Here is a 288,358-nt window from a genome sequence, read left to right as displayed (position 1 = left end):
ATTTACTTTAGAGTATTCTTTTATTACCATGTTACTTTTAATAATATTTAGTTCTTGATATCTGCCAAAAAAAAAGTATTCAAACACATTTAAGACACAGAGTTAGGTGAGGGACACACGGGACCTTTTTGTTAGGATACAGTGCTAAGAACAGCAACACTGTACCACCAAAAGTGGTTATACAGATGACCCCCTCCCCCCAAAATATACATTAAAATGTCAAAAAGCAAAACTGTCATCCTGAATTCCACCAGGAATATCATCAGTTGAAGTTTACTGATGATACTGTCACGATCTGAGGAGGCAGACCGTGCGGTGGTGTGTGTGGTGGACCCAGGTGCGAACACACGAGAGTAGACTGGAGTAAACTTAACTGAAAGCGAGCCTTTATTGTGGCTGGTGACAAGGAGTGCAGACAAGGCAGAAACGCAGTGACAAACTAAACTATGACTAAACTGGGAAAGTATAACTAGGAAAAACTATGAAGACACAGAAAACCGTAACTATGAATACTAAGACTGGCTGTGACAACATGGAGGGTGGGAACACAGACGACGCGACACAGACTACATGAAACACAGAGACTAAATACACATGAGGGATGATCAGGGGAAGTGGCCACACATGGCAGCACAGCTGACACACATGAACCTAACGACAGGAGAGGTGAAACTAAATACACTGACATTGAATACAGACTTTCAGAGTAAAACAGGAAACATGGATATTAGACATGACATGAACTAAACATAACCACGCAGACATGACGCATGAACCAGGGAGATTTAGTACAGGGGGAGACAACAAGACTAAACAGCAACCTAGAAATTAACTAGGTGAACTAAGCTAAGGCACAAATAAATACAAAAGATACATAAAACTCAAACCCTGGGTCACTCGACCCAGGACCATGACAGAGCCCCCCCCTCAAGGGCGGATTCCAGACGCCCAAAACCTCGAAAAAAGAAAACAAACACAAAACAACCCACCCAGGGCGGGCGGCGGGGGCCCAGGACGGAGGGCCCGAAACCAACCAAGAAAACAAGAGGCACAACAAACCTGAAGCTCAAACAGTCTGAAACAAAAGGCCCAAGAACAGTTCATAAAACATTTCAGGAGTCGTCCCCAAGCCCAGGTGAGCAAAAGTCCAAAAGCACCCCTCAGGAGGTCGACCCGGAGGGTGACGGCACAAAAGCCCACAATTCATTAGTTCAGGGGGTCGACCTGGGGGGTGATGGCACCAAAGCACATAACAGAGCAGGTCTGGTGGCCGACCGTGCGGACGGCAACGGCGGCGATGCGAAGGCAGCTCAGGCGGCCGACCGTGCGGACGGCAAAGAAGTCCAGCTAATGGCCCAGAAAACGGCCAGTGACTGTACAGTCGTGGACGCGGCTTGGCAGGACCAGGCGAAGGCGAAGCTGAAGCTGGACCAGGCGAAGGTGAAGCTGGACCAGGCGAAGGCGAAGCTGACGCTGAAGCTGGACCAGGCGAAGGCGAAGCTGACGCTGAAGCTGGACCAGGCGAAGGCGAAGCTGACGCTGAAGCTGAAGCTGGACCAGGTGACGGCGAGGCAGCCGCAGGGGATGACACAGCAGGTGACGGCTGAACAGACTTCCCCGGACTGTCAGCAGACATGAGGATGTGCTGGCTGGGTTCTTCCGAACCCCCAGCCGGCGTGACTTGAGGCTGGACGGGCTCCTCGGGCCCTCCAGCTGACGAGACTTGAGGCTGGACGGGCTCCTCGGGCCCTCCAGCTAACATGATGTGAAGTGGTGTGGATGCTGCAGGGTGCTGGGTAGGCACACCCAGGCATCCAGCAGCAGACACAGGATGAACAGTTATGGAGGCTCCTGACTGGACAGGGAGCTGAGCTGCTAACTGGACAGGGAGCTGAGCTGCTAACTGGACAGGGAGCTGAGGAAACACAGGCTGTTGAAGCATAATCCCACACAGAGAGAGAGCAGGTGAAAAACAGTCTATAGGGCTTACTATCTTAGCACAGGAGTCCATGAAGTGAGCAGTGTTAATGACCACCAGTTCTGAGCCAGCAATCTTTAGGTTCTCAGAGTCTGCATCAGTTTTAAGTGGCTTAAAGGCTAATGGCCCAGTCTCTGTAGTCACAGGAGGAGTCAACATAAGCTGGTTGGACTTAATCAATGGTAGTGTAAGGCCCAGAGGGGCTGGTTTAACCATATGAAAAACAAGAATTGCCACTCGACCCACAAAAACAAGGCTTAGACCATCAGGGTGTGGCTCCTGGACAAACATTAAATACTCAGGTATGGACCTAACTAATGGCACAGTAGTAGCATGACTATGATATGTTGGACAGATGCGTTTGCTGGAACCCGCACCCGTAGTGATCTGTGGCTTCGGAGTGATAGCTATATTGAGTTGAGAGACAGACACAGGTAAAATGGCACTTGAACCACTAACCGCAGCAGGTGACTCCTTAGGCTGTGAGTGAGTGGTAACACCATTGTTCAAGAGCAAAATCTTATCTAGTGATGAGTTCAAGGAAACAGGAGAAAACGGTGTCACATTAACCCTGATGTCAGCCTCCATCTCCTGATTGAGGTAATCGTGCTGGAGCAAAACAGTTCAAAACCGCCCTCTGTGTTACCGTCAGGGAGACAAAATTCATGTTGTGGTATTACACAGTCCAGGTCACCGTGATCTGCAGTTATGTTTGCATCTTGACGACTTAACATGGGTTCATGATCAGCATTCACAGTTTTCAGTTCATTTAACGCAAGTGTAGCCGGGCAAACAGGAGCACTCGTTATGTCACACTTTAATTCATGGTCCGCCACCTCTGCATTATCCTTGCTTACTGTGGCTGCAGAGGGCCCCAGAGGTGGGAAAACACATTTCTTGAGATCCGGCTCTGACACAGGCAGACTTGTTGGCCCATTGGAGAAGGGTGTGGCTTGGGAGCCAGTCAGTTCAGGTACAGCTGAACCTTTATTTAGAACATGGAGTCCAGACATGACCTTCACCAGTGACTGAGTGATGCTTTCATTACCTTCATTAAGTGACTGGTGGAGGAGCAGGGCCGACTCAGGAGGGAAGACATTTGCCATAGGCAGCTCAGACTTGGTCGGAACTGCAGACACGGAAGGAGACACAAAAGGAAACACCTCCCTCCCACTATTAACACAAAAAGCAGTGGAAGTCTTTTTCAGTCTATGTGTAGATTCTGTGGTCCCTGCAGGATTGAGTGAATCAGTCGTGATTGACTGAGAAGAACTGTCTCTAGACTGTGGCTTGGTTAATAGTGCATTACTAGCCATATCTCCGGCTAAGTCTGTATTCACTTCACACGCCTTCCACTCAGAGGTAACTTGGGGTGACAGAACAGTTTCACTCACCTCTGAGTGTTGGGCGGTGTGACGGCGACGCGAACGCCGCTTTTTCTTGGCTGTGGACCCCGTTGAAGTGGACGGTGGGGCCTCCTGCAGCGTCGCAGAGGCTGAGGAGGCGAGTGTTGGCGGGGCGGTAGGCGGGAGCTCCTGGCAACTCCGGGGGCCCCCAAGGGCCAGGCGTGTACCGCGGAAAATCTCTTCGTAGTTAGGAGCGAGCCACGGCTCCCACCGGAGCTCTTCCTCTAGTTGCGCGCATGCGGCGCGCTGCCGCTCCTCGAAGTCGAAATCAATGCCCCCCACAGCATCCTCGTGTTGCTCAGTGGAGGGCAAGACAGGCCGTAGCGATGCGCGACGGCGGCGTGAACGACGCTTCCTCTTTGGAGCGGCCGTGGACAAAACTTGATTCTCCATGGCGACTGGTTCCTCGTCCTCCGACCACATCCGTGCCAGATAGGAAGCAGGAGACGAGTAGTCCGATCGAGGCGGCGAGGGTGGACGGCCGGTCCGAGGCGGGACGGCAGGCAAGAGCTCCTCCTCGGAGATGAGCCAGGGCTTCCAACGGAGCTCCTCCTCGCGATACGCCCGTAACACCTGCTGCCGCTCTTCCTCACCAAAGTCAATAGCCTCTGGCATCTCCGTGCGCCGCGTAGTGCAGTCAGGCGGTGGCGAAGATGCGGAAGCCGACAAAGCGTGAACCGACGGTGTGTCGGCGGTGAGCCTCACTGTTCCGACTCTGACTGCTTCTGGCTCGCGAGGCAGCGGGGTAACAATGCAACAGCATGGCTCTGGCGACGATTCACGCACACCGGGCAGCTGCTGCTGCGGGCGGAGTCGGAGAGTGGAGACGAGAAAGTCACTGATGAGGGGGTGCAGCGTCTCCCATAACCAGGGGAACACGGACATGCACACCCCTACTTGGCGGGCTATCTCCTCCCTTTCCTCCTCTCTGGAACAGTGCAGCCATTTGTTGCATAGTGACTCCACTGTCCGGACGATCTCCGTCTTTTGTGTCGCTGGGTCCGGCATGGTCGCGTCGTACTGTCACGATCTGAGGAGGCAGACCGTGCGGTGGTGTGTGTGGTGGACCCAGGTGCGAACACACGAGAGTAGACTGGAGTAAACTTAACTGAAAGCGAGCCTTTATTGTGGCTGGTGACAAGGAGTGCAGACAAGGCAGAAACGCAGTGACAAACTAAACTATGACTAAACTGGGAAAGTATAACTAGGAAAAACTATGAAGACACAGGAAACCGTAACTATGAATACTAAGACTGGCTGTGACAACATGGAGGGTGGGAACACAGACGACGCGACACAGACTACATGAAACACAGAGACTAAATACACATGAGGGATTGTGATGGCCAAACCCGTGGCCACACTCTAAAGTCGGTAACTTTTGTATTTTCATTCTTCATTTGAACATAGTAATACATTTTAGTTGCCAATAACTTTATTGATTGGTTTGGATACATTTGTTCTATTTGTAAGCGCGCACATTTAGTTTACTTATGTATTCATACTACTTCATTTCTTTGATTTTTGACTAACCTTTGTCTTTTATTTCTTACCTGCTATCATCCCTGGGAGTTGCTGGACAAAAGATGGTAGCCAGGGTTTGAAACCATTAAATGCAAAGGAAGATAATTGGACCACACCACCACTTCCTGCTGAAGGGGGAATGTGTGTTTTCTTTACTTTAAAAACAAAGTATTTGTATTTAATTAAATATTTGAGTTTAGGGTTTAATGGGGTTTTGATTTTCTTCTTTGGTGTTTAGTTTATTAACAAACTAGATTGTACTGCATCGTTGTGATTTATGATTGTGTTTGTTTGTTACCCCTCATGTGTCACAATGGTCTGATCAGCCATTATATATACCCTTGTATGTCATTTCATGTTTAGGTCAGTTATGTTTGTGTGTAGCAGTCATTTGGGTTGTTAAGGTTGCAGTCTTTGACTGAGTTCAGTTTTGTTTCTTTGACCTCTTTTATGAGCTCAACATTCATTACTCTTGTAAATATAATTTTGGGGGTTAAATAAATGGAAACTATATTTTTCTAATAATTCCTGGGACTCCTCCTGTTTTTCAACTCGGTCCATCACATGTGGTGTCAGAAGTGGGATCCTTCAGTTGAGGAGACAGGATTTTTTTTTTTGCATTTTTCTGCCCTTTTTTCTTCCCTGACAAACTTTTTGAGCCATGCAGAATGCTGTGCGCCCAAAGAGAGGAAATAAAATGGAGGCCAAAGAGGCCTTGCAGCAGCCAGAGAGGGAGATGGAAGAAGGAATTTCAGTTGTGGCTGGAGACACTAAAGGAGAGGATACCAGGGAGCCAACTCTGCTTGATATTGCTGGGATTCTTCAGGCTTTCATGCGACAGCAGGAAGTTCGAGATAAAAAGCAGAGAGAGGATGCTATACTGCAAGAACAGCGTTTTAAAAGTTTGCAACACCAGTTTCGGCTTTTGCAAATGGAAGTGCAGGCCAGAACCACCCCACTTCCAGAGCCTGTTGAAACTCCAGCTGATTATCAGACACAAGCAACATCTCAGCATGAGGATTCTGGCTCAGCCTCCATATTAACAGGTCAGTCTGTGCATATTCATCATCCTAAACTGGAGAAACTAGCTGTTGAAGATGATGTTGAACATTTTCTGACCACTTTTGAGAGAATTGCAGCTGCTTGTCGCTGGCCAGAGTCAGACTGGATTTTTCACCTCATTCCTCTTCTTACTGGTAAGGCTCGAAGTGCCTATGTTAATATGGATGTGGACGATTCACTGCAATATGATAAGGTAAAAGCTGCCATTTTGCAAAAATATGATATAAACCCAGAAACATACAGGCAAAGATTTCGCTGTCTTGAAGTTTTTGAGGGTCCCAAGGAACTGTATGCAAGACTGAAAGAACTTTATGAAAAATGGATTCAGCCGAAAAACAGAACTATAAAAGAAGTTGGTGAAATTATTATCTTGGAGCAGTTTTTAAGAATGCTGTGTCCTGAGCTTCAGGTCTGGATTAAGGAGCATAATCCAAAGTCTGCTGCAGAGGCTGCCACCCTGGCTGATGTGTTTGTAGCTGCCCGAAGTAAGAGTCAGCCATGGAGCAACAGTGCATGGAAGGCTGCCAGAGATTCACGTCGGTCGCAACCCCCTCAGCATCCTCAGAGGTCAGCGACGGGTGTGGGTAAGCCCTTTACAAGGGAAAAGCAGCCTGTGAATACCTCGAAGCCAGGTAAAAGGCCACCAGTGTGCTACCTTTGTGGACAGGAAGGTCACACTAAGCCCATGTGTCCTAATAATCAAAGCAAATTATCTCAGATGTGTTTCGTGCCTCATCAGAATGTGGATATTAAATCTGAGAGAAAGCAGTCAAATAAAATCACCACAGTTAAGATTAATGGACAAGAAATTAATGCTTTAATAGATACTGGCAGCACACAGACTCTGGTACACAGGAAATATGTGTCAAACGATTACACATGCCCCTCTGAAACCATATCAGTTTGCTGTATACATGGTGATGAAAGACCATACCCTACACAGTCAGAAATAGGGGTACGGAAGGGGTACATTACTGTGCCCCAAGGTACAAAAATGACATTAATACAGTCTAAGGACAAATATTGGACCTCGGGGTAACTATCTGTACCTTTTTTAGCGTCTGAAAGGTACATACATGTTCCTTAATTGTGAAAAGTACTTATTTGTACCCATTCTTTCAAAAGATAAAGTACAGGTTGATTAAGCTCTTTTTGATTAGAGTTTTTTTTTTAATTCTTTTTGACAGTAATTTATTTGCAACTATATTGATTTAAGCATATATTTTAGTGTTTTTATTTTATTTTTTATTATTTTCATTGCTGTTGTTGTTTTTGTATTCCCTGAACCCCCCTTATTTTTAAGCTGCTTTAAGAACAATGAATTTATTTGAAAGAAAAAAAAGTAAAAATGCATTTAAACATTTTTTTAAGAGTGTTTTTTTTTTTTTTTTTTTTTTTTAAGTATAACTATTTGGATGAATTGCAAAAAAGCACCCTTATTGAACTCGGAGTGCGAGTTGAGCCCATCCTCACAACATCAAACAAAAAGTAGAAGAAGAAACTCAACGAATAGCTGGTGGATTCTAGAGCTTTCTGTAAATGCAGCAGGTGCCATTTTGTTTTATCAACGGACGGAGATGGATTATGAACTTGTAAGTCCTGGTGTGCTCTGTTCACTTTCAACCGAGGAGCTCTTAACAAAAATACAAGAGTGGGGCTTAGATGTCACCGAAGCTGAAGCTCAGCGTTTCAGAGGTAAGTTTTATTTAAAGAAAAATGTAGCGTAATTACTAATTATTGGTTTAGCCTAGCTTAACGTATATTAGCAATTTAGCTAGTTTCGGCACTCTCTTAGCTCAAATTATGTCTTTTTACAAACGTTTTTACAAACGTTTCATGTGTAACGTTGAGGTCACAGTTCTGAAAAATGAAAAATGTGTACACATAGTATTTGTATAAGTTTGAACTTATATATGTGGTTCGGCCACAGTCTATGGGTTCAGTTACCCCCTGCGCAGCGGAACGGCGCGAAATTTGATTCCCTGGTAGCTGAATGCAGTTTACCGTTAGTGTATTAATGGTTTAATAAAATCACGTTTTTACATCCATTCCAAGGCCATCAACACACATGGGCGGCTGAATATAACGTTTAAAGGAAATATCTTGACGCCGCACTTGTTTAAAATATAACAAGGGTGTCGCAGCTGGGGTTTGATAGTCGCGTTTTAAGCAATGTGGGAACTTTTTCAGCATGTAATCTGAGCTTGTAATACGGTCCTGCGGGTGTTATCGCTATAAGTAATCGGTCTGAAAGAACAGACGGCAGAAACTGTCGGAAATCTGGAGAAAGGAGTCACCTTAGTAGTGAATATTAACAAATTACAGCATTCTAGTCTTTTTTTTTCTTCCAAACTTGAAAGGGCACAAAAGCATGCTCAGACTCTGCTCTCTTGTGTCCAGTAGTCCCAAACAAACATCTAAATTTAAAAATGAAAACTTTGCATATCGAGAGGATTCACTCTAAAAATTTGGTTTATTTTATTTAATTTACTGATTTTTTTTAATGAATATTTCTTTGAACTGAAAGAAGTTGTACAAAAGGTTTTAATGTGTGTGATATACGGTTTTTACCCATGTAAAAATGTGGTGATAAATATCCTTACATGGAATTTAGAGTTTGTACTACCATTTATCTTGCAGACAATGAGGTTGATGGTGACACAGTTGACTGCGGTCTTACTGAGACTATGGTTGCATACCTTTTCCAAGGATCCTTCAAAAAGCAGGTTAAATTCAACCAATTTGTGTCAAGGATGAAGGAATCTTCAGTGACTCTACACTGACTGACTCTACAGACTGTCTCTCCAGAAGACTGGCAACCATCTACTTCGTCAACTTCAATAAGGTATTTTCTTATTTATAATGAAGTTAGTATGTCTGAAGCATACATGTTGGCCGTTATGCACTTTTAGGATTTAGTTATTATGATCATTGTTTCTACCATATGTATTGTTACTGTAGTGTTTTATACTTCATGCAATAAAAACAAACACTTAACTGTTTTCACAGCAATGAAAATACTTTGAGACTGCCAGCCTCTTTTGAAATTCCAAGATTTCCCAAAAATCTGCAACTAAAACTGGACAACAAAGAACCGTGCCATAAAAATCCAAGGGACAGACACACAATAATCAGAGTTCTATATGAAGCTGTGGCACAGTATACTATGTAAGTTAATCAGGGTAATGTTAGCTTGTTGCTTTAGAAAAAGCTGAATCTGTCATATTGAAAATAAACGCTACATTACTAAGAAACAATAACTGACACTTGATAAAGTTTGTTTGTCAGCATTTGCTCTAACACTTATGTTTCTTCTGATATTACAGGTATCCCACAAATTCTGAATATGTGCAAGCTGTGAAGACGCTGGTAATGAAGTATCCTTTCCTCAAGGATCGTGAGGGAAATGGTTATGTAAGTTAAATTTAAAATTTGCATAAGGTTCCTTCAAGATTACAAAGTAAAAGTGAAGCTTTTTTCGATCTTGTTTTGTTAGTAAGACAATCTGTAGCCTCTCAGTAGGTTTGTATGAAGTATGTTTACTGATTCTTTGTTGGGTGTATTTTGTGTAGATTGTTTTTACAGTAACTTATGTTTCTGTTCAACAAGCACACATGGCATATGTCTTTGAGACGTAAATTCAAATCAGAGCGGGCATCACTAGTCGACAGTGAGGCAGTGAGGTGTTGTAAGGAGAAGTTTGGTTCTACAAGGAGAGGGCAGCCTAATAAATGTCAACAAACAAGTCAGAGAAATGTTTGTCAGGTTGGTGTGAGGGACATCTTGAGCTATAAAATGTTCTTGCCTCTGTTATTACATCTAAAACTAAGGATTAGGGATGCAACTGTACCCCTTTTTTCAAACCGAAACAATACCAATACTTGGATTAGAGCACTTGCTAATACAAAGTACCAGTGCTAATACTTCTACCTCACAAAAAATTATTAATTGGAAGGCGCTAAAAGAGGGTGAACTACATTTTAAAAAAACCCAAAAAAAACATTTTAAATATGACTCCAAAACTAAAATTTCAAGTTAACAATTAAGATTTTATGTGAAATTATTTCAGAGTTTCCATATTTTAAATATTGGTTCATGGTATCGGTTAACTTTAACCGATACGAGTTCTTTGTGATGCACAGATCGTGTCAGCTCTAATTGTATATTTAGTCTTATGTTGGGTTTCTAATCTATTTTGACTTTCTCTTCTCACTCTTGCTTTCTTTCAAGGGACCATGCGTCCAAGGAGAGGATTTATTATCCATAGACGCCCACTTAAAGGTCTTACAGTGCCAATATCAGAAGATGCAACCAGATACCATGGTGGTTCATAACCGTATGCAGCAAACGTTTGCTTGGCGGCAAAAAGAAATTGCAGATGGTATGCCTGTGGAGGATGTGTTGAAGAAGTACCCCTTCTTAGGGATGCCTACTGGTGTAAGTCAGAAAGCTGAATTGAACTTGGAAATAGCTGTCACATTTAACATGTTTATAGTAGTAAATTTTATTTGCCCTTGACCTTGCTTTCTTCATCTGTCCCTCTTTCCTTTTTTTTTTTTTGTATGTTCATGTAACTTCTTACAGTATTGTTGTTAAATTCTATAAAAAATGATTATGCAGCACCATACATAATTAATATCAACTTTAGATTATTTCATTTTCATACACTGTTATTTTGTACTGAAAATGAATTTTTTACTTGTAGCTGTGCAACGAACTCGGGTGGATCCAACCAACAACGGGTAATGTAAGCCAGCGATTTCGTGAAGGGCTCTCATGTGTTGCAGCAAAGGTGATTGACCTTACACGAGGGAAAACCCCACTCTACCACCTCTACCTTGATGCAAGAGAGGAGGCTCTCACTGATGACCTACCAGGTATTTGCTTTTGTTTTTAACTTCAAGGCTTCCATTTTATATAATTTTTATAGGTAACTGGAAATGCCAGATAAAATGCATGGGTGATCTTGTGTGGTGTTTTTTTTTTTTTTTTTTTTTTTTTTTTGGCAGATCTTGACACAAGGGCTGCACTTTTATTCCTGCCATACGTCTTCAAGGAGAAACTGGATCTCTTTGTCATACTTGGAGAGGTGTGTGTGTGTGTGTGTGTGTGTGTGTGTGTGTATTAAAATATTTAGTCTATATAAAAGGAAAACAAATGTATCTTTTGTTAAGAAACTAAGATATTGCTTTCCTCTACCTTCTCTTTTGACTTCAAAGGTTCATCCTAAAACCCCCTATCCAACTGTTCAGCTACTTCATGAAGACTGGAAACCAGTGTTCTCCAGAAGTGCTCCAAACATTGTGAAGTTGGATGGCAGTGAAGTGTGCAGAAGCTCGTGTATTTTTGAAGGAATCATCTCTTCTTTCTGCTTGTATTTTGTCTTCAACCTTGCTTATCCAAAACATCTGAAGAACACCCTGATTTTTCTCCAAAAGTACATTGTGAAAATAGATGAGGGTGAGGACCGGCCTCTGCCAATCACAGTCACCAGACAAATAAATCTTCTGTATTGACCACCATGCCTCAGCCATATCAGTGCTCCAAATGTGGCAGAAGAACCTTTAGTTTGACAAAGCTTATTCAGCACATAGGACTTATTCATTCCCATGATGCCAATTTTGATATAACCTGTGGACTCAGTGACTGCTGTTCTTCCTTCAAAAAATATGAATCTTTCAGACAACATGTGTATAGGAAACACAGAGAACAGGTGTTGTGTCCCCATAAAGACTTAGATGAAAATGAGCAGGAGGTAGTCAGTCCACACCCAAATGAATTTGCAAATGACATAACTGAAAATATTGAAACCCCTCCATCCTGGGATGAATTTTTGATAGATTTCAGAGACAATCTTTTCAAGTTCATTCTTAAGTGCAGAGAGAAAAATTCTTTACCAGTCTCTGTTCAGGAAGAAATTGTGGAAGACGTAAATTTTCTGATGTGTTTTTTCAAGGAGAACTACGATGCTTTTATAGCATATCATTTAGAGAAAATGGGTCTTGACGTGTCTTTGTGTCCAGAGCTTAAAAATGTCCTGCATTCAAATGACTTTTTTGAGAAGGCTTCAACAGCTATTCGATCTCCTTATTTGGTCAAAGAACATTGCAAATCAAAGGTCAACATGATAGAGCCTGTTCATTGCAAATTAAGAGACTCTGTGGGTCATACAGTTGGCTCGTATTCATATGTGCCTGTTGATAAGGTGCTAAAAAATTATCTTTCTCATGAAGACATACAAGATCACATTTTTTCAAGTGGCAATTTGGAAACTGATGAATTTCTAACAGATTACTCTGATGGAGAAATCTTCAGACATCAATTCTTCAAGGATAACCCAAATGCACTGCGACTCCATTTTTATGAGGATGAATTTGAAGTACTTAATCCCCTAGGATCTAAACGATCCAAACACAAACTTAGTGCATTTTATTACACTGTAGGCAATTTGGACAAAAGGTACACTTCTCAGCAGAGACACATTCATCTAGCGTTATTGGTACGCTATTCTTTCGTTAAGCGGTGTGGTTGGCATGTTATCCTTAAACCTTTGCTTGATGATTTGGAAAAACTTTCCACTGATGGCTTTACTTTTACCATTGATAAAACTGAACACACTATTCATGCTGCTCTTGCAACTTTATCTTGTGATAATTTATCAGCTCACATGATTGGTGGTTTTTCTATGTCATTTAACACTGGTAGAATTTGTCGGTATTGCATGGCTTCTTATGAAGATATGAAACAATCCTTTGAGGAAGAAAGCTTTGTTTTAAGAACATCAGAGGTTCACCACTATCATCTTGCACGAATCCAAGAATTTCCAGATGATAAAACAATATATGGTGTAAATAGTTCATGTCCTTTTGACAGACTGAGTTATTTCAGTGTTACGCAAGCTTTACCACCTGATGTAATGCATGATCTGTTGGAAGGTGTAGTTCCTCTAGTTATGAAACTAGTGATTTGTAAAGCCCACACTGAGAAGCATATTACAATTAGAGAGATCAATGAAGAATTGCAAAAAATGCCCATTGGTCAGAATGACAAAACAAACAAACCAGTACAGTTATCAGAGAGACTTCAGAGTGTTGGTATTGTTGGATCAGCATCTCAAAAGTGGTGCCTGTTCAGATTGCTGCCATTTCTGATGGCAGACCGTGTGCCACCTAATTGTAAATATTGGCATGTTTTTCTTCTATGTCGTGAAATAACAGAGATTGTAATGGCTAAAAAAGTGCGAAAAGAGAATATTTTATTGTTGAAGTTGCTTGTCCATGAGTTTCTCACAAAACTGAAAAGTGTATTTGGGGATGTAATTACACCAAAGTGTCATTATTTAATCCACTATGCAAGACTGATTGAAATGTTCGGCGCTCTACGTTTGTTATGGTGTATGAGATTTGAAAGTAAGCACCAGTATTTCAAAACGTTGTCCCGCAATTGTAGAAATTTTATGAACATTGCTACAACTTTGAGCAACAGACATCAGTTCAGACAGTGCTGGGAGTTTTCTAACAAAAGTTTACTTGGTGAATTTGAAAATGTTTTTGGAAAAAGTGTGACTACACCATTTTTGTCATTACCACTGGAACTGCAACAAGCACTGACAGTCTATTGTGGCTTTTCTGAAGTTGATAGTGCTAAGAAAGCTTTCCAGCGTGTGTCAGAAGTAATTGTGAACAGTGTCAAATACTGTGTAAGAGATGTGTTTGTCATTGATGTACTGCATTCAGAGAAGATTCCTCTGTTCTGGCAAATTAAGTACATATTTAATATTGACACAATGTGGGTCTTTTGTGGAAAAATTCTCATTCCTCTGTTATATGACAACCATTTTCATTCATACAGTGTTAGAGTTGATAGTGAATGGACGTTGCTAAAACCTGGACAGGAAATTGATGTTGCAGCTTATGACACATACTCTGTTGATAACAGTTTGTATGTAACAGTTAAGCAATGTATTTAAGAAGGTAATAAATGTGACAAGTATTTTTGACTTTGTATCTTCAATTTTTCAAATCTTGAGAGGAAAAATATAGGAAATCTGTGTGTAGATACTGAACCTTTAGAAAGACATTTTTGTACTCCTTTTAAGGGTTCTTTTTTGTACTTTATACTAAGGGTACAACTTTGCCCTTTAAAGTACAGGTTTGACGTGTAAAAGGTACAAATTACAAGGGTACAAATCAGTACCCACAGTTTAGGGTACAGAACGGTACCTTAGAGGGTACCACCCCAGTGACAAGCCATTGTACCCCTATAGGTACATTTCTGTACTTTCATTTCTGAGTGTGTACTGCTGATCTGTTTATTGAAGTGCAGGGGACACCCTATCTGTTAAAGGTTGGTGTAGCTGATAATCTGCCCTATCCTGTAGTTCTTGGGGAGGATCTGCCAGTCATCTATGATCTGTTGAGGGAAGTACATGAGTGTAATGTTGTTATAACAAGGGCTCAAACTAAAAATCAGGATGAGCATTATGCAACCCTCAGTGCTTTACCCTTTTTTGAGGCTGAACTAGAGACAGATCCCGGGAAGTCTCGGAAGCCACGCAGTCAAAGAAGACGTGAGAAATTTCAACACTGTTGGAAAGACATCAGTTCAGGCTCCTCCAGATATGCCTTTAGGTTTTTCAGTACCTACAAACATCAGACAAATGCAGCAGGCTGATCCAACTTTGTCTGCCATGTTGCTGAGGGCTAAGGAAAAGGACTCTGTTGAATCTGACACAAATAAAGAGCTGTACATTCTGCAAGATGGCATCTTATACCACCAGCACGGCCAGGTTAAACAGTTAGTGGTCCCCAAAGTAGCCCGTGAAACAGTGCTTACTTTGGGGCACTCCATTCCCTGGGCTGGCCACCTGGGGAAGCATAAGACCACCGCTCGCATCAAGCGATACTTTTTCTGGCCTGGTTTGCGCTCAGATGTTGCTATGTTTTGCAGGAGTTGTCCTCAATGTCAGAAGACTTCAATTAGGGTCCCCACCAAAGCACCACTCCAACCTCTCCCAATCATTGGTATACCATTTCAGCGTCTTGGCATGGACGTAGTTGGTCCTGTAGAAAAAAGTACATCTGGAAATCGCTTTATGCTAGTCATTACAGACTATGCTACGAGGTATCCTGAAGTCTTTCCATTAAAAACTGTTAAAGCAAAAACTGTAGCTTCCTCATTGATTCAACTGTTCTCAAGGGTTGGATTCCCACAGGAGATTTTAACTGACCAGGGCACTAATTTTATGTCCACACTGTTGAAAGAGGTCTATAAGCTGTTAGGCATCAGGAGTGTGCGGACAACCCCTTATCACCCACAGACAGATGGACTGACGGAGCGCTTCAACCAAACTCTCAAACAAATGCTCCGAAAGTTTGTCAATGATACAGGGTCTGATTGGGACCAGTGGCTGCCATACCTCCTTTTTGCCTACAGGGAAGTTCCTCAAGCCTCCACTGGCTTCTCCCCGTTTGAGCTTCTTTATGGCCATGAGGTGAGAGGCCCATTGACCCTGCTAAAGGACTCATGGGAGGGAGAGCAAGGTAAAGAGAAATCGGTCAATGTTATTTCCTATGTCATTCATATGAGAGAAAAGCTTCAGCAGATGAGTGAACTGGCTCAGAGCCATATGGCAGCTGCTCAGAGGCAACAAAAGACTTTGTTTGATAAAAAAGCTCGCCACAGGAGTTTTGTCCCTGGCCAGAAGGTTTTGGTAATGTTGCCAACTTCTGACAGCAAGTTGCTGGCAAAGTGGCAGGGACCCTTTGAAGTACAGAAGAAACTTGGACCTACTACCTATAAAGTTTCCACACCAGGTCTCCAGCGAGGGAGTAGGGTGCTCCATGTTAACCTTCTTAAGGAATGGATTCCACGCACTGAGAATAAAATAGAGGGTTTGCTTATTCACAGCGTGGATGAGGAGGAAGAAGTTAATGACTACTTGCCTTCAGTAACAGTCTCTGTCCTGGACCTGAGCCATCTCACCAGTGAGCAACAGTCTCAGGTAATGCCTCTGATTAATTCAGACATATTTCAAAAGTACCCAGGTCGCACGAGTCTGGTGGAGCATGACATTGTTTTAAAACCTGATGCAGCTGTGAAGCGTATGAGTTACAGGATACCGGAATGCTTCCTGGTGGAGTTAAAGGAGGAGGTGGACCTCATGCTGTCTCTTGGAATCATCCAACCTTCAACAAGTGAGTGGTGTAACCCTGTTGTGTTGGCTCCGAAAAAGGATAGCATGATACGTTTCTGCATCGACTTCAGGTACCTTAATTCCATATCGAAATTTGACTCTTACCCGATGCCACGCATTGACGATCTCATTGAGCGTTTGGGGAAGGCAAAATATCTAACGACCATTGATCTCTCCAAGGGATACTGGCAAGTACCTCTCACTAAACAGTCTCAAGAGTTGACAGCATTCCGTACTCCGTGGGGATTGTTCGAGTTCACAGTCTTGCCATTTGGTCTGCATGGGGCCCCAGCAACATTTCAAAGACTAATGGATAAGGTACTCTGTGGGCTCTCAGCATTCACCTGTGCGTACCTTGATGATGTTGTTGTTTTCAGTGGAACTTGGGAAGAGCATGTGGATCACCTAAGAATCGTGCTGGATCGGCTGTGTTCCGCAGGGCTTACCATCAATCCAGCAAAGTGTGCTCTTGCTAGGACTGAAGTCCAGTACCTCGGGTTTACTGTTGGAGGTGGGACAATTAAACCACAGGTTGACAAAATTAATGCAATTGCATCATGTCCTCTTCCACAAACCAGGAAACAGCTGCGATCCTTCCTCGGCATGGCTGCGTTCTACAACAGATTCATTCCCAACTTCTCAGCTAGAGCAGCCCCACTGACGGACAGGATTGGCTCAAGATGTCCCAATAAGATTCGGTGGACAGCTGAAGCCGTTGCAGCTTTCAAAGACCTTCGCCAGTCCCTGAGTAAGGACCCCGTTCTGCACTCACCAGATTTCACAAAAGACTTTACATTGCAGACTGATGCTTCTGAAAGGGGTTTGGGAGCAGTGCTTCTGCAGGGACCACCAGAGGATCGACATCCTGTCGCTTACATCAGCCGTAAGCTGCTACCAAGGGAGAGCCGCTACGCAACGGTTGAGAAGGAAGCCTTGGCCATTAAATGGGCACTTGACTCTTTCAAATATTATTTGCTGGGAAGAGAATTCATCCTTCAAACTGACCACAAGGCCCTGCAGTGGCTGGAAAGAATGAAAGACACTAATGGAAGAATCACCAGGTGGTATCTATGCAGCCATACCGGTTTAAGGTTCACTATATCCCTGGTAAAGACAACACCACTGCTGATTATGTATTAATAGACCTCTCTGCATTGAATCATATCTGTTATTAACCTCTGTCTCTCTTCCACAGCATGTCTTTTATCCTGTCTTCCTTCTCTCACCCCAACCGGTCGCAGCAGATGGCCACCCCTCCCTGAGTTAAAAGGGAGTTTTTCCTTCCCACTGTCGCCAAAGTGCTTGCTCATAGGGGGTCATATGATTGTTGGGTTTTTCTCTGTATCTATGAAGCGCCTTGAGGCGACTTTTGTTGTGATTTGGCGCTATATAAATAAAATTGAATTGAATTGAATTGATTACCTCTCTCGCTGCCTGATGGAAGATCCAGAAGTGGGGGGGGGGGGGGGGTGTGTGATGGCCAAACCCGTGGCCACACTCTAAAGTCAGTAACTTTTGTATTTTCATTCTTCATTTGAACATAGTAATACATTTTAGTTGCCAATAACTTTATTGATTGGTTTGGATACATTTGTTCTATTTGTAAGCGCGCACATTTAGTTTACTTATGTATTCATACTACTTCATTTCTTTGATTTTTGACTAACCTTTGTCTTTTATTTCTTACCTGCTATCATCCCTGGGAGTTGCTGGACAAAAGATGGTAGCCAGGGTTTGAAACCATTAAATGCAAAGGAAGATAATTGGACCACACCACCACTTCCTGCTGAAGGGGGAATGTGTGTTTTCTTTACTTTAAAAACAAAGTATTTGTATTTAATTAAATATTTGAGTTTAGGGTTTAATGGGGTTTTGATTTTCTTCTTTGGTGTTTAGTTTATTAACAAACTAGATTGTACTGCATCGTTGTGATTTATGATTGTGTTTGTTTGTTACCCCTCATGTGTCACAATGGTCTGATCAGCCATTATATATACCCTTGTATGTCATTTCATGTTTAGGTCAGTTATGTTTGTTTGTAGCAGTCATTTGGGTTGTTAAGTTTGCAGTCTTTGACTGAGTTCAGTTTTGTTTCTTTGACCTCTTTTATGAGCTCAACATTCATTACTCTTGTAAATATAATTTTGGGGGTTAAATAAATGGAAACTATATTTTTCTAATAATTCCTGGGACTCCTCCTGTTTTTCAACTCGGTCCATCACAGGGATGATCAGGGGAAGTGGCCACACATGGCAGCACAGCTGACACACATGAACCTAACGACAGGAGAGGTGAAACTAAATACACTGACATTGAATACAGACTTTCAGAGCAAAACAGGAAACATGGATATTAGACATGACATGAACTAAACATAACCACGCAGACATGACGCATGAACCAGGGAGACTTAGTACAGGGGGAGACAACAAGACTAAACAGCAACCTAGAAATTAACTAGGTGAACTAAGCTAAGGCACAAATAAATACAAAAGATACATAAAACTCAAACCCTGGGTCACTCGACCCAGGACCATGACAGATACCTTGCAGACTAGCTGAAGTGTTGCAGGCCCAGTGTAATGCGAGTGTGTGTTGAATATAAAATTTTATGGCAAGATACGGGCAAACACAGCCAAACTGCAACCAATTTTACATTCAGGATCAAATATTTGATTTTGAGAAGCCAGATAACAAAAAGAAAACACCTAAGCTCAAGTATCTTTAAATGGAGAAAATGCTCATGCCCAGACAGAGCTTCCCGTTATATGTCAGTTTCCTTCCTATATAGTAGTATACAGTTGCTGATATCGTCCTCTGAATGGCATCTCTCACTTCACTTCATCTACACATACTGAAGGGTGTCAGCTGGCTCTCATTTAAAATCATCTGGCAATTCTCCTGAAGCATGGGAGATGAGGATGTCAAGGAGTAGAGATCAGCGACTTTGCTTGATGAAAGGAGCACTTCCTATCAAACACGCTGTAAGATTATTGCTGATGACACATCAGCAGGGTCAATAGGAGAAAAGTGTCCTCCCTGGGCCAATTGACTCACTTAATCAAGAGCTGTGTCGGATCCCCACACTGCACATTGCAGACTATGATGATGTGAGGAGGGTTCACCTTGTATTTTGCCTTTTGAGAGGTGAAAATACTCTTGATGTGAACTAATTTGAAGATCTCAAACGGACAGTTATTGACAGATTACTTTAGATGCATGTAGTCAAATCATTGTATATAATCATCTCTATATAATATCGCATTTTCTTCTTATTCTTATTATTCTTCTTAGTTTTTCCATTTTTTGTAGTTTTTCTGTCTAAAACAAGACAAAAGAACATTAAATCCATGTGGCTCATAGAGTGATAAATAAACAGGTTTGAGTCTTAATGCAGCCAAAACCAGGACATGACTAAGAGCTTGGAAAGGTTTTGTGGGTGATGGCTAGTGTGTAGCAGGAATGAGTCAGCTAAAGGTCATGCAGTTCAAAGATGTTGACACCGGTGCTCACTTTAAAAACATAAAGCTGTATAAAGTTTCAATGGGTTGCAATGAACAAACTCTGTTTCCATTATCACAGCCTACAACATATTTTTATTTACACACTAATTCAGTGTAGGGATCCTACACTTCAGCAGTGCCGAGTAAGGCTTACTTCCCAATGCTGCTGATATATTTTGTTTCCAAAATATATATATTTTCACCCTTTTTAGAGTCTTAGTCACTTCTTCCACACCCTTGGGCTGGGACTCCCAAGGGGTCACAAGATAAATTTGGGTTATAACATGATGAATAACAAGGCAGGGAAAGAGAAACAACATTTTTTTGGCTACAAGAATGTTGTTGTTTTTCTCTCCTGCGTTTTCTCAAATAGACCATTTTTCTCTTCTTTTACAGGTCTCTTAAACCTGACAGTGAGTGAAGGAAATATCACTCTTTAGTTGAACTGCTGACAGCTCATAAACAATCCAATGCAACTGTTCTGCCATGTCAACATCTATCTGAACAAAGTTTATAACAACCTGATCATTGCCAGAAGTTGTGTTTACTCTGACGTACACTAGTGATGCAGAATATTAGAAAATCTGATATAGTTCAACATTGTGCTACCTGCAACTTCAATGATGAGAAATAACTGACTTAACTCTTATTAGAACTCTTATTCCAGAGGAGCACTATAAAACTAAGCTGTATATCAAATAATATAGGTTTTATGTTACTTGATACTCAAGGCTATTTCAGGATTTTCATCTTTTGGTTAGCTCATAACCACTCACCTTGCACACCAGTGACCCAACCTCTCCTTAGGGTTCCATAGCTGACTGATAAGATCTTACTGTATATGACTGGTTAACTATAAGTTTTCAAACAGATACGTTTTAAAAATATATCTCAAAGGTATCTTGGGTATGTGTTTAAAGCAAAGATGATGAGTGAAGGAGGAAATTAACGAACTTTAGAAATTAGAGCTTTTCGAGACAAAGACTCAGATGGGCAGATACAGATGAGAAGCACGATGGCCTGTCATTGGTTGCAAGACTAATTATTTTTGTGGTGATGTTTTCTACCCTACCTGCTTCAGGCACAACAATGGAATTCCAATGATGTGAAATGCCTGGCACGGCAAATTGCTTGGCTGTTCTGGTCTCCCCACATACTAATGCCTGCCAGGTCTCTTCACAGTAGTGATAGGCCCTCTCCAATGAAAGCCTATCCCTCAATTACACTGGCAATAAAAACAGGGCAAGTCCAAGCATATAAATATCCACTCCTCACACCGAGAAAGGACAGAATTACTTACCCAAGAAATATGTGTGGCTGTTCAGATTAACTTTATGTGTGGCAAGTATTTGTTTTTGAGCTTTAATGGGTCCTTGTGAATTTGGTTATATTGGCATCAATGTAATAAAGGATATAATGGAACTGACCAATTGGAAACTCAGTAGTAGCAGTTATCCCTAGACCCATAAATAGAAGGTGAATGATGGAGACTGCGATCCCAAATGCGATATATGGTTGCATGCTCAGAAAATGAACTTTAAACTTAACAAATAGTTTGATGCTTTTTCTTAAAGAACCACAAGTTGAAAAAACTAAATATTTTTAAAAAATGCATTGGTATGCCTTCCCAAAGACATCTCTCTATCAGAAAGGACACTGGAGCTGCAGCAATTTAAACATATGGTGTCTGGAAGGAGTAATTCACTAACATTGATCCCTGAGCCAAAGGAAAACCACTTGGACATTGACCAAATATTCTGGAGTGTTTCCTTTGGGCAACACTATTTATTTCAGAGGAGAGTTGGGCAGCAGTTGTCCTGACCTTCAGTCTCAAAGTGATACTATCACAAGACATGCCTTTCCTTTTACACTTAGCCTCAGCTGTGCTCTCATTTAACTGCCTTAATTCAAGACCTGAAAGATGCTCATCACAGCAGTGTCGATTTTAGAAAACACGTCTTAAAGTTGCTTTTGAAACACATCTTTGATTTTATTTTCCTTTCCATAACCCTGAAATCTAACTACTGTACATAAACATTTTATGTTGAAAGGCAATATTCAGTGCCACTCAAACTAATGCGGTGCTATGTTAAAGTATATAGCAGCTTGAGGGTTATGAATACATTAAGCATCTGCAGCACATATGCAGACAAGAATAACCAATCGGAAAAAAAAACTAAAAATTGATGGACTAAATTTGTATAGTGATGCTCATATGGTGAGACTTGTTTAGAGCTGACACTGTTAAACAATTTCCTTACCTTACTTAATTGCTTAAATCTTCATATTTGAACTACGGCAATTTGCGACATTTCATTTTACACAATTATGACACATCACCCCTCTGTGTTCCTCTCATCTTATACAATGCAATTCAAACTGTGCCAAGTGTTTGTGTATTAACCTTCGATAGCATGACTAAATGGTACAGTAAATGAAATGTATTTAAAGCAGGACTTTCTTCAGAGGATGTCAATATAGTGCAAGAGTATGAAGATGAAATAAACTTTTACTGTGTAAACTCAAGCACTTGAAATTATATTTTTAAAATAATTTTTTCTAAATGTCAAGATGATTTTATGTGTATCAAGTGCACTTACTGATGGTTGACACTGATTTAATCAGCAGAATTTTTCACAAAGGTTGAATAAGTGGATGTGGCAAAATGTTCACACTCAAAACACAACCTGGCTGTCGTTTCTGTTGATCAAATCAATCCAGTTTTTCTTTTTAAAATATGATACTGTTCTCTGCGTTTGAAGAAACACTCCATTACACGATTTTTCATCAAATAAAACATCAAAAACTTTTTTATCAAGTTATTTCAGAATCATAGAAAAGTCTTTTAGTGTAAGACAGCTACTAAAAGGTCTCGTAGCACAATTAGTTAAGATGTCTGGAAAGCATCTACCATTATGGGAAAACGTACACACCATCAGTTCTAAGATTTTACATATCAGGACATTAAATATTTTTCTAGTTCTTACCATGTCTTAAAATTAAGTAAATGTAATCTGAAATATAAATTTCACAGTATTATTGTGTATTTAATGAAAACTAAGTTAAACTGTAGAAGAAAGTACATCCCAAGAATCAACAGCTTTTAGCATCAATAAATTAAATAAATTAAAGCAATCTCTCTCTCTCTCTGTCTTTTTCTTTGCAGACCTAAAGTAATTTGACCCAATTTCTTTTAAAAACATTACCTGGGGTTTGGAGACATTTATGTGCAGCTAGTTTTGACTGATCCATTGAAACACCTTGGAGTCTTTTTTCAGTCATTCTGTCTCAGCACCTGGCTGCTACTTTCCCCTTGAATTCCTATGGAAGCTCTATGGCTGCACGTTTTTGCACATCTCCTCGTCAGTTTAGTTTTTGTCTTATGTTATGTGTTTTAAGACCTGCTAAGGACCAGATTACTTTTATCATGTCCTGATATGTGAGGCCTTACAATTAATTAAGTGTTCTCTCTTTTTACCACGAACATATGCCCATCATATTCATTTTTTAAACTTTATAAATGCTTTTGGCTCAGTTGTCAGTCTAAATGTGTGTGCGTTATGTCACCCGGACGTTGTTGTGGTTAACCTATAACATTATAACTAAAATGTATGCTCTGTAACCAGTCTTCATAAATATGCTAGATCAGTTGATTTGCTCTATAGAGAAATAAATCCATTTACATGATCCATCCCTCACATTACATTCTTTGTCTAGTTTCAGTTTCCATTGTGTGTGTTGTTTTTGCAGTTAAAACACAGCTACTTAATCACAGTTTGGTGATGAGTATTTGAGCTTGTGATTGGGAGGATACCAGAGTGGAGACAGTTAATGGGGCAGAAAGCAGCCCTATCACGACTCAGAAACAGACAAGGATTGGCACTTGCCATTGATTTCTTTTCCAATTTACTTTCAGGTTTTCTCAATGGTCTGTAGTGAAGTGTAAGGCTAACCAGATTTGTTATTGTCCCTGAGCATAAGTATGGAAAAGCACCCACTATTAATTTAACAAAAAACAAACAAAAAAACCCATCCCAGAACAACCGAGACCATTTAGATTTTTTTTGTTCATTTGCATTTTTTCACTGTTGATTTACATCCATTTATAAATTTGAGTTTCTTTGTTGTCTCTTTGGGGTTTCTTGTGTGTTATTCTAGTCATTTGGTGTCACTTCAAAGACACCCTGGACCTTTGGTCCCTTTGGCCTTTAACCTGTAGCCAGTCATTAGTTCATCTTTGAAGTGAAATGTTCTACCACCTATAAATTTTCTCAGAGATATGTGTCTTAGTTGGTAAATTCAGGTATCTTACTGTACTTCTGTACTGCACTGCTTTCAATACTAACACCTTTTGCAAGTAAATACAGCATGCTATTCCTACAGATACTTCATGGCATACCAAAGAAATCATTATAAGTGATGCTAAGGAGTTGGAAGACCTTTCTCTTGGCAGACTGTTAGACTCCATCTCTGCCACATGCTGGGTGTCTTTTTGAGATCTTAATAGCCCAATTATCACAGCTCTGGAACAGATCAATGGAGACCTGCCAGCCAGGGCTCCCTTCACAATGGGGGATGGGAAAGGTGTGACAAGACTTACGAAGACCCTTTGAAGAAGGTGACAGGTGCAGTCACTTCGCCAGAAGTCCCTCTTTCTCCAAAAAGCAAAGCTGTGACAGCAAGCCATTTATACATGAGACACAATGGATGTATAACATGCAGTAAATTTACTATGCTACTGTTATATGGCAGTATGCAGCTGTGTTTCTTGCTGTCAGTGGGGAAGTCTTGAGTAGGGTTTACAGTATAAAAACCCAATGGCAAGTTGTGTGGCATTGTGCATTTTCCTAATTTACATAGGCTACACATTTAGATTCTTATATGTGTATCAACAGAGAGGCCCCTGGTCAGTTCTAAATACATCCTTCAACCAGAGTCATGAGGAACAACAAATTCAACAACAAGTGGAAGAAACCCTGAAACATATGGTATGAGCCCCAGAAAGCTCTAAGCTCAGCATAATGGAGTCAGTCTGGGGTTACATGAAGACAGAAGCAGGAAAGGGAGCCTAGGTTGTCAGAATTAATTTTATTTTGATAGATAGATAGACAGACACATATATTTATATATTAGGGGTGCAACGATACTCGTATCGATATTGAACCGTTCGATACAGTGCTTTCGGTTCGGTACGCATATGTATCGAACAATACAAAATTTTTAATTTATTTTATCAACTTTCCTTCTGACGATGCTGTCTGTGTTGAGCGCTCAGTGGATCTGCGCTCGACAGTGCAGCCTAGGCGGAGTAGTCGAACGCAGATTCACTGAGCGCAGGGCAAGCTAGCGAGACAGAAGTTAAGCTCTCCTTGCAACATGGCAAATTGAACCTCCCCCACCCTCATTCAGATCTGGCGTTTGGAACTATTTTGGATTCTCATGTGACGTATGACCCTGAAGGTAAGCGCGTCATGGACTAAAGTAAAACAGTATGTTGGATGTGCCACGCAATGCTCAATTACATGGGTGGGAGCTAGTGTGTTAGCGCAGTTAGCTCGTTAACGTGTTGGCCGTCCAGCCCCATGCACGGGGCGATCCCGGTAGCTCGTTAACGGAGATTTGCCGTGTTGTGGCGTTAACATCATTTCAACGAGATTTACGCTGACAGCACTAGTGGGAACACAACGAATATGACTGCACATTTACGCCGACATCATCCTAGTGCAAAGACAAGTGGAAGCAGACAAAAACAACAAGCACGCATGCTACAAACTTTACCCGAGTCATTTAGACAGCCGTTAGCACATGATTCTCCTTATGGGGACCTGATATGTTTAATATGCTGCTGAGAATATAGCCCAGAAGAAGCTTATAGTATAGCTTTTATTTTGGAAAGAGCCATTTCTCTGTAATAAACTCTCTTTTCCAAAGATGAGTGATTCCTCAATCAGATACAGGGCTCGCAAAATCGCTAGCCCGACGTCCCGGGGCTAGCGATTTTTCCAGTTGGGCTACCAAAATCTATCTCTGCCCTGCCCGTCGGCCTATCGTAGGAAGGAAAAATATATGTCAATGCTTTTGCATTCTTTCGGAAATTTAGCTGGGTAATTATGTCATTGGCATCGGTGAGCCACTGTCAATATGTGACATATTGAAATCGCGTTTGAATTTGCGCTTGTTTTTTGCTTTCACTTTGCAATCGCGCGAACTGTGTAGAGAGCGACAGCACTGATTGGTGAGTGATGATAATTTGCACACCAATTCCTCTGACATCGTCTTATCAATCGTTAGCTTACTATGCAAACATGACAAGTGAAATCTCCCGCAGCAAGCTTAAACATGTGAGAGGTTGATTGCACAGAGAATCGCTGAGCGTTATGTGAGTGCGTGTGTAAAAGCAGCAGGATATATATTTTAGTTCTGCTGAGCCAAATAAGACAGGTCAGGGTGAAGAAGTGACAGCCAAAGAAAAGCTTACCACAAAACGGAAAAGTTATGACAAATCAGACTATAAGGCAAAAAGAAAGTGCAGCTTTATGGTTTCATGGACAAAAGAATTTCAAAAGAATTTCTGACATTTGTTTAGAACTCTTAAAGATGTCGAAGAAGCAAGCTCCTTTAAGCAATTACTGTGATGTTCCTCTACCTCCAAAGAAATGTCAGAAGGAGTCCGAACCACAAAAGAAGCACGTATTCTCGGGAAAGTAGTTGCAGGAGGTGAGCTGGCTTCAAACAAATGATGAACGCACAGAGATGTGGTGCGGAATGTGCCGTGAAAATTTAATAAATGACAAATTAAAAAGGCATGAACATTTTTTTTTGTATCGAAAAAATATCGAACCGTGACACCAAAGTATCGAACCGAACCGTGAATTTTGTGTATCGTTGCACCCCTAATATATATATATATATATATATATATATATATATATATATATGAGATAGAACAACCTACCTACCATGAGCCTTTCTAAACTGCAGTATATGGAAGTGTATATATCAATGTGTGGCTGCACACAAAATTGGATTTTCCTTCTTGGTTTACTGCATTTTGTATCAATTACTCCTTGTAATATGTATACAGAGAGTAATTGGTTAGTGTGTGAGAACATGCTTCATTCATTCACAATACCAGGAATGGACCATTAAGCCTAATATGATGTTTGGCTGTTTTAAGTCCATATAAAACCACTCAGGTCCCAATCAGCCCAAATATCAAAGAGAAATTAAAAATGCATCCCATGAAAGAGTTCGGGTCTTAGGAGGTTAAAGAAGTTCAGTTGCTTTCTTGCCAAGCTTCTTAGATTTTACATTTATGGGTTTGTCTCAAAAACTGTTAGATAAAATTACAACATGTGTTCAGTCTTTGCAGTCCCACATCCTTCTGGTCAAATGCTTACATTTTGTCAGTGGCATAATTTCCGGGGGGGGGGGTTAGGATCCCCCCCAATAATCAGACCCAACCAATATAACCCCCACAATAAAATTATGAATTACCTTGCATGTTTAATCAACAACCTATTTATGCAACTATTTTGCTGGTAATACCTGAAATGAGTAAAGAAAATCATCTGGAAATTTACCCAAATGTATTTATTTATTTATTTAGACAGAGATCTAGACCCCCCCAATGTTCAGCACAAAGTTACGCCGATGCATTTTGTGAAAGAGACTTACATGTCCTTCGAATTACATGTTGTGTAAGATAATGCCAATATGTCCTGTGCCCCATTCCATTATCTAAGATCAGACAAGTCTCTATTGTATAGAGTGTACATCTAATCTAATGATGCAGTTAGTCATATCAGATGGGACTGCAAAGCTGGTCTTTGATATATCCATCTAGTATAAAAAACAAAGCAAGCTGTGGAAGTTATGAAAGATGTACTAGTCTGTAGTCTGCCATAACCCTAACTAATAATTGGATAGCATTAGGACTGCTCAAATCTAATACTGTGGTTTTATTAAGACAAAAATGTGGTGAAATCGAATCCCAGCATTATCAGACCACAAATGTTGTCTATATGCTCGCATCTTCTTCACTTTTATTTTTTGTGACTGAAGTTCTTTTATAAGCTTGTTGAAATTCACATTAGATATGTGCTAAAGAGACAGATCATAGATATTTTTTAGATCAGATTCACTAACGTCAGCCTTTACACAATTATTTATTTATTTTTTTTGTTTGGCCTATTTTTTGTTAAAGAAAACGATGAAAAAGAAGAGACCTGTTTAATGTCTGGTATTGCATTTTTGATAAATGCAAAAGCTAAAAGTGAGCAGCAATAACTGTTCACTCAAGCAGCCTAATCTATCTTATCCCACTTTGTTTCAATCTGATTAGAGGTTGTTTAGCTCATAATGCACACATGCAAATTACCCAAGTGTATCTTTGTTCTTTGCTCATACACTGTACAAATGGTGCACTGCTTCACAGTCACGCAGTTAGTACTAGCCCAAGGCTCTAGATGTGCTCTGCACTTAGCATTGGGAAATCAATGCTCATTGTGCATCTTATACCTGAGTACAGGGGAGCCACTCAGAGCTGTAAATTGCTGCTTTACTGGAGCTGTGATCTCACACAGTGAGGACCTCTACCACCATTTTCTCTCACATTTGGCTTCAGTTCATTAGCAGCAGAGGGAGGTCATCATAACCTAGGACTCTCATGAGTGGCATTAGCTAGTATTCATATGGTTAAGAATCTGCTCTGGCTGATAGTATTATTGGACGGGCAGAAAAAAGTTATCCAGCTGTAATTATAATCTACCAGCTTTGCTTTTGTTTTATGCGAGTGCAGTTCAATGAGAAAAAGAAAAAAAAAAAAAAAAAAAAAGAAATTCTGTCCCTACTCCCACTCTTTGTCCCGAGTAGGGTTGCCAACCCTCCCTTAAAATACGGAATCGTCCCGTATTTAGAAACAAAAGTACACGTCCCGTATTGAGCTAATAAGGGACGCACTTTGTCCCGTAATACAGGGAGAATCACAAAAAGTCTATAAATGTTAATGGATTTAACGCTTTGTTTGAAAACATAATTCCCAGCCCCTCTCCTGCTCTGTGACCAATGAGCTGACAGCACACTTAGCACGAGTATAACAGATTACCGCTTATCTAATTGGTCGAGGAAAGGTCGCGTGCGGAGAAGATACCGGAAGACAACAGATGACCAGCATGGCCAACAAAGAGACAAACACCGACACTGCGGCGCGAGTCAGTGCTTGTTCCCCTCCTAGAAAGAAAAAAAAAAAAGGTTGCAAAAATACAGGGAGGAATGGGAAAATGAAAACAACTGGCTGGGAAAAGTGCGCGATAACACGTATAAAGCGCACTGCACTGTGTGCCGGCGCACTTTTTCCATTTGCCATGGTGGACTGACTGACGTTAAGCAGCATGCTTCTACTGGTGGGCACATGATGAATATGAGGGGCGTGAAAGAAAGAGGAACCCTTGACCAATTTGTTGTCCACCAGGCCACAGCAGAAGCAGATATGGTATGTAAACATTGTTGTTGTTTTTTTTAAACCCTCTGGTTAAGGTTAATATGTGCATGTGCAATGAATATCAGCGCTGTGTGGCCAGAAGTTTGATAATATAATTTGTTTTGTGTAATAAACAACTGCAAGGATAGATGATTACAACGAATAGATGACTAATACATAAAAGTAATACATAGATGAATAATGATGATGAGTTATGATGCGTAATCATGGGAACAAGCGGGTTTACAAACGGGAGCAGCTGATTAGCATTAGAAAAGCTGAAATAATACCTCAACTGAAGCCACAAAGCCCGAATAAGTTGACACAGAAGAGACTTCAGTTTCAAGGCAAGGCAGAGATCCTTCCTTCCCACAGTGATTGTGGTCTTCAACAACTCTTTGGAGACTTGATTAGTCTGAGCTGCAACAACACCTAATTTCCCTCTGGGATTAATAAAGTATTACTGAATTGAATATATATATAAAGGATACACATTATATTGAAAACATACATATATATGACCATACCCATTTCTTACAAGTTGCATGCGTAATTTATACTTTAAAGTTAGTTGATAAACTACACAAACTATACAGATATACTGTAATATATATATATATTTCTATTTTACAGGTGACTGCTGCAGAGGTGACCCATGTCTACCACACTGTAAAGCACGGTTTAAGTTATAACTCGGGTGACTGTGCACTCAAACTGACTGTACGAATGCTGAATGACTCCAGTATTGCCAAAAAGATGTCCTGTGGGAGGACGAAAGCTGAAGCAGTTGTCACAGATGTCCTGTCTCCAAAGGCAATAGAAGAGGTGATCAAAAAATTGAAAAGTGGTGCAACTCCACTCCCATTCTCTCTTCACACTGATGCTTCAAACAAGGGAAATCGGAAGATGTTTCCCTTGGCCTTTCAGTTTTTTTACACCAGAGGCTGGAGTTGTCAACAAGATGTTGGATTTTGTTGAAAATCCAGATGAGTCTGCAGAGGGAATAGTAAAAATAATACAAAGCTCTCTTGAAAACGTGGGGCTATCCTTAGATCAGGTTTCTGCATTCAGTGCTGACAATGCAAATGTAAGTTATGGCATCCACAACTCAGTCTTCACAAAATTGAAAGAGACCAACAGTGAGATCCTTCGTGGCAACTGCCATGCACATATTGTTCATAACACTGTGAAAAAAGCCCTGGACAAGCTCTCAGTTGATGTGGAAAATATTGTCCTGAAGATATACAGCTTCTTTTCCACCTCTGCCAAAAGGAGAGAGTCCCTGAAAGAGTTCTGTGAATTTTGTGACGTTGAATTCCATGATATCCTGCGCCATGTTGTGACGAGATGGCTGTCACTCAACCCTGCAATCACCCGCCTGCTGCAGAACTGGGACCCGCTGAAGTCATATCTCATCAGCATTGGTGAGGAATGTCCAAGGCGCCTGAAGGAATTGCTGAAGTTGACAGAAGGTGCTGCTGGAGTTGAGGGAGAGGCAGACATTGTGGAAGTCTACCTCCTCTTCTGTAACAATGTTATGTGTCTGTTTGAAGAAGTGGTGAAAAAACTGGAGAAGAATGTAACCACGTCTGTTGACCTCTATTCCATCATGGAGTGTTTCCTGAAAAGACTTATTCAGAGAAGAGATGATGGGTTCTACGGGTACCTAACAAGACAAAAGCTCCAGCGTCTCTCGCCATCTGATGCTGATGGTGCCAGGCAGGAGTTTACAGCCTTCCTAGACACTGCCATCAGTTATGTCCGGAAGTGGTTTGACTTTTCAGAAGAAAACTGGCTTTTCCACCTGCAGCCCCTCTCTCTAGCATCTGGGAAGATTTCCTTTGATGACATGGAGAAGATCATTGAACGGCTTCACCTGGCTGGCAGGTAAGAAGAAAACATTTGCCAGTGAAATGATAAACCATGTTTTAATAGTATTGATGGTTAAAAATAAACAAATACAATTCATAGATAACATATATAAATAAAACCATAATCATTAACTTTGTTTGGAGTGTATATACACACGCATGCAATCTTTTATACACTATTTTACAAATTCAAGGAGTTCATATACTTAATATAAGGATGGATAAATACATAATAAATAAACTATACTTATTGTATTGTTTAAATGCTATACAACGTTATAAACATATACATTTTTTCCATTTATTTACCACTTTAAATGTTCTATGTACCACTTAGGATTTAGGTCAACTTCTCATCTCTATTGGCAGGTTAAACATCTCTATGGATGAGCTTTATGAAGAGTGTGTCACTGCAACCAGCCTTCTGAAGCACCTCACCAAAGAACATCAGGAGAAGGAAAAGTGGCAGTCCAAGGGAACAGCAGAGAAGTGGATGGAAATTCTTCAGGCAGCTGACCTCCCCAATATGCAGGCTGTTGTATCCTTTGTACTCAGCATCCCATCTTCCACTGGGTTTGAGGAGAGGATCTTCTCTCTTATGAAGAATAAGTGGACTGATGTGCGGAACAAATGTTCTACTGAATTAATTAGAAGTGAGCTCATTGTCAGTCTAAATTATGATATGTCTTGCTCAGAGTTTTACTCTGCAGTACTGAAAGACAAACAACTCCTAACTGCAGCAAGAGCTCAAAAAAAATACAAATGGAAAAAGTAGTCTGTTTCCACATAATGTAGCATTGAGCTTTTGAGTTCATGAGTTTGTTGGGTTTTTTTACTTCAACTTTCAGCTACAGTCAAGGCCTTTGAGGCACAAATGTTGTGTTTACAGGTGTTCCACAGACTTTTTTTGCACTTTTCTAATTGCACTAAATGTGCACTGTTACAAGAATGTTTTTCTTTCTGTTGTTTTCTATTAATTTATATAATTTTAGGTTAAGCAGGACAGAGTTCTTTGTGTTAATTTTGTCATTTTGCACAAAAAGTGAAGCGTACCAGTCTTTCGTTTAGGAAAGAGACCTATTTTATTGTGTTAATGTTGTCATTTTGCGTTAAAAATAAATGGATAAATGATCATTTGTTTCCCATGTGTTCATATCACAAAGAATATGCATCTACTTAAATCAACTTCAAGTCAAATGGTTAAAAAAAAAAATTTCACACAAAAAAAAAAAAGAGCTAAAAAAAATTCACCACACAGGGAAGGGTGAAGACAATTGGGTCGCCCGGCCCTGGCCACGAGGTGTCCCTTATTTATTTTTCAGGGAGTTGGCAACCCTAGTCCCGAGGGATTATTCATCACCATTAAAACTGAGCTCTTCAGCACTTTATTTGTTTCTTCTAACTGAAAGACCTGCTGACTAATGAAAGCTGTCATCGCTGCTTTTCACCCATCGTGATTCCAAACCACTTGAGACCAAGTTTTTAGTGATGGGATTTCCGGCTCTTTTTAGAGATCCGGCTCTTTCGGCTCGGCTCACTAAAAAGAGCCGGCTCTTTCGGCTCCGAAACGGCTCTTCAGGTTGTTTTGCTGCTTTAATTAATTTATCATTAACAATAATATAAAATTATGCAGAAAAGGAATTACTAATGTAAAAAAAGTGGTTTTATTTATATATGTTTATATATGGCCCCTAGAGACAAAGCACGTACAAACTCTAAAGCATATACAAACTCCAAAAAGCACGTACGAACTCCAAAACACATTTCTAGCGTTAACTGAACTTCCAAAACAGAGCTACCCAGATCACTTAAATTACACAATTGAAAGCATGTGTGTATTGTTTGTGTATTTATAGACAAGCACTCATTTTTATTCAAATAATTAAAAAAAAAAAAAAAGTTCATTTACCTGTTACTACCACGCACCAAATCCGGTCGTTGGTACTTGCTGGCTTGTGTAGCCACTAGGTAACAAAAGCTCAACACTGCGCCCTAACATCCTGGAGCACTTCTGTTGTCTTTTGTACGTGATTCTGAGTTTGTACGTGCTTCTGAGTTTTTACGTGTTTTGGAATTTGTACGTGCTTTGTCTCTAAGGGCCACCATAAGTATACTTTATTTATTCACTCCACATAAAATATATAAATAAATCATATAATACAAAAAACAACTATTTACATTTTAAACTTTTAACTATTTAAATTTTCAGCTTTTTCCTTTTAAACAAATTTAACGTGAAACAACACAAAACACTGCAAACCACAACACGATTAAATATAAATTAAAATATTAAAACAAAAAGAAGATGCACATTCTCTGTCATATGGGCCTGCATGATTTCTGAATCTACTATACCTTTCTAATGTGACGTTGTTGTCCCTCGCTCTTTTTCTCTCTGGGAGTGTAACTAATGCCCCTCCCCCCTCTGCCCAGCGCAAAGTACAGGCCGCGCATGCGGAGTTTAGCGGAAAAAAGGGCGAGAGAGAGGGTGAGAGAAAGAAAAAGAAAAAAAAAAAACCTCACGGCTCGCGTCGTTCACTTCAAAGAGTCGGCTCTAAGAGCCATTTCGTTCGCGAACGACCCATCACTACAAGTTTTACCCATTTTTCTTTAGTTGTGCATATTGTAAGTTGAAACAGCCACAGAGGCAGCCTGGCACATGGTTTAACAGCAACACTTTGAAAAATAAAGACTAAATGTATATAGGATGTGTGATTTTTCAAGCTGCACCAGTAACCTCCAGTAGACGTAAACACGTCCAAAAGAAAATTCCACCAATTTCACATTTAGTAGAGTAACAATGTCAGACTTGATCTTGGACAGCTAACAAAAAAAGGGAAAGAGGATCAAACTTAAAGCAGCAGAACTAGAAAGAGCCTACTAGCAGTTTTTTGTGTCAAAACCTGACACATAGCACAACATGTCTAGATCACTGACGGTTTGATTGGAGACTACAGTGTTTTATGCTAGGAGAGAGGTAGCTTTTTGAATGTCAAAAGAAGAGATGGTGAGCAGGCTACAGAGGTTCTGTAACTTTCCCCCCTCGTTATTTTTATCTAGCTCTACATTCAGATTATTTTTTTTTTCCCAAGGAGACTTCAGTCCCAATTATGACTCATATGACAGGGCAAAAATCTGACTTTGAACAGCTCCTTCTTTAGCCACAAATTGCTTTATACACTGTATTTCACATGTTCTCCTTTAAGATCTGCAATTAGACTTGATGTGTGAAATCTGTCATTCTCTAAGGCTTAATGATCATAATTCTGCCTGATGTTGGTTTTGTAGAATTTGAAGTGGTAATTAAAGCCGCAGTATTTCTTCATACTTCTCTAGGAGTAATGCTCCATGTACACTAAGAAGCTTTGCAGCCATTTCATTAGCTGAACATCTTTAGGTGCCATCATAGCTACAATGAACGCATTGTGCAGCAAACAAGTTTTGCCCTCGGGCTTGTCAGAGAGAGAAGGATGTAACTGAGTCAAAACTCTGTAAAATCTTACCATTCTCAGCAAATGCAGAACATTGCAGCTCTCTGGAGGATCAGACATCACCCGTACAAATGCTGATTATAACAACTGGAATTGGATTCTGAGCAAAGCATCAATCTGACTTAGCTTTATGTAGCGCTCATTCTCCCCAAACCTCCACCGGAGACCCAACAGGGTTATAACTTGAATCTCCAGATTACTACCTACAGTTTCCCGATTCTCCCTAAATGGAAGGATGCTGAAAATTAAAACATAATAAAAAATATTATTCATGATTATGTTCAGAAGTTACAGCATCTACTAACACCCACAGTGACAGTTTGCAATGCCTTGTGGGCCCTAAATGGGTCAAGAGTGAGGAAAGGAGGGCTAAAAAGGAATAAAAGGCATTTCTAAATGTTGCCTGTCCTCAATGCTAATTTGGCCTTTGTGGCACAAGAAAACAATGGGGTGAAAATAATTTAACTGGCTGTCTTCAGCCAGAGGAGATGAGAAATAATGAGCAAATAGCAACAATAAAAGTAGAATAATACCAGGATTAGCAGTGGCCTCACAGGCTTCTGTCCAGCTTGGTTTATTATTTACAAGTTGTGTGCTCTGAGGCCTGCAGCTGCAGATAATAATATTGTCTTCGGTAGCAAAAGCAATAAGGGTAAACAAAAAACGTCAGGCACACCCCACATCACTCTCCCACTCCCTAGTGAAATATGTGAAGGAAGGAGGAGAGGATCATGGGTAGTCATTAGTGAGCTGGAGGTGATGCTTTTTATTGTTTATTGCTAATTCATCTAGTTTGAGAAAAAGATGCATCCTGGTGTGATGCTTGGTTGCAGAAATTTAAGTGTGACTTCCTTGAATAATTTGGAGGAAGCAGAAATTTGTCTTTGCATAAATGACTTGAGAATGAAGCTCTTTCTGTTACAACTTGCATTTAAGCTTTTTCAGAAATCTTATGCAGTCGGGGAAGATTGAAAGTACTTGGAAATATCTGAACAATAGATGTTTCATAGCTATTAAAACAAAAAAGCCTTTGCATTCGCTTCAAAATGTTGGATACATGGAATGGCTTGTGAAACTGAAGGTTTGATAGTGTACATATTGTTCATCAGTGCTTTGGACCCATCAATCAGATGTCTGCTTTGTTCTTTGGACTAATGTACTAACACATATTCCCAAGACAATGGTCTGAAAGTAAAAAAAAAAAAAAGACCCAGAAGGGTGGGAAATAAGCTCTTTCAGTATTTTAGAACACAACAGTGCTTCAAAAGCAGGTCATACATAGATCTTTGGCTCAGTGTGTTGCATTGATTTCTGTTCCCTCAAGATTGTTTTCAGCTCCATGGTGAAGTCTGGTACCTTCGGTCTCGAGAAGAACTCGAGAGTGTGGTGATTAGTTACTCGCAGCGCATGCAGCTGCTCCTCTTCTTTGACTGAACCCACTTTAAAATCCCTTTGTGTTAGAATCTTTCTCTTCACGAGAAGTTCATTTGCTGGCCAGTACTCAGGGGTCACATAGGCCCTGCTGGCTGCTGAGGGGATTGCTGCAGGGCTGGGGGAATGGGGAAAGAGCACACACAAAGCGGGGTAGCTCGTGGGCTTTCACACCTCTGCAGCAAGTAAAATTAGATACACAATGACCCCTTTCTTTCTGATTCTGTTGACTGTTAGAGGCTTCTTTCAAAACAACAGCAATATGTACTAGTAGCATTTTACTTGCTAGTATATCTTACGTTACAATTCTCCATATTTTTCTAGAAATGTATAGTAAACATGCATTCATTAAACTGCATGAAGTCTGTAACAAAGTAGAACTTGGCTAATGTTTTTAAGAACTGTAATGAGACTTGTGTTGGTTTTCCCTACAGGATAGCAGGTTAATAAATGCATCAGGTAATCACGGTTCTAATAAATACACATCTTTTGTTTCCAAGCAGAGATTCATTTGTAATTTCACAGCATGAACCCAAACAAAACAACCCACCAAAAATGCAATGAAGAAAGCATATATTCAGAAAAATTAAATAACTAGTTTTAAACATGCTTTTAGTTTTGCCTCCGACTGTGTAATTTAAGGTTAAAATGCGCATGCTGATATTGTAATTTTGCTTGCTCCCAGGAAGCTGTACAAGTCAAGACTTGCTTTTATTTACTAATTGAAAGGTAAGTACATTTAAAAAGAAGTGAGGACTGGAAAAGAAACTTCTGTGAACTTAACATGTTTTCCACATATATACATACAACTCATAACTGTTTTACCCTTAAGGTTTGTGCTTGATACAAAAGTGTCTAAAACCAACTGAACAAATAACTGAGAGGAAATAAAGGACACAATTGACACTTAGTTAATTATAAAAATCTGTACTGTGAAAATAACATGAAATGCTATTTTTCCTCAAATACTGAAGAGGTAGCTCAAACTGTAATTGTGACAGGCAACTTAAAATCTAAACTAGGGAATGTGCAGAGCACTACCTATGCCAGAAGAAGGCAAACACAGAACTTGTGGATTGGACAGAAGCCAAAATAAATTCTCTTCTGGGATTTGGAAGAAGGCTCGAGCAAAAAGGAGAAACCTAGCAGAACCAGGGAATTTATCAGAACATGTGTTGCAGCATGTAAGAAACTAGTATTGTTTTAGAACAGCCTATGCAGAGAGGTTGTTCGTGTCTGTGCACACCAATTTCATGTTATTTGCAATTAACTGTGGTTTTGTCTATCTTAAAGATGTTATTCGAGAAACAAATCTGATTCATGTGCTGTCTAAACAATGCCTTATATATGTGAATTTGAAAGTTGTTAAGGACAGTTGGGCACTTAAATATCTAAAATCAGGGAGGGGAGTTTTATACAGCCCTGCTTTTCTAGACATCACAAGGTATGCATTTATGTGGGATCTCTGGAAAAGTTTTTTTAAAGATCCCTTCTTATTTCTTGCTGCTGGTTTGACAACACACTTAAAAACACCACTTTGAGTTTTACTAAATTACACTCGGTTAACTAGAAAACAAATTCTCCAATCAAACCACTCCCTTCATTGTCTGGTGTAAGATGTAAACATCGGGAATCTTTCCTATTCCGCCATCTAGTCCAAAAACTTAAAATAATATGTTCAGTGCATTGTATGGCTTAGAGAACGTTAACATCAAGACCAGAAGCAGATTGCTGTTTTCTGACAAAGCTGATTAAATAATAGTGATTTTTCTTTTTGACACTGTTGCTGAGATGCAGTAACAAAGAGCGTAGCAAAGACCATTACACATGTTACAGGGCCAGCAATATTTCACATTTAGTGTACAGTGACTTTGATAAAGCACGTTGTACATAGATTCCTCAGATATACATTAAGCATGGTCTTACATCATCTTGGGACTTTATATAATCCTATCTTCTCACAGCTCTTCCCTGAACAACTGTATGAAAATATTTTTTGGTGTGTGCGTTTTATTTTAATCAGGCATTTCACAATTCCCATATTTGATTCAGGAAGTCTCAAATGAAAGGAGTGTTTCTTATCCCTCATCACAACTGACAGACAAAGTAAAAATGCATCTCACTGAGGCAATCCACTCTTGACTGGCTATGGCTCCCATGAGAGAGCATTCTCCCCACAACAATGAGCTACTTAGACTGCCAGAGGACACAATGCTTGTGCAAAGAATAGAGATAAAAAGACAAGTTAGATGTGGGGAGAATAGATGAGGAAAGGGAGGAGGAAAAGGAGGTTATGAATTTAACATAGAACAGCTGTGAGACATATTGCACTGGCTTCAATGAGATTTACAGCATTCAAATGTTGAATGAAAATGTACATGATATTACGTCATGAAATTAAGCTACAGTTAAACTGATAATTAATGGTATGTCAGCATAAAGTCCAACAAACTCATACAGTCACGTGCACAAGAACGTTTTCACAAGCCTGTGCAGGCCTGTGCAAAACTATGATTCAATAATTTGTAGAATCACCTTTAGCAATGACAAAGTAATCATTTTCTGTACAACCATAACTCCACATCACTGTGGAAGACTTTTGGTTTTCTCTTTTTTTCCTAGGCATACTTTTTTTTCTTCTCTCTTTTTGTTTTAGTTAATTGATATTTGCGAGCATTTGTTTATCCACAGCTCTTTTAAGGTCCCACCTCAGATCACAGTTGGGTTTAGATCTGGACTTTGCAACACCACAAGTCTTTTCTTTTGGCCCAGAAAAACTTTCTGTTGTAGTTTAACTGATGTCCTTAGAACAGGGGTGTCCAACTCCATGCCTCAAGGGCCAATGTCCTGCAGGTTTTAGATGTCACCCTGGGTCACCACACGTGAATCTAATGATTAGTTCATTACCAGCCTCTGGAGAACTTCAAGACATGTTGAGAAGGTAATTTAGTCATTTAAATCAGCTGTGTTGGATCAAGGACACATTTAAAAACTGTAGGACAACATCCCTTGATGCCTGGAGTTGGTCAACCCCGGCTTAGGATCATTGTCGTGTTGCATGACCCACATTCTGCTACAGTTAAAATTTTTATACAGATGGATTCACATTTGACTCTGGAATGTTTTGGCATAAAGAAGAGTTCAAGTAGAGTCAGTGACTGCAACTGTAGGTCACGCTTATGCAAAAATCACCCCTCCACCACAGTTCTTGATAGCTGGTATTTGTGCTGGTGTAATGTGTTTGGCTATAATGCATATTGCTTCACTTCGCTAAAATCAAACTCCACCTACTTCATTGAGGTCACCTCAGTCCGGTGTTTACTGTTCCAGAAATCTAGTATTTTTTTTCTAAACCATGTTGCCATGGTCTTTCTACAGAGAGGAGGTTTTGTCCTCACAATCCTTTCTTACTTGTTTAATCTTTTTCAAATTCTACTGCCATCCTCTAACATTTAACATGCTAACTGAGATGCAGCTCTTAGGATTGTGGCAGTTTCTCTGAATATTGCATGGTCTGACCTTAGGTTGAATTTGCTGTGACGTCCACCTCCGGAAAGATTGTAACATTGTGTTAACATGCATCTGAATGCTCCAGACCATCAAGCTGTCAAAACTTCTGCTTCAAAGGTGATCACACTTTCTGATGATCTCTTGATCAAGAACATTTGATTAGCAGCACCTGGTTGCTGCTTACTTTCTTAATTCTTACTGAAAAAGAATGAGTGAGTAAAGGTGTGCTTACTTCATGGGGCTGCAAAGAGTCCTGTGAAAACTCTTTTTTAAGACTGCACAGCTTTAAAAGTTTGAAAACAAGAAGTTTAATGGGGTGTTATTGTCTAATTTTGTCAATCAAAAAGCAGTTGAGACCAATTATCATAACCTTTTACAACATGGACTCCAAACACATTTAACAATATGTTTTAAAAGGAAGTATACAATGGTTTAAACTGACTACATCCATTTTTTCTAGAAGGACTCCGTATATTTAAATGATGAACTAAATAAAATTGATCCTAATGAAATGTTCATACAGGCAAAAGAAAACCAACAGTCTGCTTTTGTGAGAACTCAGTACGATCTGAAAAAATATGAATCATGATTTTTTAAAACTTATACAAAACAATGGAAAAAATTTTACATGCCAAGTAATTTTATTATTTGGTTTTAATTTTCATTTTATTATTTCATCAGCTAAGATCTGTTTTTGGAAATAGAGTGTTCACAAATAATTTTAAATTACAGATGGTCATGTTTGTAGTATTTTGGGTTTCTGTCACATTTACTGTTAGGTTTGAGTTAAAACAAATAAAAAAAACAAAAAACAAACAAAAAAAACCCCCATATATATATATATATATATATATATATATATATATATAAGGTTAATTGTAAAAATGGTTGCGTTAATACTGTCTGAGAAGTGATTACTGAGCTAGGCAGAGTGTACAGCCAAACAAGTGTAAATGCCATAGCAAGATGCTGAACTAGAGATAATCAGAAGGTGTTGAAACACAAAGAAAATCAGAGGTGCAGAGAGAAGTAGGTTAACACTTGTAAAAACAAAACACCAGAGGAACTCAGTGGAGAGCTGGCCCAACGTGACCACGGTGCTAATGATAGGATGATCTGGTATAGACAGGGTTCCATATCTGGGATAGATATACTCTTTATGATTAGATGTTGCAGAACAGGTTTGCCAACAGAGAAATGTAGACATGATATATACAGGTTGGCTCACACACACACACACACACACACACACACACACACACACAGTGGAGTAACAGTGGAGGTGTGGGCAGTCAACAGTATGGTGTCTGTCTATACTGAAACCAACCACAATGCTAAACATGGTCGACGCTTCATGTAAAGATCAATTTATCAAAATACTCAAGAGGGTGACAGTTGAAGCATTTCCTAAACTTTGACGGTGCTTCATTTCTTCTAAATCCATTAAAATTATGACCAACTTTAGTAATTTCAAGCTTACTGTGATGACATCAGTCATATGGATGTGTGTGAATGAATCAATAAATTAGATGTAACAGCAAGATGCTAAACCTTATTATTAAATGTGCTTCTCCACTGAGCAGCACAAGTGAATTCTTTTTGCTTGTCTGAACTGAAGATCTATAGTGACCTTGTGAAGGACTATGGAAGCACAGAAAATTAATGAATTCATTCATTTCTTGTGCGGTAGGTTGAATCAGCATTTTTTTTTTCTCCACATAATATGAACGTATTTAAATGTTTAATCTCTGTACATATAACATTTTATTGCCTACTCCTTGGACAATACATCAATGGCCAGCAGTGGGGGTTATCTCCTCAGGCTGGTCTCTGGACCCTCTCATCTACCCCACACTATTTTAGTGGGTCCATTAAAGAACTTCAATTACAGAGTCATTTCAATGACCTTGACATAGTGAGGTAAAAATCAATAGATGCCCCCCATTTTTTCCAACCTATGCAGGTCACTCTTGGAGTAAACCCAGCTCCAAGTCTTTGTTATACAAAGGATTGCTGAGCTTTATCTTCTCTCTGACAAAAATACATGCCCGTAAAAGTTGAACAGATTTATTTAATCTCCTTCTTGATAATTTGATCCATACATCAACCCTTCTGGGCCCCAGTGCACTGTGTAACACAGACATATTGACAAATAAAAGGGTATTGTCACCTGCACATTGAGGAGTTGCTTTGATATTGCCTTGCTCAAAGCAATGGCTTAGTGTTGTTGCAATATAGCCACTTTTCTGTAATTTTGAGGGAGAATCACTCATTGATCATAAATAGGGTTATTGGATTTTTACTGAATTCAAAACATTTCTCACTGTGTGGGCACAGTTCTCAACACTTGTGTAAATTGGCCCATCTGAGTTTAAGTTACAACAGAATACAACACCATGGAAACAAGCACCATACAGAGCAGCCACTCATCATCACAACAGTAACAATCCAAAAACATCTGTGTGCCAAACTAAACCGCCTTCATTAAAAAATAAATACACTTAAAAAAGAAACTTGGCTTTATTTAACGGAACCAGTTTCTTCTCACAGGCTAATGTCTGCCAATTTTAGGAGACTGGCATTTTCAGACTTATTATTACAGTCATTACAGACTCCCTGGACAAACTAACAATGTGAAAAAACTGCCAGAATGCTGTCCAATGTTCCTGGTGAATTAACCCCCAAGGACTCATTACAGCTTTGTGGATTTGTTCCTATTTTTCATTTTGAGACGGTCCTCATTTAAAAAACACCCCCCCCCCCACCCCACCCCCCACCCCCCAAAAAAGCAGCTTGCTTAACATGAACTTTGTGACCCATGTTTCCCCATACTGTATGTCACTTTTCGTCACCTCTTGTAATTGTGCAAATAACGACTATCCTACTTGATGAGGGAAAAGGACAGTGGGAGGATATCACTAAAAGATTAGGGACGGATGGCAGGATATATGCACAAATGGATCACTTCAGCAATAGGAGATTAGTTTGCACCCATTGTTAAAACCTTGGCCGCTGATCTTAACCACACTGTTACTGTGATTTTGAAACCAATTTATCCACAATTTTGACACCTAAGTACAAAAGTTACTAACTTTATGGAGCGTTTTAGTCTCAGTAAGGCAGCTGTTTTGCATCAAAACCTCCTGCAGACTGCCTCCGCAGACCAAAACTAAAAGCAGACATATTTAACAGCTTGATGGTGGAAAAAAGAAAGCAAAACAAAACAAAAAAAGTTTAGTCAAACAGGTTGAATATAATTTTCCTACCTGTTGGTGTAGACCACGGAGAAGACTAAAAATTAAAGGATTATGGAAATTGGACCTTTTTCTCTTTTAAACAAACACAATTAAAAATGAATGATTTATTTAAACTGATGTCAACTATAAGTAAAGCCAAATCTGGGCAGAATCTTAAGCTATGGTATAACATCTGAGCAGTTGATTTGCGCAGAATGTTTTCTGCCCCCTTGTGGCCAAAGGTCAAAGCGTTTGTTTAAATAACAGCGTTTTGACTTTAGAACTCTGAAAACATGAATATATGCTTTTCCTGCCATCTTGAAACAGTTTTCAAGTATGTTTGATGCTTTTATGTGCATCATGTTGGTAATCTTCATGTCATTTTACCAACATGAATGATCACACATATATACATGATTGTTGATCTTGTTTTGTTGTTTCTGTGTTGAAGTCAAGACACACACACACACACACACACACACACAGAGGTTATTATAGAGCACTTTATGTTCAACTTTTGCATTTTTATTCAAATTCGCTGTCTACTCATAATAACGAGCCATATACATATTAATATGTTTCCATTTATTTCGAGATCTGATAGTAACATGCAAAGAATAATTTTAATCTGAGTGGCTTCATTTATGTAATCTCACTTAAGTATCACAAACCCAACATATTGCCCTGTTTTGATATGCATTTCTTTTTCTGTTTGTAGATGGGGTTATTTATTTATTTATTTATGTATCTATGTTTTACTCGTGCTGAATCCAAGTCCTCATTTGACCATGGAGTTACATGGGGACATAAGCTGTACTTTGCCCAATTTATGTTCAGCTCTGAGGCAAATGAGATATGTTTTTTTTAAAAAGAAGAGAAGTTTTTAAATGATGCTTATTTGTTTAGTCAAGAAACACCATAATTTTCTAAAATACTGCAGATGGTAAAAATGTGAGAGTGTTCATCAATTATACTGTGGGATATGCCCACAGTAAAAGAAGATACAAAATTATCAAAACGATATGTTGTCATTTTGGTTTCTTCTGCATGGAGGAAAAAGTAGTCTGATCTGCAAGATAATTAGCATTAGACAATTTTGCATTTCAGATACCAACTCTCAATTAGTTTTATTGCCTACAGTGTTTACCTGTGGACTTTTCTGACTTTGTTCTCTAACTGCAGTAATTTAACAAAGATGTAAAACATTTTGGGGATTTTTGTTTTCTTGTTATTAATGTTTGTTTATATATTTGTAAATCATTCCAGTAGTTCACATCCAACAGCTTCTGCAAAGAGTCTAAATTTCTTGGGACACTACTGTTTACTTCCCCATTTAGTATTCATCTATGTGATGCTCCTTTCATTTGAATACTAGGTGCCAAGTGCAGTTCCTCTGTTCATGAATAACTCATGTGGTACCCAGGGGTTTTTGTCTAATCTTAGACATTTAAGGGAAACACAGTGAAACAAATGGAATGTGTGGATTTAGTCTAATTTAAATGAGCAACCTCGTTCCTCCTTCAGAACAGCTTCAAAGATAAATTATATTTACAGTTTTTTAAGCACAGCTACCTTACGTTAGCACAGAGTTGAAATATTACGGGGCACCAAGCAGTCATTATTTGTATACCCAACGTATAATTTTTGATAGATATAGCTCTTTGACTGCAGTAGATTGTAATGAGGGGTGGACTTTACTATGAGGCAAGGCAACAGTCTGCAGCCCTTAATAAAAAGATTTTTTTTTAAAGAGTGATAGACATAACCCAGCTTCCTGGAGAGTTTATATACTACTGATTTTTAGCAGTAAAATGGTGAATTAGAAAGCTGCACAGATTTAGTTTTTATCAACATGACACAGTGATGAGAAGAGTGAATATTTCACATTTAAGGAATATGTGCATTCACATGAAAGTAAAAATGGTAGGGGGAAAATCCACTGTGATGTGAAGACTATCACAACATGCTTATTTAAGAAGAACACAGAACACGTAGCTGACTGTATGAAAAAAATACTACAGTTAGTTCCTTTTTCAGCTTAAGTCAATAGAAATATTACTGACCTCTTTCTGAAAAATGAGAATATGACATCACATTTTATAATACTGTTGAGTAGAATATTACACTTCCACACCGCTAATTTAATATTGCTGTCACACAATTTCTGTTCCCACTGCTCACAGTTTACATATTTGTGGTAGATGTAGGTAGGGCGATTGTGGCTCAAAGAGTTGGCAGTTTGTCTTGGAACCGGCAGGTTGCCGGTTCGAGCCCCGGCTCGGACAGTCTCGGTTGTTGTGTCCTTGGGCAAGACACTTCACCTACCACCTCCTGGTGATGGCCAGAAGGGCCGATGGCGCGATATGGCAGCCTCGCTTCTGTCAGTCTGCCCCAGGGCAGCTGTGGCTACAACTGTAGCTGCCTCCACCAGTGAGTGAATGAATAGTGGAATTGTAAAGCGCTTTGAGGGCCCCGAAAAGCGCTATATAAATGCAATCCATCATCATTATTATTATTAGATGTTATAGCTTTGTTGGATGAAAATATAATGTATGAAAGATCAACTTAAGAAACGGCTAATTTCTTGGGTTTCTTGTGAAAGTCAAAGCAAATGCACACCACACAGACATGTATTTCAAGCACTGAGTTTGAAACATTCTGGATACAGGACATATAAAGCACAGTAAAAATAGCCTTTTGGAAATGATTGTGTCATTTATGGGGTTCTTTTTTCAATTAATTAAATTAATTTAACATTTTTTTTGTGGCATTTAACAACCTGACTGTATTCATGATTTAAGTGGTAACCAGTGAAAAGCAATCAAAAGATATCAGAGTATTTATTTTCACAAGGTCAAGCAGGAATCACATCTGCTGAATTTGAAAATTCAAACATTTATCTCCTCAAAGTAGTAAAATATATGGCTGTTAAAATAATTGTTTTCAGGTATGTAAAAAGAACTGAAACCAGTAACTGCCCAGAAATAATATGGTCAGCAATAGGGTGGATTTCTTTTAACATATAAGAAGTGCTATCATAGTATGATCCTTTGTAAGTTGCTTTACAACACTGACCAGCTACTGAACCTGAACTAGAAAAAGGTTGTCTTCTGCTCTGGTTGACCATGATGCCTGGTGTTCCCATCTCTAGCTGTGGGCAGCAGCCTCCTTGCTCTGCACCAGTCTAGGCAGCAATATTCATGAATCAAACGCCTCTCTAAAGGTACCTCATGGCAATGACTGCGAGTCTTCCAAACGGGTGCAGCTGTCCTGGCAGGGTGCCTGATAGTTAAGCTCTGATCTGGCTGCACAAGAGGCCTTTCTCTCTGTGGTTGGTTCCTTAGATTTCTGCTCACGACATGACACAGTGCTGGTTTTTGTCTGAAAGGAAATTTAGCCTGGAAGGGTTCAGAAGGTCCTTGGAATAGAAATAGCATAGTGTGTGCTGTATACAGCTATACTTCCCTTTATATCTTGTGGCCAAGATATAAAGGGAAGCAGTGGTGTAAAGATGTGTGCACGTATATTAGAACTATCTCACTGGGTATTAGCACCGTATGGAATTTATAGGTTAACTACCTGTAAATTGTGATCATATGTTTGTTTATGTAACAAGAGCAGACAAGCATAATGCACTTGAAAGCCAAATGCAATGTAATATTTAAAAATGTAACTGCACCTTGTTTGTTTTGATTACTACTCAAACCTCCTTTGAGAGAAATACCCTCAAGAAAAAGTGTTTCTGGTTGCTACACAAAGTTCAGGAATCACTTTGGAATATTCTTCCTTACAGAACTGCTTCAATTCACTTTTATTTTTAGGGTGTCTGCTGTGAACGACCCTTGAGGGAATTCCACAGAATCTTTATGGTCTGGACTCTGATTGGACCTTTCCAAAGGCATATTATCTTTTAAGTCAGATTTACCTTGATACCTTGGGGTCATTCACCTGCCTCAGCAATAGAAGTATACCCAACTTACTGAACTTCACCTGATGCAGTGGCCAAGCTGAAGTTGACCAACACCTACTTTGAAAACAGCTGAACATTAATTTTTCTCTCGATGTCAAGGTTGTCAGGTTGCTTTATTAAGCAGGTTTAAAGGTACTTTTTGACAAGTTTAAGAGTAATGGCTGTAAGCCATGGATTAATAAAGTATTCTGATTCTGATTCTGATTCTGATGCCTGTCTGGCAGGGTTTTTTTATGCATTGCTGGATTATAAAGAGATGAAGGTTCCACATATTAAAGCTTTAGGCTGGTACCCTGTGCCCTTTTTATTAAACCTGGGTGTCCACTTAGAGAAGTCGTGCTATTAAATCATTATATTATTTCATTATCAACTATATTATGTCCAAATACAGGGCATCTCAAAAAAAAAAACCAAAACACCCCACAGTGGCCTAATAAAATGGTGGCATAGTGTTGCAGCTATTGGCACTGTTGCCTTACGGCAAGAAGGTCCTGTACCCATCTGAATTTGCACACTTCCCTGTGCCTGTGTGGGTTCTCTCTGGGAACTCTGGCTTCATCCCACTGCTCAAAGACATGCTTGTTAAATTTATAAGTGATTCTAAATTGGTTGCAGGTGTGAATGTGACCATGAATGGTTGTTTATCTTTGCGTCAGCCCTGCAACAGACTGGCTGACACAGAATTGTCCAGAGTGTATCCAGCCCCACTGTGACTCTGAACTGCATATGTGGAAAAAAAGTGGATAACAACTAATAACAACTAGATTAGGGTGTTTTAAGACATGAAAATTTTGTGCATGTTCCCTAAAGACTATTAATAAATTTACAGAAAACACAAAATCTTAAATGAAACTGTTGCCAGATATATTTTGAGATTTCACAGCTCTTAGTTTGAAACTTAACGTGAGGAGTTATAAAATATTGTTTTCCTTTTTAAAAAACAGTGCAGTGGAATAAATAATTTTTTTACCCAGTTATACAAAAACTAACATTATGTTAGATATCTCAGACATCAGAGTCTTAAAATTTGTTCACAGTTTCATCAAAATGAGAAGAACAAAGTGCATTTGAACCTTTTTATTAAAATTTGTGTAGGTGAATGGGAGGAAAAAATATAACCCATACGTAGATATGTGGTTCACTATGTGAACAGATAAGTTTTAATAGTCATAAAAATAAGTGCATTACTAATCCTTACAAAAGCACAAGAAAGGAAATTATTAAAACATTTTCTAAGGCTCTCAGACTTCTGAGGAATGTGTCAGGAGTTCAGCTAATTTGTGCTGTGTTCACTCACTTATTAATAATCAAAGAGCTTTCTTTAAATGGATAATATAGCTACAGTTTTTAAACTAAGAGATACTTCTGCTACTTCTTTTTCTTGTATCATTATCACCAAAAGACTCTATACCACTGGAGAACTCTGAATATTACATTATAATAAAAAATCAAGCAAACAGTAAAACAGTTGTCTGACAATAGCATGTACACGAGTTTGATAGTAATAGTGAAGTTACAGTTAAGTCAAAAAAGCAATTCACAGTACAGCTGTGATGTCTTCTGCCACATTAGATGATTCACTGAAAAGTGGAAAAGCGTCCGAGGTGTCATTAAAAACCCATAATGCACAACACCAAAGTGGGAATAAAAACATGAGAATGACTATCACACTGAATTTTGTGCAGTCACAATAAACCATATTTGTCTTCAGTATATAGGGAAATACATGCAAGTCTGGGACTTCTTTCATCCATTCAAATTTGATGTTACCTAAAACATAATATCTGGATTTGCTCCATTCTCACCCATGGAAATGGTTATTGAAAGAATCCACATGCCACTAAAGAGTTGTCTTCTACCACTATAGGCGGTAGAAGACAATTTTATCTGCATGTTACAAGTTCTTTCATAATTAATCACAGCCATTCAGCTGTAGAGGTGGACATTTGATACCAAAATGTGAATTATATTACCAAATGAATAAGAAACAGATTAAATGTGAGGCGGTGATCTGCCTAGAAATCATACCATCCCTTGTCTGTGAGCTACTTTGCCAAATTTAGAATTAATGTGATGCTAGCTTTAAACCACTGAGGGCAAATACAGAGCTGCTCCCCATATCTTGTTCAAGTAACACAAGAGGACAACCCAAGGTTATGCCCATTGCCCACTTTGTTGGATACACCTGATCAGCTGCATCTTAACCTAAATATCTAATCAGCCAGTCACAGGGAGGCAACTCAATGCATGAGGCATAGTCAAGACAACATGCTGAAGTGCAAACTGACTACCAGAATAAGGTGATTAACATGACTTGAGGAGTTTTTGGAGTATTTTAGAAAGTGCTGATCTACTGGGATTTTCCTGCACAGTCATCTCTAAGGTTTATAGAGATGATCTGAAAAGAGAAAATATCCAGTGAGTTGCAGTTCTGGTCAGACTGCTTAAAAAATCTCTGCATGTACAACACAAAGCTTGAAGCAGATAGGGTACAGCAGCAGAGACCACATTGGGTGCCACAACTGTCAGAACATCTGGCATAAACAGCATCGAAGTATGGCTCTATTTTGCCCATCAGTGGTTCAGGCTGGTGGTGTAATAGTGTAGGGGATATTTTCTTGGCATACTTTAGGTCTTTTAGAAGTCAAGCATAGTTTGTCCATCTGTCCAGTGTAATAAATTTCTAATGGCTGCCTCCAACAGGATAATGCATGATATCACAGTGCTCAGATCATCTCAAACTACTTTCTTGAACATGATAATCAGTTAACTGTGCTCAAATGTCTTCCACAGTCTTGTAGTTCTTGTAGAGAACCAGTTCACAGTAGTTCATTTCCTTGGAATTGTTAGTCTACTTGCACTTATTGGTTCCACTTGCATTAGAATCAGCCAATTTCAATTCATGTGCTGGAGAAGGGGAATAGAACAACCTACTTTGTGGATATGTACATTACTTTATTTACTTTTATTTATTTACATTATTGCACAAAAGGATGACAGCGTGATGGCAAGGTTCAAACTGCATCCAGGACAGAAATAACTGCATTATGTTGCTAACACAACTTCAGCTCTTTGCAAACACCTGCAGAGCCAGCATGCTAATGCTAAGCTAGTCAAGAAACCGAAAGAAAGAAAGCTAGTCAAGCTAGTCAAGAGATATAACAGCTGAGCGATTACCGACATCTCTTTGTGCTGGTTTTCATCTTTGCTTTGTGTTGTTGGCTTTGTGTTCATACCTAAATACTAAGAGAAATATCATAAGTGTCTTTATTAGGATAGGGAGTTGTGTGGTGTGTGGGACTGTGGCCTATAGGTTTATATTGTTAAATGGAATTATGAGATAATGTGAAGGTAATGTAATGAGTTGAATTACAAAAAAAAAAAACCTTTCTTCTGAGAGTAATTAAGGATGTGCTGTATTACTTTTAAGAAAATAAATGGGTAATCTATAACAGCGGTCCCCAACCCCCGGGCCTCGGACCAGTACCGGTCCGTGAATCGTTTGGTACCGGGCCGCGAGAGTTGAGGCTCAGGTGTGAAATGTATAGCGTTATTTTGTTAGCGTTTTTATCGTTAACTCTGTTTTCCTGGGTCTTTTCACGTGTGTTATGAATAAATCTTCTGTTTTTCGGTACCGGTACTAGTTTTATTTTGTTGTATTTATCCGCGACACCTTAAAGGCCGGTCCGTGAAAATAATGTTGGGCATAAACCGGTCCGTGGCGCAAAAAAGGTTGGGGACCGCTGATCTATAATGCATTACTTCTTTTTAAGTAATAACCAACAATGATCACAAAAAAGAGCGGAAATACCTCCAACATGCAGAAACATTTCACTACACAGCATGTACTTAATTTTTTACAAATGTAATGTCTTAGATATGCCGTTTAGAGGTGACAACTCTCAAAACGGAGTCATTGAGAACCCAAAGAGAACTGATGAGTGATTTTGATAATGGAACTGGAATAGCTAAATTCTTATCAATTACCATCCTCAGCAGCAAGGTTGGTCAAGAATAAAACACTAGCTGTACTTATTTTGTACATTTACATAAGAGGATCGATGTTGTTAATCTCTTGTGGAGCTTTATTACACTGTGGTAGAAAAAAGATAATTGTGAGTTTCCAGAACAAAAGATAAACATGTCTTTACTACCAAAGCCAGGGCAACTGCCAAAGGTCAATATTTATGAAGTAAATACATACCTATTACCACCATTACCTATGCCTCTGCAAAGTCACTGTCAAACAATAAATAGAGAAAACAAATTCAAAATGATGATTCTATAATATATGGGGAAAACTCATTTGAAAAGGAATATGATGTCATCATACGCCCCATTAAATTAACAAACTGCTTTCTTCTGAGAGGGAAAAACAAACAAACAAACAAACAAACAAACAAACGGATGGTATCACTTACTGTAGTTCACTGCTACACATGTAAATCGACATGAATCTAACTGCTCCACATGAATCACTTCACCACACACTGTCTTGCTGAACATTATAATAGAGAGCTCTGCTTGAATAGGCATTGGAAAAAACACACAACTGTGCTGTTAAACAACAGCACAGTTGTGTGTAGTTATGTTAGCCAGTCACTGGTATTTAATGGAATGCATGACCAAGGCAAAAAAACAAAACAAACAAAACTAGTAATGATCTTGGTATAGTTGTCAGTGGACATAAACAAGCATTAAAGGGGTCTGCTCTTGATTTGTTAAACTGATCCTCCTGTCCATACTGACTGCCAAAATATCCTTTCTTAAATGTATTCCAGTATAAAAACAGAGAACAAACCCATTCAAAGCTGTGTCACCTCAAAAACAATTATTTTCCAACAGTGATCAGTAGCGGTTTTGGAAGGTTGAGACAAATAATGCCTCCTGCTGATATTGTTGTTAGAGCAGGTAAAAGCTGCATGTACTATTCTGCAGAGCAATTAGAAATTCTATTTCATGTTTAAATGGATGGACTTGTGGAAGTATGCTGGGAATGGCTTTATGGTAAGAATAGGTTATAGTGTTTGAGGCTGGCCAAATGACGCACTAAAAGACAGACACTGCAATCAGCAAGTAGCCTAAAATGCGTGTCTGAAATGTGGAAGAAAGCAAATAGAGGAAACATGGAAAAAAGGTGTGGAGAAGAAAAAAAAAGACATCATGTATAATCTAAAAAGAAAAGGCACCGGCAGGCTCAGACCCAGAACCTTGATGACGGAGTTCCCTAGTTATTAATGTGCACTTTTGAACTGCCTGACTTGGCCTTTGAATGTGATTAAAGAGCTGTTGCTGTAGTTTATTAAACTGAAATCATGTCAAGTAAATATGGAAGAAAAATTGCACTCAGGAGCTCCAACATAATAGTGTTAAAAATATTAAAAGGGTGTACCCTAGTGTGTATCTAGGTGTAGTAACTCTGATAGTTCAGACTACAAGAAGGAAGGGCTCATGCTGGGGGGCTGAATTGTTTGGCTGAGTGGAAGTGAACAAAGAAAAGACACTGTATGTAGGCAAGCCTTTAAAAGCTACAAGGCATCAAGCACAGGTGACCCTCATTTGACTAATGAACAGTCGCACTACCAGATCACTGCAAGAAGGAAAAAGAACCACACATTATAGTGATTTTCCTGCCACAATCAACAATAGTGCAAGGTTACAAAAATGTATGCAGTCAGAGGCTGGGAAACATTCTTTTGTAAAAAATAGATTTTTTAAAACCAACCAGTATCTTACTTTAATTGGTGTAAAGGTTTCAAAATTCAAGTGAAAATGTGAAATAAAGTGAAAATGAATCCAAATTGAAGTGCGGGGGGTCATTTTACAAACCACTTCCCCCAGGGGAACTAATTATTTTGTGGCACAGTTTGTTTTTCAAGTGAACACATAAATTGTTCACCCTTTTTCCATGTGACATTAAATCCAAGAAATCAAATACAAGGCAGACACGGAATGAACTAGCCTGGCCTTTTCACACATACACATCTTTATAATCAAAGTCATTTTTCTTCTATTTTTATGTGTAAGCCACATACGTACAGTGTGTTTCACCATGCCCTTATAATACTGTGTATACAAATCATTCTGAGGGGAAAAAAGCTATTTTTCTTGTTTGTGATTATAATTGCACTTTTCACAAACAACTTTCTGTGCCCTAAAATCACCTGTATGTCTCACAAAAATTATTATTTATAAAAATTATATTTATTTATCTTCTATAGATTTCCTATATTTCCATTCAGGCATCTACTCAGAACAGCTTTCCAGCACAAAGTTGGACCCCTTATTACCTAAAATTCTTCATGGCATCGCTTTATCGGGTGCTGGAAAGAGTCTTTAGAGATTTTGTTCCATATTGACATGATACCATTACACAGTTGCAGCAGAACATCCATGATGTGATCTCCCACTCCACAACGTCCCAAAGGTGCTCTCAGTGAAATGCACTGCCATGTTCAAGGACGCAGTTTGAGATAATTTGAGCTTTGTGACATGGCGTGTTATCCTGCTGGAAGCAGCCAGTGGAAAATGGGTACACCGAAGTCATAAAGGGATGCACATGGTCAGCAACAATTCTAATAGGCAGCGGTGTTTAAATTATACTCAGCTGGTACTAAGGGGCCCAAAGTGTGACAATAAATTATTATTATCCACACTATTAAACCACCACCAGCAGCCTTAATCACTGATACAAGGCAGGGTGAATCCATGATTTTATGTTGTTTACATCAAATTCTGACCCTAATGTCCCAAGTTGCAGCAGAAATCGAGATATATCAGACCAGACGATGTTTTTCCAACCTTCTATTGTCCAAATTTGTGTGTCTGTGCAAATCTTAGCTGTCCTGTCAGTCAAGAACAGGTTTCTATTCTTGGCTGAGCAGAGTGGCACCCAGTGTACCCTCATGTAATTTACATCATGGTTTGATGTGTTGCACATTCAGAGGTGCTCTTCTGCATACCTTTGCTGCAAGACTAATTTCTTCAGTTACTGTTGCCTTTCTTTCAGCATCAAGCAGTCTCACCATTCTCCTCTGACCTCTTCCATAAATAAGGCATTCTTGCTCACTGGATATTTTCTTTTTAAGACCATTCTCTATAAAACTTAGAGATTGTTTAACCAGCCAGAGGCAAAAAGAAGTGCTATATTTCTTACACAAGAACATAGCCAGGTGTTGACCGCATTGTAGTACATTCTAGTTAGTTCAACAACATGAACAAAAAAGTGTTAACTTCTTTTCTTTTCTTTTAAAAACACTGTTCTTTAACATGAACAGGAGTTCACAACATGTGGGATGTCATCTCAGCCAGACATCAACTGCTGTCAAAAATCTCTATTGATAACGTGTCTACAGGAAATTCAGTTTTGGTTCAGCTATTGTGTTGAGTGACAAGCTTGAATGTGAAATAAAACACTTCACTCTCGATGTATTACGTTTATTTCAATAAAACAAAAGATAAAGATTATTTGAAAATGCCAAGAATCTTTCTTGTAATGAAAACGAGACAACAAAGAGAGCAACAGCTTGTTTCACCGCTAAAAGCACTACGTGGTGGAGAGGAAAATGGATTGGATGACTCTTTTACTCTGTTCAGTGGAAAGTAGGAAAGTGGAGGTACAAGGAGCAGCAGGAGAGATACATTTACTTTTAATCATCTCGGGTTAAATGTCACCATGGTGTGGTTGCTCAGTGGTTAGCTTTGTCACCTTACAGCCAGCATATTTCATGTTCTCCCTGTGTCCATCTGGGTATCCCCCCACAGTCTAAAGACACGGAGGATAAGCAGACACACAAATTGCCTGTAGGTGTGAATGCTTGTCTCTGCTTCTTTGTGAGGAACCAAAACCGAACCTATACTTAACTGTAGAAGAATTCTGAAAGAAGCACCGTTTTAAAATCCAGTACAGAACACAGTACTGCTGATTATTGTGTTGTCTAAGCTGAAATGTATCAAAGCATACAACAGAAAAACTTCAAGCTTCCCACCTCTCAGCATGTTACTGCCACACAACAGTTTCAGATTATGATAATTTTCCATTAAAGGGATTTTATTAGGGCAGAAGCCAAGGATTAGAACAACTTGAATGAGCACTTATCCACATGTTGTACTTCTTTGGCAAAAATCCTGTGCTGTAACTCTGATCAAGCAAAGACAGTTTAAGGAGGTTGACACTATGAAGACACTATGAGGTCGAGAATGGAAGTTTTCATTCATTCAGATGACAAAACATTTTGTTTTTGTAATGGTTGTTGTTTTCACCAAAAGCATTTAATTTTTTTTGCTCACAACTCATTGTGTTTTGTACTGCATCACAGTAGCACATGCAAACTCTACACAGAAAGACCACAGTCAGCTGGTGGATTTGAACACAGGACCTCATTGCTTCAAGACAGCAGTGCTCCCAAGTGCTGTTTTTTCTGACTCCGTTAGGAATTCTAACTCATTAGACATTCCTGTGGATTTTGTCGGAGGGTCCGGACAAACACTGCAACAGCAGCATCACATTCAGGTTCACATAATTTAGGCAACTGTCTTTCTTGTAGCAATTGTGTAAATTTTAACTTATCTTCTGACTGAAACTGTGCGAGAGATTTTACAGTTTAACCAGATTCCCATTTTGTATGTGTGTATTCAATACTATACAGAAATGATGTTTGTTTACTAGGTAATTATCGGTTAATGTATTGTTCACAACTGTTCACTCATTTGGCCTGGAAATCAGAAACGTCACTCTAATGTCACTCTCTAAGAGACCATACCAATATTTGTGACACTGACATTAAAATTTATAAAGCAGTTTAACAGCAGGTGCAGATGGATTCATGTGTTTGAAAGTCAAAGTACACACACAGAGGCTAAATAACTGACAGCTTTCTGAATTTTGGGTGGATTATCACTCCTTTTCTTTTTGTGTGATCTTTGTCATTGCCAGGATGATTCAGTTTCCTCTGTGTTCGACAGGCTGAATTAAGAATGCTTGTAATAAAAAGGGTTGTAACGGTCTAATTTATATGGAATAATCTGACCTTCCAGTCATGATAAAAAAGCTCGACGCACATCATGAACTGACAACTTTGCTTTCTCCTCCTCTCTCAGCGTGACAAATGCATTGCTGAAAAGATGTGGTATTGTAAGAGACCTTGAAGTCTAAGCAACAACCCTGATGGTATGAACGAGCCGTGGCAAACTCTGTTGCTTGGTTTCAGCTCACACTACAGTAACAACTGCCTCTGACGCATTTACAAATGAAGACAGATTGCGTATGATGACACAAGTCGAGTTTAATTCACTCTTTTGCTAAAAGGGGACAGCACTGAGGGACAGAGATGTATCACATGGGTTGCAAGTTAATGCAATAAACAACAAAGGCCAGAGATGTGGCTTTGATCTTCTTTGATGAAGAGTTGTGACATGGTCTGGTCCTAAATTTAGGTGGCCCTTCACAAAATACACAGGAAAAAACTGAATCTCAAAGACTAAATAAGTGATTCCTGAAGTCTTTCTTTTTACAAAAGAAAGGCGATGCGACAACAGGGTAAAACTGTATTGTTCTACCCAGATATTGTATTCAATTTACATGGGACAAAAGCTGCTGACTGAGACCAGCGTGCATTGTAAATCTCTTATCTCTCCACAGCACAGGTGGGGTCAGCTCATTTTCAGTGCAATCAATTCAAAATGTCAGCAGAAATTCAGTTTTATTTTCCACATTTGGAACATTCAGTTTCATTTATTTGTCAGCAGCTTGGATATATGTCGAACAGGCTGCAAACTGCTCAACTACTCCATTGCGCAGTGTACTCTTTTGTCAACAATTCTTATTCCTGATCTATACTGACCTCCCTGCATTTTTAGAAGATATAGTGTTCTTATGAACACCAAAATCACAATATATGTTTATGGTACTGCAACCACTGTAATTCAGCTGTCACAGATATTTGTACTGAAATATTTTATACACTATTCAAAGGAATTACAGGAGCACAGGAAAACACATCAAATCTCAATAGGAAAAAAACTCATGCTGTTTATCTATACTGTATGGACTGGGTAATGTGTTCGGAACAAAAGGATGCCACACATCATTTGATGGAAATGAAAATGATCAATCTACGCAGGGCTGAATTCAAAGACACCCGGAAATCAAAGTGAAACAATGATACCGCAGGCTGGTCCATTTTTCCAGCAACTCAGAACGGTGCTCTGTAGTTTGTATGGTCCCCATGTGCTTACATGCATGCCTGATGTGGGGTTATGCTTAGATGATGGACAGCGTCCTGGGGGATCTCGTGCCAGAACTGGACCAGGGATGGCGGAGCTCTTAGATGTTGTGAGGTGCAACAGCATCGGATGGACCAAAGCAAAATATCCCAAAGGTATTGTATTGGATTTAGCTCAGACAAGCATGGGGACCAGTCTCTTTCTGATTGTTTGGTCAGAGACATTAATACCAGTGGCCTGCTGGAGGTAATTTGGTGGGCTCTGGCAGTTCTCATCCATTTCTTCCTTGCACAAAAGAGCAGATACTGGCCCTGCTGATTGATTAGGGAGCTTCTCTGGACCAATCAAACTTTTTTAGAGTAACTGCCTGCCTCCTGGAATCTCTTCTATGCCCTGAGACTGAGACCTTCTGGTAATGAGATGTACTGATATGTCATCCTGTGAGTGAGTTGAACTACCTGCGCAACCACCATAGGATAGGAGTACGATCCAAGTACCACCTTATGCTACCACTATCTATATATCTATATCTATATCTATCTATGTGTATATCTATATCTATATCTATATCTATATATATATACATATATATATGTATATAACTATCTATATAGATATCTATATATCTATATAGATATATATATATATTGCAAACATGAGAAGACGGCCGTAGTGATCGATGTAGCGGTTCCAAATGACAGCAACATCAGGAAGATGGAACACGAGAAGCTCGAGAAGTACCAAGGGCTCAGAGAAGAGCTCGAGAAGATGTGGAGGGTGAAGGTGACGGTGAATGAATGCCTAAACCTAACCCGTAGCCTAAACCTAACTACAACCTAGATGTAACTCTGACACTAAAACCACATTTTGAGGCCCAAAAATGCTCTTGGTCCCCACAAGTATAATGGCATGCAGATTTTCTGTCCTCATAAAGATGTCTAAACATGTACACACACACACACACGCACACACACACACACACACACACACACACACACACACACACACACACACACACACACACACACACACACACAAAGGCACTTGTACCCAGTCATCTTACTTGTTGCTAATTAATTTAATAAGCTGCAACATTTTCTTCCAGCTATTTCTTACCATCACACTTTGTACTTTTCCAGCCTGTTGTTGTCCAATCCCAACTTTTTTGAGATGTGTTGTTTTTTTCATTTAATAAATAAATAAATAAATGAAATGTCTCACAATTCTTTTGTTTTCTATGTCTTATATAATTCAAATATGGGGTTATGAGATCTGAAAATCATTGAATTCTGTATTTATCTTCAGTTGATACAATGTCCCAATTTTTTTCAGAAGTGGGTTTAGAAACATTTCTGAATGAAAAATGATAATGCAAGTGATACAATAGAGACATGAATTAGGTGCTAATAGTACACATATATGGCAGGAGTAAGTTGAGCCACAAAAGAAAAACAGATCGATTGGTGAATTAGGATGGTGACCAAGGCTGCCAGATACAAGCTGGGATCAACAACATAAAATATTAATTTCTTTCTTTCTCTTTCTGATTTTGAGACACAATCATATTTGCAGAAACAATCATATTTCCAGCCCTTTCAAGTAACCTTCTAAGCAATATTTGCACCTCATGAATGACAATGTTTTGTGAATATTTGAATCTGGAGCTTACGCAGTGCTTACAGATTTGCTTGCTATGACAAATGTCTGTGCTTCTTTGATTTAGACATTAAAGAACCTGGATGTGAGCCTACAATCTTTTCACCCTATATTCATGGAATTCACCTCTTCCACTTTAATGAAGTAGCTTCGTTGCTAATCTAGCTGTCATCCATACATGTTTGTTTCTGACATGTTTGTCTCTTCTAGTCAAGAATGCTGGGGTTTTCAACCTTAACATTCTCCATTAATTTCTACAAGTTTTCACTCCACTAGCTTTCTGCTGCATTTTGCATCTGGTTCAAAACTTCAGATCTCCAAGCTATGGTCATACCCTATAAACCAATGTACTGTCACTCAGAAGACCTTTTGGTTGCTCATCTCAGTCAAGGTTATTCTCTGCTCTATGGGTGATGGGTGAATGAACTAAAAACAATCCACAGAACACACAGTCCCTGCCAATCTTTTACTGTGGGCTAGAAATCCTCCCACACATCATGCCAACAGTTACTAACATCTTATTTTCTTTCAAAAACTGACAAAAAAATCCATCTTTTGTTCCCATCACTGCAAAATGCATTAAACAAAAGTGTCTGTTAGAATGTAATTTAGTTTTAATCATTGTATCAACAGTTAAAATGTAAATTCTCTTCACATTCCTAGATTCAAAAATGTTTTATATGTGAAAAAGTGACTAATAGGACAAAAATAGAGAAAGGAGAGGTTATTGTAAGTAGGTTTCCTGACACAATACATTGCAATGGGTTCCACTACGAATGATACTCAGGGAGGCGCAATGGTTTACTAATAATACTACAATACCAGAATCCACTTTTGTAGCCAAGTTACAAAGCGGTAAGTAGGGATGTAAAACATCCCAAGGCATCTATTGAAAGTAAGGGATAAGTGAAGTGGGAAGGGTAAGCAGATTCCACTGGATCACTGAGACCATGTAGTGTGTGGGAAGGGAACAGACTGCTAAGAGGGGCTATTGATGATTTATGTATAGAATAGGCAGAACAGAATTTCTTTTAAAGAAACCAAACTGATGTTGTGATGTCTTAGAGATCAGTTTAACTTTGAGCTTTGTCGTAAATTGCTGGTAAATTCTGCAAGGGTGGCCAACATGAGTGTGACAAACCCAATTAGGCAAAACTTGCAGAACTTGAATGGACAGTCTCCAGTATATGACAGAGAACAGAAGAGTTTCACTGTATCTTTGAATGTATTTTTTATGCACAAAAAAACTGAGCCAAAAATGGAAGGACTTCTTTTTCTGATTATATTTGACATATACGTTCAGCCAATATGTTCTCAGGAAAACTGAAAAGTGCTGCATTTTATACCATTTAGGTTTCTCTTTACTCAGAATACTGCCTTAATACAGAATACAGTCTTGTTGGCTGCAAAAGATGCTGGGCACATTCTCCGCACGGGGAGACGGAGGTCGCCGTCTCAGGGGGACCTGCGCCACCTGGGGCCGAAAGCGAGACGCGCGCTGTCCCGGAACAACGGACGCCGGTCCAGCCGGCAGTGAGCGGGTGCTCACAGAGACTTGGGTGGCCTCCGCAAGAGACACTGCCCTGTTGTTGGGTTGTAGCCTGGTGGGGGGGGGAGTAGGTAGGTTCGGCCGGATGGCTCCCCGGCCTCAGTCGAGCGAAGGGGATGTGTGGTGCCATGCGGACGCACCTGCACAACATCTGTAGATCACGCCCGCGGTGTTAAAGAGCGTTGTTGTGGTGTGATGCATGTACAGGGTGGGCCATTTATATGGATACACCGTAATAACATGGGAATGGTTGGTGATATTAAAGTCCTGTTTGTGGCACATTAGTATATGTGAGGGGGCAAACTCCTCAAGATGGGTGGTGGCCATTTAGAAGTCGGCCATCTTGGATACAACTTTTGTTTTTTCAATAGGAAGAGGGTCATGTGACACATCAAACTTATTGGTAATGTCGCAAGAAAAACAATGGTGTGCTTGGTTTCAACGTAACTTTATTCTTTCATGAGTTATTTACAAGTTTCTCTTTGTTCACAGCCATTGACATGTCGAAGAGGTTAACACGTGAGGAGCGGATCGAAATTGTGTTGATATCTGGTGAACGCAGTAACCGGGTCATTGCAGAAGATTTCAATGCAAGACACCCTACGAGACCACCCATCTCCCATGCTACAGTTAGCAAACTGCTTGCTAAGTTTCGTGAAACTGGTTCAGTGTTGGATTTGCCAAAATGTGGATGCAAGAAAACTGTCACTAATGAAGAAACATCAGTGGCTGTCCTAGCTTCATTCAGCAAGAGCCCACAGCGTAGCACTCACCGCATGTCACTGGAGAGTGGCATTAGTCGAACATCCCTTCGGCGGATATTAGCTACTCACAAATGGCACCCTTACAAACTCCAGCTACTGCAGCATCTCAATGAGGATGACCCAGATCGGCGCACAGAATTTGCAGAATGGGCAAAACAAAAACTGGAGCAGGACCCTCAGTTCACGCAGAAGATTTTGTTCAGTGATGAGGCAAACTTTTATGTGAATGGTGAAGTTAACAAACAAAACCACCGCTATTGGTCTGACACTAACCCACATTGGATGGATCCCTCCAAGACTGTTGGAACAACAAAAGTGATGGTTTGGTGTGGTATATGGGGTACAACGATAGTGGGTCCATTCTTCATCAATGGAAACCTCAAGGCCACTGGATATTTGAAATTGCTACATGATGATGTGTTTCCCTCTTTATGCACTGAAGCTGGCACGTTCCCTGAGTTTTTCCAGCAAGATGGTGCACCACCACATTATGGGTGCCAGGTCCGAGCATTCCTAGATGAACAGTTTGCTGGAAAGTGGATTGGTCGTCATGGGCCAGTTGAATGGCCCCCAAGGTCTCCCGATCTGACCCCCTTAGACTTTTATCTTTGGGGTCATCTGAAGGCAATTGTCTATGGTGTGAAGATACGAGATGTGCAGCACCTGAAACTACGGATACTGGATGCCTGTGCTGGCATTTCTCCTGCGGTGTTGCTATCAGTGTGTGAAGAGGGTTGCATTGACAATCCAACACAATGGGCAGCACATTGAACACATTTTATAAGTGGTCAGAAATTTGTAAATAACTCATGAAAGAATGAAGTTACGTTGAAACCAAGCACAGCATTGTTTTTCTTGTGACATTACCAATAAGTTTGATGTGTCACATGGCCCTCTTCCTATTGAAAAAACAAAAGTTGTATCCAAGATGGCCGACTTCTAAATGGCCACCATGGTCACCACCCATCTAGAGGAGTTTGCCCCCTCACACATACTAATGTGCCACAAACAGGACTTTAATGTCACCAACCATTCCCATGTTATTATGGTGTATCCATATAAATGGCCCACCCTGTAGAATGAATAAAGATGGCTCAAAACACAGATCTGTGGTCCTGCTGTGCCTTATTCACACCACACCTGGATTTGTCAGTTTTACACTCACAACCCAAATTTCCCACTCAAATACATACCAAAGTTGGTGTTTTGGGTTCAGGTCTGGAGCCTTTTGGCTCAGTGATATCAGTGTTTATGAAAAGAGACTGAGACATTTTTAGTTCTTTTAGTTCCTTTCAATGTTACAACGGCACCACCAAAAATCAAGTCTGCCACTGCACTGAACAAAGCAAAGTGCAGTACAAGTTTGCCATCTGGAGAACACTAGCCGATACTGTTAGACTGAACTTTGGTGGTCTTTATGTGTACCATGTGCATCTGCTCCCTCTCAGTCTCAATTTCTATTGGTCATGCGAAAAGTTGCCAATGTTTGCATATAATGATGGTACAGCTAGAGTGCAGCAGCCAGTGCAACTACAATTTTGGGCCACCCTGTGAACCTAGCAGCTTAGGTTAGCACAGAGCATACCATTTTCTACATGAAGGGCCAATAAGAAGATAAGTTAACTAGACAATGAAGTAGTGTAGCAACAACAATCAGCAGCTAGTTGAGAATATTTTGGTCTTGAATCACCACATTCTCCAACATTTATTTCTGTTCACTCTCTGTTGTTTAGACAGATAGGATGTTGAACTAAAGAACTAAAATGTCAGCCATGCAAAAAAAGAAAATCTTCTGGGAGCTACAAGTTGAAAGAATAGTTATCCAATTATCCGAGCTAACTTCTTGGTACTTTGAACAAAGTCTGGCCATTCATCTTTTATTTCTGTATTTAATAAGGAATGTGTCATGGAAACTGTTGCTTATTAATGTCTTTTTTCTGTTTTTTGTTTGCACCAAATTAGGTATCATTAACAGTTCCAAGAGATTGGACAATTAAATAGTAAATACGTAAAGTCCAACCAAAATAATATATTAACTCAAATCGCTCAGATCTTAACTCAATCAATCTTCTGCTGAATGTGCCAGAACAAGCCCAACAGCACAAGGTCCCCACCAGAAGTTTCATTTCTGTGTGCCAAAGGTTCAGATCTGCGAAATTAAACAATTACTTGTGGTCAATTGGTGTATATACTGTAGCAGTGATAACTCACCTGATCTATTACTAATGTGCTAACAGTAATATATTAGTTAGTTACTTAGTTGTTTAATTAATTAAATCAATTAATATGCCACCTTTGCTAATCCTGGTTAAACTTTGTATTTTATGTTTTTCATTTATGATATCATGAAAGATGAAAAAAGACTGTTAAAAGCCTTTTGTTAATTGCCTTGTTTCCACAGAGAGTATCTGTCTGAATCCATGTTCTAATTAAATCATTTTGGAGGTATTTAAAAAATGATATGCCTCTCATCTGGAGAAGCTGCACCACAAGAAGAAAAACTGTAATATATACAAGTAGTGCACTTTAAAAAGTAGATTTAAAAACTTACCATGACATTTAGTCATGAGTGCAAATTATAAACTTATCTTAAAGGCTGAACCATGATTGAGTTTAAATCACACTTGGATTCACAATGAGATAAAGATGCCTGCCCACAGCTCTAAACGTGATCTCATCTCTTCTACTCTATAATTTAGCCATGACTTTTAGATATTTATGTTGTTTAATAAATCATCAAAATCTACTTCAAATAATAAAATGCTTCATATAAAATTCCTACTTGTGGACAATGGTGCTATTTCAACTGTATAAACAATTATTCTGTTCCACCAGAGGAAATATTGCTGTTACTTCTGGTGGGGAGCAGTGTAAAACTTTGTCTCTTTGCCTCAATTTATGAGTCCATTCATCATTAAACAATTACATAGGCAAAGAATTCAATTTTCCTCCTCTCATTTCTTTTTTCATGACTGTGTTTCCCAGAAAGGGCAAAAACATAATTACAGAATGCAGCAACACGCTAACAAAGAAATATCGACTGCTGGCTTACAGGCAAACATTGGGTGTAAATTGTGAAGGGTTTTTTTTGCTAATAATGTTTTGGTTTTTTTTGGTCCTTTATCCCGGAGACGTTTTTCACTGCTGTCTTGCAATGTGACAAAGGTTTGTTTAAAAAGAAGGGAATAACTCTTCCACATTTTCAGTCCCTTGAATTTACCTTTGTCTTGAGAGAAAAGACTAAAAAAGCTGTTTCTCTAGCAGATCGACAATGGCATAATGAAGAGGAGGCACTGTGTGTGCATGCTTTTATTCCACGTGCCAAAGAATTTAAGCACCGAGTGCTGTCTTTCATTAGGAACGCACATTTATTTCATATTAGTGAATGCTTGAATGTTTGTAGAAGATGCATAGCAGCAAACGCATGCATTCCTATTCTGCAGCCAGCCACAATTCTTGGACGTCAGGTTGGAACTGGAGTCGGCTCACATGGGAGCTCATTTGGCAGACCAGCCTGCCACCGGGGAACCTAATGAAAGCACACACAGCCAAGGCTCCAGCTACAACCAGCTCCACTCTCTTGTGAAACCAAAACCACACAGCTTTCGCTTTCTACGCTGTCTTTTTCTTACTTCAGTTGTTTGCATTGCATTCTGTGGGCTGTGGAGTCTGGTAACGTATCAAAAATGTGGTATGTAATTTAAAAACCACAGAGATTTCTGCAAGCATATGATGATTCCCCCCCATTTTTTTCTATTCCTGGGACTGTTTGTTTTGCAGATATGTGTATTTATAGAGACTAGAAAGATAAGCTTTCCTCATCCATCAATACAACTGTTTCATGAAAAAAACAACATATTGATTAATTCCTTCTTAGCTGGTGTTTCAGATTCATGAGATTAAGGCTACGTTCACACTGCAGGTCTAAATGCTCAATTCTGATTTTTTGATCAAATCCGATTTTGTTGTCTGCTCGTTCACACTACAAATAAAATGTGACAGCAAACGCGTTCTAGTGTGAACCCTCAAAGCGGCCAAAAGAAGACGTCACACACAGCGTGCTCTGTTTAGACACAGACCAAACAGTATTGTTTGACTGATGGCCGTTAATATAAACACTTGTTTTGGACTTCACGTTTCCCAATTTTGCTTTAAGTTATTTTGTTATTTACATGTGGCCTAATAATTATCCTTATTGCTGTTTTAGAGAGGAGTGGTGCTTCAAAGGATAGTTGCAGATTATACAGTACAGATAAAATGTTCACGTTTCTCCATCGTTGTCTTCCCAACAGTTTCACTGGATGGCCAGGAAGCGTTCACGATGTCTTCTCCGGCGCTGATAATTGGCGTCTGTCTTGTGTCAGTGACGTTAAAGACGGATTTAATGCGACTTGACCGTTCAAACAGCAGTCGCTTTATAAAACATCAGATATGTATCGGATTCAGTACCACATACGAAAGTGACCCAGATCGGATTTGAAAATATCGGATTTGTGCTGTTCACACTGTCATACCATGATCGGATATGGGTCGCACAGGGTCAAAAAAGTCGGATTTGATGCGCTTTCGCCTGCAGTGTGAACGTAGCCTTAGACACTGAGAAATGTGTGTGTGTATGTGCAGGCCTTAATTTACATGTATAGTTGTTTAGAAGTACCATATGATGATTCATGATTCATTTGTAGCATAGCTTCAGGGCTTGTTCCTACAGTTGCAGAATATACATTCTTATATTAAAAAAACAAAACAAATGTCTCTAGTTTCCAGACCTGCTTTTGGATACAGCATTATCAACAGGAGCCCTGTAATGGACTGATGACCTGTACAGGGTGCACCCCACCTCTTTCCCTTTATAGTTTTCTTTTTTACAGTACTTGTCGTTCGACTAAGTACCTACAGCACTAATAGAGTTTTCTTCTGTTGCACATTGGATGTAATAAAACCAGGGCAGAGCATTTCATGCAAACTATGGGGATGAAAGAGTGTTTCTGGTCTTATTATACAAGATATAATAATAATGATAACTTGCTAATGTTCAGTATCATTGTAATCTTGGAAGAAAGTCAGTGGGGGGGTGGGGGTGGGGGGTTGTTCTGACTTAATGCCTTTGTTGGGTAAATTACATCAAACATGTATTTTGATCTTCTTTGATGTGACATTAGAAACAATGTTTTTTTCTTTATAAAAAAACCCAAAAAGAGCTGTAAAGAAAGAAATACGAGATATCTACATATTTTAGTGATACTTGATAAAATTAAAACTTTTGAAGTGTCTCCGAGCTTTTGGAACCTGTATGTCATCACAGTTTTAATGGCCAAGGTAAGTAATGTATTTGATTGATTTAGAATTATGGTACTATGTCAGTCTTTCATTTTCTGAGCCAAGAACTGCATTAGTCAAATTAGGCTGAGACTCTCATCTGTTCTGAAAAAATTATCCTCAGTAATTAGTCTGAAAATAAGAGTGGTCAGATCAGTCAATAACTGATAAGAGGGGTACAAACAGAAAGTGCTAATAGCTTTTCATATGCAATTCAAATGCTTTAATCCAGTCTAAATGCATTCAATTAATATAAATTGATCACCAAAACACCAAATTATTGTGGACATATCCACAGAAATGTATTTTAAACATTTGGCAATTGTTATATTTTTTTACATGGCTTATAATTGTGTATTTAGAAATCTTTGGTTTGAATCATATCTGAGTTGCTATAGTGACACACTGCCCATTAATTAAGACCGGTACCTATTTTTAAAAAATAAGGATGAAACCCCAGTGGCACCGTTTCATGCTGCCTCATAGCACAAAGATCCTGGGTGGAATTTTCTGTCATTTAACCAGAATCCAGGCATGCACACTAAGCTAATTGCTGATCATGATCTGAGGATTGTGTGGACCGTCTGTATTCTTTAGACATTTCATTAAATGTATAAAAAAAAGATATCAAATAAAAGGTGTAAAAGGTATTTGACCTACAAAACAAAGTTAACCTTGTTTCTTTTGTATTTTTGGTCAAGTTGTAGCATTTGGTGCTCTCATTTCGTAAGCAGCCCAGAGGACTACAGGCTTAGAAACTTAGTCTAAAGACTCTATCTTTAGACAAGTGTGGAAGAAGAAATTAGTCACCCTTGATGTCTCATACAAATATACTTTAGACAAAAACATGTTAAGCAGGGTGAAGTAAAGTAACTGAATTAATTTTTTAAGTTTGGTTGCTCTGCAGTTGATGGAGGAGGAACCAATTTGGAAGTCGCTATTTCTTTTACTCTTCATCACAAGACACAAATGCACCATAAATGTGAGGTTCAGTATATTAAGTATAACTGCTAAAGCTATATAATATAAATGCCAGTTTTGGGGGTACTTCCTATTTTAATTTTCTTATTTGGCACATACATAATGGCACCTGTGAATTTCTCTTTAAATGCTGATGCTCTCTAAACTTTGCCTTTCTTATTGTCACTTTGGATTAAGACATGTAATACAATTCAGTGCCCTAAAGCTTGTTCCACAATCCAACTTACAATTGTACTTAGTTTGCTATGATTTTATATAGCCCTGACTACATTAACACATTAATAAATTATTTATAGACCATTTCAATCTGTTTTACTCTGATACTAAATTACTCAAATGTTTGAAATAATAAACTTTTTCTATGACTGAAGTTTCACTCAACCCCAAGGAGTTGATTGGCTGGCCTGGAATCACTATTATCTAACATGATGCCAACGGGCATCATGCATATGTAAAAAGACAATGGTTCTTACATTTTTAATAACATACACAGTTATTACTTATACATACCAGTATTATAACCCTCATATCCCTGTAACAGTCACACCCAGAGGCTGTGCAAAAGCAACAGCAATATATATATGGTGTTCCACATTTAGGTAATTTGTTTATTTTTTTCAGCTCATCTTAAATTTTCCTGCTGCAGCCAAGACATTTTTTTAAAAAAAGGGGCATGTTTACTTTGCAGGCAAACTGCTTCTGTTTTCATCTTCAATTTACATTGTGTAAGTTGGATAATGGAACAACCCGAGTTGTATTACATATTTTCATCTAAAGTGACAATAACAAAGGCATAGTTTACATGTTTAGACATCATCACCATCTGAAGAATGAATTCACAGTATACATTTGTATTTGCACAAATAGGGCAATAAAAACACAAAAAATTTCCAGAACTGACATTTCTCATAATACATTATTTGATAAGCTTACACTACAACCAGCCAGTCAAAATAAAACAACTGAAAATGTGGATCTGATAATGTGACAACACAGTTAAATGTATGAATTCTTACAAAATCAATTACAAAATTATATATAAATAAGAAATTTATTTGTTGTAAGAAACGGGAGTTAAAGATGTTATAAGCTAGTAACTCCATGATAGTTAAAGTGAAACTAAATACAAACTATAGCTTCATTGAGTTGGCCTGTACAGACATAATTTAATTATTATTGTGAACATTTAGAGTGGATCACTGCAGTTCTGGATCACTGTACCATATTATCAAATATTTCTAGTATTGCATTTTGGCATTTGCAAGTAAATATTGTTCATATAAGTATTTATCTCTTAATCATGGTTGGCTACATCACTTTCAGTGTTAATGTTTTGAATGTTTCTGTGAGGTTTTAGAGACTGCAACAATAAAAAAGGAATTAGCAATGATACACTTATTATTACACCATTGATGTGAAGTCTATCAGTGAGGCTGCGTAGAAGATGATTATATTTTATGCATTTAGTCAGACACTTTGGTACAAATACATTTTTTTTATTTCACATACATAGTTTTTTACTTTTACTTTTGTTTTCACAATCTAAATGATTCAACAACAAAATGAAGAACTACCACAACAAAGTCCAAAATTCCTACTGGGGAAAATGATGCAAATGTCACTGTAGTAAAACTGACACATGTAGTTTGCCAACTAGCAAAGGTACAGTTAAAGGAATAAAAATAGACAAAATAAGACAGAAAAGTGGTTCATGTAGGTTGCTTGACCAATACTCAATGTTATGACAATCCAGCTGTTATCCTGAAAAGTTTTTGAAGACTGAATTTTGCAAAATTCTTAATACTTTCATAAATAAAATCATTTTCTTGTACTTCTATTGATAAATGATATATATATTTATTAATATTTATTCAATTGGGGAGCAGAGGACAAATACTTAGCCATAGAAGCCCTTCTGGAATCAATGGAAACTTCAAAAGCCTGAAGAATGTACTTGTGGAACAGGGTTATAGCAATTTTAGCAAGTGCATCCCATGAATATTGCTATAAACTATTCTTTTGAATGATTATGTACATACATGTACATAATGAAGCATTACGTACACATATGAAAAATATAGAACATAGGAAATGATGTTTCATTGATTGGTGAATAAGCATGGCGCAAGACTAAACAAAGTAGGTTATAGCTTAGATACAAATTTGTAATGTACATTGTTCAACTGAGTCTGTAGATCCATCCCAAAACTGAATGATTCTGGGACATATAAATTTCAAAAAGTTGATAACTGACACTTATTTCATCCAGGTCTTCATGAGAGCAACTCATCTGAGAAGTTTTTCCAGCAGTGATAGTCATTCTAAAATCTTTTTCATTTGAGACACAGTATTCAAGAACTATATCAAGATCCACAGATTTAAGGTGATGCCCCAAGGTTTTCTTTTCACTACCACTCTTCCTGTAGCAGTGAGAAGATTCAGTCATTCTGTTTTCAAAAAAATACACTGTACTTTGGGCTTTTCCACAATCCAGACTCTTAGTTCTATAAAAGAAGTCACATCATTTTCATGTTAAAACGACGAGGACCGGCTTGTCCCTCTGCTGAGTCAACATTAGTGCCGTTAGACTTTGATCGTGGCACATGTTCAACATCTATATTGTTTTTGTGTTTTCCTTTTCCCCTGCTCCAAACAAAAAGAAGCAGGAAACAAAACAAGACCACTCCCAGGAATGTGAAACAACCCATAGCTGTTGACACTAAAATAGTCTTAAGGTCAAAACCGAGGGTCACACCAGTCGTTCCATTGGCAGTGGCATTGCTGGGATCTGTGTAGTACTGGGTCCTGTTGGCATACAGTGATCCTAAACTTTTCACCGCCAATGATGTCTTCAAGGTGTCATTTCCAGCAGTGTTGGAGGCAAGGCAAAGGTACTCTCCACTGTCTTGGACTTCTGCTGCCTTGATTTCTAGTGTACCATTTTTATGGATGGTTACTCTACTATGGCTGTTTGTTAGCACTCGGCGATGTGGGGACAACCAAGACACAATTGGTCTTGGTGTCCCATCAGCACTGCAACGCAACATAGCCTGCTGACCCTCATCTACAGTAACTGTTTGTGTTTTATTTTCACGAATTTTCGGTTTGGTACATGTAACATAATAAGACAGGAGAGTCTCCTTAAACTCCTTAAAAGGGCGTCCACGAATGCCCTCAGGTGTGCTGCATTCTGGCTGTGAATCCCCAAAGAAGATGGAATGCCTCTTCTGCAGGATCCACATGAGGCGGCAATCACACACTAAGGGGTTGTTGTCAATGAGAAGAACCGCCAGAGCCTCAGGAGACTGAAAAACGCCCTTTTCCAATGTATCCAGTCGATTGTGTGAGATATTGAGAACTCTGAGACCCCGCAGACCTTGGAATGCATACTGTTCAATGGTGGTCAGCTGAGCTCCAACAATATGCAGCTCTCGCAGCCGAACCAGTTCCATCAGCATGCCCGCTTCAATGTGCCTGATGCGGTTGTAGGACAGATTGAGATGTGTCACATAGGGAAGATGCTTCAGGGCTAGGTAAGGGAAGGTGGACAAGTTGGTGTTGGTTATAAACAGTGTTGTCAAGTTGAGGCCATGCAGGGTATTAGCTGGCACATGGTCTAGTGAAGGCCAGTTATCAATTTCTAAGTGCCGCAATCGGAATAGCTTTTTGAATGAGTATGGATGTAAAGTGCTAATGCTGAGGTATCGTAGATGCAGGCTGACCAGGTTGTGCAGATGAGAAAGAGCCTCAGTGGGTACAACTGTTAGGTTGCACCTTTCTAAGGTTAGTGTCTCCAGGCTTAAAAGTCCACTGAATGCACGGTGAGAGATGTAAACCAGGTCATTGTCACCCACTTCCAAAAACCTAAGATTGTGCAAGTCCTGGAACATATAATCCAGGAGAATGACAATCTTGTTGTCACTTATATCCAGTCGGGTAAGATTGGCTAAGCCTGTGAAGACACCCAGAGGAATGAGCTTGATTCGATTGCTTTTGAGGCTGAGCGAGTGCATGTTAAACAACCCATTGAATGCTCCAGGCTCAACATAGCTGATAATATTTCCACTGAGGTCAAGTTCCTCAAGCCCAGGGAAGGCAAAAAAGTCATCGGGGTTGATCATTGTCAGCTTGTTCTTACTTAAGTCCAGGATTCTTGTTTCAGTTGGGATGCCATCTGGGATGGTGGGCATGCGCTTACGGTGACAGACAACTGCCTTGCTTTGTGCTGAACACTCGCATCGCGAGGGACATCCCAGGGTAGAACCCACAAAAACAGCCACGAGGGCCAATCCCAGGAAAGCCTGCCAGCATGAGATGACCGTGTGCGGCATGACTTTGCTCATAAACTCGACCATTCTGTCACGGTTCTGCAAGACAAGAAAGAACAAAGGGAGAGAAAGCGATATATTAGCTGATTCCTCATGATAGACTTCATTGTGTGCCTGAAGAATAAATAATGAATATTCACAAATAACATAGGAGAATTAACTATGGAGAAAACCACACAAGGTGAACATAAAAGTATTTGATAAATGTAGCTCACCACATCGAAATATCTATCTCTTGCCTTCCTTGGCATTCTTGTGGATGTGTACAGGGTGAACAATTGGGTGCTAGGCTTTGTTTTGACATCACCCACTGTTTCAATAGAAACAAAGAACTTCTGAAAAAGTTTCTTAAAAAGCTTAATGTTTTTATTGTAAATGATTTATCTATTTTTGACATGTGTATATATATATATATATATATATTTTTTTAAGCACATTGTTATTCGGAAATAGTAGCATTCAGAAAAAGTATCCACCCTATCTCTAAAAGGACAGAAAGAAGAAAAAGAAAGAATAAAGAATAAAAGAAACCACTCGAAAATCATGAAGTTCATGGAGGTGTAACATGGAAAAATTGAGAAACTTACAAAACTGAAACACATGTAACATTCAAAGAACATTATGAATATCATTACAAGCATTTCCACCAAAAGAGCAGATTTTACTAAATTGTCATGTTGAATATTTTTATATTTTTTGATTTAGAAATAAAACATGTTTAAAACATGGATACTCGAGAAAAAATAATACAAAACACAACTTGCACTATATCACTGGGTGGCTTTACATATTTCGGTTATTCATACATACAGCTGTACTCATCTATATCATAAAGCACATACAGTAGATACATGAACTAATTCTGTGTTTGCAACAAACAGACTGGGTGACAGGTTGCAAGGATTGCAAACCATTCCTGCCTCATTTGGTGTGTCATGGGCTGTGCTAAATTTAAACAATGACAGGAATAATCTGAATTTCTCCTCAGGCTTATTCTAACAGATTATGGAGCAAAGATAATATGATGACATACTTATCTAAAGAGAAGCATTATATAAACCTAAGAAATCAGCTAAGATAGCTGAAATATTTCTGCTGCTGTAATATAATATTTATATGATAGGACATATTTCTATATGGAGGGGGCATATATGAAAAGTAAACTTTCATATTGATATTTTAATGTTCAGTTACTATTCAAACAGTATAAAGATTTATTTTCAAGTCTAGTTTAATACAAACAGCCACAACACAGATAACTGCAGCCTTGAGAGGACTGTTGAGAAAAGTTGATTTAAGAACTTGGTGAAACAGTTCTACTCCGAGTCAGTCCCAAATGACCAAGATACTTTCCATTTTGCTAAGGGAGAGACACTCCAGAAACGTTAAAAACAATACGCTAGTTTCTGCTTTTATCTACAATCTAATTTGTTCAGTCACTACCCAGAGTTCATGACAATCGGCCAGCGTCAGAACCTGGATCGACAGCTTCAGGATTGGCTCATTTCACCACAGCAGACCGGCACAGTTCCCACATTACTGTAAGTGCTGCACCTATCCATCCGCCAATCTCCTGCTCCACTCTTCCCCTCACTCATAAACAAAACCGTTAAAGTCCTCCACTTAGACCAGCAACTCACCCCTGGTCTGGAACGGACATGCCCCCCTTTCATAACTGAGAACCATGGCCTTATACTTACAACAGTTTATTCTCATGCAGCCACTTTTAACCATTTTTAATAATGGTTGTATGACTGGGGTATGACAAAAAATATACCCCGGTAAGTAGGATGAGTTTTAACCCTTTAAGACCTACCATAGAACCAAGTCCACCAGAGCTTATCTTTATATTGTTACATGCTGTAGTGCCATTTTTAGGAGCATTTCAAGTTGCTATACATCAATACAGCCATTATAGCCCAAATTTTAATAATATATATGCATTAAGTGTATAGTAATTACATAAATTGCAAAAAAGTGCAATAAACTACAAAAAAATTGAAAATCGTTTTTGTTTTTTTAACATATATTTCTAGTAGAAATTTAAGAGGCTTATCCCTCAAAACTGTAAACACAAAAAAGTTGCACAAAATAGTTTCCCACCACAGAAAATTTTGAGTATCTTCATAGTTTTATTTTTCAAATACACCAATTTTTATATACTGCAGGAAAAACGAAAATAAATATTATAATGCAAATTTGCAAAAAAGCAGCATATGCATCAAAATAAACTATTTCCAGCAGTGCAATATGAGTTCTAAGCATCCCAGAAACGATACAGAAAGTCATAAAGTCAAAGATAACTTTTAAAAACACCAGTATAGGCTCATGAGGCCCTGATGGTAAAAAACTACATTTCCGCGAAAATGACGTCACTTCCGGTTTCGGGCAGGTAATGGCGGACATGCGAAAGTTCGCGCTGACGTCTATTCCAACGTAGGAAGTGTTATGAACAGCTGATCGGATCGGCAAGGCATGTTTCTGGAATATTATGTTTTTGTTGCTGGAAGCGCTTTTTATGCAGTTTTTGCAAAGCTATACGTGGAAGGAAACTGTGACCTAGGACAAGCTGATGGCATAACATGTAAATACAACTCCTCCGGTTTCATATGCAAAAAAAATTATTGCGCTAGCTGGTTGCAGTGCTACCGGGACTTAAAAATAGTTACGCAAAACAGAGTGTGCCCGCTCGACCAGCTTTAAAGGGTTAATATCAAATATATCTTTTTGAATTAAATTAGAAAAAATGGAAGATGTAAATTAAAAAAATTAAATAAATAATGTAACTCATTTACATATGTCTTTCCTATATTTTTGCAATAAAACACTCATTATTTCAAGATGATTTTTGGAAAAATACAACACTACAAAATGGTATATATAAACAGTATATTTAATCAAGATTATTCTTTCAATCTAAATACTAACATAGGTATATTTTTTCTCAATCTGAAAGCCCAATCAGTGTTTTAGAAGTAACTAGTAAGATTAGTAAGATTTTGAAAGTGGCTTCAGTGGCTCCATATTGTGGAGATTAATATATTTGCTTAACACATGAAAGAGCCCCAGGTTGAGACAGGGAGGGGACACAAACCCCCGAAAGGGTTGCAGGTAAAGAAGCAGATGAAATAAACTGTCTTAATCATCACAAATAAAATTCAAGGATGCTCACAACTGGCTCTCCACATTAACTGAACACACAGGGCTTCTCCTAATACACACACCTGTAACTTCTATGTTTTGTAGTTTTTTAAATTTACGCAGGATTGTCCTTTAATCCTAACTCTTAAAACCACTTAAAAATATAGCACAATCAAAAGTAAATGAAGCCGATAATGATTTTAACATAGTAGTCAATCAATCACTTCTAGCTACAGTGGACAAAAATGACTCTCTGTACAGAAGACTCTTGTTGTGCACAAATCTTTCCACATAATAGCTGGCTTATGTACTCTGGCTGTCCACATGAATTGCAGCACAATATGATTTGATGGTTTACTAAGAGGGTGTCTAATCAGGATAATGATTGGAATTCTTTGTAACAGTTCATAATCAGGATTTGAGTGAGCCTGTTATGTGACCTAGTCACCTGCACACTTCTGAATGAGAGTACCCTAGTGCATCAAGTGCATCATCAGTGGCACCCACTCAAGTGTGTCCTGCATCGGAGCAAATGCCGCATAGAATTAGGCGTCCACAAATAACATTCCAGCTATCTGTTCATTCACAGTTATTTTTTGTGTGGAATTCACTTCTGAGTGCACTGTTTATTTTTCTTTTCCTTACAATTTCCTTTATAATTTAACTGCAAACAACATATATTTAGTGTGCTGTGTGTTCTGAGCTATGTTAGAGTGATTGTGTGTTTAACAAGATACAAGATACAAAATTTTCACTCTCTCACATGACAAATTTGTTCAAAAATGGTCTTTCAATAAAATCAGATTTAAAAAAAAACCCAACCCAACCTTGGATTTTCAAGCATTTTCATTTTATCTCAATATTCTGGGAGCTTCCTATGACATTCACCGACAGTCCAATGGCAGAAATCCTGCAATGCACTGTGAGATAAGTCTGTACAGGGAAGGCTTTTCTATAATGTGGCCCTTGACCCACATTAGTGCAGGGTGGGATCCTGAGAGGGGGATGATAACAGCTAATGGTGTCTGACTCAGCATAAATCCATGAACAGACATTTCGCAGGGGTGCTGAGGTCACATGAGCAATGCCATCAACCCAAGCATACATACACAAATGGCCCAATGTGCAGAGCAAACTTATAATACTTTTCTTGGCTATTAAATCGTCATTTGCTCTTCCAGTATAACAAATACATGAGAAAACCTTTTCTTAGCCTATTTCTGGTAAGCTCACATCACTGAATAATTTCCATATGAATCGCTAAAAACATATGGGGCACTTCCATCCCATGTTCCCTCTTTAATTTTCAACACAGCCTCAGGCAAACTTGTGAGGGGATGAGTAGAAATGATGCCCGACTTTATCAGAGTGGCAAACCACACAGTTACACTTTCTGGTCAAAAGAAATCCGTTATATTTCCTCATCATCAGCTGCACTTGTGCACGATATATAAGCTATTAGTCTTGTCAGAATAATAGTGCAACTCAGAAGTCTTGACATGATGTCCAGGTAAGTGAATCCTACAAGAGGTTTTATCAGAACGAGATTTGAAGGTGAGAGTGTTGCAATTGCTCCCTGGGCAGCTGACTGATGGGTAATTGCAGAATTTCTGTTTATTTTTCTTTGGTATGGTCTCACTATAACTATTTTATTTTGCTTACCCTTTTTTTTAAGCATTGTCTTGTAGCATATCCATACAGACAACATGTGCAAAGTGAGTTTTAAAGTCCATTAAGTGATAGTGATAACCAACAAATCTAAACCTTAAAAAGTAACATTTAGGTTCAGAGATGGTACTATGCTGCGATCTATATCGCACATATAGTGCATATACAAAGTGCATGCAGGTGAATTTGTGTAGGTCCATCACTGAAAACAGTCACTTGTTAGAGCACATCTCATGAAAATGGCGATCAGATACGCTGTCCATGGTCCTGAAATCATAACAGTTTAATTTATTTAATACTTCACTGTTTGAGTGTAATAAATCTATTTAATGCTTTGAAAACAACAATAAACAGCACCTTAAAACTAACAAACAATTTCCAAACTCTAAGTGAAAAACGGGATGCTATTCAGAACTCCCATCCAGAATTCAGATTATTTTTAGGACAAGTATCAAAGTCGGTGTTTTCTTCCCTCAATTCTTCTTCCTATTGAGAAGATTGTAAAATTCCTGCCACAGACGGTAAACCAAAACCTAAAAATGAAGAATTGCAAGAAGTTTTGTTGTCACTGGTATTGCATGGGTCCTTTAGGCTGGAGGTTCCAGATCATCTCTGAGTTCACTAAGCAAATTTTCAATTATCTCTACATCTTTATCACATCTTTGTTTGGCTCTTTAGCACATGCTCTCAAATCTCAAATTGCCTCCTCTACACAGCAATAACTGCCACATTATCAAAGCCAAAAAATAAGGCAAAATAATAAGACAAAAAAAAAAAAAAAGACTGCTTTGACATTAGACATCAGTAAAATTAGTAATAAATTACATGTGGCAAACATTAGTAAATCAGTTTGCGCTTTGTACATACTGGCAATGCATTTTTTATGCCAAAACTAAGTTTGTTCTGGTGCAATGTGTTAGTGAATATGGCCATAGTGAAAAATTAGGTTTTACTGGGTACAGTGAATTAGATGATAAAACTGTTCATTTACATGCAATTAAAGTCATTAAAGTCATATGATAGCAAATGCAACAAATCTATTTACCTTGAATCTGAGCTTGTTTATTTAGAACAAGCTGAAATTTGAGGAGGCAAAGTCTGTATTTATTCCTTTCTAAAGAAAAAAACCAAAAAATAAATTCACTTTAGTTGTTTTGTTTTCAGTGTTCTATGTATTAACTTACAAAAAGAAAAGACAATACTAATTGTTGTAGGCACGGTCGTTTAAGACGTAGTATCTCCGAACTATAGCCGAGTGTAGCAGACATAAACCTCAGATGGTCGATATGACATATGTCTGTCCTTCTGCATATTCATCTGTCTTTTATTCCACAGAAACATGGTAGAAAGCAAACTAAGTCTAGGAATCATGGGTCAGTTTACACATAATTATCTCTCTCCCTGCTGAGAAGAGTGGACACTCACCATCTATCTTTGATTTCAAATTATTTACCAACTAATTATTCACAGAGCGCCAATAAGAAGCTGATATTATCATGGATAATTCACTCAACAGTAGACCTAATTGTACAGGACGCTGACTTATTAGAATATATGTGATCTTAGCAAAGGAAGAGAAAAGAATTTGCATGCTGTGATGTAAGAGAGTTTTAAGAAAGCATAGTTAAGCCTAATAATACTTCACTATTAAAATCATATGTTTCTGAAGTTATTTGAATGCGGGGTGCTGGGGCATAAAACTTGTCCAGGATTATATTAAGCTGTCTTTTCAAGTAAAACCATGCAAATCAATGTTGGTATAATGTATTTTTGTAGACTGTATGTCACTGGTTGACTTTGTAACCACTTGGTTTCCTAAGCCATAATCCAGCACAGTATTGGTTGTAAACATTTTGCTTTGGTATTTATTTGAGGGGTAAGTTTGCACACCCTGAATGGTCACAAGGCACTTCTTATTTTGCCTGAGAATTTTGAGGATTTAAATAACAACTTGGCCTCTGTGCAATCAACCAATGAAAAGCCACTTGTGAAATGTTCCTGCCTCTATCTCCTCAGGAAAGGTTTTCAGACTGTGTTTGATGTGGCCCCCAGGCACTGATCATTGCACATAATGTGACTCCTCTTCACACAAAAAACCTCTCTGCATTAATGGTGGATGGTTGGAGAAAGTTGCTTTCTTTACCCAGCAATTATTAACACTCCTTAAAAAGCATAATCAAAGTGTTAGATTTCAATTTTTTGAGTTGGAAGATGGCTCCAAAGAAAGAGCTACTCTGGAAGGCAGGAAATGGATGAAAAGTAACTCTGGGAGCTTGGGTGAAGCTGCAGAGGAATGGGACTGTGTGCAGAGTAAAGCTGTAATAAAAGCAACATTATGTGTAATCATGCAGGGACAGTATATGCTACATACTGGGTGCAGCGTGCAAGAAGCAAGCCTCAGATTAGCATCTGATATGGCTGCCGTCATGCCAAAGGGTCCAGTTCATTGCAATGTAGTTGGTTATCATGTGAAAAGAATATGAACCAAGACTCTTTCAGAAAGTGACAAAAACATACTGTAGTATGTAGAGTTAAAAAAACAAACCTACATACAAACACAATATTACAGCACTGGGCATATCTTAATTTAAGTATAAGATAGAAACCACGCCAGCACTTATCCTTCTGCATATATTTATTTATTTTTTTGCATTTACACTGATCAGAGTTCCTGCAGCCCTGAAATGGTTAATTCTTGCTTTCTGAAAACAGAGGAATACAAAAGCAAAGTCTTTGATAGCCCAATTTCCCAGATAACTACAAAATAACAGCACAACCTCATAAGGGTCATTGTAAGGGAAAGTTATTAAATCATCATTTTATTTTAATGAGGCTTATATCTTATAATGATGCTACCCTGAAGGAAAGATGTTATTAACTTGCAGGTTAGTTCACAGTCAGAGTATGCAATTAACCCACCTTTTCAAAAGAGCATCGGCAAGCAATCAAATGGGATCATAATGAGAGGAAAGAGATTGCAATGCTCTTTGGCTTATTCATTATTGAGAGGGTCTTTGCAAAGGGCAGTGAGGCTTTAAGGTGAGCCTGCCAACATGCAAAATAACACTGTACTCCTTTAATAAACCAGTGTGTATCTGACTTCTGATGCTACAGAATGGCTCCACAGGATGTGACCTGGATACGATTAAACAAGTCTGCCTCCTTCAGTTTTGCCAAACACAAATAATTAAGGAAGGAAGGCAGCAATATTTCAAATAAAAGTAGGAGTAGGAAAAACAAGAATAATGTGAGCAGCGGCAGTCTTGTTGACTCCTAATGCATGCAGATGGCAGTGAAACAATCTAAAGACGTTGCTGGTAATTGTTCTACTTTCACAACAATTTTCATAAATTGTTTTCAGCATAGCTAACTGTACAATTCATTAACATATACACTGCCAGAGCATCATAATTATAGTCACATGACAGAGGGCTTTGGGACCTAGAACCCTTAACAGTGAGGATCAACAGCCTTGGGGCAATAACAGGCTTCCATGCACAAATTACCCTTCTGCTTGGCTTGCAGAGCGAAGTCAAAGCTCAATTAATCCATGTTAATTAGAGATAAACTTGGTAGATTGAGCCAGTTGCTTTTTTTGGTGTCTGATAACCCTTAACTAGGGATAGAGTCAAAAAACACTGCATCAAACATTCAGATCTTGGTTCATCCCACAGGAAAAGCCTCTCAGACATGAGCCTTAATCCCATGTATAATAACTATTAAAATGCTAAACTTTGAAGACAAGCAGGAGCTTGTAAAAAAAAAAAAAAAAAAAGGGGGGGGGGGGGATAGACAAAAATTTCGTAATTAAATGGGAGGATAAAAATAAAACAGCCACAATATGAGAGGACTTAATAAGGTCTGGGGAATAGTACACTGTCATTTCATTACATTTGTGACAAGTGGGAAAAAAATCAACCAATTTCTCAGTTCATTAGAGAGACATGTGCTACGTATTAAGAGCTTTATTGCAGTATATTTTTCTCAGTAAAACTGATTCTCTTATCCAACATAAACATTACTGCACCGTTATATTGATGCTGAAGTGCCTTATATTTCCACTTTAGCAGGTCAGAATACTTCATCTCACATTACTAGGGGAAATGGCCTAAAGTAGCCTATATGTTCCAGAAATGCTGAAAACAAAGACACTTATTTTCTTATCTAATGCAAATAATCAGAGTCATATATGAAGAGCTCAACAGCAGATCTTTTACCATCTACAACTTAGCAACCACTTACACAGATACACTACTGTGCACACATTTCCTACGCCCTATGCATATCCTTTTTCACAAACTCTTTATTTAATGTGTATTGTAGCTTACTAAGCTACATTAGCTAGACAGAGTGAAAAATCAATAAATGCATTAGACAACACATGTCCTGCAATATGAGCATTAGACGGGTTTTTACATGGATGCATGAAAGTATATTAATTACTCATTGTAATTAGAATCCAATAATAATCAAGACTCAAATAAAACACAGATGTGTAGCGTTACAATGTACAACTATCAAAAACCATGTTTTAGATTTGCCATTTTTCACTTCACATTTCAAGCAGTGTTACTACCAGAAATCAGTGAAGCCTGGGGGGATTTTCTTTTTTCCACCTGCTACTCCCCCTTGAGAGATTAGCCCACAACAGTACCTCAGAAGCTGTGCGCTATGCCGGTTCTTGCTCAAAGGTGCAACCAGCAGAGTGTGCACTGCTTGCCAACAATAAGACTTGAACCTGCTGCAGGTGTTTACAACCTGCTCCCTAAATCATGTCACAGTATTTCTAGGAATAGGTAAAAAACAAAAAATGGATAGGCGTAGGAGGGAAATAAAAAAGAGGCAACTTTAAACACTTTTTCTTAATCCTCTCTCCTTTAATAATTTCATCATAAACTTGCATAACCAGCAAAGACTGTCTCAAATTTTCATCATTCATCTCTTAAATTTTCACTGACCTGGACTCTTTTCTTGTGCAGCCTCAAGTCTAAAGAGCATTTTTAAAATGATAAGCAGAACCTTGAGTGAATTTCTACCTTCTCCGGCTTTGAACTAAAAAACCTTGTGAGATAATTTGTGTGAACTGATTAAAATGCATTTGCAGCCGCTGATAACACATTGTGTGGGCTCCTGAGAGCCCTTGTGCATTCTCTTCTTGGACCCCCACCCCTCTGTTCCTAGGCAGCCTACATCAGGTCTGAGTCAACAACAGAGGCAGTTAAAGATGGTACGCACACACCTCATCCTAGCCTATATTTAAATCAGTCTTCCCATAAATATACCATAAAGCTCATAAATACACAGTGTAGCAACAACATGCAACATGAACAATTAGCTATGATAAAGGAAGACATGCACTGCTTCCATAAATACTTAAAAATAATTTAGAAAACAACAAACAGGATGACTGCACCTGCCATAATGGAAACGCGATGTTTCCTATTGCCAAAAGTGCATCATTTTAGACCGCATACTCTGCTGAGAGGATGCTTTTCAGTATTAAAATGAGACACTGTACACATCTCATAGTCATACTGATAAAATGACAGTAATATTAATTAACAGCTTGATATTATTACATGTGGCCCAAGCTTTGTAAATTTATCACAAGCAGCTACTGTTGTCATTTGTGCATAATGTACCATTCAGCACATCCACAAGAGGCCATTGAACATGCTTTTTGTCACCAAAAACAGACAAAGAAATGCAGATATATATATATATATATATTTTGTAAAAGAGAGAAATTATTCATGATGTTAGCTAAAAGGAACACATGCAGCTCCAGCATACACATGCATCTCTGTGATGTCCCAACAGTCTTTCAGTATACTTAGCAGGAAATCTTATCTAAATAGCTGCAAGACATCTTTCCATCCCCCCTTTAAAAAATCAAATTCAATATACAGCTTGATTGTTTTAAACCGTATTCTCTTATGCCACTGTTTTCTCTTCTCATTTCTTACTGTGTTTTCTTTTGTCTCCCAACCTCTCCATCCTTCCTCTTTGTTTTTTTGTCTCCTTGTCCAATCAAGAGATCTGGCCTCTGACCTTGCTGCTCAATGCCATTAAAATCCTTTCAGTAGTGCTGCTTGTAACACCTTGAGAAAGACTAGAACGCCTTCTTCTGTCCTTGATATTTTCTTGCAGCCTTTTCTCTTTATAGTCTTTACAGTCTAGTTTTATGCTGGTGTGAGGTATACAGTGGGAGGGGAAATACAGATGCATTTAACTGTTTAGCTTTACACCAGTGTTTTAAACAGGGCTGTAAAGGCATATTGATTGACTTGAAAGGGCCTTTTGTGTTTTACCACTAAACCCAAGAAGGTTCTGAAATAAACAGCACACTAACAAAGAAACAAAACAAGAAATGTGTGGATAACTTCAATAACATTTCATGGATGTTTATTTTTATTCACTACATCATTTTTTGTGTACTTTCTATAAACATCTTGTATATTTCCTCTCCAGTTCTCCCAAATGTAAATTTCATTATTGTTGTGGCTTGGAAATTAGTCCTGAGAGAAGTTTTAGTTCCTCCAGGATATTCTTTTTTTCCTTCATCTAAACTGAGGATCTCATAGTAAATACTTTTTATTTACTACAACATGTAGGCTATTGAGGCAAAAATCACACATTCCAACACACTAAAGGAACAATATTATATTCCAACACAATAAAGGTGTTGGAATATAATATTGTTCAGGTGGGATTGAAGAGATAGAAGGTAAGTGCAGATATGAGTAATATATATAAGATGAAGTATCACATTGTCATTGTCACTGCATGTAGAAGAGTGTGCAACACTGTCACTAATACAAGTAAAAACTGAAGAATAACCAACATAAAGACACAAAGCTTTGCCTCAATACCTCACTGCATGATTACTACCCAGGGGAATCCAGACAACAGTGCTAATCTGACTGAACAGCTGAACCCTGAGCAGGGGTTTTTACAAAGAAGTAATGGACCCCTTGGAGGACAAATCAAAGCCACAATTTAAGTGATTTGGTTGTTTCTATAGCTTGCTTGTTATCACTCATCCAATATGGTTTTCTGTTGTCCATGCAGGGAGCACAAAACTTTACTAGTTATTGATCAGTCCATTGGATTCAGCTGATGAAAAAGCTGTAAAAGAGAATAAAAGGAATGGCAGGCAAAGAAGTCCAAAATTACACTCCAGTTGATTCTTGTCCAAAATATCTTCATCAATATTGCATTTATGGCCCGTGATGCTTTTTACCTTCTAATTCAGGGTATGTTAAATGATGATGCACACACGCTGTATAATGTTACTCATTTGCTCACACTCATTAGAATTAATAATTACACTATCCATCAGTTTGTTCCTATCCATTTTCAGGATCCTTTCAGGGCTGGAGCCTATCCCTGCTGTCAGAGAGTTAAAGGTGGGATATGCCCAGGACATGTTTGTCACAGAGCTAACAGAAAAACAGAAAACTATCGACTCTAACATTCACACCTATAGGTTATAAGTACCAATCGGGAAAAGGAAAAACATGTAAGTATTGGATACATTTCTTTCTATTGATGTAACAGATACGTCAATATTGCCAAACATATCAGTACTGTACCAACCTCAAAAATCCAGTTAGGAGGCAGTTGCAACATTGCCAAAGATGTACATAATTATCAAATTTTAAGATGTTCTACCGAGTAAAGCGTTTTTCTTTGCAGTAATCCTTACAGGAATGTCAGAAGAAAGAAAATAATACAAATATGACAACCAACTAAATGAGAATAAAATAGTTTTAAATCATTAAATTGTTTAGAGGGCTTATTGGTCTGCTGGATCCCATGTGTTCTATACAACTGAGGTCTGGAAACAAACATTTCATAGGAGGCATCTGAAACAATATCTCTCCTTATGTAATCAGGAAAAAAACTATAATTAGAGTAGAATATATATGTGTGGAGGTGGGGGCTCTGTATCCGTCTCTGAGCTTGCTGGAAACATGGTCTGCCCTCTGGTGGTACAGAAATTAGGAACGACCATTTTCAGATTGGCTTTATTAAAGTCTCTTGCTATAATAAAGATCCTATCAGGATGAAGAGATTGTAGGTTGCTGATAAAAAAACTAGCTGGCTGCTTTATTCAGTCTTGGTATTGGTGCTTGGTAAAATGTACACAGCCAGAACAATGACTCCTGCGGCAGATAAAACCTCTGTGTTTTGCTGTGATGTACTCTTTGTTACAGAGCGATCTGGCACTGGTGATGCAGATACTGGGCAGTGGTGGTTTATGGGGAGCCATCTTTAGCCTGGTTTGTATTCAAGCTCTTCACACCTGCTTCTGCTTTTTTTCTCTCCACTGCCTTTAAGGTCTGTAGCCTGCTATACTGATCCTTGGAGCACCTGTCCTGTGCAGGATCTTCTTTAGGACATCCCCTTGTTGATAGTTTACAGCGAGATCTATCGCACAGCCAGAAGTGGCAGTCTTTATTAGTTCCTCTCCACTGTAGGGTGGAGGGCTTGTGACAGAAAAGTAAGCTAAGAAAAGGAAAAAAAATAAATCATGCTCTATACAATGATGACTGACACAGCTGTGATGTTGCCATGAGTATATGTTTTGCTCTCACCAACTTCAACAAGAAAATGTGTCCCCTGTCAGTGCTTAGTTCTATGAATAATTATCCTACCATGATACTTTTCAAACTCTGTGCCTTTAAATAATTCATAAGGAAAATCCCGGGTTCTCTCGCTGATGCTTTCACCAAACTCTCATTTGGAACAATTCGAGAAAGCAAGTGGTGGGAATAAAACGAAAAGAAAACACGCAAAAAATGGAGATCATTGAATTTCAGCATGAATCTGTCAGAACGTCTTGTCAAAGGCAATAGCCACAGGCTTCATTCAGTCAAACATGCAAAAGTAGGATTGTGTAGGCAGACACTGTCTGTCTACACGTTGGGTGAGTGCCGAGTATTTGGTTGTGCATATGGGGTGGGAATGCACGTTTGTGTCCACGTGCGCCTGTTCGTCTGTGTCTATATGTCAGGTTGGGTCTTAGACTCAACCTCTCTGGGTACATCTCAGACCCTCCAAAGTACGGAGGCCTATCTCCCCTCACCACACTCCCTGCCAGTGGCTGATGCCCTCAGACGTTGGTGTGTTGGTGGTCCTTGTCGTCTGGGGCTGGGCGCTCATGTATGTACCCGCTCACTCCTGGTGGCCGATTGGCGGGGCCTGGCGCCTGTGGCCCGGCTGGGCCCCTTCCGGGGGGTGGGATGCCCAGCCTGGCGCCTGTGGCCCGGCTGGGCCCCTTCCGGGGGGTGGGATGCCCTCAGGCCTCTGGCCTCTGGGCCTGAAGCTCGGTCCTCTCTGGCACAGCTGGCTGCCGGCAGAGCCCGCGGGCACGCCACTGCAACCCCCTCTGGCCTCTGCTCCGTAGCTGCTGGGTGACCTCTCGTTTGGGGCTCTACTCAGCTCTTCCCAGGAGGGTGGCACGGTTCCCCCCCTTTTGGTGGTCCTCCTCGGGTCCTTGTACTCTGGGGCCTCTGGATATCTGGGGCCTGGATCTCCTCCATACCTGCTTCATACCCTGGTGGACGGGGCTATGGCTCCCCACACTCCCTAGCAGATCGTTACATGGAGAAACCTTTGGAATACAAGCATGCTGATCCACACAGGTGTGCACACAGGTGTACACACGGGTGTTCACAGACGCGGACTACACCTTTCTTGGCTGCTGCCTCAAAGCACATTGTGCGCTGTCTATCTTGCGTGCTGCACAATATCGTTTAATGTTTAGTATCTACTGTTATCTACTGCTAGCTAGTTTATTGTGATGGTGCTGTATTTTATTATGTTGCTCTTTGTTGTTTGCTTTCTCTTCTCTTTTTTTCTCCATACAGGTGATCCAGGTGTTTTGTTTGTTTTTCTTTCTTTCTTCCCCCCTTTATCACCGTCTCTTCTCCCCTCTGGTTTTCTTTCTCTCCCTCTCTTTCTTTCATTCTTTCTCCCTGTCCTATCCCCCAGTCATGTCTGTCCCGTTTGTAGCAACCGAAAATAAAATAAATTCATAATTATAATAAAGGTCAATCAAATGGACCAATATGGCAAGGCCATGATGATCCACTTGGTAAAATAAATCCGCTTGGCATCTTTCTTGGCCTTAAGACAACAATTCTGATGGCTAAAGATCAAAACGCGACAAAAAAAAAAAAAAAAAAAAAAAAGTAGGATTGTGTTTGCATTGCCGGCGGGTGTTCAGGTAATGTCACTTAAACAATGTTGACTTGTGAAAACAGTACAAAAGAATGTAGCCAGAATTTAATCGAAATAAACATGTTCAAGTTTAATTAAATTGCTTTCTCAGTTGCACATTGCCTCCAGTGCAAACAATGGAATATCATTACTGGAAAAAGTATAAAAAAATGAAATAAAAAAACTTTGAAAAATTCAAATTAGGGAACTTCACTACAGTCTAGTAGTGTAAAACAAGGCATAAACAAATAAAAATAATACTAAGCTGTAATAAATTAATTTTGTTTCTCACGTTTATCTATCCTTTTATTGGTGTTGGGTCTGCACTTCACAGGCCCCGCTGGTTTAGAGACTTATTCCTGTTAACGAAGCAAGACGAACAGCTCAACCAGTTTTTCACATGCTAGCGTGGGAAGGATCTCAGAGCAGCCCTTCTGCCCTCGGTCTCAGACCACTTCGAAGAACCACCTTCCCCTGCAGCCTTTTATTCTGTGACACACAGTTTACACAAACACCCATTGTAAAACCCCCCTATGGTCACAAAAGGTTAAAACACTCTGTGTGTGTGTGTGTGTGTGTGTGTGTGTGTGTGTGTGTGTGTGTGTGTGTTTGTGTTTAGGGGTGTGTTTGTGTGACTCTCCTGCTCACCGAAAGGGTCATAAAGGCAGGAAGCTTACTAAACAAGAAAACAGAACCTTCACATAGGATGTGCCTATAATAAAACACTACAGCCTCCCCCACCATTCAACAGGCTGGGGAGGGAGTCAGAAACAAAGGAATGTCTTTGATCATACAGTTTAAACTAAGACTTACAAATTTAAGTAACACAGTCACAACATTTAACAATTTGACTCCAACAATTGGTTTTAAACAAATGGCCTTCTTCAGCTGATTGTCATTGCAATGGACAAGACAAATACATTTCCTTCTCTAGTGGGGTCCTTGACTGTTTGGTAAATATTGGAGGGAAACACCCTCAGTGCTAATCACTAAATTACACCCAGTCCCTCAAGGGATCTCATGTCAAAGAAGACAACTTTTTCTTACTATTATTGTTTAATAATAGATTTTTCTGAATGAAAAGAAAACATTTAATCTGTAACATGAGCATTAAAAGGGTTAGAGTTGGCTGCACTAAGATATTATATCCAACCATTTTTGGAAAACTAGTAAGTGAAATTTTTAGTACACTGTTCAAAAAAGCAGGACTTTTGAAGTCAAAGTACCTTAAGCACTCACTCAGTTATTGTTACAGTTCTGTCATATTTGCAGGCAATCCATCAAAAAAGCAATGCAAAAGTAGCTCTCACTTTACTTTACTTTATTCTGTTTCATGTTTCCTTGAAGTTGCTTTCACAGTGAACACAGAGCAGTGAGAAAGCATCTGGATACATCCAGGGACTGTGTAGCTCTCTACACGGCAGCAGTTTAGCTAACAATAGCCCAGGGTGATTAGTTTAAGTACTCAAACAGGGGGGATGTGGGAATCCAGTATTTTAACAGTAGGTCTGCCAAGGCAATATGTTCAAGGTAACTTCAGCTTGTAAAAGGCCGCAGTCTCATTTCTGAAACAGACCCAACTGCTAACCAATAATCAAAAAGTTTCCCAGAGGAAGATATATACTTTACTCTGTTGGTTAAAATCCACACGCCTGACTTTAATAATAGTTGGAATCAAAAATTACTTGCATCAAACACAAGGCCAAATAGACCACGTTTCAAGCAAAGCCCTGAATCTAGTACATCTACAAGAACTATTACGCCTCTTTGCCTGTAACGGAATGTCTATAACTGAGAAATTATATATATATATATATGTGTGTGTGTGTGTGTGTGTGTGTGTGTATTTCTGCAGAGTCAACATATATATGTTATCCCTGCAGAAATCTAATATTTCACATAAAAGCTTGAAAAAATTGGATCAGAAGAGTCACATGCCCATGTGAATTCTGAAATAGGATTATTTTTGTAATTGTTTCTATATGAAATACATTTGAACTTGTTTTAGAAGAAAAATTCCAGTTTAGACTGGTCAGCTATTTTAATGACTTTAATAATATCCTTTTTCTTTTTCTTAAAGATTAAAATACCTGACTGGCTACTTGTTGCAATATATTTACGTGTTTAAGTTGAGTTTTATTCATAATTGTAACCTAATGTCTTCACAACTGTTTATGATAGGGAGAGTTGCCACATATTTGGCACTTAACCCCATGCAGGCCATAGTTGCCAAAATTCAGGGGTCAAAATGTGTTTAAGTCATTTCTGGTTTCGGCAAAGATCTTTTAATCTTAGAGTCAGTGAGCACGACATGAAACTTAGAACCAACCAACAATTTCAACCATGACTTTCAGTTTCAGTGACATTTATTTGGAAGCATTTTGACTGTAGACCAGTCTAATGCTACATGTAGGTAAATCAACTGATGGAATTGTCTCTCAAATTTACAGTCATGGAGATGTGAAAGGCCATCTGAAAAAAAAATCTTTGATTGTATATCTGCGTATCTGCAACATGTGCAATATGTGTAAATCCAGCAGATGATCTGATATTAAGCTGTTTACAAGAGCTCTGTGAATCAGCTCTAAAATGGTATCAAATGTCAGCATCATTGTAAAAACATTTTTATTGCATTTCAGGGACAAGTATGGCCATTTCTGAATTATGATCTGACTGGCCCACTGACTCACGACACCCCGGCTTAAAAACTGAATATATAACTACATGAAAGTTGGAGAGTTATATTTTATTATGGACTGAACAAAAGATTATAAATATGGAAAGACTACCAACTTTCTTTAATATACACTGTGACAACTAAGGAAAAATAAGGATGTTTTCTGGCACAAACACATATGACATTTAATGACTGTTTTTTTGGGATCAAGTGTTGTTTAGTCCAGCTCAATCTAAAGGGGATGTCACTAGCTCACATTTTACATGCATCTATTTACAAGTTTGCTAAAGATATTAAGTTTAAAAGATAATTACCAGTGCCGATAACAGGTTTTTATAAACAATTATGCATAAATTTCTGGTATTTGATAAGCCCATAGTTTATCATTTAGAAAATGATAAACAAGCAGAGGAGTTATGTTCATTTGGGGGACAATTTTGCCAAGATTTGGAGACACTCACCAAAACAGTTCTGTATTCTTGTAGTAGACTTATTGAGGACTCTTTATTCCTCACAACCACTTTCCTGCATTAAAAGTTTGTTGCTACCTAGAGACCTAGGGTGGGTTTCTTCAGGGCTCTGTTTGCTGAAGATAAGCTGTAACTGACTCTACTGCAGACAGACCCTTTTGCAAAGAAATCATTAACATGGCTATTTCTCATGGCACTTGGCTGATTTCTTCCATCCTGAACACTAAGGATGTCTACTTAAATTAATGACTTTCTTGACTGCTTGAAGGTAAGTGATGGGGAAGTTTATAATCTTTTAAGAAGGCTGGAAGGCAATGCTCAAAGGAGGAGATGGCTAATAATGTTTTATTATGAAAACAGATTAAATTAATCTTTGGATTAATCAGTTGCTCTATGGACTCACCCACAAAAATCTTATTATATTACTCTCAGCACTACCACCACTGAGGAAGTCTTTAAGTAAGCAAATTATGCCCATGTGCCACCTTAAACTAATAGCTTTTATATATTTTATCAAAATTTTAATACACATTTAGTATTTCATGTGTTTTTGGTTAAGACATGTCTTAAAATTAGTGATGCCAACCAATGCGATGTACTGAAAAAATGAAGCTTGTACCACTGCAGGTAAACTGCTTCTGAGGTAAGATATGGATCATGAGTTCTGAGATTATCTGCTGCACTGCCTTTTTCATAAGGCAGCTACACTTTCTAGCCAGTCTGGCCAACTCCTGCTACATCTCTTGCTACATCTCCCAGTCCATCTGCTAGTGCATGCTGACAATATTACTGATCCAACTGCAAACAACTTTGAAATATTTTCACACCTGTTTACTCGCAAGGATTAAACTAATTGCACTGTAACAGAGACACAGACACACTTCTTTTCTACGAGTTCACAAGTTTCTCTGAACACTTTGGCCATGTTTGCATTTACAAGAAGATAAAACCTGACCAGAGAACAGATTAATCAAGCAGGAATGAAGAATGAAGGCTATAATACATCAGCAAGAGCTAAAGATATGTGACAGATAGATAGAAAGGAGACTGTACTTTGATTAAAGATGACTAATTACTGTAGGGCTCAACGGGTCACGGATGAGATATTGAGCTCGGGCAGAGTGGGTCAGATTGGGGCAGGATGTGTGAGTGGCCACAGAGAACGTGGTGGGTTGCTGGCTGTACAGAAAAGTGAGAGAACCATAGCAGAAATGAGCATCGAGTCCAGAGTGTGGAGGACTAATCCAAGCAAATAAAGAGAAATCCATAGCAGATCAGGCACACTGGAAGGGGAGGAGGGTTGCAGACTGACAAGGGGTATTTCTGTGTTAAATATACACCATAGTAACCATAAACCCCACTGAAACTCTACAATGGAACCTATGCTGTAGCCCAGTGTTCCTTTCCTAAAAATGCAGCTAAATGTCATCTTGATGCAGCCTATAACTATTTTGATTGAACTGTTCTATGCAGTAGATTTGTGCTATATATTTCTGGCTGTTTTGAATAAATCATTAAGAGAATGACAATCATTGACAATCAGTATAAAGAATAATGATCAACAGCCTCAATATAAAGACTAATAGATGTCAACAAATAGAAGGAATGGACAAAGTGCAAAAACCTGAGGGACAAATATGTTTGCATCTGAAAAGCTGACTATATAAAGCATATATAACATCATTACACCACTACAAGATAATTAACATCGAATGCACCATGAACAGACATGAATTTAAGTTATGAAGACTACATAGATTCACCACAGAAGTCTACCCTACACACAGACTGGTGTGTAGGGTAGATGAGAGAAGCACAAGCAACTGTGGATGATAAGCTTTCTTTGTTCTACTTTCTACTTAAAATTTATATAATAAAATATGTTTCTTTTTTTTGTTGTAGCCAACTGTGAGGTCAATTTTAGTTTTTCAAAATCTTTTAAATATAAAATAATTAGTTTGTTAATTCTTATTTATACTTAGAAGCATCTGATGAAACTTAAGAAATGACTTGTTTACCATTGCAGCTCCAGTTGTAGGACCCCTGCATTTCAAAAAGCCAAACCGATGGTGGTTTGAGAAAACACACTTTTGCTCATTAGCTATGAATACATCCTAGTTTGTTAGTTTCTTACTCTACCATACATTATACTTCTCAGTTTCAGTACTGATCTCATTTTGGTTTCAATGTGCATGTCCACAGTGATCTTTGCTAAAAAGAGCATTAGAATCCTGTACTTATTGGAAGGTGTCCCGTGGGGTTTCTTCCAAGGACAACAGTGTCATCAAGATGAAAAAGTTCAGGGGAAAAAGGTTATTGGTTCTAGTCTGTGGGGGGGGGGGGGGGACATGACGACACCAAGCCAGAGGGCACTACTGTGGCCTAATTATGGTCCAGATGGTCTGAATAGGTATCATTTCCAGCAATTAATTACTGAGTGTCCATGTGCACCACATGGCCAGCATCCTTAAAAAGTGTGTAAACATGTCCCCGGTTCTTATTAAATAAACCAAAATGATTGCTTTTATTCATGGAATCTGGGTTTAAAAATGATTATTCCTATACGTGACACAGTTTTCTAAACAACATATACTTGATATATTTTTGCAAATTATTTTCAGGGAAATTGACAAATTTTATAAAAAACTTATATAAACACATTTCTGGTATGACAGCAAGTTAATAAAAACACAAGTCATCCTCTTAAACATGGCTAGACTGTAAAAACAACTAAGCAATCTGACACATCTCATGTATGACAAAGAGCATAGGTTTTAGGGTCTTGTGAGGACGCTAAAACCTTTCCTTTTGACAAACTCGGTACATTTTGTTAAGCTCTAATAAGAGGACTGTCTGTGTCTTGTTATACAGAATTCTATTTTTATTAATTGTTCACATGTTTCAAAGTTAGACACTCCACGTTGAACTATGTACAGGGGTGCAAAGTGCAGTGGAGGACAACGAGTGGTGGGGGTATTATGGAAATTAGTTATAATTAGAGATGTGCAAGTGAAAACAACACAACAAGGCACAGAGCCTGAGTGATCACTGAGTCATAAGTGCAAGATACAACCATCTGTACGTGTAAAGAGGGTGACACATAGAGGGACTTCACTGTTTAGGAGTGAGCATGACTTGGCTTTGTGGTATATTTTGTGCAGGGATAGTTTGATTTTAATGATAATTTTACGCATTTATAATTTAAGAGACTTGTGTGGCGGCCCTTCTCTGTAGGCCACCACGGGAAAATTGTGACACATACAAAGACTGTCTCATCCTTGCTAATTTAAACTATCTTTACCACCGAATCAGAAGGGTCTGCATTTCATAACTCCTGAAAGCCAGAAAGTGGGACATCGTGAAAAAACTGGTTATTTGGCCTTGTGGAACTGGGGTTATTCTATTTTAATAAGAAATCAGCTTTAAGGGGATTCATTCAATATGTCATCCATCTTCTTGATAATGCGTTAGCACGGGAATAGAAATGTGACTAGACTTGGGGCTAAGAGGTCATAAGTATAAAGCCAACATAAAGAAATTTATAAATACGCGTGTGCTTTGTTTGTCAAGAGCTTTACAAACACTATTCCAAGCCGTACACAAACAACACATCAGGCCACACCTCAGTGTTAGGATGATCCTTACTGAAACTCAGTAATGACACCCTGTTGCTAAAAATGCAAAACTTGAAGGACTATTGTGAATGTGAGCTGAGTGTGTATCATTTTTTAAAAGCTCAAAAGCAATGAATTACAATATCAGCAGGCTGCAGGTGTCTTTTTTCTTCATTAATGCATATGAAAGCAATTATGTATTCAGAATTAAGGAGCCCTGATGTCTAATGCTTTTTAGCTTGCTCACACCCCGTGGCCTTCAGTTATGTGTTTCCACAATGATGCTGTGATAATTCACTTTCACCGCGAGAGCTCAGTTTTTGCTCAGTCACTCAAACAAAAGTCTTGAATTGACTCATCAAATTCTCAAGGCGCAGCCGAAAGCAATTACAGAGCATCTAGGTGGAAGAGCTATAGCAAAGGCCTTTTTCTTACTCTGCCCTTAATAGAGGCTTGGCTTACAAACAAGATGAATCATGCTCTTCTTTTCCTTAAGCCTCAGCATTTTGGTGAAACCTTTCAGACTAGCATTGTATGCTCATAACACCTCACCGCTGGAGACAGTGGAAAGATTAAGCCTACACCAGCATGCAGAAAATGCACATTTTAAGGCTCTTAGGATCTTTTGTACAACGTGTAAAAAAAAAAATGCTAACAGCAGCTAAAAGTAGTAGTAGACTTCTTAGTGTTTCGTCTTGTCACACATGTTAACAGGTGTCTGGCTCATGAAGACAAAGACTTTGGCTAAAGGGTATGTATTATGTAGAAAAGATGAATTCATCACTCACTGTACAATTCTTCCCTGCTATTTTTCATTTACTCCACATGAACAAGTAATAGGATGATAAGATGGGTAGTATACGCAAAGGTTATGTTGTAAGACGGAGGAAGCTTAGTAAGGCGACACGGGCACAAAGCTTATTTTTCACAAAGGGCACTTGCCATCAGGATGTTTGGTGTCACTGGCACAGATTTAACAAGATGACAGGGATTTACACCCATCTGTGTGTGAGTCAAAAATAAGCATTTGTCTGAGGGGGACAATCTCACAGTATCGCAATATTTCAGGCAACCAAGGGAGCAATCCAAAAAGTATTATTTGACCCTAGGCATTTAAATTAGGCTGCAGAATGTTTTTTATCATGTCATCGAAAGTGAACAGGCACACTCTAAAAAACAGCAACAGAAAAAAAGAGGATTACACTGAAAAGAATGAAGACACTGTATGACTTTCTCTGATCCCTCACACCTCTTTTTCAGAGATTATATTCAAATATTAATCCATTCAAAGCGCCCATTTAGATGCTTGTATGATTACAAGCATGAACCATGTGTATTATAAGTAATACATTATATAAATTTACTCCAATAGTCTTTACAGATTGGAGACTTTTGCTTAACAACTTATGTTTTAAACACAAATATGAAGTAAAGATGTCTTACCACAGTAATTCATTGAGTAGCAACTGATATCAATTTGCCACAAACAGTCCTTTAGAAAACAGGATTCTTGGTTTCGTCTTGTGTGTTTTCCTCTCTTGAGCAAAAAAAGATCTCTCAAGTGTATCAGAGCTGAAAAAAACAGCGCCACAACTGACTTGGTGGAAATTGATAAAAGTGAAAAAATCTGCATCAGTTATTCAGTCTGCATTCAAATTGCAGTTTCAAATAAGGAAAATCAAATAAACTTTGAAAACACTACCTACTAGAAGCAAACAAAGAAGATTCAAAAGGTCTGTTTGCCTGCTAATGCAATCAGAAGCTGCTAGCTAGTTACCTATTCTGGTTAATTAACCCCCAGAGGATTAGAGAGAGCAGAGGCTGCAATCTCGATAGGCCTACTGGGCTCAATCAGGACCACAAACTGAACATTGTATATGGCATAAAACTGTTGTAGTAAACACATTCTCTTCCCTCTGCCAAACCCTGGGGAGCTCTTAATCAAACCACAATGTCGGTGCCTGTGCACAAAATGAAGAGAAGAATGGAGAGAAAAGACCTGAAAGCGTCTGAACTTACAGGCTCTTGGCCTTTTCTTTGACATCTAGTGACATTTTAGCTCTGCTTTCCCAGCTGAGACTGTTTCTACCTGAAGAAAGCACAATATATTGTGAGGATTTTACTTCGTCTTTAATTATGAGCTTCACCTTGGATGGTATTTTCCGTATTTCAATTCCGCACAGAGTTTGCATAATGCAATTAGGGCAATTTCATTGATCTATGTTTCGTCATTAAACACAGACTGTACTCATTAGCAATCTGCTGTAATGTAACTATTCTCCCATTTAGATGCAATGCTACAGAAATCATCAGCATGATCTGACCAAATAGATTTTCCCTCACTGTGCAGTTGCTGAAAAATGCAGTCTCTCATTTTTGAGTTCAGCTACACTAATGAAAGATTGACTTAGTTATTGAAGCATGCTGAGCTATTTAAAGCTCATCAAAAGTGTTTAGAAATTTCCAAAGATGATGAACGCAGAATGCTGCCTTTATCACAGCTGCACTTTTTCCTTCGGTGCTGTTTCAGTTCTGGTTTGCAAGTTCCTGGTTAGAGCTGAGGGAGACTGGTGGAAACGTGAACACATTACTCTGAACAGCTATTTAAATCTGCATTCTTATTGACTGGTGCTGCTCCAACTGCCTATGCAATCTCCTGTTTCCTGGTTCCATTTGTTTGTGTTATTGTTCAGGTTTGGTTTGCACTTCCCAACACGTATCTCACATTTGCTAACGCTTCCCTTTATTGCCTACATGACTTGATAGTGAATTACACACTTCATGTTTATGTCCATTAGATTAAATAAATATTTGTTTATCTTTGTTTTTCATTTTTGAAAAAAAAAATATGAAGTCCATTAATTCTGCAGGCATTCACTGGTAACGATCAAAAAACATACTGTTTGAAAGAGGGGAATTGTGAGAGTCACATGGTTGCCAGTAGGTTGCATAACAACACCAGTGGCTGCAGGGACTCCAGACATGCCTGCAAACGCATTGGACGAGTTTGATCATGGCCATGTTTCCCAACCTTTTGGAGCCACGGCACATATTTCACATGAGAAAAATCACACGGTACACCACCAAAAACAAAAATGTCACAAGAAGCATATTGATAATTTTTCCCCGCACATCAGGCATAGCGGAATTGGTTGGGTCTGTCCCCAGTATAGCTTTCTTGCTTTCTTCTGACCACTGCTCATGCTAGGGCCTTCATCTGGGTCAGAATTTTCTCCAGGACCCAGGTCAGATTGACTACTTTTTCTTTTCAAATATTTATCTATTGCTGCATTGTCTCACTCACAGCATGATTAATATGTAATTTCTTCTTCGTCTTCTTCTGTTTTACTGACAGTTGGCAACAGATTTAATTAGAGCAGGTTGTTGTACTGCCCTCTAGTGGAAGTCAATGCAATTGTTCTGCCGGTCGCTTAGAGCAGCGGTCCCCAACCTTTTTTGCGCGACGGACCGGTTCATGCCCGACAATATTTTCACGGACCGGCCTTTAAGGTGTCGCGGATAAATACAACAAAATAAAACTAGTACCGGTACAGAAAAAAAGAAGATTTATTCATAACACACGTGAAAAGACCCAGGAAAACCGAGTAAACGATAAAAACGATAAAAACGATAAAAACCCTGAAAACCATACATTTCACACCTGAGCCTCAACTCTCGCGGCCCGGTACCAAACGACTCACGGACCGGTACCTGTCCGAGGCCCGGGGGTTGGGGACCGCTGGCTTAGAGTACCAATCAGGTAGAACCAGATAATCTTCCACGGCACACCTGATCATTTTTCACGGCACACCTATGTGCTGCGGCACAGTGGTTGGGAAACACTGGATTATGGTATGAACATATGCATCCGCAGGAGAACTCCTGAGCAAGTTTTGTATGTAAACCTTTATATTCATCCATGTATTTTTTAATTTACTGCAAGGTTGTTATTTTAGCAAACCCATAATTATAGCCTTTTGAAATCACACACACACACACACACACACACACACACACACACACACAGACACACACACACTGAGTAAATCAGCCTTAAAAATACCCAGAGGGATATTGGTATTTTTTTTTAAATATTCATGGATGGTAAACTATGAAATGAACAGGTGTGGAGAGGAAAATAGTGAAGGTTCCAGTCATATCACCGGAGCAGAACAATTATTCCTAATCGAGACCTTCTTGTAAATTCTGACAAGGTCTTGCCCCCAAATTACGCAGGACACAGTCAACAGCCACAAAATAAATATTTAATGACATTTTCTAAAGACAAGGCTCTATGGCAAGCATGAGAAACTGTGTTCTGAAGATATCAAGAAGCTGTAGAGGTTTGGTTAGGGCATGGTGGTGGTGTATATCTAGGATTCCAGTGGAACACAAGCTCACTGACCAGACTAAGAAAGCATCTTCACACAGTAGTGTTAAATAAAAGCTGTATATTACAATTTTATGCAATAAAATTACATATTATCTACATTAAATCACTAAAGTGGAAATGATTCTGGAAGAGCCAGAAGGAAGTCATCCATAGAAACAAACTGTTTTCATTTGATCAGTGCTTTAAAATACACACACACACACACGCATGCACGCACATATATATTATTTGATATCATCTAATATTTCTTTTTAAATGTGCAGTCTAGTCTAAATATAAGTGCTGCTCACAGGCCATATGACATGCAGCAGGAAGCATTGCACTTCACAATCTCTGTATATTAACCTGATCTTATATAACATATGTATTGCATGCAATAAATACAGTTGCTCAAAGTACTAATACACTGATGAGAGTAGCACACTGACATTTGGACAGGAGAAACTCAGGACTGAAATGCCTGTTCCTAGAGTACAACCATCTAAAAAGTAAGCAAGGAAGACATGAGCATTAATCAAAATCTGATGATTTGTTTGCTTTCCCAACCTGATTCCTCTGGAGACACTGTGGATGTCTAAAAATGCATTTCATCCTTTGTTCCTCATAACCAAGAGTCACAAATCTTTTAGCCACAAGAGGCTTTGTCACTTGAATATAAACAACTGCTAAAATAACTGATGCTGACTGACAATCTATGCAACATCCAACGCTCTGCATTTCTCACGGTACCTTGGATAAACAAAATTTTCCACCTACAGTATAATCCCACATGCCTGTTTAATCGTGGACAAAGTGCCTACCAGGGGTGATGACTAATTAGACTTCAGATAAATATTTACAGTAATCACTGGTTAAAGCAAGCACTTAAATGCTTTTGTGATCTAGTATTGAGATCTTTTATATATGGTCCATTTTCACAAATATTCCCTAGATTATATTTTAAAAAATCTATTATATGTAAATAGATGCTATATACATTACAAGTACAACAAAATGTACAGTTATTAAAAAAAATCTAGAAAGCCACAATTTGATATAGTCGAACTCAAGAAGAAAAAAAAATCATCCTTTTGTAAAAGTCAACCTATCACTAGGAATCACATAGACAATAGGTTAGTCATTTATTATTTTATAAGCAAAACCCATCTGTCTGTATCACTGTTGTAGAAAACATTACTACTACCGTGTCACAGCTAGTAAAAAAAAAAAAAGATATACCTGCAGGAATATCGAGCCTCTTAGATTGTGAGTACACAAACCTGTTAAATCTGCCCTCTACTCTGCATGTGGCTGCAAAGTGACTAGCACAGAGGCAGATGGGATATTTATGGGATGTTTAATTTCTTTAAAACCTAAATGTGTTATGTTAAAAAGAACACAAGAAACAGCAAGTTGGTATCTAGTTATGGAAGTCAAACATGGGTTTGCAAAATAAACTCCTATTTGAAAAATTAGGTGATTTCTGTTTTACCTCATTATTCTCATGACTTTACATTTGTCATGATGAATGTGGGCCTATACCCAACACTAGCAAATACAGACAATTTAAGGCATGCTGTAGAGACCCAGCACGGATGTGAGGCCGAGTAAGAAAGAGGGGATACACATTTATGAAGAGAAGGAAGGGTGAAACCAGTCCAGTGTACTTAAATTGCTGATAGAAAAGACATTGTTCATATGTATCATAGGGGTATCATAGAGACAGGCATTAAGGTTAAGGTAGAGAGAAAGAAGGTAGAACCCAATTAATTGAGAAGATGCTGAACTGCCCATTGACATGCTATGTCCCCCTTTGAGCCATGGATGTGTTTACATGGACGCAAACATTCAGGTTACTTTTTGTTTAAAAAAACAGTTTTGGCCACCTTAGTGTATCAGTAATATATAGCTATGTATTATTAATTATTACATATGTTGACATCTTTTGGTTTAAATATACAACATTTGAAATATGGACCTTACAGTGGTTTGGTTCACTTCCAGTCTTCCCTTACTCTTTTACTTTGCAAAGGATGTGTCTGTGAGACACTTATTTTTATGTAGACCGATCAGCAAAAATATTTACTGTTGTAAATATTTGCAGTGTTACTTTGTTTTTAAATCTTGTGCTTCAATGCACTTTGATTTCCCATGAGTCCACCAGAGCATACCTAAAAAACATCAAAATAGATGCAGCACATTTTACAGTTTAAAAGAAAAATACTTTCACAGGTCTAAGCAGTCTCATGCATATTTGTAATTTAGTTAAAAATTAAGAAAAAATTATGTGCATAAGGACAGTTTCCCTGTAATGCATTTATTATGAATAAAACCTACAAATGAAAGGTTTTTTTCCATTGCTAATGAAATTCATATTTATCTTTTATCAGCTCCCAAAAGTGAGGCTTACAGATGTTCACTAGTGATTATATAAATGCGGTTAAGGGAAACTTCATTTTCATCTCTATTACAGGCAACATCTGATATAAATCAGCCATAAATCAATATTTCCTTTATTCATAATATTGGCCTGTGTGTGCACAAACACAGCCAGAAATTTGAAAAACTTGGGGTGCAGCATGAATTGAAGCAAAAAATTCTTCACTGCACTGCCTTTAGCCCCCTTCTACGCTCACTTTGCAATGCTGCTGCTTAGTTATCATGTCTCACACAGTCAGATTCAACAATGCATTGCTGCATGCCTAACTGTCACTTCCAGGTGGATGTTTCCCACAAGCTGGAGGAAAGAAATAAAAATACATTTCTCCTCCATGACATCCTGTCCCCTATGAGATATAACACCTCCTTCCATCTGCAAAAAAGAGAAAGAAATCTAATTTTCAAAAGCTACCTGTCCGACAACACAGTGGCCACTGTTCAGACCTGTAGATTTGCTCTCAGCAGTCATTGGATCACACCTTCCATCATCATCATCTTCTGCTCCAAGCCCTTGTTCTCGCTCCTCGAGGCAAGACCACTTTGACAATCTCGTTCTTTGCCATTTTTTCATCGACCTCTTGACCATTACAACAATCTGTAATGGTCCAAAAGAGGAATGCCTCTCTCTGTATTTCTGTACTGGAACAAATAAGAAACCTATCATTGGATCCAAAGTGTATCCTTGCAGTAAAGTGTTTAACCACATGAGCAAAGTCCTGAGCAAACCACGTCATTCTCAGATTGTCCAAACTCTAAATCTGAGACGTGGGCGACTGTTACCTTTTGCCCATAATAGTGTAGGAATAATAACACATTGTAATATAAACTGTGATAAAATGAACCTCAATTTGCTGGTCTTGGTGGCCCTGCTGAATGTGATTCCATCAGCTGTGGCAGGGAACATTGTGCAGTATTCACTCCTACAGATAAGATTAGCTCGGCAGTGAAAGATGCACTCATCCACCCGCGAGCCTTCTCTGGAAATGTCACTGTGACACAAGAGAAACTCAAAAACCTTAAAATGTTAAGGAGTTCTTTTGTGAAAGCTTGTCCCAAAAAGCTCTCTTCATTACTCTGTAGCAGTGAGAAAATTCAAAGCGTGCGTGGTGTTTTTCCACATTCAGGTGAAGTCAGTAAATAAACTAATGCTCAGCTAGTAAGACGAGACCTCATGATTATTAGAATGGTACAATCAGCTCTGACAAGAGAGACTTCATATCCTTGACATGACGTAAACAAACAATAAACATCAACTGGGAGTAGATACTGACATGAGCTTAATTCTTTACATCAAAAATGCAAAGGAACTTCTTGCTATCGCACAGTGTAATACAAGTGGACTTATGGTATTGATGCAGTTTAATTTGTCACAATAATTAAATGTAACTTATGGATTGCATGCATGGTATTGTGATTAAAAGCAAAAGACTTCAATATATATTTGACTGAGACATCATTTCCTTGTTCACCTATGTATGAAGCAGATATAAATATAGATGTTTCTACTCTCGCTCACATACAAAACATTAACGATGAAGCTAAGCTCCAGGAGATGCTTTTGAAAGGTGTCTCCTGTTTCATACATGCAACTTGTAATTTTTCTGCTTAGTTTCCTGCACCAGTAATTTTAATTATAATTATAACAATTATGAAGAGATACTGAAGAAATTACAACATTGATGATGCACACATGATAAATCTGTTTATAATATTCCTTGACTTTTTCCTATTAGTGAGTGCTGTGCTTTCTCATTAAATCAGCAGGTCTGTTTCATTTAGGGTTTTATGACTGACTTTAGAGGCACAACAAAACAACAAAATATTTCCAGCTGAGATACGAAAATATGAAAACATCAGGTTCAGGTACTGTTAGCACTCAGTGGCATTTGTGTGATTAGCAGACGTTGAAATTATCGGCTCTGCCCACTGCCTGAGAGCTGCACCCTGCCTTAAAGATCTTTCCCATTCAATTTAACGGCATGTTGCTCTTGTCCTCTTTAACTATTTGGCTGTGCCGTTGTGAGGCAGTGCATCATTCCTGCTTTCTCATTGGTCAGGACGCTCTACAGTCCTAGCTGAAGATGGGTAACCATTACCTCCTACCCAACTCTGCCGCTTCACTTAACTCAGATTTAATTAACTCCAACCAGCCTTACTCCCAAAGTGATAGCTGCAGAGGACTGTCCATTGGGGATTTTTGATCAAGAAGTGGACAAGAATACAAACTAGGACTTCAAGCTGTAGGAACGCTGAACCACAGCCTGATGATTGTGATGCTATGCCTAGTGGAATGCATACTCAGTTCTATGGACAGAGGCTTTCACATACACACCCAGCCCTTTATTCTGTTAGCATCCCCATCCGTACTCGTCTCAGATCCGACTCTGATATTTCACTCCTGTGCTTAATTAGGCCCCACAGTTAAACAATGCTCTCAGCCTCCAAGGGTCTACTTTACCAGCACAAAGGAAGAGAGCAGTAGGGGAGAGGGGAGGAAATTCATATTCATTTCACATAAAACTATCAGGGAAAAAAAATTAAAAAAGACCCCTGTCTTTTCTGCTGACACCCCATAATTCACCCCTGACTGTATGGCACCCCTTGTGGGTGGTAATCAGATGACAAACAACACTTGCACAGACTGGTGTTGATAATACATGTAGTGTGTTTGACATAGCAGTGTGGTCTAATGCTCTATTTAAAAGCATACAAGAATGTCTTTATTTAAAATGACTCTGTGCGTATGTTCTAGCTTACATTCTTCCTGGATACCAAGTGATCCATGAGGACTCCTCCACAACAGTGTCAGCAGCACTTGACAAATGTGCTAGCCCTGCAAAATGCTTGTACAAGCACAAACATATCTGGACTATTTATCTTCCTGCTGGAAAATTTATCAGAATATGAAAGCATATCAACCGCATCCATTTTGTTTGCAATCAAATCTGACAATAACAGGCAGACATTGGGAAGATGATAGATGGCAAATTGTAGAAGAAAACAGAAAATGGCAATTTCACACTAAAATTATTTAATGTTTAATATCCGGTTGGTTTCCATTTCAGTTGTGAAGAAGCAATTCTGAAGTTTGATGTCCCATGAAACAACTGTGGTCAGAGATACATCACTGACTCAACCTCAGTGTAAAATGTTTTGCCCCATGGATGGATCACCTTTCTTTAGCTTGGAAATTTATCAACTGTACCATGCAAACAAATAAACTCTTCTCTGGCATTTGATGAATGGACAACTGTAAATGTTTACTGGGAGTTTACTGAAAGTGCTTTCTAGCTTCTTCTTCTCCATGAAATGTGAGTGTGTCTGTGTTCCCAGGTGGACATGTCCTAGTGGTGACCTACTACCCAGCTTGTACTGCTTGCCTGAATAAGTCTTAACGCACTGAGCATAAATATTCTGAGGTAAAATGTTGTGTTTGATCCTATTATTTCAAATGAAATAGAGATTAATTTTATTAAAAATTAAATGTACTACTAATTTTTTTTGTGGTGTGTTTCACAACATAATTGTAAAGAATATTATTTGGGGCTGTTGTTGGTAAAGATGTAAAGTAATTTTTCAACATGTAGGGAACAAAAGAAATTTGCTTTCCATAACCAAGTGGCTGGCATAGTATACGGAAACATCTTTGCCAAGTATGGCCTGGAGTCCCGAGGTCAAAAATGGGTTAATGTCCCTCGGATGGTTGAGAATGACCAAACTAAGATCGTGTTGGACTTCTAGATATAGTGGTGGTGGACAATCAGAGGAAGAAGGCTGAAGTGACAGATATAGCTATACCAACTGATAGCAACATAAGGAAGAAAGAACATGAGAAGCTAGAAAAATACCAAGGGCTTAGAGAGGAGTTAGATGAAATCTGAAAGGTGAAAGGAACTGTGGTCCCCATTGTAATTAGAGTACTTTGGGCAGTGACCCCCAAACTGGGTGGGTGGCTCCAGCAGATCCCAGATATAACATCTGAGATATCTGTCTAGGAGAGCGCAGTTCTAGGAACAGTGGAGATACTGCACAGGACCTTCAAGTTCCCAGGCCTCTGGTAGGGGACCAAGCTTAATGAACAAAGACTTTTTTTTAAGTAACATGGCATGGTCATTGGTACTAGATGGTCTGGGCTGGGTATTTCAGAAACTGCTGATCTACTGGGATTTTATCACAGAAGCTTTTTTAAGGTTTCCAGAGAATGGTCCAAGAAAGAGAAAATATCCAGTGAATGGTAATTCTCTGGGTGAAACTGCTATGATGATACCAGTCCGAAGAGAATGCCAGACTGCTTCAAGCTGATAGGAAGGCATCGCAACTCAGATAACCACTTATTACAACCAAGTTATGTTGTGCATCTCTGAATCCACAGCATGTCAAACCTTGTACCTGGGATACAGCAGCAGAAGGCACTGAACGACACTCCCATGACCTAAGAACAGGAAACGCTATGATTTCACAGACTCACCAAAGTAGAATAGAAGACTGGACAATATAAAAATTGGTGTCTCAATTTCTACATTTAGATGGTGGGGACAGAAGTTGGTGTAATTAACATGAAAGCATGGATTCATTCTGCCATGCTGCAGCAGTTCAAGCTCCTGGTGGTGTAATGGTGATTTGGGGGATATTTTTATAGCATAACTTTGTTTGCCTTTGTACCAGTTGATCGTTTTAACACCACAGCGCCACACATATTGTTGGTGATCCTTTCCATTCTGTTCCGTTCCTTTTTCTTTTTTTTTGCTGCTGTTACAACCAAATTTCTCATTGTGGGGCAATTAAAGGATTATTCTATTCTATTCTACTCTATTCTATTCTATTTATGACCACCGTGTACCCATCTCTTGATGGTTGGTTCCAGCAGGATAACAAGCTATTTCACAAAGCCCATATCATCACGTGCAGCCAGTAGATCTGCAGAAACAACATAATGTTGTCATGTCAGTATGGACCAAAATTTCTGTAGAACTGAATGTATGCCGTGAAGAATTAAGACAGTTCTGAAGGCAAAAGATGGTTAAATCCAGCACCAGTAAGGTGTAACTAATGTAGTGTCCAGTGAATATGTTTTTTTTAATTCACCTTTACCAGAGTAAATTGAGTGAGTAGCCATTATCCAACTTGATAATTATGATTCATTACTTCACAGTTCTGCAAATTATGTTCAATCTCACTTTGACACTAACTACGGTCCCTCTAATGCCCTTACCACAGAGCTGATTCTTGAGTGACAAAAGCAACAGGATTCCTAACTGTGCTGTTCTAACACTTACTGTCACTGTATCACTGTACTGTATAGAGTCAGTGGCACATTTTTCACTCTGTCTGTTCTCAGTGAACAGCTTGAAGCCTTGCTGAGCACATTAATCCTCTGGGATGGGGCCCTTTAGAATCATTTATTCACAGTCAGAGGTAAAGTACAGAGAAGTCAAAGGTTAGTATTTGGTCACCCCAAGCCTGGAGCATTTCCATCTGGGTGTTAGACCAAAAAGACTGAGGCACATATTATCGGGAGTAGCACTTTTTGCAAACTTGTGGTCACTGGTATCTCAAGCAACGCTGCTGAAGTTGGATTAACATGTCCCATGTGCTGTTCAGTACTTGCAGCAACTTGAGCTAACAAAATGGCAGAGAAGGACATTTATGCAATTATATTAAAAACTTAAGTGCATTACTCCAGCAACTATCTCTAGCAGCCTGTGCATGAGTCATTACAGTAAACATCAAAAGCCTTCAGCAAGAAATTCCATACGCAAGCAATTATATTTGTTCTTAGGGTCAAAGACTGTAGTACACAATAACTCTAAGGCTAAACTCTCTCTGAGTATTCATTGCCAGGAAGCATCCTATTCATAAGCGGGGAAACAATAACAGCATGACAGAGTAGCAGAATATTTAAATAGCCTGAAGAAGAAGTCGTATGATTTCACATAATTACTATTCATGGATGTCTACTCAATATGGGAACAATATTGAGTTTTTCTCTACAAAGACTGGGTTTTCAGCAGCACAAATTCATTCTATAATGAATGTGGTCTACTCACGTATATACCAAACCTTTCTCAACTAATTTGTAGAGTAAATCACGTGTTTCAAATTATTTATATATAGAAATAACGTTTCGTTTTGTCACATGCATAAAACTTATCTGGACTTCCATCTTTGAGAAACATCCAGATTTTTTCAATGTATACATGTATTTTCCAATTTAAAAAATACAAGGAAAGACATTAACTTAAGGTTTACAGATCCTATTTACACCTCCTGTCATTTTGTGGGAATTTTTGGTACTTTGTTGTCTAAATTCTCTCACAACATTCTTGTTGAAAACAACAAAAATACTGAGGCTGCTTTCTGTAATGCATCATCACATGTTGTGTCATGTTTTGACATTGTTTCTGCTGTCAGTATAACAACTCATCTTCATGTACTCTCTGTAATTTGCCATTGTTGCCTATGGGCCCATAAAGCAGAAACAATGATTGAAAAAAACAATGATAACTATGGCTGAGTTCTATCTTGGTCCACAGCAGTGTGCACTGAGGCATATAAAAAGATATGCTTCTTCCTTAAAGTAATTCTGATTGCAACTTGCAATCTTACGAGAATGGCTCTAAATCTATCCCAATTGAATGTGGATGTGCAATTTCTTTACTGCTTTTTCTTATATTTTCTTTTTTTTTCTGTTTTTTGCCTTTTACAGATGAAGAAAAGTAAAAGGTGGGAGAGGCAATTTACGTGATTCTTGGTTTGGATTTAAATTCAGACTGACGCACTTAACCATGTAAAAACCCCAAACATTGTGTTCCCACTAAAGATGTGAAATGACATAGAAGGCCTCAAGTGTTACCTAGTGTGGCGGAGGACCATTTCTCAAGTCAGACACTGCCATAAGTTTTCCCACATACATTACTACATTGCTATTTTTATTCCCCGATTCAAGAACGGTATATGAGGAGTGGATGAGGAGCAGGAAGGTATTTGACTGATATATAAAAGGTAAAATAAGAAAAAAGCAAAACAAAACACATGTGTAGGACTATATATTAGAGGGGCTCTCATGTTTAAGTGTCATGATGAGCCGTACACTCCCAAAGCAGCGATAGAGAATTAAAAAGGTTTCCCTGGAGTTGTAATACACTTGAATTGTGCCCTCAACTTTATGAACTAATGCTTTATGTAACACTCCATCACATCTTTATAGAAGGCAGGCCGTCTGGAGAATGCAGACTTGCTCTGAAAAGTTCTTTTCCAAGTGAAAATGGAGCCACATCTCTGTCATCACATTGCACCTCAGGCAACATCCTCACTCTCCATCTGAGTGCAGTCGAAATCTTAAGTGCTGGAGGACTATTTGAAAACCTTAAAAGCACACATACTTGCCTTTGTCTTGATATTACTTGCTTTACCCTTTTACATAATCATACAACATTCATTCAAGTAGCAAAAAAGTACATTATTTTTACTCAAACCAGATTCTAACCATCAGTTAGGTACGAACCTTTCTGCAAAGGTATCAAAGGCTGATATTTCTAACACAGTTATTACCACAGTGCAACTGTGAGGTGGGTGTGGGTAAGCAAAGATGAATGTACTCATTCAGCACTCCACCCCACCATTCAATTCAGGGGAAGTGTCCTTGTATGTGTAGCCGCTCTTGAAGGATATGCTTGTCTGACTTCTGAAGCTATGCACTGAAGGAAGAGGCAGCAAGCAGACAATCACAGAGGAGCTGAGTGCGTCCATTAAGGCTGTCAGTTAGCATCGGCCTTGATTAATTGCATACTGCATAGTTGCAAATTAAGGTAGATCTCAACCCCAACCCCCCCAAATAATTAGGTAAGAACAGATTGCCAGAGAGAGGAGGGTGAATACTGGGTGCCTGATGTCACTCACTCTTTCACTCATGTAATAAAAGCTCTTACTCTGTGTTAAGCATGGGCAATAATTGTGTGTAAGGGTGTGGCTTGTGTGAGTGACTGAGGGTGTAATAATAATGCTGATGGTGAATGCATTTATATCTGCCCTCTATCAACTGTGTGTGTGAATAGCATGTGCATGGAATGTCTATACTCTGCTTGGATATACATACATTTTCTACTGAATGTGTGAAAAAAGTAACGTTAATATATGTAGAAATACATTGCAGATGACAGTTTTACTTTTTAAGTAACATTACTGGAGCCATGGTTACACATGTATTTTCAATGTGAATTTTATCTTTTGATCATGCTGGGGTGCATTAACTGTCAAATCCCACTGCTGCTTTTAAATCCAGTGCTGATGTAAAATCCAACACAGCCAAAACCTGAATTCAACTAACACTGGACTCTGGGGACAGGTGAGCACAATTTTAGCACAATCGAGGCATTCTTGTTCTTGCGTCAGCAAAGCATAGCCCACAGTCATTCCCAACACCCAACAATTCCTCAGTGGTGAAACAACCCCACCAGCTATGGCCTTGATCTCAGAGCAACGATCTTTTCTCTCACTTCAGTGATACTAAAAAGTGTGGCTCTCTGTACCAATCCACTGCTAATATAAAGTGCCGTGAAAAAAATATTTGCCCCCTTAGTTTCTTTTGGATATTAGTCATATAAATAATGATTGCATTTATCAAGGGGAAAAAACTGCCTGGTCCTGTGTGGAAAAAGTAATTGCCTCACTTGTTAAATCATGAATTCATTGACATCTATCAGTCTGAAAAGGGCTGTGAAACCATTCCCAAGGTTTTAGGACTTCAGCATCCATGGTGGGAGCCATTGCCAATAAATGGAGAAAACTTTGAACAATGGTGAACCTTTCCAGGAGTGGTTGGCAATTCACCTAGGAGATTACAAAAGCACCCAGAACAGTATCTAACGAACCACAGGCTTCCCTTGCCTCAGCTAAGATCAGTGTCTGGCACCCCAACCACCCCACCCCCCAAAAAAAACAAATAACAAAAAAAAAGAAAAACAACCCCATTTTGATCATCCCCAAGTCTTTTTGGAAAATATTCTGTGGACTTATGAGACAAAAGTGCTTGTCCTCATCCCCCAGAAAAAACACAAAAAACTCATGCCAACAGTCACATGTGATGCTGGGGTGGCAGTGTGATGATCTGCTATTACTATTGCTGCTTCAGGACCTGGAGGACTTGTTGTAATTGATGGAACCAATGAACTGTGCTCTCTACCAGAAAATCCTGAAGGAGAATGTCGAGCAATCAGTTTGTGCCCTGAAGCTCAAGTGCACTTGGGTTATGAAGCAGGACAATGACCAAAAACACACCAGCAACTCCACCTCCTAACTCCTAACTCCAAAAACTTCTAACCCAAAATTAAGGTTTGGGAGTGACCTTGTCAATGTCCGGACGATTATCTCGCGTGACTTTAAACATGCTGATCATACTTAAACATTCCAGTCTGACTAAATTAAAACTATTCTGAAAAGAAGGTTGAGTGAAAATTCAGAAATGCTTGATTGCAGCTGTTGCTGCCAACGGTGACACAAACCGTCATTAGGTTTAGGGTACAATTACTTTTTCCACACAGGCCCAAGTAGGTTTAGCTATTTTCCCCCTTAATGAATGAAATCATCATTTAAAAACTGCATTTTGTGTTTACTCAGGTTATCTTTGACTAATATTAAATTTTGTTTGATGTTCCGTAACAGTTAAAAGTGACAAATATGCAAAAAACAAAGAAATCAAGAACAGGGCAAATACTTTTCACGACACTGTACATCTGACACTGTCTGCCATATTTTAAGTCTTGTCCATCCAATGTAACTAATTTGTTTCAGTTTTAATCAGTGCAGCCGTCTTCACTTGCCCCAAAATGACTCATGCTTCATTTGCATTCATATTTAACTTCAACCTGAGTCATGCTTCAGCCTTCAAATTTTTCTTCAGGTTTTTGGCTGTGCATAAAGTACATACACTGTACTGGGATTTGAGCATGCATACAAGTTTAAAAGGGAAGTTTAAAAACAAAAGTACTACGGATGAGCTGATCTCATGCGCTGAAGTTTTGCGTTATAGCTGATGAAGCTACTTAATCGATGCTACACTAAATAACACTGTATTTTATTCCAATATTAAAAATACACAGGATGCACAGGATAAATGGTTGAGAGAATATTTTACATTTGTTGTATGTGTTTTTCTTCGTTAAGTCGTATCATTCTGCCTGGGTGAGTTGACAGTATTGTAAATGCATATAAGTGATCCTTATCCTACTGAGCTCAGCTGGTATGTATGTCAGTACCTATTCATTTAGGCTGCACAGCTATAAAATTACACACCAAGGTGAAAACCAAGGCTAAGTGCACAACATGTAGCATTTGGACTGAAATGGTAAACAGAAAGCACTAGTAAGGGTGTGCTGTGTGAGGACCAATCAGTGAAGGGACCCATGGGAAGATGTTTTTTTTTTAATGCAGGGAAGGATATTGAGCCTTCTCCCAGCTGGACAGGGTTTAATCTTCTTACTGGCCATTTGTGTGGATTCCATTTAAAATGGTCTCTCCCTTTACAAAGAGGCCTTTTCTTTAACTGTTGATCAGGCTGCTTACTTATACACTCCCATGGGGTTAGTGTTTCCACACACACACATACTTTGTATGTGTGAATTTATGTCCTCTGTATCTGTATCCTCTCCACATTGCTTTTGATCAGGGTCAGCATCTCAGAATAGTAGTGGTAATTAACCTTAACACCCACAAACCCATTTAATCTCTGTTCCTAGTGCATCATTTTCTACCTGCCCACACGCCCTAGGTGACTTGTAATTTTGAACAATAAAGCAAAAGAGTTTATGTACTATAATTGAGTTCTATCAAAATAAATGTCAAGATTGTTGTTTTACTCTTATTAGGTTACTGAATACTGAAGTGACCATCCTGCACATACACCAATTCTTCAGCAACCAGTGTTTTCATGAAATGTTAGCAACGTCTCATTTCGTCGTTGCTGGATGCCAATTGCACACTGGCAGCAACAAGTCTAACTCGCCAACAACTGATGTATGGTCATGGAGAAACAGAAAATTCTGCAGCAAGATAAGCTCTAGAATGATAAAGTCTCATTATATTTGCCTAGGCCCCAGTCAGCTAGTTCAGAGTTTGGTCAGACAAAGGGGCAAAGAGTCGACAACCTCTGCTTTCACCGTCCTCTTCCTTAAGAGGCTCCATAGGGAAATGTTTTGAAAATAGTCTGCTCTGATATTGCCCAGCGGTGATCAGAGAGAGGCAAAAGGGTCAAAGTCTGACAGAGTCTTGAGACAAAGCTGCTCACAGCACTCACAGCCATCTTTAGGGAAGAGATAATCGATAAAAGTAAATAGGGCATGTTGTGCCAATTTATAGATATAAATCCTTCAATAGTTTGGAGGACAAATTCGGATTAGATAGGCCTGACCATGCAAGATTAAAGTGCAACATAGACTGTCTATGTTCTAGGCATATCACATTAAAGGTAAAATGTTTACTCATAAAAGTACACTGATTGATGTGCAAGTACTAGGGGTGCAACGATACTCGTATCGATATTGAACCGTTCGACACAGTACTTTCGGTTCGGTACGCATATGTATCGAACCGAATACATATGCGTATTTTATCAACTTTTCTTCTCACGATGCTGTCTGTGTTGAGCGCTCAGTGGATCTGCGCTCGACAGTGCAGGCTAAGCGGAGTAGTCGAACGCAGATTTACTGAGCGCAGCACATGCTAGCGAGACAGAAGTTAAGCTCTGGTTGCAACATGGCAAATTGAACCTCCCCCACCCTCATTCAGATCTGGAGTATGGAACTATTTTGGATTCTCATGTGACGTATGACCCTGAAGGTAAGCGCGTCATGGACAAAAGTAAAACAGTATGTTGGATGTGCCACGCAATGCTCAATTACATTGGTAGGAACTAGTGGTTAGCGCAGTTTGCTCGTTAACATGTTGATGCCGTCCAGCCCCACGCACGGGGCGATCCGCGGTAGCTCGTTAACGGAGATTTGCCGTGTTGTGGCGTTAACGTCATTTCAGATTAACGCTGACAGCACTAGTGGGAACACAACGAATATGACTGCACATTTACTCCGACATCATCCTCGTGCAAAGACAAGTGGAAGCAGACAAAAACAACAAGCACGCATGCTACAAACTTTACCCGAGTCATTTAGACAGCCGTTAGCACATGATTCTCCTTATGGGGACCTGATATGTTTAATATGCTGCTGAGAATATAGCCCAGAAGAAGCGTATAGTATAGCTTTTATTTTGGAAAGAGACATTTCTCTGTAATAAACTCTCTTTTACAAAGATGAGTGATTCAGATAGATTTTTTTTTATTACTTTGTTGTTTCAGCAACATTAAATTTAAAAACTGTACTTTTGAGTTAAAATATATATTTATAATTTTAATAAATGAAAAATTAAAAAGGCATGAACATTTTTTTTTTGTATCGAAAAAATATCGAACTGTGACACCAAAGTATCGAACCGAACCGTGAATTTTCTGTATCATTGCACCCCTAGTAAGTACGTCTTCCAAGAAATTGATGTGTTTTTACAAATTTAGGATGAATGCACTGAAATACATAAGAGTTTGTTGAAGCCACCATATTGCCCCATCATCTTGAATACAGTGGCTGAGACGGTCATCACTGTTCTGTCTAATTAGGTTTTAAGTATGTGTCTAGAGTTTGGCTACATAGTACATCTTATAAGTTACTTATAACTTACTTTAAATTTCACAAATTGCTCATTCAAACTATATGACGATTCAATATTTGTGCAAACATATTTTCATCAACTCTTTAAGTTACCATGTTGTGACAATTTTTTTGTCCTCCTCCACCACTGTCTCATTTCCACCTCATCCTCTCGAGCCTAATGTTAGGTTTGAGTGCCTTGAAAAAAAAAAATCAAACTGTGCCTCTGATAAACAGTTTGATCATATTTTTAAATTATATGAGTTTATTTGCAAGTTCAACGCTGTTAGATCTGCTTTAAAGAAAATTAAATTTTACCGACATCTAGTTGTAATATTTTACACACGTTTACACCTTTACACTGCTCATTGCTGGAGTTGGAATAAACCGGTTTGATATGCTAATTTTCACAGATAACGTTATGATTATGAAAATACTAATAACAAGTATTTTATACGATCTTGACCTTGATGTGTTTACCATTTGATATGTAGCTTTATTCGTAAGTAAAAATGAAATAAATTAATTTACCACAGCAACATGAACATTTTCTCTTGCTCCTAATGCAACTGCCTATAATATTTCATAGTAGAGAGGCCTGGCATTGTAGCAAATATTCAGTACTGACAACCCTTAAAAGAACATACTGATAAGAGTCAGACCTGCCACATGTTATGGGTTTTGAATTGGGACTGTCTTCGTCACTCTCCCATGTCTCTTTCCCTTTGTTCCAAAAGAACAAGCTATTTGCTACGCAGCCAGAGCTTAAACATAACTGTCAACAGATCTCAGCATGTGTCTTTCAAACACTGATCAAATGGCTTTTGAGATGTGGATTGCCTGGAAGTGTACATTGTTTTTTGTTAACCAATTTAAACAGTGGGTAAGTTACACCATAGTATAAAATTGGAACTATGAACTTCAAATTATAAAAAAATGAAATTATGCTTATATCTATTGTGCCATAGGTACAGTGCTTGCACAACAGTATGGTGAGAGTTATGCATTGTGACAAAATAAATACAGAAGATATGCCACAAGGGAGCACTATAATAAAAGAACTGCCGGGGAGAGAGGTAGATTATGGCTTAGCCTGAACATACTACAGTAAGATGGTCGTGCTTGGTGTGCACGTATTTGCGTATTTTGTGCACTTGTGTGTGTGTTGCGTTCTGTTTACAGGGCCTTAGCCAACCAAGATGCAGCTTGAATTCTTGTTGCTCGATCAAAGTCCCTGGAGTAATCTCTTATAAGAACAGAGCGGGGACAGGCAGGAGGATGCCCATTTCATTTTGCAGTGTATTAAATCCCTACACTCACAAACCAGTGTACCCCAGTGTGGCAATGCAATTTTGTAGGCTATGTGGATACAACAAGCAAAGAAAAAGGGCGAAAAAAAGTATTCATAAGACTGATGCTGACACTAAACCAAGACTGGAATGAAGAATAAAGGATGGCAACACGCCTCGGTGATTGGCCAGTGGAGGAACTCCCCTGTGTCCAAGTAGATATGTCTCTCCTTCTCATCATGGCCGGGCAATTTTGTCCCGGTTATAGCTCCTCCATCTTCTCCCAAGCTACTCCTTATATCAGCATTTCAATTTCCTCCCTTGTGCAGGCACTGAGTGCTAACCTACTTCAGACTTTCTCTGAGACCAGAGAGAAAAAGAGAGAGAGGAAGAGAGAGACGGGGAGAGAGCGACAGAGAGCAAAGCTGAGGAGCTGCTGGGTTCTCGCTTCAGTCCTGTTTCCGGTTTCCCCAAGGAGTGTGGATGCAGATTCAAATAGAAAAATGCCCAAAGGTGATGTTGTGGTTAAGATATCTGCCTCATGAACTACATACACCCATGCTCCCAGAAGACTGAACACTGACAGTACTTCCTCTCCTGTGTCTCCTCTATTGTCAGAGACTTATTTGCAGCTAAAACTACAGATAGCTAAGAAAAACATTGAAAAACTCAGTGTCAAATAAAAATAACGTATTTTTGCTTTAGGCACATGACAGTTAGGCTCTTGCATTATGTTATCTGTCTACTTAAATGATACTAGAACTTTATGAAGTAGATCCCAGTGGTCATATATAATCATTTCCTGAAGTAAATTTCATTACCCTGAAAAATAAAAAGAGCAAACCCAATTTACACATGATCAGATCTATTTGATTTTTTATTACCCTTGCTGACACCTGCAATCCCACCTTTTCTGCTGCCTACAAACGCATTTCTTTATCATTACGTAATACCATTCAAAGCAGAGACTGAGAGAAATGTTCCTGACATATCTAGAGTAAGCCCCCCGAAGCCTCTGAGGGTTAGGGGAACTTTTTCTTTCTTTGCATCTTCATACCCCTAAATGTTAACACGACTAATAGACCAATGATTTTTATATGCATTATTCTTCTCTTCTACAGGATGTGTATCCCTGTTGCTACAACTCTTTCCTTCCCACTTTTCTTTGGTTTCATCTTTTGTTTCTGCAGCCCTGTGAGAATATTTTCGCATCATTCTCTATTTTCAGTTTGCTCTGACTGCTTGCAATGTATCCCTTTTTTTCCCAATGACCCAATGCTTCCACTTCCACAGTGAAACCTAGGAAATATTATTCTTCCTGTTGCCCAGTAGTAATTAAACATTAAATTAAATTATTTATATATTAAATTATTAAATTAATTAAAGATTTCTCCTTCCAAATGTTCCCTTGAAGTTATCCTTAAAAATACTTCTACACAAGCTTGCTGCCTTACAAGCTTGTCCGAAAGGACAACAAATACAACAAGAATGAAGGGGGAAAAAAGTTAATTAAATTCTACTTTGAATGTATATCAATAGTGAGGACTTCATCTGTAGTTAGACTGTTATTATTCACATTCACTGAGACATTGTACATCTATACTGAATAAAAATATTAACAGATGCTGCAAAAATAGCTGGAATTTTCTGTTAATGTGTTGGGGCCTGTTGAAAATTACCATGTAATTTCTTCACTTCGGTTTTCATTCAGTTACAGGTGTTCCAATGCGGATCTGAATTAAATGAAACTTTCTGGAAGTGCTACTAAAATGTTGCCTACATCTAAGCAAATAGATAAAATCACAATTAGCATTTGAATTTAAGAAGATGGTTGTGTGCACTTTTGTGCGGTACTAAAAAGTACCACAATACAAGATGTTAGCTGGGACCTTGCATTCTGGACCGAACTCCCTCTGGATTTAACCACTAGCCTCCATCACTTTATAAGCGAGATGCAAGGAAGTAAGATGGAAGCTACTTCTCCACATCCACAAAACCATTTGGGACTATGAATGTCCTCATACCTGCTGCTACAGCCTCCAAGTGCTGCCTGACGTGATGTGAAGGTACTCTACCCCTATTCTCAAAGTGGGACACTGCTTCTCCCCAGAGAATGTAAGCTCCTAGCAAGTGCCTGCTTTTTCCCTCAGCTGCAGTGTATCTCAAAGTCTGCCCGACATTTAAAGGATTTGAGCCTTAAACTATCAAAGGGTGGCATGGCTGGGACTGTGGGAAAGCCGTGGCTTCAGCCCTGAGTTTGATCTGGCCTGGGGCAGTACGGGTCAGTATCCCAGATTAGGCCTGCTTTGGGAGACACTGCCCCCATAGAAATTCAGGTATAGCAAATAAGTCCTTCCAGCAGCTTCTTGGCCTAGATAGACAGCTATGGGGCAAGGGCCTGAATTCATTACTGGCTATCAGATGCTTTCTGCTAGTAATATGGTCACTGTGGGTGTAAGCACTTATGCCAGAATTGTAAACTTGATCTCATTTCTGCCTTAAACTTATTTCCACAACTTGAAAATAAATGATAAATAAATAAACATGTCATGCAAAAATACAGACAACAGACTTCCTTCTACTGAGAAAGTAAAGAATGCGTGGTTCGTTGGTAAGAAGTTTTAATTCTTAGCAATTCATAAAGGTAAAAACAAAACACCTGTGTTGATCATAAAGAAGTGTATATGACAGTAAAAAAACAGAAAAAAATAAAATAAAAATATATATATATGTGAGTGAAAAGTCACAACAATATTGTCATCTATCCCTTTAAAGCTGGGTCTCAACCCTGGCTTACATAACATCATTAGCAACAACTCCAACATCCACCTTTCTCTCTAAAACACAGTGGAACATGCTGTAACCTCCCAGATCCAAACACATAGAATCCTAATGACCTCTCTGAGCTGTACTAGACTGAATCCCACTGAAACTGCACTACAGCACTCTGAGTTACAAGTGAGTCAATCCTTTTCTCAAACTCTAAGCTCCTTACTAGCCTCATCCTTCAGGAATTCAGTGTCTTAGCACATCATCAAATAGATTTTTACAACTTTAAAACAAGGGGATGTATGTGTGTTGGACTTTTATTTCCAATAGACAAGAATACAACTACAGTATCGTTTCATCTTCTCCTCTTCTGTTGGTTCAACATATTCATACACTGCAATAGCAACTGAAACCTTGACCTGTATCTAGTTATTCTTGTTTCACACAAACAAAAAGAAAAATGTGACATCAAAGCTGTTAGTGATTTATAAAGCCAACCGTGGCACTAATCTCAACAGTCTCCATGGCAACAAAAGACCAACTTTCTAGATTTCCAAAAAGTTAAATGTATATATTTGGATCAGAATAACATGATGTATGTATACATACACGCAAAAGCATCAATAATACTATCAACTAGTCTTGCAGTCTTTTACTCAGTTGTATATAGCATTTGTATTCTACTTTTATCTTATTGTATATTTATTTTATTTTATTCTACTGTATATAGTATTTTATTTTATTCTATTCTGTACAGTTGTGTACTGTATTTATTCTTATTGTATCCTAATTTTTGCCTCATAACTTTTGCACTGTCCACTTCCTGCTGTGACAAAACAAATTTCCCACGTGTGGGACTAATAAAGGTTATCTTATCTTATCAGATGGGCTGGGATAAGTTCCAGCCCCCTTCCTAAGGATCAGCAGAAGAGAATGAGTGGATGAATGGTAATAACACTTACCTGCACCAAGGAGAGCAGAATAAAAGAAAAAGAAAGGAAAAAAAAAACATTAAAGCCTTTAAAAATATTAACACAACAAATATTAGTAATAGAACAAAATTTGAACTATTCTTACTTATGTTTTACACGTCAGGGAAAGAGCATAATCAACTTGAATACATAGCGGTCAGAGATAAATACAGATTTCCATTATGACTTATGACACAGTGCAAACAAGTAAAGACTGGCTTAAGGCTTTATCAGTGGAGCCACCCAGCACAGTTCTATATGACAGTGTGATTTAAAGGGTAGTTAACTGCTAATTGGACTTCAGTGACTGCTGATGAACCAACCGATTTATTAGATTAACCCATAAAGAACACTTCAAGAGATGGAATTTAAACCCTTCTTAAAAAGAAACACAGCAACTAAATATTATTTAAAGCATGCAAATAAGTAGTTTAATGATTTAAAAACTTAAATGGATGTTCAGTGATAGTCTCTACAAAAAGCTTTGGCCAGCAGGTAGTGTATATATCATGTGGATTTACTCTTAACCATTAAAAATATAGATGCTGAGGATCACATTTTACAGCAACCCAGGCCCAGGCAGCTCAGCCAGGCAGCCTGCAACCAATGTGGAGAGAGGAAAGTGAATGGATAGGGTGAAAAATGACACCCCCACACCCGTCCTCATCCATATATCTTTCATAAGGAAGTGTTTTTTTGTTTTTTGTTTTTTTTAATTGAGCAGACAAAAAGCAGACAGAAACATTGGATGAAGATGTGTGAATGTGTGCATGTGGTGAAGTTTTGCACTGTGATTTGAGGAGGGGGCCTAAGGGTACATCTTTCGCCATCTTACAATGCTGTGATTGCAGCCATTCCCCAACTCTCTGTGAATGGTACTCATGGCCATTGATCAGTGGGTTTTGGTCAGTGGTTGTTGATCAATGGTCATGAGAATTTGCATAATTGTGATTAAGGAACTGACCTCCCAGCCCATTGTTCCCTCAGTGGGCTGGTTTCAGTCATTATGCAAATGCGCTGTTTATAAGATTTGGGGAAACCTGCAGTCAGCTGAGACTGAAGAAGTCACTTGGATGAGTGACGAAACGTTTCTCCCACAAAACGCTACGTCCAGATGAACAGAATCAACTTTTGGAGTTGCACTGTGATTGTTTTTAAAAATCTGGGCATCCTGCATGGGCTATTGTACTGATGTTAATTCTTAAGGGAAGAGTCATTCATTATTCTTTACTGGCCCTACTGAATTTTCTTAGCTACATTTCCTAGAACTCAGTGACAGGCAAAACACCACAGAACATTACCTTCAAAGGTCATAAAGATAAGCTGGGGTAATTATTTTGTGGGTGTATGAGTGATAAGCACGTTGCATGCGACTCAGGCAAATTCAATCAAACCAATTGTGGATGATCATACAACAATAAAAACAATTAATCAGCAAAGTTACTTTGTATACCTAATGATGAGGCAACAATTATAAATTCCGTACAAACACTGCAGTCTTAATAAGAATGAACAGTACCGGATGTAATTCAATAGATGTGTACATAATTAACCAAAACAAAACAAAAAACAGAACAGTCTTATGTTGCTACCTTTTACCTTTTACTTTTATTCACCTCACAGTCCTCTGAAATATTCAAAAAGGTTAATTTGAATTAACAAGACACCCTTATGAGATCAGTTTTTGATTATGCACCAAATTAGTAAATGCTTTTATTTAGTATTTTTCATCAAATAGCTTTCTTCTGATGTGGCTGACTTTATTGGTCTTACCTATAACAACAGCTATTCAATTCATTACTGCACTATCACCAAAACAATAATAATAAATTGATGGCAAGTGGTTTGGACTCCTTTCCCACTAGTAAAACTACTTTGGCAAAAAATTTAATATACAGCACATGTTTAGTTGCTGAGAATCAAAGCAACTTAATGACTGTGCGATCAGAGAATAGTACTAGGCTGCAGCAATTTCCAGCTATACGGCAGCAGGTCAACTTGCCTTCTGTGAAAAGCCTCTTGTGGTCTGAGAGAGAACCCGACAAAGCGTTAATTACCCGGGCAACACTGGAGAACAAGGTAAAAGGCGTGTTAATGAAATACTAATAAGGTTCCAATTTGAGTTCCTCGGCTTTGCCATCCACTAAAGTGATCTCAAGGACTTCAGTTCTTTCATAGCTGGTCTCTGTTATTTCTAATTACTATCACTCACATGACAGAAGGCAGTTTAGAAATCATTATTTCTGGGGAGTGAATCCTTTGTGTGTTGTCCTTTCATGGAGGGCACCCAGACCGGTTTACTGGATGTCAGGATTGAGGGGCAGAGAGAGAGAAGGACTGAGCTAAAGCTAAAGCCTTTAAAACTCCTGAAAAAGAATTGCTTCACTGTCTGCCAGACATTTTACCTCCACCATTGTCATTGTCAACAGTTGGGGAAGGCAAGAACCTAATTTTTGAGTGCTCAAGAGGGATGATGTTTATGAGTCTAAGTAATATTTTGTAATGGATGACTAGAAATTGGCCACTTTGGACAGTATTTTGTTATGATATTGAATCAAGTAACTGGATGGTCATTTTCTTTACTAGAGAAATACTTGAGTTCAGGTCTTCAGAGTTGTCTAGTAACTGTAAATCTAAGTTTAGGATCTACAAGAAAGGTAATGGAATTTCCACTATGGGCATCCTGCAGGACCAAACAGCCATTTCACAAGACTGTGCACCACAAACAGATAACATAAGTCAAAAGGAAACTCTTCAACTGTTGGAGTGGAGCAAGCAGAGGAGGAAAGCAGACAGGGATGGGAGCTATTCTCAAAGACATTTGAAGATACGGCAATTTCTCTGAGGCAATCATTTGATGCTCTCGTTCTGTGATGGCTGAGTGTCACTACTTTTGCGCTCCCATCACTCAAGTGCATCCAGCACTCTAAGAAATTGATTGTTGGAGGATAGGGCTGCAATAGTGCACACATAAGAAACTATACATTTATCCTGAAATACAACAGTCTCTTTTAGCACTGTGCAATTCTGTCTAAAGCTGGATTTCTTGTTGATGGTTTCAGTATTGGCTCAGAACTGTAATACAGTGATTTTATTTATTCACCACTTGTCCCAGTTGGAATAAATGACCAGTCATTATGCCATATTGAAAAAAAGTAAGACACACACAGACAAACAAAAAAAAAAAGCTTCAAAAGATTAAAAGCACTTTTGTTGCAGATAGGTCAAACGGTCAACGAGTCGTTTCTTTGATCAACTTAACTGCAATCTCACAGAGGACTTGAGTATTTTTTTGTGTTTAAAATATTACACTCACGACTTAATAACCACCTACCTAGAATAGGCTGTCATATTTCTTTGGACAAATACACAAATATTGATTTATACACTAACAGCTGTCGCACTATCTGCTCATAAAACACAGCTGAGCTCTATCAACCTCTCATCTAGTACAACTCCCCCATATCAGGTATAGAAAAGGATTAGTTCAGCAAATTACTTGCCTCCTCAGAGCAAGTCCCCAGTAATCATCTGAGGTGCCACTGCAATGATTAAAGTATACTGCACGGCAAGAGCTTTTATTTTTTGATTTCATACAATATGCACTGAAGTGACTGAAGGTCAGAGCATGTTTAGTGTCAGCAAATGTTTTTCAATTACTACAGTCTCATGGCTCTACAAAGATTCGTTCTACTGAAGGGTCATGTGGAATTGGTAGTAGCATTAACAGTCAAATAACAAAACCAGACCACTCAATCATTGCCCACATGTTACAACTAAAATGCTTGATTGTCTTTGATAAATTATATAAGTCAGAAACGAATAGTTAAGTAAGCGATATACTTTAAGACCCTTTTTGCAGTGCTGCCTGACGTGGTCGGTCTGTAGACCCTGCATTGCTTTCTTTTTGTCAATATAAATTATTTTTCTTCATACTCACTTTTTTCTTGAAGACTTGTTGTGAACACAGATATGTAATGATTTAATACGGAAAATGCTTCCAGTAAAAGTACTGTTCTCTCTTTCTTTTTTCACCCTCTCCATTTGGCTCAAAAAACCACACTTGGGCAGACAGTAAGACTGTGTTTGTAGTGCTTGCACAGTTAGTGGTCGATAATAACTATGATGATAATGGGATCCTGGCTAGTATCACATTACCCACAGCTGATGGCATAAAATGTGATTATCATTTGCCATTCAAGAATGGCAAATGATAAGACTGCCAGTACAGCTGTCTGTATGATCATTTCTAATGTAGATGTTTATATTAACAGTGTGTTTGAAGCAATTATTTCTCTTTTGTATTTTTCTAATTTATAGAAATATAAAAAGAACAACACTACTTGTCCTTCTCTTGACAGCTCCAGCTAAATAATTACAATTGCAAATTGAATAGAAGAATGGTGTTTTTCACTGTGTGAAATCTAGGAACCAGTATGAAGTACAATAAGCAGGCATCATTTACTGTAAAATCCTACAAGTAAGAATGTTTTAATCACAAGAAATCAACATCATCAATTACTCAACTAAGATGGCATCTGAGAAACAGCAGATCTATAGTGTTCATAACTGAAAAGTTTCTAACGTTTTTTTTAGGGCTGTCAGTTTTAACGTGTTAACGTGTTAATGTGTTATCACGCTTAAATTTTTTTAATGCATTTAACCCATCAGTAGCGTAGAATGGACAAACTTTGGACAAACTGCCCGAAATGCGTTGACATAGACATTTCAGGGATTTTGAGTCATTCTGCACTCCAGATGGGTTAATTGCGTAAAAAAATTTAATCAAAAGGATCTTTTATCATTTTATTAGTCTTGAAAAATGTGCTTAGGTTCTATTCATTTGGTTCTGAAATTAGTTTTATGATCAGCCCACTACTTTGTAATTATACTGTCCACACATTGTCAAATGAAGTACCTCTTTTTCTCCAACTTAGCTTACGTAACGCACAGTTGTATTTGCTTTGTTGTACTTCTCTTGTTAAAGAGAAGTCAGCCAGTGGACATGAAAGACAAGGCTCTGTTTTCGTTTTGAGGAATGGAAATGAACAGGGAGAGCCATTGTAGATTATTGAAGTGATGCTGCCTAAATTGTTTGTCAAGCTGGAGGGTGTTCTGTTAGTTTGCTCTCCAAAGCATTTCTCTTTTGCACTCTCAGCATGGTATCTCCACCACACTTGGCTGTGTGACATTGGATTTAAACATCTGCAAAATCTCCTCCAGGCTGGTTTGGAGAGTGGAGATTCTGTTTTGTTCACAATGTCCTCATCAGCAGCAATAAACTCAAGACTAGAGGTCAGGAATACGGATAAGGAATATAGTTAATTACCCATCTGTGATTAAAGGACATTATTATTCCAGTCAGTTTTACACAAAATATTCCAAAGACTAGATATTACCAGTGATACTGACATACTTCTGCTATAGGCTACAGTTTGTGTGTAGTCTTATCTTGCCAACTCCGAGAACTCTTTAGAAATTGCATGGGAACTGCTACTGAATCCTAAATATAGCATTTGTGGGTTTTTTTTTCTTAGAGAGATAGGAAGAAAGACATGGGCATCTGCCTAGTTTGCATTCTGCACAGGCTGGGTGATTCAGGGCCTGTCAGGCAAGAGCTCTCTTTCTCTGAGGTGCCTTTGAGAGCTTGGGAGAAAGAGATGCATGTGAGGAGTTCTGAAGTAGTGTGAACTTCACACTCGCCTAATCTCTACTCTGGATCTGTCTGTCGTGCAGCGGAAGCACCAGCTAGCGGACCTGGCACTAATTCAATCACTGATTCGTGATTGGCAGGGGAGCAAGCTGTAGCCCTGGGGAAGCAAAAAAAGTCCCTTTTGTCCTTAAAGAAAGATAGAGGGTATAAAGGCTGTCTCCCTTTAGAACTAGACCAGTGGTTGCCATCTGTTGAAGCAGGAACTTTAAAGATCAAAAAAAGGCAAGGGGAAGAGAAGAGTACACTAACTGTTATGCTCCCTAAATACAGCCATAGACATTCTACTCATATATATTTAAAGTATACTCTCTCTGTCGAACTCTTTAGTTTTTAAAGTGCATTTTGAAGGACTACTAACTGTTGCTGTAATGGTTGCTGGGGACACTCCTTAGTAAAGATGGTATCTACATTATGCTACCATGCAGAACATCCAGCAAGGTTTTCAGCACATCAGTATATACTCATCAGTGTAAGCACATAATGAAGGGAAATCCGTTGCTGGTGATTGTTTTGTTTTTTTTTGTTATATTCAATATAAATATACTAAACATATATATACCTGATTTTTTTTTTTCCAGACATGTTTGTTATACATTTTTTCTTATGAGCTTGGCGCAAAACCTTCAGGCCTTTTATACTGTTTCATTGTACCTACTACCTTTTATATTTAACATTTCTAAAATACATGTTGGTAAAAACTTAAATAGGAATGGGTTTATCTATAGTAATGTGTTTTTGACAGGTTAACAATAGTGTCATAGGCAGAACAAAAATATTCATGTTATGTCAAACTGTGACCTTTTTTTCTGCTACATTAGATAAAAGGCAACATGAAAAGTAATTAAGTTACTTGTTAAGAAAAAAAAATGTCTAAAATATGAGTTATCAATATGATAAATATCAAAAAGACAATTCATTAAAATCATCTTTTTCCATTCATTTTGCCATCAGTCCAACAATTTCATTTTGTCACCATGGCTACAAAAAAAACACTGAAATACCAATAAATAATAATGCACAGAATCCAAAAACGTAAACAAAAACTCTATTTTAAAATTTACAACTAGTTGTAAATTTATGATCAGCCACTGGGACAGTGAGGTCCAGACAGGTCCGAACAGCAGATAAAATGTTTCTCAGTTGTGCTGCGAAGAATAAAAACTATTAAAGGCAATGTACAGACAACCTGGGGGAACAAACAAGCTAAAACAGCTACACGTAAGGCAGAGAAGAGCAGCTCTTGATGGATTTATACATAAAAATTGCAGAAGCTATTTTGATAGTCTTAACGTTAGAGGATAATATGTCTCATATCATATATATGAACAAGATGTTCTAAGTTGTAATGTATGCAATAAAAGCACATTTTTTGTCAAAAAAAAATAAATAAAAAAATTTAGAAACTGCCCCCTGTGTCCAACAAGGTAAGACAAATGAAAACATTCAGGCGTATAATGGAGCTACAGTCTCTAAATACTTACAGGCACTGAATTAAGCCAAAGGGTTATCTCTTGCTCCATTATTAAATTTGGATGAGTCTTCTCCAGAGAGTGACAATATTATGAGAGGAATAATTCCATCTGTATGAATAATTAAAAATAAAGTTATCTAACTTTTTTCCTCTGTTCTGTCTTTAATCTCACGAAATCTGAATTATAAATCAGCTGTCACACTGCTCATCTGCACACTGTACTGCCTTCATCATTTCTTTGAAATCCCTCATTATGGTGATTAATATGAAATTGTATTCATATACCATCACTGGGTGTTAATATCATTATAGAAATGATTAGTCAAACTTTATTAGTAGAAACCGGTCAAGCTGTAATTGAAAAGATGAAAATATGGTAAAAATCTCGCATAGGGGAAAACAAATGGTTCTAAAAAATATTTCATTCTGACATGATAATCACATCTTTTAAATTGAATCTTATTATATTCAAACTTGAATTGTACTTGAATTAAATCTTATGCAGAATCTCTGTTTGATTCTACACAATTAGGAGATGAACAACCAGAATTGGTACATAGGTACATCATAGGTCCTTGAAGGGTCTTACTGGAATCATGTGCTATGTACATCCAGCAGCCACTTACTGACAGTCTAAAATGTCCCATTTAGTGTTTATGGACATATAACATCTTATAAAGACATCTTTCTAAAACAAATTTGCAATAATATCTCATTTTTTATCATGCATGACATGATGTCATCATTTTGCTAAAAGCCACCTAACAACTGACTAAAATCACAATCACAGTTTGGGTATGTACTGGTTAAGTAATATGTCAAAATTGACAATAAGAAATCTTTTATGTAAATATTTAATGTAGAAGTAGGATGTGACTTGATATTTTCTGTTTTCCATTGCATAGTATGTGGACTATCATAGGTTGAAAAAACAAACAAACCAAACGAACAAAATATCATTTTTCAGCGGGACATTGCTCAACATAATCCATCCCTCCATGTCACACACATACATAAAGCCTATAGGCACATTGTGAGGCTTTATTTGAAGCTGCTTAACACCACAGATCTAAATCCAGGCAAAATGTGTTATATATCGTTGAAATGAATATGCAGAGTATGTCTGATGAGTTTTAAAGTCATCCTGAGAATGTAACTAATTCTGCAGCTGTCAAGGTGGATATTTGACTTTTTTTTATATTTCACTTGCTTTACTGTGAGCTAATAGGAATTAATTGGAGATCTACTTTTCTGGGCTCTTATATGTCTTTCATCATTCCTACAAAAAAAAGCACTTTTTGTGACAGACTCACTTCCTGGCAGTGCTTTCCAACATATTATGTGTATTATGTGATAGAGGAGATACTGCAATAAGCTCATCATGCTGAGCCACCAATTGGGAAAAACAAAACACATTGAAACAAGCCATTTTCTATATAAAACATAGACTGTGCAATCAAGTAAATCACAACAGATAAGAAAGCTGCTAGATGAAAGCTGAAGAGAAAGAATCAACTGTGAAGTAAATGACTGTGAATGGATCTGCTTATGCCAATAATTGTCTTGTGCTTCTGGGTGCGAGTGAATGGTCAATCGAAACAGTTCAAAAGCTACACTATTAGTGATGCAGAGTGTCACCTCCATCAGGGGATATAGAGAAGCAGCCCCCTGGCCCATAATAGGCTAGTGATAAACCAACCACACTGGGACTTCCATAAACGACTGAGGCATTTGATATGAAGAAAGGAAAGACTTGTGATGGAAGCCGGCCATTTTTGGTTTTTGTAATAAACACTAGCTACAAAATATATAATTTTTGAATTCTGAATTTCACATCTTACTGCAGCAATATAATGCCACATATTAAATAGTATGACTACAGATTTTTAGAAAACTCCATGTGCTAGATATAGACTTGAAACAGCTGTATATCTTCCCTAGTTTTTAAATATATACAGTAATAGGCTGTTACTTCTGCTTTGAAGCAAAGACGCAGAAGAAAAAGAAAGAATTCCATAACATGCTGGATTCTTAAAAAATGTATTCAGTGACTAGATTTATGCAGAATGCATTGCGGGTGTTGCATAATGCAGTGTGCTTGCCTAGTTTAAGAAATGCAAATCACCTGATGTTGATGGAATCCAATCAAGTTGATGGAATCCTTCCACAGCCATGGCTATAGAATATTTGTGATTCTTCACTTCTTCAATTTACAAAAGTAAAGAGTAAGAGAAAGATGCTGGTAGTGAATAGAAGCAGAGTGAAGAAATGAGAACAAATGCTTAAAAGAAGGTAGTAGCTTTGTTTTGTAGAATATGACAAAGCTTTTGCTGCATTTTGTTCTTATGATTAAACAAAGGATGAAAAATGTGAAGGAGCACAAGAGGAGTACACTTTAGATATCTCATTCATGAAGGACGCCACTGTGACATCTTTTAGAAGAATGTTTTTTTTTGTGGCAAATTCTCAATTCTTCATAAAAATTGTGCAAAAAAAAAAGCACTGGTTTTGTTAGTGTTCTCATATAGTCTTCCTTCTGTCTTTCGCTCCCTCTGTCCTTCCTTGGCATTCCTGCACTTCTTAAGGTGCGAACTGTTGGGGTACTTTATCGATCAGCCATCAGAGGTTTTTTGGCACTGTCTGCTTTCTGCTGTATGCGGAGAGGCTTGCTTGTTATTTCAGTCATTGACTTTTATAATAGACGGTGAACTTCAAGTTATACTTGTATCAATATTTGTGGAAAAACACTGTTTACAAATCAATAACTTTAAACCTAAAGCTGAATTAATTAAGACCAACTGACTCGTATTGTTCCCTGTATCTGATGTGGATATTCCTAAAAACCTACATTATATCATAGTTTAAAAATTATTAAAAGGCTTAACCACGTAATTAAGGTTACTCAGGAACTCTTACAAGAGTGACAAATTAACAGTTACTTGAAAATTTAGATGTAATTCACAAGATATTTCACTTTGGGATTTCCCACTAACTGAACAATTGTAGCAGGACAACAGTGTGCAACAGACATCACTTTGAATCAGCATTGGGTGACAGTTCCTTCTTTTGAACCTCAGCTCCAGCACCTCCCAGACTCTTAACCTCCCGGAAAAAAAGGTTCAAACAACTAAATCGATAGCAATTTAGGGCAACACTCTTGTCACTTCCTTCTTCTTCTTCTTCATCTCCCACCACCCAGACTACACCCTAGGAGACAATTTGCTGTGCGACACTGCTCTGATACGACAACAAAGAAGGCCTAGGACAAATGGCTCTTTGGAAAGAATTGATGGGACTTTGATCAGACAGGTCCACAGATAAATGTGATTCATACGACTAAGTGTAAGAGATGGCATGCCTTCTTTATGTCTCACATGAACTGTGAAAAAAAGAAAAGAAAATAACATAGATTGCATTTATGTAGCCTGGCCTCTGCTTCTCCGTAAGGAAAGGCATCAACTTCATGAACACTCTTGTCTGCATAGCAATGACAGCAATCCCCATGATTGCTAAGGATGAAAAATTTGCAAAAACTGAAAGATAATGAAGGCAGATATATTTTTGTGGGGTGGGATGATAAACACAGAGACTCAAATCAAGAATATCCAAATTATATTTGCTAGTTGGTAGGCATGCCCATGAGTTTAGCAGTATTTGGTCTAAATCTTTTGACTTATTTAAGCTACCCTAATAGAGCAGGGCGATATGACCAAAAATATTTATCACGATATACATTTGAAAATTTGTGATAACGACATAACTGACGATATAATTGACACTAGACAAAATGCTTTACAACTCCACAACTTTATTAGTGTAAATGTAATGTCAATGTATTTTCACTTAAACAAGCAGCTGTTTTTTATGTGCATTAAAGTTATATAAAAATGTAACAATGCAAATTCCTTGCTGACAGTTTAACCAAAAGGCATTTCCAGTGGAAATTGGCCGACATTTCCTCAGCATAACCATGTATAATATCCACAAAACTTAAAAAGAGGTTATACACACACAATACGGTAATATTATGTTGAAGCACAGTACGTATCACTCCGCGAGGCGCCTGCCTAATATAGCCGAAATGCTCCGACAATTCATCAAGCGGTGCGGCTTCGTAGCTTAGCAAAGTTGTACTAAAACATTTGACAGATTTTCGAGCGCCGTGTACGACATAAAATCGTTTCGAGGTCAGTAAACACAACTAGAGTTCATACATAAGGCACACGGGATTATAAGGGACACTGTCGATTTTCAGAAAAATCAAAGGATTGATTTTAAGTGTGCTGTATTTTCCAAACAACACGGTAATAACGACGGCCCGCTAGCATGCGCTACCAAAAATAGTGCTTTGTTGTGTATCTGACGGACGAAAGCTAAACCAGTTCCACACCACTGAAGTTGCAGCATTTTTACAAACCAGTTCTGGTTCATCCGTTTCATTCAACGATCCGCTTTCGCTCTTCTCATTCTGCGTCACCGCCATGTGCGTATGTAATCATAGGCACTGTGCATGCGCGTTTTACCCATATATCGCGATATTTCATTTTCCTATTGTTGCCCAAAATTGCACCGGTATTACCGTGAACGGTATGATATAGCGCAGCCCTATACCCTACTAAGTCCTGATGTACTAAATAGAGGACATCCTATTGATATCCTGTGTATTTAGGTGGCCTTTTCTTTTAGCGCCAAAGAGGAAGGAAATCACAAAAAAAGTTAAATGGGAAGATTTTTTTCCCTCAGTTCTCAGGAAGATATTATGTTTTTGTGATCCAACTTTTTTTCGCTCATTTACTAAGAAACTTTCTCTTACCTTTCTTCTACTCTTTATTTTGCAACTCACATAATAAGTCCAATATTGTAAGAGCCAATCATACATTTCAAATGATTCTGTGTTGAACCACTATGTCATAGCAACCCAATGTTCTTGCTACACCTGACTGGTGGATGCTGATATTTAAATATCATTACTGAACCTGCTTTTCTCTCTCACAAAGCAGAAATTTTACAGTCCACCTCTTAATCCATTAACACCATTATCTTGGTGTCCCTTAGATTAAGCTGAGAATTTGGTTCTATCGTTCATCTGCCACCTTGCAAAGAAAATTAGAGCAAAAAAAGACCCACTTCAGCACAATATATATAAATACATCTAAACTCACAAAAAACCCCAAAAACAAAACATTTTTACATAGGGTCTTTGGGAACTGTTTTTGAACTACAAATATGGAGATTCTTTCTAAAGTGCATTAAGATAAGAGGAAGCTTAAGAAGAAAAAGGCAATCAAATATTAAAGACTCTCTTGGCATGCACCAGCTCCGTTAACCTGACCCAGCTCCTTAGCTGTCACCAAATAGAGCTCCACAGCACTGAAATATTAACTGCCTGCAATCTGTAAAACAAAGGTACTGAGACGCGTTGGTGGGGGCCTCACAATTGGTTGACATGTTATGTAAATGTAGATACGTAACTTGCTATATGCTGCATAAAGCACATTCTATATACATATACATGTACATTTTATTTGGTACAGTATAAATAAAATTTCGGATATGTAATGTTTGAATAAAACTAGCTATGTATCAAGAGGACAATTTATTTATTATCTCTTATTTTAAATCTGAGATATATTAAATACATGTTTTAGAAATAATGATTACTACAAAACTACCTTACTGGTATTAAATGAAAATAATTTAACTTCTGTAAGATTCTACTTACAAAGTAGGCCTTTCAATGAGAAAAGCTCAACGTGGAAATGTCTCATTTTCCCTGTAAAGCTGTTGTGCTCTTTTTCTAAACATGGTGAAATAAACAAAGAATCTTGACAGAAAAGCTCTTAACATGAAACAACATTTTGTACTGTATTCAAATAAAGAAATAACGATTGGTCACACACCAGCTTTTGCCTTTGGCCAAAACAATGTGGGCTGAGACTTAGCATTATAAAAAACAGAGTGATCATGGTCTCTGGTGATTCTCTTGTCTAATCTCTTCTCATTGCAAAGAGATGTTTGCCATTTCAGTGTTACCTGTCAAACACTAGAACTAAACTAAATGACTAGAACTGTAATAATACACCTCTTTGTATTAGAAGAATGGTAACAATAATCTGCAAGCCACCAGTAAATGTTACTGGAATGAAATTTACTAGCACATGTTTACAATATTCTTTGATCTGTTAGTGCTGCTGGCAATCTGCTAAATTCAATTTCACTAAAAAAAAAGTAAAAGCAAAAAAATCTAATGGTTTTATACGGGTATTATATATGCATAAATGACAAAAAATGTATTATTTAACCTGCTGGTAGGTGGTTGCTTGTCAACATGATGCTATCTGTGTTCTGTATCTGTTATAGAGAAGAACCTTCAGGGGCCTAAGATGTACCTGTGTGTCAAGTTTGGTTGCTGAACTCCTGATCTTGTAGAAATGGTGGTGTATACTGTATTGTATTACTAAGCAGTGATCTCTCCTAGCAATCTATGGTGAATTTTGTTTTAATATATTCACTCCTGTTTCACTAACATCCAGAATGGCAAGCTAAAATAGACCTCAAGGTGTAGAGCTCAGTCCTAATGGGAAAGATGGCAGAAGGCAGAAAAGGAATTACAAAGCAAAGATAAAAATGGAGCGGATTCAACAGTAGGTTTAAGATTTCTCAGATAGACTACCTGCCACCTGGGTGACATCAAAGATGAAAATCTGCAAGACAATCCAAAGAACCACTGAAAAAAGGGACCACTCTGAGGCAGTGGAAAACAGACTGCAAACAATGAAGCAGGAAGTAAGAAACATGCTTAAGTTCCAAACTCAACAAAAGAGCAATCTTGTCAATCAAAAATAAACATCAAACAGACAAACTAGACATCCTTCAAAAAGCAAACAGAGCACAGTGGTGCTGAAATTCATCTCTACAAGAAAAAAAACTTGGTTGGTTAAAAAAAAAATGATTGGGCTAAATACCAAAACAAAAATATAGAGAAAAACATTCAAAATTAGATCCGTCTGGATACTCAAGGGTCCATACAATGTCCCCTAAATGGAAAAGAGAATCCCTGAAATACACAGGAATAATTTTCCTAGAAAAGCACTGTGTTTCTAGTTCAATAGTTGCTACTATTTCTTATTACTGCAGTAATAAAAGGACATATACTGAAAGAACACATCAAAAAGACAAGTTGGTGTAAATGACAGATTTTATGCTGGTAGGTGAGATGATGGATATGATGGATATGATATTGAGATATGGGCGACACGGGCGGTTGCCCGGGGTGGCATCGTGGTGGGGGGCGGCATCACGGGCATCGGCAAAAAATAAATAAATAAATTGCTCGTACTCATGCTGCCCCGACATCAGCCAGCGCATATTGGGAATGGCATAGGCACCGATCGGTTTTCTATCGCCCATTTGCTGGGAGTAAGGGCACCCTCCGTTTGCGAGGTGCGCCTGCTGCTTGCGGCACAGGGAGGAGAGGGCGGGGCGGTGGGGGAGTCTCTGGCTGGCTGGAGCAGCGTCTAATAATCAACTCGCAAAATAAAACAAAATAAAAACAAACACGAAAACACGAAAACACCAGACATTATAATACAGACTTATAATATTTTATAATTTTTCGAAATTCTATACGCAAAAAGTGAGCGCGAGAGCCCTCGGTGCGCCTGCTTGCTGCTGAAGTCAAAGTAAACTTTATTGCCATCTCCGCTACAGAGGGAGTGTTCGCCCGGGGCGCCAAACAGGCTAGGACCGCCACTGCATAGGAAGATGAGATGTTTTCAAACTTTCAAAAAAATGTTTGTTAGAAAACAATAATAATAATAATAATAATAATAATAATACATTATGTTCAGACTTCTTTAAAATACATATATCAGATATTTCTCCCCAGAAGCAACAAGCACTGACAAATACTTAATGGCTGCATTGCTGGCAGCTGAGAAAAAGCTCTGACCAAAAGATGGATGATATATCTGCTAAACTTTATGGGAGAAATTCTCCCATAAAATGGGAAGTTACACTTCAGAGACCGACTTCAGTTTATGTAATCAATTCAAAATACCTCAAAATTTAAATTTTTAAATGTTCTCACTATATTGTTTTTGTTTGTGTAACCGTTTTTGTATGAGTTATATAATACTATTTTTCTGCAAGAAAAAAGATACATTGCATAACAAAACTACATCAATGCATTAGAGAATATGATGCATTGAAAAACTATTTGCTCAGTATTGTAGTAATTTCTGGTAAATGAAGCATTGCTGTGTCTCTCTAAACCTGTTCATGCTCCATTAATAATTAATGCCGAGGGCTAAAGAAATGATGGAACTGTCACTGTGATCTGATCATTACATTGCTTTCACAGTGACTGTTGATCAAAATTTCCCTCCATTTAAGCTGTCGTCTTATATGACTTTTTCCACTTGGAATGTTCCATTGCAGCTGGAGTGCAGCTGTATCTATTTAATATGTGCATATAAGCAATCACAATCACTGGTGTATATATATGAGTAAAAAAGAAAACAGCTATGTCTGAAGTAAAGTAAACTTTGAAAAAGAAGAAGAATTTATATTGTACTTTAGTTAACACAGAGTTTCAAATGGGATAGTATCTTGGGACAGAAAATTACTGTGTAGCTTTCAGGTAATTTAATAGAGGGGAAAATGTCAAGATGATGACTTGGAGAAGGCTTCCTGTGCTTCACTCTTTTTTAGACTTGCCCTGAGGAAGGCAGACAAGATGAAACCAGACTAGACCCCGAACAACAAGGGCTTCTGTTAGGGGACTGCTCTCTGACTCATCTTCTGCAGCTTTAACAAGACATCTGCAAAGGGCTATGTCTTTGTCCAAAGCAAAGCAGCATTCACAGTCTTTACCCTCTTCTCCCTCCACCCTCCTTCCTTTTCTTACTCATTCACACATGTTGAAACCACAGATGTGCATGAAATCTCAAATAATGGTGGAAAAAATGTCACTACCTGAGAAATGCAATGTTAGCTCTCACTGTATTTATCTATAATTATAGTTTTTGTGTGTTTTGTGCATACTAAGTTTTTATAGAAAATGATTTGTAGGTTGGGTTTTTTGTGGCTTTTTTGTTTTTTGCCTTCATTGCTAGTCTAGTGTTACTTCTTGCTTTAGTACTCCCAGAACCTTGTGAGAGCCACAGTCACTGGTAATCTGTTACTGTTTTACACTTCCAATTTGGCTGGAAGGAAAAATTTTCACAGTCTGCATTCATAGTTGGTCCATGTGGATGGCTGATAATCCCTTAAACAATCCATTCAATCCTTCTGAATACATAAAAGATAAACAACAACTGGTTGCAGTGACAAAGCACGAGGTCAACTTGGGCTTCTTTCCTGATTTTCCATTTTCTTGTTTCCTTTTTTTTAAATACAGCTAAACACATCGAGATATGCTCCAAAGGCCTTCATTTTCAGGGGAATGGATTATAGTCAACAGTGCCAAAAAGCCGCAGAACTCATTATCTTTTCAAAAGGAGTAAAAAGACAAAATTGTAAGCATTGTTTAATCTATAACTGGAGGTTGGGCTTTACTAAGGGGTCAGTCATGCAAGATTTGCACATTCATGCAAATCCGATAGGCTAATTTTTGGCGATAGAATATTGTGATGAGTCCTCGTTCAGCTGGCAGAGAATGATTGTTGAGTAACTGCTGAAGAGTGATTCTTTTTAAATAAATTACTGTTTAATGACCAAGTGATGACAGTCAGAATTTAATCAGTGACACCAGATAAGGAGCAAACTACATAGGAGATAAATTGGTGCTTCCTTCAGAGCTACTGAGAAAGCCACAAAAATACATTCACAATCTTCAGTGTTAATCTACCCATATCTACATGTTTTTCCACACATAAATGCAACAATCAGCAGGTTGCACATAGGGTTAAATAACTATTCTGTAAAATGTGAAATGAGGTACGACCTGTTCCATTTCTTTTCAGTAACCACTCACCAATGAACGTCTGCTCTTTTGATGTGGATTACTCTAGACTCGAGAGTGATTTAATGCACTTGAAATGTCACTGTCAAGCTAGAGCCTTACATAGACAATGACATTGTGCTTGGGTACAACTAATTATTTTTAAATCAATACAGGAGGACACAGAATGCATTTTCTTCTTTATGTTTCCTTCTCTTCTCTACTACCTCCAATGTGATAGGATTTCTCTTTACAATGAATGGAAATGTCTGGCTTGGAACATCCCCCCACACTTTACAACACATTTCACCACATATCAATGTACACCCATGGTGTGGGCTGTCACATGGGTAATGAATAGCAGCAATGAGATGCAGGGGAAGTAAGATAAATAAAATAATATATTGCTTTGTCACTGGATTCGTTCAGACTACTTTAACTGGCACACACGTCTTCCTGCTGTCAGCACAATATCTGAGGGAGGAGAGCAGGTAGGCTGCATTATCAAGATATTCATCATCATGCTGGATGTTAACGTATGCTGGAAGCCCTCTATCTCCATTCGCCACTGCTGCCCTATCATGGTCACTTGACCGGTTAAAATCTGCACCCTATTTGTTTTATTATTACTTTTGACTTCATGTAATTTAAATAGTTATATATCAATATAGATAGATCATGTATGGAGTCCATATATGATCAATGATGAAAGAATGTCATTGTTTTTCTTTACCAGATTCCTATGCAAAAAGACATTCTTTAAATATTATCATTCTCTTTAAAAACAGAGGGACATAGAAGACCACTGGGGGTTCCTAAATGAGCATGTTTAACTTAGTTGGTACACAAGATCTATAGATCTCAAGATTTGCAGAGAAAACTTCCTTGAATCTGAAATACAGAAGAAAGTTAAAAGGGGACTATCCCGATTTCAAGTCAGCTCCATTTTTCAACCATGGTACAGCTTTGATAGCCTGAAGATGCCTAGCATACATCAGCCATCTGTTAGGCAGCTAAATAACAAAACCCACTGATCTGAGCAAGATCTTTCATGACAGGCACACACAGGGATGTGTCAGGAAGGCTTTCTTAGCATTTAAACTTACTCAAGCTTGCTAATTATGTTAAATCAGATCATTTTTCACTTAGAATTACGTAGGTGGGTTATTAAAGGAGAAATATAAGTGTTAATTGCGCTAGGGCAAAAATTAAAAGTTAATTACTTCCTTTACAATGTTTTGAAAAGAAACTTACTCTATTGTCAAAGTCAAAAAAAGTTAACCCGGCTGCTTCATGATCACATTTTAATCACTGGGTCACCTTAGAGTGTTAGTGCCAAAAAGTCTGCATGATGTTTGACCCAAGCACAGTTGGAGCAACCTAAGCACCCCAGCAGGAAAATAAGAAAACCTTGGCAGGCTCTAAGCATAAACGAAGGAGGGGGAGGTTATGCATCCTCCACACAATGGCTTAGGCGGTGCCCCAGGCCTGTATCTGCTCTCCAGAGGTGCAAAGAACTTTAAAGATAATTAAAACAAGACTCAAGAAGACAACTTTAAGGATAAGACTTCTTACTAGTGACTAACATAGTTAGTCCTTGAGGAAATATGGATGCAGTCAGAAGTGAAAGATGCTCAGTTTGTTGGTGAATAAAATTGGTTAGGTTAAGGAATTGCACATGCACACTGTTAAAGGTTATACACAGAGCTGAAAATATACAACAATATTTGATACAAGCTAGAGACAGGCTCATCATTTCATTTCATTCTTTCTAACTTTGAGATAGATCCAAGTGGAAGTGGATTTCACGTTGCTTGCCAGGAGGGTTATGTTCAGTGTGCAATCATTCCTCTACACTATGAGGTAATAATTAGTAATCTTCAGTGTGCAGCTGTAGAATGTACGCAGTGCCATCAAAGATCCTTCCTGCTTGCATTATAGTACTTCTACATGTTTGTAAAAACAATGTTGACAATACCAATTATCCAGTTCCATTAAAAAAAAAAGATGAATATAAATAAGCTCTATGGTCACTTTAAATACAATGTATTCTTATTTTGCTGCATTCACACACCTGCCACTTCTTCTTAAAATATGAATGAAATAAAGAAGCAATAAAGAAATTTTAGTAGAAGTTACTTTAGATGTTACAATAAATATGCTGAATCCTCCAAACTTCATTACGAAAGCTACTTACATATGAAACAACATTTCAAAAATATTGAGAACATATTAAACAATCATATCCAATCATATCCTTACCCAGTGATTAACCCTTAAGGTAGTTTTCAACATGTTAACAGAGAAATCCTCAAAGCAGTGTCTGGAGCAGTTTGTTTGACACCTTTGACGCCACTCTTGCCTTTTCCAGGCCTCAGTGTCCTAATTATAATGGAACTGCTAATGAGGCTCAGTTGTTTGGAGATGAGATAATAAGCCTGGAACATCATTACAAATCCCATGCCATTATACTTTAACTGATTTTAGCTAGAAAATTCAAACACACGTCAATTACTGTGCTGTTTGTGATCCTACTCAAGCTGAAAAATTTATTTCCTCACACCTTTTTACGAATGCTATTCCTCGTTTACGACACAGTTTTTAAATGCCACATTTGTGTCTGTTTATTCCCAAGGATAGTTCTTTTGTTTCATTTTTTTCCCCTTCATTACACTATTGAAAGTATAGCTGTTATGGATTTCATTACTCTTTATTACTTTATTCTAAAACAAAATTAAACAGAATAAACCTGGTGTGTGCCTTTAGGATAACTGATTTCAGTGAACTGTATTTGGAAATAAATAAGTCACTCATAAACATTACATCTGTCATTTCAGCAGGGGCCATTTAGTGGAGCTAAACATAGTTCGAATAGTGGGCTGTGTGATTTTTATGGCAGAGTAAACCATAATCATCTGTACCAACAAACTGATAATGACCTCACCCTGGCAGTGTTCCTAGCCCATCTCCTTGGGGTAATGACCCCTCAGAGCCTCTGAACTTGCTGTGTATGCTAATGCTACACTGCTCAGAGTTTTACTGTCTTTCCAGCCCACACAAGAGGTCAGGTTCACCTTCAGTCAGGCGTTAAAATGAAGTCCTTTCCCTTACCAAGCCCATCACTCAAGACCATTCGACTCCCAATTGAACACATAAAATGTAGTCTTATGAGCTACCTGCATCATACATTCCCTGTAAATGGAAGATGAAGTCTATCTACAAAGAGGGCGCAGCATGTAAAATGCAATGGTGGAAGAGGGAGGTTCTAAAAGTGCAATATTACAATATTCCAGTAGTGGGTCATTTATCAAGGCAGAGCACAGTACAGCATTTGCAGGCAGTGAGTGAGATCAAAGTGTGCATAGGCTCTTCATATAACAATGTATTCATCATATCTGTCTGTGGTATAGTTCAACCTCTTTGCATAGCTTTCCCAGATTATTCATAGAAATGAATATATATTTCATCAGGCAGATACACATTCAGGGTCAGCCAGAGTGCAGTGCCCGATTCAGGATTTCAGACCCTTTCTCAAGGGCAGTAGTGGTGGATAGTACATATGATACCTTTCAGTCACAATCACAATCAGTGACAGGGATCAGCAAAACTACTGATATGTCAGAAGTTGGCCTACAATCATTATTTCTGCAGAGGGACATTGAAATTAGCATTAGGTTTTATAACCCCTACATGTTGATGCTTGTTTTATAGTAAACTGAATGTATTTCCTGCAGTCAAGAACCAAAACATAAACATGATGATTATGCCACCCTAGTTTGAGTTTTCAGCCTAATTTATTTTTTGAGCCAAAAATGTTAATGAGCAGGAACAGAGTTTGAATATATCAGGATACAAATGTTGCTACCACTGCTGTGTGGGCTGGGACAACTGTCACTTTTCCTAAGTGGTAACTTCCTCAGAGCATAACTTTCAATGTGGTCAGGACATTTAGCCTAGGTATAGTTCTGAAAAGCAGGATGGAATACAAATAGGTGGCTGCAACACGGACAAATTATTTCCAGGAATCCTGCAGTTTAAAACATCCAGTAACATCCATTTGACTCCAGGATGTTCAGTATTCAGTACAGTAATTTCATTTGGATACTGAGCAGCTTCAGTGAAGCAGAGGTCCCTCTCTCACCTTCAGTGTGGGTTCATGTAGTTCTTGAATAGAGGCTATAGGATGTGTGAAACTGAAGGTTGACGCTCCAGTACTCCTGGCCAGGAAACTGCCTCCCTTTCAATCACCTTATTCAAAGTGTCAGTAAGCTTGTTAACTGCAATATTGCTACCCTGAGTCTAATTTCGTGCATGACATACGTTTGTTTGTTTCATTCCGGCTGCCTCGCTAGCCATTTACTTATCAAAATTTTCACTCAGGCATACTGTAATCACCAGTGCTGGATTTATTCAAGAGCTACAGTGTGACTCTTTTGCTGGTGAAACCCTAACATAAAAGTGGAATCAACATTATGCCCAAAAAACAAACAATTTAACTCATGAGCATATATATCTTGTCCCAAAATGGCTTTGGTAGCAACAATATGTTTAACAGCAAAATATAGCAAAAATACCATGAAACTAAAAAATATAACTAAACAGCAAATCTGCAGGATACAATGAATTCCCCAATTCATATTTAGCCAAATTAAGATGACTACACAGTCATTGGTTTCAGCAGAAGCTTATTAAAATGCTGGCAACAATAGCTAGCTTAACCTATTTTATTGATTGATTGATTGATTTATCTTTCTGAAACCATCACACACCCTATTTTTTGTCTATGTATTTGGGCTGTTGGGTTTCTGCTGAGTTCAGCTGAATGACTATGTGAACCAGTTTGAATATCAGTGAGAGGAGAGCGGAGGGGAAGATGGAAGATCCATGTGGTCCTAGGGTGTGGCTTCCCTTCTGCTTTAGTGTCATTAGTGTCATTTTAGTATTTGGGGTATAAACAGTTAAGGGTCCAGGGTACACATCTTCTTCTTCCCTGTAAATTACAGTCCTGTCCAGGGAGCATTATAATATCTTTCAGAAACAGAATGCATTTCAGTTTGTGTTATCATCAAAAGCCAGTACTCTATCTGTGCTCCTAACTCAGAATTTGCAGCCGGTACAACTGCTAACTGAAGTTAGTTTACCCTCTCTCAGTAATCCTATCTGTATATAGCCAGATCTCTTACTACTATTGATCTGTATCCCCACTCCCTTTCAACTGCGTTGTGAGAAAATGTTCCATGAAATATTTATTTTCCCTGCATTTCCCCCTCTTCAAATCTGGGCTATTCTTCCCAGTCACACTTGCTGATCCAAGCCATATTTTGAGGCATGGATTTAGCCCTCAGTTGCCTCAGCTTAGTGCATATTATTCAGCAAGTTAGAGCTGCATCACTGCACAGTAAAGGTTGAAATCTAAAGGAACATAAACACGGTCCTCTTGGCCATTGTAGACAGCAATGTCAATGTTATTACTCCCATCCACCTTCTAAGGCCTGATTATGTTCCACTGTAGCAAACAGGAAGAAACATTTGAATGCACACATATGATTAATGTAGACCTTTTTAGGGATAGATTGTTACCTCATTTAGAATACTTTATAATAAACTATTTTTTTTTAAATTCCTAAATAAATAAATAAAAAATTGATCAGATTATTGATTAGATTATTCTCTAGATTTTTCTTTAATAAACATTGACTATATCAACAGTTATCATTGTACATTAAATGGGACATATATTTTTGAACCACATATATATGTGTATCTTGTGCATAATAGTCAATCAATCAATCCTTAGACAGATAGATTTAATCATTAGTTATGATGAATCTTTGGCTTTCTTCCATAGTCTCTTTTATCCTTTCTTCCTCCTCCACGGCAGATGGCTGTGTCTCCCTCAGCTTAGTTCTGCCAGAGGTTTCTCTGGCAGAACTAAGATGAACTCCATTATTGTAGGTTCTTTACCCTACAATATAAAGCACCTTGAGGTGAATATTGTTGCGATTAGGTGGGGCAAATATGTGTATGTATGTATGTATGTATATATATATATATATATATATATATATGTGTGTGTGTGTGTGTAGAGAGAGAGAGAAAGTGAAAGCCAGAGAAAGATCATGGCCTCCATAAATTGTAAAGCACACATAAATTAAACATCAAATTGAAGTTTATGATAGTTGCTCACAGTTGGGCTGAAAGCTAAAAGCCTTGCATTCCCTCTGTAGAAAACAAAGCAAACAAAGAAACCCTGTTTTGTGTTTGTTGTATGTACTATATAGCAGCAGTATGTAGTAATTGTGGGCTTTGTGACAGGACAAAGGTTCAGCACCATCTAATAAAGACCTACATTCTTTATGCTTTTATTCACCTCTGCTATCTTCTAAGGTTAGAACTCCCTGTCATCTTATTTTGAGCCTAGAATCCCTTCATGCTGCATATGAGTTTACACTTATGGAGGCTGAACAGATGCACTACAAATTGGCTGGTTACCATAGTTAGTGGCGACATGGTGGACCACTGGAGAATTACTTCAATGCCTGAATACATAAATTACTGATGATAAAAAGGCACCCATGAAAATGGCACCTGCATTATGGGTGTACGTGTGATATAACATGGTCTACAATTAATAACTATGCTCAGAGGTGCCATTACTATCATGAAATATTGGGAGCATCTGAGAATCTTTATGTTGTCAAACAACTGCATCAACCAAGTTATTTTAGAATAAATTATTATAAGATATGAAAAAAGGTCCAACAAAAGTGTTACAGTCCAGTTAATGGGCTGCCTTTTAATCATAAAAACAAAAAGATGAGTGCAAATTTTAATAGTTGACAAAGATACACCGAGTACACACAAAATGCAGTTTTCAAATCATTTATTAAAGCAAAAAAAGGTATTCAAACCTACATAGCCCTGTTTGAAATAATAACCCTCTTAAATCAAAATTTAATTGTGATTAACATTATTTAGAAAACTGAGTTCAATTAACTAGCCACACCAAGGCCTGGTTAACAGTCAATGCATTACATGCCGACCCCAAAATATCTGTTAAATAGAACCTATCTGACAAAGTGAAGTACAGAGCTAAAAAAACAACCATTATTCCATAATCTACAGAAACAGAAGAGAAATAAAATCAATGACATCAGTCATCGGTGTCATAATTGATTGAACCATGAATTGTGCACTCTACCAAAAAATCCTGAAAGATAATGTCTGACCATCAGTTTTGCACCCTAAAGCTCAAGGACATTCGCGTTACGCTGCAAAACACACCAGTAAGTCCACCTCTGAATGGCTCAAAAAAACCAAAATGATGGTTTTGGGATGGCTACTTAAAGTCTGGACTTAAATCAGATTAAGATGTTTTTATGTTGTTGTGCTCATCCTCTTTTGTTGGCATTATTAATTCAATTCAATTTCAAATCAATTTTATTTATTTAGTGCCAAATCACAACAGTAGTCACCTCAAGGCACTTCATATTGTAAGTAATAACCCTACAATAATAGAGGGGGAAAACTCAAAACATTAAATGACCCCCTTTGAGAAAGCAGTTGGCAACAATGGGAAGGAAAAACTCCTTTTTAACAAAAAGAAACCCCCAGCAGAACCAGGCTCAGGGAGGGACGGCCATCTGCTGTAACCAGTCGGGGATGAGGGGAGGAAGACAGGATAAAAGACACACTGTGGAAGAGAGCCAGAGATTCATAATAATGAATGATTAAATACAGAGTGGTGTATAAACATATAGTGAGTGAAAAAGGTAAGTGAAGAAGAAACACTCAGTGTATAATGGGAAGTCCCCAGAAGCCTAAGCCTACTGCAGCATTACCAAGGGAGGATTCAGGGTCACCTGATCTAACCTCAACCATGTTTTAGCAAAAAGGAAAGTTTTAAGCCAAATCTTAAAGGCAGAAAACTGGGAGCTGGTTCCACAGAAGAGGGGGCTGAAAGCCTACTTTTAAGTATACGAGGCACCACAAGTAAGCAGGCAGTCTAAGTGCTAGCGGTCTATTAATGTGATTGATACTATATATCTTTAAGATAATATGGGGCTTGATTACTCATAACCCTGTGACACAATACATACATTTATGCGAATAATAATAATAGTAGAAAGGAAAACAATAACATGAACAAAAACAACACATAAAAAGAAGTTGACAAACCGAAGGAGCCTATAGAGAGTTTGTAGAGCGTTTTTTTGGCAAAGCAAATGTGTTTGGCACAACAGGGCATTGAAAAAAAGAAGATTCATCTCAATCTCAGAAACACAGAGGCTGGCATTATGTTAAAGAGGCAGTTCATTCTCAAATACTCTCCAGTGTGGCTGAATTAAAACAACTCTGCAAAGAAGAGTGGGCCAAAATTCCTCCACAGCGATGTGAAAGAGCCATTGCGAGTTATCTCAAATGCTTGATTGCAGTTTTTGCTGTTGGCATATCCAGTTATTAGGCTTAGGGGGCAATTACTTTTTCAAATAGGGCCAGGTAGGTTTGGATTTTTTTTTTTTTACCTTACACATTGTTTTTAATGAGGTCATCTCTGCTTAATATTAAAATAATTTTGATAATTATATAAAAGATTTATGCGTGATAAATATGTTAGAGGTAAGAAATCAAGAAGGGGGAAAATACATTTTCATGGGACTGATTTTTGACCCTCTGATTTCTGTTAGAATGGTGACACTGATAGTCTACATACAGATATGACTTTTTGCATAGTCCTTTGATGCTAAACTGTTTGGAATTTTTGACAGTTCACCCCGTAATTATTTCTTTTAATTAATTAATTAGATTTTTGATATGGCACAGTCTGTCTGTCTAGTTAGGCCACAGAAGTGCATGTCCTTCTGCTGGTGCATTCTTAATTATGGCTTTGGTGATATTGAGGCTGACATTTAAGATCCCTTCATGCCTGTGTTTTTTGAAAGACCTGAATAAGGCCCATCTGGTCTAAGTAGGACACTGGGGATGACAGTGTGCCAGCATGTTAATATGTTCTCACACAGATGCGGGGGCTGCTGTGTTAAAGAGATGATGATGACACTCCCAGTCACGTTCACTCACTTAGCAAAAGTTGTCTCCTCTTGATCATTCTTGACAGTAACAAAAAGGGTGAATATTCTCTAATCAAGGCCAAAAATTCTGATCACTGCTGGCATTTCCCTAATCACCCCCATAATAGCATTTGGAGGACAGTGTCAGAGGATAATGGAAGGTTAGCCATACTAAACAATAAGAAATAACAGATGTATTTAAAAAATGGCAAATCCATTAACACAAAGATGTCATGTAGGCTCCAGAAGTACTGGTGGCACAAAATTTATTTTTTGACATAAAGGTTTTCATAGCTTACATTAATTATCTTTAATAAATTTAATTAACAATCCAGTTACTCATTTTTCCTTTATACAAGGTTAAGAAAAAATGTGCTATCCTACCGTACCATCTTAATATTTAATGGCAACAGGCTATCTAAACAATTCAAGGTTAGTACGAGCTAGTAGGTTCTTGGCTATGTCTGTTATGTATAGACACAACACTGGCTCATTTCTTGAGTTAGGTGTCATCTTTAGGCTTTAAGAGGCTATCTATTTACAATAGAAATTCTAAAAGTCTGAAGTCATCACTGATGTTTCAAGGCAGCTCATGTGTTTTCTTGTTTCCGATATACTGTCTCACACACATAATTCAATAAATTACATTGTCCACAAATGAAAAGAAGATGAAACTATGCGAGAAAGAAAAAGGGAAACATTATCCAGAATAAATCAGAAGTTGGTGTAGTAAAAGGAATTGAGCATGCTTGCTGGTTTATCCCTGTCTGCAGTAAACAGTTTTAGCTCTCCAAACCAGTCTCCTTGCTGTGTTCTCCCTGTGTCAATGTGCTATTGAAGCCTTCCTCTTTCACAAAGATTATTTTTCACTTTCATATCTGAAAGTGTGCAGCCAGATCTAATAATACCATATCGAAATTGATGTTGGGGAAAATTTACTACTTCGTTGGAGAAAGAAAACAATGAGAACACAAAAAAAGAACACAGATTCTTTAATACCAATGAATAAACACTCATTTTTTGTGTCAGTTGAATATAAAAGCTCCACCAGAGTTCTCCTGTCACCTGGAAATGTGGCAGGTAAGTATGTTTAAGAGTAACACTGAAGACATCCTGAAATGCATGTCCCAACTAAGGCTAACTTCTTATCCTAAATGAGAAGATGGTCCTAAAGGGAGGTAATAAAGACCTATAAGCCACTTCCTGCTGAGATGTGTGGAAACAGTACCCTTTATAATAAAGGCTAGTTGCTGCATTTAAAATCTCCTTTTTATGATAGAAAGGAATTAGTCACAATCACCCACCTTGGGAATGTTCATGGGCTTATGCAAAGGTTATATGCAGTACAAACACTTCAAATCCACAGCCATAGGTACTATTTCAAGGACAAAAAGGACAGATACATAAAAATGAAATAACTGTAATTCTCAAAGTATTGCTAATAATTTGCTTTTCTTAAAGTGAATGCCTAATAAATCTCATGATTTCTAAGTTGAAACAGCCACTTAATTATTAGCACAAAGCATTTACCTCAATCCAATATTACAATGTATTGATGATATGAACTATATCTGATGTTAATGATATAAAAACAACATACATTGGTATCTTCAGGGTGATTTACAGGCAATACCCTTTCCTATTAAAAGTTCTGATATCTGCCGGAGAGGACGCGGAGGCAACGGTGAAAAGCTTCATTAAAATCCACCTGAAGCTGCCGGAGGACACCGTAAAGAACATCGACTTCGATAGAGTGCATCGCTTGGGGGGCGTGAGGTCGCGGACCGGGAGACCACGTCCTATTGTGGCCAAATTCGGTCAATTCAAACAGAAGGAACAGGTGAAGAGTCGCGGCAGAGAGCTGAAAGGAACGGACTTCAGCGTGAACGACCAGTTCCCCAAAGAGATCCTAGAACGACGCAAGGTCCTGTTCCCAGTTCGACGTAGCTTCATCCAGAAAGGCTCCCGTGCTGTCATCGCCTCTACGTGGACGGACAGCTCTACCGCGACCCCGGCACCACACCGTGGTTATATTGACTGCACTCCAGATAAGAACCCGCTACACTCTTTTCTTATTCATTCACACTTTCTCCTTTAACATGGGTTTAACCTAGTAATATCAGTATGATGTCATAGCAGATATAACACCGTCACCCTCCGTCATTACTTTAATTGGAATGTTTCTGTTTCTTTTCTTTTTTTTTGTTGTCGCTCACAGTTCATGTGGTTTCTTTCTTTCTCTTGTCTTTCACTGCTGTGATCACCTACTTCCCCACTCACCTACAAACAACACCCTCTATTTCTCCATATTTTCACACCACGATCACGCAAACACATGCGCTCAACGGCAGCACATTTACAACAGCCTCACAGCACGCACAGACTTGCAGGACACATACGCAAGCCACGCTTGTTCATATTAGTGAATATTCACACACATAGTCAGACTTATGGAGCCTCTCACCACACTTTTTTTTCTCTTTCTATCTACAAACAAGTGATGTTTCCACATTCTCTCCACCCGCCTAAACGAAACACCCAGCATACATCTTTAGACATACACACACAATTATGGGCACGCTGAGGTTTGTCACATGGAATGTAAATGGAGCTGGCACCAGAGGAAAGAGGTTAAAGATATTTAACCAGCTTAAAAAACTACAGGCAGATGTTGTTTTATTACAAGAAACTCACAGACCTGTCACAGGTTTAAACGAACTTAAAACACCTGAGTTTCCTAATGTGTTTGCAGCCTGTTATAATTCTAGACAAAGGGGAGTAGCAATTTTAATACATAAAAATGTTAATTTTACAGTACTCGATACAGTTATAGATCCAGAGGGTAGATTTCTAATTATTAAACTATCAATATTGAACAAAAAACTATGTATTGTAAGTATATATGGTCCAAATGTTGATGAACCCTCATTCTTCCACGGATTTTTTAGTGCACTCTCTGAACACCTTGATTGCACACTCATTCTTGGAGGCGACCTCAACCTTTAGACTAAATGAAGAAATGGATAGGCTCAACACAACAGGAACTCAGCGCAATTGGCAGTCCACAAATATAATCAAACAGTATATGAGCGACTATGGCCTTTGCGATGCATGGCGCTCCCTTCACCCCAACAGTAAGGAATATTCTTTCTTCTCACATGTTCATCACTCCTACTCTCGTCTGGATTATTTTTTGGTCAGCAGCTCACTGCTGAGTGACATTTCAGACACTGAGATTCACCCTATAGCTGTCAGCGATCATGCTCCTGTATCTTTAACACGAATGCACAAGAATAATACTACGCCAAGTAAAAACTGGAGATTTAACACATCACTACTTAAAGATGAAGACTTTATTAAATATTTTAAAAAGGAATGGATTTCATATTTAGACTTTAATGACACTCCCGGAACATCTGCTTCTGTTCTATGGGAAGCAGGGAAAGCTGTGATGAGAGGTAAAATAATTTCTTTCCCATCACACAAAAAGAAAGAAGAAAACAAAAATATTCAGGAATTAGAAAAAACCATCAAATCCTTAGAAGAAGCCTACGCATTCCACCAAGATCAAGAAATAATGAACAAAATATGCAAAACAAAACTAGAATTAAATGAAATTATTAATAAAAAAACACAATTCCTTGTACGAAGACTTCGCTTGCAGAATTTTGAACACAGTAACAAATCAGGTCGATTTCTAGCAAACCAGTTAAAAATAAATAAAGAAAAAACAACTATATGTGCTGCTAAAGATTTATCGGGGAACACAATATATGACCCTGGAAGAATAAACAACATTTTTAGGGATTTCTATGAAACTTTATATTCACCACAAATAAACCCATCTAAAAATTAAATTGATTTGTTTCTTGACAACGTAACTCTTCCAAAATTACTAGACAGTCAAGCAATGGCACTGGATTCGCCACTGACGCCACGTGAACTCCAGGAAGCCCTGATAAGTCTGCCCAATAATAAGGCTCCAGGTCCAGACGGCTTTCCTGCAGAATTCTACAAAGAATTCTGGACAATTTTGGCAGCAGTATTCCACGGAATGTTGCAGGAAATCGAGGAAAATGGCAGACTACCACCAAATATGAATTCTGCCAACATTAGTCTCCTGCTAAAACCAGGCAAAGACCCTTTATTTCCCTCAAGCTATCGTCCAATTTCTCTTTTAAATGTAGACCTTAAAATAATCTGCAAAGCTCTCTCAAAAAGATTAGAGAAAATAACCCCCCTTTTAATTCATCCTGACCAAACTGGTTTCATAAAAGGTCGGCACTCCTCAACAAACACTCGTAGATTACTTAATTTAATAGACTACTCATACAATAAAAACATTGAAACCATAATATTATCTCTAGATGCAGAAAAAGCATTTGACAGAGTTAACTGGAAATTTTTATTTGCAACTTTACACAAATTTGGTTTTGGATCCTCTTTCATAAACTGGATAAGAATATTATACAATTCCCCAACAGCTCGTATCAGAACAAATGACCAGACATCCTCCAGCTTCTGTCTCCTGAGGGGCACCAGACAGGGATGCCCACTCTCCCCTTCACTTTTTGCAATTTTTATCGAACCTCTAGCAGCAGCATTTAGACAGGCTACAACAATTAAGGGCATAAAATGTAAGAACGTAGAACATAAAATCAGTCTCTAAGCGGATGATGTGTTGCTTTTTCTGCAAAACTCACAAACCAACCTCTCTGAGGTAATTACTCTAATAAACTGGTTTTCAAGAGTTTCAGATTATTCAATTAACTGGCCAAAATCTACAGTTCTTCCAATTAACTGCTCCTTCCATAATTCTTCTTCTGCCCCACTACAATCTGGAAATATTAAATATTTAGGTATTAATGTTTCTCCTAAGCTTTCAGACTTAACTAAATTAAACCACATCCCACTTCTAAAGAAAGTAGAAGGCGATCTGACTAGATGGAAATCTCTACCCGTATCACTCATGGGAAGGGTCGCCACTATAAAAATGATGATCTTGCCAAAAATAAATTACTTATTTTTAATGATCCCTAACAAACCATCACAAGATTGGTTCAGATCTCTGGATTCATATATTTCTAAATTCCTTTGGAAAGATAAACCCCCGCGTATCAGCTTAAAAACGCTACAAAGAACCAAGGATAGAGGAGGATTAGATCTGCCTAATTTTCACCAATACTTCTTAGCAAACAGGCTTCAGTTCATCTCAGAATGGTTAAAATGTACCTTCTTAGATGAGCCCTGGCTAGATGTTGAACAGGCACTATGCAATGGTCTAGAGATTTCAGACCTACCATTTATTAGCTCAAACATCAAAAGACATGAATGCTTTAAAAGCATCAAAATCAGCTTTTCTCTGACAGCATGGTGGGAGTTTCTAAAAATAACGGAGTCTTCATTAATCCCATGCAAATGTACACCTATCTGGAACAACCCTGACATATTACAAAACAATAATATGATTAATTTCCCAGAATGGAGTTGTAAAGGAATTAAATACTTAGAACATATATTAGAGGGAACAGAATTTATTCAATTTGATAGACTAGTTACACAATATGGGATCAACAAGAAAAGATTTTTAGAATATCAACAAATTAAATCCATAGTAAAAAAGAAATTTAACCTCAGTCAAGTTGAATTACAAACACCACCAAGTGCGGTACATTTTCTTACTCTTAAATCCCCCAAATTATTATCTAAAATATACAGAACACTTTCTAAAATAGATGAATCAATATCCCTTCCTATTGCAAAGTGGGAAGCAGATTTATCAGTCAGCTTAGACCAAAACTTCTGGTCTCAGATTTGCTTAAAAACCTTTAAATTGATTAAAAATCCCAGTCTGCAATTAATACAATACAAAATACTACATAGAGTGCACTATACAGGTCATCGGATGTTCAAGATGGGCTTTACATCCTCCAACAACTGCTCACACTGTCAAGGCAATACACCAGACAATTACATCCACGCTCTTTGGCTCTGTCCACCAGTGCAGAAGTTTTGGCATGAGATATGTGAAGACTTATCAAAGTGTCTGAAATGTAAAATTCCAACCTCCCCTTTAGTATGCTTGTTGGGAAAATTGGATGATGTCACTACAGAAACTAATACAGTCCACATGGTTTTTACTGCCCTATGCATCGCCAAGAAAATGGTCCTCATGAACTGGAAAAATAAAAATAATCTTAATTTTAGCCAATATAGAAACCATCTAATAGATCACATTAGTCTCGATATAGCCTCTGCCACCACATTAGATCAATCCCTCTGGGCTCCTTTGATCGGCTCCATCACCTAGCGGGGGTAGGGGGTCGTGGTTTGGTCCCGCCTTAGCTATTGTGGTTGATGTGGAGGTTGGGACGGGCTTAGGGCGCCTGGAGGACCCCTAGAGACGTTATCCCTGGAGGGCTTAACCCGGGGGTTGTGTTCATAACCTGGTTAGTGGCTCTGGTCGCTCTTAGAGGTTGTTCTCCTCGTGGCTGCGTGCAGCGGGGCTGGAGGATGGTCTGTGCTGGTGGACGTAGGTTACTGGCCTGGTGGCCTGGCTGCCCCTGAGTGGATCCGGGGCTGGCGTGGGGGTTTGGGGTTCGGGGGTGCTTCGCCTCCGTGCTGGGGCTCTGGCTGGGCCTTGGGGGCTTTGGTCCTCGTCGATGTGTCGCCGAGGTTGTGGGCGGGTGGGTGCATGGGGGCTCAGCCCTGGCGCAGGGGGCCTCTTGTGCATCGGCCTAACTGGGGGGCTCTTCAACTGGCAGGGAGGTTGTTCCATCCTTGCAGGAGTCCACTCTGCAGGTGGGGGAGAGACATAGGAGAGGTGGAGAATAAACTTAACCTGGGTGTCTATTGTCTTGTGTAGTCTGGGAGATGACTGAATGTTGAGGTGGGTACAGTTTCCTCTGCGGTGGGGTCGGGTGGGCTGCCCCGGGTCCTGTGGGGCTTGGCGGTGCTGCTGCTGTAGGCCCCGGTCTGGATGGGCCTGGGCTCCCTTGCCTTGGTGGGTACCAGAGGACGGGGGTGCCTACTGGGGTCAGCGGGGGAGCTGGCCCTAGGGAGGGGCATCCTCCCCTCCCTTCTTTTCCTCCCCATCCCCGGCTACCTCCCTCTTTCCGCTCCACCACACCCACCCACACAAGTAGGGCCTTGGGGTGCGGGTGTGTCACCAGGGTGCAGGGGAGACATGCTTGCCTCCACCCCGGGGTGAAGGGTAACATCTCTTGGGTCTTGGTGCCGTTTCCCCCTCTGGGGGCGAGGGTACCTGGACCTGGGGTATAGAGTATGTTTGGGGAGTGTGATTGTGTGTACATGTCCATTTATGTCAATCCTTACGTTGGGTGAGTGCTGAGTTTTTGTATATGTGTGCATGAGGGTGGGAATGCATGTTTGTGTCTGTGTGTGCCTGTTTGTCTGTGTCTATATGTCAGGTCGGGTTTTAGACTCCACCTCTCTGGGAACTCCCAGGCCCTCCAAAGTGTGGAGGCCTATCTCCCCTCACCACACTCCCTGCCGGTGACTGATGCCCTCAGGGGTCGGTGCATTGGTGGTTCTTGGTGTCCGGGGCTGGGCGCTCAGGTATGTACCAGCTCACTCCCGGTGGCTACCTGGTGGGGCCTGGCGCCTGTTGCTCGGTCAGGCCTCTTCCGGGGCGCGGGGGGCCCTCGGGCCTCCGGCCTCTGGGCCTGCGGCTCGGTCCACTCTGGCACAGCTGGCTGCCGGCAGAGCCCGCGGGCGCGCCGGTGCTGGCCCCTCTAGCTTCTGCTCGGTGGCTACTGGGTGACCCCTCGTCTGGGGATCCTCAGCCCTTCCCATGAGGGTGGCACGGATGCCCCTCCAGTGGTCCTCCTTGGGCTCTCGCACTCTGGGGCCTCTGGATGTCTGGGGCCTGGATCTCCTCCATGCCTGCTTCATGCCCTGGGGGACGGGGCTATGGCTCTCTACATCCTCTTGCGGACCATTACATGGGGAAACCATTTGAATACAAGCGCGCTGATCCACACAGTTGTGCACATGGATGTTCACTGTTCGTAGACTTAAATTACACCTTTCTTGGCTGCTACTTCAAAGCACATTGTGCGCTGTCTGTCCTGCGTGCTGCACAACAATATTCAATATTTAGTATTTACTGCTGTTTACACTTAGCTAGATTAATGCGATGGTGTTGTGTTTAGTATGTTGCTTTGGTTTTTTTTGCTTGTTTTCTCTTCTTTTTCTCTCAACAGGTGATCCAGGAGATTTTTTATTTTTTTTTCCCTTTCTCACTGTCCCTCTCCCCTTCTGTTTTTCTTTTCCTTCCTCTTTCTTTCTCCCTTTCCTATCCCTCACTCATGTCTGTCCCGTCTGTAACAATTGAAAATAAAATAAAATAAATAATAAAAACAAAGGTCGATCAAATGGACCAATACGGCAATGCCATGATGATCCATTTGGCAAAATAAATCCATTGGGTATCCTTGTTGGTCTTCAGACAACAATTCTGACGGCTAAAGAACCAAATGGGACAGGCAAAAAAAAAAAAAAAGTTCTGATATCAAGACTGTGTTTTCCTGTCTCTTCTGTGATTTCCACACAGATTTTCTATGTAATAATCTTGTAGCTTTTTAAAGGAGCAGAAATTTGAAAGTGTGAAGTTAGTTCATCCAAAGTTTAGAATAAGCAGAAAGAATATTACTACAAAAGCTGGAATGATTAATAGTCGAGACAATACTAGTCTAATGAGCAACGTTTGTTCCGGTACACCACCGAAACTGATCAACGTGGAAATATGATGAAGGTGGCATTAAGCCACTATTAGAAAGAAAGGATGTTCTGAATCTAATATATAATTGTCTACTTTTAGCTTGTGGAATCAAGTGCCACAAGTACTGAGCCCACATGATGCAACATGCTGAAACCAATCAGGAATAAAAACTTTAGTGCTCTGCTCTGGAGTTTTAGTTTCCCTCTTTCTTTATAATTGATTACAGATGTTACAGTTTATGAGGCAATTGCATTTAACAAGACTTTAGCATAAACAACAACAGCTGGATGATCAGCTACTGAATCCAGATGTATGGGAAGTTGAAAACAGACACATCAAACTTTGTCTCAATGAAGTATTCTGAAAGAACAAGACATCTTGATTTAGATGCAAAACACAGTCCCATGCATGGCTGGCTCCTCCCATGAGGGGCCAGAAGATTAAGATTTAATGGTGATACTGAGGGAATGACACTATCTGTCTGCATACTCCCATCCCGTCACACAACATCACGTCTTCTGCCTTTCTACCTCATTCTCTCATCAAACAAAATTGCAGATGCATTTTCCTACAAAGCCATGCCTACATTCAAATTTGGGCACGCAAACATATTCACACACACACACAAGTATGTGTGCATGCCATAAATGACTGTATGCACATGCACATGCAAATTTACATACTCTTATAAAAACTCTGACAAAAGCTCTGCTACAGGCAGGGGGAGTCAGCTGTAAATTAAAACTCTTGTCAAGATTATCTTTTTGTAGCATGAAAAATGGAATTGGCTTAAAAAGTGTTGGATCGGCACGCAACATGTTTGGCAAAGCAAACGTGACTGAAGGGAATGCACTGATTTAAACATACATAAAAAATAGCCTTTATTGCCCCTTTTGCATTGATATTATCAGTATAGACTATCAAACTCAACTAATGCATTACACACAAGGACTATTGCTGTCTGGATCATCTTTATTGTCTGGTGACTTAAAAGAGTGCAACATTGTTCTCTAGGTCTACAAGAGAAAGAAAAAGAGAAATCAATAATGTTTCAGTTTACAGCTAATAAAAGTCAATATTGCATCCACACAAAAGAACTGCATGCCTCAATTGCAAGGGCCACATTTGAGAAATTCAGATGCAACCAACTAGTTAATAATAGAAGGGTGAAAATCTAAGTGTAATGACTTGCTTTCTTAAACCAATATTCTTTATAATATATGAAGTAGTGAGAAGTAAAACTGACAGATCAGTTTTCAGTTGAATTTAAGGGGTCAAGCCTAATGACAATGGATCTCATGTTTTGCACATCTGTAACAACCTTATAAACTAAATTGGATCGACACAAAGAACATTTGCCTATATAGCCATATTTCTCATATGTCTAACTGCAGCATGTTATCTTACAATGATTCAGCATAGTAAATATAGTCTATAGTAATAGCTATCGTGCACGCATGACTAAACAACTGCTTAACTTACAGACCATTTAGCATTCTAGTGACACATGGAAATAAGAACACAAGCCAAGGGATAACCTTTGAATGACTTTTCCTACACTACCCGCAAAAAAAAAAAAACACACAGTACCAGAAATCCATGACTGTAAATTATTTATGATTCATAGGTGCTGTCTCAGAAGCTGTGAAGAATTCACAGACTCATTGTAAATTTAAAGGATGCTCTCAGCGTGAGCAAAAACCCAGATTGACAGTGAAAAACCTTTTTCTCAGATGGGACATATCCTGCTGCGTTGACCTGTTTGTCCTGGCAGCATTGATGGGGAATTGAGCCATTATTCACCATTAATTTGTGGTTCAATGGTCAGAGAGGCTGTAGCAGGGGACACTGACTGAACATTGCCATGGTGACATGGAGTACAGAATGGAAATTAAACTGTAGGACACAAACAAGTCTAGTGTCACAAAGCTAAAAGTGCCTATATAGATAAAGCTCTTTAGGGTAAATACCATTAAATAGGACAATGGCATACTTTTTTAGTCAAAGCACAAGCATATTGATTTGAAGACTCAGTAGAGTCGCATTTAAAATTGGGCTCTATGCAGTGATGACTAATGAACAACAAGAGGTTTGTGGGAATGACAAAGAGCTGAAAGGACTGGGTGAAAATCATCTGCGGAGGTTCAAAATGTTAGCAGGTAGACAGTAACACCTCATGTCACCCCGACCTTGCAAAGACCACTTACAAGTTTTTTTTTCATGGTTGGCCAATTCTCCTTCAAAATGAAATAAAATAATCTAAAACTAAAATTTCATTTCCTGAAGTAAAGCTCCTGTTGACACAAGCTGTTATGGCCAGAAATCAAATTGGACAGAGCACATAGAAGCCAGGTCAGTTAAAGGCTGAGCTAGACCTTGATGCAAACAATACTGTGCAGTGTCACTGAGACAAATGACAGAAACATGGGCAAATACAACTGAATAAACTGTTTTATTCAGTTATTGATCTTACCAAAACTATAATGTCACTACTATAATACATTGCTTATGTGAATTTAACCCTTTAAGACCTACCATAGAACCAAGTCCGCCAGAGCTTATATTATATTTTTACATGCTGTAGTGCCATTTTTGGGAGCAGTTCAAGTTGATATACATCAATACAACCATTATAGCCCAAATTTTAATAATATGTATGCATTAAGTGCATAGTAATTACATAAATTGCAAAAAAGTGCAATAAACTACAAAAAATTTGAAAATCGTTTTTTGTTTTTTTAACATATATTTTTAATTAGAGAAATTTAAGAGGCTTATCCCTCAAAACTGTAAATACAAAAAAGTTGCACAAAATAGTTTCCCACCACAGGAAATTTATTTTAAGTGTCTTCATAGTTTTATTTTTGAAATACACCAATTTTTATATACTGCAGGAAAAACGAAAATAAATATTATAATGCAAATTTGCAAAACAAAACAGCATATGCATCAAAATAAACTATTTCCAGCAGTGCAATATGAGTCCTAAGCATCCCAGAAATGACACAGAAAGTCATAAAGTCAAACACAAGTATAGGCTCATAAGGCCCTAATGGTAAAAAACTAGATTTCTGCAAAATGACGTCACTTCCGGTTTCGGGCAGGTCATGGCGGACATGCGATAGTTCGCGCTGATGGACGTAGGAAGTGTTACAAACAGCTGATCGGATCGGCAAAGCGTGTTTCTGGAATATTATGTTTTTGTTGCTGCAAGTGCTTTTATGCAGTTTTTGCAAAGCTATCTGTGGAAGGAAACTGTGACTTAGGACAAGCTGATGGCATAAGATACAACAGCTCTGGTTTCATATGCAAAAAAAATTATTGCGCTAGCTTACGTGGTTGCAGTGCTACCGGGATTTTAAAAAGGTTATGCAAAACCGGCTTTAAAGGGTTAACTTAAACTAAATATGATATGGAAAGTATGGCAAAACCGTATATGATATGAACAGTGTGCATAAAATTACTAATTAATAATAACTTGATATGGTACAACTTGTAAACAAAGCATATTAGTAAAATGTGCTGACAAATGCAATTAATTAGCTTAACAACATGCTGGCTATCAAATAACAATGAAACCATCACACTTATGTAAGGCAGATAATCTTGTAGAACCTGGAAACTGAAACTGTTGTTATTGTTGTTGTTGTTGTTGTTGTTTTTTTTAACCAGTCGAACAACTTTAATTCACAGACCGCACCACCAAATTCTTCAAATATCCCACTCAAAAGATGCACAAGTTCACATTTTTAGTGAAGAAATTAATCAAAAATGAGTTCTGAGATGAAGATTTTACACCAAAAATTGTTGGCTGTAGCCAGAAAACTTGAACATACTCTTGCATATTTACATATTTTATTAACTGTGGAAAAATCAAGATAGAATCGCTATGAAAGAGAAAGGTATGTTGCAGTGAAAAGTATGCAGAGCCTATTTGAGGCTAGCTGCTTACCACTTTGAGAAGCAATCATCCCCGCAGCCATGGCCTGTTCTTTTCTCTCTTCTTTTGGTGTGGTCGTCCCTGTTTTTCTTGTTTTATCTAGAAAAAAGGACAAAATATAACCATGAATCATGGCTAAGTTTATGACCACAGTGACAATCAGTAACTAGAATGTCACCATTTCCAAAGTAAAATCCCTAAACAAACCAACAAACATCAAATTAGATGGTGGATACATCATGCCTTGGACTTTGTTATTAAACTGTCACATAATGCAGCATGTTTCAATGAGTGGTGAAAAAAATAAAGCACAAAGTAGGGGTTAAAAACAACAACAATCATTTAACCAGTAGTGAGAAAATTAAATATAACAACATATAAAGAACTGAATCTACATTCATTTTCAGTTTCAAGCTTTGTATCTCCTAGGAACAGCAATGCTTTCACAGTTTTTCCTAAAATTGTCTTTGCCTGTCTGTGGCATATTTATGTGTTCAGTACTTCATGTACTTGGAGAGAACAGGTTGGAGATTCATCCAAATGAGGTTGTGCACATACAATTCTTGGATTTGTGACAAAAAATGTTAAAGATTTAATACTTTTGAGCCAAGACAAGGTATTTTTAAACTGACATTTAAAAAAAAATTTTTATGTTGTTTTAACATGTTGAAAAATGTGAAGCCTCGGTTTACTGAGTCAGACCCTGAGTCATTTCACACACACACACACACACACACACACACACACACACACACACACACACACACACATACATATATATATATATATATATAGTTCTTAAAATGCATTTGGTTATGATGTTCAGTTTGATATGGAGTACATAAGTTGGAAGTTGGGATTTGTGTCGTGCACGTGGGTACATGGATTGCTGTTCAAGTATCTGTTTCAGAATGTTTCGAATTTCTAAGTTCCTAATAAACGGCATGTGGTGCAAAATGAACACTGGCTCCTTCTCACTACTTTCCTTCTATAATGAGTCCCCTTATCCAAACTACAGAAGGAAACACAAAGGATAGTGATTATGCAATAGGCGTGTCTGAGTTGTTAATGTGCTGATGATGAGAGAGGGTGAGAGAGAGGAGGGAGGGAGCTATCTACTCCAAGTCCAAAGGCAGTGAGATTAAATAAAAGTTTTACTCAGGACACTCTTGTTAAAATCACTCTTGACACCCTGCACTATTAGTACGCCATTAAGAGTTCAAGGACAATAGCTGTCCTGTTTTTTGATCATTTATCCCTTGGATCCCCTCGTTAAGCCTGAACCCAGTTCCTCACAATGGCCACAGAATATTGATGGGTTTTGAAAGGATGATTTTGCTGAATTCATAATAATCCTCTTCTTGTCTGTTCTTGATAATACAGATGAGCTAGTCTTTGACATTCCAGAGTGAAAGGTTAATTGCCTGATGCTGATCTAAATCTCTCAATAAACTTAATATGTTATAGTCAAACAATACTAAAGGCTCCTCTTTTTCATTGCATCCAGCATCTAGTCTTATCATTGTTGCTAGATAGCAGATTTTAAAATTATTTACTTAGAATTATTTACACAACCAGGGGCTTTCTACGACATGCCCGAAGTACCACACTTAGTAGGCATCCAGAAGGCATCCTGTTCAGATACTCAAACCACCTCAGCTATCTCATGGTGACATGGCATAACCCAGGTAGTGACCTGAGCACATCGGAGCAGTATACGTCACGTGATAGAGCGGCTGTTGTGTGCTAGACCTGTCGGCAGTCTGGAGTTCACACTGAAAGCATGTGGAGCCTCGCTACACGCTGCCAAACCAGGTGTTATGCAAAGGTAGGTATCCCGACAAAATTTGTTCCCCCTGCGTCGCGAGCATTACAGACAATTAGACGTGGTTATGAAGTAATGATGTTTTCGTTTGGTGAAAAAGTGAAAAATGAGTGCTGTTACATTACCATTCAGTTTGAGGGTCACAACAGAAAGTTATATATTTATTGTTCTTACGTGGTATTAAACAAATGAAGGTGACAAAAGAAGGACCTTTTGTCTGTAGCAATTCTATACTGAGCCCATCTAGAATGACCAAACTCCTCATTCTATCAATAAGGGAGACCCCAGACACCCTTCAGTGGAAGCTCTTTTCCAGCGCTTGTATCTGCAGTTTTATTGCTTAAGTCACTACTTACAGCTTGTGACCATAGATGAGGGTAGGAACAAAGATTAACCAGTAAATCAAGTGCTTTGCTTTCTCTTCACCACAACAGACCAGTACACCGTCCACATCACTACAGATGCTGCACAAATCCACAATTCAATCATATTTGTTGATTGACAAATTTTAAGATCCTCCACCTGGGGCAGCTACTTGTCCTTGATCCAGAGTGCACACACCATTCTTTTTTTTGGGTGAGAACCATGGCCTCAGATTTGGTAGGGCTAATTCTCATCCAACCCACTTCATATTCAGCTGCAAACTGCCTCAGTGCAAGTCACTGCCTGATGAAACAAGGAGAACTACATCATCTGCGAAAGATCCTGAGTCCACCACACCTGACATGCTCCACCTTCCACCTCATGACTGAGCCTAGAAATTCTGTCTTTAAGTATTGTGATTAAAATTGTTAAGACCCATGACAGAGACCAACACCCACCAGGAATGACAGCAATGGAGCTTTTCTTCTTTACAATGACTGGCAGAGGTACCCTACCTACCTCAGCACTGTGTGATAGGGCCAACGGGAAACATTAACTTAATAAATAGTTTACTATTAAAACTATACAGGTGGAATTGGGTGCGTTTTACTGGAGCCCCTGGGGACCCCATGACATTTGCATTCTTAAAAACCACTAATCAAAGCAGAAATCTAACATAATGATGTCATATCATTAAGAACACATTGACAGTAATTAAAATAAATAAAGGGGAAAAATGATTTATATATTTAAAAAAAACACACACAAAACAACTAACAAACATTGTAAGCTGTGGCTTGTGTCTACACATACCCTAGTCATTAGGATGAGGGTTAAGTACCCTTCGACACTAGCTTTAGGGAAAAAAAAAACTTTTTTATACACAGTTCTGTTTTGCTCTTTTGCTCTGAACGTAATATCCTTAAAGATACTTGAGGAACAGGTACAGACAGAACTCTGATAATCACTTTATATTCATCAAGTCAAGATTTGAAATACTTAAATAATGATATTTATCTTTTGGGACTCAATAGCCTTTTCAACACACACACACCTATGTGTGTCAATATGGACGAGGCTGTGTACAGGTCAAATGCTGATTGGTTGAATAGTGGGCTGGGAAAGGAAAGGGAATGAAATTAAGCTACTACTACTAGAAGGAAACATGCAAAAAAAAAAAAAAAATCAAAGATAAATCAGGAAAAGCACACGCTGTGGCTGCAGCAGAGACTTTTCATGGTTATTAATACCCGGTTTCACTCTAGCTTTATGTCATAAGTTGTCTGTGTAGGCTCTCAGTCATCCAGGTCATAGCAGTCTTATCATGGTGGAGAGTGCCAGGTATTGAAACCCTAATGGTGGTTGTCCCAAGACAGCCGTTGATCCATTATTACATGTGCCTTATGACATGGGCCAAGGTGAAACAAGGTGCGAGTGGTTTCAGGTAAAACCATTGTGAGACTTTGACTCACCCTATCATGTGACCTATTGAGGTCACCTGAAGTAAGATGCAAGTGGATGTTGAGGCACCAGGAAAGGGATCTCAAGATTTTCATAAGTTTGGTCTTTTCCTAATGAATCTCCAAAGGACCAAAAGCAACACAAGCCCTCGTCTGTGACAGTGCCTCTTCATGAGAGTACAGAGAAACAACATGGAGGCAATTGCCTGCAAAACTGTGTGTAGGCTCTGCATAGGGCCAGTGCACAACTATGCAGGTCCCATTATCCATTCTATTGTGTTATTTTTGCTATAGGCCAGTATATTCATTTTGCCTATAACAAACAAAATCATTTAAATTCAGAATCACAATTTGAGTATATCATTGTACATTAGTGGATTTAATAACTTTCCATTGACAATGTGTCAGCCGCAGACCCTGTGACAGTTGTCAGCAATTCCCTTGAAACAAACTTGGCTTTGATTCACAAGGATGCATTAACACGCCATTTGCCACCTGGAATCAAGATGCACACTGATCATGCCATTAACTTCTCTCTTTAATTATGAGACCATAAAATGTCTTAATATGCAAGAGCACCTGGATGCTGCTATAGACATCAGAACTTCATCAGCATTTGTTCCTAACTACCATGCCCAGGTCTAGATAATTGGTGTTTTATTTTGTATATGGGAAATGGTAAGGGACAGATTGGAGAATGAGATGTTTGTTTGCCTTCCCATTTTACTGATAAATGACAACCTCAAATGTCTTTATCAGCAAGTGGATTATTTTTAAGAGCAAGGACTAGCTCATGGTGGGAATGGAATAGCATGCACACTATGATTTAATAAATCAGAAATAACCTTCAAAAACAGCACTTCTGTAAAAATAATTTTAAGATTATGGTCTTTAATGTAAGGCTTTAATTTCTGAGAACAGACACCCTCCACCCACCATTAAGGTAATGTCCAAAATCAACTGGAAAGCCACTGTTGCTAAACTCACTCCTGAGTCTTTAATTTATCTAATCGATTATTGTTGTGTTAGACAATGCAAGGCTAGAGTTAACACAAAAAATAAATAAACACAAAAACAGAAATCTAGATGTAGAGAAGATATACTGTTGCTTCTGTGTAATATAATGCCCAAATATATTGTTTTGTATACACTGTCACTTGCTATAGCACTAACAGCCGGGACCCAATTCCAGGTATCTGCAACATAGCTGTCAAAATAAAATCTGATTGTGATTTCAATGACTTGCCCATTATTATACAATGTTTTATTTTACAGTTTAGTTGACAAGTGTAACGCATGCCAAAGTAACTCATCTTTCCAATCCAAAGGGCTTTACTTTCAACTAATGATATACAGTTAATAAAGCAGAACCAATTACTTTGCACAGCTGGGCATCTTTTATATGTTCTTTTCAATCTAGGCCATTTGATTGCTTGTAAATACACAGTTGATTTATATTTCTTTACAGTGCAAAACGCAGTGGGCCCAGTGACAAGAAAGCAATTAATCACATTATTATGCCAATTAAGAAGTTGGTCTGCTCCAATGAAGGTAGAAAAAAACAATGAGGGAACTAAAGATGTGAGTGGAAGGCACTACAAGAAGTTAATGCAAGCCATTAAATTGCACCCATCAACCCAGTCCTCTACATGGACATGGTTTAACCTATTACCATTGTTTAACATGAATATCATTACAATGCATCTGAACGCTTAATTAATTGTTAAACAACTTTGTTAATGATCTTTTTTCTCATTGGATGATTAAGACATTTGTGTACGACCAAATGTAAACACCGGATATTTATCTTCAGATTGGGAAGATAAGCAATAAAGGAATATATTCCTTTATAGATGATGCCAAATACAAAACATTGTCTGAACAGTTCTGCTGTGACAAGTTTGGTGAAATCAAGCAAAGACATGAGTCTTCATAACACCTCTGACTTTTGCGAAAGATACTTTATTTGATTATAATGGTCTATAACTATAGCTTTGTTCATATGCCGACAGACCAGAGTTGTGTCAAAAATATAATGCTGCGAAAACTAACAAAGAAAATCTGAAACCAGTAAAGACTCATTGAATAATAATAATAATAATAATAATAATAATAATAATGATGATGATAATTCTGTTACAAATATCTATAACTGAGCTCTTGTGTTTTCATTACTACCGTGAGTGCTTCCTCTTGTTAAAAAGAATATATATGTGAATATATGTTTAACAAAGAAACACTTTTTCACATATATTTTTCAAGCCTAGACTGAAATTTCCTGTGGTTGCTTGCTTGATGTTGATGCAGCCTTCGTGTTGTGCTGTTATTCATATTCAATTTATGATAAACATTAGGCATGGCTTCTACATGATTATAAGTGATTTGATTTGTGCTATTATTCTCTCTGAATCTTTCTATATTAACTTGAAATCTGTATATTTGCATTGGTAAGGCTAATGTTCAAGGTATAACAAGTCTCTACAGTAGATTATGCATTTTACAGAAATCTTGTATGAAAGCACATTAGGCAGAGACTGTTTTAATTGTAAAATACATATTATTTCATATGATATCACGATATCACCTCCTGTTTATCTAAGGGCAATGAATATTATTATTTAAGTTATACCACAGGATCTCATTACTAAAGACATGCTTGCTGTATTAATGGTGGCATATTGTAGTGACTCTGTTGTTGAGGATCAGGAAGGAATAGTACTTTTTGTCAGGGATTAGCTCTCAGCAATATTGTAATTCTTGCTCAGAATAATTAAGTGCTTCCTCGCAGAGACCTACAGTTTAATATACTGTGCATTATATAATATATAACATAATACATACACATTGGTTAATAAAAGATCTGTTCCTGTAAGTGTCTCTGACTGAACTGACGGTAACTATAATATCAATAGCTCTTCCTTCCTCCCATTCCTACTGGTAGTGCTGAGGCCAAAATGATGATCTTTATGAGAGACTTTACCTAATGAATACAGTACTGCAGCCATAATTTCCCTCCTTTGCCTCACCCTTTATATTAGATTATGGCTCTTTATAAACTTCATCTTTATAAACTTTGCATACTAGAAATGTATTTTGTAATTTTTCATCATCTTTCAATGTTGCTCACATTTAAAACATTTTGCTGTGCCTCCACCTCTGCTAGAGCCCTAACAATCACATTGCAACAGACCTGCTTTGATTTTTCAAACTGTCTGTTGGTTTGCTGCATGCTGTGGCTTGAAAATATTGCAATAATATTTCATATTATCAAGGGCTGGGCTACTCAATAAATTCCATTGGTTAAATCTTGTCAAATCTTTGATGAGTAGTTTCAGGAATTAGGGGTATTTTTTTTCTTTTTACCAGCCATGTATCCACATTAGAACAATGTGCCAACACAAGCAGTACTTAAAGAAGTTACAAATCTAAACTGTAACTTTAATTTGTCCAAACACAATTCACTCTGCTCACAAATGAGATAAACGTGTTTTATCTCTTTAATAAGTATTGATGTGGATTTTCAACAGAGTAAAAAAGAGAAGAGATACACTTGTGCTGAGGAAAAATTACTTTTGTGCTTTGATGTACAGCAGATGGCTGGAAGCCACATTGATAAACAAATAAGTCTATGCAATGTTTAAAGACATTATCAAACTTTCTTACATAACTAAAAACTTAAGCTAATTGTCCTTTTACATTTTGTGCCGTATCTCAATAAGATTTCCATTTTCCGAAGTACCCTGAAGTTTGTGCTTTTTGTACATACTGTGCATACACATATTTACAGACACAGACAAGCCATTTTGTGTCTGTGCATTCATTTTGACAAAAGGCTCCTTACAGGCCTTTGCATCAAGCGAAGCCATTTTGACTGGCCCTGACTCAAGGGGTGTCTGTGCGACTCCTGAGAGAAAGATAAAGAGCAGAGAGGCTATGTTTGTGGTAAAGCAAACTACACCGCCACATGCTCCCTATCCATTCCTCTTAGCTGGCTCAGTGGCCCATGCCTCGCCCTAATGAGATGCGGCAACATACACAGACACATGTAGCATGTCTACTCTAATTACACTAGAAAGCTCTGCTGTTTCCTTCACCCCCCTGGTGCCATCATGAAATTGACTCTGAAGGTTTTTTTTTCCTATCTGTATTCTATTTTTAAGGAACAAAATTCAATCATGTACAGTGCAGAGCACATATTTTGACATTTTGTGCAAAAGACTATAATTGTACTTAACAAAAAGCGTATTGTGAGAGTGTGATACTTTGATATGTAAAAGTTTAGTTTCGGTTTAGTCTTTTTCACTTGAATGTTACTGTGGCAGCTTATGATAGATTGTAAATAATGGCTTGGGTGGATGGTGTAATGTATAACAGGTATAGCAATCCTCAGATAGGCTGTGGCATCTGAACAATGCTCAATTTGCACTAAGGAGCCCAAAGTGCACCATGTCATTACACACCACCACCACCACCACCAGGAGCAGCCTGAAACATTCATGTTGTTTACACCAAATTCTGACTCTACAATCTGAATTTTGCACCGCGAGACACATTATATCAGTCAACGTCCTCTTTTGTCCAATTTTGCTTCAGCTTCAGCAGTCTGGCTATTCTCCTCTAACTTTTGGTCTCAGCAAGGCATCTTTATTCAGAACTGGTACTCACTGGATATTTTCTGTGTTTCAGACCATTCCCTTTAGGCCTTAGAGATGGCTGTGTTGGAAAATCCCAGTAGATCAACAGGTTCTGAAATACTAGCCTGCCTGGCACCAACAAGCATGTCATTTCCACTGTCACTTAAATCACCTTTCTTCCACATTCTAATGCTCAGTTTGAACTTCATAAGTCATTTTGACTATGTCGAAATGTGCATTGCAGTAACCTTTTGTTATCTGAATTTATTTATTATGCATTTATTTTATTTTCCCTTACTTTGAGCATTTCAGTATCTCCAGGTATACAGGCTCGTGTATAAGTATGTAAGAGAGTCAAGCTTGTGCTACATGGTATGTGCTGGTTTAGATTAGTTCTGTGTTGACTTTATTGTTGATAAAATAACAAATGCATGAAACAAATTGGAACTTCTCTGCAAAATGTAGTTCTTAATAAATTAATATACAAAATTGTAATTAGATCTGGAATTTTAAATTCTATTTCATTATTCTTTCTTTGTTATGAATACATTAGCATTTCTTTCAATGACAGCGAAATGCTTTTACAAAACAAAGTAATTAGACTGGATCTGACTGAACTTAGTGCAAGCAGTTTTCTACTCATTTTCAGTTCCAAAAATAATTAATTGTTAATGCTGTGACTCTACTCTTGCATTATTTTATTTTGATCCTAGCACAGCATTTGTGGCATTTAGCTGCCTCATTATTAAAATGACAAGTTTAAAAGTTAAGAATGATATCGATAAAGAATAAAAAAAAAACACGTGCAACATTAGTGAAACACAATTATGATTATCATTTGATAAAGATTAAGCTGTTAAAAAGTAGTATTGCGTATCCAAAAATGTTGTGTGTCATGCCTTATAGTCCCTTGTACATAATGTGATACTTAATTTGCTGCAAAATTTAGTTCAGTGTCTTACTGTTGTTTTTGCTCAAATCCTAGTAGGTTCACTTTCTGTAGTCCCTACAAAACTTACTCTAATAGAAGGGGTTATGAAACTTAAGGCAAGGAAAGTAGGTTAATTTTCATACTAAATTAAATGCATGAATGGTGAGGGATGACTAACTGCAGAGCTAGATTTACAGTTATGTTCAATTAAATTTGATTAAAAAATTGGCACTTCTAACAAAGTAACATTTTGATGGGAAGACAAGAAGAGCGCTGAGTTGCAGAACAATAGCGTCCTGTTTCATTTTATGAGTACTTCAAATCCTGCTGTAAATAGACTGACAGGTAAACAGGAGGCAAGGCACCTCCACTCCCCTTGGGAAAGCTCTGGTACGTTTGTTCCACCTTCGAGCTACTGTAAACTATTCTTACAATCTTTGTCTGCGGAGAAACTGTCATCTTGTGGGTTTCCTTTTCTCTTAAATTGCCACTGTTGTGAAATAAAGCAGATCTTTGCACTATCTGTTCCTGTTCGTAGATATTGGTGATTAAATGATGTAAGGCAGGAATTAGTCTGGGATAAATATGGACTTTTATGAGGAACCAATCATCATTTGACACTTGCAACTGACAGTTTGGCAGGAGCAGCCATAGGCCTCTCACTGCCTCCCTCTGAGCTATCCATAGTAGTGACTAAGAAATATAGACAGCAGCAAATTTAGATTCATCAGGCACACCAGCCTTGCTCACTGAAATCTATATTCAATTTTAGAGCGTCTGTAATGGCAGTGGCAGGGTAAGGCACGCCGGGATCGAGAATCACTTGTTCAAGTGTTCTGAAAATGTATGTAGTGGAAAAAAGCTCTCTGTCTTTCTTTCTGTGTATCTGTCTGTCACTCAGTTCCTTTTTTTCTTCCTCTGTATCTGAAGGTATATTAATGTAAAATAATGATTTGGTCATATGGGAATTTTCTTTCTCCCTTTTTTTTCAGATTGAATTAAGTTTCTGTTAACAAGTTCATTATAGCCAGATATTTCCAGCTAGTAAAGACGGCATGTGTAAAATAATTGTGCAGTTATTGTCATTTTCAGTTTGAATGGATCAGGAACTGTTTCTGACAGATCTCTAAATCTTTGATGAAACATCAAAAAACTAAAGAGACAATGTGTATATTGGCAATAAAGTCAAGTAGCTAAAGTCTTTTCAGGGTTTTCCTGCTATCCAAGCAACACAAAATAAATTACTGCATGTTGCTTAATCTTTGATGATTTTTTTCCATCTCTCACCCTAACAAAATGTACTAATACATTTTTCAGTATGTTATGATTCAAGCAGTCAATTTTCTGTAACATGTGATGAGGATACACAAACAGAATGGCACAGCAAAAACAACATACAGTTCTTTATTCTATGCCACAATCATTCTTCCCTTTTCCATGCTGATAGAAGATTATTATTAATACCAAGCAACTGCCTAATTATCTACAAAGGAAAGAAGCAGAGGTCAAGATTTTATCTGCAGGGTCAGTTTCTGATCTCTATAGAGAGGGTTAACGTGAGCTAAGAATTCTCATTATAGCCTGTTAGAGTTCAGTGTCTTCCTCAAGAATAGTCACGTGAAACTGAACCTGGGGCTTTTTTTTGCTAAGGACCTGCACTCTAACTATTTTACTCCCTTCACTCCACCAATTCACTAAACTAAACTAATTTAGTGTTGTAATGACTCAGTAAATAATAAAGGTAATAAAAGTAGTTGACATCAAAAGCTCACCCTGCTTCCCTCACTGTTATTTCCTAGGTTGTGATCTTTTTGTGGAGACTTGGGTTCAAAGGAGGTAAATGGGGATAGAGTGTAAACAGCCATAAAGTCAGACAAACTAACTGCTAAGCTTTTTTTTTCTTTAACATGCAATGATAAGTTGGCAGTGGTCCAATGTTGAATACCCAAAGGTACAGTTAACAGTTAGTACTTGCCGAAACCTTCATAAAAAAGTTGGCTTATTCTGACAACAAACAAATGTCAGCAAACATGTAAACAATTCAGCCTCGTGTCCTCTAAACTCGAGGTCGTGATATTATGCTTAGTAGTTTGGAAGGTAATTGCCTTCACATGGTAATGAACTTCCCAATTTCATAAACATTCTTTTGATAATATGATAATCAAAACAAAGTAATATAATTCTGGCTGAAGTTACAAGTTACAATAGTCTCTGTTATTGTATTTTATGTAAATTTGCTCAGAAGAAACATTTTAAACCAGCAAGTGTGAAATAGATCTCACTCGGAGACAGGAACTTTGGTAGACTGCCCCCTGTGGCCAGAGGAGTTATGAGTTCAAGTCCAATGAAAGGCAGAGTGCCAGGAGAGCCGTGTTTGGTGTCATGGTGGTGTTTGGCTATGGCATACTCCATGTTCCCTGTGCAAAAGGGTGATTTGTGCTCTGAAATTCATTGTTTGCTTCTCTCTGTCCAATATAAGTTTTTCCAGAGGGACATACAGGGACATAGATTACTATGGGGTTATGCAACATCAGAAAATACAGGTCAGCTATTACACACAGATTCCTTGTTCAAATGAATATATCATCTGCAATAAAGCAGCCATTGTCAAGCGGAATCATGACCTCTATCTGAGCTTTCAGCCTGCCCCAACCTCCGCCAACCACTCCGTCCCAGTGACTTCATTTATTCCAAAAATACATATGAAGGTTTATGTTTGCTAAGGCATTTCAATAACTGGGACTCCCCATCTTTCATTGTTTCTATTGTAAAGGCATTTTTAAGGCTTGTCATTAGTTTGTCACTAGCCACAGAGAATGCACAATGGTACCAGTAAAGCTCTTTATTAGTCCATGATGAGCAATGAGCCATATCAGCTGATAGTAGGAGATCCCCACACTCCTGTCCCCAAACAGTGGAATCCAAGGAAGTGACAATCAATAGAAATGCTTCATTTGGTTTATGTGTAGCAGCGTGAGGAACACACTAGGGCAGAAATAGATTGTGCTCACTCCATTATTTTTAACACATTTCCACCCACTGTGCCACTCATTTTTGCAAGCTTGTTATTAAGGCCAGGTATGCAAAAATTTCCACACCCCATTTTTCAAACAAGATTAGTACTACTAGTTTCACAAAAAAGGCTCTTGAATTGTAAGGTGTCTGTTTTTGTAAAATATTCTTTCCTATTGCCCTTCATTGTTGTCATTTTTCCTCTCTTAAATATCACAGGAAAAGCCCCTCCCACCCAGGAGAATGCAATTTTTGTATTGTATGGTGCTTTTTTTTTTAATTATTAGTACAATCAAGCGAGAATTGACAGGTTTCAGTCTAAAAAAACAAAATGTTTTTTCCTGACCTTGATAAGAAACCTGTGATAACCTGACAAAATTCTAAGGCCCATTTTATGTTTGTGGTAAGTCATGTTTGTAGCCTTGGATTCAAGTAGCATAAGCTTTCAATTTTTGTGGCCATCACTGTCCAACACACAGCTGACAGGTTCATGATGGCAGATTGAACCCCTGGTCATTTTAAAAACCGCAGCAACCATGTCCTATCTGTTTATATAGAGTTATGGAGATAATCAAAGTCTGAAGAGATCAATTTCCCAACTGTTATGGTTGTTAAGCCATGGGATAGCTCAAAGAATGTGTCTGAGGCCCTTTTCCTGGGAGTAAAAGAAGCTACTGTGCCATTCACTGCTTCTTGAGTGGTGGCATTGCAATTCAGTGGAAAAATAAAAACTGCCATTCTTCATTCTTTATGCGTGCAATGCACTAGCTAAAGTTGGAGGTATTTTTAGTATAACTTATTTACTTCCAGTGTGACTGTGTGAGGCTACAATATTTACAAGTTATTGTGTTACATGGAGAGTTTATCTTTTAAATTATTTACTTAAGTGCTTGGGCATTTCTTAAATGTGGTTTCACTGGTGTATGCAGGTACACTAATCAAAGCTAGCAATATAAAATTGTCTCCTTCCCAAAAGAACAAAAGCTATACGACAAGAAAAAGATTTGCCCATGCTTCCAGTTGTTTACGTAATAAAAAATCTGTACTGAAGTATCATTAAATCGAGACTGTAAATAGTATCAGTTCACCAGCTTTGATATGACATAATATACTGAAAGTTGCCGTCTACAACCTCTACTGCTTTGCCATAACCATAAATGAAAACAAAGCATCACACTGTTATCTTTTCATTGTTCTGCTCTTGGTCAAATGACTGCTCTGGGATCAGTGCAGTCTCTAATCAGAAAAAGGTCACAATAGAGAAATGACAGAATATGAGCCAAAGAAGCTGCATTTCTCCATTCAGTGGTGTGCTCAGAGATTGAGTTACAAGACTACATTACTGTCTCCCAGAGCTACCCTGGTAGCTGCGTGTATGTCCCACATCTGGCAAAAAATGCTTCTTTTTTTTTTCCAATACACCGAGTATTTTGTCACTGGGAACACAATACAGAGCCTAACATATTAATAGAATTTGTCAGAAACGGGGTGTGTTTTATAAACTATACAACTCTCTAGATTTTACGGCTTGTTCTGTCTGTAATGGAGACAAATACAGAAGGGCAGGTCCAAGTAGGAAACACTCTCCTCTTCAGTACACAGTCATCTCACAGCTGTGAATCACAATCCAAACCAGGAGCTGCCTGTGTGTTTTCATTAGCCTGCATTAAATAAGCCACTAAAATGGGTTTTTTTGTTGTCAGCACACTAATGGAGAATCAGTAACTTTGTAATGTGCACTAAAAACTGCCAGCAACACCAGTTAGTTACCTGTACACTAAAATTACTTTCTGTGGATGCATTTTCCTGAGTGAACAAAGGCGCATGTGTCATAATGAGGATTTTCAAGATTTTCAATCAGGAAGAAAGTAAATAAACTATCCATGTCAACTGATATAAAGGGTGATTTCCTTGTAAACCATCACACACCACATCACATCATGGATTGTTTTATTTGAACAGCTGTATCCACTCATCTGTGTGCTATTATCTCATAAAAAAGATGTAATGATTTGCCAATCTCAAAAATAAATATTTTGTTCACAACAGCATACACAAACCATATCAAATTTCTGAATTTATCATTTTAAGAACATTTTTAACTCATTAAAGATTTTATGGTAGGAACATATTTTCATAAAAGTTGGGACAGAGTTAACAAATTGCAGGAAAAGTAAGTGATGCTAAAAGGAAACAACTGGAGGAACATTCTGCAACTAATTAGGTTAATTGGCAACAGGTTAGTGAGATGGATGAGTACAAAAACAACATGTGAGAGAGGCAGAGTTTCTCAGAAGTAAAAATGAGCAGAAATTCACCAATTATACAAAAAAAATGGAGTCTACAAATTCTGGAGTCATTTCCAAAAAATGTTCATCAATATAAAACTGGAAACACTTTGAATATCTTATAATCTACAGTACATGATATCATCAAATGCTTCATAGAATCTGGAGAAATCTCTGTGCACAATGGACAAGGCCAAAAGTCAGTATTGATTGTTAAGCTCTCAGACAGCATTACACTAAAAACAGGCACAATTCTACCATGGTAATCACTGGGCTCAGGAACCCTTCCAGAAATCATAGTCTGAACACAGCTCACCATGCCATCCACAAAAGCAGGTTAAAGCTCTATTATGCAAAAAAGAAGCCATATGTGAACATTATCCAGGAACACTGCCATCTTCTCTGGGCCAGATGCTCATTTAAAATGGACTGAGACAAAGAGGAGAACTATTCTGTGGACAGACGAATTGAAATTTGAAATTCTTTTTGGAAAACACAGACGCCACATCCTCTGAACTAAAGAGAGGAACCATTTGACTTTTTATCAGCACTCAGTTCAAAAGCCTGCATCTCTGATGGTAAGGGGTGCACCTGTTCCTATGGAAGTGGCAGCCCAAACATCTCAAAAGAATTTATCAATGCTGAAAAAAGATATTTTTAGTTTTACAGCAATATATGTTTCCATCCAGACAGGGTCCTTTTCAGGGTAGGGCTTGCATAATTCAGCAAGACAATGCTGGACCACATACAGTATCTACAGCAACAGCATGATTTTGTAGCAGAAGAGTGCTGAACTTGTCCAGCCTGCAGTCCTTTACCAGAATTTCTTAAAATGATACATTTTATCTTCTTCTATGTTCGATTATTAATCATTGCATTGTTTTAATTTACATTTTACACCATGTCTAAGCTGGTTTGGAAGTGGGTTTGCGGGACACTCTTGGTACTTAAAAAGCTACAATTATTTTCATTTACCATAATATCTTGAGATTTGGTTAAAAAAAACAGAACTGCATTTCCTATTTAACAGAGGTGCATTCATTTACATAAATTAATAATACAACTACAAACATTCATAATAACTGATTACAAATCCATATTACGGATAACAAACTCCAGTGATACATGTGAGGTAATTGTCCTAAAAATGAAAAACTAATGAAAATATCAGCCTTTGGAAACATTTGTCTTACACACATACAATTGACAAAATTAAACATTATAAATGTAATTGTTTTTATTGTTGTTGTTTTTTTAATTAATAAGCATCCATTTTGGAAGATAAATAGCTTTTAATAAATATTAAATGTTCGGTAAAGGATGACAGAGGTAGAGTTGATTAAACAGACACATGCTGAAAAAAGAAAAAGACACATAAAAAGCTCCTAATTTCCCTTTGCTGCCTCACTTTATTATTGGGCAGCAAAATTGTGTTAAAGGGTTAATGTTGATTTACTAAGCAAATCCAGTCTAACAGTAAAAAAGTCACATTCCACTGCACTTAACTGGGTGAGGCACCCTAGTACACCGAGAAGCCAGGTATTGGCATGAGGAGTTTATTTGTTCAACATATTGCCTGAAGTAAGGCAACTGCTTAATTGGCTCAGCATTCTCTTTAGCATTAGGCAGTAAGTGGACTGCTGATGTCAGTCTGAATCTCTATAAAGATACATATGGGCGCTGACAAATCAGATTCACTTAACAAGAGCAATAAACATGCCGTTCAGAGATGCACTATTGTGGCAGTAGCATAGTTAACTTAGAATTTTGAGGAAAAAGAACTCTAAACAACACAAAAAAACAATGCGCAGCATACATGATCATTATACATGAGAGCTCAATTCAAGCTAAATTGTACAGTTGCACAACAGCATTAAATAGCTTGTTTGTTTGCATAATGGTCAGCTGTTGTTTGTTTGAATAGCAGTGAAATATTTAGGACAAAAAACATCACGCTATGTTCATAGATCATACAGTGAGTGGGACTATGCATTGGCTGCAGGAGAATCTAATTTATTATGTATAAAAAGATTCTAATAGTGCAAGTCAGAGCTGACTACCCTTCACCAATTTCCCATGAGATTCTGTGTATGCTACCTACTGCTTCACTTAGCCCGCTGCATCACTTATCGTGGCACCTGTCCACAGATACATTTAAGTCACACAAATTCTATTACCATAGTGCATTCAGCAAAACTTGTTATTATACTTCAGGCTACTTTATTGTATAACCTCATTTGACCTGATAAGGACACTATGGATGACTGTGCAAAAGTGCACTGGTGCACTGAAATACATTAAATATTTCACTCTTTACAAACACAAAAAGTATTGCAGTGAAAAGTGCTAAACAGTCCCTGGCTACATTTTCTTTGGTAACACATTTTAATGAATCAGTGTATGTATATGTGTGTGTGTCCTCATATACAAATCATGATCTTAAAATCAGTAAACTATGCCAGAAACCACAACAGTTTATGCTTTTTAAATTTGCCAATGCATTTAGTGTATCTGGGGCTCCATTCACCGAAAGAAGCCTCTCTGCTCACAGACACGAACAAAACCCTAACACACTCAGGTGCAGGTGCACAAAGTGATCTGCTCAACATTGGAGAGTGGTGACTCAATTAGATATTCAGGAAAACCACACACTTTACAAAGCACAAAGTCTAAGATCTCAACAATCATCTCTTCTTTCAATGCTGGGCTAAACACACACAAACACAGCAGATAAATCACATGAGATCAGATGACTTACCTGTCTCCCCCGATAGTTTGACCTTGCTATCAACAGCTACTCCTATCCGACTGCTGCAGATGCAGCATTGTGCTAGCTAAGCTACCATTTTCAGGGAGCACTAACATCTACTACACTGTCTTGCTTCTTAAACTTTGACATCACAAAATACATAATGTCTGGAAATGGAATGTCACAGTTCAACCCAAAAAGAGGAACTAATTTGTACAAGTCCAGGAGCTAATCCATGCCTTGTATCTTATTACACCGCTCAGAGGATTGATGATTTCTTTCAATGCAGCACATTGAGAGAGAATCAATTTGTCAGTGAACAACAGAGGAGGGAGGGGGCATTAAGGGGGTGAGGGTTGAGTGTTGCACTTTGGATATCAGGTGTCTGTTACACTTTTCTAGGGAGATGGTGATGCCAGTGCGTAGGGCCTGCGTGCAAATTAAATGGAGAGACAGAAAAATGCATTATTGATCAGGGTGATGCCAAAGTGTCTCGCTCACAGCACAGGATCAGGTTTAGGTACAGGGTAATTAATCCACAAGCCTGAATAAAAGCAAATGAACTGATCTGCATCCTCTCCTTCCCTGTCGCTCGGCTTCTCTCTGTGTTCAAATGTCTACTTCATTCAGAGCTGAGAAAAATAGGTCGCTTGCTTATAGACAAAACCAGTGCACGGCACCAGCGGGAAAGCTAAAGCACACACGCTGTTCCCAGCACATAAACACTTACTCAAACACACAATCTCCCAGAGAAATAGAAAAGAAGGTGAGAGAGCGGGGATGAGAAAACAAGAGAGCACCTGGGCGTTTTTCTTTTCTGCCAAACTGAGCATAGCAGGTGTCAGCTTGAGCTTTTGTCTAACATGTACTGTAATTACATACTGTAGCATGGAAAGCAGTTAAATATTTTCCATGCTTGCACACAAACAGGAAAAATCTTTTAAGAGAACACTTGTTTTGCTTCTCTTTTACTTTTTCGTACTCAACTTTCACTTCTTTCTTTACATTATTTGTGAGTCACGTTGCAAAGCTCTCAGAAAACAACAGAGAGATTCTTAGATGTTTAACAATATCAATTTAATTATAGGCAAGTTATTCCAAGTTATGTTACTAATGACTGATTATTTATAAGACCTTCCACCAACCTAAAAAAAAACAAAACAACCACAATCTTTGGCAGTTTCAGAATATTTGCATTGCTTCACATCGTCCAAATTTTAGCAGGCTTGTTGGTAACACTTATAAGGGCAGTTATAACGAAGCCAAGCTGTCATGTTCCTGGGTCTGTTGACCCAGCGTTTTAAGTTTTAGTTTATTTGGATGTTGTTTATGTTTAAGTTCATTAGATTAGCGAAGTTCATTTGGTTATTAGACTCCTGGTGTTTTCTTCCCCTGTATTTATGTTTCCCTCACCCTTTGTTTCATGCTGCGTGTCTTATGTTATCAAGTTTGTATTATCATGTCTGTCTCATGTTTCCTGTTTTATTTTGAAGGAGTCGTGTGTTCTTTGTTCATTGTATTTAGTTTCACTTCCCTTGTCCTGTCATTAGGCTCATGTAAGTCAGCTGTTCCTCCATGTGTTCCCGCTTCCCGTAATCACCTCCTGTGTATTTAAGTCCTCTGTTTTCAGTGTGTCGTTGTCAGGTCGTCTGTTGTCCTTTGTGTCATGTTTCCAGGTTCTGTGCTCCAGGTATTTTTGTGTCCATGTTTTGGGTTTCTATGTTATCTTAGCTCTCCCAGTTTAGGTTATTGTTTAGCTTCTCCTCTGCCTTTTGTTTTGTAATGTTTTCACCAGCCTTAATAAACGGCTCGCTTTCTGTTAACATTTAAGTTTTTCTTTCATGGTGTCCGCATTTTGGGTCCTTTTCATAATACATACAGTCTGCCTCTGCCAGACTGTGACACAAGCTGCAAAACTTGGCCATTTAAATTCAGGATCTGTCTTCAAGTCTTAGCACAAATAGATAAAAAACAGATCCACCAATGTCAACAGGGAAGACATATCATCATTAAAGTAATAGGTGCTGTTCGAATAGAAGGTTTAACACTACTTCTCAACAGATGCCATGATAATGGCCTCACTTATGAAAATGGAAAAACATAATTATTCCTTTGTTATCTCCAAAACAATTGACTGGAGCAGCAGCTCTGCATACCTATCGTATAGAGTGATTTGCTATTTCAATTATTCCAAGGTAGAAACGCCCTGAAATGAACACAAAAACAAAACAGAAAATATATTTTCTGTCAGATAGGAACACCTGCATTCCCGTTCATTTAAATAGTATTGTGGCACGCACTCAACCACAATAGCTATTCTGAATGATTTCTATCATATGCTATTTCCATTACTGGCAAATTAGGTACTTTGATTATAGGCCATTTAAAATCAGTATTGCTTAATAACTTAACACAAAGGAGACACTCTGATAAATTTGCAAGTTATTATTTTTCTTTGAGGCTCTGATAAAGAGAACTGATGCAAATGGATGCCTTGATACACTTAGGGGTTGTAATATGTTCAAGAGTTTAAATTTGTTAGTTTGCTCCACAGCCATCCATCACAACAATGTGTGGGCTTCAGCTCTTTGTCTCTGCATGCTCAGCACCCACATCCACCATTTCTGCCAAGCACATGAGCATTTACCTCTCTAGTACCTTTACAATGGCAGATACTTTCTTGTGTATCACAGCCATATTCATGCAAGATATTTCTTTGTTGATCTAATGAGCCCTATTAACATAATCTCTCTCAAGCCTCCACTCTCTTTAACACACTCCCACACAGACACGCAAATTTTTCCAGGACAAGTTATCCATCCATCTTTCAGTGTGTCACCCAATTAAAGCTTTTTGCCCACAATGAAATGAACCAATTAAGTGGCACACTTCTGCTTGGGCAGAGATCCATCTCTTAATGGGTGAGATTCACTCACAAGAATGCCATGTCCATATCGCCTCTCCACCTCATTATCATGCAGCTATTAGCCATCACTCACATCAACTAGGGCTCACACTCACCAAAATGGGTGTTCATCCCTGTGCTTTGGTGAATCATAATATGCAAACACTCAAGTAGCTTGAAAACAACAAGGAACTTTGTCCCCCATATAAAATTGCATAGCAGTAGTTGAAGTTACATCGAGGATTATTAAAGCACTTAGTTAACTAAAATACATGTAGAGATAATAAAACTCACTAACGCCCGAAATTATGGCACAAGTCTGTGTAAGGATTAAATTCATATTCAGAAAAAAAGATTTCTATTGAATACCACACAGAATTATGCATTAGGCTGTATACATGTTCTGCACTCCAAGTATCTCTTTCTAGACTTCTTCTTTTGTAATATATATATATATATATATATATATATATATATATATATATATATATATATATAAGTTCAGGTCATAAATATATCGCAAAATGTAAAAGATAAAAAAGGGGGATCTTAGCAGAATCTACATTTTTTACATAAAATGCTCTTATATTACAACATTGTATTTTCAACATAACATAACTGAAAGAAAATCAGTGAACAAAGATATTATTACAGCAGCTGACACTTGCAAATAATTAAGATAATGTCAGTTCAGTTTGAGCTCAGTTAGCTTTGCCCATGTAAGCTGATATGCAAGAGAAAATGTTTCCCCGTATAAGCTACAGTAACATAAGAGATGGAAGTAGGCTCTGCTATTTCACCCAGTTTCCGTGCTATACTTTAAGGCCCTGCCATGTATGTGTGTGTTATTTTTTTCTCCTGCAAAAGGTTACCCTAAACAGATGAAAGGTTCTAGTGCTAAGTTAGTAGCTAACGAACAAGTTTGGTTGGCAAACTACATTCATAAGTTTTATTAGGGCTAAGTAACAGACCAATAAAAGAGTTTCACTCACCAAAACTGAAGTAAAAACTATTGATTGTCTGTACCACACAGCAAGCCATACTGTTAGATATATAATCCATTGAAAATGTCCAAAACATACACATTGAAGATGTCCAATTTGATGACTCCAAGTAGTGGTGGAGGCCTAGCAGACACCAGTCTGCTGCCTGTGTCAGGACACTGCCAGTCACCATTGTCACACCCATAACTCAATTATCTAGTTGGATGGGTTGTAAAATTGTACCCAACTCAGAGCTGTTATAAGAGGAAGACACCATGGGCCATATCATACCGTTCACGGTAATACCGGTATAATGTTGGGCAACGATAAGAAAATGAAATATCGTGATAGAATATGGGTAAAACGCGCATGCGCAGTGCCTTTGTTTACATACGCACATGGCAGAAAAAGCATGGCAGCGACACAGAATGAGAAGGTTGAAAACAGATTGTTGAATGAAACAGATGAATCAGAATTGGTTTGTAGAATTGCTGCAACTTCAGTGATGAGGAACTGGTTTAGCTTTCGTCCATCAGATATACAACAAAGCACTATTTTTGGTAGAGCATGCTAGCGGTCTGTCGTTATTACCGTGTTGTTTGGAAAATACGGCACACTTAAAATCAATCCTTTGATTTTTCTGAAAATCGACAGTGTCCCTTATAATCCTGTGTGCCTTATGTATGAACTCTGGTTGTGTTTACTGACCTCGAAACGATTTTATGTACACGGCGCTCGAAAATCTGTCAAATGCTTTAGTACAACTTTGCTAAGCTACGAAGCCGCACTGCTTGATGAATTGTCGGAGCATTACGGCTATCATAGGCAGGCGCCTCGCGGAGTGATACGTACTGTGCTTCAACATAATGTTACCGTATTGTGTGTGTATAACCTCTTTTTAAGTTTTGTGGATATTATGGTTATGCTGAGGATATGTCGGCCAGTTTCCACTGGAAATGCCTTTTGGTTAAACTGTCAGCAAGAAATTTGCATTTGCACTGTTAAATTTTCATATAACTTTAATGCAAATAAAAAAACAGCTGCTTGTTTAAGTGAAAATACATTGATGGGGGGATTTTTGCACTAATAAAGTTGTGGAGTTGTGAAGTATTTTTTCTAGTGGTAATTATAATGTCAGTTATATCGTTATCGCAAATTTTCAAATGTATATCGTGATAAATATTTTTGGTCATATCACCCTGCTCTACTATCCATAGCGGCCAAAGCTGTTTTAGTGACAGGTTGTAACATTTTTCAATATGTAAAAGTCTAACATTTTTAACATGGGATCCATAGGGATCGAGCCAGCCTCAAGTGGCACCAAGAGAAACTGCAGTATTTCAATTCCAGAGGCTACTCCTTGGCTACAACTCATCAGGGGACTGAGCCATGATCTGAACTTTGCTGATTTTCATCTTTTATACTCTGAAAAAAGAAAAACTCTTCTTGGAATGAAAATAGATTTACTCAGTTTCTTATCAGGGTTCTACCTGCATCTTGTGTGCCTTTATACTTAAGTGTGTCTTAATATCTATTGTCAGTCACACCTATTCTTACAGCAATGCCACCTTTTTGATATCAAAAATGGAGATTTTTGAGGAGGGTTAATAAAGTAAACTGAATGTATTATATCCTATATTACAATAATATAAAATCTCGCAAAATCTGTTTTTTTGCATTTCTCTGTAAATAACAAAATTGCCTTGTTGCTCAAAAATGCAAACAAGTGTCATATCAGATGCCTGTAACACAAGTAAGATCAGCAAGAGGTCGTCTAGTTAAATAATGTGCATCAAAAACTCACACTCTAATGTTTCCATTTGTTTACTCACTGACTTGATCACAGAAGACTACTTTATCAATAATTTGCAGAGTATGCATAGAGTCTGCCCTGTAAATAAGTTATTACATGGACTGATTCATGCGCTTGAGATTCAGAATGCACTAAATGTTTTGCAGATGTAAAAAGATAATTAAAAATAGTTTCTTGCTTTTGTAAACATCATGGGTAATGCCCAACAATTTAGATATAATATATATCACAGAAATAAAGTGCACTGTATGAAAAAAGAAAGGAATGCAGAAATGTGGTACTAATTAAAGGCTGCTGTTCTAAGTGCCCCTTTGGCACTTACTGAAATCACTAATGTTCCAATAACGGAGCAGAAAAAAAATCTGACAACCATTGTCCTTTGTATCATTTCATCTTTGTATCTCTCAGGCTTGAAAATAGCCCTCTGTCTTCCTCTCTGTGTAATCGGAGTCTGCATGTCTAAGATTAGCAGACCCTGCTCCAGCTCCTTTTATCTGACCCCCTGGAGCTACAACTAAGGGGTTGCATCTACTGTAGCCTCTGACAATATGAAAGAAAGGCATGTTGGGAGACGAGAGAACCTGGGGAAAAAAACCAAAAGTAAAAAAAAAACAAAAAACACAACGGCCTCTCCACTCCCTTTTTATTGATTCTGCACTATAAAAAAAACAAGTCTCAATAGGTGTGGTGTCGATGCTGAGATAAATCATACATTTGTACTTAGATTTACTCTTTCAATCTCTTCAATAACATCCTGCAAATTTAAAGCTTCCCCAGTTTTGTTTTCTTTCTATCAAACCCAACAGGCCACAAACAGGTCAGAGGACTTTTCTTTCTACAGTAAAGGCCTCTTTTTTCTTCCTCTCACCACAAAATAAATGGTCACATGCCTCGTAGCTCTCATTTTATATTTCTACCTGATGGAAGTTTGGAGGTAGACACTTTACATGAGTTATACTGCGTTGCTGATGTGCCTTTCAATCTATCAAGCTTTTTTTCATGAGCAAAGTATCACTTAATTTGTCTCTCATGAGACAGCACTTAAATCACTGACAATGTAAAAGTGTTTCCAATAACTCAAGCGAGTATTCAACTTGAAATACTTGAAATTTGGTGCTATTGAGCAATCACTCACTTTACAAGCTAATGTTATTGTTGTTATGTTTTAATAGAGTGCAAAAGTATAAAGACAAGACAAAAATCTGGTTTTATATCTTTTATCTACATGAAAAATAAACATATTCTTACATATGTCTTTCTGTCTTTTTTCCAAGCTTCAATTGGATCTGACATAAAATAACAACAACATAATTAGAAAAAACATTGCTGCAAACAAAATGTTCTGTTTGCACTGACAACCGGGACATGAACTTGACAAAGATTTTTTGAACCTCTGACCTAAAAAATGTATGGAAAAGAGAATGGCTGACATACTGCATAATGTCATTTCTACATTTATGACACATTCACACTTTCTCCTTTGAATGAACACATTGACTATTCATACATTGAAAGTAGCACATAACCTTGAAACAATGACTGCTTTAGTGATTGAAATCTATTCCTCCTTCACCGATCACACTGATAGCTTACATAAAAAAAGGGGTACGTGCATATAATATAATGTATATCAAAGCCAATAAATACATTTTTGCATTTTTTGCAAGTCCAGTTATATATATTAATAAAATTACCCATATCGACCCTGCAGGCAAACTAGCCTTCAAGCTCGAGTCCTCTACCAGAGGCCTGGGAGCTTGATTCTGCGCTATAAAATCAAAATCAAGCCTGGGAGTTTGATTCTCCCAAACTAGGCGAATGGCTCCAGTAGATCTCAGGAACAAAATCCGAGATCATTGTCCAGAGGAGCGCAGTCCTAGGAATAGCAAAGATACTGCGCAGGACCCTCAAGCCCCCAGGCCTCTGGTAGAGGACCCGAGTTGGAAAGATGGACTGCCCGCAGTGGTGAGAGGCGAATTTTTATATATATTTATCTTCCAATACTAATACTAGTACCTCACACATAAAATGAAATAAAGGATGAGTAATTAAAACAAACTTCATTCTGTATTTCAACACACAAAAGTATGCTTTTCACCAGAAGAATGAAACATGGAGCCAGTCATGATTCTTTTTGTTACTGAAGCACATTTGATGTGGATCAATTTTGGATCAAAACTTTGACATTTCAATCGGCAAATGTTCTGCAAAGCACCCATGCATACATACCTGCTGCTCTTGTGTAATTAATCAAAAGTATTTGACACATCCAGGTTATTCTGACAAGAAAAACAGTGATGACCCCTTGAACAGGGAAGTTCCTTTGTCAAAAGTACCCAGAATTGCTGTTAAATAGGGCAGCAGAATTGTTGGCTTTTCTCAGTAGAGATTTGAATGAATATTTGATGACGGTATAGTATCTGGAGTAACACACACACATATTTGGCAGTATTGCACGGTTTTCCCATCACAATAGCTATTGTGTAGAGCAAACAAAGATGCATACACATTAGCACATATCTTGGTAGTGCTAGTGTGGTTTGTTAAAGCCTTTGAATGGGCTGCAAGAAGTCTTCTGCTGAACCATGCGCCAGTGCATCTGGGCTCTAACACCTGGATATGACTCTGCAGAATTTAGGCACTGAACGTTAAATGTTTCCGCCTGAATTAACATAAAGCGATTCATTTACTGGTAGGAAAAACATAAGCGGTCAACTCAGCTCTGCATGTTGACTGTAAAATAGCTGCAGAAAATAGCAGTGCAAAACAAAAGCAAAAAAGTAGCATATGGTGTTTGATTGATGGATGCTGCTGTTTAATGTACCTTACAGTCCGACTGGGACACTTATTTGTCATGATATTGACCTCTGCAATTATTAACCTCCCTTACATGCATTTTTACCCAAGTTTCTTACATCAGTAAGTTAACAACCTCTTCACTTCCATCACATATATATTTATAAAGGTTTCTGATAATACTTTTTTACCTAATACTTTTATAATTTCCTCTGCATTACTATTATATGGAAAACTGAAAATGCTTTTGGTTTTCAGATATATAAATGAACAAAGAGTAATCAGTCAGCCAGTTTGTTATAACAGACCACTTTTGTACTGTGCTGTGCTATAGTTACAGTGGTATTAATTTTAATTTGTTGATATAAATCTCACTTGACGCATGTGCTATACAAAACATATGCAAAACAAACAGGCAAAGACATTGCAAGATCAGTATAGACATGTTTATACATCTTTGTTCAAAAGGTTTGGCTTAGAAATGCACACTGTAAATATAGGTGGGACCACTGCAAGTCATATGTCCATTGTAGTTTAACCTCCTAGGACCTGGCGTCCACATATGTGGACATATCATTTTGGGATGTCTAGACCAAAATACCTAATTTTACTCTACAAGGGCCTGATATCCACTTACGAGGACATTATACTGCCACTGTTCTATCAAAATTTAAAACGACTGTCCTCATATGTTCTCATTTTTCTCAGAAACAAAAATTAGGTAAAAAAAAATCTGGTAATTCTTTGTTTTTACATTCATCAGGTCCCAATCATCCCAAATAGCAAAGAAAAATTAAAAATGCATGCCATGAAAGAGTTCGGGTCTTAGGAGGTTAAGGTTCAAAAGGCATGAACCTATTCATATAAAAACAAAGAAAAAGCATCATGTTCAATACTTGTCTAATCTGCATGTCTTGAAGTTCTGCTCTGTTCTTTAATGTGGGTTTCAAACATATTTAACATAGTGGATCGGATTTAGATCTTAAAGGATTAAGAATTATCAGGCTAAATGAAATCTGCATCCTTGTTTGTCTTTTAATTACATTATATGCTCATTTTAAGTGCTAACATAATGCAATATGTCATAAGTTAGATTTAGTAGGAAGGTATCTGCAGCTTTCCCATGTCTATAGAAGGAACCAATGCTCTCTTGTAATGACAGATGTGACTGACTGCAAACTGCCTCCATTTCTATTTAATGGTTTGTAATCAGAGATGTCGAGCTGCAACTTTATCATCCACAACAGTGAGGGAGTGTCTCACGTGTTGTATTTCTCTCTCATTACTCATGCAAATACACATAATGATTACAAATGAATAGTGACACAATGTCTTCCAGTTAATTGGTTGTAGAAGTAGAAACCATTAAGGAGTCCTTTGAGTTCCTTTTTTCTAAAGGAGGCTCATTGAGAAATAGTGTAGGTGCTTGTTATGCACATATATATATATATCAATTTCCAATTTAAAAAAAAAAGGTGGATGGCAGGTAGTTGCATTACACTGTTGTTTCACACACTGCGATAGCAAAAGTGTTGTTATGGATGAGCTTGATGCTTGTTTTTCTTCGTTATGAGGTCACAAGCTCTGATTGTTCCAGCCCTCCTGTGTGGCACCACATGAGGTCCCTTTTACAGAGTGTTAAAAGGAAAAAAGCGCCAAAAATGCTCAAACAATAAATTCATCGAAAGTGCTTTAGCTCAATTACAGTTCTGCATATCCATTATTACCAGAGTGACTTTGAAAATAGCAGATAAATGATTACAGTTATTTTCCTTTTTAACAATTGCATACCATTTGATCCCACATTGGATTTAAAACCCACCTGGAGCAGAAGCTAATATAACTGTGCTTTTTCATTTGCTCAAATTTTAAAATAACATAATAATTTTCACTCATTAGTAGGGATGGGTATCAAAAACCGGTTCTTGTTGAGAACCGGTTCCCACTGTTTCAATTCCTTGGGATTGTTTGCCATTTTTGCAAACGATTCCCTTATCGATTCCAGTCGCCCCGAATGACGTCACCACATTGTGGAGCGTCATTTACCTGGCAGGAAACACGGTACCTAAGCGGCTCAAACGCTCAAAAGTTGAAGAACAGATGACATCAGGGCAACTAGATATTTCATTTAAGGGAGGAAACACTACGAATATGCAAAAGCATTTGCTCACAAAACACACGATAACCTTACATGAATGTCGTGTTTTTAATTCCGCTCCGGACTCGTGAATCTCAACCCAGCAGCAGCGGTAACGTTTGCACGTCCTCTCCCGTTAATGCGGCAGGTAAATAATCAACTAACAGTGCATATTATGTTAGCGCGATCTGCCTCATTACAAAACCTGCCATTACTGTGCATTTAGGTGACCATGATGAGAGAGACAGACAGAGTCTGGCTCAGATGCTGGCAGTTCTCGCTGCAGTCTACCGGTAGCGTCTCCTTACAGGCCAGGATAGACGAATGTCACCGAGCAGTGACTAAGTTTGTGGTAAAAGGCTTGCACCCATTTGCCACAGCAGATGCCCCCGATTTTCGGTAAGTGAATGTGTTTAATTGTAGGCAGGGACATTACTGGATATTCTTGTGTAATTGCTACAGAATAATTTATGTTATACTTTGTTATTGCTACAGAAGAATATTCATTTTATTTTACATTTACAATTTTTTTTTTCCTGGGGACCCTGTGACACCCCATTGAAGAGCCGTAGGCTGTGGATCTCTTAAGATCTCATGTTGGGTTTGTAAGGCCATGTTACTCCTAAATTTCTATCTTGTTCAAAGAGAAGATATAAGACAAAGTTCTAAGCTAATCGACCTTAGTGTTCTCCTTTTTTTTAAAAAAAGAATCGATAAGAGAATCGATAAAGACTCGAATCGTTAAACAGAATCGAAAATGGAATCGGAATCGTGAAAATCTTATCAATACCCATCCCTACTCATTAGTATCTTTTAACAAAATTTTTAACTAAATCATTTGTTAAACAAGTTTACTTAGTAGATCATGTTAATGCAAGCAAATTGAGCACATTCACTCATGCCCAACAACAATGATTCCATGTTTCTGCTAGAATATTGTTTAACAGGTGGAGTGGAAAATAACTTGGTTGTATAAATGATGTCAAATCCTATCATTATATTCAATTCGATTTACTTAGCGCCAAAACAATAGATTAGCTGCCTCAAGGTGTTTTATATTGCAGGATTCAGGGTCACCTGATCCACCTCTTGGTACTGTATACGCTTTATCATAAAGGAATGTCTTAAGCCCAATCTTAAAAGTAGAGACGGTGTCTGGAAGCTGGTTCCAAAGACGAGGGCCCTGAAAGCTGAAGGCTCTGTCTCCCATTCTACTTTCAAATACTATGGAAACCAGTACAGTAGTCTGTGGCTCTATTGGAGGGAAACAGTACTATGAGGGTTTTTTTTAATGAGGTCTGAATATTCAAGACTGTGTACCAGACTGTGAAGAGAAGGATTTAAAATTTTATCTGGATTTAATAGTGAGCAGAAGAAGAGAAGTCAATGTGGGAGAAATGCTCTCTCTTTTGAGTTCCTGTCAGTACTCTCGCTGCAGCATTTTGAATCAACTGAAGGCTTTTCAGGGAGTTTTTAGGACAACCTGATAATAATGAATTACAATAGTCTAGCCTAGAAGTAACAAATGCATAAACTAGTTTTTCAGCATCACTGAGACAGGATGTTTCTAATTCTAGAGATATTGCGCAAATACAGAAAACAGTCCTTTAAATGTGTTTAATATGGTAAACGGACCGGTTCTTATATCTCACTCAAAGCACTTTCTACAACATCCCTCATTCATGCAATCCCTTTTTTTACCTAAGTGCTTGCTGTCTAGCATTCATACTCTGATGAATGCATCACAAAGCGCTTTGGGGTCCTTAGGGACTAGAAAAGCGCTATACAAATACAGGCCGTTTGCCGTTTGGGGTTAAATATCTTGTCCAAGGATACTTTGCAGAACTGGAACAGCAACAAATAGAACCACCAACCTTCAGATTAGTAGATGACCTGCTGTGCCTCCTATGCTACAGCATTGTCAATGTGCACATAGTTTCACAGAGACAATCACATAAAAACCTGACAAAGATACAACTCTTCGCACAAAAACGACAGTCATCAGCAGATTTTTTTTTCTTTTTTAAAATATCCTTGATGATTTATGCTGCACTACTTCACTTAATTTGTATTTCAAATCAGACCTCAGTGATATGGACATACAGCTACTAGAAAAAAGAATCAAAGGGATCCATCACTGACCCCAATTTTCCGGGGCTACTTCATAATTCAGTTTGATATGAATACATTTTCTTGCCTTTCACCATGAACCCCACTGATTTGCAATAGAATCACAGTCAGTACTAATGAGAACTGGAAGACTGAAACTCCTTCAAAGTCCTTATCACGCTAAACACAGATAGTGTGTAAAGATTTTTTTCGCTACACTAATTTGACTTTTAGGTTGTAACAACCTACCTACCTCCCATCACCCCATCTCTCAATCCAACTAACACACAAACACACACATATAGGGTAAGTCAATAATTTAAGTAATTAAAATAAATTGTAACAACTTTCAACAAACTTCAGCACCTCAAGTTTCAGTGAAGGTCTGTTTAAATGTTTCATAAATCCTTTATGAGCAAATATGCTGTGCAAAGGTTAGTGACAGAGGTTGTGCAATATTTGGCTAAGCTTCCAATATATGTACGGACTGCTTCAGCTTTTGTTATTTACTGTATGAATTAACTCATGAATCATTCACAAAGCATCTATGAAGGAGAAAGCACAACAATATCAATAAATAATCTGAATATAGCAGGCCTGTGGCTATGGGGATCTAGCAGATTCTAATTTTTTGTCTTTGTCTCTCTCTCGCTCGCTCGCTATATATATATATATATATAATAAATAACTGCTGGTTTATGCCTCCTTCAATCTTAGAAAAAGACAGACAAAAAGTGGTACTGTCTCTCTCCCTCGATCTCAATGCATTTTGCCAAGAGTGAGTTGGATGCTAAAGGTGTGCTGAAATGATCATTACTATCTAGCAAGTTCTGCCTACACTACCATGGCAACGGAAGGCAAATGTGGCCATGAGATGTGTTCCAGTAGCTGGCAAACTCAAAAGCACAGCCCTTCAAGGACTTGGAATAAACAGACACATTTGCCCAATGGAGTGAAGCTGATAGGTGTTCAGGGTTTATAACTCACTTCAATGTACTTCCACATTTCCCCCCTCTTTTTGGTAACTCATTGTCAGTCTCCAAGGCCAAACATGGGTGACATATTCTTCTAAAGAGAGTCAGACCAACCATATAGACTGTTTTTAATATTAAGACTTTTTAGCTGATCATGAGTGTATTATGTATTAATTTTTCATTTATTCACTAGATAGGAACACAATATAATGTCCTGTGTTACATGTGCTGGTTGACACTGAACTGTGGAGGCTTGTTTGGTTCCATCAGGTCTGTTTTGACACAAATATTCTTTATGATGAATTTATATTACAACCAGTGAAGTGAAACAATGTAACGTTCACTTTGCACACTGATTAAAGACCTCGAGCTAATGAAAAGATAATGCAATTCAGTGCTGTTGGAGAACTGAATTTTCCAGCCATCAAAATGTAATGGGATTTTTGCCAAAACCATGTTGTTTGCCTTCCATTTATTAATTCTGTGATGAGTTGTTCTGACGTGTAATGTCATACTACATGAGAGTATAATCAAGACAGGATCTTTAAAGAGGCACAATTGTATGACTTTTTTGAACACTGATTTGTTAGTAGTAGTAAAATGAATTCAAATACATCTGCAAGTTCGTAATGCAACCCTGAGCAAAAACAAAACAATGTTAACATGTCTATTGAATGATTTATGAATATTAAATACTTGATTTAAGCTGATAATAAAACAATTTTATCTTCCAGCTCATATATCAAAATTTGATTAATTTCAGTTGATGACTTTTCAAAAAGGTGAAGATAACTTGGCCATCCTCCCACAGGCAGAGGTCTCTGCTGACTCTCTGTTACCTTCTAAATCATTTTTGCTGAAGGGCAGAAAGGTTAAACAGGTTCAACACAGCAAATAAATAATGAATTCAATAAGGGTAATTAAGAAACCACATCAGATGAGCAAGCGCCAACCTGGCCCACAAAAGTCAAGTCACATACTTAAAAACTATGTCTATTTTTTTTTCTTTTTCAGCTACAGTTTAATTACTCCTGTTAAAAAACCAACTCTCTGATTAGGGATTAGAATCCCTAATCACCACGATTATTAAACACTGTGGTGAGACAAGCTATAATTGTTGCACAGCCAAGTCAAAAACAGGCTTAAAAATGATCCCAAATGCCTATTACTCATGCTATAGAGTAATAGGGTAATAAAATTCCCCTCTCACTCCTGCGGGTGGTCTAGCCTTCAAGCTCTGATCCTCTACCAGAGGCCTGGGAGCTTGAGGGTCCTGCACAGTATCTTTGCTATTCCTAGGACTGTGCTCTTCTGGACAGAGATCTCTGATGTTGTTCCTGGGATCTGCTGGGAGTCACCGCACCTAGTGCTCCGATTACCACTGGGACCACTGTTACCTTCCCATATCTTCCCTTGTTCTTTCTTCCTGATGTTGCTGTCTCATAAATTTCTTTTATAAGACATTCCTACATTAAATTTTTATATTCAAAGGGCTTTGCCTAAAATACCTACATATATATGTATTGATGTCATGCATGTACAGAACACAGAGAACTGTGAGAGCAGTGTGAAAAGCCACAGCTAAGGTGTAAAGACAGTTAAATTTTTTAACATGATGCATCTTTAAAAACAAATTTCATTATTTAAATACACCAAAATAAAACAAAGGACTTTATGGAAATACAGATATAAAAAAATAAATAAACCTCTTGAGCCACTGAAAAGAAAAGTAGCTAAGGAAAAATGACAAAGAAGAAAAAATTCTCTCTGAACTGACCCATATGTGTATGTGTGTGTGTGCGTGTTGTTACGGATTCAAATATTGGGGATGGATACAAGAGGAAAAAAACCAAAATAACAACACTGGTCCGGCCGGGTTGAGTCAAACGATGATTTTAATGATCACACGCGTGGGAGATGGACACCGTACGCAGACAGCATCAGATCTCAAAATGGTGGAGCATTGATCAAACTCTTATAGCCTCTAGTGGCCCCCACCTAATCATAAAAGCCTAAACATTCACATTCTTTCTCTCACACAGTGCCTAAGCTACGACCTTGGCTCCCTGTTTATCTGCTCCTGCTGAGATGGGGCAGAAAACCTCTCCAGTATGTTCTGTTCTCTTCTAATCAGACAAATAAGGCGATGACTTTCTGCGAACAGTATTTCTTATAACTCAGCAGTATAATGCATCATAAAACAATATCATTCATTCACAATAAACCAGCAGTCTAATGTAATGCAAATCAGTTTAACAAATGCAATAGTTATCACCTTCTAATTCAGGAGAATAATGCAAACTAAAACTACATAATAATTCACAGTCTTCAATTAGGGGTCTAACATGGCATAAAATAATATTATAATCCCACAGTGTGTGTGTGTGTGTGTGTGTGTGTGTGTTTGCCTGTCTGTCTGCACCTGCTATAAGCTGAAAAAGAAGTATTTTTATTTAAGAGCCTTTCAGTGCCTATATTTGCATAGGCCCAATAAAGACATCACAAACAGGCTCAGCCTGCACACAGATCTCTCCCACTCCTTGCATTTCCCCACACATGCGTTGACTCCGTTTGGCAGCAGTGATCAAATCCTTTTTCAGTGTAGAGGGGAATGTGTGGGTGATCCCACTTAGAAAGGGATGCCCAGATGAAAATGCACAAACATGCTTTTGTGGCTAGAAGCAGTCAGTCGGAAGGAGAAAAACACAACTAATTTTGTGGGTGAATCGCTGCAATCACAAATCATTGTGGCGGTGTTCTTCATGGGAAAATAGTCTACAGACTTCAGCTTCAGCATAATGAACAGTAACCTGAGTATAGGCCTAAACTACTTTGAAATATCTTCACAGATTAAAAATGTGGTTAGTCAGTTTTAATAGTATTTGTAGTCTCAAAACTAAATGTCTGACACTAACAATAACAATGGTTATGGAGATTACAAACAGTGGGCTTGAAGAAAAGTAACTTTAGAAAGCTCTCACAGTACAATCTCTACACAATTAGAATAAGACTGGAGAAACAAAAAACGAAAGAAAAATGCATTTATATGCACAACGGTTATGCAAGCTATTGCATAACTATTTATCATATAATTGTTTTCTTGATAATGGTGCAAGACATTAATTAATTAATCAATTGATCCATAAATATTTGAAATAAAAACTAATAATAACATCAAAAAAGTAAAGGAATCTTGATTCCTTTACTTTTAATGCAGTTAAACACAAATTTAACTGCATTAAATTTAAATTTGTGTTATGTGGTGTACATGTTTTGTAAACAGAAATTACAGTGAGAGATTTAGGACATGTTCAAAAAAAAGTATGAAATTAGGCTTTAACGAACACAAATTTAAACCTCATCACTGAAGTTATACTCAGCAGCTAAATGTATTTGAAATGAGCATATTGCCCAGGCACTCATTTCACAAGCCACTCATACAGTAATTAACAGATGGAAGAACAGCCTGTGGTGTATTTTCAACAAGAAGTTCTGATGTACATTTTAATTACTGACAATTTTCCTCCTATTAGTTGTGTTTCAGTTTGAACAGATTTTGATTGGAATATGTAGGTCTGCTGTGTCCTCGAGAGAAAACTACAATGCTGGCTCAATTCACAAAGCCTTGTTCACAGTCATGTTACTGCACAATGACTATGTGATCTGCGGCTTGAGGGTTTTTCCACAATGTCATATTTCAGCCCAAATGTTGGTCTTGTTGGTTTTGTTTTTCGTGGGCTTATGTTCTGTCAGTTGGTGTGATCCTTATGAAAGGTCGAAATAACATTTCAGCAAAATTTGGTGACTTCAAATCAACAACCATTTAAAAAAATCAATTTTACTTTAACACCTTGGAAATAGATCCCATAGTTTGTTGGCTAATCCCAGTCTCTACATAGACTCTACATGTATTTATTTATTTAGAATATTTTGATGTGAATATTAAAATTTTTCATCTACCAAAGCTTGAAAAGAGTCTAATTTGGTTGCGTTCTTTTTCTTATTTATTTAAGATTTGCTGGTGGTGTATCATTTAAACTGTCTCTTTGCCAAAAAGCTCCACTATGGGTGCATTGTATTCATGTACGTGCTGACTACAGCTAAGCCAGTACAGTGACAACTGAGCTAACTCCAATCACCAACGATGACCCCAAGATAAGTTTAAAATGTGAGTCACTGGTAACACAATATATATCCTGCTGATTCACTTCAGTAAATCTCAAATGTTTCTCTAGGCAAAAGCATTGCTGAGCAATGCACCCCCCCCCCCTCCCACCTCAGCATATTCTCTTTTCTGCCATACTGTTTTACGATTAAAAGCCAATGTGACATTTAATTACAACAAAACATTTGGTCAGCATGCCTGCTCTTTTCCAGTATAGCCTTGTTTTAAAGTCATATGTTTAAACACGTTCACATATGACAGCAGCCACCATCTTTTACAGCTCACTGCTGAGCAGCTTCAACAGAGCATCTGGGAGTTGAGTGCTTTGCCCAAATGCTGTATAGTGGTTTATACTTCATCATGTCATGGGCTAATTTTCCTGTACAATATAAGAGCCAGAAACTGTCGACTCCAAAGATTGGCTCTGTTAGCATACTGCTTCTCAGGTGGGTTTTCCTTAAATGTGTGTGTACTTGGCCTGTTACCTTCCATCCACTTCTCTCCTTAACTGACCAGAGGGAGTTGAGAGGCGATGGCAGGGATCATTACATCACAAAACACCCGGTGGCCATTGTCCTCAGCAACTGCCACACAACATTACTACAACACTCTCCACAAACAAGTGGACAGGTCGTGTGTGCCATAGCACAGACACAGGAAGGGAAAGACAACAGAGAGCGTAAGAAAGTGGGAAACAATGAAATAATGAGAAAGACAGAGGAATGAGGGAAAAAAAGGGGAACTGGGAGAAAGCTTAGAGAAAGGGTAAAAGAGGTGGGGTTGTTTGTCCCCATTGCCCAAACCACAACTATTCTCATGCGGTAACACTTGACATTTGTATTTCCATGACCCAGATAATGTTTGGTTGGACATAGAAAGATTGCATAAAGTCGAAGGTTGGGGAAGTGCACTAGCCTGGTCATTGCCACATAACAGCTTTCTTGCATTACCAGAAGCCTGGCATTTCTGCCTTGGTGTGATGGGATTTATACAAACATGACCTCTTTATTAGTTCATAGAAGGATAAACCCTCTCTACTTTTACTGCTTGAGGACCAGTGTTTTACTTCCCATGTTTTCAACCTGTGTGACTCTTCAGTTATTTTTTCATGTAGTTCAAGATTTATTAACATCTATTCTTGGGGAGTACTCAAGTTGAAAGTATAAACAGATATTTTTCTCTTCTGCACATGTATTGTTTTACTGTTATACCTGAATCTTAAACAAGTTATCCTAGTTACAAGCACCATTCCAGGCTTATTTAGTAATCTCTGATTATATTATAACTTTGGTTTGGTGAGTGAATAGATTCCACTCTGTTCGCATATTCAACATTTCACGTAGAATGACCACCCTGCTTTTCAGAGCATGTAGATACTTTAGCTTGCCTAGTTATACCCCGTGGGTTAACTGTATGTATAAAGTGCTTTTCTACTCTGCTTGAGCCATCACAGCACTTTATACAACATACTCCATTCACCCTTTTACAAAAACACTTTATTCTACACTTATCAAACTAGATCTATGTTGCCCATACTTTGGCACCAAAACTGGACCAGCCAGGGATTGCACCACCAAACATTATCTAGCTAAAGCTACCCCATAGATGTACTAAATTACATATAGTATCATATAGTTTAATTGAATCCTGTCAGAGTGGCCAAAAAGCAGGAAAGTTAGACTCTTTCAAAAATAGAACCAAGGTTACAGTGTAGTCATAGCTTGTCTAGAAGACACCCCAGGAGGAGATGTTGCAGCCTAATACCCTGATAAGTGACTGTAAAAACAAACAGACTACTCCGCCTATTTAAATGGCAACCAAGTCAAGGCCTACATGCTGTAAATGCTAAGCCAAAGACGGTCTTGTTTCTAAACCTGGAACAGGAGCAAATACCAGCAATAAGCATTTATCCTCTGAACCCACATACCTCCTCAATACAGGTTCTGGCAATGCCCAAAGTCTGTCCCTTGCTGAGCCAACAGTGCGAGTACCACAAGTGAAGAGCTCTCCTGAATTAGAACGGTGATTCGTCTTTTTTTTTTTTTTTTGGCAACAAAGCAGCTTTTCTAAAGAGATGACAAATATGGTCTAATCTCCTGGATTTTGGCCCCTTTTCAGTATTATGTCTGCCTTGACGCTGAATGATCATGGCACAGGTCCTGCTCTGAGTGCAAAACAGGGGGTCAGTCCACTGCCACAATTTAGCTGACATCTTGCAGAGATGGGGGTAGCCTAGACCTTGCTGCCTGTTGATGTAGGCTGTTGTCCTTGTGCTGTCTGTCCTGATGTTGGTATGATGACCTCTCATCCCTGGTTGGATCTATTTGACAGTGAGGAGGACAGTTCAGCTCCAAGATATTTATGTAGTTAGTTTTGCAGTTCAACTGCTCTTCCCTGCTCCAAGTTGTTTAACCCTTTAAAGCCGGTCGGAGCGGGCACGCTCTGTTTTGCGTAACTACTTTTAAATCCCGGTAGCACTGCAACCACATAAGCTAGCGCAATAATTTTTTTTGCATATGAAACCGGAGGAGTTGTACTTACATCTTATGCCATCAGCTTGTCCTAGGTCACAGTTTCCTTCCACATATAGCTTTGCAAAAACTGCATAAAAAGCACTTGCAGCAACAAAAACATAATATTCCAGAAACACGCTTTGCTGATCCGATCAGCTGTTCGTAACACTTCCTACATCCATCAGGGCGAACTATCACATGTCTGCCATGTCCTGCCCGAAACCGGAAGTGACGTAATTTTGCGGAAATGAAGTTTTTTACCATCAGGGCCTTGCGAGCCTATACTGGTGTTTTTAAAAGTTATGTTTGACTTTATGACTTTCTGTGTCGTTTCTGGGATGGTTAGGACTCATATTGCACTGCTGGAAATAGTTTATTTTGATGCATATGCTGTCTTTTTGCAAATTTGCACTATAATATTTATTTTCGTTTTTCCTGCAGTATATAAAAAATGGTGTATTTCAAAAATAAAACTAAAGACACTTAAAATAAATTTCCTGTGGTGGGAAACTGTTTTGTGCAACTTTTTTGTATTTACAGTTTTGAGGGATAAGCCTCTTAAATTTCTCTAACTAGAAATATATGTTAAAAAAACAAAAACGATTTTCAATTTTTTTGTAGTTTATTGCACTTTTTTGCAATTTATGTAATTACTATGCACTTAATGCATATATATTATTAAAATTTGGGCTATAATGGTTGTATTGATGTATATCAACTTGAAATGCTCCAAAAAATGGCACTACACCATGTAAAAATATGATATAAGCCCTGGCGGACTTGGTTCTATGGTAGGTCTTAAAGGGTTAAGTCTCTCCACTAGTGGGGAGCTCTGGAGAGAGAAAAAATACCTGGCCACAACAAACTTCTGCCTAAACTGGGAGGGAAAAGGGGACTACTTTGCAACCCAGATTAGGCTTAACAATAACAACAATGAGTGGGTTAGCTAGCGGCTTTAGGCAGAACCAGTTCTATTCTTATGAGTTGGGGATGGTTAGGTATCAGTACTGGCTCTTTGTCATCAGATCATATAAGCAATGATTCCATTATAGGACAAGAACAGGGCGCGACCAAATCAAGCTGGCATGCTTTGAAGATGCAGTCATGCACTCTGTCAAGTATTCTCCATACATACACAGGCAGAGTTATGACCAAAACTGTGTTTTCACAAACTTAAATTTTTCTGCTGCTTCAATATTTTTATATTACTGTGCAGAACGAGCTGAAGCATATTCATGAATTGCAAAGAGCTCCATCCATTTAAAAGTTAATATTGTGTCTTTATGATAAAGTTAACTGCATTTTGGCCCTGATGTTAAATGATCAGCTAATAGAATTTCCGTATCACTTCATTAGCACAGCGGAAAGTGTGAGTGAATACAAAACAGCTCAAGTCACACCACCGTTTGCAATGAATTTTAAGAGCAGACTTACTAGTATAAAAATCATTGTCTTCCTGGGCTAACAATGGTTACCTTGGAGGAAACTCGTGCAGCCATCATTGATTCTTTTTTGGCCAGTAAAGTCTTTGAAACAGTTGTAGTTGTTCTTTACTATATTATAAACAAACGCCATTTCTGTAAATGCCAAAACCTTTGGTCATGACTGTAGCATGCAACAGAGTGGAGACTCTCACAGAATCAACCTGGGACCAATTTAAACATGTTAAGTGACTGAAGTATTTGGATGGTATTCATATGCTGCCTTGGATTTGTAACATTTCACTTCTAAAGCAATGAGAAAATAATCAAAACTGTTAAATGTCCAACAATTATTTTTAAAGATTTTAAAGTATTTCTGTGGTGGGTGGAACTACATAACAGCAGCAATTTCCTTGCATTAAGTATCATGTTCATGAAGAACTGCTAAAGTGTAACATATTGGTATTGTAGCATATTCTAGTGATTTAATATCACACTGCAGTCTACTGACAAATTTCCTCAAAATAGACTTTATTATTCCCTTTACTTTTAACGCTATGAAGTACATAAAACAACACTAGTATTTAATACAGAACTGTTGTATTGGGTTATATTATACTGCATGTATTTTGCTATTTCTCTGAATACCTTCTCTAGATGAGCACATATATTTATTCAGAAACACTTTCCTCTCAGTGGAATTCCATGTATAACAGGAGATGGGAACATTTTGAGAAAGACACAGCTCCTCTCTCTGGTTTGGTCTCTACAAGTGCAGCAGCAAACCTCCTCACTAAACAGTAAAAGCAAACACAAGAGAACAAATACATCTTCTCTCTCTGTAAACATGAAGACAAATACAAAGGCAGACAAACACAAAGTCGAACAAACTGGGTATGACAACAAACAAGTTGGCCAAATAATGTCAAAATAGGAAACAAAAGAAATAAAGGGCAGGGAACAAACAAGGGTAAGGCAGACCAGCCAGAAAATAGGATTCATTTTTTATTCTGCACAGCCACTAATGCAAATAATGTGTCTCATACAAATTCCAGACATATAAGTACGGAGAAATTGAGGAAAATAAATAAAGAAATGGCAGAATAAATTGCGAACAGGGTGAGGCACAGAAAAACTTCAAATGAAGGAAGAACTGAGAAAAACTGGTGCAAACATATCTGGTGTCAGAATGTATTAGTATAAACATGCCCCTTTGCACCCCAAAAGCACATAATCACATTCATGGGACCTGAAATGTCTGTTTTTGAGACAATGAAAAGTATGATGAAAAATCTAGTATCCTTTCTATTCCCTTCCACAAAGTCAAATCTGGAAAGTAACAGGTCAACTGCAGTGGTCACTAACACAGAAGATGTGATGATCTAATCACAAGACAAAAAAGAGGTAACGCCACGATAAAATCAACAAAGTGTCACACAGCTCAAAATTAGATCAACAATCGACAGCAGTGCGGGAAAGCATTCAACTAGATTGTGGAATCTACTGCATCATGGGTTTATTTAAGGAACTGACTGAAGCCTACTTTAAAGATGCCTTTAAATATAGTATGAAGTAACACCTATAATACCTTACAGACGCCTTTCCTGCACCCCTTACCAATGGTTGATGCAGAATCATTTCCATTAGAAGCACACAAATATTGTCAGATCTTGCTACAATCGTACCTTTCCCTTTGGCCAGCACTGGACACAATATTGGACAACAATAATTTCCATCAGTACTTACTGAAATAGTTTCTCTCCTATGGGAATTTTATATCAGAAATAATATATGATCCTGCATTCTTTTTTTATTTCAGTGATTGCCTAAACCAGACATTTATAGTAAAAATATGAAGAAAATCAATATCCCAAATGGACCCATCTCTTCCATTTAGATGCTTTCCATGCAGTCCTATTTGTAAAACAACTGCTCACCACCATGTTGTTTTCAAAATGCCTCTCTAGCATCCATCAATAAACCATCCGTTGTGACATGCTGTGCAATGTTGTTAACTATCTTCATGGTAATCTTTCAAAGACATCATTGATGGGCTCCTCTGTATTTCTTTACAAACTGGGCTGTGAGATACATCCTACAGCATCTAAGAGAATGGTCTCCCACCTCACACTAAATCTCTTCCTTGTGGCTGAGATAAGAGTGGAACTGAGTTATTGAGCAGACAGTTAAAGATATAAGCTCTCGCTAAAGGGGAGCTCAAAGAGTCACAATGAGAACTGAGTGAGTATTTATTTATTTTTTATCATGGTTTTAAAAAAATAATTATTAAATTAATAATTAATTAACTTTAAAAACATGATACTCATTTGTCCACTGGCCTGAGCAACCATCTTGAATAGGCGCCATATTTGTGTGGGTTATGTCCAGGTACTCCAGCTTCGTCACATAGTCCAAACACATGCAATTAATAGGGTTAGGTTAAATTGTGATTCTAAATTACACATACGTTTGAATGTGAGTGTGAATGGCTGTCTGTCTCTCTGTGTTACCCTGTGTCAGACTGGCAACCTGTCCAGGGTGTAAGCCCAACTCTCGCCCTATGGTAGCTGGGATAGGTTCCAGCCCCCATCCCCGTAACTCTAATAAGGATAAGTGGAAGCGAATCAACGGATGACATAGTAGGAGATACAAGCACTCTTTGCACTACAGCTCGGTGAGAGATTAAATTGCAGTTATTGTGAAGATTCTGTTAAATAGTGAATCACAGCATAAGCATCAATTTATTTACTTGGAAAAAACCTAATCACAATTTCATGCTCAAACATTAGAGGCACACAAAGAGTTCATATTATGTGGTCTTCCAGCACAGGTGCCTTGGCTGAATACACTGTTAGGATGGGACCAGCCTGAAAAATCATAACAACATTTGGCAAACACCATTAAAATGCATTTGCAGTTTAAAGCCACAAAAAAATTCACTGATGTTCTTTCTGAACATTATGATACTGAAGAAGATAGTTTAATGGCCTGTAACATGCAAAAAGCAGCTGAAACATTTTTCCTACCTCAGATCCAAAGTCTGAAGTGAGTGGTAAAACCTAGGTTGATGACCTAATATATGTGATGAAATACTGTCTAATACTACAGTTACTGTAATGTACTTTTGATCTTGAACAATCTTAATGAACAGTGATACTTGTGTCAGTGCCACTCTCAACAAAACTGACAATGGCATAAAAAATAACATTTTCTTAGTCAGTTGTTCTGGAATCTAATACAACACAGCCAAAGTTTCCAATATAAATTTTATAAATAATAATGTGCCAAGCTACTGCTGTAATTACTTTTAATCTCCAGCTGCAATGCCAAACCTATTGGCACCTATTGCATAAAATGCCAATAGTGGGGAATAATTAATCATTTAGAAGCATGAATGAAAAAAGAAACAAGGTAACAGGAGCTTAAATTTGTGGACCATCTGGTATTCTGAAATTCATGAAAACAACCCCAGCAAAACACAGATATAGAAAAACCACATATGAATCACAAATTATGTACAAAAAAGCCATGACAGATGTGAAAATGAACAGGACAGTCAAATCATTATGGGAACTCAATTCCATCATCTTCTGGATCTATGAACATGTGTAAAGAGGAAATTTCTACACACAAAAGCTCTTTATAACAAGTCTCGGAGAATGACAGAGGTTATCCACTCAAATTAAGGACAAATTCTAATGTTACAAGGAAGAAACAAAATATTGCAACATTTCTACAACCACTGATCCTTATATTTATGGACAAGTTAAACTCATGCAACAAACATGCAACAAATATTAACTTTTAAAACTGACAAATCAAATTTGAAAGGGTCTCTTTTTTTTCAAAAATCAATTCAAATACATATACTTGCTTGACTAAAAGTAATAGATAATTTTGTGCATGGATGTAATGCTGCAATTAACACAACAATAACAAAGCACTTCTGTTCTTTAGAACTCCTTTCTTCACACATACAAAAACAAAAAGAGCAAGTTTGCACAAAATTAGCTGATGATTAAGACATCTAATTTTTGACATCTAAATAGTGTTTACTGTCAGTGTGATTTTTTGTTACATGACAGAAGGGGCTTATGAACGTAGGAAACACACTGACATCTATAAACTTTCCACAGAAAATAATAAAAAGTGAAAATGAGGTAAATTACCCAGGTGTTTTCTTGTAGAAATACTGGAAAAGATAAGTGTTCATGCATTTTCAGTAATCCACATCACAAAGCGAATTGTATTTACTCACAAGAACAAGCCATAACAGAATAGCAGAAGAAGGTGTTCTCTCAAATTTATTCCTGAGTGTTGGAGAAAATGTGAAATGTATTTATGTTTGAAACTTCATACTTTCCCCCCATAGGACATGTATTGTCAGGGTTTGAAAAACCTCAAAATTTGTCTCTTGAACTTTTCTCCCAGAGAAATTTTTCATGTAATGCATGCAGTCCCCAGTCTTTCACAGTGTACACAGCATGATTCAGCAGACTCAAGGTAAGGCTCTGACTGTGAGAAAAATGATAATGGTGTTGATTTACAGACAAGGGAAGGAAAAACATGCAGCGCTGTAGTGAAAGAAAAATTACTTTGACATGAAGACCTTATGCTATCGTTCAAACTCTGCTATTGGACAGTTTGTATAACCATGGGTTAAAGCGGGATTTGGAAGATAGTGGGGAAATCTTAAGATCGGGTGTAGATGTGCAATGTAGGGAAAAGAATGAATTAGAGATAAGTCACATGGTAACTTGTTTTCGTGAGCTCCAGTAGATTTTTCTACAGGTCAGATTATCACAAGCTGTGATGAGCTGACCTGTGCTGCTGCTCTTTGAAGATTTAGCCAACTGAATTCAACAAGATGTAAGTAGATCTTTAATGAACTATCATGACTGATCCCCCCCCAGACACTATAAAAGTTAGATTTGATGAGTGAATCTAATCACCAGCCGGGCCTAAAATATAAATTTATGTCTACTATCCTTGATAACTCAAGACGTCTCACAAAAACATAATTCAGCAAAACATCATATATTGGTTGAATATATGAGCTAAAAACTTTCACAGGACATTTCCAATTTATAAAACTTCACTTGCTGAACAGCCCTTACATTTGAAATAATCTCTCATCCTCTGCTCCTGCCCTGCCTTCATTATATCTTACAGTATTGATCAGTGTTCCTCGACGCTTTTGTCTCTTCCTGGGAACTGTACTACCTAGCTGACACATTCTGTATGTCTGGTCATATCTGGAGACTTTTTACCACCTAAAAAAAAGTGTTACTCCATTTACATGTGTTCCTTTTCCATAGCACTACCTAGATGCTGACTGCAATGTTATTTACATCAGTAGCGATGCTAAAAAGAAAAAAAAGGAATGTGTTGAAGGTGTAAGCAGGCAATGGGATGGCATTATTTTCTTATTACTAAGCAAGTATCTCTGTGCCATCTCTGGAAGGAATGTCAGGCTGCAGTACATGAAAAAATCACTTATTTAATGGTAGTCTGCCTATCAGCTTTAGCTGTTCATAAATACACTGTTCGAAAGTAATGTTTTATATACTTATCATTTTAAGTATATAAATACTGATATTTCACATACATACAAAAACTCAAAACCCTTAAACCACACAATACTGGAACACAAACAGAGGTTCATTAAGTATTCAGTTTAATTGCTTGTTGTGTGTTCTTTCACTGAATTGTCCAATCAAGGAACTGTAGAGGTATAATTTGTAAGAAAAAAGCAGTCACATGTACATAGACAGTTCCAGATGTGCTGTCACACTGAGGCTATAAAAAGATTTTTGATTCATGATGTCAACCCAATGGTAGTCGGAGTTGCACTAATGAAATATGAAAGCAGTGGTTTATGCTGAATCTGCCACTGTTGGGATGCTTCTTCTTTTCTGTCTTTACCCTTTTTGTTTGTGTGTTTGCTTATTTATTTTTGTGATCATTTATTTGTATAGTTCACAATAAATGCTCCTTCTGTACGGACTGAGTGTTCTTATGCAAAATATTAAACATCCTATCAAAAGACAATGCTTTTCATTCTAGTATGTTTTTTTTTATTATAGCCTAAAGACATCCAATTGAAATGCAAGCTAGACTCAAAAACAGGTTTTAATAAGATACCTTGCAGACAGACCTCCTAATAATTAATGAAATCTACAGATCATTAAAGTACTGATCAGTTTTATTTAAATGAAACACTTCTGCTACTACTGAAATATATCTCGAGGCAACTGGTTGGCCGCCAACCAGGAATTTATAGGCTCTGGAACAGCTTACTTTAGGTGATTATCACACAGTTAAACAAAAAGTTTGTTCTTTGACTCTATGATCACTGGGTAATAGGGATTAATGGGTAACTGAGAAGCCTCCGATTAGTTCATTTGCTACTTTTTGAATGAAAAAGAAAGTACAAAGGTCTCTGTCCAGCAGATAGACTGTGAATGAACTCTCTCTGTGACTGTGTTTAAATCTCTGGGGAACTGTCCAAGGTCCTGAACCGAAAACAATACAGAGCAGAGCTGTCCACAGTGCTGACTGTGTTTCACTGCTTTTGCTTTGTAACATTAGTCAGAACAGACAACTCCACTGACACATCACCGTTTGAGATAGTCCTCACCCTCCTTTGTTTGTCTGCCACATCCCACTCACCATACCAGTCAAACTGTGTTTTGACAAGGGTGTATAGAGAATGTTTTGCAAAATCCATCACTCGAGCCCCCCCCTTAATCAAACCAATTCATGAAATTCTATTAAATGTCAGAGAAAATCTGTACCATTACAATGGCATTCTGATAATGTGTCATTATGATGTCATGTCATGTACTAAGGTAGCAGTGACTGCAGAAGCTGTACAGAGTTATCCTGTTAGCCAAAGCAGTTCCTTGTCCAGATGTATAGCCCTATAAACATGAACAAAACATTCATCCAATTTCCACAACTAAAAATAAAGCTGTAAATATGTTCCAGGTTCTTTACAAATTCATATTTCTAAAGCTATGGCACCTTCTATGGACATGCTCACTGACTGTAAACTTAGCATGAGGTTAAAGAGTTACAGTGGAATGTCTCCACAATGTTGTGATTTGAAAACTCCTCTGTTACACATTTACACTACAGTATATGTATTTAAGAGTGGCTCTGCATACATGGACACATCGTCTTTTGAACAGTTTTACCACAGACATAAGATGCTGAAGAGATAGAAATTATTAATATATTATCAACACTCATGGAAATGTCAAGAAGTGTCTGTTAAAGACTAATATACAGTCATTGCTCATATATAAATATACATCTTACTGCTACTACAGTGATGTAGTAGTAGTTACAGCAGTGATAGCTGTACATGGTATAACAGTAACTGAATGATAAACATATCTGTATTTACAAATGACATACTAACAATTAGTAATGATATATAAATGATGAATTAAGCACTTGCTAACACCTTACTAGTGCTTAATAATGTGACATTATTATAAAGTGCTACCATGTATGTCTACTATGTTTAAAGCCATACCCTGTGGAATCTACATGTCCTTAGTGTTTATGTAAAATTTAACAGGCTGATTTTCCTCGTATTCTTTTGTTGGGAAATCATGTTGGGTTACAAATGTTAGATTGATCCTAGATGACTTCATTCTTCATTAGTTATGGTTTGCTCATGCAATAAATAAATTATTACTTATGCAAAGCAAAGAAAAAAAAAGATTTGCATCCACGCATTCATAAACACAGATAATATAGAAACTATCACGATGTGTTTAAGTCTTTTAAGTTTGCATTTTGTGTGTCAAATTAATCTAGTTCTATTTCCAGTGTTGTTGTTTATGCTAAAGGAAGTGCTAAAAAGGCAAAAAGAAAGTTTTGAAATATATTGAAATGTATTTTAATGCCAATGTATTGTACTGATGTATAAGCTCAGCTATCTAGCACATGTAGTACACACTGTAGAGTAATACTGCTTTATGGAGAAAAAAAAAACCTGATGCATTTCATTTTACACTACCTTTCTTTTCTATTCCTGTGATGATAATTTTCCGGGTGCTCTAGTTTGTCAAAGGTAGACTGTATGGCAACTAGTCTCTACAATGATAAGAGCAGTAGCTCTCTGCAACCTCATGGTAATAATTTTTACAGCCTTTGCTTAATTAAAATGTCACATCCACTGTAGCAATATACAACAGAGTTCTGTGCAAATTAAAAAAAAATAGGCTGGCAGATGTGGCCTTAATGGCTTAATCATGCCTTTAAGTTCATTCTAGTAAAGTGTAGCCACAGATGAATATTGTTTTATCTCTCATATCCATGAGTAATGCCTAAAAACTATTTCATGTGTAAATTTAGAGACAGCTGCACTAGGAATGTTAAAACATCAAAATCTGACAAGTCAGAGAATCGAGCATTTCTGTGTGGTAGCCAGTGGGTAAACATACTCATTAATCCCAGGAAAAATTACAAGCCAATCCATTGAACTCACTTCACAGCTGCAACCACACAGTATGACAATTTCACTTAAATACTTAACTGAAATTGGATGTAACATTTAGTGTTACATTTAAACCTCTGGTAAATTTATATGATCTATATTATTCTATATTACTGTCTGAGTGTCTATATTACTATAGACACTTGTGTCGTTTAAATCTCTACCCTACATAATTTTAGCAGGATTACCAAGATTGACAAACACATTATTTTCTTAAGACGTATACAATGTATATGTAGATGTTTCCTGCGCTTTGTCCTACTAGAATTTACTGAGGATATTGTACTAGAAGGAATTGCAAAGAAAGGATTCTAAATATATTATGCTCAAGTTTAATACTAAATCCAATATGGACTCTTTACTGATGTATAAATTTATATTGTATACATTTGGAGAGGCACATGAACACTTGTACAATTGTAATATTGTAAACCAAATATATATTTACATATGCATGTAATAAATGAAAAATACCCTAAAAGAAAAAAAGGGCTAATAACCAGTTTGTTTTTTTACACTAATATGTAAGTAGCAGATATTGTAGGAAGAAAATACAGCACTTTAATCTCTTACCTGATGTAAGCCTTTCCCTTGACTTATCTCTCAAATATATTGATCTGAATAGTTGATCTCAACAATTGTTTCCAAAAGCAAACAGCTTATTCAGTGTTCAGAACTGTAAACACACCGTTCTTTATTGCCTTAGTTCCCAAACTCTGCATGAGATTTTCATGTAGTATTCTAGATTGTTCTGCCTAAACTATGTTTATCTTACCTCTTTGCCACTACCATCTTTTTTCTGCCTGAAAGTCTAATACTGAGAATGAATGCAGAAAGACTAAATTAAGGGACCCAATTTGAAGCAGCACCACTTCACTGATAAGCTGTACCAGTGATCTGTGAGAGCACTCAGGGTCTGCTACATTATGACAATACAGAGGAATAAAGCAGATGAAAGAGAATAGTCTGGCAAGAGCAGAAATCAGATGGGCAGAAGGAGGAAAAAACAATCTAAAGTCTAATTGTGTTATGCCTCACGGCTGCAGGGGAGTACAGAGGGACATATTTTCTTTCCTCACGTCGTTCAGCACAGTCCTTCCCCTTCACATTAATTTCCAACCAGTTCCATTTTTTTTCTTAGTGCATCTATTGAAAAAGTGACATCAAAGACAAATGGTAAAAAAACAAAAAACCAACCCCCCCCCACCCCACCCAAAACATTGGGTCTGACCAGAATCATACAGCACTTGCATTTGAGACTATGCAGACTGCTAGATGTGGTGGATACCCACAGAGTCATTCTCTGCAGGAGCAGTATTATTAATATGTCATATTTTATGTCTTGACCATATACTATATATACCATATACTTATTGAGGTAAGTCTTGTGTTGAAAGTACACAGGCATTTCCATGAACTGGACTATCTCATTATTTGGATTCAAATCTAGAATCCTGTTTGGCTTAAATCTTAAATTAAGTTAAATAACCAATACCAGTACAAAATGCTTGTAAAGGAAACTGAAATTTTCCAATCAATTCCACTAATGCAAATGCAATTCTTTAAATTATGTAAAACTACTTAGCAATGATGATTTCCTTTCATTTTAATGTCTTCTGTAATGACAGTGGGTTACCATGACTGCAAACACATTTGGTGAGGCAAATTAAAACTATTGTGTCCACTATTCTATATTTATAAATAAAAAATGGAATCTCAGGGAGAAGCAATCCCTCGCATTTTAAGGACCATTAAATAATGGTGGTGCAGAGTCAGATCAATCTCACATAGATCAGTGCTGATCGTCATCAATTTGTTGTTCAAATGTAACTAAAACCACACATGCACCGTGAAAGCTGCTGAAAATTGATTTTAAGTGTAAGCTGGGGATAGCAAACATGTTAATTATCTGTGATATATTATAAAATAAAAAGGTTTTTTTAATATCAAAATTCACAATTACAGAAAGACATGGATTTATAGTGACATACCTTCTTAGCTTCCCAATATCAAATGTCCATAAGCTGTTGTAGAAGCACAGAAACCCAGTGGAAAACGTGTAGTGTGACTCTATGCACAGGTCACTTCCTCCAGGGTCTGAAATAAAACAAAAGAAACACAAATCAGAGCAGACATGGTGAAAGAGCTCACGACTTCAACTGAGTCAGCATCCACAAATGCCCAGCGATCCAGGATAAACACCCTTGAAGAAATGTCACTCCAAGGAAGTACATTAGCTACCACACCCGGATGGTAGCCAAGAAAAGACTAGTATGACATACGCACAATATCTTTCTCCTTGCCTGGTCAACTTGATCTTTTTTCTTCATAAACAGCTGCCAAAGAATGCCTCATTACGCCATCATTTCAGCTGGAGAAGACAAGTGAGTAGCATTTGCAGAGCGCATGCAATTCAGTTTTGCAGCCTCAGATAGTGAATGTGCCTTACTTGACTGTACAATGTTAAAATGCACATCAGCAACAGTTTTAAGATAACTCCACACTAGAAGAGCTGACTTTTTGTCACTCTATTTCACAGAAAGGCAGGGAGCCAAATATTTACTATTTTCTGTAATGTCTATTTAATCTGCAGTTGTCATTGCTTCTTTGGTCATGAATGGCTGAGAGCAGCAAGCTTAATTAATGATAATACTCCAAAATTAGTCATGTTTTTTTAATGGCCATATAATATGTAAAACTATAGTTGACAAACTATAGTTGACAATCATGTTGCTAGGCAACCCAGAGTTGCAGTAGTGGTTTTAGCTTAATTTCTATGGGGTCAAAATGATCTCCTCAGTGGTTCTAGGTAGAAATGGTTAATGTTTTGATCTCATACCATGAAATTCAATATTTGATGAATAATACCCTTTTAGGAAAATTGAGGAAATATGATTTTATGGCATTTTGATCTAACAGAGCTACAGAAATTCTAAAATGCCAACATGGTCAAAATTACCCCCTTGGCAGTTCTAGTGCTAAAGACTGAACTAGTATAACGAAGGGGAATTATCTTGCTGACAATCACTCTTTGTTCTTTATTAAATGGAAGAAATGTACAATACAAAGCGGTTAAGAAGTGAAAACAATATATCTAACCATGTTCATTAATGCATCCACTGGATAATAACAGATTATGAAACAGTGAAAGATAAAACATTTAGGGCTCAATGACCTTGATGCTAGGTGGAAATCACATACCATTCAAGTTCAGCAGTACTTGCTTAGTGATTCCACCTGCTAAGCCACATTTGAGATATTTAAATAGGCCATATCTATTATGACTAAGTTTTTAGGTTAATTTTACCTCTAACATAGTTCCCTTGGCTGCTGACACTTAAGGAGTGCTCACCTCTTCCACTGACATACCAGCGCTGCTATTTTCATCCCACCCACTGAACAGCCTAATCCACTGTTGAAGGATTTGTGTGCTGTGGTACAAAGCAATTGTGCTGTGGCGAAATGTGTGTGGCTTAATTGGAGCAAAGACTTAATGAGGGCCCTTCGAGGATTATGATCTCTGGTTTAGAAATGGCCCAGGTAGCGAAAGACACGGTCAAAAAGATCAGCTTACAGCTTTCAAAATGGAGTGACTGTACTGAACCGAAACTGTGCCAGCAGAATTGAAAGTTGTTTTTATGTTTTGTTTTGTTTTTTTAAATTGTTGTAGTTGGTTTTTTCTCCCCATTTGTTTGTTTGTTGTATTTGTGGGGAAGTTCTTGGAGAGAAGTGAACTAATGGGAAATTATCCATGGAAAATATGACTGGAGGAAAGTAATGGAGTGTTTTCAATTTGACTTTGGTGCAATATTAATAATTTGAACTTAAACAGCTCTAAATAAATATCTTTTTAAGTTCATCGTTTATTATTTATCATATTAGTCTAATGGCATGTAACATGGGGATACATACTTTTTTCTACAGGTTTAATTATTTTATTATCTAAAATTGTTCTAATTCGAGAAACATACACTTTTGGCTGATTTGGATATGCTGCCACTATAGTATACAGACAAAGCAGACCTTTCACTAGCTCTCCAAGCAGCCCATCTCCACCTGACAGCCAAAGATCAGATATGACTGACCAAGATAAACGTTAGGCTCTAAAGTCAGATCAATTCAATCTAGCAACTGTCCTCGCCAGGAACAAAAGGCCACACTGTCAACAAGGCTCAACTCACCTCAGTCTTTTTGTCCTTGTTACGTAAATAATAGAGCCAATGAATAGCTTGCTTTTCAAAGATGATAAACTATCTTTCCCAAACCATAAATTGATGGCTATTTAATTTATATGCTTTTTGCTGCTGCATGATGTCTTTTCCTTCCAGTGAAGCCCCACAGCTACAAGTGGAACGAAATCAAACGTTCAATCACTTGCTTGTTTCCTTAAACCTACCCAGTTTATCATTGCTCCCCTGCTGAATTTATCACCTTGGTTCACTTGTTCATCTGGCATGAGTTATTTCAAATTTCTATTTTTGTCATGAAACGCTGTGCGGCAGGCAGGAGTTGGACCCAAAATGCAGGACTCACAGACTCAGGGGATGAACTCAAAATCACAGCTTTATTTGCTGGCAGGAGAAAGTCATACAAAGCAAACTAAACTGGAAACTCACAAACTAAACTCACAGAGAGCCACAGGGAGATCCACACAGCATGAGGGACGACGCGACACTGACTCCGAGAAACACAGGGTTTAAATACACTGGGAAATAACGAGGGGAATGAGACACAGAAGGAGGGCACAGCTGGGAGAAATCAGGACCGATGAGACAAGCAAAGCAGGACACATTCCCATAAGACACGGACCTTCAAAGTAAAACAGGAAGGATCACACACAAGTACAATAATACAAAAATCACAAAGAACTAAAAACGCTGGGTCAGGAGACCCAGGACCATGACAATTTTGTAGATTTCAAAGTCTGAAGTCAGCCAGATTCGAGAGCAGTCATCATCAGTTACGCTGTTAATCAGCTCAAGCCGCATTTTTTTCTTAATGTAAGCAGCCACAAAGGACAAGTCCAAGGTTGCACATTGAACTGAGCTGATGACATAAATGTGCCAAATGAGGCTTTTAGGTATAGTACTATTGTGCAAATCTCAATTACATTGCACACACAACAAGGAACACTAGTGACAAAGATTTCTGGTCTTCTCTCCACATTGTGTCCAAATGTACATTTGATGGTTATACATATGTATTGGCATTGACTATAATCATATCAAATTTTCCTATTATTATTATTTTTTTTTTTAATAATACGCACAGTAGCTACAGCTCACTCACTTTTGTGATACTATGTTTCCTACATACAACTTCAAAAATTAAGGCAAATGTTGTAACTGTTTGATATTATTAAGGCAAACGAAAACAAGTTTCCTTTTACAGAATGTATGATTAATTTAATACTTGAAACTGTCTTTTTATAGTGTTACTTTTGAGGGGCTATTAAAGAGCTGATTATAGTGAAAACTCCATAGAGGTTTAATACAAACTCTGCATCTAGTTTGTGTTTTGTTTGCTTTACTGCATCATAAATGATGTACATTACCTCAAAAATCCAGAGAGTACCTTTTCTAATAACTAATGCAATGTAAATTACAAATACATTAGTTGAATTTAACATACAGCACAGATCACTTAATTTTAGACAATAAATTAAAGTATGAGTGCTTAAAAACATGTCATGAGCATTTCTTCATTAATTAATCAACTTCAAGCAAAGTGCAGTAAACATAAAAAAAAAATCAATCAAATCAATATCTAGTGTGTCCACGTTTTACCTCGCATGGGTTTTTCAGTTGTTCCAAGTGACGTTGAGAGCATGCTGAGACCGGACTGAAGAATAATCAGTGAAAAATAATTTACATTAAATGCATTTTAAAAGGAATGCGTTTGCATTGCCAATAATAGATGATACTGTTAGTTAGTGTTTATAATAAAAAGCCAATGGAATTTATAACAGTTGACATTTTGCAACTTAATTGGACATTGCAGAGCAGCTACATGTTTATATTGCCACTTTATAAAAGGTGGTAACTTCTGGTCTCATTTTTATCCGTGTGCACAAGTGTACATAAAAAGGGAATCAAAAGGAAAGGTTTGTAAGGAAAGCATCAGTATTTTAAAACCTAAACAGACAGAGAGAAGATGAAGGAAATTCACCAGCTTTAAAAAAAAAAAAGTATTTAAAGAAGGGAGGAAAATATCCTGCTAAAAAATTGTGTATGTGTCCCTTTGGCCCCATGCTGAGAGATCAGTGTCCACCCCAGTGTAATGCTGCCAGCGTCTTCCCAAAACAAATGTTTATTGCATGACTGCTTGCAGTACTACCCCCTTGACTCAGACTCCTACAGTTTCTCAACCTTGGGACATTTTTTATGAGGTCACTTCTGAACAATTTGCAGTGAGACAACCAAAGATAGCGTGACCCTACTCTCTTGTATAGTCATTCTTTTTCATCTCATGATTCAATAGCTTGCAGAACCAGTAGCATTCACTTGAGGTAATAATTTTTGTATGCCTTTATCAGTCTTTTGCAACATAGTGAAAGAATTTTGGCCCACTTTCCTTTACAACTTTACTTCAGTAAAGTAAAGACCCTATAATATTACAAAGTGAATATTAAAAAATATTAAAAAGACAACCCTATAGCAAAGCACCAGTCAACAGTGGGAAGGGGAAAAAATCCCTTTAAACAGGAAGTATATAGGAACTGGTTGTACACCAATTTTTTTTTTTTTTGTCCCAGTCCAAGCCTGCCCCATGGCATGGCTAAGCACTTCATTTAGCTTATTTGAGGGCGAAATTGGTGGCCAATAAATGAGACGATAGGGCCAAAAATGGTGACCTAGACCCTCCGGTATTTTGGCATCTTAAGAGGCTTGGTAGAAGGCCACCACCACTAGCAAAGACCCTCTGATGTCAGGCCAGAGATTGGTGGAGGTGCTGGGAACACTCTGGTGGCTGGGCTGAAGGTCCACAACAGCAAAAGACATGACGGGACCTCTCAGGAGGCCTTGCTGGCACCAAGCGGCAATTGAGGAAACAGAGCTCTTCGGCATGCCAGGCAGGATGCCAGCAGCAGCGAAGATGGAGGCCTTCAGGTGGCTTGGTTGGTAATGGAAGAGGCGATGGGACTCCTCTGGAGGCTTTGGAGGAGGCCGGCAATGAAGAAGATGGAAGCCCTCTAGAAGACAGAGTGACAAGGCAGGGTGGGATACCAGCAGCTGAGGTGGAGCTCATCTGATTGAGCAGGAGGCCAGTGATAACGAAGCAAGTGGGATCCCTGTGGTGGTTTAAACAGCATCGAAGGGGACCCTCTAGAAGCCAACAACTGCACTGAAAGAGAATCTCTGGAGTCCAGCGGTGAAGGTGATGGGATACCATGGGAGGCTTATCTGAGAACTGACAACAGCAACAAGAACCCTTCAATGACTTGGCAGGAATCTGGCAATAATTGAGCAGGCAGAATCCTTCAGGAGGCTTGGTCTCCTTGGCCTGTGGTGACAAACTTGAGCTCTTGGGCTCAGGCGACACAGGACCCACTAGCCTGGGCTCAGCCCACTGGCTTGACCTCAGCTAATACGGGACTCATTGGATTAAGCTCAGGCAACACAGGACGCACTGACTCAGGGTCATGCTACTGGGGCTGCATGACAGGGTATGTCATGGTATCTCTCCAGGCTAGGGCTGCTAAGTAGGACATGCAGATGATGCACAATGCACACAATGTGAAGGAGCTGGGGTTGAGCAAGGCACACGCCGTCCAAGGGCTGTGCAAGGGAGCAACATAGTCAGGAGCCTTGCTTCCTTCTGGAAGCTGGATCCACTCCTCTTTCCTATAACCCCACCAACGATAAGGCTGGGCCTGATGAAGAGCTGACAAGGCTACAGAGCAGCATTGCCTCTGACAGGCCAGCATCAAAGTTTGAAGACCCGGTCTAAAGTTCTTTGGCTGGTGAATCTTTCTCTGCTGCTGAGCTCCATGTTTCATGCCTTTTTGTGGTTTTGTGATTGGAAAGCTGGTGAGAAGATGGTGTGCTGCTGCATCCACCACAAGAAGCTGGTTTGCAGCTGCAGTAAATGCAAAGAACTGTGAAAAAGAAAGAGCTAGTTCACAGGCATGCAGTCTTGAAATCTCAGGCAACTGAAGCAGTCAGGGATTTTCCTTAATTATGGCATTCAACACGGTCTGTAGTTTAGTTGTCATTCTCTTAGGGGATGGCTGTGAGGCAGGCAGGACTATAGGAACTCAACTCAAATATTGAGCTTTAATGTGGATTAATCACAATAATACAAAGAGCTCTGAAAACAATCACTGGGAAGAATCATCAAATATGAAAATCAGGAATCTAAGGGGAACGCAAGGCAGGGAGACATACGACAAAGGAAGTAAAACCTAATACAAGACACTGAGAAAAAGAATTACCAAAATAAAACAACAGAGAAAACAGAGAGGTAGACACAACACCAACCCACAGCAACTTTACAACTTTACTCTTGTTTTTGAATTGAAAATAACTAATAGACAATATCTAAAAAACAAAACTAAAGCACGGAACCCTAGGACCATGACAGTGCCATGCATGTTATATTTAATCAGTTAATAAAAATAGATTAATCATATTTAAAATTGAAGTAGGAATGTGGTCTAAAAGGTAAATTCATGGAATAAAGAATCAATTTTTTGGTTCATTTTTTTATTTCATCCCTTAAAAAAATAAACAGCATGCGTTTACATGTGTTACATATAATAAATTAAAGTATTATATTTGCATTGTGTCCCACTGCGTGTGATTACACACAGTGGGACACAATTTCTAAATCTCTGAATTTCTTTTGTTTAATTACTTGCAGACATGTAATAACTGGGAGGTGATTTAAAACTGTTGGCCTGAAGTCCTCACATCCTGTCACACTAAGCCAGAGATGACACAAGACTCAGTGAGCCCTGATGTGATAGCACAAGCCACCAAATCCACAGCTAATTGGACACTTCCTTCACAACAGCCCTGTGGTAAACAGCAGAAAGCAAATAACAAGCCTAAGACAAGGTTCCAGAATGAACAAGAGGAAATAACTCAGATAACAAAACCAAAAGCAGATGTGCTGTCCTCCACATTATATTGTGTTTAGAACAGCAACTTGTCTTTGACTGTATAATCCTTACCATTCTGCTTAACTATTAGCTTTCCCGTGCTCAACAGCTGGTATCTTAGCCCAATTTGTCTGGTTTGGAAATGTTAAGCAGAACCATGCCGGTTGCATTCTTTATTCCAAATGGACATTTGTGTGTAGAAAATGGTCAGCAGCCAGGTACTGAGGAGGGATTGCACATGATCAAAAAGGATTTCATGGAAGCAGATTGAGCAAAAAAAAGACTTATGGAAATATCACAGTGCATTGTGCTGGATGCCTCAATGCTCATGAGCCACTTCACATGAGGTTTTTCAATGCTGGAAGATTTGGAAGGATTTAGCAATGCATCCAGAAGTTCAGCAGAAATAGTTTGTGCTGAAGTGCTGAGGGCTGAAATCCAGGTGAGTAGTTGGCTTACGATTCAAGTGCCTCAAATGGTGGCAAATTAAATGATTATTTGTTTATATATTTTAATTGTTTCTCTGCCATAATATTGGATAACATTCCATTCACTACAAAGTGTAGTGAAGTGGAGTTCATGTATCCGATTACAGATCAAAATCAGCTTTCAGTAGTATGTAGTACAACAAAAGTATTGTGAATTTAAAACTAACAATTCAATTTGATTCAATTTTATTTATACAGCACGAAATCACAACAACAGTTGCCTCAATGTGCTTTATTGTTGGCAGACCCTACAATAATAGATAGAGAGAAAAACCCAACAATCATATGACCCCCCTATGAGCAAGCAGTTTGTCAACAGTGGGAAGGAAAAACTCCCTTTTAACAGGAAGAAACCTCCGGCAGAGCCAGACTCAGGGAGGGGCGGCCATCTGCCGTGACTGGTTGGGGTGAGAAAAGGAAGACAAAAGACATGCTGTGGAAGAGAGCCGGAGATTAACAACAGGTATGATTCAGTGCAGAGAGGTCTATTAATACATAGTGAGTGAGAAAGGTGACTGAAGAAGAAATACTCAGTGCATCATGGGAATCCCCCAGCAGCCTACACCTATTGCAGCATAACTAAGGGAGGATTCAGGGCCACCTGATTCAGCCCTAACTATATGCTTGAACAAAAACGAAAGTTTTTGCCCTAATCTTAAAAGTAGAGATAGTTTCTGTCTCCCAAATCCAAACTGGAAGCTGGTTCCACAGAAGAGGGGCCTGAAAACTGAAGGCTCTCCCTCCCATTCTACTTTTAAATACTCTAGGAACATCAAGTAATCCTACAGTGAGAGAGTGAAGTGCTCTAATAGTACTATAAGGTCATTAAGATAAGATGGGGCCTGATTACAATGAAAAACAAAAAACGTCCATTTCAGTGTTAATAGAAATACAAAAATTTGTGGTAACAGAAATCATCAAAAGCACCCGATCTTACAACAAATCACATGGTGTAAAGAAGACATAAGCATGTTTTTTGTCTCTCATCATGCTTCTCCACATCATCATTAGAGTTATAATGCTTTGAGACATAACCAAAAGCATGCAGGCAGACAAACCTCATGAACACAAACTCAACAAAAGACAGAATGAAGAAGTCAGATGCAAACGTCTTGTTTACTAAAAACTCTATGAGAATGTGATGATCAAAATAAGAAGGAAAAGTAAAAACACTAGGAGCTTACATCTAAAATGAGCAAATAGCAATGTTTATACACAAATTCCCTATTCAAGCATCCTATGTATTCTACATTAAAAGATTTGATATAACAATACAGTGATGATTCAGTATTTGCTAATGTCCTGTATATAGTACCCAGGTATGATATAAAAAGCTTGTCATATGCTTGACACCTACTAGTTACAAAAAAGACACTAACAATGCTTATAGTGCATTTGATATAAAGTATCAAAATTTAAAAACTGTTGGCACTCAAGTGTTCATGTTTGTGTTGAGAGTATTGCACCCCATATGGGGAGCATATATTTGAGGAAACTGACCAAAATGAAAAGACCAACCAATGTAAAAAGAAATAATGTACCAGTGCTTTTATTCTGTTGTTTCTCAAGCATTTTCTATCAACTAAGAGCTAGTCTTGTGAAAATTTAATTTCATGGGTGACAATGAAGCAGATGGAGTGTTCATTTCTGGACAATTAGAATGTTTTATTTAATATTTTAAGAAAGAAATCTGTCTCTAAATGACACTAGAATTTATCCTGTACTACTGACTATGGTATTGTTTTATGACAAGCAATTGCTGCTGTTACAAAAGAAAAATCCTAAACATGTTCAACATGGCATGTTGCATGTATGCCTGGGTCATTGTGCCTCATATAGCAATGAGTTGCTCTTGATTTGTGTGCCCTAGGAAATGTCTGCTGCTTCAACTTTACCCATCTGTGTCACCCACAAACAATTAAGCATATCTATGATCATCATGTTTCACACAAATGCCTACCACTTATGCAGCACTTTGTCTTCTGGAATCCACAGTTTAGTTAACCGAGTCCTGAGTCCTTTTTTCTCCTGTATTATTCCATTTTTCAGGGAAAAAAAGGACTCATGCCTATGGACTGAGCATTTGCACTTTTGCATCAAAAGACCTTTGAAAAGAACAGTTTATAATATTCACTATGGAAAAAAAAAAGAGAAGATGGAGGTAGTGTTCCTAGATCAAGTTTAAATATTGAATTTTCAAAAACATTAAGAAGTATATAAAAAGTATATAAGAATGTATATATGTGTATATATATATATATATATATATATATAGATAGATAGATAGATAGATAGATAGATAGAAAGAGAGAGAAAGGTAGATAGATATAGATATATATAAAGAGAGAGAGAGAGAGTATAAATTTTACATCCAAAAAATCTTTTACAAAAATCTTTTACATCCAAGCTCCTTAGACTTATAATGAAAACAATGACAAAGATAGAGGTCATATAATTTGCTTTTTTAACAGTGCAGGATAATCATGGCCTTTCTGCAGCATCAGCTGTCGAAAAGGACAGTCCAATCAAACCATCACTGCTCAAACAATCATCTCATAGATAAAAATCTCTTTGTTGTTAGCAGAAATGTCAGACGTTATCGGCATCCTTTTTAATTGATTTCTCTCTGCCTTCCATGTAGACAGGTACTTTTTGGCTACACTCTCAGTACAGTGTGCTTGTTGCCATCAAAGACAGCTGCCAGTGAGACCCAAGGTTGTGCATCTGTAAGTTAACAAGATAGAGAAGAAATCCATTGGCCCATGTCTGTTAAATTTATTTAAAGTCCCTTTTCCCCCCCAGTTTCCTTCGTCCAGGAAATCAATTGGCTTATCACCACAAGCAATGAGGTTTGCTTTGGCTGATAAGAGAAACAGTTGACTGTGGAGTCCTAACTCAAACATTTTGACTTTCATAGCGTAACTCTTTTAATATCCCACAACAAATTCATAAGTTTTATTGTGGGACCGTGATAACGTGAATAATATGGTGCTTGTTTTCCACAAAAGCTATGAACTACATTAAAAAACAGAAGGTCAAACAATTGGCATTTCATTCAAGTTCTGATTTAAAATGAAAGCGAAACTGAAAGTAAAACGCTTATTTAAAATGGTCTTCATTTGGTGCGCTGAAAGTAGTTTTGCAGCTTTTTTTCTTTATTGTAAATTGCATTTTAACAATATATCATCTTAAAACTATGTTCAGCAGTGACTAAACAACTGTCACTATAAAATCATTTTAATAATCTTTTAATGTGTGCATTCTCTTCCTTGTTAACTACTGGATGTCAACATTTTTTTATTTTATTTAACAAGACTGAATTTAGATGCTGACCTTTTAGATATTAAGTGTCTATTTTTCAAATATCAAGCTATGAACACTGGTGAATTTATTACTAATGTTTACCGCTTGTGCTGTTACACAGTGATTTCCCAACATATGCATCTTGCATTTACCACTAGTGGGTTAAAATGAATAGTTATTGCATGTGGCAATTCACATTTATAGAACAATAATGCAGCATTAACAGCCCACATGCCAGTAACACATTCTGGTGTATACAAGTGTCAGAGAATGGACAACACATTTGAAGGAGGCCGGTCTCTACTGTTGTTTGTGTTGTGTACATTTGACATAATGAAAGAGAATGAAAGAAATTAAATAATATCCCAGTAAAATAAAAGTACTTGCAATGGCTTGCAAGAAAGACTGACATTGCACTCCTGTAAACAACTATAAGCTTCTGTTTCTGAGAGAATCAAAACAAAGCATTTACATCAGAGGATATTTGTATAAAGCTTAGCCACGCTCAACTTTCCCCCCAGTGTCAATGGTGCCTTTTAAATCTCTGCAGCTTAGCAGGCAGTGCCAAGCCTCGACAGTAGGTCCCTTCATAATGACTAGCTGCCTATTGCTGTCCTAGTTTTTAAACTTATATGTCTGAATAGCTGGAAATGTAATAACCAGCCACACAGTCAATATTGTTGCTGCTTGCTTGTTTAATTAGTGATATTACTTCCTTCTCCCACTGCCCACATCTAAACACATATATAGAATAACCTCAGTTTCCCTCCTGCTTTCTCCAACGTCTATTTGATTTGCTCAGTCTTCATCCTGCCAAGGCATTGCATCAGGAAATGGTGTAGGCCCCACTGACAAGAACTTGACACTTGGTGGATCAATAGAGGATTGAATCTTCACTGCACCAAAAGTCAAACTACATTGTAAATCAATGGCTGGGAACTACTAACGGGAGAAACATCCTCCTATTTTGATTTTTATGTTTTTGTTATTTTCCATTGTGTACAATGCCATTATATAAAAGTTCTAGGAGAAATAGGCTTACTCATTGTATGTCTGATTTACAAGTATTCTTGTTTCTGCAGTTCTTTGTGAATAAATTTAAGACAATTTACCTGCAGCTTTCTAACAACCTTTATTCATATACAAATTAAATAACTGCATTGTAATTGTATTAATTAAATAAGTGTAAATAATTGTATTATATATTTACATACTACTGTTTCAGATGTTCTTCTTCAAAACGTAAATATTTCCATCCCAATAGCAAATGTATTTCTTTAGCAAGGGATTTGGCTGAGAGAAATAGTCATGTCTTAAGCCTGAATCTTCTTCAGTGATATACAACAGTAAAGCAAATCTCATTCATGAACTTAATTTATGTCCTTATTATGTCCTGAGGTTCAATTTTGATAGTTATTCTTTACTGGTAGTGATATATTGTGACCCATGTGAATCCTGAATTCAACAACAATTATTATTTTTTTAGTTATACTTTGTTTTTCTTCAGGAAATAAATGCATAAATGAACAGGTAAATCATATTGGAGATTATGTATTGGAATTTCAGGAGCGGGACCACGCCTCCAAACGCACTCCTTCCGGTTGTCATCTATATAGGTTCCCCCCAGTTCTGCAAGCTGTTCATTCTCATTTACGTGCCTCACCCTCCCTCCTTGTTCTCAATTCTTTACCTTCTTCACTTCTATTTAGTACACGGGGATCTGCCAGGCCCGGGAGCCGTCGCCAGTCCCCTTTGAGGCCTTCCCCAAACCGCAGCTCAATTCATGTCCAAGCATTCACCTTCACCTACTAAAACGCTGTCAAACCTAAAATGAAGACGAGGGCCCAGCTAGTGAAAAATATTAAATGCCCCAACTGTGATCCTCCATTTTATGATAGTAATTTTTCATATTTAAGGGCTACTTTTCTTTTTTATAAATAGAAAAATAGAAAAAATAGAAACAAAAACTTTGGGTAAAATGTCAGTACTTAAATGTAAAAGTAAATGTGAGAGACTGAGCATTTAAAAACTGAGCTGCACAATCAATAGCCACCCTGACCAGTTAAATGCTCTGGATTGTAATGAATGTCAAAGGTGAGTGTACAAACAATCCAACACATTGACACCTGTTCCAGCGTTCCAGCTTGTAACGTTTTGCTACTCTGTACGTGTGTGGCCTTTTGCCATGCTAACCATTAGACCTTCGCACAAATCATTAGCAAGGGTGTTGTGAAGACCAGTGATAGAATCTATAATCTTGGTCCCTTTATCTGGCTACCCAGTTTAATGACCGGGCAGGTGTTAATGATGATGGAGACTAAGGCTGGTTCTGATCAGACGCAATGAGTTGAGTGTAATGGACTGAAAAGCTTGCTTTGGAACAAAAGTAAATTATGGCCCTCACAATCAATAGTAATAGTCAAGTCAATAGGGCTTTGCTCCAGTTCTCATTGAAATAAGGAGCAAACCAACGAATTCTTCCTCCTCATAATCCTTAACTTGTTTTTATGATAGAGAGATAGAGAGATAGAGAGTCAATTTTACATACAAGAAAACCCTTTTAATGAAAATACAATGAGAAAATAAAGAGGACATATAAATTGCTTTTGCAGGGTAATCGCAGCCTCCCTGCACCATCAGCTGCTGAAAAGGACAGCACAATCAAATCATCACAATCAAATATTCATCTCATAGCTGCTCTTATTTTCCTCCTTGCAAATTCTGTACATGTCCTGATTCGTTCATCAGCTTCTCACAGTACTCTTTCTGTCTTCACACACTCTCTCTTCACTCATTTGTACATTTCTATCTCTTTCCTTGATCACCCTAAGCTGCTGCACATCCTTTCCAGCTCGATCAACAAATCTTTTTGTCCTTCCTCAGTGTTTCACATACGCTTACAATAAGCTTTAATCTTTGCTTTTGTTCTATGCCTAGCCTCCCAGTTTTTTGTCTCACTGACTATACCACTGTTTCTTTGCTTTTTGAATACCTCCTTATGCTTGCTCATTTCACCACTAAATCTCCTTAAGGGAATATACATGATGTGCATATAAATAAGGGGCATTGTGAGGGTATACACTGAAACAAACATTTTATCATTTGTTCCCAGCTGTCTAATGGCAAGAGCAATGGTATACCTTGGCTAGATCATCAATCTACTGCAGACTTCTTAAAACTTGCCATCACAAACACAATGTTAAAATGATGAAAGTAGGCCATCAATGTCATTTTAACCTTCTGGTATGCTATTATTTGCGAATTAGTCCTAGAATATTTTGTTTAAAACTCTGATATTTGACAAAGTGATTATTTGACCTGGTAATAAAGGGAAAGTTGGCCAAAAATTATAACCATTTATCATGCCTGCGCTGAATCTCGAGAAAATCTAACAATTGTTTTGTCATTTCACTAAAACACTAAACCAAAAAAAGGACAACTTTACTGTTGATTATAGGGTTACCACAGTTAGTTAGTATCCTAATTTAATGAAATGTCTCATACACTGATTTGTATGGATACGAAACTTTGAGAGACAATTACAAACCGAATAAAGGACTGCATCCTTTCAATATCCCTCTTCTGGCAAGGCCTTGTGGATACGCAGGGCGTGAGACAGTGAGTCATGAGACATATGGGAGATGGACTGAACACTGCTTGGTGTAGCATGGGCGGAGAATAAAGCTGGTAATCAAAGCTGACCAGCCATGAGAAGCTTTATTTTCAGACACTCTTTTTATTGGAAAGGGAGTCTGACAGATCTTTGACAGTCACTAGAAAATATTTATGGCCTTTTAATGTGCGTGTTTATGTGTCTATGTTTTAGTGCTGTGGCTATGTCCTGTCTCACTGGTAGCCTTACTGTTTGTCAGTCCTATCTTGTTAAGCTGTGAATGTAGCCCATGTATAATCAAGCATATGAGTTGTGTTTATTGCCACTAAAGAGCGATAAATACATTATCCCATCCATTTTGTCATTTTCTGAGTGTGTCATCCTTTCAAATCTTAGATCATCAGCTTTGTGTATGAAATTAGTTAACTCTTCTATTTTAGTTTGGCTTATAAGAAGGGGTCAGCGTAAAGCCTCTTATGTCACAGTAAGGCATGAGTCATCCAATCTGGCTGAACCATACAACACAATAATAAGGCTATAAAGAAGAACAGGAAGGTGCTAAAGCAGACAAAATAAAGCTATTTTTTACTCTTATCTCATTTTAGTTTTTACTTGTTGTAATGACAGAAACCACAGTGGCCCTTGTAATCAGCCACAATATCCCCCAATAGACCAGTAAAGGAGCAGCAAAACTCTAAGTAACAGAACTATTACTATTTTATCTCCTAACACACTAGCTTGATCTTAGGAATCTCAGGTTAGCCCACACAGGAGCTGATAAAAGCCTTTGTGCCTTACCTCAAAGGAGCATGGTTTTGTAATTCTCTCTGGCAGAAAGTTAAAAGACACACAAATGTAAAGCTTTTCTGTTTCCATGCTCTGACAGGTATGCTCACATGCTTCCAGACAAGAAAACATTTTTGGATTTCTTTGATAATTCAGCCTGTCATGGGTACTCAAGTGGCAATAAGGGTGTTACTACTGACACCATCAACAAATCAAACTACAAATCAAAAGTGTCATTATAATATAAATAATGACAAGGTTTATTTGTATATCACCCATCAAAAGCAGTGTGCAAATATGTTTTACACAGAACACAAAAATTCACAGTGATGTATAAATACATAGGCTGATGTAGGTGTAAAACTGAACAAATGGGTGATTAAAAAACAGTGTAGCATGAATAATAGTTTGAGTGTCATTATATCCTAGAAATAGTTCTCATTAGTTATCCTCACGACATGCTCATTAATGTGCATGTTACACCCCTTACTCAAACTTTTCCAATTCTGAGGAGGTGAACATAAACAAATTTTGACAGAATCAAGGAGTTGCCTCATTATCTCAACCAAAGTGACAGGAAACAAGGGAAGAGATCATTTCATTTTTTTATTATTATTCCCTCACAAAGCTCTGATAGGTGTAAAGATTATTTATTGTAGAGACTATTTTTAAGAAAAACTGCTCTTAATGATTTTGCATATCACCTGGAAGCATTGTTGTCTTGTTTTTATTTATGCAAGTAATACAGGCTTCCTGCTGTACTTAGTGTACCGCCTGCATCCGCAAAGGGCTTTGTCTCTGATCACGTGTCCTAGTGAAACAGTTAAAAAAAAGAGAAAGAAGAAGAAAAAATGTTTCAGGATTGTTTGAGTCAATGGTTCTCATTTCACAAAAACAACCATTAATTGCCATGATTAATTAAAAAGAGCATATAAAGGAACTATGGAAGAGGCAAGGTGATGATACATTTTAAACAAATGATATGTTAGACAGTAGCCTTGGGAAGCTATTAAGAAAAAGAAAACAATGGTTGAAACTCTCTACGCCTTGCAGGCAATTCATTTTTCTTTGTCTAAAAGAAGCTAGGGGGTGCGATTTCTGCAGGTAATTGCTTATGTTAATCACAGTCATATTTGAGAGTGGGAAGAACCCTCTGCCGTTCTTCTAAGCAAGCAAGGCCATTGGTCAGCTGCCCCTTAACCAGAAAGAGCTTCGGTGACTAATTACTGCACTCCAGCTGCCTACACTCTCTGGAGCACTCACCCAGCTTCTTTATCCAAGCACTTATTTTCTAGTCTCTTCTGTAATCACGTCAGTCCTTATCCAGTTGGGTAAGACCATTATGTTGCCCTTAGATTCTGACAGTTGAATGTAGTTCCCATATGGAAAAGAGAAAAAAAAATGTGAATGTTGCGTTCCAATAAACACTATTTTTTGTTTTATACATATCTGATAGGATTGGTATTGTTTATACTATTATTTTCTATGAAATATCAACCACAGTTTGTTTCCAAGGATCGCCGTTCTGAGCCAATAATAGCAATACCAAATGGTAATACAATACATAGAAATGTGAATAATCATTCAGTACGTTTCATTTTCTTCTCCTTACGGGTTGTTTGGATTTTACTCCATTCTCTAGCTTATATCTATGCCCGTTAAATTAATCCTCCAAAAATAATTAATAAACTACAACGAGAAAATCCAATCAATCTAAGGGGAATAAATAGAAAACACATGTACAAATGATAAAAGAAACAAAAACGCATTGAGGTTGACTCAAAATCCTAATTATATCACCTTATTTGTGGCGCATACAAAATAAAGGCATCTTTAAAACACGCCTAAACATGGCGCTAATTTAAATAGATTTAACAGGCTACATGCTATACTCTGGGCCAATATTAAGTTAATGTAACATATAGGGCTGCTACGATTAGTCGACTAGTCACGATTACGTCGACTATCAAAATCGTCGACGACTGATTTAATAGTCGACACGTCGTTTGAAGCTTTGTAAGATCCCAAAAGACGCAGGAATAAGTAGTAGGATTTAAGAGTGTAATAACGGACTGAAACAGAAGATGGCAGCACTGCATGTACAAGGATGCCAGCTGCCGTTAAACCCCGAAGAAGAAGCAGCTCTGTCCCAGAATTCATAGCGCAGTCCAGCTCAGTTTCCAACAATGGCGGCAACTAGATAGTTTTAATATTACTCTTATTATTCTTTCTGGGTCACAAAATAAACGTTTAATATATTTTCAGGCGAGAATGTAGCTGTGTAAACCTCAAATATCTGCTCAGTTTATCAAGACACCACATATTTTCAAAAGCGCTCCGACGTTTTCGGAGACGTCTGTTACCCACTAGCTCGATAGTTAGCCGGGAGCAAGGCTCACTAGAGCCGTGAGAACACCGGACTCCCGGCAAATCGTTTTCAAACCCACCGCCGTCTTTCGCTACTCAGGTTAAACATATATGAGTCACTTAGATAACTTCAAAATGTTATTGTTTGGCTTTTTTTTTAGCATTTTATTTGTTCCTGAGTAAATCGGTTTGGCTGAGATTAAAGTTATAGTTTTTGCACAGCTGAATAAACGTCAAGCAGACAGCTGATTATCAGAAGTGTGAGATGCTGGAGAATTTACTCCGGTGTCCTGTTATATTTTAGATAGCAAGGAGTTTATTGAACTTCACCGAAACAATCTGCAGATTTCATTAAAATTTAATAAACTATCATCTTGCCTTTATTTTTAGTTAGCACAAACCTTAAACACTTACAGCTGTAAGCTAATGATAGTTATATAAGAGCAGATGCTGCTGGTGCAATAAGCTGTACGTTTTACGTACAATGGATGATGATCTGATTAGTCGACTAATCGCAAAAATAATCGGTGACTAGTCAACTATCAAAATAATCGTTTGTGGCAGCCCTAGTAACATATAGTGTGCACTGTACCAATTTTGTTTTGATCTAAACCTATAGCCGGAATCTTGAGTACTGCTCAAAAATGGGTTTAGTATACTGGACCCATTTTGGAGTAATATTCAATATAAATACCAGTCACATCAAAGAACAAAAAACTGCTATTTTGAAAAGAGAGGTAGAATCTTCACTCCAGCCTTTAAGAAGGACCCAGCATCACACAATTTATTCCTTGTTGTAGTGACTCTTTAAAACTATCCACACAGGCTCTCTGTGCAATTCCCTGCATGGGCATGTTGTAGAGCAGTATTGATTGTTCCTTTGTTTCCAGGTTTTAATGTTTCTTTGTGATGTACCTGCAGCTGTCCAATATTCCTGTTCATTTTTTGCTATCTGTTTGAAAAAGCACCTTGAGTATAAAATCAACTTTTTATGTATACATCTTCTTTAAGATGACCTTGTATCATCAGTGACAGTTTTGTACACAATTCTATAAACATTTTTGTTTTATGAATGCATAGTATTAAACTATATTGTCTTGATGCATGCTCAATCAAATCCCAAGAAATTTTTAGTTGTGGGGATTAAACCATATTGCGTTTCGTCCAAGCTTTTTTTAATTTACTTATTTTTTGAGTTCAGTTTTATTCAAATAACCTTGCCACCAAAAACTTTTATTCCAGTGCTTCACGAAAGAACGACCATGGACCTACTGTTAAACTACAGCAGTCAGCTGTGTCCCAACCTCCTCAAAGCAATCTATATAGCATCCACTTCCTCCAGGCACTTGGGAAGCTCACTTAAAGACATCAATACTTCAGGAAATGAGACACAGAGCAATGGCTTCAAAGACTGAGAAGTTAGACGCCTGACCGAGATGCCCTTACATCTTATTTAAGGCGTTGCTGCTTAGTGTAGCAGAGATCATTGAGTGAAGTGTTTTCTTTCTTGTTAAAAGATCAACCTGCACGAGAGGTCCAGTCAAAAGGTAGCAAAGTAAGGCACTTTTCCTACTCCTGTTTGATCAACTGTATGTTATTTGTGCAATTATGAACACAACAATATTTGTGAAATTGTTCTTAAAAATGATAATATAAAATATATATAAAATGATAATATATTTAAACTGAATATCAACTAGAATAACCACAAATTCAATTATTTCACATTACACTGTTTTTTCCCCTCACTATATAGACAGTATAAAACCTTTGAGTACACTTTTGATTTAGCCAATTGTGTGTCACAGACTCTATTTAATTTGCTCTCAACAGTCCATTAGTTTTTGTTGATAGATTCTCAACTATGCGCTTCAATTAAGTCAAACTTCCATCATAATGTTTAAACACCTTTTCTGGCTCCTATTCACAGCTGAAGATATTCAGGAGTACATGAGGAGGATTAATCCTTATGTTTAATATTCAGATAACTTCCGTGTCTCTTTCCTGGAACATTGCACTGCCAATCAAATGTCAGTATTCGACCACTGCCGTCAACAGCCCCCATTCCTATTGCCTTGGCAACAGAAAAAGACAAGTGTACTGGGAATTCAAATCAACTGGCATAAGAATGACAGAGGAGGGACTTGGCAATAAAAGAGTCAGAGATAAAAGTATCACAAATTACTTGTGACAAATGACCCACAATCTATCAGTTTCTAGTTCCAACTTAAATTGATGCAATATGAAGACGCTAGGATGCAAACGTTGACCTAGTCTGCTTCAATCTGATGAATAGATGTTTTTTGGGGTCTTTTCAGATGATTGATACAGTTTTAACAGACACAGAGCTGAAATGTGCCTCAGAGGGTGATTTCAGACAACAATGCATAATCTTGATGTCCGCTGCAACTCTCGTCCGTGATTGATCATGTTGTCACGACGCCTGTATATTGTCATCATGGGGCTGCACTCAGTTATCACATGAGCTCAAATTTATGCTTTATTTGCTATCTACACATTCATGTCTATTCCAGCAGGCAACATAGTTCAGCTCCACTGTCAGTGGAGAGACATACAGAGACACTGCAGCACCAGCACGGAGACTAACATCTGAGATAACACAACAGCAAGCATGAGTCGTAAATTTCACTGTGTCAGATCGATAAGGTCGATAATCACTTCTCTTGCACATTCACTTCTAAGTCAGAGCTGAGAACAATTGCCCAATAGTCAGTGGTTCCAACCAACAAACTACACTTGTGTGTTAAATCTGTTTTAGGAAACACTGTTATCAGGTGACTGATTATGCACAAGAGGAGTGCATTAAAAAAGCCCAAAAAAAGTATTTCACTACTTTTTAAATGGGAATTTAAATATTAATATGTATTGTATATTTAACTGCCCCGATTTTGTTTTACACATGCCTTCTCACTATGTTTCTATCTCATATGTCACATATTTGTCCTTATTTCCAATAGATGAAGCCAGGTGGAAATATAAAGCCTAACCCTACTCACCCTATTCAGGTTTATTTGTTGATCTACATAACATCTGATGCATCCTTTCATGCTCTGCCACCTCCTCACTCAACAGTATGGTGCTGCTGACTGTCTGTTCTCTGTAAGAGGCTCTGATGTGGCAACCTATGCTCCATTGCTACTGCTGGGCCCCTGGTGGCAATAAAGTTGGAAAGTGATGATGATGTTTTGAGAGAGAGAGAGTTAGGTTTGCATGAGCGGGTATGCAGCAGGTGGCATTAAACACATTTAATGTTAGTGTTGACCTCAAGGGCAACCTCCAAGATTTTAGGTTTATCAAAACATCTCAAATGCAGCATAATTCTTTTCATTTTCATTTCTGTGGGCCTGTGAGACTGTGCATAAAATAAATCACAGCCATACCTAATCCTGACTTTGATCTTTCGAAAGAAAGTATTTTTGAAGTATTTATATTGCTTTTTCATTAGTTCAGACAGTTTATAAGTATTATTTTCATTGTACAAACATACCAACCGGAACAATATATTTTTCAAATGCTGTTTGACATCAGTGTATTCTAGTCGCTTATGAAACAATGCAGTGCAGGTGTTCAGCAGAAGAAACTCAAAGAGCAGAATTGCCAATTAGGAAAAGAACCTTTTAACTCCAGGGCTTCCGGCTCTCAGCTTTGAAGTCAGTTTCATATAAATTCATAGTCTCTTGAATTTATTTGAACTTCACCACATTTTGCATATTGCTTCTGCTTTATAGATATTGTTCAGTCTAGGAAACACTAATAACATATAAGAATTCTGTTTTTAAAATTTTCTTCTCTAAAGAAAACTTTACAAATGCTGTCTTAGTAATGATCATTCCTAGGCATTCATTTCCAATCACAGAAAAGTAAAGTATTAATGCAATGCTTAGAAAAATACTGTTGGACAAGGAATCCAGTCCACTAACTAGGGAACACGTTAAATCGTGAACTTACTTATAAAGTTGCCTTTTAACTAGTAAAGTAAACATGTTTTAAGTGTATATACATAACATAGATTATTAAATTTACACTTCTTTGCCCAAACTATTTATGCAGGAAAAACTGTTTAGATTTCCTGTCAATTTCAAATGGGATTTTAACAAAATAACCTTTTGTTTGCGATATACATACACTACTGAAAAGCACAGAAGTTAGAATGCAGTACTATTAATTTACCTTAGCCACTGACATATTGTTTGAGCTGGTACTTTAAATTTCCTTCGATAAAGTCACTGGCTTGATAAACGTCACATCCCTGCAAAATAATAATGGAAGCTATGAGAATACACACCAGCTATGGCTGAATAGTGTGGAGATTAGGAAATTATTTTACTGTTATTATTCATAACCATTATCATTACTATTGCATTAATTATCATTTCATCAAAGCATTTATTGAAGCTGTGGATGTTACATTAAAGTCTGTATTTCAGGTGTTAGCATAATCACATAATAATCTTTCATTGCAGGTGCAACTGTAATCATGTTATACACATTGCATTTTTGTGCTTATTAAAGAGTTGAAGCTCGGTCAGTTAATTGATGGTCAGAAGCTTCGGGCGGCGCGATGTCCGGCCGATCTATTGAGTAAAGTGGCCTGGAGCTATGGAAGAATTGCATACATGCTTACAATACACCACATATTATATAGAAACAGAACAGAGGCCTGTGTGTATTTAGCAGCCTGCTGCATTGGAGTTTGCCTGGTAACAGATAACTCAGAATAAGTCAGGAAGTATACTTCTAAAATGTCTTTGTTTGTCGAGTGAGGTCATGCACTGAGGTTAAGACACACATAGTCTGCCTACACACACATACACAGTATATAGACTTGTTTTGCGTGTAAACGGCATGTTGTACCTGCATAAGTGACAGTTTACTTCCAGAAATAAGTAAAGTGCAATAAGTGAAATAACAGGAAGCATCTGGCGGTGACGGAGGAACAGAGGAAGGAAATGTTCTCTTTTTGAATGTGTCTAAGGTTGTAGTTACTGGAACGGATGCATGTTATCTATCTGCTTTGACGCACAAGGGGCGTTATATTTCCTGATACCCTGATATTATAAATATAACTGCTAATGTATTGTTCTGGGGAGATTGAGGCTGATGTTTTGCAGTGGACATCCCCCCACACGCGTGTGTTTAATAAAATCATTGTTTTGACGCACTTCACTTGGACCTGCAGTCGTTTGTCTCTCACCTCAAACACGAATCAGGACAATAGTTTCTCTTTACCCATTCACAAACAAATGAAAAGTGTTTCTTCATAATCAATCAAATCAAGTAGAACTTCAGATTTTAGAACTCACTTCAATTTTCTTTTTTGTATTGGATTTGTTTGTCATATCTGCTACTGAACAAAAGAACAAACAAATAAACAAATAAACAAAGATGACATCACTCTTTTGGCATTTCCTTTGATAATATCCAACAAAGTAGCAGCAAAACAAATATTCCAAATGTGATTTTCTTTTAAAGTAAGAAGACACAATATGATTTGCGCCTTCATTCTATGTTATACAGTCGTATTTATTTGAAGCCTGGCAAGCAGTCTGAAAAGTTTCAGTTGGTATAGATCATTTTTACTGTCATCACACTGCCAGTAGCTGCAGGCTAGAAACAGCAATGACTTGTTCCATTTTGTCAATCTCCCCAGAGCTATCACAGTTTTACTAGATCCTCACAAACCTCAAGCAACATCTCCACTTCATGTTTGATTAGTTGCATTGGCAATTAAAATCCAATATCAAAACAATATCAAAGTGGTTACCACATGTATTGTTTAAGCAAAACATATAATTACCAAGAGATTCTGGTGTAATTGGCAACATCATGCTTTATTGCTTTCCGTTCCACCGCACTGTGTTCTCCCCCCTAACGTTGCCAGTATAATTTGGTACTGCCGGATTGGCACAATAGTTGGCATGGACCTTTGAGCATGGAATTATCATGCTTAGCACAATGACAGGGATTGGTAGGAGAGAATGAGTTCATGGTTCTGTATTTTTGCCCTTGGGTTTCAGTCACGGTGATCAGCCCTTGTTTAACCCAAGCCACAAGCACCTTTTTATTTGTTTATTTTTTCACCACAATCACACTATTTTAATAAAGAATAACTGAAAATAGCAGAAAATGCTGACATGCTTTACATCGATGCATTAAAGCATGTCTTTAAAAAAAGAAGATTTTCAGACGCTCATTAGTTCTTCATTGCAACATTTTACAGTGCTGAGAAATGTCAACATTGTTTTTCAAGATTTGCTCTGACTGTCAGCAGATTACTGACAGATTACTGTGAAATAACAGTGTGTTCTGCTGGCCTATTTTAAAAAGCCACCCACGGATCCAACCGCTATCAGTGCACCTGCGGGTGACTTTGTGTGTATGTATGTGTTCCATTTTGTCACAGGTTTCTTACTGTCAAAATTGGTTCTCTTATTAACAAAAGAAAAACATAAACAAGCAATATGAGAATACCAAAGAGTCAGGTTTCAGAGCTTTGTTTTGCACACCAGTTTCACAAACTTAAAGTTATTCTTGTTTTAATTTTCTTTTAAGCAGGTATGTCTGGAAATCTTTGACCTGTGTCTATTCATAACACTAAGAGTATTCATAAGAATATTCATAGCTAACACATGGTTACCCAAATCCATAACGAGTCATGCATGAAGCCCTGCTATTTTCCCCTGTGGAACACATTTATTCATGCTAGCAGAGACACAAAAGATTAACTTACCATACTGGAACAGAGGCAAAGAACATTTCAGCTTGCTGGCAGGATAGTGGAAAGGTGCCTACACAGATTCAGTCTGAAACATAAAAAGGAAAGACTTCTGTAAGGACACGCAATATAAATGACTTATGTTATTACACAGGACAGACACATCAGAAACATTTGAAATGTCAGCATGCAAGAAGCTTGTGTCATCCACTCACTGTACTCAATGTCACATTTAATAAGAGCAAACACTGAATGCCTAACACAAAGATGCGCGGTACAAAAAGATCCTTGACTTTATGCAAGTCACTGGGTTGTTTCTGTGCATGTTAAGGGAAAGATAACATAAACGGAAATGCATTAAACAACTTTGCAAAATGTGAGATTAGTAGTTAATTCATTAAAAAAAAATATCACAGTGAAGTTAAAGCCTTGTATACACTGAAATAGAAGCTCAGTATTTCTGTACTACTCATTTCAATTTGTAAAACTTTAATATTACATTGTGCAGCAGAATCCACACTGTTGAATTAGAATTAAATGAGATCATTCTAAACAGTCTATTCCATGAAACAATAAAGATTTACCAACTGCTTAGATTTGGAGCAAATATTTATACAAGGTATAATTGACGTGCAATAATTAGTATTCATGAGCAGTTCTGCATCACTGTAATATAAGACAGGGTTTTCAATCAGTGTGATAAAATACTTTGATTTTTCACTACTGGGTTACTTAAAAAGTAACCCAATTAAATTACATATTCCATGAGTAAAAAGAGCATCCTTTTTGCCTAGCTCCACCAACCACTATGTTACAGGCTTCATAAAAAAACTATGTTCTGCTGATATTTTGTATACATTCAGTATACAAATGTACCTCCACTGCGAGACAGTTTACAAACAACACAAACAACCATTTTTGTCATTTCAGTTGAATTGCTATCCCAGTTGTTTTCCCATAAGCAGCACTGGTTGACTTCTACTTCTGTCAACCAAGAACTTTAAACACAAGAAATATGTCTGTGTGTTGCAGCATCAAATACATCTCCCTGTCATTTTAATACTTTAAAAAACACGCCATTCTCACTGTGGAATTTTGACATTTTGATCAGTAAAACACAAAACCAAAAAAGAAAGAAAGAAACAACTTGAAGTAATGTTAAAATGCAGCTTTATGGTTTTAATTTCTAAATGCTAACACATCAATATTTTTCACTTGAATATCACTAATATATTTGACAGAATTGCATTTGACGTGAAGAGAAGTATAACAAGCACAGAGAAACCTCAATCTGCCATTCACTGCATTTCTTCCTCTCTGACAGCAATGTTTAGAATTAATGAGATCTCGAGCCTGGTTTACTCTGAAAGGTATGAGCCAGCAAAAATGGAGATGACAGGAAAAGTCAAAGAGCCACAATAATTATATATTTATTTTAAAGACATAGACTTCCAAATGATTTTTTCTTGGCTGCCTGTTGTTTTATTCTTCGCACTCAAACATTTTCTTGGTTTTAATCACACCCTTCTTCCAAATTATTCAAGTTAAAGTGAGACAGATGCTGGCATCTTTTTCTGGAACTGCTAGCTATTTTTTTTCTCTTTTTCACAAAGGGAAGGAGAAAGGCACGGTCCTGGGAGGGGATTTGTGAGGAGGAAGAATGAGAGGGCGAGGAGAAAGAGAAGGAGAAGAGAGGGATGAGACACCACTGGGATGTAGTCTTGAGTATGCCAAGGTCAGCAGAACTCTCACTATGAAATGAAACACTGCCACACACACACAAAAGGATAGACCTAACAGACAAACACTCACTCACACACACACACAAGTAGCAACTCACTGCCCCATCTTAGCTCTTCCCTGAACACAACCTGCTGAGAATTGTTAAATTGCCACTGGGCTCACACTTGGCTTTGTGGCCCCATTATATCTATGCACACCAGCATGCCCCCATGTCAAAAGACTCTTGTATGAAACAAGTGGACATAGCAGCTACCATGATGTCACCTTCTGGTTTGTGGACTGTTGTTTTGAGGGATTGAGTTTGGTTTTTGGCCTTCCTCATAGCCACAAATGGCAAGCAATGACTGAGAACCAAAAGAGACTACACTATATAGCAAACTGCAAGTCAACCACAGCTATGCACAGCAATCCCAAAGTGGAAGAAGGGAGGTGGAGGTGATAGGAGGAGCAGAGACTCCACATTCTACACACCACTAATAAATGCAGATTGAAGGTACTTTTCAGACCCGAAGGCACAATTCATTTTTTTATGATTGTTTCTAGTTTTGCACAGCCTGACCTCACATTAAGATAGACAATAACTGCTGATTTTTTAAGGTTAATTGGAAAGTTGTTTATTTAGGCAACCTCTTGTGACCGTGGGAGTAACAATAAAAATGGGGGAAGAGTTTATTGAAAATGGGAGAAGTTTAAATTTTAACATGTGAACGGGGCTGCTTACACCTAAAACCAATGTTTTCACATGGGATTGCAATTATGAAAAGACAATAAAGTTCACATGTAGTTATAGAAGCCATTCAAGCTGTCAACCTGCCATTTAAGTATGAGGATGTTTTGCTTCTTTGTCATTACATTGGTGTCTTGCTGCCTTTCTTGCCTCTTCTTGGCTCTTCTTTTCTTTTCTTTTTTTGTTTTTTTTTTTTAGAAAAAGCTGCCTGCCAATATTAAAGAATAGAGATTAAGTAAATGACTGAGTTTGAAACTCACATATTGCTATAACGAGTGCAATAAGTATGACCCACACGACCCTCATAGTACTTCTTTTATAAGACCGATTTTGACCATTTAGGATGAGTACTATGTTGTAAACACATACATACTGTATCTCATACACTGTGTGTGGATACACTCAAAGGAATATCCTCTGTTCTAAGGATTATTTAATGTTCCAATACACTTTCTGTAGTTTGCTGAAGAGTAATCTTTTAGTCCTCATAAAAATTTCAATGAGAGAGAGAAAAATATAATGTTTGGCTGTGTGTTAAACAAGTTATCAGTCTTAAAACATTCATGTTTATTCATAATAAAAAAAAAGTCATTTCAGACTTCAGGGAGAACAGGCGAAACATTTCCACATCACATGGGTATTTACACAGTATAAACAGAGCGACTTTTGTAATCCTTTCAAAGGTTTCTTAACTAGTAAAGTGTTTTTTGTGATTTTGCTTGTTTCCTACAGTGTGGACAAGAAGGTGTGCAGAAAATTCAGAGTTTATACCAGCATTTAAATCACTCTGATTTTCATTTCCTGATCAAGAGATATTAAAAGTGTTATATAAATATAGGTTTATAACTGTATATTTCCCATATTCTGATTGCATTCATCACCATAATTTATCAGGACTTCCCTGAAGGCAACAGGTGCTAAATAATTGATGAAAGCCTGAAAGCTGTTTGGCTCTGTGAGGGAGTGCTTGCAAGTCTCTCATGAGAGAAAAAGGCAACAGCCGCTTTGAAACCAGCGGAAGCCGGCAAGCCGCAGAAATTACTTCTGTGTTCCGTCATGCCAAACATTTAGTGCTGAGACAATGCAATACAGTTTCATTACAGTGCGGTAGCCTTGCAGGCAGAGACATCAAAGATCTGGTTTGTTTAGGCCTCAGTTAACCAAGACAATCAAGAGATAACGATACAGCTGAGACTAATTTCAAAGAGAACTACTTACCATTCTAAAAGTAAGGATGTGTAAGGATCTTAAAAAGTGAAAATGAATAATATTTTTTTATGTACCTTGAAGTAGATGTCCAATCTAAAATTAAACTAATTTTTTTTCACACAATTTAGAAACATGAACATTTATAAAACAGCAAGCTTGTTGAAAATATTCAGATCATTGTCATGAAACTGAAATTATATACTGCTTTCTTAATGTTATAAGCTAGTCATTTAAGCCCATATAATGGGATATATATAGCTCATTTATAGTTGGTTGCTAGGCAACATGATGGTGTCATAATATCTCAAATAAGGCAAAAACTAAGGTTTTGGTTGTTCAACTCCTCCTCGTATTAGAGGAGTTTGTTGTTGAATTCATAAAAACAAAGATTGTATAGCAAGATATACAGTAACATTAGTTCCAGATAAAGACAAACATATTAGTAAGAGAATCTCAATGATCAAGGCAAGGCAAGTTTATTTATATAGCACAATTCAACAGCAAGGTGATTCAAAGTGCTTTACAGAGACATTAAAAAACAAAAACAAATAAAAAGCATGATTTAAAATGGAAAAAAGAGAAAGGAACAGTAGATAAAATCAGTAGTTAAAATGTAAGTTTTGAAAAGTTAAGCTTAAAAGTAAAACAGTGTGGATTTGGTGCTTTATTCAAGTGCAGCTAAGAACAGGTGAGTCTTAAACCTGGATTTTTTTAAAAAAAAAACTGAGTGTTTCAGCTGATCTGAGGCTTTGAAACACTGTTTCATGGTGTTTTTCCATGGACAGTCATAGCTGGACTGGCCATTGGACCACCGGGCATTTGCCCGGTGGTCCGATGGTGATTTTTCGTTTTTATGGGCCGATGGGTTTTTTTTCATTTTTTTTCCATAACGGTATAAACACTGAAAGGTGGTGGATTGGCCAGATGAAGGGAGGTGTGTAAAAATAACTCAGTTGTTTGGTGGTGGCTATTGCGGAGCTTCCACAGATTCAGTAACAGTAAGTGGTGGAGGCCAGCAGATGCAACACGCTGGCAGGTGGATGACAGAAAGGCAGGAGGAGCAGAGACCCGAGGCAGTGAACTGAACTTCAGGTAAGAAGTTATGACCTGCAGTCTATCTGGGTCAGATATAAAACAAGTTTAGGTGGAGTTTATTTTCGTTGTGCTGACTTTTTACAGTCAGTTACAATAACTGGTACTGCGTACTAGCTAGCATGATGGAGTTTATATACAGCTGGGCGGGTGCTATGATATTATTGATGTTGAACTTGTTTTATCTTATTTTATTTATAAGATTAGTTATTAGAGTTTCCAACCGTCTCGTAAAAAACGGAATCGTCTGGTATTGAGGTGAAAAGGAACAGTTTGTCCCGGACTTCAGCTACAATGAAAAAGACACAAAGCTGGAGTTATTCTGTGTCTTTGCTGCACAGCTGCCTCTTCTTCTCTCATTCTCTCCCCCTCCCTCTCCTGTTTCTACTTCAATCATGAAACTGATCAATGATCAGCTGATCGGCTTTTCTCTCTTGTTTGTTTATCTCCCACTTTGCACCAGAAAGAAGAAACCGGCGCATGTCGCGCTAAACAACAGCAGCACATTTAAGCTTGATCAGCTGTTGTTAGAATTTATTTAATATTAATTTCTAGTATCAGCTGATGTTTGTTTGCTGGAGCCACAGCTGTAAAAGCTGCTGGTCATGATGTCGGTTTGGATATGTGGTGAGAGGGAAACATGAAGATGAAACCAGGAGATGTCCTTACTGAATCATCAGAGCTGAACAGGTGATGGAGAAACAGGTTTACCTTTTAGGTGACATGAATGAGTTGAAGGGAAGTTATGAACTGTTTCTGAGAGACAAATAACACCAGGATCCTTTTTTATGTAGCTGACAGGTGGTAACTGTGCAGGGGCGGGTCTAGCAAAGTTTTGCCAGGGGGGCCATGTAGGGCATTAACAGGGAAAGGGGGGCACAAAGAAATACTTTTCTTTGTTATGTCATTTAAAAACTTTGAATACATAATCTTAATAATCTGAATCTTACAACAAACGTTTTCATCTGATGTAAAATGTATAGAAATCCATTATTGTACGTAGTAAGTTTTTTTCAGGGTCCCAACATAATTTCTTCAGAAGAAAGTACTGTACATGATGCCAGTATTTTCCCACATTTTCTAGATACTGTACCAGTACTGTGTGTAAAATGCCATCAAAAAGTCAATTAAGATTTATTCTTTCTCACCTGTCTTTCTGTCTCCTTTCACTTTTTAAAGGTTGCCATGTTAGAAAAAATATTTTGCCCTGCCATGCTGTTTATTGATGTGGCAAATGAATGGTTTATGAAAATATATCTAAATCTGTCATCAGTAATCGGTAATGATTATGTCTCACCTCTAGTCTTCTCTGTCTTAATTTCAGGTTTTCACCATGTGTTCTAGATAGTTTAGGAGGTTAACTCAACCAAGCAGTCTACTTTTGGGTACAGTTTAGAATACCAGAATAGGGAGGATGGTGTAGGTTTAAGTTTATTAGATTGATACATATATACCAACAAGACAGTGTACATCACTGTGACAACAGCGTTTGTTTTCATTCAAAGGCTTTATGGTTTTTCCTATAATACCTGGTGGGCCGGTCTCTAGTCAAAATGCCCGGGCCGATTTTTTCTCCCAGTCCAGCCCTGGACACAGTACATATCCTGAATCTGCTGTTGATGTACCAATTGCTTGTCTAATCTTTTGGATTTTGTCTGTGAAGAATTTGGCACAGTCATTGCAGGTGATGGTCGAATGAAGTTCAGCTATGGGCAGAAATCTGTGCCATCAGAAACTGAATTTGAATAAGTTAAATTTGAATTTGAATTGCTCAGATTGAATCTGGATTGTAACTTGAATAAATGCTTTTAAAAACTGAATATGAATTTTTTTTTTTTTTAACACACTACTCCATTGCTATGTTGGACAGGCTGAAGTTGTCGGGTCACCTCCTAAATCAACCATCTATTACAGGTGTTTTGTGCCAGAAATGGAGTGTCCACTGAAGACTGAAGATACTGAATCTCTACGCCTTGCCATTGATCCCTCTTGTGCCTTCATGTAGACAAGAGACATTAACTTAACCACTCTCACATGCTCTGTACCTACATCACCTTCCCTGACAGTCGTAGCTTGGCTCATCTGAGGGTGAAATTATAAGAATGTGTTATTTTGCAAAGTGCTCTCCAGGGTTCCTAAATAAAATATGGCATTGAGGTCATTTCTTTTGAATTAATCCCTTCTTCTGAAATATAAGAACCTCTCCTGGTTTTAATGGCACTTTGGATTTCCTTACTTTCTGTTCCACTCCCAACCCCAAATAGATGCTGACAAGCTGACACAGTAACATGGAAGAGGGAAAGAAGTTGGAAAGGACTACTATAAATAAACCTAATGCTAACAATGAAAAATGTAAAATAAGAACAATAATAATAATAAAGATAAAAGATGAAGTAACAAGTTTTTAGTTTTTAGTTTATTCCAAATGATCATCCAGATGTCTGTGACGTGATGACAAACACCATAATGGAAGGCCTTTGTCATCAAATGCTTAAACTCATATATTTTTGCATATGCTGAACAGGCAGTCAGACATGCTGTAACTGTGGGGTAGAAAACTGCATGAACACCATACGGCAGGGGTCTCAAACTCCAGTCCTCGAGGGCCGCTGTCCTGCAACTTTTCCATGTGTCCCTGTTGCAACACACCTAGTAGGTCATTAGCAAGACTATAGAACTTGACTGCATGCTGAGTTGGCAATTCAGCCATTTGATTCATGTTACAGCAGCTCATGAGTGAATGAACATGGTGCAATAAAAGTTTTTTTTTTATTAGTATATGTTTCCAAATACATACATTTACTTAAATTTACTTGAGTGGGGTTAGGGGTTGCCACCTCAGCATGCAGTCAAGTTCTATACTCTTGCTAATGACCTACTAATTGTATTCAGGTGTGTTGCACCAGGGACACATGGAAAAGTTTCATGACACCAGCTCTTGAGGACTGGAGTTTGAGACCCCTGTCATATGGAATATGACAGGTGTGGTTGAACTGCATGAAGACTCTGAAGTTTCTCTTCTCTTCTGGCAGGACAGGAATGTGGCCTTGTCCTGTGAGCCACTGTAAGGATGTACTTAGAGTAGAACTGGACTGTCACCGGCCTCAGGCTCTTCACCTTTTCAAAGACAAAGCAGTCATTTAGATAAAATATTAGATATTGTTTACCTGTAAATGCACAGAGAATGTAGAAATGTAATTATTGTCAAGAGTGAACAAGCACTGATAGTGTAATCTACAGCTGTGGCCAAATGTTTACAGAATGAGAAGTGTTGTTTGTTTATTTACAAAGTTTGCTGTTTCAGTGATAGTTGTATATCATATTATATCACTTCAAAAATGATGTGATCCAGTAATGCTGCACTAATGAATTAGACTAACTATTCACTTTACCTAAAGTTATTAAGTTAGCTAAAGAGTTGGGATGCTGTGTAAGACATAAATCAAGCTAAAATACAAAGGTTTGGACACCGTTTTGCATGTTTCCCTACTGTAGGGGTCTCTGCAAGCATACAGGGCTCTGACAGGGTACAAGATGACAACTTTAGAATTCTACTAGAAACAGTCAATCATATTTGTTTGTCAAAGCTGAATCCAGAGCAAACTACGCTAAATTAGCATTTTGAGCTAACAGCTACAATATGCATAAAAGTTACTGTACGGCTATCATTTGTTAACATGACGCTTGTTCTTATACATGTAATACATTTATTACCAACCTGAGAGTTTATCCGCTGGTCATTCGACATGACGAATGACTTCTGAAGTCTTAATTCAGTTCAAGACGCTGTAGATTCCCGTCAGTAACACTTTCGGTCCGCTAGTAAAACGTAGTTCTTTTAATCTGAGCTCGATTACTCTTGAACCGGAACTGGATGTAAGTCCCAAAAAACAGAATTTTGGAACTGAAATTGAATTGTAGAACTGAAACTGAATGGTGAGAAGTGAATCTGAAAGATTCACTTCGAGCTATTCGAGAGCTAATTAAAGGATAAAATACGGTTTCAAAGCAAATTAACTCATTTTCAAAATATAAAATTCAATTTCAATTTAGTGATGATCATTTTCAAACCAATAAATTGAATTTTAAATTAGGATAATTCATATTCAGTTTTTAAAAGCATTTATTCAAGTTACAATTCAGATTCAATCTGAGCAATTCAAATTCAAATTTAACGTATTCATATTCAGTTTCTGATGGCACAGATATCTGCCCATATTCAGCTGCCACTGACACAGGAGGGTTTGTTAGCCTGTCAACTGTAGCAAATAAGACCCGAGCATTATGACTGTTTTTGGTGATGATATCAGAGAAGTAGCACCTCCTTGCACTCCTCAGTTGTAAATTATAATTGTGAAGTTTCTCTTTACAGATGTCATAATGAACCTGGAGGTTTGTTTTTCTCCATCTGCGCTCAGCTTTCCGACACTCTCTTTTTTCGTTTTTTCACCAGTGTGGAGTTTCTCCATGGAGACTTCTTCCTTCCAGAGATAACCTTCACCTTAATGGGAGCAATAGTGTCCATGACATTTAACATTTTAGCATTGAAGCTATTGACGAGCTCATTGACTGAACCTCTGGACAGGCCAGGTGTTAATGGGAAGACCTAGTTAAAGATCTCACTACTTTTGTGATCACTGCTTTTGACATATTTGTGTGCGCTGAAATTTTACTATCAAAGAAAAGACAGTAATGATCAGACAGGCCCACATCAGACACAGTAACCTTTGAAATGCTCAGGCCCTTGGAGATCAGTAAGTCAAGAGTGTGTCCTCTATTATGTGTGGCCTCTGTTACATGCTGAGTCAGCCCAAAGTTGCCCAGAGTGTTACTCAGGTCTTTAGTCCCTTTGTCCTGAGGGTTGTCCACATGGATGTTAAAATCCCCAACAATAATTACACAGTCGAAATCACAACACAGATCACAAACAGCAGTTCACTGAGATCATTAAAAAAGTCTGTGCAGTATTTGGGAGGCCTGTAAACATTACAAAAACAGTCCCTAGTTGTCTCTTGAAAAAAACAAACAAAAAAAAACATACAATACAACATCAATATGTCTGTTCGTATTATTTCCTTTCTCTTACAAAATATAAAACTTGTAAATAAAATTTTAGATAACATTAAGTTCTGTAATATATATGCTTAATTGTATTAAGATCAGGCAAATAACTAACAAATACCTTCACATTAAAACAGTACACAATCAGGGTCACAATCACCCTTTCCACAGGCACCTTTGCATAACATGTCCAGGGTGTTTTAAACACAAAAAATCGGTACTGTATGTACAAAAACTCAGTCCAAATTTTTAAAAGCCATACTAGACCCAGATATCGTCAGAGAGGTTTGCATACTGCTTAAGGAAATTGTTTTTGCTCAGTAAAGCACAGTGCAACTCAGCATCTTGTGTATGTCAAGGATCATTCCACTCAATTGTGTATATGTTTCATTCGAGGATATTAGAACTATAAATGCACACTCAACCTCGCGTCAGGAAAGGGTGTCGCTTATGTAACAAAAAACATTAGCTGCACTGTAAAAGATCTGTGGAACCAGTAACAATCAGTATTTTCTCATACTAATGTGCTAACAACTGAACCATGAAATGAAGAATATTGTTATGTTTGCAGTTCTGTATGGTTGTCTGTCAGATGATAATCATTCAACCTTTATATTAGCCAAGTTAATGTTTGAAGAGGATGTGTTGAAATGGCAATGCTGCCATTACAATATTAATACACAGCAGATCCGCAGAGTCATCAGAGCATAAAGTTTAATCAGAATCATCATGTGCTGTGACAAAAACACTGTAAATGATTATATTTCCCATTTGCTTTTGTGAAGATCTTTCATTTTAATGAGCTTTGTTGGAGTTTATCTTTAATGTCCCAATAAATGTATACAGATAAAGAAATATGTAGAGTCCAAAGTTTGAACTTATTAATTTCATTTAATTCCCTTGAGTATTTCCATTGGACTTCATTTAATTGATTCATGGAGACAGAGTTGAAAGACTAGAACAAATACATTTTTACAGGGAAATATGAATAAATAAAAACAGATATGCTTTATGCATCCCACATCTGGGAAATTCTGCATTTACATCATTAGATGTAAGAAAAGCATTATAGAGTCGTTTTATGCGGTATAACAGATTTCTACATTCCTATCTTACATAAAATGATTCATCATTTACATCATCGTGACTGCCCCTATATTATTATTCTGTCCTGTAATAAATATGATGTTGCGCACAGTAGAAACACGTGTTTAAATGGTTAAAAACAAATGAATATTTTTCCCCCCATCTACAGTCACATGCAAGTAAAGATGTTGCTTGACAATTTAATGGCATCAGACAACAATTTCTTGGAACCACCCACTCTTGTCTCCAATAATTCAAGGAACACTTCAACTGTGTGCTTTCTGAAAATAAAGGTAACCCTTTGTTAAGGAGTAATTGCTCATGACTATAGGCCCTCTAAAAATGCTAATTAAACTCACCAAGAGGTCTTGATTGTTTTACATTGTGAGTTGTTTCTGTTTAGGATACTTCAAAAATTAACTTCAATGTGCTTCCAGAATATCAACAATCTTTGATTACTAAGCTCACTTGTATTTTGAACTACCATTTGCATAGTCATATCACAGAGCAGATGGCCCTATGCATTCCTCATTTTGGGGATATCATTACTTTCAAATGGTTTCTAGGAAGGCATGCAGAACATTCCTTGATTCTTCTACTACATCAAATATTCTCTCGCAGTTCCACAAAGACACTTGATCAAAACTTTGCATCAAACTTTGCATGTGCATTTAAAATAGATATGTCCACAGTACATGTTGCACATCTAGTACAGCACATTCAGTATTTTTTTCTTATGAGAAAAGATAATAGCGAACAACTATAAATAGCCTGGTCTTTGTTAACACAATTTACAGGGGGTGAATGAGGAGGTGGGGATAAGGGGGATTGGTTGTTCCTTTCAACTAAAGATGGTTTTTAGATTAGGCAGGAAAATTGCTCTGAGCAAGTCAACTGTATTTGTCATAAAAAGAAAGGATGACAATGTCTCTGACTAAAATTATGCTGTGTATGTGCCCCTAGTAGATGGTGAATAGAAATAATAAAAACCTACATATTGTGATTCATATCTTTTTATTACTTTTATCAAAAGAAGTCAACCATAATTACAGAAATGCCTTTCAATTTTTGTACCTCTCATAATTTACAGTGCTGTGGGTTGTGGCTGAGAAACTATAAATCACATTTTGAATATGCATGCACATATTTTCAGCTACAAGCACTTGGAATTGGCGATATAACACTATACCTATTGCTCTGGATCAGACCTGGTAATGTCACATTACCAGATCTATCTCTGATAATGTGATGTAGATCAGTCAGCCACAAGATGTGCCAAATATTGTGTAGATCCCCCTCTAGCTGTCAAAACAGCTCTGACCCATTGGGGCCTTCTGGCTGTGATTTGTGATGTGTGGAACTAGGACACCTGCCAGCAGTTCTTTGGGTTGTTGGGTGGGAAGCTGGGTCACTTACATGAGTTCAACAACCCAGTGCCTTCAGCAAAATATTTCAATAAGTTGGTCAATGGTGCAGCATGGTGATACAGTTGTTAGCACTGTTGCCTTACAAGCAAGGTCGTGGTTCAAACCCGCCGAGTGGCGTGGGTCCTATGTGTGCAGTTTGCCTGTTCTCCCAGTGCTTACATGGGTTCTCTGTTGGCACTCTGTCTTCCTCACACTCTGAAGACATGCTTCTTATGTTAATCTGGTTATTCTAAATTAGCTGTAGATATAAATGTGAACATGAATGGTTGTCTATCTCTGTGTTAGCCCTGTGACAGACTGATGACCTATCCAGAACGTGTCCCACCTTTCACCCTATGACAGCTAGGATAGGCTCCAGCTCCCCTGCCACCCTGAATTGAATAAGAGATTAAGAAAAATGGATGGGTGGAAGTTGGTTAATGTTATTTATTCCACCTGTGTGTGAAATTAATATTCATGCTGAGCAGTGTAAAATGAGGTACGTCAGCACTTCAGCAAGTGCTTCATTCTCAAGCTGCCATGAAACTTTGAAGCAACATCTTTTAAAACAAGCATAAACACTAGCTTCTCTATTGGGGTTGGGTGATGTGCTTTTTATTTCCAATGTTCCTATCGCCCCCTGTGAGATCACCAATCAGCAACAACATTTCTGCCATCTGTCATCCTGCAGAAGTGGTTACCATAAATCTTCTGCCAAAATTCATAAAATCTGTCCAAAATTTTAAAATCTCATGGTACTATACAGGGCATTCTATCTCAGAGAGTATTGTGCACTGTGTAGTTAATGATCTAAACTTTACTGTTATTTTTTCTGCAGTAATTTTATATTGTATAAAATAGACATTAAATAGCAGTTATAATAAAATGTATCATTATTATTATCATCATCACACAAACAAACACAAGAAAGCTTAAATCAAGTCATGAACAGGTGAAGGCAGATTAATCGGGTGATTAGACGCAGACCACAACATACAAACAGATGACAGGAAATGGAATCATAAGAAATCAAGCCAAGAACTCAAAAGGCCATGACACCACCATGAATAAATAAAAGGAGTACTACTAGAGTCAGACTGTGATGGCAATGTAGCTAGACCACAAACCACTAGCAGCTCAAGTACAACTGCTAAAGCGCTTTTCCATTCAAACATACATCCATTCACTTCCGCGTATCCTTTTCAGAGTCGCAGGGGGCACTGCAGCCTATCCCAGCTGTCTTAAGGCAAGAGACAAAGTACACCCTGGACAGGTCGCCAGTCTAACACATAGACAAGAGTCACATTCACACCTATGTGGCAATTTAGTGTTTCCAGACAATTGCATGTCTGTGGACTGTGGGAGGAAGCCAGAATACCCGGACAGAACCCATGCAAACATGGAGGGAACATACAAATTCCACACAGAAAGACCCCTGCCTGATGGTAGTACGGTTAACCACCATACTACCATGCTGCCCAATGCTACACTCAAACACCTTTGGTTTTACAATTTCCTGTATAAATGATTCGATTTTGAACTAACACGCTTTCCTCATTTCCTAAGTGTGCTGAACGGAATAGCTCGTCTCCACGTGCAGTCAAACATTAGCTGCTGTCTATCACCATTCCTCACGAATTTGAGGGAGAATTCAATGACTAAACTAGAACTGAGAAGACTTGGGACAAAATGCTGAGTTAAGAGAATAGAAAGCATCTTCCAATATGTATCAGTTGTTGTGAAGTGGTATTTTTTTTAATCTACTTAAAAATTAAGGGAGACATACTGATAATCCGCACGATTACCCCATTAGACTTGTCAAGACTATAATTATTATTAATATATACTAATATATTACATACGTCAGCCACCAAAACAAAATTCTTGACCCCAAGGAGTTGAAAAGTAGAATGATACAGTGTACTCAGGCATTATGTCCATATACAACAATGGTCCCAAGGGTGCCCTCCTAATCTCTGTAAATGAAAGGAACAGGAAATTCAAAAAGCAGTCCTTTTACACTGTTACACTAGCAATATGACAATTATTTGTTTGTTGTCCCTGAGCCTTACAGGGCAGTATTCAGATTTGGTGGCCTCCAGCTGTTTATGCAAAAAATGGAGGATGCTGTGGCTGTAGCCGTTGAATCTCAAGATAGACAGTCGTAACCAGCAGAATCACAGAAAATGGCTGCTGGAGAGAGAAACAACCATCATTACTGGAAGAAAATTGGAATTAAACGTGGGTCCTGGTCTTTTAAAGATAGAAAGCCATAGACTTTGGTAATGAAGCTAAGCAAGCACGTTTTTTTGTTTGTTTTGGGTTTTTTTTTTTTTTTTAAAAATGGTCTTGCTCACTACTTGTGGCAGCATGTTAACAATTACATGATTATGGCATCCTTTAGTTTAAACATCAACCATTTTAGCATTTTTGAGGCTATTATGTGATCTAGTGACTGCTAGTGTGCACTATGAACTGAACCTGATGTTTAAAAGATAAAAGATATTTCAGTGTTAATGCAAAACAGAGTAATCGTAACACCTCTTCAAATTACTGCGCAGTAACATTGTAGAAAATGATCCAGTCTAATGGTATTTAGTACGACTTAAAAACAAAACAAAAAAAATATTGTGACATAATTAGCAAAATAGTTAATTATGTTAATGCACAGTTAAGCCTTGCACTTAACAAATTCCATATATGGTGAAATGCCATTGCTGTAGGACAGCAAATGACTTTATACATGTATATGCATGGTGAGTCTGCTTTACCTTTATTCTACTCAGCCCTCATTTGTCCATTGTCCCAAACAGAACTAGCAATATCCTTGTGCAGAAGCTGTAGAAGTAACGCAGTGCCACTTTACCATGCAAACTACCGTTCAGCTTCCCCTATGGCGACCTGTGGAAAAGTCTGACCTTCTTACAGGTCAGGGTGACCATTATATACACAATAAAAAGAGAAATCCTGGTTAAAATTTATAGAAAGTAGTATGTAAAGTGCCTGATGACTGGGGTTCTATTTACTCCTATCTACAATATTACAATATGCTTTCCTTTTTACTTCGCTAGCGTATTCACTTATTATTGAAATGTCAACAGAATATATAAAGAAGCTAAACATTCCCACAGTAAAATAACCTACAGCACCAAGTGAAACATAGTTAATCACACTATATGTATGGGGGACAGTGTCCATGTTACTAACTGACTCACTAAGACTGGTATACTACGCTAAGATTAAAAATGTATTTAATATATGATAATACAGTATGTAATTATTCTACGTTTCAGTACACTGAATCATTCCTTGCACAGTACAGCATTAATTGCAGTCCAGTAGCAAGTACATTTCCTTAAAGCATTTCTCAGGGTGAGAAAGAGCATCTTGCCTTTTCCCCCATACCTTTGTAGGGTGAACCTTATCTCTCTTCTGCAGTGTTTTGCTTTTTTGTTCTCCCAATGTTATGCTACTATTCATCCCCAATCTGCCTCTGTTCTGAACAACAAATCACTGTTTGGTTCTTTTTGTCTTCAGGACAACTAACTGTCTGTTTCTTTTTCAGGCGCTCAGCCTCCTTGCCACATTGTCCTCACTTGCTCATTGTCTTTGCCTCCGTCTGCCCCTTGTTATTTATGGAACCGAGAAAAACAGAGAAGAAGCCTGGAGCTAAACTATGCCCACAGCCAAGCTGCCCAAGAGATTTTGCAAAGGCCTTGTCAGAGACAGAAAGCCTTCTGTCACCTCTGCCACACCACCTCCCCTGCACAATATCCTGCCTACTACTCCAACCTGATTAACATTTTTACGTGATGATGGAGTGATGACTTAAAGGCTCTCATTGTGACATGTATTTCTCATCCTCCTTCAACGTGTAAGCTCTTCCTTTCATAGTGGTCACACCTGGACAGTCTGATGCACATTTATGAGTAAGCATATCTAAAATGTTGTATTTTGTCTTTCTGTCAGCACTCGAAGCTACAGTGTAGATCATTGAGCAGACTGATATCTGCTGCTTGTGGATCTGAATATTTTTAAAACTCAGTATAGGGTAATGAGTTAAGGACAGAAAGAACTGTAAGAATCTGAGACACCACATCAGCCTTATACAGTGGTCCCTCGTTATAACGCGGTTCACCTTTCGCGGCCTCGCAGTGTCGCAGATTTTTCTTAGCACAATTTTGCATGCTTTTTTTCTGTTTTTTTAACGGCGCATTGTTCTGTGTCTTCAATCGCTCGCAGTGTGACTCTAAAGTGCTGTACTTTATGTTTGCAAGTTCTCTCCCCAACAAACCCAACAATGTCGTTGAAATGTTTTGCACCATCAAAGTGAAATTAAATTTGTTAGTTATTATTATCATTATTATTTATAGGAAAATGTTCATATTTTTATTTCTCAAACAAATGTTTGGGCCTGAAAACAGGTTTTGAGCTCTGGTTTCATTCTATGGACTTATTTTTCTACGAAGGTTTGAACTTTGAGAATGTTTAAACAAGAGAGAAAAATGTGAAAATGTTAATGCCTGTCCGAGAAAAGTGTATAAAGTGTGTAGTGAGGGGTTTAACAGCCTTAAAACATCTATAATTGTAGTCTTGTTAAGTGGACCACTTTATGGACAGCATCTGAAAAAGATGATAACTTATTTTTCACAGTTCCTGTAATCAGAAAGTGTGGGTATTAAACAAAGACAACTATGGTCAGAGGCTTTATGTGTTTGGCTCACTGTTTCCTCAAATTTGGCACAAAAATTTAATTGGTCTTGAAATAACTGGTTAGATTTTGATGGTTAAATGTTACCAAGTGCTGGTTTAAGTTTCCTTTAAAAAGATTTGTTTCCATATATCACAGTACCAGTGACTTGAACATTTGCAAAGTGTAAATTATTAACAATTTTTTCCACATAGAAAGCTGGGTAAAATTTACTTGAGAAGGGAACACTATAAGCAACAGATACCCAAGAACCAGGTCAATTACAACTAAAGAGCAAACCAGATACGTCTAGCAAGCTAGGTAGCACAAGAGTGAACAGGAAAGTATGAAGATGGACCAGAGATGCACCAGAAGAAATTCTGCTTAAAATGAGCTGTGCGTGAAGGTTTTATTTTTTAATAGTTGTTAATTTGTTTTGCTTTAACCAATGGCATGCATAATCTTTTTCACCTACTCTCTGTTTCAAAGTGTTATTGTGGGCATTGCTTAGCTCCTCCACAGAGAGCATACCAAGTCATACACATGGATGTCACAGTCTTTTGATTTGCACTGTAAACATACAAATTTTTAGTCATACCACAGCACTACTCTGATTTTTTCCATTCTTGAATAAATAGAGTACCTCAGAGATGTGGAGATCATTTTACTATATCTGTCACAAACAGTTACTTTGACTCAAAATGAACTAATTTGAATCGAAATGGTAATGATATTATTTTCCAGTATCCAGTATAGAAAAGGGAGAGAAAATGCTTATAGCAATTTGAAATTCTGAATGTTAGAAATGACAACTTTTTTTTTTTTTTAATTCACAACCTATCACAGATTATCAGACACAGGAAAATAGAAGAAAACTGTTGTGTGAAAGAGACAGGCCTAAGGCAATGAGCAGTAAATCAATGAACTGTGCACAATTTTTATGAATAAATAAAAATCACTATGATGGCTGTATTGCTATTCCATACAGAATAAAAACTGAATAAACACAAGCTAGTTATGGAAATCTACTGAAATAAATGGTGTCCACCAAGACTGTCTTGCTTACTATTCCATTTTAGATTCCTTTAATTTTTCTGTCTTTATGTACTATATCATTTATATTACATCATTGTACTAAAAAAAATCATTTAAAATTTATTCTTAAATGGCAACAAAGTGCAGTAGAACCACAGTCTAACAACCATGGTGATAACTGAAGGTCAGTGTTCATGGTAAGATGCCAATCGTATCAACCAGTTGTTATCTTTTGCCAAACTGAACCTTTTTAAAGTATGTTTGGTGGATGTAGTTGTCTCAAGCCATATGGCAAGCCCATACATGTGAATTGATGGACTTAGATGAAGTCTGTGTTATTTTATAAATAAAATAACATAAATAAAATATATAGGTTTATTGGCATATTTTATTTAGGGTGGCACGGTGGTTAGTACTGTTGCCTCACAGCAAGAAGGCTCTGAGTTCAAATCCACCATCAGGCCGGGGTCTTTCTGTGTGGAGTTTGCATGTTCTCTCCATGTTTACGTAGCTTCTCTCCGGGTACTCCGGCTTCCTCCCACAGTCCACAGACATGCATCTAGTGGGGATAGGTTAATTGGAAACTCTAAATTGCCCATAGGTGTGAATGTGAGTGCGAATGGTTGTCTGCGTCTATGTGTGTTAGCCCTGCGACAGACTGGTAAACTGTCCAGGGTGTCCAGGTAAACTGCCTCTTGCCCTAAGACAGCTGGGATAGGCTCCAGCCCCCAGCCTGACCCACCCCCACCCACTGACCCCAGAAGTGGATGGATGGAGGTTTATTTACCTTCAGATGCATATGTACCGTTCTTAAGTTAAAAAGTTTCACATAAAATATTATATATTCTTCTGTGAAAATCACAGCTCATCAATAAAAGTTGATGATGGCAACCCTTATCTATTATCTATGCCTGAGATGATAGAGCAGCATTCAACTGTTGTTAAACTTCAGGTGTTGAATTAATTTGTTGAAAAACTGCTTTTCAACTATGAACAGATGTAATTCTACAACCAGAATGCCATATTCTTCATATATGCCTTGAAATGCAAGTAAGCAAAGTCAGCAACAAATAGGATTATTCACAACCCACCTGCTGGAAAACAATTGTGTGCTGTTAAAATCTAAATAAAAACAGAATGCAACTATTTGAAAATCTAAATAAAACATATATTTACTTACAGTTAAGTGTGATTATAACATTATTTTATATGCTTTCATAACCACAACTAATGAATATATATATTGAATAGTCCAGATGGGCACAGTCTTTCAGAGGTAAAGATGGGTATGGGTTAACCACTGTCAACGGCTGAATGGGGCAAACAGTTCAACAATTTAAGTAAAGCATTTCTTAAGATGAAATTGTAAATAATTGAGGGAATTCATCATCATGCAGTACATAACGTAATTAAAATAGTCAAAGACTTCAGAGAAATATTTGTGTGAAAGGGACAAGGACAAAAACTGATACTGAATGTCTGTGATCTTGGAGCTCTATAGGCTTGAGAGCACTTCTCAAAACTATTGTCAGTGAGCAGCATTCATCACTGCAATCAGAGATGTACAAAAAACAGGTTAAAACTGTATGTAAAAAACAAAACAAACAAACAAAAAAACAAAACAAGATCCACTTTCCAAGAAAAGTGGATCTTGAAAATCTGAATTAAGTAACAATGAGTTTTGGGGGGAAACGGGGCTGTAACATGTAAATCAATGCAAAAGTGCAGATTTTTCAAAGAGACAAAGGATAGGATACTGAGGATATTTATTCCAACTTTCTTAGTCTTCCTATGAATAGCACAGACTTAGGTAGACTAGCAACTGAACTCACTTACTGTGTAATATTAAACCACTGGAAGGCAGACTGGATCCATAATGTGGTCGGTTATGGTAACTCTTATATTCTACTCTGTGCTTCTCAGATCCCTCTATAGTAAAGATTTGATTGCCAAAGACTCAAGATCCAAAATCACTCACTCTCATTGAACCATTAGGTTTTTCGCTGTAACTGCTGTCCAGTCTTACAAAAGGCATTTATTGAGCTGCTGCTCTGTTGCACAGCTAATTAGATAGGTTCTGTTGTTTCTGTACTCTTGACATGCATTAGCTTCTTGGTACGACTGAGTGCACACCAGGCAGCTTTGTGCACAGTCACTACTTTATCACTTGGTGACTACCTAACACCACAGACAGGACAGACAGGATCCCTAAGATGCTAATAAGCCAAACATAGCAGTTAAAGCAAAATTAACAGTTATTTCAACAAATTACAGTTTGTTAATTATGCAACTTCAGCAGATTTTAAATGAGGAGAAGACAGTTGTAAAGATACTGTCTTTGCACTGTACCCACATAGTAAACATCCAATGAGATGTAGTGTACTAGCTCTACTGTAATGAACACGTAGGGATAGGAACTGATAAGAATTTAGTAATTATGATTCCATTATCGATTCTGTTATTGATTCTCATTTGGTTCTCATCGACTCCACTTTGAGTCGCTAGTTACTAAGCAGCATATCAAAGATATCACATTTGTGCAAATTAACTGCATGCTGTGTGGTCAAATGTTTGTGCACTGTGGAGGTATTTCCTCACTTTACTGTAAATGTTAGGTTCGTTACTCAAAAAAGCAATGTATTACACATATTACACAAAATACTTAAGTAAAGTAATGTAGTACGTTACTTAATTACTTCCAGGAGAACATTACTTTCTACAGTTTGACACAACAACACAAATCCCACTCAGCTTTATCATAACTCTGGCTTCTTGGCTAACTTAGAGTTAACATGCTGTCTGTGCAGATGCTTGCAAATAGCCAAAGTTGTGTTAGCAACATAATGCAGATGTTTCTGTCCAGATGCAGTTTCGACTTTACCATCACAGTCTCATCTTTTTGTGCAATAAAAATAAAAGTAGAGTTCGTATCCACGCTGTAGACTGCACCACTTTTATCCTCCCCATTACTCTATCAATCAGTGTGGCTTGGATTGCAAGCCCATGCGCAGGTCTATAATGGATCATAGAACAGGCATGTCCAAGTGGAGATCATTTCGTTTTTCTTTTTTTTTGTTTTATCTGTGGAATGGTGTGATTCATCAACCACATGACTAAATGTAGCTACTCTCAGCCAGTTCAAATAAGTAATATTAGTTAGATAAACAAATTATTCATATTTAATTTAAAGCTTGAGTAAAATGCTGAGTCAAATATGCTTTACTGCCATCCAGCAGACCTATCTGATGGCAGCTTCCCATCTCTCTGTGCCCGAATGTTGTATGAGAACAGTATGATAGATAAAAATATTGTTATAACAGTTTATTTGTCTGTATTTTGATGCAGAAAATGAAAATAAATTTGATTCTTTTAACTGTGACAGAATAAAATGGCATAACTACTTATGCCTAACCACATTCAGTACAGATACATGGACATGAAGGCTGCTGGTGCTAGCACTACTAACATTAGCCACACTTGGCAAACCATTAAGGTATTTTCTATATGGATTGTTATGCATGCCTCATATTTAAGCAGCAATAAAGTGTGATTCACTTTTCTAAATAAGATAGGTTGCAAAGAAAATCCCTAATATTAACATTTTATTTTGTAATAAATGTAAATGGCTTGTGCCAATTGTCGATCAAATCTACAGGCAATAGAAACATTGATGGAGAAAACATATTGACTATGAACTTTGATGATTAACAACGATGATGCTGAATGTTGTTAATCAGCACAAGAGGACTCTTTAAAGGAACCCATTTGCACGTTTACCTCTGCCAACCGTGACAAGTCCACTGCAAAATCTGACACTTCCCATCTTTGTTCTCCATCTGCTTGCATTCAACACTTATGCAACTCCAATGCTACAGTTTGCTGTCTTTAAGCTGGTGTGTGTCTGTATCGAGGGGTCTTGTGAGCTACACATGACCCACTCTGCCCCCTGGGGATGCTGTTTATTTCTCAACATATTTCAATATATAAAAATGACATCATTAGACTCACATTCATTCGTATCTTTAAGTCCATAAAAATAGAATTGTGTGCTCCACATAAGGCTTTATGATTAAAACTATTCAGCAGAGACAGGTGCAACCAGTCTTCTTTAATGTAAACCTCTAACTGATGTTTGGCATTCACTTTGCTTCTTAAGTGTGTAGTTCTACCATGCTGTTGTCTAGAAATAACTTTAAAGTAATAAAAAATAATGTTTAGATGACTAAGAATCTGGAAACATTCACAAAATATTATTCAAAGGAGTCCAACATTCGCCCAAGACTGGAGTATTTGATGCAAAGCCCATCACATTACTGTAATTATTTTTGTCAAAATGCATATCTCTACAAACAGCAAAGTTTGCACAATTTTGACCTGCATGGGAAGCATGTCAGGGAAAAGCCTTTTCCAACCAGATAATTAGCACAGAGGTAGTCTTTATTAAATAATATGCTGTACAGCAAATAAGGCAAAGATCAGATCTTCTTCTTCTTCTTCTTCTTCTTATTATTATTATTAGTAGTAGTAGTAGTACTACTACTACTATAGTATGGTTTATTATTCTGTCAACATTTATTCCTGCCTAAAGATGTGAGTGGAAGTAAATACAGTATATTTATACTGTTTTTGATCATATAAATAAAAGAAGATGATTTGTGAACACAAGTACATAAATCTAAAGGAAGGAATCTTTATAGATTTACTCGAGAATCTGCAAACAGTTTAAGCATCTGGCCAGAGGCCTCATGGCATAATGTGCTACGGACAGATGCATCAAAGATAGAACTTGTTTGGCCACAGTAACAGTAGATATGCTGGGCATAGACCATGAATGTCATATCAACTATGAAGTTTAGTGGTGAAAAAGGAAAGGTTTGGGGTTGCTTTGCAGCCTCGGGGACTGGCAGCTTGCAGTAAATGATTCATCTGTGAATTCTCCATGATATCAAAGAGTGCTTGAAGGTAATTTGAGACCATCTGTCCAAAAGATGAATTTGAACCATAAGTGAACCTTTCACAATGGATGATCCTTAAAACACTGCCAAATCCACCAAGTAATGGCTCAAAACGATAGCTTGAGTCAAGGCTAAGACCAGGTCACACTGAACTCTTGTGCAGGGACTTTAAAACAAGCAACAAGAAAAACCAAATAAAAAATAAAACTTGAATATAGGCATATCATTTTTCATTTAAATTCAATTCTATTTAAACTGTTAACTCTATTGCTTAACATATAAAAAGTGAGAAGGCGTGGAGATGGCAGTGTTAAAATCTCATTTCTTATATACTTTAAATGTAATCAAAAGTTCACCAAAATCACAGTATAGTTATTGTCAACACCCATCATCTACCTTTGGAGGAGCACCAGTAATTTACTGCCAGTTACTGATAATACGTCATTACGAAAATAGAGCCGACTACACAGCCTAAAAATCTGTTAATTATATAATCATATACTATTTAGTTCGGTGCATATATCCAATATTACTGGATTATAAAGTACACATATCTCTTATTAAATTAGATTTTCATATGTAGTTCAGACGAAATTGAGCGGAAAACATAACTGCAAATTCTGTAGGCCAGCATGCTTACCAAAGAGAAATAAAAGGTAAGGACTATGGTCATTGGATAAGGATCTAAGTCTGAAATATCACAGTCAAAGAAAAGCCAGCAATGAGAAGCAATTAATATCCTTGAGTTAACTAATCCTCCATCATCACTGCCCATGTGTTTAAGTCTTTTGTTATAATAAACCCACATTTGCTTTGAGTGAGAGATAATTTGCTGTTCTTAGTAGCAGCATTGATATATTTGGAGAATTGTATAAGCTCTTAATTCAAACATTACTTAGTGACTTGAAGTGTGTTATTACATAAAGCGCTATGGACGACTTTACAAAATGTAAAACAGTGTTTCCACAGTTTTTGCTTGTTAAGCGTCAATATTCTCTGTAATATATTATTTTTAATAGTGTCCTACAGAGTCCTACTAAAACGCACCATTGTGCTTAGATCCTGCAAAACCTGCTGAGATAAAGGAAAACATTCAGGTTTTTTTTCATTAAAAATGGCTTGGTTCACCTTGCTCATTAAAGCTTACTGTCAGTGAGAACATCCTTATTAAAACTGCTGACTGTCATGTAGTGTATTCTCTCATGTGGCTCAATTTGCTCAGTCACAACACATTGCCTTCTTGGTCACCTCCCTCTAGATTTTGACTTTTATTTGAACCTATACTTAAGGCACGTGAGGCAGTATTTTCACATTCTCTTACTGAAGTGTTGGTAGGTTGGTAGACAAATAGCGCATTTGTTACTGCCATTACAATAAATTGATTTGCATCAACATTATGAATAAGAAAAGACATTTTTATAGGGACCTTACATTGAAAGGAAAGAAAACATATTTAACCTTCCATAAATCATGTTAATGTTATTTAATTTTTTGAATTTGGTAAGCAGAAGCGATAGAGTGTTTCGAGTCTGTAATATGAATTTTCATAAAACCTATAATCATGGCTTTGTGATTTATCTATATTAAGGTATTAACACTTGCAACTGCATTGCAAGTTAATATTTTTCCTCTCGCTTGACATGCAAGATATAGACAGAGCTAGTAGGACTGCATAATAACAGGAATCCACACTACCCACACTTCCTCTGATATATTTCTAAAACATCTGAATGGACCATTTGGAAACTATATTGATATCGTGTCCATCATGATGATAGACTCTAGAAGCACTCAGTGCATCCTTATGCCTGCATGTTACTATAAAGAAGGAAATGGTTACATTTGCTGACTCATTTCTGGTAAATAACCGCAAGAACTCATCTCAGATGATGAGTCAGAGGAAAAAATAAATAAATAAATAAATAACAGGCACTGTCTACATTTAAACAATCCTCTATTTAACCCAAATGCAATTATCTCTCTTCCTGTTTATGTCTGTGATCATCTGAGGAAATACATTGGATAACTGGATGTTGAGAATATTGGAGTCTAGTATAACACTTTCCTGATTGAATGACAATATATATGAAATGAAGTACTTGTCTAATTATAGTTAGAATTCATTATATTTAAATCTAGAAAATCAGCATGGGAATATTAGATCATGGAAAAGCACAGCCTGTATATAAAAAAGATAAAGTTACTGTAACACATGCAATGTCCTAAGATGTTACCTTAGAGCAAAGTTAGACATAAAACAAGGATGGCAATTTACTGACTCTGGTATGTAAAAGTTGAGTGAACATATAACTTCATAAATTATTCTTTAAGCCTTGCTGATGGTGAGCAGGGCAAGTTATATACTTTTCTCATTTTTATTATAATTGATTTTTTTTTTCTAATTTTAAAAACAGGGTTGATGAGGTTGGGACTACCCAAATGTCACCACCTCCCACAGCAGCTGAGAGATCAGAGTTCTTGCTTTAGAGGGTCAGACAGTCTCTAATACAACTCACAAAGGATCTTTAGAGCAGTGTCTTGAAACCCAAGGGTATACACTCAGTGCTCAGCCTAGAGCTCACATACTCAAACTCTCAGCAACACTGTGTGCAGAATTTCATCTTGTTCTTTTTTTGAGACAACATGATCCCAGTCTTAGTTATACAGTATACAGTGTGCGCACACTACTAACATCTCCATCAGTTTTTATTGTTGATATTACAGACATATATGTCAAAAGATATAATTAGACAATGTGTAACAGTAATGCTAAATAAATTGTGTAAAACCTAAAAGAGTTTGGATTTAATAAATAAACTAACTGACACACAAAAAAAGACCAAATTAACAAATAACTATTATATTAGTGAAACAACCCCTCCATAGCTACTGAATTGAACATGTTTTCCCTAAATCCTATCCACAGAAGCACCCCACACTTTACTTCAGAGCCATTTATTCTTTGCAACCCTTTAAAATAAAGAAATAACACACCAGATCAGAGATAAAGTTTTAATGTGCAACAGAAACTTTTATTCAGTTGAAAAACCCAGAGAGCAGCAGTATGTTGATATTATTTTTTTCCTCAAAGGCATCAGAATTAACAGGATAATAATGCACTCAAAGTGGTACCTTACTGCACAAAAATCTTTGCTACAGTGTACTCTAGATCTTGCTGGTATAAAAACCAAACAAATGATTATTCAAATGAACAGTAAGGGTTGTGTAGGAGCAGATCTCAAATTTAATACAGAGAAAGATATGTATTTCCATCATCTTTACTATGTAGTAGCTTCAACAATAATGCCAAGTGCTAATGAGAAGGAAGGATTTAATGCAAGTTGTTATCACAAAAGTAAAAACTATTAGAAGTGACTTAAACTCATGCAGATGCATTGAACAAAATACAAAAGTATTGAAGGTGTAGACCCAATGAGCAACCTACAAAACACTCATACATCAGCAAAACTCCTAGTAAAGCCAGTTTGTTTTACTGGCTTAGCCAAAAGGCTAATCACTTCATCACCTTGTAATTAGAATCACTCCACATTTGCCACATAAAGAGGATTAATAGTTGGTGACTCCTTATACAATAGGTGGTGAGTGTGGGCCATATAAGCTGGCCCATGTGAGTGCATTGAATGTGTGACGCCATCATAAGGTCTTTGCTCAACGGCACCACATCAATGAACAAAGAACTCAGAACTCTCAGTGTGTTCTGTCTCCATGATGCTAGTGTATTAGCATTATTTTCCACACAAAAATCACTCCATGTCTAATAAAACCAGACACACACACACACACACACACACACCACAGAAGGAGAAACCCAGATATTTGGCTCAGGACATGCTTGGCACAATGCGTGGCAGGTGGAGGTATTGGAAGCTAAAACAACACAGTGAAGTCTTTGTCTAATGGCACTGGACAAAGACTGATCAGTGCTTGCACTGCAAGAGTTGGATGATTACCTACACAGTTCAACTCCCTCAAATACTGTCTGGAATGTAAATTAGACTGATAAAACCAAGATATGTTCACTCGGGAACCAAACATCAAAAGCCGTTTCTTTAAGCATATCCAGTCATTACCAGTGGTATAACATCAGAGTAACTGAATAGGAATGGCACTACCCGTACTGGAGCATGACTTCTACCCACCGTTTGATGCCTATGGAGTGCAGACCTTTGATCTAATTTTGGTGTGTGACTTGCCCTTCACACAAACACTCATTATCCGTGGCACAGTCAGAGTATCAGCCAATCTGTACCATCAATTCTTGCTGAAGATTTCACACTGTTTGAAATTAAAGAAAAAATAAATACATTCTTCTTGTGCTGAAAATCTCAGGCTATGGGCCCAGCCATCTGGGTTATGAAGGAAAAAGCCCAGCAAGGGATATGATAGGAAAAATAAATCTGCGCGTTCATGGCAGGAAAACTTTTCTGTCTGTTGTTCCTTGTAACACAAATCTGCATCATCTTCTTCAAGATATTAATTTATAACCACAAACACCTTGGGGATTATTTGGAAATCTATTTCTTTCTTTCCTGAAACTAGTGGCATACCCTCTGGTTCAGCTTAGAAATAATACTGAACCATGCCAAAAACTGTTTATGTCCTTTCTAAGTAGGAGAAATCATACAAGTTGCACTCCATTTACTACTGATTGAATGCTATGACCTGCACTGCTTCCTTCAGTGATCAAGTGCTCTGTAATTTCTTCTTTTTGTCTGTTATATTGCATGAACACAGCAGAGGCTAGCCTGCTGTCATGCATACAACTCTCTTCCCAGAATCCCAATGAGGAATACGATACAGTATCGCATCATTTTCCATTCTCCTCTTTCTTTTTCTCCTCCACTCTTTCCGTTAAACAGTTCACTATTACCCTCCCATCTGCTGTTTTCATGTCTCATCAAAGATTTCTCTTCCCCTCACCAACTTTAAATATTCACTTCGTGTTCTTTCAACAATAGCTTACAAACACTTGGAAATAATTGAGTCTCAGCGGGCTGACAAAAAAGGGAGCAGTGATCGTGCACAGTGGAAGTGATCAAATATGGCCTTGAGCCAACCGTCTTTGTAGATGGTCTCTGAATTGCCATTGATCTGGGGGTGGATACACCCGAGGAATACATTATTTATGTTCTTTTTTCTCCCGACAGTAGCAAGTCACAAACGGTAATGGGATGAGATGGGTGTCACACCGGAAGAGAGGAAACCAGTGCCGCTGAGTATATGGGCAACCCTGAAGACTAAAGGCCCACAAAACCATGATAGAGGGCTTTCATCTCCTAAAGGAAAGGTAATTGTCAAGTTAATGTACTCCTCAATCCTACTGTACACAGGGTGCCATGTCATCATTACTACGAGCACAGAAAGTGCTTTCAACAACCCAACAAGCCGATCGTATGTCCTTCCAGTAAGCGGTTAAACCTCCTTCTTTTTCTTCCTGTAGAGCAAAAAAAGTAATTGTGCAATCAAACTGTGCAATCTAGCTGTTTAGCTCATGTGGAACATTTATGTAGTTCTGCTTTCACTTTGTATCTATCTAAATTGCAAAACATGAAACAATAAATGTAGTAAATTTGTTTTAGCATTTTTAGTGTCTAAGGTCATTCAGTTGCTAATTAGCTGAAAGAAGCTAAGCACTTTCTCTTGCAAGCAACACAAACAAGTTGAACAAGCTTCCTGACGCAACCATGTACGATAATTCAATTACTTTCTGTTGAGTGCTCTTGAAATAATGCATCTTAGAATGCTGATAGCGTTTAAATTATTTAAATTTCTCTGTGCGTGTTTGTGTTTGCATGAATTAGGCTTGAGTGAAATTTTTAGAAGATTAGTTTAGTGTAGTTATCTTAAAGTCAATACAACCTCACTTTTATGTGTGCTACTAATATAAAACATTGTTGGGGATTATAAGGTATATTACTAAAACAAGAGTTTTCATCACCTTACACTGACATGCAACTTCACAAAGAGAAAACAAAAAACAAATAGCTCTGGCTATATTTGTGCTGGAAATCCAAGAAGGCCAAACTGAGTTGCTTACTGTACCTGTAACACTCTAACCTCTGAGGTATTAAAGATAGAAAAGTCACACAGTATTATACTGGTACAATAAGTGTTGGTCACATCATTACTAAAAGCTGTTCTTTTAAAGCCATATTGGTTAAGCAGTTAATATGATATTTATAATTTTACAATTCTTGTTCAATATGCTTGAACAAGAAAAAACTTTTTTAAAAATATTCAAACATGCCTAATTGGCCATAATTTCACTGAAGCAAATAAAGCTCTCAAATTCTGCACAATGACTGTGCAATTTTCTGTAAAGTACAAAAGAAATCGTGGGAAATGTCCAATAAAAGAAGAGCAGCATATTGACAATGACTTCAATACTACCATGATAATTAAACCAGTAGTGCCAATTCAACAATAAAAAATCCACACAGTAACACAGCCCTTCTGTCTTTTTGACAGCACTGAGGACACAGCTCATCATCTGTGGCAGCTCTGTTTCCTCCTGCACATGGTGAATTTAGTTCCAAGATGACAATAAAACCTGTTACAATCACTTCTGATCATAACACATGCTACATAGTTTCCCAGTCTCCTGCAGATCAGACTGGGTATTTCAAGCAGATTAACTCTAAAACCCTCACTTTAAATTAGTCAAAACTGACAGGTAGCCTCACAACAATGTGGCTACAAACAAGCCTTTAAAACTCACCCATTAAAAGTACAGCATTGAAGACAACATTATCCACTCAATGGCAGTAATAATATGCCAGTGCTACCAGGTTTATACTGAACTGAGCTTATGTACGTTGTTATACGTCTTGATAGAATGCTATTAGAACCCTACAACTACACCTTACTGTTTTTTGTTTTTAACAAAAAGTCAGTATTTTGAACAGTCAGTGTAAGTGTTACATAAACATACACAGAAATATTGGGATTTTTAATTCAACATCATTTATCATGCAACAACATCTAAGCTTCTCAGTATGTAGGCTGTAAACTATTCCTGAAACAGCCTGAAGCTAAAGAAAGCTAACTCCCACATTCACACACAGCCAAAGACACACTTCTTTTCAGAGCCAGTGCTATAAGCCCCCTGACTCTGTGTATATGTATGGATAAGCGCCTGGCTGTGACCAGCAGACCCAGAGTTGGACAGCCAAACATCCCCTGAGGTGCCCCTTTTTCCCTCCTATTCAGTCTTTCATTGCAAGCAAAGCCCTAAGTGCTGGAGGATTTTACACTAATTTATGTTCATTGATTTGTAATTCACAGAAAGCATGCTAACATCCAAGGCCGGAAATTACACGTGTTGACAATAGCAGTGGCTCTTGTAAACTTGGAAGTAAAGGTCAATATTTAAATTTGGAGCTTTAATTCCCAGCTTATCAAAGAAAAATCCCTGCAATATCTAACATGTCAGGAAAGCTGAAATCCCTGTGTGTGAAGTGTTTTTCAGGACATGTGCATTTACTGTGTTGCACACATTCATCATTTTTTATTTATTTGTCTTGTATTTTCAACACCCTGAATGTTTGGACATGCAATATAGCACATGTACCTGTTTATACTACCATTCTACCAGTGATGGGAAAGCTTTCTTTTTGGAAGGAAGTAGTTTTGATTCTGTTTACCTGAAAATTTGTTCTGATTTGTTCAAGAAGCTTGTTCACCACCAGTAATAGGAAGTAAGCTAAGAAAGACCAATACGTCGTGTGACTGAGATACAAATCTCTTATTCAGTCATACCCAGAGGTAGCCTAGTTGACTCTCTCGCTCTTCCAGTCACCCACTCACTCATTCCTTCTGTCCCCTTGCACATCTCAACTTTCAGTCCCACTCCCAGCTCACCAGTCATGACCGACAGGAAGCCTGGAGAGGTACCCTGAGTGTCTCGTTCACCCACTCACTTACCAGATTGGTCACTCCTGTGGCTCTGATGGGTCTCAATAAACTGTAGTGCTTTGTTGCAGTCAAAGTTAGTTTCAAGCCAATCACGCTTACAGCACACTCTAAATGCCTCGCTGGCCATAGTCGATAAAGGAAGAACATTTCAAGTCACACATCTGATGAGACAAGCGGAAGACCAAAAATAATCTGTGCAGAGAGGGAGGGAAACACACTGGCAGGGCCACATTTGCTGCATCTGAAATACTTGCAAACGTCACAGCATTAGTTTACACAGAGTAGAGTACGGTACTGCAAATGTGTACATATATTTTTAGTACAATCCCTTAAAGGTGTAAGCATGCTGGAAGTAACATGGCAACTAGTAAATTAGAGCCACCAGCATTCAGTTGATTCCACAAGTTATGGAATTGACTGACGGGATAGAACGCTGCTCTATAAAAATTCCATTTTCAGTTTGGGGAATGATGGCTGTCAAATATATCAAAAATTCCCACAGGTTTTACTGAAAAGTACATATGATTCACATGCATTTCTTATTCATTAAACCATTCAGACACCGATCAAGCTCTTTAGATGGAATCGATGGGTTCATGAACAACAAAATTTCTCTCAAGACCTCTTCCTCCATGATTGGGGTGCTTTTTTTTATTGTATTAAATTTTTTTAGTGCCATGCTTTTGGATTGATTAATACATGCCAAACAGTGTTTACTTCTAATTTTGAAATATACAGAAATACAATCATTCGCATTCTCTTCTTTACAGGTTATTAATGTAAGATAACTAATTTATATCGGATGATATCCAAAGACACTAAACATGATCATAGACCAAAAAGTCAGACTGGCACATTCTTATTTATTAAGCCGTTATATTTATGTTTTAAGAACACGTACAAATCTTGAGAATGACACAAAAAAATTAGTTCCTAACGACAACACGCATTCAAATATGAGAGCAGAGGGACATCTTCAATATGATGAATCATTATGTAAATAAAGCCATTAGTGGGCAAGCAATGTTTTCACAGAGAATGTCACTCTAAAAACAGATAACAAATTTAAGTAAAAACAAAGATTCTCATTTGCTCTCATTTCATAGCAGCTTGATATTTCGCAGGATGTAGTTTCTCAAAAATATCTAAAATTCTAAATCTCTAGATCTAAAATTGTACAATAAATGAACAGATATGGGTCTATATATACATGTTGAAACAGTGGCCATCTTAGTAAAGTTATATAGCATTTAACCTGAAATCAATACTCATATATATGAGTCTACTACATTTGCACGAGACAAGTAACTGATTCACCAGACAGCAACCCTCTGTACATGAAAGGACACTCAGCAGGGAGGCGATTATGTACAGCCTTCAGTAACTCTATCCAGCTCTCTCAAACACTCAGAAATATCCAGAGCTTCCACTGGACAGTCAAACCTCTGGTAACACACTGAGTCAGCTGGGAAAAAGAATAGAGGGAACCAGAGAAATAAGAAAGAGGGAGAGAAGCTGGGACAGGAGTAATTCGTATCTATTTACTGTGTTTTCCATCCCTCCCAAGAGTCACAGCATGACAAAGGTTCTCACAACTCTCAACTAACTAAAGCTGTCTTAGTTTTTACAAATATGAGAAAAAGAATGGAATAAATTAAACGGGGAACAATGAATCACAGGACCATCCTGATTTATTGGCACTTTACGTAACAGTCTGAAATGGAGCAGGAGGTAACTGCAGTCTCTGGGAGTTCAGGAGCAGGGTTATTATGAAATTGGGTCGTTGTGCTTATTGGACAGCAGCCAACTGTCACTATCTTAATAGAACAGGGCAGGTGTAATATGAGACCTTTGTGCCTTACATGAATCGATCTCATCATTTTGGGGCTTTTTTGTGTTTTTTGTAGCAATTAAATGGTCTGTATGGACATTAGTTTCTGAAACCCAATAAAACACATGACCAAGAATTATAGAAACTATTAACAACTATATTTGTGCCAATAACTCTTTTGTGGATTCATATTACATTCGTTTTTTTTTTTTTATTCTTTGTTTCAGCTTTAAACTGCACTCACTAAGTGTAACATTTTACTTCAAACAAGAAACCACAAGTCATTCACAAGACTCAGCAAACCCTTCTGTAAGCCTAGAGCACAAAAAAAGCTCTTAGCCAGATTTTAAGGTGTGTTAAGGTGTATAGGGGATCCTCCTCTCCACAGACTCCTTAAAGCATTAGAAACTAACAAATATCAGAGCTGTACTTTGTTCTATATCAGCTGTAAGCCCAAGGGAGACAAGGATCCAGGACCTGCCCTAACAAGCACTGGTCGACTGTCCTGCTGAGAGCCTTACATACTCTGGTAAAAACGGGGTTATGGGAGCTTGTCCAGTGTAAGAAACACAAGTACTGTTGAAGAGTCCACAGTCTCCTCAGAGGCATAAAAGCATCCATGTCCTGACATTTTCACTATTGTTACAATGAAAAGACTCCACTCTGACATATCCCGATCAAACTGTGAAGCATTAGTGCGCATATTGTTATGCACGTAATGACCTAACCTTTCTGGGCAAAAGCCTGGCAGCTCACAGTTTAAAAATACAATTTAAACAGCTCCCTATTATCATTTACTGCCACTTTTAAATGCATAAGTGATTTTTGGTTTTGTCGAATGCAGGTTTCTGTTTTTGTTATTTTTACAATAAGACTTGTGCTGAATATATTTTACACAATTTGCACTTGCAGAATAAATCTTTTTTCTTATCTTTACAATAAACTAATAATCTGTTATGCGAATATATCTTTCAATGGGGCTATAAACACAAAAGGAAAGAATATGGATTCACTTTGGTAGGAGGGACGAAGCATTTTTGTTGTCATCTGTAGCCCTGGCTATATAAGTAGCTCAAGTAGCTCATTATTTAAATTTGTTCATTAATATTGATAGTTAATTGCAAATGTTTAATGTGTTCAAGAATGTATACAAATGCCTGCAAAGTATGTGATGTGTGTCAGTTAAATGCACAACCTTTTTATTTGTATTTTGAGGTTTATGTCATTATTTTTGATATGGTATTGATATGTACTACAGCTCCAGTGAACCCTGAAGTAGTCTCAGGTAGAGGGGTGGGAGTAAGTGGGGAGCCGTGTGCACTCTGCAGGAAGCGAGAGAGACGAGAGCGGAACAGTGTCGAGTGAACGCAGAGTTCATAGAAGGGCGACAGAAGTATTTTCGGGCTGACGGATAGTTAACTGGAGTCGAGAACTGTTGTACCCTACTGTGAGGTAAATGTGAATTTTGTCTGACACTTGTACCCAATGTTATTGTGTAAAACGGGCGAACTGCTAACCGCGATTAGCCGCTAGCACAACTGCTAACGTAGCCTAGCATATTCGCTAAGTTCTTGTTCTGCTCTGTTTTTATTTATTAAGCTAATGCTAAGATTGAATGTTATCGCATGTGAACTGGCATTTAGCGAGGTTGTGTGATTCAGTAGGAGGAGACGGACGTCTTGCTGGCGTGTCAGAGAGGTCCTTTCTGCTGGTGTGCTGAAGTTATGTGTTCACTTGGGAGCACGTGGAAAGGACGACTGTGAGTGCTGCTGCCGCGGCCTGCTGGTAGCCGTGACCCAGTTTCCCCGCTATCCCCTTGAACTGCCTGGAGGTGTGAGTACTGTTGTTTGCACGTGCTTTTTATTTTTACTGCTTGGCAACAAGTGAAGCGACCATATTGTTTTAGGTCCCAACGCACCCGAGCCACGATTCAGGCCTGCAACGAGGGGTTTGCTAGCAGAAAGACTGTAGCACTTGAGGTGTGTGTGTGTTGGTGAGAGTGCGTGTGGGCCCACAATATTATTTGATTATTTTGTTTCTGTTGATGTAGATACCTTACCATTGTTTAACAAACTTTATTGATTTTACTTATTTTCTTTTGTGTTGTTAATTAAGCATTCACTAAAGTGGAGTTAACTTTATAATTAACCTGCTTGTGTGTGATTTATTTCCATATAGTGTAGTTTTATTGCATATATTATACCATAAGCATTAAAAAGGGAGTATCAGTAGGAAAGTAACAACAGGAACCCAGGGCCCCTCTCAATAGAACGTGGGACGGGTGTTACACATCTAAAAAGCAAAGTGGTCAATACTCTAAATACCCTATTTCAGACCTGAAAACTGAGGGTGCAAAGAAAGGATGAAGGGGGGCAAAGTCACTGTAAGGACATCCTAAATTGGCTGATGGAGGCAAAATACAAAATGGATAGTTCCAACGGTGACCTTGCTAAAAAGAGAACTAGTATCCATCTTCGTGTGCCATTAGGATATAGGCAGGTTGTTCTACTGTGTGAATATTTAATGATTCTTAATTAGCTTAAAAAAACAACACTGGTCAGTAATGGCGCTTAAGTGCTTTGGTTGGTGTGTTTGTATGTTTGCACCATAAATCACTTATTGGGTAGATAGCTACTAGATGAATTACATGTGTCTTAGTGACACATACTGAGACACAACTCCTTTTATTACAAAATGGGGTCAGTGTAAAACATTATGCCCAAAGATGTTATGTAACAAAAAGACACCAATTTCATCACTTTGGTCATGGAACTAGCCCAAAATATTTTTCCCCTTTATTTTATCTTAAATGCCACATCGGTGCGACATCCTCTGCCCCCAATTCTTAGCCAGCTACATCACCCTTGACCCTTGCTAATGCTCCTTGTCAACAACACACAAAAAGAGACTTTCCAAAAGTAATACGACATACATTGCCCACGGCAGATTGTCCAGGAAGGTCATTCTTCAAACTGACACATACAGCAAGGTCACTGTCAGTGGAGGCTGTTTGGAGATCAGTTCTCTTGCATCAGACTGCCTTCAGCCCCTTCACTGTTACACTATCCCTAAAGGGCTACACTGCCACCAGCAGTCACTTAGCACATTATAAACTCAAAAGAAAACAAATGCCAAGCATTTATCACCAAACTGCAGCTATACACTTACTGTATTTTTAAGTATATGTTAAAGATTTTTTGTTTTGTTTAAGAAATGCAACAAATGAAACACACAGTCTCCTCTTATTGTCAAGCATTTGCTCAGCACACTTGAGCATTGACAACATTAGTATTACTTTTCTACTTTTAATTAGAATATTAAGTACAGTTTAAACAGTAAGCTGTTTGTCCATATACCTTCCATTATTTTTTCCTTTTTCTTCTTTTTTTTAAATAAACAAGCTGTCAATGTAATGAACTAAGTCATTCAAGATATGTTTTTTTTTTCTCTGAGGCAAACACTATTAAAGCTGAATTATTTTCCCCTCCTTTGAGGGGACTGTGATGAGTAGGCATTTTCCATAAATGACCCAGCTGTTCGAGCATATTGTGTTTCGCTTCATCAGGGATTCAAAGGAGCTCACAGCAGATCATCCATATCCTCTCATGCTTTGGTCTTGACCATACCTCTCTAAAAGCTGGTTTCAGAGCTGGTGGTGCATATGCTACAGATGTGGGGCTAACATGACTATGTTAATGTTTTTCTGACTGCAATCAACCATTAAACGCATATCAGCTTGCAATAAAATGTGGGGGGTGGGCCTGCACAATATGTGCTACAAATGTGACCAAGGCAAATCTACCAACATTAGTGATAATAAATAAATCTATGGATAAATTAGTTGAAACAAATCTGGAAAAACCCAACTTATTTTGTTATTTACAAAGTGCATATTTCCAACTGTATTCAGAGGTCATAGAAGAAAAAGTTAAATTTGAAACCCAGTGTTTCAGTCTGTGATCATTGATTTTTCTCCCATGTCCTTAATGGACAGGCTAAAAATATGCTGCTTCTGGGTACAAATCTTGTTTTTAATAATGCTTGCTATGCATCTGTTCTCTCACAATACCAACAATACAGACAACATCTAATTGATACTATACAAGTCGCAGTGCAAGTTATTATTTTTACCTTTTTTCCATCACTTTTAATTTTGCCATTTTGGTATGCAGGATATTTTTCTAATATTAAAATAATAAAAACCTTTCTTTCAAAAGGGAAATTTGGGATTCGACATTTTAGCATTTTTGAATTCTAAAAAGGTTCATTTTCACTATCACAGTGACTAGAATGGTTACTCTGCCTAAACCTTATTTATCTGCAAAGAATTGGCAACATGACCAGGGCATGCTTTAATTTAAAAAGGTTTATCAATATATAATATAGATATTCATGCAGTATTCATCTTAATGAACCTTAATTATTAAACTTAAGTAAAATATTCAGTGTAAAAGCTACTGTACTACTAGCAGTCAAAAACATATATATTAAGATATTAAACATGATTTGACAATTTTATAATGTGATCTGACTGACACATGCACATGATTGCAAATGATTTATTGTATTTGGAAGCAGGTGTGTCAGATATCAGCTGCCTACCAGCGTGTATGCATACTGATATAAGCTGTCTTTCTGTGAGTAATAAATCAAAACCCCAACATTTTTGCCATTAACATTGTTTCCTTGTTGTCTCTGTGCTGTCAGCAACGCTGGATAATCACAGTGTAGAAGAGGGCTCTGTCCTTCTGCTGCGTCCATCCCGTGATTCAGAGGATACATATTATCACTGCAAATGGAGGGCCTTGTCTTTGACTCATTTGCTAGAATCAGCAATAGAGGAAAGACTGACTCTATACTAGCCCCTCAACGGACTCTAAATTCACAAGCAGGCACTTTCATCTGACCATACAGGCTGTATACCCACAGCGCACATACACCCTACTAGCTTACATCCAGACATGCATCCTCAGACCTTCACACTTCCTGCATACAGAACCAACCTGGACCAAATCATTTCCCAATTCTAAAGGGCCAAAAGAGGCAGACATAGCATTGCTAATTCAGAGTTAAAGAAAATACAAAGGTGAGCAAAGTCAGTGTCTGTGTGTTCCTTTAACCATGCTACTCCATATCAGAGGGAATGCGTCAGCCCTACTATGGTTAACACTCAATAAAACATCAAAAGGGATGAAGCTCAGAGCTCTGGACAAATACACACCCACACAGATACCAGATACACACAAAAACTCGTTTCATTTATACGCCTTCTCTTACACACATATGTACACACGACGCTGCATATTGAACAAACAAATAGTGCAGATATAGATCACTGGGTTAAATGAATAGAGCAGGGAGAACAGATAACAGGGTCGCATATCTTTAAAGAGTAAACAAACACACATCATGCATAATGAACGCTAAATACGATTTCAATAGAACACTCAATAGAGCAGTTTCTTACAAACACACTATACATTCACTGGAACAATTGGAGGTTTTAGCCAATATTGGCAGTCAATAGCAGATACACAGGAGCTGTCATCAACTTCCCATCAGGCTCCACTCCCCCCCAGTGGATGTTTTGAAAGAGGAGAAACACTTCTTGTGAAATTTTTATATCCAGAGGCAAAGGCATTTAATGGTCACTGTTTGGCATGTTACATGAGGAGATGGCATTATAATCATCTGCCCAGGCCAAAAACTGGGCTTTGACAGCTTAGACAGGCTATTCATTATTCAATTATTTTAAATATTTCAGAGAACCGACAGGATGCTCAAGCAATAAATATTTCAACCGTTGCCTTACAAAAGGAGATAGCCATGCACTTGGCTGGTATTGATCAAGAGGGCAGCAGATTCAGTCTTTCCAATAAAGAAAAAGCATATATGATCATCTCTCTGTCAGACCCTACACCGCCTAATGAAAGAGTCTAAATTTTCATCTGGAAAAAAAAAGAAAGTTAGAGCATCAACAGAAAAACACTTTATCATCACTTTCACATTTGGGGGAAAAGCAAAGAGACACAAAAGTGCATTGCTAGAACAGATTCAGAAATACATAGAAGCTGAAGGTGAAAGTGTGATGTAGAGCATCTGAGCTGGTGTAATACCAGACAGAATCACTTATCTGTGGCCAGATAAAAGGAATAAGGCAGCCTTTAAAATGCTGAGGCCCTCACCATTATGAATAAAATACAGCTACTGTACAAAAGTAATTCCCTTCTCACTGATACTAGGTGTTGCAAAGATGCGAACAAACAACCACTGCAATTATGCCCCTTCCACTTGCAGCCTCCCCTGGTGATAACCAATATATAGCAAGGAAGTAAAGCATGAATTGCTTTGCAGGCAGGCATCTTCCCTCTCAGCAAACACACATGCACAAGTATGCAGATACACATAGACACATTCTTCTCTGCAGAGGGGAGTAGTCTTTCACAGCCGTCACAAAAAGCAATCTTGTTCTCTGAAAGCCACAGGGCTTCTCATTGTGTAGTTGTACATTTTTTCTAACTTTGCACTTTCTGTAAAACTGATTAAATACAATGAAAGACAAGATCCGTCTTTTTCATAGTGCTTTCTCTTTCCCACGTCACTGCATATTTCATGCTGAGCTTTTCGCCTGCCTAATCTGCCCCTTTCACAGAAAACCTGAAGGGTGCTTTTAATATAAAAGAAGCCACGGATGTTTTCTTACCTTGAAATACTATCCAGAATCCTATAGTCCCCAAGCTGTCATGAGATACGATTGGTTCTGCTCCACAACAAGGGCAAAAATCCCACAAGTCTTTTAAAATCAGAAACCAATAAAAAGCCTTTTCTGATTTGAACTTACTTTTTGTGAGCAGGATGTCCTTCAGTGAATTTGTGCATAATCCATTACCCTTTAGTTCCTTGGTTTAGATTAATTTCTTTTGGGCTGGTTCTCCCTGATATTCCACCTTGGCAGAGCTAAACAATGTTAGGTATTCTACTGGAAAATGCGTTTATGAGAGACAAGGGAGAACGAGAGACTGTAGGATCTCTTCTGGTGCGCACTACCAGCTCCAATGCAAGTGAATCCAGCCGGTCCTCACAGCTCTCCCCCTGCCTTCAGGAATGAAATTCAGCATCCGCTGGTCGTCCCCACAACAAGGGGAGGGTGTCCCCCCAGGATGGAAACTTTCACAGACCTCCACCAAAGCTATAGATGGTGATAACACATGCCAGTGAGACTAGATTGTGTTCTTTTCCTCGATATGCTCCCTCATCAGTGGATTTTGTCCTCTTTTCCTTCTCCTATTCGCCTGTTCGGTAGCGCTCTCCTCTCCAGAATAGACTCTCACAGAATAGATGCTGAGAAAGCAGCGGAATGAGGCGAGCCGCTCGTTCTCCTGCTGTCTCTCGCTCTCGCTCTCTCTCTCTCGCCTTACCCCTCCCTCACACATACACCCTCCCTGTTTCTCACTGCACCTCCCCACCCTTTCGTTTTCTCTCTCCTCCTCTCCTTTCCTTTACACACACACACACATACACACTGCGATATGCACTTCTCTAGCTTTGGCTTTTGACAATTACCGCTGTGCCATTTCCAGCCATGTCAGACAGAAAGGTTCACCGCCCATAGTCCTCAGAGTAACAAATAATGCCTGATAAATATGTAAAATTAAATAGATATGAAAAGAAGGAGCAGCAGCATGGAAAAGAGCACTGAACCAAGAGGCAATCTAATCTCCTTTCTTCATCCTTGTAACCTGATTACTAAATATCCCTGGAGCTGACATTTTTTTAAACTTTTTTTTTGGTCATAACTTTTTTTTCTCTGATGTTCGGTAGTTGATGCTGGCCAACTGTCAAGTGTGACTGAAGAGGAAGACAAAAATGGCAAGCAAGAGAGCAGCACACTGCATAGAAACAAGGACCAAGCAGTAGCAGCTGTACAATTATATAATTAGCCACCTAAACAAATTGCCAGAAATTCTGTTATCATTGTGTGAATACTTGACGAGCTGTGTGCAATAATAAATATTGTACCAAAAAAAGGAGACCCAAAATACAATTCTAAAACATTTGTGTAAATGCTCTCGATTCCCTACATACCATTCATGGTGTAACCAATTTGTCATATATAAAGAGCTGCCACTCTCACATGCTTATTATGAATAAGTAGCATCGCTAAAACCAGGAAATTATCTTCTTAAGCCTGGACTTCACATTCCAAGTGAGGTAGCTTGTTTCCTATTTAATGGTATGTGTAACCCCTCATATGTTCGTCAATTAGGATTACACAGGCATTATAATTTAACTTCCAAGTCATGTATAACTGTAGAACACAAAAACATTTGGTAGCTTGGTTGGTTACATTTTAAGTGGGCTTTATAAGTGGATGGTGCCCTTGATTTTATCGAGGCAAGGTTACATCTCATCAACAACCTGACACCAAAACTATGAGCAGGTGGTTTTGGCAGAGTCACTTGCTACTGAATTCCATCCATCACTCTGGTCTCCCTGGGGAGTCATGCCAACAAGGACATTTTTTTAGTCCAGTTAAAGAAAAAAATCTAATGTCAGGGGTTTGTCTAGGAAATCCATTATCACAGGAAATATTTTAGTCAACAACTTCACATTTGTCCGGTTTAGTGAAAATCATTGCTTATTGTCAATGAGAACTTTTTCAGCTTAACTGTATTCAGTGGTTCTCTGTGATCATTTAAATGTTTGTTGTTTTCATTTTTATCATTTTGATTTGTTGTTATTGTAAATGCATAAACACAAACAAGTGAAACCATAAAAGGTGCATATATTGTGTACATATATTAATAAATTACAGTAATTCGTTCTTTAAAAAATTATTGTTAGCCACTTCTTATCAAACTTAATGCAATGTCATGCAAACATAAAATAAGTTTACATGACATTGCATTAACAAGGCAGGCCTTTGTCTTTTTTTTTTATAGCACAACAAACATAATGCCCATTTGTATAGCCATTATACTGAAGCTTATGCATATCCACACACTTTATTACTGATTACATACACAGAGTTACCGATGCCAGCATGCACTTCGCAGCGGCTGCAGCTAGTTCTCAGACACATATAGTACACACAGGTTCCTTAAAGAATCAGGTTCATTAAACGCATATGAGGCTTTGACTGATGCTTTAAAGCTCTGACTTTCAGGGAGAGGCCCTACTGACAACCCTATTTCATGGACATTTGTGAAACAGTGTAATTGTTCATGTTTGTGCACACCTAATGAACCAAAAAGTTATTTGCAGAAACATCCATCCATCCACTTTCTCAACCACTTATCCAATTAGAGTTGAGGCTGACACTGGGCGAGAGGCAGGGAACATCCTGGAAAAGGCACCAGTCCATCACCATAGCTAACACAGAGAGACAATCATTCATGATCACTTCTGCACCTCCTGCATCACCAATTAACCTAACATGCATATCTTCGGACTATGGGAGGAAATTGGAGTATCCAGAGACACAGATCGAATATGCAAACTCTCAGCAGATCATCAGGTTCAAACCTAGAACCATCTTCTTATTAAATTTGTGTCATCTCAATACTCTCTGTAATACAACCTTAAATTCCCCACAGTACATATTATCACAACACTTTGGTAACAATGCTATAAAAATGGCAATCTGCAAGAAGATATACTGCAAGAAAATCATCAATGACTCACAGTATATGTTGTACTGAGAAGAAAATTTACTCCTAAAAAGGCAAAAGCAGGGATCATGTGTATTTCCACTGCATGGTACCAGTGTGTTTATTATTTTCACTGGTCAGTTTTGTTGTGTCCATGTATTTAATGGGCTTTCTGATATGCTTTCCAATGTATTCAAAGTGTCTGTCATTTCTCCCCTGTGAATTTCCTCTTCGTCACTGAAAGTTACTTTACTTTCTTGCACTTTACCCTCATTCAGTTGAGGGCAACATGAGAAGGACTCATGAACTGGTGACTCCAGCAAGTTAAATTACACAGGGGAATGATTTAGGGTGTCTCATATATTAATAATGGTCAGCTTATCAATGTTTTGTCCCACCAATAATTACAAGCCTTTTGTGAGAAAATTTGGCATCTTCTTTTGTCACCAACTGGCAACTATGCTAATATGAAATTACAGTGTTTTGGCAGACCACGCTTTTCATTTCTAATATCTATCTAAAATATGATATGACAAATTTTAATAAACTAAACTTGCTTTGTCCAGGTTATGCACTAATAATTCAAAAGTAAGAAAATCAACACCTACATATTATCTTTTTATTACTCTATAATTGCAGGCAATGCTTTGCCACAGCCAGATGGTCCCATGAGGCTGAAATTGTCACTTACTCAACTTAGAAATGTGATTAATGTTCTAAAACTGGAAGCAATGTTCAATATTCATCACAAGTGTTTACTGTGAAAGACAAGTGTCTATACCAAAATTCCCATTTTCCTTCTATTTTTCTCTCTCTCCCTCAGTGTGGTACAGCTTGCAGATAAGCCTGGGTAAACCCTCTGGCTGAGTTACTAGCAAAGACCTTCCTGAATCTCATTATCAAGGTAGCACAGTTTCCAACCACCTGTCAATGGTCCAGATCCATGTTTCAAAAAGCCAGCAAATACAGCTCATGTTCCTCTCCTCTGCCACTTGGCTTTTTTTTTTTTTTTTTTTTTTTTTTTTTTTTAACTTCTCAAAAGGCTAATGAAGTTACATAACTGATGTACATTTTTCCCATTATGCATTAAAAGATATGTGAAATACAAAACAAAATAAAACAAAAACAACTGGTAGGTAGCACAGGGAACAAAAGGATTATTTAATCACCAATCTTTACCAAGAAATAAGTTGTTGTATGACCTCACAACTACACCAACTGCACTGTACTGTCTTCTTCCTTATAGGTATGGTTAGTTTTATAAGTGATTGACAAAAGTTGTGCTGTTCTAAACACAGGTGCAGTCACCTGAATATGACATGCTCAGTTTATGTGCAATTTAGTGCAAGGTCACAAACTAAGACATGATATTCAGCTTTGGGTAATTTACTAACACGACAGACGCAGCTTGTTAACTGTAATCAGAAAACCTTGCATGTGTATTTCTGTACTCTCCAACTGATGGTGTTAACAATACTACTACATTTTTCAATGCTGGAACTGTTTACAAAATAATAATTTGCAGATTTTGTGGAGGATTCTTATCTCTGTGTATCTGTGGTCTATATCTCTATGAAATATAGTAAGATTGCTCCATTGTTTAACGTTACTTTAGAGGTAGCAAAGGAGTGCCATGCTGTAAATGCAGGCACAGCTTTGATGATTGCTTCTTGGCAAGTAGTATTCACATTAATCCAAAAAACACACAAGGCACCAAATGTTTTGGCCTCCAGAATAAGATATCATGATTCAACAAGTTCCAATTATGCAGTTAATGCCACTGTATTTATATTTTGCAGTGCAGACTATTACCACCTGCTGGATGTTTTCTTAAAAGGTATCCTGTGGAGTCTTCTATTTACATGCAGCACTACCAAAATGCACAACCCTGAGGTCTAAAAATGTGATGAATGCACTTTTGTCTCTATAGAGCTTTCTGTTTTGTTCTTTTATGTTTGGACTGTGTAAGAATTACCTATACCTACACATTTAGTAGAAATCTTTTCCTCCCCAACCTTTTTTAACAGCAGACATTTTGACTCGACACAATAAGGAAAGCACAGGTGCATTAATAATAGCCTAGTTCCATTAAGTGTCTCAGTAAGTGTTTCCATTAAGTGTTTTCAGAAGTTATGACAGTCGGAATGCTAAACAGCAGGACCTACCCTACATGCAATACAGTCATGATTAATACACCTGCGCTTTTTGTATATTTCAATATCCTTGCTCGCTTGTCTTTATTTTTACTTTCAGTACATAATGCAGCTGTGCTTAAAAATCATGTAGCATGCATAATGCACAGAAATGGGATATGCTACATTGCACCTTGAACTTAACCCTGTTGCCGTTTGTATGCCTGGCTAAGTGGCTATGAAGCATGCTGGTTTGTGTGCTTATCAATGTGACCGAAAACAGTAGGACATCCTGAATTTTTTGGCATACAGGACTTGACATATGGGCACAAAAAATGTTTTTGTGGCACAACGACTAGAATGATAGCAATGTGTAATAGAATGGCTTCTATATTTACTGTCAGAAAGGTTGTGTGTATCTTGCAACATAACAATTATCTGTCAATTTGGGAAATATTGTGAAATATTGAAATATTTATTTTATTATCAGAAATATAGCCACGCTTTGATGTTTTTCCATGCTATCATGTATTATCATGAAATTGTAACTTTTTAAATCAAAGACAAATGTTCACTGGCCCTGAGATGTCAGCTCACAGCAACCCAGAAAAAAAAAACACCACAGAAAACAAACAAAACAAAACCAAAACCAAAACAATGAAAGTATGCAATTTGTCAAAATTATGAACACATGGGGAACAAATGCTCCAAAGTGAGAAAACACATCCAAAGACAGCAAGGAGATGCAAATACAGTCTGACAGAATGAAGCTGTTTACAGGTTGTTCTGCACACAAAAGAAAAATTATATCAACAGGACTACAAGATCGACAGGACTCTAAAGAGCCTTTTTAGGACCACACCAATAGAATCAACAGCACTGACATCAGAATGTCATTCACACTAGAGAAGAAGTCTGTCAGATGGTAACAAAAAGGGGGAAGGCAGTCAAAATTCAGGTCATCAGATACCATGTCTGGATAATAAGCTGGCCAAAGGAGGATAGAAGCCACTGACATCAACAGAAGGAAGCTCCTTACCATGCATGGAAGATTTCACCCCAAGTACATCACCTGAAGCTGTACACTAAGCGGGAGGAAGGAGGCTGAGAATTAGTGAGTGTCAGGAAGAAACAACAACGTGAGTACATCAGACGGATAGCCACAAATGGTAGTGTGCTTAGTAAATATCTCAGACAGAAGAAAGCCAGGAAAAGAGAGGAGCAAGGAGAGGAACCATCATTGAAGGACAGGCCCTTGCAGAGTATGTGCCACCGGCAGAAAAAGTGTCTGATATTGAGAAATCCTACCAATGTCTGGACAAAGCTGGACTGAAAGAAAGCACAGAGGCACTAATCATGTCAGCACAGGAACAAGCTCTGAGAACAAGCTCAATAGAGGCTTGGATCTACCAAACTAGGGTAGACCCCAGGAGCAGGTTGTGCAAAAATGCCCCTGACACAATCAAGCACATAATGACAGCATGAAGCTGCTAGCAGGCAGGGCATACGTGGAACATCATAACCAAGTGGCTGGCATATTATAGAGGAACATCTGTTTTGAGTATGGCCTGGAAATCCCGAGGTCAAATGCCCCAGGAGAATGCTTGACATTTACCAAGCTAAGATCCTGTAAGACATCCTGATATAGATGGACAAACTGGTGATGGCTAACCAACGGGCCATAGTAGTAGTGGAAAAGAAGAGCAAAACAGCCCTAGTGATAGATGTAGCTATGCCAAGTGATAGCAACATCAGAAGGAAGGAACACAAGAAGCTGGAGAAGTACCAAGGGCAGAGAGAGGAGCTCGAGAAGAGTGAAAGGTAAAGGCAACAGTTGGTAATCTTAGCTCTAGGGGCAGTCACACACAAACTGGGCAAGTGGCTTTACCAGATCCACGGAAGAACATCCGAGAGCTCTGTCCAAAAGAGCACAGTCCTAGCAAAAGCACATATAAGCTCCCAGGCCTCTGGTAGAAAACCTGAGCTTGAAGGATAAAGCCTATAAAAATAAATAAATAAAATGGCGTGTCTCTGCCCCTTTGATCAACAACAGAATTTAAAGTCTGACATGTTAAGGAAGAACTGATTGGAGGGGGACATATATCAGTAAGCCTTATTATAATGAAGATCGGAAAGACAATCAGTATTTCTGTGATCTAGAAGTTTTATTTACCCAAAATATGATAATTAATTCCCACTCTGATTCTGAGGTAGATGTCTTCATGTTGTTGTAACTTTATTTTAACCTCCTAGGAACAATTTCTCCTCACACGATGTAACAACCCTTTTGGGTTATAGCACCACTGGGGGGGGGGGTTGCCCAACTATTGTAGTAGCTAGGGGGGTCTCCTAGTGGGTGTGTGTTGTTAGTGGCAGCCATTCCATGCTGCTCATGTTCCATTCTCCGAGAAAACACCTTACTGTTGTAACGGCCTGGCGCCGGCGACTACCGAACCCCGCACATGTATGTATGGACAGAGTAGAGCCGTGGAGTCCTGGCTTGTATGGTCTTATGTTGCTGATAATGAATAAAGGTCTGTTGTTTAATTTAACTGACTGGCTTCGAGTTATCTGGCTAACCTCCACACCACATGCCTGCTGGACCTGCTAGCCGCTCCTTCCTCGCCAGACTGCTGTTACAACATTGCACACATTAGGGCTGTCTTCACACGCACTGATACATTTATTTTTAAAGACCCATCCATTTTCTTCCACTTACACAAATCAATTTAGAATTGCCAATGAACCTTACATGCATGTCTTCTGACTGTGGTAGAAAACTGAAATACCCTGTGAGAGCCCACACCGGCAGTGTGAGACTTAACACAGAAGGGCCCCAGAGAACCAGTGCATTTAAAGGCCCTTTTTGGTGTGAGGCAACAGTGCTAGCCAACATATTACTATGCAACACTTTAAGTAAAATGTTTTGTCAGAAAATATGCTTGCATAACCATTTTTAACCTAACTTTAAAGCACATTGGTGTACCATAATTATTACTGTTTCCACTTATCTGAAGAGTAACACTGGTTCGATTTAGTGTGGTCTCCATTCGTGCGTTGGAGACATTGTTAAATGAAGCAGATTAGTAATGCTTCATGTATGTATTACGCTTAAATAGGAAGAGCAGGTATACCCAATGTCAAGTTTGCAAAATATTTTCTAAATTTATGTAATAAAGTAAGAGGCATATTTATCAGTGTGGCTTCAGCTCTGATGTTAGATTATGTAATCATGTTGATTTTAGCTTTAGAGTGAAACATTCTGCCTGCAATGACCAAACATTTAACAGCCCTTCTGCACACAGAGTGATATACTCGGTGGCAGGACTAATGTGAATAATAATTATGTCATTTGATCATTCATTAGAAGTCTGACCTTAATCACATAGTGCAATTAGTTGCCTGCGATTCAGCCTAATTTATAATCAACTCATTTAGGTTGGTAGCATGGAGTGATATGGTTATGGAGGAGGATTATATTTGTAATTTAAATAGAAAACGTTTTTTTGATATCATGGTTTCGTACATAAAAGCCGTTTGCTACGATCAAGTTTTGAAAAATTGCTGCAGCAGTGCATCCAGTTATTGTTGAATCACTAAACTTGTCCGCATCAAAAATAAATATAGTGTCCAAGGAAATTTTATTCTTGTAAACTTTACATTTTTTTAACGCAGAAAATGGCAAAAAACATTGTGCGATGTTAAAAAGAAACAAACAAAAGATACTTAATTTAATAAGTGAGATATCCAGGTTTTTTTATAGTTAACCATTGAAAAAATTAAATGTTTTTAATTACAAAGTAATTTTTGTATTTAAAAAAAGGTGTTACTTTTGGCCATGAAACATAGAGAGGAAGTTAACAACTCTTTGCTCCCCGTGCAGTGCATGAGACAAACTGTGTGCTATAACTGTCTGTAGTGTGCGTTTAGCTTTTTTATTTTTAGTTGTTTCCAGTCTTGCACAGCTGTAATTAGGATCTCTCAGGATCACGTCTGTTTTTATGCAGATAATGTGATTCTGTTTGCTTTATTGAGCAACAAACTTATTTTGCACTGGGTGAGATTTGGGCAATTGGTGAGAACAAGTATGAGGCCACAGTTTACAGCTGGGAAAGATTGCTTATTAAAGTAATTTATCCTTGGGGTCCCCCAGGGGCCCCATTTGGTAGTCCATGTACGTTAAAGTAAAAGCATGAGGGTTAAAAAGGGTTGGTTTTTGGTGTTCTTTGAACACCAGTGTAAACTGATTATCAAAAATTACCATAAAATAATACAAATTATGTTTTCTTTATTATACTAAATTAACTAAAAGGTCTGAACGTATTTGCCAGAATCAGAAAATATTCCAGCAGTGTCTGTCCCATTGCATTTTTGCTATATTTGATGAAATTCACACTGTGGTTAACACATTTACCTAACATGGGAAAGACCTTCAATTTTGAGACAAGGAGAAGACACAAAAAAAACGTTAGTTAGTGTACTCTTAAAATGGGAGGGTGGCATCAGAAAAGGCAACTGGCGTAAAATATGTGCCAAATCAAATATGTGGATCCATACACTGTGGTGACCCTTTGGGAAATAAAGGAGCAGCTTAGAGTACCTTTGGTCATTATCTCAACGCTCAATTTAAAAACAAAATGAGTACCAGTTTCAGCTTGACTTACCAGCACATTTAATTACAGTCAAATATCACAGTGGATGTGTGGTCAATTGTACTTTCTACTATTAATTCAGATACAGTATGTGTAATGTGATGAAGTGATACTAGAATTTTTTTAAATGATGGCGAAGTCAATATTACAGCTTGTTTTATAAGCTGTTAGTTCCAGGCTACAGTTTGTTTGAAGGGTACATAAAAATGCAAGTGACACTGTTGTTTGGAAAAACTTTTCCAATAACAAGTTTCTATTTCTTGTGGATTAGTATGTATGCTGTGTTATTTTTGTTTCCTATTCTGTGAATGTTGTGCACAAATTTAATGTAAAAGAATTTGGGGGATGTACAAGAAGATAAATCCAATAATCACTGGTGTTGTGGAGACCACAGATGCTTCCTTTCCAAATGCTTTATGAATGCAAAAATGAATGAAAGTGAAAAACACCAAAACAATAGGATTTTTTTTTAAAAGCAAAAAAGATAACAGGTGTTTCACTGGTGTTTGGTTCTTACCATTTTACTGTGATAGGTTTGAAGAAGACTCAGAATGATAAATGACCTTCCTTTTCTTTGTGCCTATATGTATTGTATGTATTTCTTGCTGTATTTGACTGGACACATAGTTTGAAGTCCTTTTTGGTGATAACATTTTTGCATTGTAAGTAAACTTTGCTTAGTGCTCACAACTTCAAGTGACTGGATAAAGGTTAGGACAAGGGGTTAAAGGGTTGGAATTAGGTCAAGTTTAGCTAAAGATTTTAACTTAATCTTTAGTTGTGACAGTTAAAGTGGGGACAAAGGGTAAAGGAATCCATAATGTCATTAACAATGCTCACGATCAAGACCAGTGTGAAATTATTAGAAAAGGTTGCAATGTAATTTATTTGATTAAAAAGGGACAGGCAGACAATCTGAGTACAGAGTAAAATGTAGATTTGCTGCAAGAAACATTTCTAATATAAATCTTGTTCATTTCTTTCTTTTGTTTGTGTCTGCGTGTGCACATGCTTAAACATGCAGTTTTAAAACATATAATTTTTGATTTAGTTAATTTATAGCCGTTATTAAGTTATCTAAAACCAGTGCTATACATTTCAAACATATATCCTTTTGGTGCAATGCCTTTTGCGTAGGTCAAACAAATGAGTACAATATAAACATTAATTAACCTTAGTAAAATATCTCTACCTATTAATATGATTCATGTATAAAAACCTTACTTGATAACACCAATAAAATGACACTTAACAAAGTTAAAATCATAAAGAACATCAGTTATTTTCTGTTTCCATCCCCTAAGCAGGTCAAGAAGTTACATGTGTAGGCAGTGAAAATGAATACAAGGTATATATCAGTGAGTCAGATAATATGTCCCCCAGACAATAATTTATTCTGTGATTAAGAACAAAAATAGTCAAATACCAGCTAGTATTAGAAATAATGAAGCTTTTTCTAAGTCAATTTAAAAACTGACTGAAATTTATATGTAATATGAACCAATGTTAATTACTATCTGTTTACAGAAAATGTGTGCTTGTATCTGCCTCAATACCTATCAATCTATATTTTTAGATTTAATTGCATCTTTATTTTCTATGTATCGTGAAGCAGTGACATCTGAGTATATAGAGGGAACAAATCCAGACATCAAAATGTCTTCATGCATTAAAAGTTACAAGATAAGCATGTAACAAGAAAGCAAATACTGTAAATACAAATGTACACAGAAATGTAGCGGGAATAGCAGATTTTTTGAAACATCACAACTAAAATACAATAAATGCCCTTGGACTTCATTTATGCTTTCTATTAAATATTTTAAGAGTTTAGTATTTAAAAGTCATCTTGCTTACATTGGCTTGGCATTCAGTCAACATGACCCAACTGCGACCCTAGTATTAGCCACCTGGCACTGTCTGGATCCCACCCCACTGCCTGACCTACTGTATAATAATATATAATTATCTTTCAAACCTTGAAAGAGGTTGTCCTATTCTCTTGTGTATAAGATCCTGCCTGAAGTGCTGTGTTAGGCTGTCAACAATTGCTGAATAAGTATATGCAGAACCTTTGGGTGCTTTGATACCATAAGTATGTTTCTTTAATCAGGACTTATCCAATAAGATAATACGCTCACAGATAATAAAACAAATATAATGTGGTGGTCATTAAGGATTAAACATTTAAAATTACAAATGAATGGACAAGTAAGCCCTGAAGACTCTTCTGTCCTTCACAACTGCCTGCTGTCTGCTCACAGGCACACATTAATAGTGCAATAATCCTCTTTGACTTTTTTGGCATTTAATACATACAGTGTATTAGGAATATGCATAAATTTACCTCAGAATTGTGATAGTGAAGTCCCTTTATGGGAGAATCAAGACTATTACCTACTTTCAATCCTGTATAGGGTTTATTAGTGATTGCATGACTTGGGGTTAATACAATTTTTGTGCTGAATATTGATACAGAGAGGACGTGTTATGATTACAATCTCATCTTCACCTAATAAGATTTTCCATTGCACACATATTAGTGATACTTTTGGTGACCCAAGTATTTACACTGACCATAGTATCAAAAATGTAAAGTCCTTATAAGGTCCTTACCAGCTGCATATTGGCAATAAAATGCATTCCAGTGTTTCATCATTTAAAAACTCAACACTGAGCTGTCTTTTGCCCTGCATCAGTTGCTGTAGGCTCCGGCACTCTCACCCTGAATCGGATAAGCAGTTAAGAAAATAAATGAAACACAAAGCTGATAATTAAATTTATTTTGTTTTTATTTATCTCTGATTAATAGACTTGTTTAATATAATGTCCATTTAACACTGCTTTGTAAGATGGCACTTAGACACAACTTGTCCATTAGGATGTAAAACCAACTATGTTATTTTTCTGATTGGATCGAAGAAAGATTTGAAAAAATGTATTTATTTGTTTTTGCTTCTCAACCTAAGGCACAACTTTTCTCACCCTTAAATCTGAAGCTCTCCCCTTTGCAGTTTTTTTCTGTGAAGAAAAGAGGAAATGTCATTTCCCTGCATTATGAAAATATTTTCTTAAACCTGTGTGCTAAAATTACAGCAAATTTACAGCAGAATCTTATCATAGTGGAGGGATTTGTGTGCCTGAGTTATCCCAGGAGCTATGTTGACTGGGGCAGTTCATGCCTCTGCCACCATAAATCACGGCAAACTTTGACGTTAACACTGTGCTGTATATATGGGAAGGGGGCTGACGGATGATGCATTTGGGTGGAGGGGGGTTGGCAATGTGCTGCGTGCAATAATGTCCTTAGGGATTAATAAAGTATTCTGATTCACATTCTGAATACTGCAGTGGAGAGCCGACAAGCAAAAATGCTGGTGGTCCTCTGGCGTTTAAAACAAATCTATTTATTTATTTATTAAGACAGAGATCTTGACCCCCCCCCCCCCCAGATTTATTATACAGGTATAGAAACAAATATTAATTCATAAAAGACTGATATGAATGTGTTTATGAATATAAATAATATATTGTATATAAATGAGTACTGATTGTAAAGGAGGACAGGGTGATTTCAGGATTATTAGATACAAATCTATTAATGCTAACAGTACCTAACAGAATAGTACGTACAGTAGTGCAACAATAATATGTTCAATAGGTATTGTACAGTATATAAGTGATGCCAATTAAATACTCATTCACTAATGTAGCACTAGATGTTACAACTAAAAATTTAAAGTAAATACTGTGATGTGCACTCTAGCCCCAAACTACGGTAATCTTCATTTTATTTTTAATAAGGCGAGGGAATCAGCAAATAACCAAAGTTTACTAGAGAAAAAAGGGGTAGCAACCTCCACCCCCTCAACCCCATTGACAACCATTCACCCACCCTCCTTTCTGTATATTTGATTTATTTGAAAAATGTCAGACAGACCACATTATTTGCCATAACATAGAGGGGGAAAAGTGGCAGTTCATTTACATTTTGTAATGAGCCTACAACCAGCAGATATAATTAACATCTTCATGAGGCTTAGAAAAGTATGACGCAATCTGAATCCGCTACAAATGCAATAAAATACTGTTTTTTCCCCATATACCCTCTTATCTTACTGTCTATTCTGTATTTTGAAGTCTCTTATATTGTCATTAAACCTTGCAAAAAAAAAAAAAAAGATTATGTATGTGGCTTTAAATACGTCTTTTAGATAGATCAGTTTCTCTCATTAGTTTTTAAAGGTTGCGTTAAAAAAAAACTAAACTAAAATGCAGAAGCAGTGTGTGGAAATATAAGCACACCCCATGATGAACAAAGGTCCTGTGGATACAAAAAAGCCAAAATCATCACCCCTCCATGACTGTCTTTGACAGCTGATATGAGGTGTGATAGAGAGTGTACTTGTGTACTTGTGACGGTTTATAAACTGTTACAGCGATTAATGTTCATATTAAACATGGCCAGCTCAAATAATAAGGCAAGTCCCTGGGGAGGAAAAAAAAACTCAGCCCCTGAGTGCTCCTAATTCTCCAGTGATTGTTTTCCCCATTGCAGTTATGCTTTTGTTTTTAGTTAAATGCGTTTAGCCTTTACAAGAACCCACAAGACAACAAGACAACAGTTGATCTTTTTTCCCCCTGTCTCTCTCCTCCAGGTGCTGTAGCTTTCGCCCACAGCCCAAAGACATGCATGTTAATTGGTGACTCTAAAAGACGGCTGTAGGTGTGGATGCAAGGTAGATAAAGTCCTTAAAGTGCATAAAATAATAATAATACTAAAGTGCCAAGGGCAGCAATCAGACAAAAAAGGCTTTGCAAGAATCAGGGAGCTTAAAGAGACAGAAGCTAAAGAAAGTTTTGTTTTTGACAGAGGTAGGAGTAGGTATAGTAGGAGTAAGATTATGCATTATGACATAAATAAGGATTTTTTTGTATTGTAAATGATATCAAATAACTTTAATGATACAATGAGTTATAAATAAGCAGAAAGGGTTGGCTTTAAAGGGAGACTCAGACAATGATAATAATGAAAAAAAATCAAAAAAAACTTTTTATTATAAAAAAAAGTTAACTGTTTTTTGTTGTTTTGTTTTTCGGGGGGGGATTAATAATATTTTGCACACCATAGGAACGTATAGGGAAACTAAAGGGTGATCTTATTGGTTCCACTAGCAACTATTACTTTAACCTAAACCAGTTTGGTCTTTGGGATGCAGCAAATGCATGCCGCAGATAGAAGACAGATAGAACTTAGCACAGAAGAAAGTGCTTGGATGAATGTGTGTGTGTGTGTGTGTGTGTGTGTGTGTGTGTGTGTGTGTGTGTGTGTGTGAGAGAATGAGACGTGTTATATATGCATACATTTCTATTGTATGGTGATCTTTGAGTCCTGATGCAGGATAGAAAAGCGCTTAAACAAGAACCAGTCCATTTATTGTTTACCATTTACCACATTTTCATCAAGGAGATAAAGTTTCAAGCTAAAAGGATTCTTACACTTGTTGATGGAACTGATATGAATAAAGTTAGATAATGGTGACCATGACAAAACTATTAACTAGAATAAAATCAGTAATCTTAGGCTCACTTTGATAAACCAAAAGATATCTGTCTTGCACTCATATAACAACAAAACACTATGAGCTGAATTTTTATGTAGCGTACCTGAGTGTTGCTGGAAATCTGGCAGGTAGTTAATTTAAATCTGCAAAAGTGCACAGAATAATCAAAGTGGCACTAATGTAAAACTGCTCTTTGTGACAGATAGATTTATGAGGGGCATAATGTGAAAATGTGTCACTTGAACTCATTACCCCAAAACACATACTGAAACTAAAAGCCACATATATGGGAAAATGGTATTCAATTACAGTATACAAACTTAGAGTAGCTTATAAATATTAATGCAAAACTTTCTATCTTCCACGTCTTTTTACAATCTGTAAAAGAAAAAAAATGCTGTTTCTTTGTGTGCAGTGTAACAAAAATTTGAACCTGTATTCCTCATTCACACATTTACAGAATGATACTCTAATATTTTTAATGTGCACAAACAAGCCAATAAATCACCTTGTAACACAGAATACAGATATAGAATTGGGCAGTGGGGCCAAACATGCACATCGCAAGGTGACAAAATGTATAATGCACACTAGACCGTGCATATAAAATAAGCATGTACATTAAGTAGTGCACTAAAAGCATTCATTTAGCATGAGATACAACAGGAGTACAACTGTGCATAAGGGTTAGTGTGGCTCAAGCAGAGCACTGAAGTAATACTCCATCAGGTAGGTTGCTGTGTGGGATGAAATGCCTGAAATAAGTTATGACCACAATTATGGAAGCTAAAGTGGTGTGGTGCACTAAGGTATCTCTATTACTCATTTCTTTTATTTATTCTGAGAAGCTAAATGAATGTACAGCCATCTTGCTATTTGTGTTCATACTTTTGATTGCACAAACAGGATCAAGCAGTGCCATAAAATATTGTCTTCTAAACAAGTGAACAATGAAGATTTAGATAACCAATTAGGGTCTCAAATACTAACTGCTCTCCTCACACTACTTGAGACAATAGATCATGATTTTCATGCAGGTTTGGCGTAGCTCCATGAGATGATCAATTGCCTTGCACAAATTCCCAGCGACCATCTAGGCTCATTTGTCAGTGAGCTTATACAATGAAAAATTACATCTGTGAGGCAGTCTATCTGTAGATCTTAGGCACTTTAGTCACTCTTTACCTTTGTGTCTTTGTTTGATTTAGTGACCCATTGGAACCTACATATATGCCAAAAAAAGAAAAGACAACAATATACACTGCGTTCTTTATGTGTAATACTCCATTATTTCCCACATGCATTCTTGTTTCCACTGCATTCTCATCACCAGTGGCACTGAGGACAGCCTACAGGAAAAGCCTGCTGTTATTTATTATGGCTTAATAACTGTGTGCCTGCCAAGTTGGAAAGTGGTCAATAAGAAAAAGTGGCTGTGAAAGTGCTTCATATTAAAGGTGTCAGTGTTTGTTGAATACAGAGTGTCCCTCACTACTTTGTGAACTGAAGAAACATTACATTTCAAAAAGGTTGACCTTCAGCCCTAATTTAATATGTATTAATGATGGGAGGTAGTGATTAATCAAACGCTACCTTTGTTTGGGTTGGACCTGACTAAGAGTAAAGACCTCAAATGGTGTGGGGGTATTAGAACATGGGCATTAAATGTGGAAGTACATTTTCAGAAAATTTCAGAAAGTATCCATGACATACCTTTATCCAACCTGTAAACAAACAGGATGAGAATCAAGTTTACTAGTCAAGTATAATACAAACTGGTGTAAGACAGTGGTCCACTACTGTGACAGTCAGTCAGTTATAACTTAAAAAGCACACACACACACACACACACACACACACACACACACAATCCAGTTAAAATTAAAAGTCTCAGGAATGTTACCAAATATGTTGCATTGGATGTTAATGAATGAAACAACAGAAGGTACAGTCTCTAACTGTAATGGCTCAAATCACAACAAGCTGCAGTGACAGGAGTCTGAATGACATAAATCTAGGAAACAAATTATGAAGTTATCCAGTACATGTGCTTCTTTGCTGTTTTCCTGTAATGTCTAGAAGCATTTTAATTATCTCATGTGTGGGTAGCGTAGGTTGAACTCCCTGAAGCGTAAAGTGGGTGGATTAACTACTGAAATGCCATTGCTGTTGCTATAATGAGTGTCTGATGTGTGTGATGCAGTTGAATTATACATCTGATCAAAGTTATCATTCATTTCTTTCCCAAAGCCTTCACAATTCATGTATAACAGGGAATACTTAGATGAGCTCAATACTTCAGTGCCCTGTTATCCTTGAATATGTAAAAGCGTTAAACTCAGTCAAAGCTCAAACAATCCAGTGAACAAACATATAGCTCTTGTGTTCAGGTATGAACTTGATGTCCTCTTTGTTGAAATGCAGAATAGCTTTAGAAAGTACCAGCAGGCATTCTACAATCCTGAATCGATTTTTTAATATAAATTTATTTTACCCGAAATGCCAGAATCTCAGGTTAAACCTCACTAAATTTCAACAACCACCAAACAGCTAAAACAGTAAATGAGAGCAGGTACACGGATTCTGCACAAGGAGGTAAACACAAAGCGCGGACCCGCCGACGGATCAGAATCAGTGAGACGTCGCCTTTCTCACCCGACGGCACAGACACTGTCAGGGCTGAAAGCCGACAGCTCGCTGATTCTGATCCGTCTGCGGTCCGTGTTTACGCCCTTTTTGCGCTAGATTCAAAAGCTGCAGGTTTTTATCTCTCTCCAAACAATATTGACTGAACCAGCAGCAAAAGAAGATCCAAACTACGCTTTACATAAACATCGTCATGATTTCCCTCTGACTTTTGCTGTTTTGCTTCCACCATCATAAAATCACACTTTATGGACAGCTCTCTCGCTCTCTCT

The 288,358-nt window shown here is 38.0% G+C and overlaps 3 protein-coding genes across 6 annotated transcripts; 2 read left to right on the top strand and 1 right to left on the bottom strand.

The window, feature by feature from the left end:
- The first annotated feature begins 7,492 nt into the window (after positions 1-7,492).
- LOC146392901 (sterile alpha motif domain-containing protein 3-like) lies at positions 7,493-13,962 on the top strand. Of its 3 annotated transcripts, XR_014797111.1 has the most exons (8): positions 7,493-7,665; positions 8,611-8,815; positions 8,980-9,138; positions 9,297-9,384; positions 10,201-10,407; positions 10,676-10,847; positions 10,980-11,059; positions 11,190-13,962. XR_014797111.1 is itself a non-coding variant. In XM_084907565.1 (7 exons), coding segments are annotated over exons 1-7 (1,002 nt in total). In that variant the 5' UTR covers positions 8,980-9,136; the 3' UTR covers positions 11,487-13,962. The 3 variants fall into 3 exon arrangements, 2 of the variants coding, with proteins under 2 accessions (XP_084763691.1, XP_084763700.1); XM_084907565.1 differs by lacking the exons at positions 7,493-7,665; positions 8,611-8,815 and adding an exon at positions 9,580-9,735; XM_084907574.1 differs by lacking the exons at positions 7,493-7,665; positions 8,611-8,815.
- Positions 13,963-28,930: 14,968 nt separating this feature from the next.
- Positions 28,931-32,123, top strand: LOC146392900 (uncharacterized). Its single transcript, XM_084939082.1, has 3 exons — positions 28,931-29,161; positions 29,783-31,036; positions 31,390-32,123. The coding sequence occupies exons 2-3, from the start codon at positions 30,030-30,032 to the stop codon at positions 31,793-31,795; spliced, it is 1,413 nt and encodes a 470-aa protein (XP_084795208.1). The 5' UTR covers positions 28,931-29,161; positions 29,783-30,029; the 3' UTR covers positions 31,796-32,123.
- Positions 32,124-68,585: 36,462 nt separating this feature from the next.
- lingo2 (leucine rich repeat and Ig domain containing 2) lies at positions 68,586-270,827 on the bottom strand. 2 transcript variants are annotated; one of them, XM_084907545.1, is made up of 5 exons: positions 270,146-270,827; positions 230,688-230,760; positions 206,268-206,373; positions 156,699-156,785; positions 68,586-71,518 (listed from the first exon to the last, which is right to left on the bottom strand). In XM_084907545.1, exon 5 carries the CDS (start codon positions 71,504-71,506, stop codon positions 69,668-69,670), a length of 1,839 nt encoding a protein of 612 aa, XP_084763671.1. In that variant the 5' UTR covers positions 71,507-71,518; positions 156,699-156,785; positions 206,268-206,373; positions 230,688-230,760; positions 270,146-270,827; the 3' UTR covers positions 68,586-69,667. The 2 variants fall into 2 exon arrangements, with proteins under 2 accessions (XP_084763671.1, XP_084763680.1); XM_084907554.1 differs by having other exon boundaries at positions 270,284-270,827.
- Positions 270,828-288,358: the final 17,531 nt, after the last annotated feature.

The sequence above is a fragment of the Perissodus microlepis genome, chromosome 2 (assembly GCF_051167445.1).
Source record: "Perissodus microlepis isolate ML-2025 ecotype Zambia chromosome 2, ASM5116744v1, whole genome shotgun sequence".
Classification (NCBI taxonomy): Eukaryota; Metazoa; Chordata; class Actinopteri; order Cichliformes; family Cichlidae; genus Perissodus; species Perissodus microlepis.
Note: the sequence above shows the minus strand (reverse complement) of the source record. Positions and strands in the feature narration are given on the sequence as shown.

Coding starts and splice junctions, on each gene's coding strand:
- LOC146392901 (XM_084907565.1), top strand. Junction 9,736..10,200: donor GTCAGAGAAATGTTTGTCAG/GTTGGTGTGAGG, acceptor CTTTCTTTCAAG/GGACCATGCGTCCAAGGAGA. Junction 10,408..10,675: donor TCTTAGGGATGCCTACTGGT/GTAAGTCAGAAA, acceptor TTTTACTTGTAG/CTGTGCAACGAACTCGGGTG.
- LOC146392900 (XM_084939082.1), top strand. CDS start 30,030: ATGCTTCAAACAAGGGAAATCGGAAGATGTTTCCCTTGGCCTTTCAGT. Junction 31,037..31,389: donor CGGCTTCACCTGGCTGGCAG/GTAAGAAGAAAA, acceptor CTCTATTGGCAG/GTTAAACATCTCTATGGATG.
- lingo2 (XM_084907545.1), bottom strand. CDS start 71,506: ATGGTCGAGTTTATGAGCAAAGTCATGCCGCACACGGTCATCTCATGC.